Source organism: Jaculus jaculus, chromosome 11 (assembly GCF_020740685.1).
Source record: "Jaculus jaculus isolate mJacJac1 chromosome 11, mJacJac1.mat.Y.cur, whole genome shotgun sequence".
NCBI classification, from domain to species: Eukaryota; Metazoa; Chordata; class Mammalia; order Rodentia; family Dipodidae; genus Jaculus; species Jaculus jaculus.
The window spans coordinates 111615365-111874828 of record NC_059112.1 but is presented as its reverse complement, the minus strand read 5'-3'; the positions used below and the strand labels follow the sequence as shown (position 1 = coordinate 111874828).

The 259464-nt window shown below is 50.8% G+C and overlaps 15 protein-coding genes and 2 pseudogenes across 27 annotated transcripts in view; 5 read left to right on the top strand and 12 right to left on the bottom strand.

Annotated features, from left to right (window-relative positions):
* Positions 1 to 8263: 8263 nt before the first annotated feature.
* Positions 8264 to 9746, bottom strand: LOC101600301 (tryptase beta-2). The gene is made up of 5 exons (XM_004651973.2): positions 9692 to 9746; positions 9387 to 9552; positions 8994 to 9259; positions 8683 to 8846; positions 8264 to 8615 (listed from the first exon to the last, which is right to left on the bottom strand). The coding sequence occupies exons 1-5, from the start codon at positions 9744 to 9746 to the stop codon at positions 8451 to 8453; spliced, it is 816 nt and encodes a 271-aa protein (XP_004652030.2). The 3' UTR covers positions 8264 to 8450.
* A 12472-nt stretch (positions 9747 to 22218) lies between these two features.
* Positions 22219 to 26782, bottom strand: LOC101600599 (annotated as a pseudogene).
* A 9256-nt stretch (positions 26783 to 36038) lies between these two features.
* On the bottom strand, positions 36039 to 38659 carry LOC101600893 (serine protease 29-like). Its single transcript, XM_045161310.1, has 6 exons — positions 38577 to 38659; positions 37792 to 37943; positions 37493 to 37673; positions 37075 to 37340; positions 36283 to 36449; positions 36039 to 36203 (listed from the first exon to the last, which is right to left on the bottom strand). The coding sequence occupies exons 1-6, from the start codon at positions 38657 to 38659 to the stop codon at positions 36039 to 36041; spliced, it is 1014 nt and encodes a 337-aa protein (XP_045017245.1).
* Positions 38660 to 45204: 6545 nt separating this feature from the next.
* LOC105943633 (serine protease 28-like) lies at positions 45205 to 48395 on the bottom strand. The gene is made up of 6 exons (XM_045161309.1): positions 48318 to 48395; positions 47313 to 47373; positions 47008 to 47188; positions 46632 to 46897; positions 45466 to 45629; positions 45205 to 45354 (listed from the first exon to the last, which is right to left on the bottom strand). The coding sequence occupies exons 1-6, from the start codon at positions 48393 to 48395 to the stop codon at positions 45205 to 45207; spliced, it is 900 nt and encodes a 299-aa protein (XP_045017244.1).
* Positions 48396 to 62926: 14531 nt separating this feature from the next.
* Positions 62927 to 65980, bottom strand: LOC123464431 (serine protease 28-like). The gene is made up of 6 exons (XM_045161308.1): positions 65948 to 65980; positions 65034 to 65094; positions 64729 to 64909; positions 64353 to 64618; positions 63188 to 63351; positions 62927 to 63076 (listed from the first exon to the last, which is right to left on the bottom strand). Exons 1-6 carry the CDS (start codon positions 65978 to 65980, stop codon positions 62927 to 62929), a joined length of 855 nt encoding a protein of 284 aa, XP_045017243.1.
* Positions 65981 to 88522: 22542 nt separating this feature from the next.
* On the top strand, positions 88523 to 102495 carry Ube2i (ubiquitin conjugating enzyme E2 I). 2 transcript variants are annotated; one of them, XM_045161737.1, is made up of 7 exons: positions 88523 to 88544; positions 93590 to 93666; positions 93806 to 93889; positions 94937 to 95009; positions 98041 to 98150; positions 98270 to 98349; positions 101883 to 102495. In XM_045161737.1, the coding sequence occupies exons 2-7, from the start codon at positions 93601 to 93603 to the stop codon at positions 101944 to 101946; spliced, it is 477 nt and encodes a 158-aa protein (XP_045017672.1). In that variant the 5' UTR covers positions 88523 to 88544; positions 93590 to 93600; the 3' UTR covers positions 101947 to 102495. The 2 variants fall into 2 exon arrangements, with proteins under 2 accessions (XP_045017672.1, XP_004652200.1); XM_004652143.2 differs by lacking the exon at positions 88523 to 88544 and adding an exon at positions 88689 to 88785.
* A 7312-nt stretch (positions 102496 to 109807) lies between these two features.
* Positions 109808 to 124400, top strand: Baiap3 (BAI1 associated protein 3). Of its 2 annotated transcripts, XM_004652144.2 has the most exons (34): positions 109808 to 109840; positions 114301 to 114440; positions 114692 to 114779; positions 114901 to 114981; positions 115252 to 115359; positions 116027 to 116086; positions 116238 to 116304; positions 116382 to 116577; positions 116968 to 117012; positions 117126 to 117203; positions 117316 to 117418; positions 117771 to 117878; positions 117954 to 118049; positions 118152 to 118255; positions 118399 to 118519; positions 119448 to 119572; positions 119680 to 119770; positions 119898 to 119954; positions 120036 to 120133; positions 120234 to 120285; positions 120392 to 120522; positions 120620 to 120743; positions 120822 to 120965; positions 121061 to 121153; positions 121251 to 121442; positions 121535 to 121603; positions 121705 to 121784; positions 121860 to 121968; positions 122274 to 122345; positions 122426 to 122506; positions 122579 to 122699; positions 122771 to 122894; positions 122974 to 123179; positions 123256 to 124400. In XM_004652144.2, the coding sequence occupies exons 2-34, from the start codon at positions 114310 to 114312 to the stop codon at positions 123357 to 123359; spliced, it is 3459 nt and encodes a 1152-aa protein (XP_004652201.2). In that variant the 5' UTR covers positions 109808 to 109840; positions 114301 to 114309; the 3' UTR covers positions 123360 to 124400. The 2 variants fall into 2 exon arrangements, with proteins under 2 accessions (XP_004652201.2, XP_044986182.1); XM_045130247.1 differs by lacking the exon at positions 122974 to 123179.
* On the bottom strand, positions 124239 to 126873 carry Tsr3 (TSR3 ribosome maturation factor). Of its 2 annotated transcripts, none has more exons than XM_004652149.2 (6): positions 126699 to 126873; positions 126397 to 126595; positions 125644 to 125837; positions 125025 to 125201; positions 124821 to 124884; positions 124239 to 124605 (listed from the first exon to the last, which is right to left on the bottom strand). In XM_004652149.2, exons 1-6 carry the CDS (start codon positions 126808 to 126810, stop codon positions 124398 to 124400), a joined length of 954 nt encoding a protein of 317 aa, XP_004652206.1. In that variant the 5' UTR covers positions 126811 to 126873; the 3' UTR covers positions 124239 to 124397. The 2 variants fall into 2 exon arrangements, with proteins under 2 accessions (XP_004652206.1, XP_004652205.1); XM_004652148.2 differs by having other exon boundaries at positions 126376 to 126595; positions 126699 to 126871.
* A 60-nt stretch (positions 126874 to 126933) lies between these two features.
* On the top strand, positions 126934 to 130678 carry Gnptg (N-acetylglucosamine-1-phosphate transferase subunit gamma). The gene is made up of 11 exons (XM_004651975.2): positions 126934 to 126994; positions 127079 to 127136; positions 127213 to 127280; positions 129069 to 129123; positions 129194 to 129277; positions 129344 to 129437; positions 129516 to 129630; positions 129714 to 129796; positions 129868 to 129999; positions 130091 to 130172; positions 130259 to 130678. The coding sequence occupies exons 1-11, from the start codon at positions 126934 to 126936 to the stop codon at positions 130354 to 130356; spliced, it is 930 nt and encodes a 309-aa protein (XP_004652032.2). The 3' UTR covers positions 130357 to 130678.
* On the bottom strand, positions 130528 to 171885 carry Unkl (unk like zinc finger). Of its 4 annotated transcripts, none has more exons than XM_045161497.1 (15): positions 171788 to 171885; positions 170807 to 171016; positions 158782 to 158958; positions 157008 to 157141; positions 153359 to 153494; positions 151783 to 151900; positions 150244 to 150328; positions 148624 to 148706; positions 146054 to 146116; positions 141746 to 141923; positions 136528 to 136620; positions 135590 to 135814; positions 134243 to 134445; positions 133891 to 134145; positions 130528 to 133168 (listed from the first exon to the last, which is right to left on the bottom strand). In XM_045161497.1, the coding sequence occupies exons 1-15, from the start codon at positions 171862 to 171864 to the stop codon at positions 133013 to 133015; spliced, it is 2193 nt and encodes a 730-aa protein (XP_045017432.1). In that variant the 5' UTR covers positions 171865 to 171885; the 3' UTR covers positions 130528 to 133012. The 4 variants fall into 4 exon arrangements, with proteins under 4 accessions (XP_045017432.1, XP_045017435.1, XP_045017433.1 ...); XM_045161500.1 differs by lacking the exon at positions 171788 to 171885 and adding an exon at positions 171753 to 171781; XM_045161498.1 differs by lacking the exon at positions 171788 to 171885 and adding an exon at positions 171166 to 171447.
* Positions 171886 to 175994: 4109 nt separating this feature from the next.
* Positions 175995 to 177007, bottom strand: C11H16orf91 (chromosome 11 C16orf91 homolog). 2 transcript variants are annotated; one of them, XM_045129987.1, is made up of 2 exons: positions 176913 to 177007; positions 175995 to 176823 (listed from the first exon to the last, which is right to left on the bottom strand). In XM_045129987.1, exons 1-2 carry the CDS (start codon positions 176939 to 176941, stop codon positions 176442 to 176444), a joined length of 411 nt encoding a protein of 136 aa, XP_044985922.1. In that variant the 5' UTR covers positions 176942 to 177007; the 3' UTR covers positions 175995 to 176441. The 2 variants fall into 2 exon arrangements, with proteins under 2 accessions (XP_044985922.1, XP_004652207.1); XM_004652150.2 differs by having other exon boundaries at positions 176910 to 176976.
* Positions 177008 to 189318: 12311 nt separating this feature from the next.
* On the top strand, positions 189319 to 190131 carry Percc1 (proline and glutamate rich with coiled coil 1). The gene has a single exon (XM_045161356.1). The coding sequence runs from the start codon at positions 189319 to 189321 to the stop codon at positions 190129 to 190131; it is 813 nt and encodes a 270-aa protein (XP_045017291.1).
* Positions 190132 to 190914: 783 nt separating this feature from the next.
* Ccdc154 (coiled-coil domain containing 154) lies at positions 190915 to 204247 on the bottom strand. Its single transcript, XM_004651977.2, has 16 exons — positions 204036 to 204247; positions 203753 to 203945; positions 203499 to 203545; positions 203103 to 203198; positions 202647 to 202770; positions 196933 to 197034; positions 196717 to 196845; positions 196519 to 196643; positions 196096 to 196222; positions 195858 to 195995; positions 192443 to 192562; positions 192240 to 192316; positions 191789 to 191906; positions 191558 to 191644; positions 191125 to 191312; positions 190915 to 191038 (listed from the first exon to the last, which is right to left on the bottom strand). The coding sequence occupies exons 1-16, from the start codon at positions 204245 to 204247 to the stop codon at positions 190915 to 190917; spliced, it is 2007 nt and encodes a 668-aa protein (XP_004652034.2).
* LOC123453287 lies at positions 197615 to 199898 on the bottom strand (annotated as a pseudogene).
* An 873-nt stretch (positions 204248 to 205120) lies between the features above and the next one.
* Positions 205121 to 236767, bottom strand: Clcn7 (chloride voltage-gated channel 7). The gene is made up of 25 exons (XM_004652151.2): positions 236576 to 236767; positions 225021 to 225092; positions 222034 to 222105; positions 221859 to 221924; positions 221331 to 221463; positions 220913 to 221022; positions 220025 to 220105; positions 218078 to 218140; positions 217910 to 217993; positions 216041 to 216134; positions 215724 to 215788; positions 215137 to 215253; positions 214668 to 214722; positions 213763 to 213823; positions 212993 to 213131; positions 212249 to 212342; positions 210723 to 210892; positions 209408 to 209459; positions 209008 to 209135; positions 208692 to 208777; positions 208320 to 208449; positions 207739 to 207798; positions 207480 to 207656; positions 207028 to 207108; positions 205121 to 206744 (listed from the first exon to the last, which is right to left on the bottom strand). The coding sequence occupies exons 1-25, from the start codon at positions 236711 to 236713 to the stop codon at positions 206658 to 206660; spliced, it is 2415 nt and encodes an 804-aa protein (XP_004652208.2). The 5' UTR covers positions 236714 to 236767; the 3' UTR covers positions 205121 to 206657.
* A 10140-nt stretch (positions 236768 to 246907) lies between these two features.
* Positions 246908 to 253279, bottom strand: Ptx4 (pentraxin 4). The gene is made up of 3 exons (XM_004652153.2): positions 253076 to 253279; positions 250042 to 250702; positions 246908 to 248010 (listed from the first exon to the last, which is right to left on the bottom strand). The coding sequence occupies exons 1-3, from the start codon at positions 253214 to 253216 to the stop codon at positions 247370 to 247372; spliced, it is 1443 nt and encodes a 480-aa protein (XP_004652210.2). The 5' UTR covers positions 253217 to 253279; the 3' UTR covers positions 246908 to 247369.
* Positions 253280 to 256775: 3496 nt separating this feature from the next.
* The window catches only part of Telo2 (telomere maintenance 2), a 21369-nt gene continuing 18680 nt past the window's right edge, over positions 256776 to 259464 (top strand). For 3 of the 6 annotated variants that reach the window (XM_045161598.1, XM_045161596.1, XR_006639591.1), the window contains exons 1-4: positions 256776 to 257010; positions 257228 to 257597; positions 258886 to 259163; positions 259384 to 259452. In XM_045161598.1, coding sequence (XP_045017533.1) covers positions 257263 to 257597; positions 258886 to 259163; positions 259384 to 259452 — 682 coding nt within the window. In that variant the 5' untranslated portion in view covers positions 256776 to 257010; positions 257228 to 257262. The remainder of the gene's footprint in view (positions 257011 to 257227; positions 257598 to 258885; positions 259164 to 259383; positions 259453 to 259464) is intronic. The other 3 variants (XM_045161597.1, XR_006639592.1, XM_045161599.1) reach the window with 3 other exon arrangements.

Below are 259464 nucleotides of genomic sequence, written 5' to 3'. Positions count from 1 at the left end.
CGCGCTCTCCACAGCTCGGGAAACGTGAGGGGAAAGTGGCAGTGAGCAGCGGAGGAGCAGACCGTGAGGTAGAAGAACACGTGGAGCAGTGAGAGAACCAGAGCAGCTGCCGCTCCCTCCCCTCCCCCACCACCTGTGCCCAGCTCCAGTAAACAGAGCAGCGGTCCCAGGACTGGCCACGCCAACTTGAGCCAACAGGGGACCCAAGCAGGAGAAGAGTCCAGTGGCAACATCAGTGGCTACGGCTCTGGTAACAGCGGCCCCAGCAGCAGCAGACCCAGGAGCGGCAGCAGCGGCAGACCCAGCAGCAGCAGACCCAGGAGCGGCAGCAGTGGCAGATCCCGCAGCAGCAGCTTCAGGGGCAGCAACAGCGGTGGACCCAGCAGCAGCAGCTTCAGCAGCAGCGGTGGCTCCATCAGTGGCAGCTACAGCAGCAGCAGCAGAGGCAGCAGCAGCGGTGGATCCAGCAGCAGCAGCTTCAGCAGCAGCAGCTACAGACCCAGCAGCAGCAGCTTTAGCAGCAGCAGTTCCAGCAGCAGGGGTGCTGATCTGCAGGGCCACACCTGCCAGGCTCGGTTTGCCCCACAGGAAAAGTCAGTGCCCAGCTCCAGAAATCAGAACAGCAGCCCGACGACCCAGGCAGCAACTTGACTGAGACCAAAATCATCCAAGGTAACTGGGATTGCACCAGGGAAGGGTCTCACTTGGTCACAAGCTGACTTAGATCCCTCAACAGACCAGAAATCTTAACCTCTTTGTTGATAGAGGATCTGGTCACTATAATAACTACTCTTGCATACATACTTGGGGCTGTTTTTGATTGAATGTGTACAGTGTTTAGTTAAATTTTAGAATCTACCTGTATTTTATTCCACTCAGCCTACTTGAATACTCCCATAGCAGGGAAACTCAACCCCTAGGAGCACCTTTGTAGATACTCTGAGAGTCTTAAGAGCCACACCTAACACCTTAAGCTCCTACCCTGAAAATATATAACATCAAATCAATTGATACAGCTAAGAATACCCAGCTAGCTAGAAAATCCAGGCATTAACTTAATCCAGGATGCAAAAATATATACATTATAACACAAGAAACACTAAAAAGCAAGACGATATAAATCCACCTAAAAGTATTAATGCATCAGAAATGTCCTCCAATGAGAACGAATTAGAGGAAATGCCTGAGAAAGATTTCAAAAGAATGATTGTAAATATGTTCAAAGAGGTCAAAGAACAAATCAAAAGAATCAAAGAAGAAATCAAAGAGGAAATCAAAGGAATCAAAGAAGACACAGGACACCAATTTAATGAAATAAAGAAGGCAATACAAGACATAAATAAGGAAATAGAAATAATAAAGAAAAACCAGTCAGAATTACTAGCAATGAAGAACACAGTTAATGAAATAAAAAACTCTGTAGAAAATCTCACCAGTAGGATGGATGAGGGAGAGGACAGACTGTCTAAGCTGGAAGACCAGGTGGCAGATCTAATACAGTCCAACAAAGAGAAAGACAAACTTACAGAAAAGTATGAGTGGGAATTTCAAGATATTCGGGATGCTATGAAAAGATCAAATACAAGAATTCAGGGCATAGTAGAAGGAGAAGAATTCCACTCCAAAGGCATAGTAGGCATCTTCAACAAAATCATAGATGAAAATTTCCCCCAAATTGGGAAAGAGGTGCCAATGCAGATACAGGAAGCCTTTAGAACCCCAGCCAGACAAAACCTGGAAAGAACCTGTCCTCGCCATATTATAATCAAACTTCCAGGGCTGGAGAGATGGCTTAGCGGTTAAGCGCTTGCCTGTGAAGCCTAAGGACCCCGGTTCGAGGCTCGGTTCCCCAGGTCCCACGTTAGCCAGATGCACAAGGGGGTGCACGCGTCTGGAGTTCGTTTGCAGAGGCTGGAAGCCCTGGCGTGCCCATTCTCTCTCTCCCTCTATCTGTCTTTCTCTCTGTGTCTGTCGCTCTCAAATAAATAAATTAAAAATTAAAAAAAAAAAAAACTTCCAAACACACAAACCAAAGAAAAATATTGAAAGCAGTTAGAGAGAAAAATCAAGTTACCTACAAAGGCAAGCCCATCAGGATAACAGCAGATTATTCAACACAAACTTTAAAAGCCAGAAGGGCTTGGAGTGATATATTCCAAGTTCTGAAAGATAAAAACTGTCAACCAAGGTTACTTTATCCTGCAAAGCTATCCATTCAAATAGACGGAGAAATAAGGACATTTCATGACAAAAGCAAATTAAAGGAGTATCTGAAGACAAAACCAGCTCTACAGAAAATATTTGATAGAATCTTCCATGCTGAAGAAAAGGAAAAGCACACATATAAGGAACCTAGAAAAAACAAGCAATACTCAAATACTAGCTAACACAAGAGAGCACAGGTAGAACCAGAACCACAAAAAAAAAAAAAAAAATGGCAAACATAAATACACACCTTTCAATAATATCTCTTAATATCAACGGCCTCAATGCCCCAACGAAAAGACATAGGTTTGCAGACTGAGTTAAAAAGCAGGATCCTACAATTTATTGTCTCCAAGAAACTCACCTTTCTACAAAGGATAGACATTATCTTAGGGTGAAAGGTTGGAAAGCAGTGTTTCAAGCAAATGGGCCTAGAAAACAAGCAGGGGTTGCTATCCTAATATCTGACAAGGTAAACTTCAGTCCAACGTTAGTCAAGAAAGATAAGGAAGGTCACTTTATATTGATTAAGGGCACACTCCAACAGGAGGACATTACAATCCTAAACATATATGCACCTAACATGGGGGCTTCCTAAATTCATCAAACAAACACTATTAGAACTAAGATCACAGATAACACCAAATACAGTGGTGGTGGGTGATTTTAACACCCCACTCTCATCAATTGACAGGTCATCCCAGGAAAAAATAAACAGAGAGGCATCTGGACTAAATGAGGTCATAGAAGGAATGGACCTAACAGATATATACAGGACATTTCATCCAAAGGCTGCAGAATATACATTCTTTTCAGCAGCACATGGAACATTCTCTAAAATAGACCATATTTTAGGACACAAAGCAAATCTTAACAAATTCAGGAAAATTGAAATAATTCCTTGCATTCTATCTGACCACAATGGAATTAAACTACAAATCACTAGCAAGAAAGGCTATAGAGCATACACAAAATCATGGAAACTAAACAATAAATGATGAATGGGTCAATGAAGAAATCAAGAAGGAAATCAAAAAATTTATAGAGTCAAATGATAATGAGAACACAACATATCAAAATCTCTGGGACACAATGAAGGCAGTTCTAAGAGGTAAATTTATAGCCTTAAGTTCCTATATTAAGAAATTAGAAAGGTCGCAAGTAAACAACCTAATGCTTCACCTTAAAGCCTTGGAAAAAGAAGAACAAGGCAAACAAAAATCAGTAGATGGGAAGAAATAATAAAGATTAGGGCAGAAATTAATGAAATAGAAACAAAAAAAAAATCCAAAGAATTAATGAAACAAAGAGTTGGTTCTTTGAAAGGATAAACAAGATTGATAAACCCTTGCAAATCTGACCAAAAGAAAGAGAGAAGAGACACAAATTAATAAAATCAGAGATGAACAAGGTAACATCACAACAGATTCCAGAGAAATTCAAAAAATCATAGGGACATACTATAAAAGCATATACTCCACAAAGTATGAAAATCTGAAAGAAATGGATGATTTCCTTGATTTATATGACCTACTTAAATTAAATCAAAATGAGATTAATCACTTAAATAGACCTATAACAAACATAGAGATCCGAACAGTTATCAATAATCTCCCAACTAAAAAAAGCCCAGGCCCGGATGGATTCACTGCTGAATTTTACCAGACTTTTAAGGAAGAGCTAACACCATTGCTTCTTAAGCTTTTCCAGGAAATAGAAAAAGAAGGAATTCTACCAAACTCCTTCTATGAGGCCAGCATCACCCTGATACCAAAACCAGGCAAAGATAGAACAAAAAAAGAAAATTACAGACCAATCTCCCTCATGAACATAGATGCAAAAATTCTCAACAAAATATTGGCAAACAGAATACAAGAGTATATCAAAAAGATCATTCACCCTGACCAAGTAGGCTTTATCCCAGAGATGCAGGGATGTTTCAACATACGCAAATCTATAAATGTAATACATTACATAAACGGGTTGAAGGACAAAAATCACATGATCATCTGATTAGACGCAGAGAAAGCATTTGACAAAATCCAACATCCTTTCATGATAAAAGTCCTACAGAGCCTGGGAATAGAAGGAACATATCTCAATATAATAAAGGCTATTTATGACAAGCCTACAGCCAACATATTACTAAATGGGGAAAAACTGGAAGCTTTTCCACTAAAATCAGGAACAAGACAAGGGTGTCCACTGTCCCCACTTTTATTTAATATAGTTTTGGAAGTCTTAGCCATAGCAATAAGGCAAGAGACACACATAAAAGGGATGCAAATTGGAAAGGAAGAAATCAAGTTATCATTATTTGCAGATGACATGATTCTATACATAAAGGACCCTAAAGACTCTACTAGCAAGCTGTTAGAGCTGATCAAAACCTACAGCAATGTAGCAGGATACAAAATAAATACACAGAAATCAGTAGCCTTCATATATGCTAACAACAAACACACAGAGGATGAAATCAGAAAATCACTCCCATTCACAATTGCATTAAAAAAAATAAAGTACCTTGGAATAAACCTAACCAAGGAAGTAAAGAATCTCTACAATGAGAACTTTAAAACACTCAAGCGAGAAATTGCAGAAGACACTAGAAAGTGGAGAAACATCCCTTGTTCCTGGATTGGAAGAATCAATATTGTGAAAATGGCAATCTTACCTAAAGCAATCTACACATTTAATGCAATCCCTATCAAAATTCCAAAGGCTTTCTTCATGGAAATAGAAAAAACAATCCAAAAATTCATTTGGAATCACAAAAAACCTCGAATATCTAAAATAATACTGAGCAACAAAAAAGGGGCTGGTGGTATCACCATACCTGATTTTAACCTATACTACAGAGCCATAGTAACAAAAACAGCATGGTACTGGCACAAAAACAGACATGTAGATCAGTGGAACAGAATAGAGGACCCAGATGTAAGCCCAAGTAGCTATAGCCACCTGATATTCGATAAAAATGCCAAAAATACTCATTGGAGAAGAGACAGCCTCTTCAGCAAATGGTGTTTTGAAAACTGGATATATATCTGCAGAAGGATGAAAATAGATTCTTGTCTCTCACCATGCACAAGAATTAAGTCCAAATGGATTAAAGACCTTAACATCAGACCGGAAACTCTGAAACTGCTAGAGGAAAAAGTAGGGGAAACCCTTCAACATATTGGTCTTGGCAAGGACTTTCTGAATACAACCCCAATTACTCAGGCAATAAAACCACAGATTAACCACTGGGACCTCATGAAATTGCAAAGATTTTGCACTGCAAAGGACACAGTGAAAAAAGCAAAGAGGCAACCTACAGAATGGGAAAAAATCTTCGCCAGCTATATATCTGATAAAGGATTAATATCTAGGATATACAAAGAACTCAAAAAGTTAAATAATAAGGAATCAAACAAGCCAATCAAAAAATGGGCTATGGAGCTAAATAGAGCATTCTCAAAAGAAGAAATACGAATGGCATATAAGCATCTAAGAAAATGTTCTACGTCACTAGTCATCAGGGAAATGCAGATTAAAACTACATTGAGATTCCATCTCACTCCTGTCAGATTGGCCACCATCATGAAAATAAATGATCATAAATGTTGGCGGGGATGTGGAAAAAGAGGAACCCTTCTACACTGCTGGTGGGAATGCAATCTGGTCCAGCCATTGTGGAAATCAGTGTGGAGGTTCCTAAAACAGCTAAAGATTGATCTACCATATGACCCAGCTATAGCACTCCTAGGCATATATCCGAAGGACTCATCTCATTTCCTTAGAAGTACGTGCTCAACCATGTTTATTGCTGCTCAATTTATAATAGCTGGGAAATGGAACCAGCCTAGATGTCCCTCAACAGATGAGTGGATAATGAAGATGTGGCACATTTATACAATGGAGTTCTACTCAGCAATAAAGAAAAATGAAGTTATGAAATTTGCAGAAAAATGGATGGACCTGGAAAGGATTATACTAAGTGAGGTAACCCAGGCCCAGAAAGCCAAGTGCCACATGTTCTCCCTCATATGTGGATCCTAGCTACAGATGATTGGGCTTCTGCGTGAGAAGGAAAATACTCAGTAGCAGAAGTAGTAAGTTAAAAAGGAGATATAAATGGAAGAGAAAGGAAGGGAGGAGGGTACTTAATAGGTTGATACTGTATATATGTAAGTACAATGATTGAGATGGGGAGGTAATATGATGGAGAATGGAATTTCAAAGGGGAAAGTGTCGGGGGGAGGGAGGGAATTACCATGGGATTTTTTTTATAATCATGGAAAATGTTAATAAAAATTTAAAAATAAATAAATAAATAAAAATTTTAAAAGAAATAAAATAAAATATTTTTTAAAGTATAAAGAGGGTTGGGATATATAGGAAAATCTGTAACTACAACTGCTAGACAAGCAAGAAATAGGAAGTTTGCCACAGGGGACATGAGGACAGCACACCCAGGCCCCATTCAAGCTCATCCAGTAAAGAGAAGGGGCCAGCTTACCAGGTTGTGCTGTGGGCTGAGAGAATCAAGAACCTCTGAGACTGTGACAGGGAGAGCCGCCTGCTCTGGTGAGAGGTGGTCCTGAGCTCTGACAGGAGAGCAACGGGTGCCGCCATGCCTGCCGGAGCGAGAAGAGGTATGCAGGACCACGGGAGAGCCAAGCAGCATGGGGCGAGGTGTGACCCTCAGATATGCCACCCAGCACTGGGTCAGGACAGCTAACTCTATATCCCTTCCAAGGGTGAGGGCTACATCCAAGGCAAGTCTTTCCTGAGTAGTTCCAAAATGCAAATGTCAGAGGTATGCTCAGCACTGAAATATCTCTATCACACTTTCCAAAGCTCAGGGTCCATTGCGGAAGAGGTGGTGGAAAGAAAGTAAGAGCCAAAGAAAGGGTAGGACTCCTTACAACGTGCTCCTCCAGACACAAAATGGCCTGGATATCCATGACCTCACAGTGCCTGACACTACCTACACAGGACCATCACAATAGGAGAAATGATCATGACATCAAAATAAAAGAGAGACTGATTGAGAGGCGGAGGGGATATGATGGAGAGTGGAGTTTCAAAGGGGAAAGTGGGAGGAGGGAGGGTATTACCATGGGATATTGTTTACAATCATGGAAGTTGTCTATTAAAAAAAATACAAACTAAGCTGTATCCCCAGCCCTTGTTAGGACTGTGAGGTCATCACACACACAGTGTATAGGAAGGTGAGCCTGTAGGAACAATCCTGGGCACAGGGGGCGTTAGGGACAGGGAACATCTCTTGCTAAGTGACGGTAAAGGGAGGAAGTGCAGGCCGACAAACTGTTCCTTGGCTCAATTGTGGCAAGCCTGGCTGTCCTCCACATAGAGATTTTAAGGTGTCCGTGTTGCTCTCTGTGTCCCAAGGGCATGACACTGCTCAACCAAAAGAAATGAGCTGGGCTGGAGAGATGGCTCAGCAGTTAAGGTGCTTTCCCAAAAAGTCTGAGGACTCATTTTCCACTCTCTGGGTTTCACATAAGCCAGACACACAAGGTGACTCAAGCGCATAAGGTCACACCTGCGCACAGAGGACGCATGCGTCTGGAGTTCAATTCTCTCTCTCTCTCTCTCTCTCTCTCTCTCTCTCTCTCTCACACACACACACACACACACACACACAATCTCTCACATAAAAAAAGGCCAGAGCTGGGTATGGTGACTCATGCCTTTAATCCCAGCACTCTGGAGGCAGAGGTAGGAGGATTGCTGTGAGTTTGAGGCCACCCTGAGACTACAGAGTGAATTCCAGATCAGCCTGAGCTAGAGTGAGACTCTACCTTGAAAAATAAAAAAATAAAAATTTTTTAAAAGCCAGTCTGTTGCACTTGCCTTGAAAAACCAAATGAGCTTGCATGGCGAGAAGTCAGCCCTGGGGACAGGGGCTGGTGAGGAGCCCCTCCACTGCAGCGCACTGGGCCTCAGAAGCTGAGATACCACAGTTCCTGCAGCTACCCCCAGCCCTGCCCATGACTCCATTGTCCCCCAGTGACACGTACAAACAGAAACACAGCGACACTATGGCTACTTCTCATGAACTTTAATGAACAACAGCGGAGGGTGAATGCTACCTGGGCTGGGAAGTTGGACGAGTGGTCAGGCACTGAGGTGGGGTTCGGAAGCAGGGAGATAAGGAAGGCTGGAGCCACCTTGGCAGGATGCAGTATGTGTGGGACAGTAGGAGGCTGGATCTCCCCTGACACTAGAGATGTTCAGGAGTCCTTAGGGACATAGCGATAGATCCAATCCAAGTAGTGGGTGACGCGGGTGTAGATGCCAGGCCGGTTGGGCTGCGCACAACCTTCGCCCCAGCTGACCACACCTGCCTGCAGCCAGGTGCCATTCACTTTGCAGACCAGCGGTCCTCCAGAGTCGCCCTGGGGAGGACAGGGGTCAGTGCTCAGTGTTGTGGCTAGGTCGGGGACACAGGGGACCCAGACTTACCTGGCAGGAGTCCCCCCTGGTATTTCCAGCACACAGCATGTCATCACGGACAATGGGAACATTGTCACCTGTGTAGACGCCACTATGGTACTTCAAGTCACAAAGCCTATTGTCCACAATGGGCACCTTCACTTGCTTTAAGGGGTATGGCGGCGGGAGTGGCTCTGGAAGGAGACAGAAGGGTGGCCTCAGACAGCATGAAACATCCATCCCTGAGAAAGGCCTTGGGACTCCCTGTGCCCCAGCACCCCAGGTGCCATCATGCAATCCAGTCCCCGCCTTCCGAGCCCTCAGCTGTCCTTTCCACACACCGTCATTGTTCACGTCACCCCAGCCTGTCACCCAGCATGGTGTCCCTGGGGAGAAGGTCTCCGAGGCGGGGGGCAGGGAGGCGGGGTGGATGAGGCCTGAGATGTTCACAGCCTCCTCAAGTTCCAACAGGGCGATGTCTGCCCCGTTCTGGGCAGTGTAGTAGTTGGGGTGCGCGATGATCCTGCTCAAAGTCAGCAAGCGGTCTCCATAGTAAAGATGCTGCTCGCGAAGCTGCACCCGGAAGTTCTCAGGATTTGGGATGTCCCTGGGGAAGGCGGCCCCTGTTCAGACGCCTCTGGCCTTGGCCCAAACCCGGCAGCCTGAGCGACGCCGGGCCTCATGGAGGGATAGCGGTCTCCCCACGCCACCCGACAAGGCTCAGGGAGACTCACGGTCCCACGCAGTGCGCCGCCGTCAGTACCCACTGTGGGTGGATGAGGGAGCCCCCGCAAAAATGCATCCAGAACTTGAAGTGGATTCTCAGGCTCACCTGCCAGGGCCACTTGTTCTTAGGAGCCTCTTGACCCCCTACGATGCCCACTCGTGGCAGGGCTGGGCCTGGGGCAGGACAGGGGGTAACTTCAGCACCCTGACTTATCCTCTCTGGCACTGGGGCAGCCCTGGGCTTCTCTAAACCCCATCCCTGGCCTATAGGCTGTTGGGAGCAAGGACAGGGAGGGCCTGGGACAGGACTTACCCGGGGCAGTGTGCACCAGGCCACACAGGAGAGGCAACACCAGCAGCTTCAGCATCTGGAAAGAGTGAGAAGGGACAACACGAATCAGGCTGCAAGCCAGGGTTGGACAGGGGTCAGCAGAGTGTGGAAAGATGGTCCATCCAGGGAGCCTAGGGTCTTAGTGTTTCTTGTAGGGAGGCTCCAGGGTGACATACAGATGTCAGGAGCTCCAAGTGGGGAGCTCACCTTGTTCCTCTCTACCCAGCCCACTGACCCCTCGGCATTTATCCTTCTAGAGCAGCACTGGGTGGGAGGAGGGCCCTCTAAACCAAGCCTGCAGGAAGTGGCTGATTCACATGACATATGTCCCCACCACACGGGTGCCCACAGGTCACAAGCTTGTGTGAACAGCCAAAGAATACTAGCACGTGTCCTGCACCCTCGATGTGGGATCCTGGCATCCAAGCTCTGGAGAGCTAAGCTCCTGGATCCAGCCAGTCTCTTCTCAGGGCCCACTGGGTCCCCTGTGTGTACTGGGCCTTTGGATGGGCCCCACCAATTGAACACTGCATGCTGAGGGTCCCTGTCAGCTGGATAGGCCTCGTCACTGGGATGGCACCCCTCCCCAGCCCACCACCTGCCAAGATGGGTTTCCTGTCCTCTACGCAGGGTCAAAGAGATGGCCCTAGGGAGGTACATGCCTCAGCATCCCCCTGGGACAAAGCTAACCCATTCTAATAGGTTTCCCAAGATGAGCAAGAAGCAACGTCTATGGGGCACTAACATCAGGGAAATTTCTGGAAATGGAAGTAACTAAATGAAAGCTCTCAAAAAGTTTTGAAAAAAATCAAGGGGCTTTAAGCCCTCCTGCCTTTTCATGAGCAGGAGCTCTCCGCAGCCTGGGCCGAATCCTTTTCATGCCTCTTAAGCATGAGCTCTGTATTCCTTTCTTCTCTGAAATTCTATGTACAATCTAGTAAAATCTCTCTAAATCTTACCCTCTGGTCTGTGGATTTCAATTCTTTGAATTCATAAGACAAGAATCCAAGGACACCCCAAAATTATCAATGCATTGGTGTATATTGGAGCATTGGCAGAGGAACCCCCATTTCTGTAATCGTATTGGTGCATTGGTATAAATTGGTGTATTGTCAAGGAACCCCAACATTCCAGTTTCATATTGGTGCATTTGGCTGGGAATGTTGGAGGATAAGTATTCTCTTGCTTCCTGCCTTCCACACGGCAGAAGGCAGGATCTGTTCTCTCCCCAGTTCTCCATTTTCTCCTATGCAACTTTCTTCCATTTGGGAATTGGACACATCTAAAACTTGGTGGATGGTAAATGACATATGTTAAGATTTTGTTTTCTCTTTCTACCTGCTTATAAAGCCAATAGCAACACGTAAATGCTATGTGCAGAACATTGAATTTTGTCAGGATATATTTGGCCTTCTGTGGAACATTGACTTGGTTTTTCTTTTAACTTTTTGACACCTTCCCTAAGTATAGACAATAAACCATGATAATTCCTTCCCACCACCCCCAGTTTCCCCTCCCAAACCATTCTCATTTGAATCTCTTCTTTCCAGTTAGTCTCTCTTCTGTTTTGATGTCATCATTTTTTCCTCTTACTATAAAAGTCTTGTGTAGATAGTGTCAGACACTGTGAGGTCATGAATGCAAGGCCTTTTTGTGTCTGGAAAACAGCATTATAAGCAGTCCTCCCCTTCCTTTGGCTCTTACACTCTTTCCTCCACCTCTTCCACAATGGAGGTTATGACAGAGATGTCTCAGTGCTAAACATTCCACTGTCATTTCTTCTCAACACTTTGGTGAGTTTTGAGTCACCCCAGTGGTCACCGCCATCTGAAAAGAGAAGCTTCTCTAACCAAAAGTAAGAGTAGCATTAATACATGGGCATGAATATAGGTGTTTAGAGGACAGTTTGGTGGCTCCTTCCCTGGGGCTTATGACCTCAAACATGGGCTTTTGACTAGGTTTTCAGTACCAGATATGCATTTCCTCCCATGGAGCAAGCCTCCAGTCCAATCAGCGAGTGGTTGGTTTCCCCCATAGCAGGCATGTCACTATTGCACCAGTTGGCACATTTGGCCTGGCTCTGCCAGTCATAAGGCTTGCAAGGTCCACTGCTGTTTAACACCAATGATGACTTCTCTCTCCCAAAAGGCTGCATGCAGCATAGCTCTTTCCAACTTTCTGGCAGCTAGTCAACTGGGAGGAGGTTTCCAGCTCAGCTCCAGATTGATTTCTTAGTGACCTGCAGCCCAAGCCTGTGGAAGACTCCATCACTTCTAACAGAGACAACAAAATGGCAATAGGGAAGTGTTAGGTGGGGAGAATGGTTGTCTGTGCATGGGTGACCTTGCTCATGCATCACTTTGTGTGTCTGGCTTACCTGAGATCTTGGGAATTGAACAGGGGTCCTTGGGCTTTGCAGGCAAGCACCTTAACCACTAAGCCACCTCTCTAGTCTTTATTTGTTTGTTTATTTATTTATTTACAAGCTGAGAGAGATATACAGAGAGAATGGCCATGCCAGGGGCTCCAGCCACTGCAAGCAGACTCCAGATGCATGCACCACTTTGTGCATCTGGCTTTATGTGAGTACTGGGGAATCAAACTGAGGTCCTTAGGTGTTGCTGCTAAGTGCCTTAACCATCTCTCCAGCTCCCACCTGTTTTGAGACAGGATCTCTCCTTAACCTGAAACTCTCCAAGTAAGCTAGACTGGCTGGCCAGTGAACCCTAAGGACCCAGCTCTTTCTGCTTCCCAGCACTGGGATCACAAGCGCACTCTACCATGCCCAGCCTTTGTTTACAAGAGTTCTGGAGATCCCACAGCATAGAATCCAACACTATAAAGTAAAAGTCAGTGGAAGGCTGGAGAGATGGCTCAGCAGTTAAGGCACTTACCTAAGAAGCCTAAGGACCCAGGTTCGACTCCCCAAATCCCACAAGGTGACACAAATGCGCAAGGTCGCAAATGCATACAAGGTGGCACATGGGTCTGGAGTTTGATTGCAGCGGCTGGAGGCTCTGGCATGCCATTCTCTCTGGCTCTCTGTCTCATAAAAAAAAAAAGTCAATGGCATTTAGTGTATTCACTGTTGTCTATCACCTTGTCTACTTCCAAGATGCTGTCTTGACCCTGGACCATTGAAAAGTCAATCGCTACTCAACCTGTGTCTCTCAGCCCCTGTCACTACCAGCTGCTTTCTGTACTATGAATGTCTTTGTTCTAAATTTTTTGCAAATAGAACCACACAATAAACACCTCCATGGCTGGCTTTTGGGCTTAACACAATGTAGTCACAGTTCATGTACCAGGGCTTCCTTTTACCTGTGGCTCATCCCTCTGCTGTGAGGACATCCCTCAGTTTGTTCATTCATTCTTCCACTGATGGATAGGTGTCAAGCGTTTCCACCTTTGACAATCATGCTTAGTGCTGCAGTGAATGTCTGTGTTGCTGTATTTAAGTGCATGTTTTCAATTCCCTGCAACTGCAAATGAACTGCCAGATGGCAAAGGAGCATCAGCCTTGCTGACCCATAAGGCTCAGAGTCTCCAGGCTCTGCCCCCGCCCCCATTGTTGCAGGTGTGCTGGGATCACAGGTGTATGGGCCACTGTGCATCTGACTTTATGTGGCTGCTGGGGAGTTGAGCCCAGGCACCTTTAACTGCTGAGCCATTTCCCCAGCCCCACCTCAGTTTTTAAAATTTTTCTTTTGGTTTATAAATTTATTTATTTTTTATGAGAGAGAGGTAGGTAGAGAGAGAGAAAAAAATGGGCACACTGGGACCTCCAGTCACTGCAAACAAATGCAGATGCATGTGCCATGTTGTGCATCTGGCTTACCTGGGTACTAGGGAATCAAACTGGGTCCTTAGGCTTTGCAGGCAAGTGCCTTAACCACTAAGCCATCTCTCCAGCCCTGTGTTTTTCTTTTGTTTCTTGTGCTTTGGGGAATTATTCTACTAATCCATTGCCAAAGCTGAATAGATGATCCTATTTCTATATTGACTTGCAAAAATTTTGTAATTTCAGCTCACATTTTGGTTATCTATGTTTTTTTTTTTAAGAGAGAGAGAGAATGGGCATGCCAGGGCCTTCAGCAGCTGTGAACAAACTCCAGACACGCCTTGTGGTGCATGTGCGACATTGCATGCTTGCGTCACTGCATCTGGCTACTGGGGACCTGGAAATTCTAACATGAGTTCTTAGGCTTCACAGGCAAGTGCCTTAACCACTAAGCAATCTCTCCAGACCAACTTATGCATTTTTTTGTTGTTATTGTTGTTGTCTTTGAGACAAGTTCTTACTTGATAATCCAGGCTGGCCTCAAACTTACAATCCTCCTGTCTCAGTGTCTTGAGTACTGGGATAATAGCTGCGTGCTACCATGCCCAACTCACCTTAATTCCTACAGGAGGTGAAGTGGACAAGGGACCCGGTTGTCTGAGCTCTCTTGGTGAAGCCTTCCTTTTCCACTAAATGGCCTTGGCGCTCTTGTCAGTAAAACAATTGGCCATTCATGTATAGGTTTGCTTGTGTACACTCCATCCAGTCCCATCTGTTTATATGTCTGTTCTGCCTTCTTGCCAGTAGCACATGGTTGGCTCCTAAAGCTTTGTAGAAAATTGAAAAATTGGGTCAGGTATGTGCTGTGAGTTCAAGACCACCCTGAGACTACATAGTGAATTCCAGGTCAGCCTGAGTTAGAGTGAGACCCTACCTTGAGGGGGAAAAAAAAAAAAAAGAAAATTGAAAAATTAGGGGCTGGAGAGATAGCCTAAGGACCCAAGTTTGATTCCCCAGTACCTCCATAGGCTAGATGCACAAGGTAGCACATGTATCTGGAGTTTATTTTCAGTGGCTAGAGGTCCTGACATGATCATTCTCTCTCTCTCTCTCTCTCTCTCTCTCTCTCTCTCTCTCTCTCTCTCTTCATAAATAAAATATTAAGTAAAAGAACATTGAAAAATTATGAATTTGTGTCAACTTTATCTTGTTTTGTGTATGTGCTGTATGATGTATGCATTTATTTTGTGAGTGTAGACACACGTGTGCCATGGTATGTGTGTGGAGGTGAGAGGACACCTTCAGGTGTTGGTCCTAGCCTTCCCCCTTGTTGGAGGCGGAAGATCTCATTGTTCACCCCCATTTGCCTGTGAGCTCCTGGGCAGCTACCCTGCGTGCAACTCCCTTCTCTCTGTGGCTGAGCTGGGGCTGCAGATGCCTAACACAGCATAAGGCTTGGTTTGGGCTTTGAAGATCTCAACTCGGTTGTTCACTCTTGTGAGGCAAACATTTCATTCATGAGCTGCTTTTGTTGTTGGTTTGGTTTGGTTTTTTGAGATAGGGTCTCACTCTAGCTCAGGCTAACCTGGAATTCGCTATGTAGTCTCAGAGTGGTCTTGAACTCACAGTGATCCTCCTACCTCTGCCTCCCGAGCGCTGGAATTAAAGGCGTGTACCACCACGCCCAGCTCTGCCATCTTGCTTTCACTGGGGCTTTTCACAATGTGATGTTAATTTGAGGGTTTCCATTTCTGAAAAAGGGAAAAGGTCACTGCTTCCTGAGAGTGGTTTTGCTGCATCTCTACACGGGGATGGGATGGTCATCACTGGGTAGGATTGCCATCTTCACATGCCAGCCTTTCCATCCACGCACATGAGCTGCCTCTCCATTTATTTCCAGAAATATTCCCCAGTGTTCAGTTACTCTCCTAAAGTCTGTATCTGGGATTTGAGTCAGGTGTGGTTGCACACACAGACACAGATGTTATTGTTAGGAAATAAATCATCGGTACCTGTGTAAATAGAAGGGATTACCAGCACGTGAGGAAGACCCAGGTTAGCTAGATGCTGTGGAGGGCAAGCACAGCTGGAGCCTCTGCTGGGATCCCTGTCAGAAGTTGGGAGGCGGGGTAAGGAGGCTCCGTAGGGTTGCGGATTGGTCCTGACTGCAAGGAGTCTCCAGCTGTCTAGTACTCCACCCTGGGGTAGTTGAAGGTAGGGAGTATATCCGCTTGGAGTGTGAGTGTGTGATAAAGAGTTGATAAAGGGGGCTGGGGTGTGGCTCAGTTGTACACTGCTTACCTGGCATGCACAAAGGCCTGGGTTCAATCTCCAACACCACGTATTGCAGGCATTATGGTGCATGCCTTTAACCCCAACACACAGGAGGAAGAAACAGGAAGATCAGAAGTTCAAGATCAGAGCTGGAGAGATGGCTTAGTGGTTAAGGCACTTAACCTGTAAAGCCTAATGACCTGGGTTTGATTCCCCAGTACCCATGTAAAACTGGATGTATAAAGTGGCACATGCATCTGGAGTTTGTTTGTAATGTTAGAGGCCCTGGCACACACCCATTCTCTCTCTCTTTCTCCTCTTCTGTCTCTCCCTGCTTGCAAATAAATAAAATTTAAAAAAATAAATAAAGGTTGGGTGTGATGGCGCATGCCTTTAATCCCAGCATTTAAGAGGCAGAGGTAGGAGGATTGCCATGAGTTCAAGGCCACCCTGAGACTACATAGTGAATTCCAGGTCAGCCTGGGCTAGAGCAAGACCCTTCCTCCAAAAATAAATAAATAAATACCAGCTATGGTGGCACAAGCCTTTAATCCCAGCACTTGGGAGGCAGAGGCAGAAGTTCGAGGCCACCCTGATACTCCATAGTGAATTCCAGATTAGTCTGAGCTAGAGCAAGACATTACCTTGAAGCCATCCCCCCAAAAAAAGAGTTGAACAGGACTTTAATGTGACATGGGGAGAAGGCATCACCCTCTCTCCTCTTCCTCCCCAGAGCCCACAAAGAAACATCTAGCAAACTTCAAAGGAGAGACATGAGCTGACATCCCTGACCAACTATCTGGAAAGCCACCAAGGTCATCAAAAGCAAGAACACAGGCTGGAGAGATTGCTTAGCTGTTAAGTGCTTGCCTGTGAAATCTAAGGACCCCGGTTCAAGGCTCAATTCCCCAAGTCCCATGTAAACCAGATGCACAAGCAAGCACATGCACCTGGGGTTCATTTGCAGTGGCTGGAGGCCCTGGCACACCCATTCTCTCTCTCTTTCTCCTCTTCTGTCTCTCCCTGCTTGCAAATAAATAAAATTTAAAAAAATAAATAAAGGTTGGGTGTGATGGCGCATGCCTTTAATCCCAGCATTTAAGAGGCAGAGGTAGGAGGATTGCCATGAGTTCAAGGCCACCCTGAGACTACATAGTGAATTCCAGGTCAGCCTGGGCTAGAGCAAGACCCTTCCTCCAAAAATAAATAAATAAATACCAGCTATGGTGGCACAAGCCTTTAATCCCAGCACTTGGGAGGCAGAGGCAGAAGTTCGAGGCCACCCTGATACTCCATAGTGAATTCCAGATTAGTCTGAGCTAGAGCAAGACATTACCTTGAAGCCATCCCCCCAAAAAAAGAGTTGAACAGGACTTTAATGTGACATGGGGAGAAGGCATCACCCTCTCTCCTCTTCCTCCCCAGAGCCCACAAAGAAACATCTAGCAAACTTCAAAGGAGAGACATGAGCTGACATCCCTGACCAACTATCTGGAAAGCCACCAAGGTCATCAAAAGCAAGAACACAGGCTGGAGAGATTGCTTAGCTGTTAAGTGCTTGCCTGTGAAATCTAAGGACCCCGGTTCAAGGCTCAATTCCCCAAGTCCCATGTAAACCAGATGCACAAGCAAGCACATGCACCTGGGGTTCATTTGCAGTGGCTGGAGGCCCTGGCACACCCATTCTCTATCTCTTTCTCCTCTTCTGTCTCTCCCTGCTTGCAAATAAATAAAATTTAAAAAAATAAATAAAGGTTGGGTGTGATGGCGCATGCCTTTAATCCCAGCATTTAAGAGGCAGAGGTAGGAGGATTGCCATGAGTTCAAGGCCACCCTGAGACTACATAGTGAATTCCAGGTCAGCCTGGGCTAGAGCAAGACCCTTCCTCCAAAAATAAATAAATAAATACCAGCTATGGTGGCACAAGCCTTTAATCCCAGCACTTGGGAGGCAGAGGCAGAAGTTCGAGGCCACCCTGATACTCCATAGTGAATTCCAGATTAGTCTGAGCTAGAGCAAGACATTACCTTGAAGCCATCCCCCCAAAAAAAGAGTTGAACAGGACTTTAATGTGACATGGGGAGAAGGCATCACCCTCTCTCCTCTTCCTCCCCAGAGCCCACAAAGAAACATCTAGCAAACTTCAAAGGAGAGACATGAGCTGACATCCCTGACCAACTATCTGGAAAGCCACCAAGGTCATCAAAAGCAAGAACACAGGCTGGAGAGATTGCTTAGCTGTTAAGTGCTTGCCTGTGAAATCTAAGGACCCCGGTTCAAGGCTCAATTCCCCAAGTCCCATGTAAACCAGATGCACAAGCAAGCACATGCACCTGGGGTTCATTTGCAGTGGCTGGAGGCCCTGGCACACCCATTCTCTATCTGTCTCTTTCTCTCTCGGTTGCTCTCAAATAAATAATTAAAAATGAACCAAAAAATCTTTTTTAAAAAGTAAGAAGACAACTAAATGTCATGGGGTATCCTGACCCAGAAAAAACTGATATTCAGGAAACAGTAATGAAATCCAAATGAAGAATGGGCTTGAGTCAATGTTGACTTATCGACAGCACATGAACCAAGATAATGTAAGTGTTAACGAGAATGGAAATTGAGTGCAGCATGTTTAGGTATCTGCGGCGAACCCCCTGACCAGCAGGAGAAGAACGACCAGCAAAGGAAGATCCTTCTTGATCACACTTTATTGGAGAGTCTTTTGGTTAACAGGAAAGCTGATGGCGAGGGGCGAGGGGCGCAGGAGTGTAGCTGCTTTTATAGGGCAGAATACTATGGGGCACCTGCTGATTGGTTGCCATAGGCTCACCCGCCCACAGGAGCCACGGGATAGGCTCGGGACAAGGTGCATCAAGCGCATGCGCAACCTCAAGCGAGGTTGGCACCAAGGCGCTGCCTAAATAAGGAATTGTTTACCTCAAGACTGGCAGGAAGCCAGCGCCATCTTGTAATGGCGTCTGCATTAGCTCCCTACAGGTATCTCTGCCAGCTTTATAATTTTGTTGGAAATCTAACTCTGTTCTAAACAGGTGGTTTTTGTTGTTGTTGTTGTTTTAAAGAAACGATATGGGAATGCAGACCCAGACTGAGCCTGCCAGCAATGGCTCTGCTCTTGTGACCCACACACCCATGACCACCCTCTGTAATGTCACTACCATGTCTTCACAAGCCCCATGATCTTCACCGCAGATAGGACAGTCACAGGGCAGGCCCTTCCTAACCGGAGACTGATGACTGAACTGATTAGAGGCATTGGGCACAACCTAGGACTTCCCCACTGCCCAGCTGCAAAATCCCTGGCCTTGTATGGTTAGAGGAACCCCTGAGATCTTGGAGGAACTTCTTTCAGATATGGAGAAACTGAGGTACAGGGGCAGCAGCCTCAGCATCTATGAAATGGTGCCCTTTCATCCAGGCCTGGCGGCATATTCCTGTAAATCCAACACTCTTGAAGCTGAGACAGGAGGATCATGAGGGCCAGCCTGGGATACAGAGTTCCAAGCAGGAATAGCTTACATACAGAGAGACCCTGTCTCAAAACAGAAAAGATGCAGCACTAGACTCCCTCACCAGCACCTGGCCAGTGGTGCTCAAAAGTACTGGGCTGGAAAGATGGCTTAGTGGTTAAAGTGCTTTCCTGCAAAGCCTAAGGACCCAGGTTCAATTCCCCAGTACCCACATAAACCAGATGCACATAGTGGTGCATGCATCTGGAGTTAAAAGAAAAAATACAAAAGTATTTGTTAGGAGCTGGGGAGATAGCTCTATGGATAAAATGTTCATAGCTCAAATTTAAGTACCCAAATTCAATCCTTAAGCCCTACCCAAGTAAAAAGCCAGAAGCCAACTGATTGAGAGGGGGAGGGGATTTGATGGAAAGTAGAGTTTCAAAGGGGAAAGTGGGGGGAGGGAATTACCATGGGATATTGTTTGCTATTATGGAAGTTGTCAATTTAAAAGGGGGGACCTGGAGAGACGGCTTAGCCATTAAGGCACTTGCCTGAAAAGCCAAAGGATCTTGGTTCGATTCCCCAGAACCCATGTAAGCCAGATGCACAACATGGCGCATACATCTGTCTAACGTGGGTCCTGGAATTGAACCTAGATCCTCAGGCTGGGGTCCCTGAGGACCCCCAGAGACAAGGTTCAAGGATGATGGGGGGTGTCCCATAGGAACTAGAGGGGCTTCCTGGATGGGGACACTAATCCCATGATAACTGGGTCCTATCTTGTCCCTGCTGTGTTCTGACTGTGACACTGAGTTGGTCACTTGCTGCCTGGGCCACAGCCTCCATGTTTGGACAAATGTGACAGTCTCTCCCTGTGTAGGCATTGGGGCCAGGAGTGGCTGTCAGTGGAGCATTTCTCCTCCCTCCAGCCATACAGCAGGCATGAGGCCATTCCCACCCACCTCAGGTCCCAGCTAGAGGGGATGGCCCTGTCCCTGCCAGGGGCAGACAACATGGCTCTAGTGCCCCATCACCTCCTGAAGGAAAAACTTTTCTGATCTGAGAAATGGCTGAATGCTTCAGGACTTTTAGCTTCAGTTCACTTTTGTCACCTGCTCCATTCACCTGACATCTCATGTGCCATAAAGTCAGTTGTGTGCAAGACATTTAAATATTTAAAGTGTTTGACTCAAGACATATACTATATAAAATTATAAAATTTATTTCAGGATGCGACTAAAAGGGAAAAAAACAGGGTAAAAGCTTAGCACATTCACCAAAGAAGATATACAGATAGAAAATACAAGCATGTGCTAGCAATGATGAAAACGCAAATTAAAAACACGGCATGAGCTGGGATGGTGGCTTAAGCCTATAATTCCATCACTCAGGAGACTAAGACGGGAGGATTCCTGTAAGGTCCAGGCTCGGTTGGGCTCCAGTGTGGGATTCTGCCTTAAAACAAAAACAAACAAAAAGTGAGATACTCTGGGCACAGCCCCCCCCCCCAAGGATTTCTGAAGCCATAGAGAAGGCTGATAACAAGAGCTGGCAAGAACCCCAAATCCACCCACGGCTGACAGGATGCAATCCTGGACACCTTCGGTAATGTTCTGCAAGATTTGCATCCATTTAAACATTCCATATGTTTTCACAATCACACTCGGTGCTTCTCCAAGAGAAGTGAAAACATGCTCACACAAAATGTTTATAGCAGTGTTACTCCTAAAAGCCACAGCTGGGAGCAGCCCAGCCATCCATCAATGTGGGCTTGAATTGGCGAATCCTGCAAACCCATTAACCCCTTCCATGGACAGACAGCATCCTAACAGAAGACTCAGGACGCTTTCATTCTGTGCAAGAGCTCAGAAGCGGTAGGCGGGAGAGCCACGCGTGGAGGCACAGACTGGTAACCTCAGCTACTCACAAGGCTGGAGCAAAAGGATTACAAGTTCAAGGATCCCTGGGCTACATTGCCAGTTCAAAGCCAGCCTGAGTAATGTGGGGTCTTTTGTTTTGTTTGTGTGTGTGTGTGTGTGTGTGTGTGTGTGTGTGTGTGTGTGTGTGTTTTCCAAGGTAGGGTTTCACTCTAGCCCAGGCTGACCTGGAATTCACTATGTATGGCCTTGAACTCACCGCGATCCTCCCACCTCTGCCTCCCCAGTGCTGGAATTAAAGGCGTGCGCCACCATGCTGGGCCAGCCTGAGTAACTTAATAAGACCTTTTCAAAACAAAAAGCCAGACAGGGTTAGGAGGTTGGGGAGATATTCAGTGGATAAAAACGCTTGTTTTGCAAGCATGAGTACCTGAGTTCAAAACCCATGTAAAACCAGGTGCTATACAGCAGGCATCTGTAACCCCAACAACCACAGCAAATGGAAGAGACAAGAGAACCCCACCACCCCAAGACCACAGGCCTGGCAACCACAACCACAATGGCTGCCTGCCACAAAGTGGAGGGCGAGGGCTGACACTCGAATTTGTACTCTGACCTCCACACATGCACAGTGGCACACAGGCACCTGGCACTTACACACATATTACCACACACACACACACACACACACACACCAAAAAAGAAGAGGCTAGAGATGTGGCTGGGTGGTAATTTGCCTAACAGGTGTGGGATGGTAGGAGGAAGTAAAGAAGTCTCAAAACAAAAATATCAAAAAAAAAAAAAAAAGGTAAGATACTCTACACACACCCCTAGAACTCCCGAAGCCGCCGAGAGGGCCAATACAAAGAGCTGGCCAGAATCCCAATCGCACCCACTTAGGACAGGATGCAATCGCAGCCAGCGCCTTGGTAGCGATGTGCGAAGCTTTGCATCCATTTTAACATCGCCTAAGGGGGAGGAGGAGGAGGCGCTGGCCCGCGCCCCACGCCTCACCTGCCCAGGTCCCTTCACAGTTCTCCCGCACCCAACCACCGTGACTTTGCAGCTGGAACCGGTGAGGTCTGCAGCCAATCGGGGCTTCCTCTTACAGACTGCTAGCCAATCAGAAGCGGCCAAGTGCGCGCTGCGTCGTAGCAGCCGCAGGAGGGTGGGCGGGCCTTGCGCTGTGCTGCGGGGCCTCGGCCTGGGGACCCAGGCGTCCTTAGCGCCTCGCGGGAGCATCTGCCAATGGTCGCTCCTAGGCCGTGTCCAAACGGCCCCGGGTTCCCAAGCCCCGGCTGCCCCCCGCTGCCTTGTGCGTTCCCTGCCAGACCCCCCACGATCCGAGCGGAGGCTGAGAACGTCCATCCTCACTTCGCCTGCATCCCAGGTCTAGGGTAGGTGGGAATTAAAACACCAAATAAAAGCCAATGAAAAGAGTGACACCCCCCGCCCCGAGAGCCTGGCATGGTGGCACATGCCCATGATCCCACTCAGGAGATTGAGGCAGGACCTCCAGTTCCAAGACAGCCTTGGCCATATAGCCAGACTCCCTCCTGCAAAATAGAGTCAAAGCGACCCTCCGAAGATAGTTAAATAAAAGGGGGCTGGAGAAATGGTTTAGCGGTTAAGGTGTTTGCCTGCAAAGCCAAAGGATCTCGGTTCCACTCTCCAGGACCCACGTGAGCCAGATGCACAAGGGGACGCACGCATCTGGGGTTCGTTTACAGTGGTTGGAGGCCCTGGTGTGCCCATTCTTAATCTCTCTCTATCTTTCTCTCTCCCTCCCTCCCTCTGCCTCTCTCTCAAATAAATAAAATAAAATATTTTTAAAGAAACTATTTTTGCCTATTGAACACAGCAAATTGCGTAGCTGGTCCTTCACCGGGAGGAGCTGGGTGTCCACATTGAGAGCCGGCACCTTGCACAGTTGCGGGGTACACCCGGGCCTCACGCAGGGCCCTCTCCTGCAGCGTCACCTGGCGGCGGTTTCCATGAACGACAGGAAGATTTTCCAAGCGTTTCTGGTCCAGCTCTTTGCCTTTAGCCGGTGGCCCCACAAACTCTCCTTTTGATCCTCTGACCACACATGGAAAAGACAGAGTTGATCAGAGCGGACTCAGACTCTGCCCTTGGCCCCTCACGCTCGCTGTTACACAGAGGTCCCCGAAGTGCGGGGCAGAGGAAATCAGCAAGACCCTTAGGGTGGGGCTTTGACGGAGAACTGGAGCCTGTTGGGAGGGGGGCTGATTTGGGCATATTAGGAGGCCACAGCTGGCCTCAAGGATTAATTAATTCACAGTTTCCTATGACCACAGTCCATCTCTCAATGAAATATAGAAAGGCCAGCCAGGCTGTGTCTGGGGCCCTCTTCTTTCTCCTCATCTTCCTCCAGTAGTTCAACTGAGCCCTGACTTGAGCCTCTCCTACCCTTCTTGCAGCCTGCAGTAAATCTTTCCTGATGTAGGTGTAGCACCAATCAGGCCAAGGCCTTGTCCCTCCTGTCCCCTTTATGCCCCCAAAGCCCAAGCCTAGATCTCCTGGGAGAGTCTGCTTGTGGTCAGAGTCCTGGACCTGGAGTCTAGATGTCCATCATCCCTGTCCTCTCCTGTTGATCTCTGAGTTGGTCATACACTTTCTGGGGCCCAGTAGGAGAGGTATGAGATAGGTTTTTCTTACACAGCCCTTGTCCTCCACAGGTGACCTTACCCACGTTGTTGGGGTGTACAAGTCTGCAGAGCCCCAGCACAGGATAAACACGAGGTAAAGAACTGGAACTGAGGGCTGGAGAGATGGCTTAGCAGTTCAGGCACTTGCCTGCAAAGCCTAAGGACCCATGTTCAACTCTCCAGGTCCCACGTAAGCCAGATGTACAAGGTGACACAAACCCAAGGTTGCACATGCACACAAGGAGGCACACCCTCTGGAGTTCAATTGCAGTAGCTGGAAGTCCTGACATGCTAATTCTCTCTCTCTCTCTCTCTCTCTCAGAAAGAAAGAAGCCAGGTGTGGTGGCACACGCCTTTTATCCCAGCACTTGGGAGGCAGAGGTAGAGCATCACTGAGAGTTCAAAGCCACCCTGAGACTACATAGTGAATTCCAGGTCAGCCTGGACCAGAGTGAGACCCTTCCTTGAAAAACCAAAAAAAAAAAAAAAAAGAAAGAAAGAAAGAGAGAGAGAGAGAGAGAGAAAGAAAGGAAGAAAATTAGAACTGAGCCAGGTGAGGTGGTGCATACCCTTAATCCCAGCACTCAAGAGGCTAAAAGCAGGAAGATCACCATGAGTTTGAGGCCAGTTTGGGGCTACAGCATGAGTTCCAGGTCATGTGAGGCCCTGCCTTGAAACAAACAAACACGAATTGGGACCATCCAAAAGTCACCTGGCCCTCAAGACATTGCTGGCCCTGTGTGAGGCTGGCAAAGGCCAGAGTCTCTTGTGCTGAGTCTCTGCCTCTGGCTCTGTCACCCCTAACTCGCTGCAGCACAGTGTGGCCAATCTGGGCTCCAGGGATACTTGTGAGGATGCTAGGGTCTTGAGGGACAACACTTCAATCTAACAATGGTCTGCGTGGCCTTGGGATCCAGGACAAGGACACGGAGCAGTGTGTGGACCTACCCAGCCTGAATAACACCAGCGAGCACAGCCCAAAGTTCCTCCATTAGGGGGTAACAGTTGCCGTGGAAGTTGCTCCCACAGGAAGGAGATTTAAACTCACACAAAAACCCGAACGTCGGGCCTGGAGAGATGATTCAGCAGTTAAATGCACCTGCTTGCAAAATTGCCATCCTAAGTTCAATTCCCAAGCACCCAGGTAAAGCCAGACCAAAAAAAAAAAAAAAAAAAATGGTGCGTGTGTCTGTGATTCCCCACATGCGTTCCTACAGCAATAGGAGATAGCCAGGAGAATCCAGAAGCTTGTCTGGCTAGATAAATTAATCATTAAAAAAAAAAAAAAAAAAAAAAAGCCTGGGATACCCTATCTCAAATAAAGAGAAACTACAGGACAAACACCCAGAGGTTGTCCTCAGACCTCCACAAGAGCACCATGCCACATGCACAGCCATAAACACACACGCACACACACACACACACACACACACACACACACACGTACAATATTTTTAAAAAATGAAAGTGAATGTGAACAACATCTTTATTAAGTAGATCCAAGAAGCAGAAATGACCCGGATGCCTCAAGAGCTGTGTGCCCTGCATCATCACAACCTCCCTCAGTGGTCAGGGACACCTGGACTTCCAGAAGGCTAGAGGAAAGGACAGTTCAGGAAGTGGGGCAGAGGGCACCAGCACGGTCAGCCACCTGTCCCCTATGGCCCAGCTCAATGCTGTTGCCTGGGCTCAGGAGAACTTCTGTGTCTGCCGTGTGTGATCCAGGGCACACAGGTCTGCACACGTGCATAGACCCCAGGGATGTTCCACAGGGCACAGCCAAGGCCCCAGCTGACCACTCCCACCAGGCTCCAGGAGCCCCACACCCTGCAGACCTGGGGGCAGCTGAGTCCCCCTGGGGAGGAAACCATATCGATGACTGCTGGGTCTGAAGCAGCAGCGGGAAGAGGATAGTGGGGAGGTGAGCAGGACTTCGACAGCAGGAGCCACGGCCCTTGCAGCCAGCACACAGCCTGCCATCCTGGATAAACCCGCGGCCCTGGTAGTAGTGCCTAGTGGCATTGGGGTACAGCTGCTCGCAGAGGGCATCGTCCACCACCTGCACCTGCACCTGCTGCAGGTGGTAGGGTGGAGGCAACGATGCTGGGGAAGAAGAAGGGGGAGTTGGTGGTACACGGACCTCACCTGTACGTGATCCTACCGCTCATTCCAGGGGTGTGAGGGGGGCTCCATCACTGCCCAGGATCATCCCTGCCTCTGATCCTCAGCTTCCCTCTTCAACAGGGTGTGTATGGGGACTCTAGCCTGCAGGACCCATGTAACCTAGCTCCTAGAACACTTGAGGTGGGTTCTATGTGCCTGTAGTTGCAAGGACCACAGAGAGGGGAGCATGTGGTCTTTATTTCACCAAATGCTGCTTTATTTTCCCTTTGGAAAAAAGCAAGAAACCATATTTCCCCCCCCTCCCCGGAAAGTCTGGGCTCAGCCATGCCATGAACCTCAGTGACTCGGGTTTTGACGGAAATCTAGGGTGTCTGGGAAGATGCAGGGGGGTGGAGGGACATATTCCTCAGTGGCTCTGTCTCGTCTCTGAACCTGCTACCAGGATCTTATTACCTCAAGTCTTTCAACTGCTTATTTAAGTCCCACCACCCGTAATCTTTTCCCAGTATGTACCCCATATGCTAACGGAACCCCAGTCAGTCACCCAGCACTGGTCCCTCAAGGTAACCTCAAGAGACACGGGGGCAGCTTCACAGGTTTGGCGTTAGTGGTGGGTTACATGGGTTCCTCCAGCCCGAACAGTGCCACATCTGAACTCAGGACACCATGCACATAGTCCTGGTGGACCATGACCTGGCTGACGCTCCACAGCTTCTGGCCCCCACAGAGGTACAAAGAACTGCCAGCCCTTCCTTAACGCTTTCTCTTCAGCTGTCCAGGTGACATTCAGACTCAGATAGAATGGCTCCCCCACACTGGAAATCAACGTCACGGGCAAGATTCTGCCGAGGTCCCAGTGCTGGGCCTGCAGCATGCAGTACCTCATCCCTAGTACACCTCGGGGAAACTGTCCAGTGTGGCCCAGAACCTCACTGCCATGGAATGCCCGTCAGCAAAGCTAACGACATGGCCTCGCAGCATCCGGAGAAGGCTGAGCTGGCCAGCATACCTGGCTACAGTGACTAAGTCTAATGATTTCCCTCTCCAAATCTGAGCTTAAGATGCTCCCTGGAGCCACAACCAAGCCCTTTCCCAGTTTGTGGCCAACGTGGACAGTTCTCTCTTCTACAGCATCATAAGGGAAGGTACCAAGCCCCAATGGCAATTCCTTACTACCCCCTTAAGCCCCTAGGGCATGTATCAACATGCCCTCCAGCCTTTCTTTTTTTTTTTTTAGGTTTACTTTATTTTATTTATGTGATAGAGAGAAAGAGGCAGAGGGAGAGAGAAAGACAGAATGGGTGCCTCAAGACCTCTAGCTCCCGCAAATGAACTCCAGACACATGCACCCCCTGGTGTATCGGGCTTTACATGGGCACCGGGGGGTTGAACTTGGGTTCTTGGGCTTTGCACGCAAGTACCTTGAGCACTGAGCCATCTCTCCAGCCCCCCTCCAACCTTCAGAACAGAATAAGGCCAGGGAGCCAGGCCAGCCTACTCTGCAGTCACCAGGGCACCATCCTTCAGGGCCTGTCCCCTTCCACTGTCATAAATATCTTCCTGTTCTCTTCTCAAGGTGGCCTAAAGAAGGATTCCATGCCCCTGCTTGGAGCTTAATGTCCTCAAACTCCAAAGGCAAAGTGGCCTCCAGGGTAGCAGTAGTGCCAGTATGACAGTGGTCTGAATAACGCCAGGCTGGCCTTGCCCGGAGAAGGAGGAGACGGCCGGGGAGAGGTGCACCTGGTCTGGTCCCGTGCAGTGGAAGGGCACATCCTGAGGGCCTGAGCAGGGCACCTACACACAGCATACTACAGGACAGCACAAGCTAAGCCCGAGGCACGGATCTTTGCTCCAGGAAAGTCCCTCAGAGCACTTGGCAGCCCCTGCACCATGATGTAGCAACTGTGGGGTGAGAGCCTCAGCCTGCGGGGAGTCAGGCTATGAGATGGCCCCCAAACCTATACCCACAGCCCATCCAGATGGAAGAGCACAGGAGGAAGGAATGGGTCCTGTTGGATAAAAGGTGCCAAGCTGACAGTTGCCCAAGAGATGAGGTCAAGGCCATGACCTTCATGTCCTCCAGGAAAGCCTTGGAGAGTGACCCAAAGGCCCACTAGAGGGAAATTGCATCCTGCTGCCTGTGACCATCATGGGATCTTGTTTTTCTTATCTGGGCAGGATCACACTTGAGGCACCTCACTGGTGGTCCTTGCTAGAGGCAAGAAGACCTGGCTGCCCTGATAGGGGTGAGACCAGGCAACCGTGAGTGTGTCAGCGATAGGATCAGAGAGAAAACGAAAGGCTTCATAGGAATGGGTAGAAGAGTCGTTAGCCATGGGGCCACAGACTAACCAATGAGAGGATGTGTCCAGGTGTCTAGGCTCAAGGAAGCTGTTAAGTGAAGGATGTGGCTGCCCAGAGCTGGTGTTGTAAGAGGGGACATTGGGTAAGGGTTGGGTTAAGGGTCTAAACCCAGAGTACCAGCATCTCAGAAGAAAAGGGACAGAGGCCTAAGGATGCTGGAACCCAACACAGAGCTATAACCAAATTTCTCCAATGTCCCCAAATGTATCCCAACCTGTGTACAAGGGAAACGTTGAGTTAGTGATAAACCAGCCCTGAGGCTGGTCGTAATGCTTTTGCAAGACCTGAGAAAGTTCTCTGTGCATGTTTCTGGGAGATCCCGGGAGAAATCTCGAACAGCTACAGATTGATCTATTCTGAAACGTGTATCACTGGCTGACTCCTGGTGACTTCAGGTTGAAAGGACAGAGGACAGGATGCTGCTGGCTGTGGAGGGCAAGCGTCACATTAGGATACCCTGCCCAGCATGTGAGGACACCTTCATGGATGCTCAGGCTGAGGCTGGGCGGGGGGGCGTGGAACGTTAGCCTGAGGAACAGGGTAGAGCGTGCCCATGAGCACAAGGCAAGCTGAAAGAGCAGAGGAGGCTGGGCACTCCTGACCACTGCTGTCCTTATAGCCCTTCCTCAAAGAAGCCGGTCTCGTCACAATGACGCACTGGGTTCATCTTCAGTGCCTTGGGACCGCTCCTTTCTCAGTCTCTTCTTGTGGGATCAGGCAAAGGGGGTAAAAAGTCTATGCTGGTCACAGAAAACGTTTCCCCTGGGGAGACACGGACATATGTCTTCTCCCCAAATAGGGCTCAGCTCAGATGGCAGACCAAAGTACGATTATGCCAATACCAGTTTAGTGAAGCATTGGGGTTGCTTACAGAGCATAGAGAAGGGTTATTTACAGGAATGTGGGGCTCCCTGTGTCAACATTACTCCTTGGACACTCCTCCCTCAGCTGCAGGGTGAGGGCTTGCTTACAGAGCAGGGGGACCCCACAGCATCTGCACCATCACGAAATTTCATCCCACCCTGAATGAGGACTTTTCGGTGGCCGTTTCCAGAAGCTCCTTGTTCCTGTCCAGGAGTGTGAGACCCAAAGCAGCACTTCAATGTGGGGCATATTTATATTGAGATTACACCTGCGGATGCTCCTCCCTCAGCTTCAGTTGGGGGCTTACTTACAGAGCAGGAGGCTTCAAAGAAACTGCTTAGATGGGGCTGGAGAGACGGCTTAGCAGTTAAGGCATTTGCCTGCAAAGCCAAAGAACCCAGGTTTAACTCCCCAGGACCCACATAAGCCAGATGCACAAGGGGACACATGCATCTGTAGTTCATTTGCAGTGGCTGGAGACCCTGGCCTGTCCACATTCTTTTGCTCTGCTTCCCTGTATTACTCTGCTTGCAAATAAATAAATTAATTAAATTAAATTAAATTAAAATAGGCTGGAGAGATGGTCAGTGGTTAAAGGCACTTGCTTGCAAAGCCTGCCAGCCCATGTTCAGTTACCCAGTACTCATGGAAAGCCAGATGCACAAAGTGGCACATGCATCTGGAATTCATTTGCAGCAACAAGAGGCCCTGTCATGCCCATAGTATCAGTTTGCGAGGCAGTGAATGCCTTTAATCCCAGCATTCAGAAGGCAGAGGTAGGTGGATTGCTATGAGTTCAAGGCCACCCTGAGACTACATAGTGAATTCCAGGTCAGCCTGGGCTACAGCAAAACCTTACCTTGAAAAACCACACACACTCACAAAGCCAAAATAAATAAATAAATAAATAAATAATAAGGCTGGAGAGATTGCTTAGTGGTTAAAGATACTTACTTTCAAAGCCTACCAACCAGGGTTGGTTTTCCCAGTGCCTACATAAAGCCAAATGCACAAAGTGGTACATGCATCTGAAGATTATTTGCAGCAGCAAGAGGTCTTGGTGCACCCATGATCTCCCCCTCTCTCTCTCATAAATAAAATTTTTTTTATAGTGGCACAAGTGCCTGGTATTCACTTGCAGCAGCAAGACACCCTGCATGTCCATACACACACACGAATAATAAAAATTGTTTTAGGGCTGGAGAGATGGCTTAGCGGTTAAGCGCTTGCCTGTGAAGCCTAAAGACCCCGGTTCGAGGCTCGATTCCCCAGGTCCCACGTTAGCCAGATGCACAAGGGGGCGCACGCGTCTGGAGTTCGTTTGCAGAGGCTGGAAGCCCGGCGCGCCCATTCTCTCTCTCTCTCCCTCTATCTGTCTTTCTCTCTGTGTCTGTCGCTCTCAAATAAATAAATAAATAAATAAAAAGCTTAAAAAAAAAGCAAAAAAAAAATTGTTTTAATGCTCTAGATCACGGATCTAGACCAACTCCATCATTTTGAAGATTAGGAAATTGAGCACTCAGAAATTAAAATAGCTCCCTACGTGGCAGAGTTTTCTTCAAACGGCTGACTGTGGCTGTTGGGGAGGTGGCCATAAGCTTAAAGTACTTGCTTTGTCACACTTGTGTTTGGGTCTCAGGAACACTGCGAAGGTACATAAGGCTGTAACCCCAGGGCACATCTGGCGAGATGACAGGTGGAAACCCAACCCCCAGAAACCCATGGGCCAGCCAGCCAGGCATCCACAGCAGTGAACAAGAGACAAGGTATAAGGGAAGGATCTGCTCCAATGTTGTCCTCTGAGCTCCGCACGTCACTATGGCATGTGCACACCCTCATTCACATGTGCACAAAGTATTTTTATTTATTTTTTAAATTATTTATTTATTTGAGAGCAACAGAGAGAAAGAGGCAGAGAGACAGATAGAGAGAGAGAGAATGGGCACGCCAGGGCCTCTGGCCACGCAAATGAACTCCAGATGCATGCGCCCCCTTGTACATCTGGCTAACGTGGGTCCTGGGGAATCGAGTCGGGGTCCTTAGACTTCACAGGCAAACACTTAACCGCTAAGCCATCTCTTCAGCCCTATTTTTATTTATTTTATGTGTATATGTGTCAGTGTGTTTGCAAATGAGCACGCTCATGCCATGGCATGTATGTGAAGGCAAGAGGGCAACTTTCAGGTTGTTCCTCTCCTTACACCTAGTTTTGAGTCAGGGTCTCATGGTTCTGTTCTCAAGCTTCCAGGAAACTTTTCTGTCTCTGGTTATTCTTTTACTGTAGCATCCTGGGATTACAGAAACCTGCCATGGCTTCCACCTTTTATGTGGGGTCTGAGGATCCAAAGTTGGGTACTCAAAGTTACATGGCAGGTAGTTTAGCCACTGAGCCATCTCCCCAGACCACAGAAATATTTTTTAATATTTACTTATTTATGTATTTATTTATTTATGAAAGAGGCAGAGAGAGAGAGAATGGGAGCACCAGGGCCTCTACATACTACAAACAAACTCCAGCCAAGTGTGCCACCTTGTACATCTGGTTTACATGGGTTCTGGAGAATGGAACTTGGGTCCTTAGGCTTCACAGGCAAACACCTTAACTGCTAAGCCATCTCTTCAGCCCTCCTGTTTTAGTTTTGTTTAATTTTGGAAGCTGGACATGGAGGTTCACACCTACAATCCCAGCACATGCAATGCAGAGGCAGGAGTATTGCTGCCAATTGGACACCAGCCCCATTTACGTAGCAAGTTCCAGGCCAGCAAGGGCTGCAAAATGAGATCTTGCTGTCTCAAAACAAACAACAGAACCTTTAGAGCCTGGTGTGACTTTAATCCCAGCACATGGGAGGCAGAGATAGAAGGATGGCTGTGAATTCAAGGCTGGCACTATAGAGTGAGTTCCAGATCAGCCTGCGCTAGAGTGAGACTCTACCTTAAAAAAAAAAGAAAAAAATCTGAAAACAAGAGAAAGGAGGATAGCAGTGAGTTGGAGGCCACCCTGAGATAACATGTGAATTCTAGGTCAGCCTGGGCTACAGTGAGACCCTATCTCGAAAAACCAAAAAAGAAAAAAAAAAAGACAACCTTTGGGCCAGGCATGGTGGCCCACACCTTTAATCCCAGCAGTCGGGAGGCAGAAGTAGAAGGATCACTGTGAGTTCGAGGCCACCCTGAGACTACATAGTGAATTCTAGGTCAGCCTGGACTCAAGCTAGACCCTACCTCAAAAAAAAAAAAAAATCCTTTGGATGAATTCGTATATAAGCAACCACTCATGGCCACTGTCCCTCAGGCTGGAGTCTGGTATGGAAAGTTCCAGAGGGTTAGTCTTCACTAAGTTCAGGGCTGTTAGCTCCCACATGGGGCACCCAAGGCCGGAGCCATCTATGAGGGAGGCAAGCAGGCCATGTTGCTGGCGGCTTTGCTCATCACCCTAGTGTTAGATGGCTGGCGCTGGAAGGAAGTTTAAGACAAGACCTCAGGCCATGCCAGGAACCTTAGCCACTTATCTAGGGACCTAAGTTGGCAAGATTCTGGAACAGAATAAACCAGTGGAAGAAGGGTAGTGACACTCCAGGAGCCACCTGGTGATGACAATGCCAGTCAGAGTCTCCTTATCAGCTCATCTAGGCCTGTCCCCCCTTGGTGACTCTGCAGCATGGCCACATCTGTCCTACAGGAAGTAGTGGGATGTTAGGTGCTTGGCAAGACAATGGTGACAGGCAACAGGCCAGTAACCATCCAGGAAGCCTTGGAGATGGGGACAAAGACCAAAGCACAACGGGGTATAGAGCTGCTGCCCACTGGCGTCTCCCTGTAGTGAGTTAAGGCCTCCGTTTTCTCACCTCGCAAACCACTGACATAGTCCTAGTGAGTGTTTCTCCCAGAGAAAGGAGCTTTGTGGACTGGGGACAGCGGGGGGCTGGCTCAGTGCATAAAGTGCTTTCTGCACATGCATGAAGACCCAAGTTTGGATCCTAGAACCCACATAAAAATGCCAGGCATGGGGCTGGAGAGATGGCTTAGCAGTTAAGGCGCTTGCCTACAAAGCCAAAGGACCCAGGTCGGACTCTCCAGACCCGCGCAAGCCAGATGCACAAGAGAGTGCACACATCTGGAGTTCGTTTGCAGCAGCTGGAGAACCTGGAGTGCCCATTCTCTCTCTCTCCCCCTGCTTATTTCTCTCTCTCAAATAAATAAAGAAAAAAATTATTTTTTTAATTTATGGTTTCCTATTTAAAAAATAAAAATGTCGGGCTGGAGAGATGGCTTAGCGGTTAAGCGCTTGCCTGTGAAGCTTAAGAACCCCGGTTCGAGGCTCGGTTCCCCAGGTCCCACGTTAGCCAGATGCACAAGGGGGCGCACGCGTCTGGAGTTCGTTTGCAGAGGCTGGAAGCCCTGGCGCGCCTATTCTCTCTCTCTCCCTCCATCTGTCTTTCTCTCTGTGTCTGTCGCTCTCAAATAAATAAATAAAAAATTAAAAAAAAATAAAATAAAAAAATAAAAATAAAAAAAATAAAAATGTCAAGCATGGTGCTGGGCATGGTGGCGCACGCCTTTAATCCCAACACTCGGGAGGCAGAGGCAGGACAATCGCTGTGAGTTCGAGGCCACCCTGAGACTCCATAGTGAATTCCAGACCCTACCTCAAAAAAAAAAAAAAAAATGTCAAGCATGATGGTGTGTGCCCATAATCTCAGTGCTGGGAAGCAGAGACTGGAGGGTCCCTGCAGCTTGCTGACTACCTAGTCTAACCAAGTGAGGAGTTCCCAAGCTCAGTGGAAGACCTGGGGTCATAAAAATAAGGTAGATATGGTCTCAGACTGGTAAATTCCAGACCCAGAATTAGGTTGCCCCCCCCCCACAGTGAGCTGTTGGCCAGGGAGACCCTTGAGGTCCCCAAAACAATGCAGGCCATTGCCAAAACACTTCATTGCCAAACCTCTCAAATAACTGTGCATATTCCCTAACCCAAGCTGCTCTCACTCTTGGTTGGCAAATCTTCTTTATTTTACAGATGACAGAGAAAACAGAGGCGTACCAAGGTCCATCAATAAGACAGGAAAACAGGGGCTGGAGAAATGACTTGGTAGTTAAGGTACTCACCTGTAAAGCCCAAGGACCAGGGTTCAATTCCCCAGTACCCATGTAAAGCCAGGTGCACAGGGTAGCACATGCATCTGGAGTTCATTTGCAGTGGCAAGAGGCTCTGGTGCACCCAATCTTGCCCTCTCACTCTCTCAAATAACCAATACATAAAATATTTTCAAAATGAGAAGTTAGCCTACTGCCTACCATGAGACATACCACCTCTACCACATCTGCCAGGGCCCAGAAGAAATTGCAGAGGAAGTGGTAACATGACTACTGTTCTTGCTGCTAGCCTAACAGCCAGCTCCAGGGTGATGGTGACAGGCATGTGTGGTGCTTTCATTCAGGTATCCCCTATAAACTTATGTGTTCTGAATACTAGGGCCTCCCAGCTGGTGGCAATTTAGGAATTGGAGACTCCTGGAGGCAGTGTATTGTTAGGGGTGGGATTATGGGTATTATAGCCAGCTTCCCCTTGCCATTGTTTGGCATACTCTCCTTATGTTGACCAAGGGATGATATCCACCCTCCACTCACACCGTCATTTTCCCCTGCCATCATGGGAGTTTCCCCTCCAGTCTGTAAGTTAAAATAAACCCTTTCCTCCCACGAGCTATTCTTGGTAGGGTGATTTCTGCCAACAATGCAAAGTTGACTGCAACACATGGTGATCAATCAAAACCTATCAAAGGGAGCCAGACGTAGTAGCACATGCCTTTAATCCCAGCACTCAGGAGGCAGAGGTAGGAGGATCGCCATGAGTTCAAGGCCAGCCTGAGAATACATCATGAATTCCAGGTCAGTTTGGGCTAAAGTGAGACCCTACCTCAAAAAAAAAAAAAAAAACTATCGACGGAGAAATCCAGAGGCTACAGAGAACTCAACACTAGACTGCCAACAGGCCTGCTGTGGCTCGGGGAACTTTGCAGAAGAGGGGGTGAAAACATTGTGAGAGCCATAGAGTGGGTAGGAATACTCTGAGGCTCAGTCCCCCTCTACTCCATAGGGACTGACTGAGGCCTTCATGATCCCATAGTGATTACCACAACCCCGCTGAGGAGGCCCCAGGGTGATGGGAGCAGGGGAGAGGGCATAAAAGAGTATAACCTGCTATATATATAAAAAATTTTTGAAAAAATAGTAAGATGGAGAGTGATTGAGAGACCCAACTTCTGGCCTCTTCACAAATGCACACACACGCATGCACACACACGTGTCACACACATGTGAACACGTGTATGCCTGTGATACATGCATACACACAGAGAGAAAGAAAAAAGAATGTAAAAAAGAAGAGATTTGGGCTGGAGAGAGGGCTCAGAGGTGAAGGTGTTTGCCCGCAAAGCCTACTGACCCAGGTTCAAGTCCCCAGTACCTATGTAAAGCCAGATATATAAAGCGGCACATACATCTGATGTTCATTTGAAGGGGCTGGAGGCCCTAGCATGCCCATTCTCTCTCTCTCTCTTTCTCAGTATTTCTCTGCTTGCAAATAAATAAATAAAATATTTTTAAAAGAAGAGATTTGTGCTCAAAGAAAAAACTCTGAGTTCAAATGCTCTCAGCATCTTTATTCAGAAAGCCAGGAAGCAGACCAGCCCAGATGTCCTTCACCAGAACACTGGGCAATATTCTCTAATAGAGAGATCACAGAGCCCAACAAGGGCCCATCCTTGCCATTGTTTCTGCCTCCTCCCAAGACATCTGGGCTCCCAGAAGGCTAGAGGAGAAGATGGGCTCAGGAGGTAGGCTGTGACAAAGGGTGTTGGGTGAGGTCAGCCAGCCTTCCTCCACTAACCAAGGTGGCCCAGCGGCCAGGCTCAGGAGAACTTCTGTATCTGCCGTGTGATCCAGGGCACGTAGGTCTGCACACGTGCATAGACCCCAGGGATGTTTTTCTCGGCACAGCCAAAGCCCCAGCTGACCACTCCCACCAGGCTCCAGGAGCCCGACACCCTGCACACCAGGGGGCCACCTGAGTCGCCCTGCAGGAGGAAAAAGCATTCGTGACCATTGGTTCTGAAGTGGGAATGGAGACATAGACAGAGAGCGGATTGTACTCACCCTGCAAGAGTCTCTGCCCTCGCTGCCTGCACACAGCATGTCATTCAGGATGAGCCTCTGGCCCTGGTACTGATGGCTGGAGGCGTTGTGGTACAGCTCCTCACAGAGGTCGTTGTCCACTATGGGCACCTGCACCTGCTGCAGGAGGTAGGGTGGGGGCAGCGATGCTGGGGAGAAAGGAGTTTGGATCTGGTAAGACATAGACCCCACCTGTCCAACGACCCTGCTCCTCATACCGGGGGCTGAGAGGAGGCCTATGTCTGGCATGACCCATCCCTGCCCAAGTCCAGCCCCGTCCACGAGCTTCAGCAACCCCCTGGATCAGTATGCTCACAGATACCAAGACACGGGTCACATCCACCTCTGACGTCAACTCTACACATGGATTCTGTCTGCCGGCAGTTGTGAGGAACAGACCACAAATAAAGTTGCTTTCTGGTGTCTCCCCAAAGACATTTTTGTTCATTGAATAAAGCAAGAAGGAGCAGAGGCTGGCCAGATTTCTCAGTGGTTATGAGCACTTGTTGAGCAAGCATAAGACCCGAGTTTGATCGCAAGCATCCACATGAAAACAGTCTTGTTCGGGGCTCAGCCATTCCACCAGCCTCAAGTGCTGAGGCTCACAATGGGAATATTAAGGTTGCTGGGGAAATGTACCTAGAAGCACTCCATGTTCCTCATTTGTTCTCTGTTCTCTCTAGAACCTTCCCGAGGATCTCGGGATCCCTGCCCACCAGGAGTCCTCAGATAGTGAGTTGATTCCAACAGCCTACTTCCTTCCCCACTATGTACCAAACATGCTGATTGTGCCCCAGCCGGTCACCCAGCACTGGTTCCTGGAGGTAACCTTCAGAGATACAGAGGGCAGCTTGACAGGCTTGACGTTAGCAGAGAGATGCACAGGCTCTTCCAGCCGGAGCAGCGCCACATCAGAACCAAGATTAGCACGGATGTAGTCCTGGTGGACGATGACCTGGCTGACGTCCCACAGCTTCTGGCTCTCGTACAGGTACACGTCCCCAGCGTGGATCCGATAGGCTGACGGGTCGGAATCTTTCCTGGGGGTCAGAGAGAACCCGAAAGGGCATATTCTAGGGTTCCCCTTCGGCACCACGAGGAAGCTCTCCGTAATTCTGATAGAATCAACTGGGCCCCAGGCTTCAGCCCCTCCTCCCAGATGCACCCACACCCCTGTCAGAGCAGAACTCACTTGCGGACGCAATGGGCAGCTGTCAACACCCACTGGGGGTGAATGATTGAGCCCCCGCAGATGTGCACCCAGGAGGCCGAGTTGTAGCTATAGATTCTCAGGCTGACCTGCCACGGCCACCTCCCCTGAGGGGCACTCTGTCCCCCCACGATGCCCACCAGCGCATCCTTGGTGACAGGTGCTGAAAGAAACATGCGGAGGGTCAGGGAGCCAGCGCGCAGCCTGCAGCCCACACTCAGACAGGGAGTTGGGGACAGAGCTTCTCAGGGCCTCGGTGGAAGACAGGGGTGAGGGCTCACCTGGGGATCCAGCTGTGGAGCCCCCCACCAAGAAGACAGTCAGACACAGACCCAGCAGGCTCAGCATCTGCAAAGAGAGGGTCCGGAGGGACATGGAGGAAGTCGCGCTAGCCACGGTCAGGATGGGGTGGGACGAAGAGGGCCAGAGCACCCTGCCAGGGAAGTAAGGGAGAGGAAGTTGCTTTCACCTTGCCAGGTCCCTGCAGCTGTCCCCTGCGTGGGTCTATCAGCCCTTTTATCCTCCAGCCCCAGGAAGACCTGGGGGAGGGGGCGGGGGGGCCGGGGGCTTGGCCAGGCCTCAGCTCGGAGGAGGGGCTGGGAGGAAGTGACACTTGACCTCAAGCAAGGCACTGAGAGGGTTGGCCACCCATGTTCCGGGACTGAAATCTTTCCTCAGGTCTATGCCCCAGACTCAGTCAGAGAAGTGTCGCCATCTCTTCTCAACAGCATCACTAGGACGATTAAAAGGAGTGCCAGCTCACCCGATGGAACAGCCTGTGCTCATGGGTGGCCCAGCTTCCCCATGCCTAGAGCACAGGGCCACCTGACCATGTGTCACCGAAGGGCTTCTGCCCCCAGGAGTTGGCTGCTGTGCCTACAGCTCACAGGAACCGCCCCGGGGTGTCTGGTTGGTAGCTGGAACTGAACCAAAGCTGAAGGCCAGCAAACCGAGACCTGTTCCTCGCTACACGTGCAGGCAGCTGAGGCCAGGGAGCCCAGATCTGATAGAGAGGCCCACCACTCAGGCTCCGCTGCCCCGTGACTGCCCCTGCTGCTTCTCATACCGCAGCTGAGGCCAGAGGTGGAGCCCACCGTATCCCAGGGCCAAGCTCCTCATGGCCCACGCATACAGCCTTAGGATGGCCATGGGGGCATTTTGGCAGGTGCAGGATCCCACGGGGACAGGCTCTGTAATTCCCCGTGCCCTGGCCCCAGCCCCAGCCTTTGCTATGTGACACAATGAGCTTCTCTGAGTTTAGAGCAACAACCACCAGATCCGTGAGGCAGGCAGCTGCCTTGGGATGGATCTAGAAGGAGTATCAGGGCTTTTTACCATCCATACCTCCTGGGAAGCTCCCTGGCCTAGGAGTGACTCAAGGGCCAATGAAAGAGAAACTGTATCTTTTTCTTAGGAATACTTTTTTAATTTAATTTTTGGGAGGGGGGTTTTGGGGTAGGGCTTCACTCTAGCCCAGGCTGACTTGGAATTCACTATGTAGTCTTAGGGAAGCCTTGAACTCATGGCGATCCACCTATCTCTGCCTCCCAAGTGCTGGGATTAAAGGCATGAGCCACCACACCTAATTTAATTTTTTATTTACTTATTTGAGAGAGATAAGAGAGAGGGAGGGAGGGGGAGAGAGAGAGAGAAAATGGGTGCTCTGCAAATGAACTCCAGATGCATGTGCCACCTTGTGTATCTGGCTTACGTGTGTCCTGGGGAATCAAACCCGGCTCCTTAGGCTTCATGTGAAAGCACCTTAAGCGCTAAACCATCTCTCCAGCCCAGAAACTGTATCTTGCTCCCTACAGCCATTGCAGACTCTGGGGTTCCTTATCTGGGTGAGATCACCTGAGACCCCTCACTGGTGATACTTGCTACTGTCGTTGGGCAACAGGGCCTGGGGACAGGATACCTGCCTTCACTGATAGGGGCTGGGTCGGGCCACCATGAGTGCATCCCGTGACATGATCAGAGAAAGAACCCAGGACCATATGTTGGGGAAGGGCAGCTGTTAGCAATGGGGCCACAGATTGGCCAATAAGAGGGCTGTGTCCCGATCCTAGGGCTCAGGGAGGCTGTTAGGTGAAGGATGTGGCTACCCAGGGCTGGTGTTGCAAGAGAAGGGCGTTGGGTAAAGTCTTGGCCGAGGGACCAATACCAAGGTCATCATCTCTGAGCAAAGGCTACAGAGGCTGGCGGACATGGGAACACAGGGATGGTGGAAGGACAAGAATAGATGATTTTCCCATGTCCCTCATGCATCACAATGCTGAGTATAAGAAGAATATGGATTAGGGATAAATCCAGCTCTGGACACAGCTTTTTTTAAAGAAAATTTTTCTTTATTTGAGAGAAAGAGAGATAAAAATAGGCAGAGGAGAGAGAGAGAGAAGAGAGAGAGAGAAAGAGAACAGGCATGCCAGAGCTTTCAGCCACTGCAAACGAACTCCAGATGTGTGTGCCCCTTTGTGCACCTGGCTTATGTGGGTCATAGGGAATAGAACCTGGTCCTTTGGCTTTTCAGGTAAAGCCATAACCACTAAGTCATTTCTCCAACCCATAACTCTTTTTTGAAAATTTTTTTTTATTTATTTATTTCACAGCAAAGAGAATGGGTGCACCAAGGTTTCCAGCCACTGCAAATGAATTCCAGACACATGTGCCACCTTGTGCATCTGGCTGATGTGAGTTCTGGGGAATCAAACCTGGGTCCTTAGGCTTTGCAGGCAAGCGCCTTAGCTGCTAAGCCATCGCTCCAGCCAAACACCTGTTTTATAAGGTCTGAAAGGTCAAGACAGGCATGATGGTGCATGCCTATATCTCAGCACTCTAGTGGCTGAAGGAGAATTGCCACAAATTCAAGACCAGCCTGGGGTGTATATGCATTCAAGCAGGAGATGGAAACTTTGAGTTGTTGCCTGATATAAGCATCTTTTGGTGGTTTGGTTCAGGTGTTCCCAATGAACTTAGCTGTTCTGAGTGCTAGGTTCCCCAGCTGATGGCAATTGGAAATTAAAGCCTCCTGGAGGTGGTGTATTGTGGGAAACAGGTTTAAAGGTGTTACAACCAGTTTCCCCTTGCCAGTGTTTGGCACACTTTCCTGTTCCTGTTCAATAACTTACATTGGCCGGGGGGGGATGTCCACCCTCTGCGCATGCCATCATTTTCTTCTGCCATCATGGAGCTTCCCCTAGAGTCTATAAGTCAAAATAAACCCATTACCCAAAAGCTGCTCTTGGATGGGTGATTTCTTTTTATTATTTTTTAAATATTTAATTTATTTATTTGAGAGAGCTAGAGAGAGAGAGAGAGAAAGGAAGAGGCAGAGAAAAAGAGAGAATTGGCATGCCAGGACCTCCAGCCACGGCAAATGAACTCCAGACACCTGCACCCCCTTGTACATCTGGTTTACGTGGGTCCTGGTGAACCGAACCAGTGTCCTGAGGCTTTGCAGGCAAATGTCTTAACCGCTAAGCCATTTCCCCAGGCAGGACAAGTGATTTCTGCCAGCACTGTGAACCTGACTGCAACACATCTGTTTAAAGCCTGCCATAACGTGGCTTGGAACCCATAAGCCATATCTTATTCCAGCATGAGAACAGCATCTTATTGCAAAAATGATGCACAAGACTCAGGCCACTGGCTAAGCATGGGGCAGGACCTCCCTGCTCTGTCTCAGGTGGCAGAATTGTGCATTCAGCCTTCTCACACTCATACACACATCCTGGCATGCACATCCTTTGGATGGGAATGGGGAAATCCAACTGTGAGCCCTGTCCCCCTCCCCCCGCTGGTCTCCTGGGTGGTGTGAAGGGCGAGGAGCAGGGTCAGAACCAGGGGGAAGATAAATAGCTCTCCTGGGCCTGTCCAACATGCTGTGGTGAAGCACAGCTGCGGAGACCAGGACCAGCCCCTTCTGACTGACAGGAGCCCCGATATTACTACTGCTGCTTCCTCACCATGGAAGGAGCTTCATAGTGTACACAGCCTAAGGTCACCCTAAAATTCTAAGAACACAGCAAAGGAGAGTAAGGACATCTGGTCTTCTCACCCTCTGACCTGGAGTGCCACACCATACTCATATCCCTGGCTGTCACCTGAAGCCCTGCTTACACATACAATGTGGGAGATGTATTGGTCCAATTTCAAACAAGTGTCTAAGCACTGAGCCATCTCTTCAGCCCTATTCATCCATTTTCAATAAAATAAAATAAAATAAAATGCCTTAAACAAGACTTGACTTTCAAACCGCAAGAGTACAAACAAGCAGGGAGTGTTAAGTCCCCTTCCACCCAAATTCTTTTGTCGGGCCCCAGACCTGAAAAGCCATCCGCAGTGATGCATGGTGAGTGCCGGAAGGGCCTGTGGCCTTGAAGCCAGGAGACCTAGATAAGGCCTCCTGTCTTAGAATGCAGAACAGAGCTAAGTCAAGCTTCACAAAGACACTGGAGAGACTCAGGAAGGGAATTACACCAGAAAATGGGGAAGATTGTACCTCCCTGACTACACAGCCAATGGGGAAAAGGAGGAAGGGACTGTGCTTAGAAAATTATAAAAGTGGGGTGAGATGGCCAGAGGCCCAGGCATGCCCATTCTCCCTCTCACTTCTCGTTCCCTCTCTTTCTGTCTCCCTCTCTGTCTCAAATAAAAAGGTGGGTTTTTTTTTAATTAACTCAGGGGTTGGAGAGATGGCTTAACAGTTAAGACACTTGCCTGCAAAGCCTAAGGATCCAGATTTAATTCTCCAGGGCCCATGTGAGCCAGATGCACAAGGTGGTACATGCATCTGGAGTTTGCAGTAGCTGGAGGCCCTGACATGCCCATTCTCTCTCTCACCTGTCTCACTGTCTCTCTCAAACAAATACGAATAAAATATTTTTTAAAAATAAGACAGAAATATGTGGTCCTTCACAGTGCCTGACACTACCAACACAAGACCATCATAATAGGAGGAAAAGATGATGACATCAAAAAAAGAGAGCCTGATTGAGAGGGGGAGGGGAGATGATGGAGAGTGGAGCCTCAAAGGAGAAAGTGGGGGAAGGGGGGAATTACCATGCAATATTGTTTACAATTATATATATATATATATATAAAATGGAGCTAGAGAGATGGCTCAGTGGTTAAAGACACTTGCTTACAAAGCCTGACAGCCTGGGTCCGATTCCCCAGGACCCACATAATGCCAGATGCACAAAGTGGCACACGCCTCTGGAGTTTATTTGCAGTAGCATGAGGCCCTAGTGTGCCCATCCCCTCTCTGTTTACAAATAAATAATAAAGGGCTGGAGAGATGGCTTAGTGGTTAAGCGCTTGCCTGTGAAGCCTAAGGACCCCGGTTCAAGGCTCAGTTCCCCAGGTCCCACATTAGCCAGGTGCACAAGAGGCGCACGCATCTGGAGTTCGTTTGCAGAGGCTGGAAGCCCTGGTGCGCCCATTCCCTCTCTCTCCCTCTATCTGTCTTTCTCTCTGTGTCTGTCGCTCTCAAATAAATAAATAAATATAATTAAAAAAAATAAATAATAAAATTTTTAAAAAGAAAATTATAAAAATGGCCATTTTTGAGCTGGCGAGACGGTTAAAGCACTTGGCCTACAAAGCCTAAGGACCCAGGTTTGATTCTATAGTATCCATGTAAGCCAAATGCAAATACACAAAGTGGTGCATGCCTCTGGAGCTCGTTTACAGTGGCTGGAGGCCCTAGCATGCCATTCTCTCTCTTTCTCTCTCTCTCTCTCTCTCTCTCTCTCTTTCTCTCTCTACATAGATAGATAGATAGATAGATAGATAGATAGATAGATAGATAGATAGATAGATAGATAGGATACACACAAACACACACACACACATATATATATATATATATCTGTCCCAAATAAATATTAAAATATTTTTAAATGGCCATCTTTGTGCTGGGTGTGGTGGCACTTGCCTTTAATCCATGTACTCAGGAGGCAGAGGTGGGAGGATCACCATGAGTTCAAGGCCACCGCCAAGACTATGTACTGAATTTCAGGTCAGCCTGAGCTTAAGTGAAACCCTACCTTAAAAAACAAACATGGCTGGAGAGATGGCTTAGTGGTTAAGGCATTTGCCTACAAAGCCAAAGGACCTCGGCTTGATTCCCCAAGACCCACGTAAGCCAGATGCACAAGGGGGCACATGCATATGGAGTTCGTTTGCAGTGGCTGGAGGCCCTGGAGCGCCCATTCTCTCCCTCTCTCTGTCTCTTCCTCTCCCTCTCTCTCTCTCTCTCTCTCTCTCTCTCTCTCTCTCTCTCTCAAATAAATAAATTAAAATTAAATAAAGTACAAAACAAGCAAAAAAAAAAATGGTCATCTATGTTCACCAAGTGAACCTGCCTTTTTTTTTCTGGTTGGCATTCCACCTGCAGAATTTAGAAGAAACTGCCTCACTTTCGTGGCACAGCCTCTCAGTCTCTTTATGAAGAGAGGTGGGTATTTTCTACTAGCACACACCACGTCCTGATGCTCAGGGAGCTTGCAATTGCCTGGGCTCTCCTTGCCAGACAAATGGACCCTCGGGAGTACAAGTCTGTGTTCTGAGGATATCCTCCCTCTGTAACATAGCCTGTAGGCTTGCACTACTTCAAACCCCTTTTACAAATCCCCTGCTGACCCTGAGATTAAAAAAAACCCTGAGAAAAAAAAAAAAAAAAAAAGCTGGTGTGGTGGCACATGCCTTTACTCCCATCACTTGGGAGGCAGAAGTAGGGGAATTGCTATGAGTTCTGGAACTATACAGTGAATTCCAAATCAGCCTGGACTAAAGTATTATCCCTCATCAATAAAGAGTAGGCCAGGCGTGGTGGCACATGCCTTCAATCCCAGCACTAGGGAGACAGAGGTAGGAGGATTGCCTTGAGTTCGAGGCCACCCTGAGACTACATAGTGAATTTCAGGTGAGCCTGGACTACAGTGAAACCCTACCATGAAAAATAAAACAGAAAAAGAAAAAAAAAAGATTGAGAAAATAGGGGAGACTTAAAAGATGGCTTAGCAGTTAAGGCATTTGCCTATAATGCCTAAGGACCTAAGTTCCACTTCCAAGGACCCATGTAAGCCAGATACACAAGGTTGCTCACATATCTGAAGTTCATTTGGATGGGCTGGAAGCCCTGGTGAGACTATTCTCTCTTTCTCTCTGTCTTTCTCTCTCTGCCTTTCTCCCTCCCCCCCTTCTCTCTCTCTCATAAATAAACAGATAATATATATATTTTTTAAAGCCAACAGAGTTCCTGTCACCCAGCAGATGGTTAGTAGAACAAGTAACTCAGAGAGCTGAAGAATGATCCTGAATGCCCGGGTGCCATCAACACCGTCTCTGGGTGACAAGATGCCCACACAGGGATGTATTAGGGGATGATGGCCGCCAACCAGCCCTTCTCCGTACCCTCGCCCCAGAACCACTCCTCTGCACAGCCACACCCACCTCAATAACCACTCTGACCACTTCTGTTTCTTTGCTATTCACCCACTTTAATGAGACAAAGGCAAGGCCCCACTTTGAGGGCCTCTACCAACCTGTCAAGCAGGGAAGGACGTTGGGGTGGCACGGCTGCAGGACAGGGGTGGGGTTTGAAAGCCCTTCTGGAGAAGAAAACAGCAGAGGAGGCAGGAAGTGGGGGACATACACCCCTCTGCTCAGCAGCTGGCGGGCACAGCAGTCTAAACGTACTCATAGATCCAGTCCAAGTGGCTCTGGACTCTGACGAAGACTGCAGGCAGCTTCAAGGAGCATTCAGTTCCCCAGCTGACCACTCCCACCTGAACCCATCTTTCAGACTTCCAGCATACCAGGGGATCCCCAGAGTCACCCTGCAGGGAGAGAACACCCCATCAGAGGCAGAACACACAGAAACTCCCTCATCCAGGCTCCCTCCTTCAGCTCACGGAGCCCGAGGGGCGTGGCTGGGCTGAATGGCTCACCAAGCAGGGGCCTCGACCCTCACTGCCAGCACACAGCATGTCTTTGAGGATGGCCTTGCTTTTGTCTCTGAAATTAGGGTCCTTCCTATAAGCCTCGTCACAGCTCCGCTCGTCCTGCAGCGGGATCCTCACCTTCTGCAGCTGGTAGGGCGCCTGCAAGGGCACTGGGGTGGAGTGAGGGGTGAGGAGTCAGAAAGGTGCTGGGGCTTTGTCCTCCATCACCAAGAGAAGCCCTAATGCCAGCCATGCTAGCCCTGATCCGTGGTGCTAGCCGGGAGCCAGCTGGAGCCTCAGTTTCCCCATATGTCTGGGGAGTGACCATGACCTCAAGCTATCTCTACAGACCCTGCTGAGCCAAATGAACTCAGATTCTATAGATGGGATTTGAGAGAACCCTTTCCTTCCCCAAACTTTAAACAGATGTCTTTGGGCTAAAATGAGGTCACTCTGAGATGTGTGTGGTGACACAGGCCTGTCGTCCCAGCTGTCAGGAGGCTGAAGCAGGAGAATAGTGAGTTCGAGGCCAGCCTGGGATGCATAGTGAGACCTTTACAATGAAAACACAAAACAGTCCACCTGGATTCGGCAAGGATTCTTATAAGAGAGAAACAGAGAAGAGAGCTGCATGCAAACATGGCAGAGATGCGTGACGCAGCCGCAAGCCGCAGAGCACGCGTCCCCTCCCCTCGTCCCACCCTGCCACCCTGCCAAAGCTGGGAGGAGCGAGGAGGACCCTACCCTGCCCGCATCTGGCCCTCAGAGGCCCTCGCAACTGAGTGAAGCCCCCAGCTCTAGCTGCCCAGAGCTGTGGGGCTCTGGCTGTGACATGCATATGGAAGACCTCCCGCCCAGAGGTTTGGGGAACACGTGATTGCTCCGAGCAGGAATCATAGTCGGATGTCCCCAGAAACAACACCCGGGAACCATCTGGGGAGGCGGCTGCAGCCGATGGACACCTGGCACAGGTTAGTTTTGCCCTGGCCTCTTGCTATGACTTTGTGGATAAGTTGACCAGGGGCCAAGAGACCCAACCAGAAAAGGCCAGGTGACAACTGGGATGTGGGAGGGACTTCCCACTTATGTCGTCATGAATGACCCCCCGGGAGGAAGGTGCTCAAAATGTGGCCAGTGCCTCTCTCCACGTCTCCAGCCCCAGCTACGCTCACCTGCTGTATAATAGTTGCCCCAGCCTGTCAGCCAGCACTCATCACTTGAGGTGAAGTTGTCACTGTGTTGTGGTAAACTGACAGGCCTGACGTAGTCGTTGAGGGCCATGGGGGTGGTCAGCATTAGCAAGGCCACATCAGAGCCGAAATGGGGAATGGTGGCGTTAGGGTGTCTGAAGATGTGATGGATACCGAGCAGCTTCCCCCCCGTGTAGAGATACACTTCTCCGACCTGGATGCGGTATGCTGAGGGGTCGGCATCCTTCCTGAGTGAGGACAAGGATAGAACCACGGCCTTTCAGAGGCAGCTGTTCAGGCGCAGCCCTCCCCCGCCCCCACATCCTCCCTCCAGTAAGCACCCCTGGCTGCGTCTCACCGGAAGATGCAATTGGCAGCGGTCAGCACCCACTGAGGGTGGATGATGGAGCCTCCACAGATGTGCTCCCAGAAGGCCCAGCGGTAATTGTAAATCCTCAAACTGACCTGCCATGGCCATTTCCCTTGATGGGTACCTTCGCCTCCCATGATGCCCACCATTTTGCCTTTGAGGACAGGTGCTAAAAGCAACATGAACAGGTCAAGGAGTGGGGCATAGACCAAGTGTGTCCCCCACGGGAGAATAGGTGGCGGGCTGGGATGGGGGCACTGGGACAGAGCAGGCATTGAGTGAGTTTGACTCACAGGGGACCTCGGGTGCAGAGTCTCCCAGGCAGGGCAGAGCCAGGAGCAGCAGCCACAGCATCTGCAGGGGAAGGGGAGATGTGGGGGACAGGACCTTTGTCACTCAGAGGTGCCCAGCCTCCTCAGCAATGGCCACCCCAGCTCACCTCCTCAGACCCTCTCTCGCCTCTCTGTCCAAGGAAGAGCTCAGGTTTGGTGGGACCTTCCTGAAGGTAGGGTGGTGCTCAGGATGTGGGCCTCTGGAGTCTCCTGCCCTGAGCCCACAAGTGCTCCTGGTAGGAACTTGCACACCCCCTGGGTCCCATGCCTAGTCCATTATTTCATGACGGGGGCTTTACCCACCTGAAATATCTGTAAGCATCTCTGGACATTTCTGACTGCCAGGCCTATGAAGGAACCCCTGGCACACAGTAAGTAGGGGCCAGAAATGCTGCTAAAACTTGGAGCTCTCTGACTTCACATGGGCCCAGAACGCCATTAAAACGACCCCACTTTAGGCACAAACACATCTCATTCCACCCCTCATGTGGCCAGGAGAGCAAGGGAGCTTTCAGACCTCAGCAGAGAAAGGTCAGTAACTGGCTCCCTGCAGTGTCACCGCTGTCCCTGAATGGGCTAGGCACTCCCCCTCCCCTCTGCGGGGACTGTCCAACACAGCTCAGAGACACGCTGGGAACTCACCTTGGCCACAGGAGCTGTGAGACCTCAGAAAGAGGAGGGCAAGCCCAAGACTGAACACAACTCAGGTCCTAGGGTACCCAGGTGGTAGCAAGACAGGGAATGAATGTCCACACGCATAAGCAGGAAGGAGGGCTTATATGCTAAGCTGGACAAAGGTGGCCACATCACCCAAAATGAAGCCCAGCTTTCTCAAATATCATTAGTGCATCCAACGTCAATGCAAAGACAGTGCAGGCGTCAGTGCCTGGCAGGAAACGCTTGGCTGGCTACCTTAACAACTTTGTTTATCCTATAAGGTTGGCACATGTGCCTGGGTCACCGGGCAGGCAAGATGAAGGTGACAACCAAGATGGCCATGGTCAGGTCAAGCTGGACCTTTCTTTGGCATCCTCCGTTGAGCATTCCGACAGCTGCTGACCTCTCTTGGACTTCTTGGCACAGCTTGGTTTTTTCCTGTTTGTTTGGGGTTTTTTTTGTTTGTTTTGTTTCGGGCATTGTGCATGCTAGGCAAACACTCTTCAACTAAGCCATCTCCCCGGCTCTGCGTGCTCTCATCGTATCTCAAGCTTAGCTGGCATGGAGGGATGTGCACTTGGAGGGGCATCTAACCGGGACTCTCCTTCCTAGCCCCAGCCACCCACTGCTGCCCGGCAGCTTCTGTGTGCGTGGACATTCTGGGGCCATATGCTACAGGGCCACCGTGCTCCTGAGCAGAAGGCTGACTCTCCCGGGGGTCATGATGGGCTGTGACCCTATATGAGCATGTGGAAGTGTGTGGGTGGGCGTGAGGGGAGAGTGCACATGTGTATGTAAGTGCATGGTGGGAGTGTGGAGTGGGTTGCATGCATGTACAGGTTTGTGCATGTGTAAGCATGTAGGTGCATGAGATGGACTTGAATATGTGTATGTGTGCATGTTTGTAAGCATGTGGGTGTGTGGAGTGGGCTACATATGTGTGGATATGTGTATGTGAGTGTGCAGAGTGGGCATACACACATGTGTATGTATGTGCATGTGTGAGTGGTATGTGGAGTAAGTGTGTATATGTGTATATGTATGTACATGGATAGATAGATGATAGATAGATCTGTTAGTGTGCAGAGTGGGCACGTACACACGTCTATATATGTGCACTCCAACACCTCCTAGTGTGACTTACTTAATATTTTAAGTGAAATCTGAAGCTCAGGAGCCAGGTGTGGGCATCAGGGGGCAGGGTTCTGGGTGGTTCCTCCGTGACCTGTGACCCAGGAGAAGATAACCCGAGAGCATGGCAGCTCCGTTCAAAATGGACACAGAACCCCTGAAACTGCCCTCGGCTTCCTCAGAGCCAGTGTTCAGGGGCACAGGACAGGTAGAAATGTAACTAATCAAAGCCAGGCGTGGTGGCCCACGCCTTTATCCGAGCACTCAGGAGGCAGAGGTAGAAGGATCGCCATGAGTTCAAAGGTCACCCTGAGACTCCTTAGTGAATTCCAGGTTAGCCTAGGCTAGAGTGAGACCCTGCCTCAAAAAACAAAACCAAAAAAAAAAAGAAAGAAAGAAAGAAAAAAGAAAAGGGAAAAAGAAAAAGAATGAAATGTGACTAACAGATGGGCTCCACTGCAGAGTTTAGAGGTGGCAGCAAAGTCCCCCGTTTCCAAAGCTGCCGGGGCCACCTGCCGACCTGCTTGCAGCGATGGGGCTGTGGGAAGGCACAGGGAGTCATCAGAGTCCTGCAATCTCCAGGCTGGCATGGCTGAAGCCTGGCCCTTGCAGAGCCTGGGACAGGTTTGATTTGGCAAAGGCGTTATAGTTCTTGCTTAGAAGCAGGTGTGCCATTGACCAACACGGTGCATTGCTAGAGGAGAAAGCTCTGAAAGACCTCCTGTGTGGCTGATAAGAAGAAAAACCCATCTGGGGGCTGGAGAGATGCACACACACATACCTATATATCTCCCCTCTCTCAAATAAAGAAAGAAAGAAAGAAATAACATAGTTTTAAAGAAAAACACACCTGGGGAAGGAGCAGGGGCTGAACAGCATGTCCAGAGAGACCTATTGAGATCTTAGTCCCCTCCCAACCGCACACCTATGAATGGGACCTTATTTGGAAACAGACTTGAGCTAGGCTGGCATTTCCAGAGATCTTCCTGGGTTAGGGTTGACCTAAACATAGACAAGCATCCCTTTTAAGGGAAAGGTGAGGAGCTGGAGAGATGGCTTAGCGGCTAAGGCGCTTGCCTGCAAAGACTAAGGACCTAGGTTTGATTCCCCAGGTCCCACGTAAGGCAGATGCGCCAGGCACCACAGTGGTACGTCTGTCTGGAGTTTTTGCAGTGGCTGGAGGCCCTGGAGCTCCCATCTGATCTCTCTTGCTCGCTTGCCCGCTCTCAAATAAAGAAATCTTTTTTTGCCTGGCTCATATTCGTATTGGGTACTTGAGCTTTTATAAATTGCAAACGTCTTGTCCCCTCCCATCTGTGGCTTGTCTCAACATGGGTGTCTGTCACTCCGTTTAGATTTAAACACACTCAAAGGCAAGTCTTCCTTTGGTCGCTTCAGGTTCATATTCTCTTCAAGAACCATCTGGGCTGGGGCTCTAGCCCAGTGGCAGACCACTCAGTACTACCCCAGAAAGACACCTTGTTATCGAAGACACGGGCGTTTCATAATGCCCCCTTGTAAATATTGCTAAGGTTCCCTTTCTCGTTAAGAGCTCTGGTATAGCTGGAACTTATGCATGTGGACTGGGTGACATTTCTTCCATTCACATGACTACATATTAAGCTCTCCATGCCTTGTAACCTTGCTTGGAGAGCTGCCATTCTTACGCATGCCTGGGTTTGATTCAATGCTCCTTCTTGCTCCAATGAAACTTTTGTTTCCATTCAGTTTTTCAGACAGGACCTCACGCGGCAGCCCGGGCTGGCCTCAAACTCAGTGACCCTCTACTTGAGCCCCCGAATGCTGGGGTTACAGGTGTGAGCTCCTACGCCCAGTTTCTCTGAGGTAGATTTGAATCCTTGAGGCTTCTGGTGGGCAGGGCTCTTGTCCTGGCCATCCCTGACCTTACTTTTTGAGATGACACTGTGTCCTGTCGCTCACTTCAGTCTGGCAAAATTGCTGTATTCATTTCACACCCACTCAGGCACGAAGGAGAAGCTACACTAAGGACCAAGGTTTCCCTCGTTCATCTAGAGACACGCTGTGTTTCTGCTGGACAAGATACAGTGGGTAACGGTGCATATGGGTACAAGGGTAGTTAGTGCTCCAAAGTCTGGACAAATCTGGAGAGTGATTTCTTTGGCAAATGTTGTGAACGACATGACTGTTGATAACCTGTTCCTGAAAGTCACATAATCCTGAGGTTAGGAAGTTCAACCTCCACCACAAGAATGCCATGCAGGTGATCTGATAGATGTTTTGGGAAAACAACCATGCAATCTAAGCTTTTCAATTTTTTATGATTTATTTACTTTGTGTGTGCACGCGCACGCGTGTGTGTTAGTTACGTGCACATGTGAGAACAGGCGAAAGAGTGCCATGCTGTACATGTGGAGGTCAGAAAGCAACTTTTGGGTGGGCCCTCACCTTCTACCTGGTCTGCAGGCAGTGTTGCTCATTGTTCACTCTGTTACTCCATTTGGAAGTTTCCAGAAAATCCTCCTGTCACACATCCCTTCTCATCCTAGGCCCATGGGGATTACAGGAACCCTCCACAGCTTCAAGATGAGATCTGGGACTGGAGCTCAGATGCTCACAGTTGCACAGTAATCACTTTGCCCACTGAGCCGTCTTCTCAGTCCCACACACCTTAACTTTGACAATAATTTTAATCTTTAACTCATCATCAAGACTTCTTTTTGTCCCCAAAGCAACCCAGTTTTATCCATCTTAAAATAAGTTACTTAAAAAGAAAACAATGCTAGAGATGTAACTCCTTGGTGAAGTGCCTGTTGAGCATGCACAAAGCCCTGGGTTCGATCCCTAACATTGGTTAAACCGGATACGGTGGCAAATGCTTGTATACCCAGCACTCGGGAGGCAGAGACAAGAGGATCAGAAGTTCAAGTTCATCCTTAGATACACAGTTAAGGCACTTACCTGCAAAGCCAAAGGACTCAGGTTCAAATCCCCAGGACCCATGTAATCAAGATGCACAAGGTGGTATATGCATCGGAAGTTTGTTTGCAGCAGCCACCCTAGACTACATAGTGAATTCCAGGTCAGCCTGGGCTAGAGAGTGAGACCCTATCTCAAAAAAATAAATAAATAAATAAGGAAGGAAGGAAGGATGAAAGGTGTGGTGGCATACACCTTTAATCCCAGCACTTGGGAGACTGAGGTGGGAGGATTTCTGTGAGTTAGAGGCCACTCTAAGACTAATTCCAGGTCAGCCTGGGCTAGAGTAAGACTCTACCTCCAGGGGAAAAAAAAAGGAAGGAGGGAGGGAGGGAGGAAAAGAAGGAAGGGAAGAAGGAAAGAAATGTCACAAAGAGAAGAAAAATTAAATGCTGAGCACTTTGAATTCCCAAAGTTTTGTGACAACAAAATGTGATTCTACCTAAGGATTTTCTTGTCTGTGTTTTTTTCTGTTTTTGCAATGCTAGGGACCAAACCAGGGCCAGGTACGTGCAAGGCACTCCTTGACTACGAAGTTCCATCCCCAGTCTTAAGGATTGTCTTGGGGATTTCTACTGTGTCTTAGAACCAAAGGTGAACTTTCTTTGTAATTAATAGCTTAACAATAACTTTCAGCTTCCACAAATCTATACAAGGGCTTAAAAGTCAGGTTGCTGCGCTCAGCAAACCTTGCTGCTGTCTCTCTGGCATTATCCTTTGCCTGTGGGATGGAGTGCCCGTATCCAGAGCCACATTCTTCAGGTACGTTTAGGTCTATGTTCTACAATCCGTTGCTGATTTCTCTGTAAAACCTTGTGTGTGAACATTACATGTAATCTTGTACAGCTCTTGCCTGTGATCTAGCACTCCAGAGGCTGAGGCAGCAGGGTTTGGAGTTCAAGGCCACTCTGGGCTACATAGAGCATTCGTTCTTATCGTCCTCTGCTCTTTTTCAGAGTTGAGGTGGGCAGGGAGGGACGTACAACTGTGCTTCCATGGGGACCAACGTTGAATTGTCACCATTGGTAGTCTAAGCATCTTATTTCCATCTTTTTTTGTTTGTTTGTTTGTTTTGTTTTTCGAGGTAGGGTCTCACTGTAGCCCAGGCTGACCTGGAATTCATTATATAATCTCTCAAATCATGGTGATCCTCCTACTTCTGCCTCCCAAGTGCTGGGATTAAAGGCATGTGCCACCACACCCAGCCTTTGACCCACGTATTCTGTCATGGAGCCAGGCGTGATGGCACACCTGTAATCTCAGCACCCAGGAGACTGAAGGCTGGCCATGAGATTGAGGCCAACCCAGGCTATATAGTGAGTGCTAGGCCAGACTAGGTTACAGAGTAAGAACTTGTCAATAAAAAAAAAAGTAGGGCTGGAGAGATGGCTCAGCTGTTAAGCACTTGTTTGTGAAGCCTAAGGACCCCGGTTCGAGGCTCGGTTCCCCAGGTCCCACGTTAGCCAGATGCACAAGGGGGCGCACGCGTCTGGAGTTCGTTTGCAGTGGCTGGAGGCCCTGGCGCGCCATTCTCTCTCTCTCCCTCTATCTGTCTTTCTCTCTATGTCTGTCGCTCTCAAATAAATAAATTTAAAAAAAAAAAAAGTAAAGCCGGGCATGATGGTGCATGCCTTTAATCCCAGCACTCAGGAGGCACAGGAAGGAGGATTGCCATGAGTTCGAGGCCACCATGAGACTACATAATGAATTCCAGAGCTAGAGCGAGACCTTACCTCAAAAAAAAAAAAAAAAAAAAATAGAGCTGGAGAAATTGCTTAGTGGCTAAGGCTAAGCCTGTGAATTCTAAGGACCCAGATTCAATTCCTCAGGACCCATGTAAGCCACATGTACAAGGTGGTGTATGTGTTGGGAATTCATTTGCAGTGACTAGAGGCCCCGGAGCACCCATTCTTCCTCTCTCTCTCTTTCTGCCTCTTTCCCTCTCTCTCTTTCTCTCTCAATGTCTCTCAAAATAAATAAATAAAATATTTTTAATGCATCCAGGTATGGTGGTGCACACTTTAATCCCAGCACTTGAGAGGCAGAGGTAAGAGGATCACTGTTAATTTGAGGCCAGCCTGGAACTACAGAGTGAGTTCCAGGTCAGTCTGGGCTAAAGTGAGACTCTACCCCAAAAAAGAAAAAAAAAAAGAGCTGTAGACATCAAACTGCCCAGTAAACACTTCTCTAAATGTCCATACCCGTATATTAATGCTACTCTCGTTTTTGTTAGAGAACCTTCTCTTTTCAGATGGCAGTGACCTTGGGATGACAGAGGAGTGCTCAGCACTGCAATATTTCTATCACACCTTCCAAAGCTCAGGGTCCATTTTGGAGGAAGTGGCAGAAAGAATGTAAGAGCCAAAGAAAGGGTAGGACTCTTTACAACGTGCTCCCCCAGACAGAAAATGGCCTGGATATCCATGACCTCACAGTGCCTGACACTACCTACACAGGACCATCATAATAGGAGGAAAAGATCATGACATCAAAATAAAATACAGACTGATTGAGAGGGGGAGGGGATATGATGGAGAGTGGAGTTTCAAAGGGAAAAATGGGGGAGGGAGGGCATTACCATGGGATATTGTTTACAATCATGGAAGTTGTTAATAAAAAATAATAAAATAAAATAAAAAGAGCTATAGTGATTGCTCAGTGGTTAAGGTGCTTGCCTGCAAATCCTAAGGACCCAGTTTTGATTCCCCAGTACCCACGTAAACCAGATACACAATGTGGCGCATGTGTCTGGAGTTCATTTGCAGTTGTACTCATTCTCTCTATCTGCCTCTCTCTCTCCCTCTCTCTCTCTTTCTCTCTCTCTCTCAAATAAATAATTTAAAAAAAAAAGAGGTCTGGAAAAAGCTGGGCGTGGTGGTGCACGCCTTTAATCTCAGCACTCAGGAAGCAGAGGTAGGAGTATCACTGTGAGTTTGAGGCCACCTTGAAACTACATATTGAATTCTAGGTCAGCCTGAGCTACAGTAAGAGCCTACCTTGAAAAAAATGAGGAGAAAAAAAAAAAAAAAAAGAGGGCTGAAGAGATGGTTCACAGGTTAAGGCACTAGCCTGCATAGCCTAACAACCAGGGTTCAATTCCCCAATGCCCAGGTAATGCCAAATGCATAGTGGTGCATGTGTCTGGAGTTTGTTTGCAGCAGCTGGAGGGCCTGGCATGCCCATTCTCTCTGTATCTCTTTCTCTCTCTCACTCTCCCTCTCTCTCTCTCTCTGCTAGCAAGTAAATAAATAAAATATTTTTTAAAAGAAAGAAAGAAAAAAGCTAGGCATGGAGACATGCGGCTTTAATCCCAGCACTTGGGAGGCATAGATAGAAGGATCCCCATTGCGTTCAAGACCATCCTGAGATGAAATAATGAACTTCAGGTCAGCCTAGACTAGAGTATTGGAGCAAAACCCTGCCTCAAAAAAAAAAAAAAAAAAAAAAAAAAAAAGTTCGGGCTTTTTTTTTTTTTTAATGTTTTGTGATGCTGGGGATTATGCTAAACAAGCACTCACGACTGAGAAAAACAGCCAGCCCTAGCAACCTGTCCGCTGTTGTTTGGGGTTTTTTAAGGGTTGTTATTTATTTACTACGGGGGAGAGAGAGAAAGAATGGTGCCAGGACTTCTTGCTCATACAAATGAGCTTCAGACTCATGTGCCACTTTGTGCATCTGGCTTTAGGTGGGTACTAGGCACTCAAACCCAGGTTCACAGGCTTTGCAAGCAAGTAGCTTTAACCACTGAGCAATCTCTCCAGCCAGATTTTAGGGGGGTTTTGCTGGTTTTATTTTTGTTTTTTTTTAATATATATACATGTATTTATAATTATCATTTCTTTTATGTTTACTTTTGACAGTTATTAATTCCTAGATAGTTCTTTTTTTCTTAGTTTTTTATTTTTTTACATTTTTATTTTTTGTTTTTTTCGAGGTAGGGTATCACTCTGGCCCAGGCTGACCTGGAATTCACTATGGAGTCTCAGGGTGGCCTCAAACTCATGGCGATCCTCCTACCTCTGCCTCCTGAGTGCTGGGATTAAAAGCGTGCGCCACCACGCCTAGAAGTTTTGGTTTTTGTTTTTGTTTTTTTTTTACTTTTTTTATATTAGTTTTGTATTCAGTGAATACATTCAAGTTGATACCACTGTTAGCCTTTTCCCTGTCCTCCCCCCTCCACAGAGACCCTCCTCATTGGGGTATATGGGTCATGCATTGTGGGGCTAGCCATCAGTTATAAGTAGGAGGCAATGTCCCTGTGTATCATGACCCATCATGTGGCTCTGACATTCTTTCTGCCCCCTCTTCCGCAAATTTCCCTGCGCCATGTTGAGTTCATTTTCGGTCTGCTTCAGTGATGAGGTCTTGGGGGCCTCTGTGTCTCTGGATATCTGGTTTGGTAGGAATTGAGTGTTCTCTGTGTCTATCTCCTTCACCCTTGTGCTGGTACCAGGTTCACCAAGAAAACAGCACTCTTGCTTGTTTCCTCAATTATTCTTAGTTTCAGTTGGGGCTCTTTTGAGGTATGATGGGGTGGTTCTCTCCCTAGGACCTGTGTCTATCCTTCTTTCCCCAGGGAGGTGCAGCATGGTTAGGCAGACGCCATCTTAACCAGCAGTCTTGTTTGTGTTTTTGAAACAGGGTCTCACACTAGCCCAGACGGACCTGTACTCTGTAGTCCCAGGCTGGCTTCAAACTCAAGACAGTCCTCCTATCTTCACCTCCCAAATTCTGAAATTAAAAGTGTGCACCAGACTGGCAAGAAGGCTTAGCATTTAAAGCACTTGCCTGCAACACCTAAGGACCCATGTTCAGCTCTCCAGATCCAACCTTAGCCAGACGCACAAAGATGAGGTAAGCGCAAGGTTGCACATGCCCACTACATGGCACAAGCATCTGGAGTTTGATTTCAGTGTCTAAGGCCCTGATGTGCCAATTCCTTCTCTCTCTCTCTCTCTCTCTCTCTCTCTCTCTCTCTCTCTCTCTAAAACAAGTGTGCACCATTGTGTGTGCTCCCTATTAATTTTTTATTTTTATTTATTTATTTATTTGCAAACACGGAGAGAATATGGACACACCAGAGTCTCTAGCTGCCGCAAAAGAATGCTTTTGCCCCATTGTGCATCTGGCTTAACGTTAGGCACCAGGAAATGGAACCTTGAGTCATTAGACTTTTGCAGGCAAGTGCCTTAACTGCTGAGCCATCTCTCCGGCCCTCCCTGGGTTTTTTGTTTTGTTTTGTTATATATACACATACACACCCACACATATACATATATATCTGTATGTATGTATGTATATATATACATATACATATATATGTATGTATGTGTATATATATATATATAATAATAATTTTTTAATTTAAGAGAAATGATGATGATATCTCAGATAGGCAGAGGGACATCAGCATGGAGACACAGGGTGTGGGCAGTGTCTGAAGGAGCTGCCCAAGAGGCACTACCTGCCCACATCCAGCCTTAGCAACTTAGCCCCACAACTCTTTTTTGAAAAATATTTTATTTTATTTTATTTATTTATTTCACAGCAAAGAGAATGGGTACACCAGGGTTTCCAGCCACTGCAAATGAATTCCAGACATATGTGCCACCTTGTGCATCTGGCTGATGTGAGTTCTGGGGAATCAAACCTGGGTGCTTAGGCTTTGCAGGCAAGCGCCTTAGCTGCTAAGCCATCTCTCCAGCCAAACACCTGTTTTATAAGGTCTGAAAGGTCAAGACAGGCATGATGGTGCATGCCTATATCTCAGCACTCTAGTGGCTGAAGGAGAATTGCCACAAATTCAAGACCAGCATGGGGTGTATATGCATTCAAGCAGGAGATGGAAACTTTGAGTTGTTGCCTGATATAAGCATCTTTTGGTGGTTTGGTTCAGGTGTTCCCAATGAACTGGGCTGTTCTGAGTGCTAAGTTCCCAGCTGATGGCAATTGGAAATTAAAGCTTCCTGGAGGCGGTGTATTGTGGGAAACGGGCTTAAAGGTGGTACAGCCAGTTTCCCCTTGCCAGTGTTTGGCACACTTTCCTGTTCCTGTTCACTATCTTACATTGGCCAGGGGGTGATGTCCACCCTCTGCGCATGCCATCATTTTCCTCTGCCATCAGGGAGCTTCCCCTAGAGTCTATAAGTCAAAATAAACCCATTACCCAAAAGCTGCTCTTGGATGGGTGATTTCTTTTTATTATTTTTTAAATATTTAATTTATTTATTTGAGAGAGCTAGAGAGAGAGAGAGAGAAAGGAAGAGGCAGAGAAAAAGAGAGAATTGGCATGCCAGGACCTCCAGCCACAGCAAATGAACTCCAGACACCTGCACCCCCTTGTACATCTGGTTTACGTGGGTCCTGGTGAACCGAACCAGTGTCCTCAGGCTTTGCAGGCAAACGTCTTAACCGCTAAGCCATTTCCCCAGGCAGGACAAGTGATTTCTGCCAGCACTGTGAACCTGACTGCAACACATCTGTTTAAAGCCTGCCATAACGTGGCTTGGAACCCATAAGCCATATCTTATTCCAGCATGAGAACAGCATCTTATTGTAAAAATGATGCACAAGACTCAGGCCACTGGCTAAGCATGGGGCAGGACCTCCCTGCTCTGTCTCAGGTGGCAGGATGGTGCATTCAGCCTTCTCACACTCATACACACATCCTGGCATGCACATCCTTTGGATGGGAATGGGGAAATCCAACTGTGAGCCCTGTCCCCCTCCCCCCGCTGGTCTCCTGGGTGGTGTGAAGGGCGAGGAGCAGGGTCAGAACCAGGGGGAAGATAAATAGCTCTCCTGGGCCTGTCCAACATGCTGTGGTGAAGCACAGCTGCGGAGACCAGGACCAGCCCCTTCTGACTGACAGGAGCCCCGATATTACTGCTGCTGCTTCCTCACCATGGAAGGAGCTTCATAGTGTACACAACCTAAGGTCACCCTAAAATTCTAAGAACACAGCAAAGGAGAGTAAGGACATCTGGTCTTCTCACCCTCTGACCTGGAGTGCCACACCATACTCATTTCCCTGGCTGTCACCTGAAGCCCTGCTTACACATACAATGTGGGAGATGTATTGGTCCAATTTCAAACAAGTGTCTAAGCACTGAGCCATCTCTTCAGCCCTATTCGTCCATTTTCAATAAAATGCCTTAAACAAGACTTGACTTTCAAACCGCAAGAGTACAAACAAGCAGGGAATGTTAAGTCCCCTTCCACCCAAATTCTTTTGTCGGGCCCCAGACCTGAAAAGCCATCCGCAGTGATGCATGGTGAGTTCCGGAAGGGCCTGTGGCCTTGAAGCCAGGAGACCTAGATAAGTCCTCCTGTCTTAGAATGCAGAACAGAGCTAAGTCAAGCTTCACAAAGAAACTGGACAGACTCAGGAAGGGAATTACACCAGAAAATGGGGAAGATTGTACCTCCCTGAGTACACAGCTAATGGGGAAAAGGAGGAAGGGACTGTGCTTAGAAAATTATAAAAGTGGGGTGACATGGCCAGAGGCCCGGGCATGCCCATTCTCCCTCTAACTTCTCGTTCCCTCTCTTTCTGTCTCCCTCTCTGTCTCAAATAAAAAGGTGTTTTGTTTTTTTTTAATTAACTCAGGGGTTGGAGAGATGGCTTAACAGTTAAGACACTTGCCTGTAAAACCTAAGGTTCCAGATTTGATTCCCCAGGGCCCATGTGAGCCAGATGCACAAGGTGGTACATGCATCTGGAGTTTGCAGTAGCTGGAGGCCCTGACATGCCCATTCTCTCTCTCACCTGTCTCACTGTCTCTCTCAAATAAATACGAATAAAATATTTTTTAAAAATAAGACAGAAATATGTGGTCCTTCACAGTGCCTGACACTACCAACACAAGACCATCATAATAGGAGGAAAAGATGATGACATCAAAAAAAGAGAGCCTGGGGCTGGAGAGATGGCGTAGCGGTTAAGCGCTTGCCTGTGAAGCCTAAGGACCCCGGTTCGAGGCTCGGTTCCCCAGGTCCCACGTTAGCCAAATGCACAAGGGGGCGCACGCGTCTGGAGTTCGTTTGCAGAGGCTGGAAGCCCTGGCGTGCCCATTCTCTCTCTCCCTCTATCTGTCTTTCTCTCTGTGTCTGTCGCTCTCAAATAAATAAATAAAATTTAAAAAAAAAAAAAAAGAGAGAGCCTGATTGAGAGGGGGCGGGGAAATGATGGAGAGTGGAGTTTCAAAGGAGAAAGTGGGGGAAGGGGGGAATTACCATGCAATATTGTTTACAATTATATATATATATATATAATGGAGCTAGAGAGATGGCTCAGTGGTTAAAGACACTTGCTTACAAAGCCTGACAGCCTGGGTCCGATTCCCCAGGACCCACATAATGCCAGATGCACAAAGTGGCACACGCCTCTGGAGTTTATTTGCAGTAGCATGAGGCCCTAGTGTGCTCATCCCATCTCTGTTTACAAATAATTAATAAAATATTTAAAAAGAAAATTATAAAAATGGCCATTTTTGAGCTGGCGAGATGGTTAAGGCACTTGGCCTACAAAGCCTAAGGACCCAGGTTTGATTCTATATTATCCATGTAAGCCAAATGCAAATACACAAAGTGGTGCATGCCTCTGGAGCTCGTTTACAGTGGCTGGAGGCCCTAGCATGCCATTTTCTCTCTCTCTCTCTCTCTCTCTCTCTCTCTCTCTTTCTCTAGATAGATAGATAGATAGATAGATAGATAGATAGATAGATAGATAGATAGATAGATAAGATACACACACATATATATATCTTTCCCAAATAAATAAATGATTACAATATTTTTAAATGGCCATCTTTGTGCTTGGCGTGGTGGCACATGCCTTTAATCCATGCACTCAGGAGGCAGAGGTGGGAGGATCACCATGAGTTCAAGGCCACCCCCAAGAATATGTACTGAATTTCAGGTCAGCCTGAGCTTAAGTGAAACCCTACCTTAAAAAACAAACATGGGGGCTGGAGAGATGGCGTAGCAGTTAAGCGCTTGCCTGTGAAGCCTAAGGACCCCGGTTCCAGGCTCGGTTCCCCAGGTCCCACGTTAGCCAGATGCACAAGGGGGCGCACACGTCTGAAGTTCGTTTGCAGAGGCTGGAGGCCCTGGCGCGCCCATTCTCTCTCTCTCCCTCTACCTGTCTTTCTCTCTGTGTCTGTTGCTCTCAAATAAATAAATTGAAAAACAAAAAAAAAAAAAAAATGGTTGGAGAGATGGCTTAGCGGTTAAGGCATTTGCCTGCAAAGCCAAAGGACTTCGGCTTGATTCCCCAAGACCCACGTAAGCCAGATGCACAAGGGGGCACATGCGTATGGAGTTCGTTTGCAGTGGCTGGAGGCCCTGGTGTGCCCATTCTCTCCCTCTCTCTGTCTCTTCCTCTTTCTCTTTCTCTCTCTCTCTCTCTATCAAATAAATAAATTAAAATTAAATAAAGTACAAAACAAGCAAAAAAAAATGGTCATCTTTGTTTACCAGGTGAACCTGCCTTTTTTTTTCTGGTTGGCATTCGACCTGCAGAATTGAAAAGAAACTGCCTCACTTTCACGGCACAGCCTCTCAGTCTCTTTATGAAGAGAGGTGGATATTTCCAACTAGCACACACCACGTCCTGATGCTCAGGGAGCTTGCACTTGCCTGGGCTCTCCTTGCCAGACGAACGGACCCTCGGGAGTACAAATCTGTGTTCTGAGGATGTCCTCCTTCTGTGACATAGCCTGTAGGCTTGCACTACTTCAAACCCCTTTTACAAATCCCCTGCTGACCCTGAGATTAAAAAAAAAAAAAAAAAGCTGGTGTGGTGGCACATGCCTTTACTCCCATCACTTGGGAGGCAGAAGTAGGGGAATTGCTATGAGTTCAAGGCCACCCTGGACCTATAGAGTGAGTTCCAAATCAGCCTGGACTAAAGTATTATCCCTCATCAATAAAGGGGGAGCCAGGCGTGGTGGCGCACGCCTTCAATCCCAGCACTTGGGAGGCAGAGATAGGAGGATTGCCATGAGTTCGAGGCCACCCTGAGACTACATAGTGAATTTCAGGTGAGCCTGGACTACAGTGAAACCCTATCATGAAAAACAAAACAGAAAAAGAAAAAAAATAAGATTGAGAAAACAGGGGAGACTTAAGAGATGGCTTGGCAGTTAAGGCATTTGCCTATAATGCCTAAGGACCTAAGTTCCACTTCCAAGGACCCATGTAAGCCAGATACACAAGGTTGCACACACATCTGAAGTTCATTTGGATGGGCTGGAAGCCCTGGTGAGACTATTCTCTCTTTCTCTCTGTCTTTCTCTCTCTGCCTTTCTCCTTCCCCCCCCCTTCTCTCTCTCTCTCTCTCATAAATAAACAGATAATATATATATTTTTTTAAGCCAACAAAGTTCCTGTCACCCAGCAGATGGTTAGTAGAACAAGTAACTCAGAGAGCTGAAGAATGATCCTGAATGCCCGGGTGCCATCAACACCGTCTCTGGGTGACAAGATGCCCACACGGGGATGTATTAGGGGATGATGGCCGCCAACCAGCCCTTCTCTGTACCCTCGCCCCAGAACCACATCCCAACCCCTCCTCTGCACAGCCACACCCACCTCAATAACCACTCTGACCACTTCTGTTTCTTTGCTATTCACCCACTTTAATGAGACAAAGGCAAGGCCCCACTTTGAGGGCCTCCACCAACCTGTCAAGCAGGGAAGGACGTGGGGGTGGCACGGCTGCAGGACAGGGGTGGGGTTTGAAAGCCCTTCTGGAGAAGAAAACAGCAGAGGAGGCAGGAAGTGGGGGACATACACCCCTCTGCTCAGCAGCTGGCGGGCACAGCAGTCTAAACGTACTCATAGATCCAGTCCAAGTAGCTCTGGACTCTGACGAAGACTGCAGGCAGCTTCAAGGAGCATTCGATTCCCCAGCTGACCACTCCCACCTGAACCCATCTGTCAGTCTTCCAGCATACCAGGGGACCCCCAGAGTCACCCTGCAGGGAGAGAACACCCCATCAGAGGCAGAACGCACAGAAACTCCCTCATCCAGGCTCCCTCCGTCAGCTCACGGAGCCCGAGGGGCGTGGCTGGGCTGAATGGCTCACCAAGCAGGGGCCTCGACCCTCACTGCCAGCACACAGCATGTCTTCGAGGATGGCCTTGCTTTTGTCTCTGAAATGAGGGTCCTTCCTATAAGCCTCGTCACAGCTCCGCTCGTCCTGCAGCGGGATCCTCACCTTCTGCAGCTGGTAGGGTGCCTGCAAGGGCACTGGGGTGGAGTGAGGGGTGAGGAGTCAGAAAGGTGCTGGGGCTTTGTCCTCCATCACCAAGAGAAGCCCTAATGCCAGCCATGCTAGCCCTGATCCGTGGTGCTAGCCGGGAGCCAGCTGGAGCCTCAGTTTCCCCATATGTCTGGGGAGTGGCCATGACCTCAAGCTATCTCTACAAACCCTGCTGAGCCAAATGAACTCAGATTCTATAGATGGGATTTGAGAGAACCCTTTCCTTCCCCAAACTTTAAACAGATGTCTTTGGGCTAAAATGAGGTCACTCTGAGATGTGTGTGGTGACACAGGCCTGTCGTCCCAGCTGTCAGGAGGCTGAAGCAGGAGAATAGTGAGTTCGAGGCCAGCCTGGGCTGCATAGTGAGACCTTTACAATGAAAACACAAAACAGTCCACCTGGATACGGCAAGGATTCTTATAAGAGATAAACAGAGAAGAGAGCTGCATGCAAACATGGCAGAGATGCGTGACGCAGCCGCAAGCCGCAGAGCACGCGTCCCCTCCCCTCGTCCCACCCTGCCACCCTGCCAAAGCTGGGAGGAGCGAGGAGGACCCTACCCTGCCCGCATCTGGCCCTCAGAGGCCCTCGCAACTGAGTGAAGCCCCCAGCTCTAGCTGCCCAGAGCTGTGGGGCTCTGGCTGTGACATGCATATGGAAGACCTCCCGCCCAGAGGTTTGGGGAACACGTGATTGCTCCGAGCAGGAATCATAGTCGGATGCCCCCAGAAACAACGCCTGGGAACCATCTGGGGAGGCGGCTGCAGCCGCTGGACAGCTGGCACAGGTTAGTTCTGCCCTGGCCTCTTGCTATGACTTTGTGGATAAGTTGACCAGGGGCCAAGAGACCCAACCAGAAAAGGCCAGGTGACAACTGGGATGTGGGAGGGACTTCCCACTTATGTCGTCATGAATGACCCCCTGGGAGAAAGGGGCTCAAATGTGGCCTGTGCCTCTCCCTCCGTCTTCTGTCCCAGCTACACTTACCTGCTCTATAATAGTTGCCCCAGCCTGTCAGCCAGCACTCATCACTTGAGGTGAAGTTGTCTCCGTGTTGCGGTAAAGTGACAGGCCTGACGTAGTCGTTCATGGCCACCGGGGCGACCAGTCTTAGCAAGGCCACATCAGAGCCCAGGTTGGAAATGGTGGCATTAGGGTGTCTGATGATCTGATGGATACCGAGCAGCTTCCCCCCCGTGTAGAGATACACTTCTCCGACCTGGATGCGGTATGCTGAGGGGTCGGCATCCTTCCTGAGTGAGGACAAGGATAGAACCACGGCCTTTCAGAGGCAGCTGTTCAGGCGCAGCCCTCCCCCGCCCCCACATCCTCCCTCCAGTAAGCACCCTGGGCTGCGTCTCACCGGAAGATGCAGTGGGCGGCGGTCAGCACCCACTGAGGGTGAATGATGGAGCCTCCACAGATGTGCCCCCAGTAGGCCCAGCGGTAATTGTAAATCCTCAAACTGACCTGCCATGGCCATTTCCCTTGATGGGTACCTTCGCCTCCCATGATGCCCACCAGTTTGCCTTTGAGGACAGGTGCTAAAAGCAACATAAACAGGTCAAAGAGTGGGGCGTGGACCAGATGCATCCCCCGAGGGAGAATAGGTGGCAGGCTGTGATGGGGGCCCTGGGGCAGAGCAGGCATTGAGTGAGTTTGACTCACAGGGGACCTCGGGTGCAGAGTCTCCCAGGCAGGGCAGAGCCAGGAGCAGCAGCCACAGCATCTGCAGGGGAAGGGGAGATGGGGGGACAGGACCTTTGTCACTCAGAGGTGCCCAGCCTCCTCAGCAATGGCCACCCCAGCTCACCTCCTCAGACCCTCTCTCGCCTCTCTGTCCAAGGAACAGCTCAGGTTTGGTGGGACCTTCCTGAAGGTAGGGTGGTGCTCAGGATGTGGGCCTCTGGAGTCTCCTGCCCTGAGCCCACAACTGCTCCTAGTAGGACCTGGCACACCCCCTGAGTCCCATGGACATTTCTGACTGCCAGGCCTATGAAGGCACCCCTGTGCTGCTAAAACTTGGAGCTCTCCGACTTCACATGGGCCCAGAACGCCATTAAAACGACCCCACTTTAGGCACAAACACATCTCATTCCACCCCTCATGTGGCCAGGAGAGCAAGGGGGCTTTCAGACCTCAGCAGAGAAAGGTCAGTAACTGGCTCCCTGCAGTGTCACCGCTGTCCCTGTATGGGCTAGGCACTCCCCCTCCCCTCTGCGGGGACTGTCCAACACAGCTCAGAGACACGCTGGGAACTCACCTTGGCCACTGGAGCTGTGAGACCTCAGAAAGAGGAGGGCAAGCCCAAGACTGAACACAACTCAGGTCCTAGGGTACCCGGGTGGTAGCAAGACAGGGAATGAATGTCCACACGCATAAGCAGGAAGGAGGGCTTATATGCTAAGCTGGACAAAGGTGGCCACATCACCCAAAATGAAGCCCAGCTTTCTCAAATATCATTAGTGCATCCAACATCAATGCAAAGACAGTGCAGGCGTCAGCGGCTGGCATGAAACGCTCGGCTGGCTACCTTAACAAGTTTGTTTATCCTATAAGGTTGGCACATGTGCCTGGGTCACCAGGCAGTCAAGATGGACAACCAAGATGGCCATGGTCGGGTCAAGCTGGACCTTTCTTTGGCATCCTCCACCTGAGCATGTCAGCTGCTGCCGAGGTCTCTTGGACTTCTTGGAACAGCTTTGGTTTTTCCTGTTTGGTTTTTTTTTGTTGTTGTTTGTTTTGTTTCAGGCATTGTACATGCTAGGCAAACACTCTGCAACTGAGCCATCTCCCCGGCTCTGAGAGCTCTCATCGTATCTCAAACTTGAATGGCATGAAATGATATGCACTTGGAGGAAGAAAAACACATCTGGGGGCTGAAGAGATCCACATATATACACATACGTACCTATATATCTCCCTCTCTCTCAAATAAATAACATAGTTTTAAAGAAAAACACCTGGGGATAGAGCAGGGGCTGAACAGCATGTCCAGAGAGACCTATTGAGATCTTAGTCCCCTCCCAACCACACACCTATGAATGGGACCTTATTTGGAAACAGACTTGAGCTAAGCTAGCATTTCCAGAGATCTTCCTGGGTTAGGGTTGACCTAAACATAGACAAGCATCCATTTTAAGGAAAAGGTGAGGAGCTGCAGAGATGGCTTAGCAGCTAAGGCGCTTGCCTGCAAAGACTAAGGACCTAGGTTTGATTCCCCAGGTCCCACGTAAGGCAGATGCACCAGGCACCACAGCGGTACATGTGTGTGGCACTTGCCTGATGACCAGGCGAGCCACCAGTTTATCGTATGTTGAAAAGCACATGGTTTGGGGTATAGTTTTTTTTTTGTTTTGGGGGTGTGTGGGGTTTTTTTTTTTTGGCCTATTTGTTTATCCACAGTACATGCCTCTAGTACCAGCACCTAGGAAGTAAGAGCCTGCAGGATTGAGGGCTCAAGGTCACCCTTGGCTACATAATGAGTTTGAGGCCATCCTGAGACTCAAGTGACTTTGTCTAAAAAAAAGAAATTAGGAGCCGGGCATGGTGGCGCAAACCTGGTGGCACTCGGGAGGCAGAGGCTGAGGATTACCGTGAGTTCTAGGCCACCCTGAGACTGCAGAATGAATTCCAGGTCAGCCCGGACCAGAGTGAGACCCTACCTTGAAAAACCAAAAACAAAATAGGGGGCTGGAGAGATGGCTTAGTGGTTAAGGCACTTACCTGTGAAGGCTAATAACTCAAATTTGATTCCCCAATACCCACGTAAATCAGATCACAATGTGATACATGCTTCTGGAGTTTGTTTGCAGTGGCTGGAGGCCCTGGTGTGCCCATATCTCTCTCTCTAACTCTCTCCTAAGTAAGTAAAGAAATAAAATATTTTTAAAAAACCAGCCGGGCATGTGGCACACACCTTTAATCCCAGCAATCGGAAGGCAGAGGTAGGAGGATTGCCATAAACTCGAGGCTACCCTGAGACTATATAGTGAATTCCAGGTTAGCTGAGCTAAAGCAAGACCCTACCTGGAAAAAACAAACAAACAAACAAAATCAGCCAGGTATAGTTCTGCATGCCTTTAACCCCAGCATTTGGAAGGCAGAAGTAGGGGGATCATGCTGAGTTCAAGGCCAGCCTGACACCACACAGTGAATTCTAGGTCAACGTGGGCTAGAGTGAGACCCTGTAAGGAAAGTGTAAGAGAAAAGCGAAAGAGAACACTGGACTTGATTGCTACAGACAGGCTGTTTATTGAGAGAAACAGCGAGGGGCAGCAGTCTTCCCTTGGGATGAAGGCTGAAGCCCTGAGCCAGGCTGGGGTTCAAACTTATAAGGAGGATCCTAAGAAACAGACAGGTGCAGTTGATAAGAAAATTGTAGCTGTTTGTGTCCTTGTTCAGAATAGGCTTCTTCAGCCAGGAATGTCTAAGGGAGGACACTCAGATGGCACCTGGTCCTTCAAGGCCGTCTAGGCTAAGGGAAGTACATCAATGAGGGAAGGTGTCAAACTTAATGAGGCCAAATGCCTCTGTTGCTTCTTTATTGTCTGAGAGCTTTAGGGATAGTTATTAACTCTTTAGTTCCCTTTAGTTTTCAGGGGAGGCTATTAACCCTTCAATGAGTTCAAGACCTGCCTGGCACTACATAGTGAATTCTAGGTCAACTTGAGCTAGAGTGAGACCCTACCCCAAAAATAAAACAGGGAGCTGGGGAAATGGCTTAGCGGTTAAGGCATTTGCCTGTGAAGCCTAAGGACTCTTGTTTGATTCCCCAGGACCCATGTAAGCCAGATGTACAAGGGAACACATGTGTCTGGAGTTCATTTGCAGTGGCTAGAGGCCCTGGCATGCTCATTCTCTCTTTCTCTCTATCTGCCTCTTCCTTCCTTTCTCTCTCTCTCTCTCTCTCTCTCAAATAAATAAAATATTTTTTAAAAAAGCTGGGCGTGGTGGCACACACCTTTAAACCTAGCACTCGGGAAGCAGAGGTAGGAGGAACACCGTGAGTTCAAGGCCAGCCTGAGGCTACATAGTGAATTCCAGGTCAGCCTGGGCTAAATAGTTCGTCATGATGTCGCATGCCTTTAATCCCAACACTCCAGGGGCAGAGGTAGGAGGATCTACCCTGAGTTCCAGGTCACGCTGAGACTACATAGTGCACCTCAGCCTCTACTGCCCAAGTGAAACCAAGCTCTGCACCCAGCTCTAGCCCCTGCATCCTGTTGCCAGCTCTGCATGGGAACAGTCCACGCTCAGCAGCCCGTCCCTCAGGTGCTACCTGTCCCCACAGCTCCCTAGCTAACCAGGCCCACACCTGCTGTCCCTTCCCTGCCTCCTTGTGGTCCTTTGAATAGGTGGCCCCCAGAATATTCAGTGTTTTATCAGTTTGTAATTTGAATCTACAGTCACCTGGCTGGAGGAGGTGTCACGGGGCAGATCTGAAGGTGGAGTGGTGGGTTTGAAATTCCAGTCTAAAGATATGCAAAGTGCTTGGTTCTGCCTGGAGTTCCTGACATGTGCTGTGTGGTGTGGCCTATGGCTTGTGCCTTGTGCCTTTTTCTCCTCTCTCTGCTTGGACCTATGCAAGCAGGGCCAGCTTCTTCTGCCATCATGGAACTCCCCCTGGATCTGTAAGCGTCAATAAACATCCCTTCCTCCATAACTGTGCCTGGTCTAGAGGTTCATCTCAGTGAACCTGAGGCTGGCTGCTACACTCCTCTTCCAAACCTCACTGCCAGCCGAGTCCTGTCTCAGAGTTGGCGCTCCTGGCAGATGCAAGTCTAAGAGCATGCTGATGTCCTAACAAGGGATAGGGCTGTGGGCAGAGGGATCAGGGTGAGGACTGGGTCACATCTCTATACAACTTGTTTTTGTTTTTATTTTTGTTTTTGAGGTAGGGTCTCACTCTAGCCCAGGCTGACCTGGAACTCACAGTGATCCTCCTACCTGTTCCTCCTGAGTCCCCTCTGCCTCCTGAGTCCTGAGATAAAGGTTTGCACCACAACACCTTGGTTTTTTTTTTTGTTTTGTTTTCGGGGGGGTGGTTCGAGGTAGGGTCTCACTATAGGCCTGGCTGACCTGGAATTCACTATGTAGTCTCAGGGTGCCCTCAAATTCATGGTGATCCTCCTACGTCTACCCCCCCAAAGTGCTGGGATTAAAGACACCAGGCTCCAACTTGCTTTTTGTTTGTTTTGCTGTTTTTCTTTAATGAGAGAGAAAGAATTGGTGCCCCAAAGCCTCCAGCTACTGCAATTGAACTCCTGCACATGCAGTATCTTGTACATCTGATTGACATGGGATCTGAGGAGTCAGACATGGGTCCTTGGGCTTTGCAGGCAAGTGCCTTAACCACTAAGCCACCTCTCCTGCCCTGTTTCGTTCTGTTGTGTGTTGACAGGGCCCAAGCAGCCTTCAAACTCTCAAGCCACTGCCCCAGGCTCGCAGGGGCTGGTGTGCGTCAGTTCACCTGGCCTAATTGCATATTTTGAAGAAACCATTTGAAAAAAGTTGAAATTGGATTTTCAACCGCAACAGTAGATCCAAAGTGACAACATTTTATACTGGTCACTGGAAGAACATAGAACCTAACGTGCCTACAGAGCACACTGCCTGCAAGGATGAGGTGTAGTGAATGGGTCCCGAGGCACAGCGCTTCTCATCTGTGACAAGCTTTGAAACAGTTACAATAAACTCTTCAATAAAAGGGAAGACATGGCAGAAAAAGTTTTGAGAGATACAGTCAACATAGAACATCAAATAGCATGGCAAAGATTACTATATCTTTACAAAATAGAAGATAACACCAAAGAAAAAGAGAGAATGTACCCACAGCAACCCAAAATTAACTGTCTAGATGCTATCAGTTTGATGGGTCCAGGGGAGGAAGAACATTAGGACCTGTGAGTGACTGATAATCTTTTTCTATCTTTTTGAGCTTTGTGTAGATCTATCTAGAAGAAAGATTTAAAAGGGGAGAGGGCAATAGACACAGAAAATAATTGAATTGCATAAAATAATTAAATAAGAGGGCAGGAGCCGATCAGAGTATATCAATGAGTACAATGAATACAGAGGGAATAAATAACAGTTAAAATATAAATACTGGGGCTGAAGAGATTGCTTAGTGGTTAAGGTATTTGCCTGCAAAGCCAAAGGATCCCGGTTTGATTCTAGCCTGGGCTAGAGCAAGACTCGGCCTCACAAAACAAACAGACCAACAAAAAAAAGAAGCAGAAAAAAAAATTAAAATAAATAAAAAGCAGCAGCGATGAAGCCGGCAAGTGACCCTTTGCACCTGCTAGGCATCTCCAGGCATTAGGGAGATGCACGTTAAAGGCAATGCAAACCTTTCACGATGGCATTTTGGGAAATAACCCACGAGGATGAAGTCAGGCTAAACTTTTACACACAGAGGCAGGACAGCTCATACAAGAGCACCTTTGAGCAAACATTAATATTGACTTCTTGCAGATGCCAAAAGCCTGAAACAATGCAGGGTAGATGCAGGCTTTTTAAAAGTCAGTCTTTAGAAAACCAAACAGCAACAACAACAAAATCCCAGGTGAACACCTGAGAAGGATTAAACAAAGGAGCCCCGTTCTCAGCTGGGCATGATGACACACACTGTGACCCAGTACAGGGGAGGATAGGGCCAGAGGATTGCCAGAAGTTGGAGGCCAGCCTGGGCTGTCTTACAAACAAACAAACGCTGGAGAGATGGCTTAGTGGTTAAGGTGCTTGCTTGTGAAGCCTAAGGACCCATGTTTGACTCTTTTTCTTTTAATTTTATTTATTTATTTGAGAAAGAAAGGGGTAGTCAGAGAGAGAGATAATGGGAATGCCAGGGACTCTAGCCTCTGCAAACAAACTCCAGACACATGTGCCACTTTGTGCATCTGGCTTACCTGGGTCCTGGGGAATTGAATTGAGGTCCTTTGGCTTTGCAGGCAAACGCCTTAACTGCTAAGCCATCTCTCCAGCCCCCCTTTTTTTTCTTGTTTTTTTTTTTTTTTTGTGAGGTAGGGTCTCACTGTAGCCCAGGCTGCCCTACAATTCACTAGTCTCAGGATGGTCTCAAACTCATGGTAATCCTCCTACCTCTGCCTCCCAAATGCTGGGATTAAAGGTGTGTGCCATGATATCTGGCTTATTTCTTCAAAGTTTTATCAGGAGTGGCTGAAATAAAATATATATGTATAATTAAAGGGCTGGAGAGATGGCTTAGTGGTCTTTTGCCTATGAAGCCTAAGTACTCGGGTGACCTGGTCTCAGGTCTCCCAGGCTGTCCCCACCCCATGCAGAGTCTCCATCACAAGCCATGGTGTACCCAATTTGTGGACATAACCTGACACCCATGTGGAAGTTGATAAGCCACCGTAAGGCCTAGACCACAGTAGACCATTGATAATGGAATGGAGCAGAAGAGAAGGGAACAGAGAGTTACCAAATAGACTAATCCCAGCAGCACCTTTCTACTGGGAAGACTGGGACACCCTCACCCACACTTTCTCCATTCTGCCCTGTCTGGAGGGCCAGAGCTTAAACACCCCAGGGACAACATGTCATGGACAAACACACTTGGCCCCATGGAGATGGCATGGCTCAGTTTAATAAGGCCCATGGTCAGCAGGCAGCAGGAGACCCAGGAGGCAACCTCCTCAGAACACCCCCTTCTGGGGAGACAGTGAACTCCTGGAACCTTTCCTGCCTCTCCCTCCACTGTAGAAAGAGGGCAGCAAAGACACAGAGCAGAGCTGAGGGAGCTGGGGACCCTGGGTGTCGGACAATGGAGCTGGAATAAGGAAAGCCCTGAAGAGAGGTGTCAACACAGAAGCCTGGGGTCTCCTCTATCACACAGGCCCTATCTAGGGCCCTGGACCTTGGGGACATAGCGATGTATCCAGGACACGTAGTTCATCATGCGAGTGTCTACCCCAGGGAGTGAACAGTGACTGCAGACCTTGCCCCGGCTCACCACACCCACCTGGACCCAGGAACGACCTTTCCTTCAGGTCAGGGGCCCCCAGAGTCTCCCATGGGGAAAGGCTAGACTCGCTATCGAGAGTTCGTGGGTACTAGTTTCCTGGGACAGGAGGGTGCAGAGGAGAAAAAGCAGGTTGTCCGCAGCCTCACTCAACAGGGACCATGGCACAGTTTCTCGCACAGAGCATGTCATCCTTGATGAACTGGTGGGTTCTTCTGAAAGGGAAGGTGAGTTGACAGGGATAATGAAGGTAGGAGATCGACAGAGGGAAGTAAGAACGCAGCCACCCAGGGCCACATGAGGCAGAGGCAGAGATGAGAGGGACACAGCCTCCACTCCAGGATCGGCAGCAGCACCAGAATTTGACAGAGGTGACAAGATCCTCTGGGTCTCTCAATGCAGCTAGCCAGCCAATGTCTACACGTGTCTTGCCACCTCCAGAGCTGCAGAGAGGCCATCCTTAAATGGAGTCCAGGCCCCACACGCCACTGTCACAGAGGGTCCCAGATGCTACTGACAGAGAGACGCCAGCAATACTAAAACCCTAGCCACCTTCCCCAACTTCAGCCCCCCCCCATGCCTCTGACACTCACTTCCAACCCTGCTGTCACCCCAACTGGTCACTCAGCACATGGTCCCCTGGAAAGCATTCGGGGAGGCAGCCTAGAGGGAGACAGGGTGCATGTGCCCAGATGGTGTCATGGGGACCTCCAGTCTGAGCAGGACCATGCCTGCACCACCCTTAGCAGACAGACCCCTATTGTACTTGGTGTGGCGCATGATCTGTTCACCTTCGTCCAGCTGGTCATCTTCATAGAGCCTCAGCTACCCAAGCTGAGCCCTAAAGCACAGGCCTCCAGCTCGTCCCTGGGGAGAGGACCACGAGCCCTTCAAGGAACTTGGGTGGCATGGAGGCCACGTTCTGCACAACACAGGGAGCAGCTGCCCATGGGGCCGAGATTTATCCTGCAGCCTGCCTTCTACCTGGGGACCTTGTTAATGGCATATCACTCCCTCTTTATCTCCTATCTGCTCCCAGCCAAGGGGAAGGGCATTCCTCAGCCATGGCTCCACACCGTGGGCAGCGGGCAGCACCCACTGAAGGTGAGCAAGGGAGCCCCCTCAGATGCGCTCCTACCGGCTGTGCCTCCTACTGTAGAACCTCAGGCTAGCTTCCACGAGAATCGCCTTGCTGAGACACAGCAGCCCCCCAGCAATGCCCACCAGCTCCCATCCAGAGCCTGGGTCTGAGGAAAACCTGTGATGGAGCCATGAGGGCACCAGGTGGCAGTTCCCAGGGCTTGAGAGCCAGTGAGACTTGTAGCAAGTGGATGGTTGTCACATGGCCTCAGGGCTGTGAGCTCTGGGGGACAGAAATGGGGTGATGCCAATGCTCACCAGCAGTCCCAGGAGCCCCACGGGCAGGGGAGGGTCGGGAACAGCAGCCACAGCATGGAGGGCGGGGGCAGGGCCAGGGTGAGGGGACCTGGGCAAGACCCTGGGATCACGGGATCTGAGTGGGATGGAGTCCCCACCATCTTGGTCTCGGCCCTCTCTTCCAGGAAGCTCTCAGTAGCCTATTTATCTCTCATACAAAGGAAGGGGGCCGGAAGGAGGGGACCTAAGAGAACAAAGAGAACCCCTAGAGTGAGGAGACCAGTATCAGGTGTTGGCTGATGGCGCCAAGGAGTATATGCATGCCCTGTACACACACGCACACGCACTGTGGTGGTTTGAATGGGAAATGCCCCCCAAACCCTGTGTTTTGTTTTATTGGGTTTTTAAAATTATTTTTAAGCCTGGTGTGGTGGCTCATGTCTTTCATCCCAGCACTGAGGTAGGAGGATTGCTGGTGAATTTGAGGCCAGCCTGACACTACATAGTGAATTCCAGGTCAGCCTGTGCCAGAGACCCTATCTCAACAAACAAATAAATAAAAATAATAGTAAACTGGGCATGATGGCTCATGCCTTTAATCTCAGCACTTGGGAGGCGGAGGTAGGAAGATTGCTATGAATTCAAGGCCACCCTGAGACTACATAGTGAGTTCCAGGTCAGCCTGAGCTAGACCCTACCTTAGAAAACCAAAATAAATAAATAAATAATGTGTGTGTGTAATTTGTTTGTTTGTTTGAAAGAGTATGGGTATACCAGAGCCTTTAGATGCTGCAAACAAACTCTAGATGCATGCCCCACTTTTTGCATCTGGCTTATGTGGGTGGCTAGGGAATCCAACGCTCGACCAGCAAACTTTGCAAGCAAGTCCCTTTAACCACGGAGCCGTACCCCCAGCCCCTCCTCACCATGTGTTTGCAAAGCTCCGCTCCCAGTTTGTGGCAATTCGGTAGGTGGAGCCTTGCTGGAGGTGTGCCACTAGGGGGCAGACATTGAGATTTATTCCCTACTGAGTGTTCATAGCCGTCTCACAGCTGATGTGACATGATGCAAAGCCCAGTTGATACAGAAACTGCATCAATATATGCCAACGCACCAAAGTAATACAGGAGTTAGGGTTAGGGTTCCTCTACAATGCAGCAATGTTCGCCATATAAGATACAGATCAACGGCCAACTTTTCCCTGGAGACATCTCAACATTAGCCTATGCTAAGTGGGCTCTTCCCTTGCGCTAAGAGAACTAGGACACGGGTGTAGTGGCTCGTACTGTAATCAATCGGTGATTGAGGCAAGAGGGGCTACTAATTCAGGATTTGGGGGTTCAGGAGAGGTCTCCCAGACTCCCTAATTTGGGGTCCTTACCCAATTTTAACAAAGAATTTCAAAAATGAAATCAAGCCGGGTGTGGTGGTGCACGCCTTTAATCCCAGTACTTGGCAGGCAGAAGTAGGAGGATCTCCTTGAGTTCAAGGCCACCCTGAAACTACGTAGTAAATTCCAGGTCAGCCTGGGCTAGAGTGAAATCCTACCTTGAAAAAAAAAAAAAGAAAACGAGAAGGATAAATTGCGAATTATTGGGTTTATTTAGGGCAAAATCATAATTTGTGAGGTCTGTGCAGGGGAAATTGATATCTAGGAAAAGGCTGGGGCAGTTATAAACACACACACACACACAAGATCAGACATACAAGCCCCTTTAAATAACAGACCAGAGACTATTAAGAAATAGTAAAGTGTGGGCTGGAGAGATGGCTTAGCGGTTAAGCGCTTGCCTGTGAAGCCTAAGGACCCCGGTTCGAGGCTCGGTTGCCCAGGTCCCACGTTAGCCAGATGCACAAGGGGGCGCACGTGTCTGGAGTTCGTTTGCAGAGGCTGGAGGCCCTGGCATACCCAGTCTCTCTCTGTGTGTGTCTCAAATAAATTAATTAATTAATTAAATATTTAAAAAATAATAATAGTAAAGTGGATGGACACTAAATACATTCCAACCTCTGGAATATCCATGGTCTCTCTGAGCAAAAGGAAAAGGGATTTATTAGAATTACAAGGCCTTTTAAGTGGGGTCCCATCATCCTCTGAAGGCTAGCTAACTTGAGTGAGAGCAGGGACCAAAATGTCAGCTATCTTCTTTTACTCTCTTTGCCTCTGACCTCCAAGATGAAACCCCCAAAGGACAGTTTCAACAGTCTTTTTTTTTCCGCATGTGCATACTTTGAGCGCTGTAGGGTGTGTTGGGTGGCGGTGGCCTATGCATGTGTATGTGTGTATGTCTTGATGTAACCTTGCTTTCAGCCCACAGAAAAAATATCAGGTGCCCCCCATCACTCACCTGCCTGAGTTTAGCTTGAGACAGTCTCTTACTGACTATGGAGCTTGCTATCCTGAAGTTCCAGTGATTCCCTGTTCTCAGGTATTCACTCCCCACAGGACTGGGGTTAAAGACATGCATGGCCTACACTGCATGCGGTTCAATAGGAGAGAGAGAAATCACTAGTGAAGATACTCAACAGTGGACACTGCAAGCCTTAAATTTGGCCAGCCAGGCCAAATGAGCCAATCGGTGTAAAGCTGCAAGTCTGTTATGGAGGGAAAACAACCGCTCTTTAATTGGACTAGAGGCCCACTCCATGGGAGAGAATACATGCCTGATACGGAAAACTTAACAGGGGTAGTCATGAGCCCTAGAGGTGTAACATCTGCTGCTGTCTGGCTACATGTATATACTATTCTTATCAAACTGTCTGATAAGCACCTCTCTTAATGTTCATACCCATATATTAAATTTTATTTATTTATTTATTTGAGAGAAAGGAGGAGGGAGAGAGAATGGGCACACCAGGGCCTCCAGCCACTGCAAATGAACTCTAGATACATGTGCCCCCTTGTGCATCTGGCTAACATGGGTCCTGAGGGATCAAGCATGGGTCCTTTGGTTTTGCAGGCAAATGCCTTAACCGCTAAGCCATTCCTCCAGCCCCATACCATATATTAATGCTTCTCTTTTCAGATGGTGTTGACCTTGGGAATGACTCAAAAGGCACTATGATGCTGAGAAGTAGTGACAGAGGAGTGCTCAGCACTGAAACATCACACCTTCCATGGCTCAGGGTCCATTGCAGAAGAGGAGGTGGAAGGAATGTAAGAGCCAAAGGAAGTGTAGGACTACTTACAACGTGCTCCTCCAGACACAAAATGGCTTGGATATCCATGATCTTGCAGTGCCTGACACTACCTACACATGACCATCATAATAGCAGGAAAAGATGATGTCATCAAAAAAAAAAGAGAGCCTGATTGAGAGGGGGAGGGGATATGATGGAGAATGGAGTTGCAAAGGGGAAAGTGGAGGGAGGGAGGGAATTATCAGTATTTAGTGTCTGTAATTATGGAAGTTGTCAAAAAAGAAAGAAAGAAAGAAGGAGACATGCATGGCCTTGCCCAACTGTTTATGTGGGTTCTGGAGATTCAAACTGAGCCAGTCTCAAACCCTGTGGTACTCAGTTCCACATTGCTGGGATGAACATCCCAACAGAAACAGTTTATGGGAGGAAGTGGTTTATTTCAGTCCAGGGGAAACTCCACCGGTGGCAGGAGAAGCTGCTCACTTCCACTGATTCTAGCAGAGAGACACTACTGCAAGCCGAACACCGACACCAACCAAGCCCACCAGAGCTCAAACTGTCATCAGTGGTCTTTGTTTATATGGGTTTTTTGTTTTTCAAGGTAAGGTCTCGCTCTAGCCCAAGCTGACCTGGAATTCACTATGTAGTCTCAGGTAGCCTGGAGCTCACAGCGATCCTACCTCTGCCTCCAAGTGCTGTGATTAAAGGCATGTGCCACCACGGCCAGCTTTCATTTATGGTCTTAACTAGCAGTGGTCCCCACAAGTTTTACAGATAGTGGTGACCACTGGATGACTCCAAACTCACCAAAATGCTGAGAAGATATGACAGTGGAGAGTTCACACTCAGACATCTCTATCACACTCTCCAAGGTTCAGGGACCATTGCAGAAGAGGTGGCAGAAAGAATGTAAGAGCCACAGGAAGGAGAGGAGTGCATACAAGACTAGACTGTCTTGCGGACACAAAGTGGCCATGGTATTCACGCCCTCACAGCGACTGACATTAAACCCTACACGAGGTCTGAATAATAGGAGGGAAAAGATGATGATATCAAAACTTCGTGTTAATACCTTTAATCCCAACACTCAGGAGACAGAGGTAGGAGGATCGCCATGAGTTCAATGCCACGCTGAGACTACACAGTGACTTCCAGGTCAGCCTGGGCTAGAGTGAGGTCCTACCTCAAAAAACAAATAAATAAATAAATGAATAAAAGAAAGACTAGTTGGGAAAAAAAAGAGAGAGATTTCCTGGAGGGAAGAGAGGAGGGTGGTGGAAGGGGATTATGGTCATGTTATATTGTCCATATGTACAGATGTTGTCAATAAAAAATTTTAAAAATCTGTCACTGAGCTGGGTGTGGTGGTGCATACCTTTAATCCCAGCACTTGGATGGCTGAAGTTGGAGGATTGCTATTTTTTGAGGGCATCCTCATAGCAAATTCCAGGTCAGCCTGAGCTACAGCAAGACCCTACCTTGAAAAATCAAAACAAACAAAACAATTAAATAATTTGACAGTATGTGTGTGTGTGATAGGCGTTCAGAACCTCTTGCCGGGGAGATGATGTGTTAGCTACAAACCAAGGGCAGGCTGGGGAAAGTAACTATTTCAAGGATGGGGAAAGCAGAGGTCTGCTTATAAGATTCCAGCCAGGGAGGGGGGCCAGCCATTGGCCGGCAGGGGAGTCTTGAAACTGTTGGTCCTGATCATGCTCAGGAATGTGGGTGATAAGGTTATTGGAAGGCATAGCCATCTTGTTAGGTTCTTTTGTTCTGAGCACGGTCCTGCCTGGGAACTCGAAATCCACTTGTTAAATTTTGTAGGCAAGAGCTTAACTGCTGAGCCATATCTCCAGCCCTGTTTTTTTTTTCTTCAATTAAGTTATTTTTTTTAAATTATTTATTTATTTATTTGAGAGCGACAGACACAGAGAGAAAGACAGATAGAGGGAGAGAGAGAGAATGGGCGCGCCAGGGCTTCCAGCCTCTGCAAACGAACTCCAGACGCGTGTGCCCCCTTGTGCAACTGGCTAACGTGGGACCTGGGGAACTGAGCCTCGAACCAGGGTCCTTAGGCTTCACAGGCAAGTGCTTTACTGCTAAGCCATCTCTCCAGCCCTAAGTTATTTTTTTATTTGAGACAGAGAGGGAGAGAGAGAGAGAGGGAGGGAGAGAGAGAGGGAGGGAATGGACACACCAGGGCCTCTAGCCACTGCAAAAGAATTCCAGATGCATGTGCCACCTTGTGTATCTGGCTTACATGGGACCTTAAGAATCCAACCTGGGTCCTTAGACTTCGCAGGCAAGCGCCTTAACTGTTAAACCATCTCTTCAGCCCCCTGTAGTTTTGTTGTTGTTTCAAGGTATGGTCTCACTCTAGCCCAGGCAGACCTGGAATTCTCTAAGTAGTCTCAGGCTGACTTCAAACTCACAGTGAGCCTATCTCTGCCTCCCAAGTGCTGGGATTAAAGGCTTCTGCCACCGCACCTAACTCATCTTGTCCTTTAGCACGTCAATCTTTTTGTTTTGTTTTGTTTTTCGAGGTAGGTTTTCACTCTAGTCCAGGCTGACCTGGAATTCACTGTGCAATCTCAGGGTGGTCCTGAACTCAGAGCAGTCCTCCTACCTCTGCTTCCCAAAGTGCTGGGATTAAAGGCATGAGCCACCATGCCCATTTAATCTTTCATTTTAAAATATATTTGCACTGTGTGTGTGCACACGCATGTGGTAGTTCACGCCTTTAATTCCAGCTCTCCTCTCCAGAGACCAAGGTAGTAAGGTCTCTTGGAGGTCCAGGCCAGCCTGAGACTACCAGAATTCCAGGTGGGCCTGGGCCAGAGGAAGTATTTGCACACCTGTAATTTCTTTGTTTTGTCTTACTTGATGGCTTCTTTTGTCTTGGTTTTTATTTGCTGTTGTTTTGTTTTCTTCACAACATTTCCTGAATTAAGAAAAAAGTCTTTTTTTTTTTGGAGATGTTGTCTCATTCAGCAGACTGGCCTTGAACTCTGTATCCTACTGCTTCTACCTCCCACGTAGTGGAATTAAGGCTTGTGCCACCACACCCAGCTCAAACTAACTCTATTTTATTTTATTTTTATAATATATATTTTCATTTATTTGGGAGAGAGAATGGGAATGCCAGGGCCTCCAGCCACTGCTAACGAACTCCAGATGCATGTGCCCTCTTGTGCATCTGGTTTACGTGGGACCTGGAGAGTTGAACCAGGATCCTCTGGCTTTGCAAGCAAACGCCTTGCCCGCTAAGCCATCTCTCCAGTCCTCAAACTAACTATATGTTAATGAAAAGTTAGCTTGCTGTATTTGAAAAACAGAAGACATGGTCATTGTATCTATTTCTCCCCCTGCCCCAGGTAGGGTTTCACTCTGGCTCAGGCTGACCTGGAATTCACTATGTAATCCTAGGGTGGCCTTGAACTCACAACGATCCTCCTACCTCTGCCTCCCAAGTGCTGGGATTAAAGGCGTGCGCCACCACACCCAGCTGGACATTGTATCTAAAATCACATGTAGGGCTGGAGAGCTGGAGAGATGGCTTAAAGGTTAAGGCACTTGCCAGCAAAGCCAAAAAACCCAGCTTCTCCCACATAAGCCAGATGCACAAGGTGACACATGCAGTTTGCAGTGGCTAGAAGCCCTGGTGCACCCATTCTCTCTCTCTCTCTCTCTCTCTCTTAAGTGAATAAATAAAATATTAAAAACTAAAAATAGCCGGGCATGGTGGGGTGTATGCCTTTAATCCCAGCACTTGGGAGGCAGAGATAGGAAGATCGCCGTGAGTTTGAGACCACCCTGAGACTACATAGTGAATTTCAGGTCAGCCTGGGCTAGAGTAAGACCCTACCTTGAAAAACCAAAAAATAAAATAAAATAAAATAAAAATAAAGCCAGGCATTGGGGCACATACCTTTAAATCCCAGCACTCGGGAAGCAGAGGTAGGAGGATTTCCATGAGTTCAAGGCCACCCTGAGACTACATAGTGAATTTCAGGTCAACCCTGGCTAGAGTGAGACCCTGTCTCAAAAAAAAAAAAAAAAAAAAAAAAGACCAGATGCTGGAGAAATGGCTTAGCTGTTAAGGTGTTTGCCTGTGAAGCCAAAGGACCCAGGTTCAATTCCCCAGGACCCACATAAACCAGATGCACAAGGGGAACACGCATCTGGAGTTCGTTTGCAGCGGTTGGAGGCCCTGACGTGCCCATTCTCTCTTTGTCTGTCTCTTTTCCCTCTCTGTTTGCAAATAAATAAAAAGGAAAAAAATCAATAAAATAAACTAGAACACATGTAACAAACATGTCCATCCTGGTGGAAGAGAATTTAGCTTTACTTGGTGAAATCAAGTGTAATTGTGCCCATCCTCAACATTTTCATACAAAGCAAATCCACAGGGAGAAGGAGACCCAAGCTCATCAAGGCAGGAGGACAGGAGGAGGCGACATTCGGGGTGTCCAAGGAACCTGATGGGGTGCAGAGCCAAGTCCTGAGGAAGGGAACTGGCCCCTGAAGGAACACATGTACCACCATGCTGACTGGAGTCCCCAGGAGGCACAGCTGAAGCAGGCAAGCGGACCAGAAGCCCCCCTTGGTGCACAATCCCAGCACAGAGAGCCCACCCTTCTTTGCCTCTCAAGTTCTAAGTTTGTCTGGTTTGGCCAACTCAGTCCACACCTGCTCAGCTGATGCCCAGCCAGGCACCTGCTCCTTTACTCCTTTCACAGATAATAATCACCCACCAGAGCCAGCCATTGTTTGTGGTACCCAGGCACAGGGACAAAGTCCCCGCCTTCCCGGAGCTGATTCTCCTGTAGGAGACAAAGACCTGAGCAATATGAGCAACCCAGGGAATGAATAGGTTCTTGAACACTCCCCAAAAACCCACCTGCACCAGTGAGCAGCGTGCCTCAGTGTGTGCATGTAAGAACTCACTGCATGCGAACATAAGCCACTTCTGTACTCTCTAATGGCCCGTTAAGAAGCTTAGCTTTAGTAGGCCACCCTTGGGTGGCATCCACAGCTCCTGTCAATCAACAGGTCCAAATGTGGGGAAACTGGTTAGACCTGCCGCCCGCCCTGAGTCCCTTTTCTCCCCACAGGACTGTGACACATCGTCTCCCTGTGGTCACAAGGAGTAACTTCAAGCTCATGGCTGTTCACTGAGCATCTGCATCGCTGGTTAGTGCTCTGAACCTGAGCAGATGAATGACTGAATGAATGAATGGTCAGGCAGAAACAGACAGAAGCCGTGCCCAACATCCTGGTCCCTGCGACAGTCCATCCATTTGAAAGATTGGTGATTTTAAAAAACCACACACAAACACCTGGCTACGCCAGGCGCACACCTTTAATCCCAGCATTTGGGAGGCTGAGGTAGGAGAATCGCCGTAAGTTTGAAGCCAGCCTGAAAGTACAGAGTGAATTCCATCCGGGTCAGCCTGGGCTAGAGTGAGATCCTACCTTGGGGAAAAAAAAAAAAAAAAGGCATCTCCAGCTGCTGGGTGTGGTGGTGTCCATCTTTAATCTAGGCAGAGGTAAAAGAACCGCTGTGAGTTTGAGGCCATCCTGGCACTAAAAAAAAAAATTAAAATTAAAAAAAAAAAGTACATCTCTGCGAGCAATCGCAATCACTGTTTCTCCCTCTCAACTCTGATGACCAAATGTGAGCAGAACTCGGATTCCTCATGATGGGGACCTGGGACAGACCATTGCCAAGTCTGAGCACACAATCTGACCCTGAGTTACAGAGAAGCAACCAAAATCCAGGAGCCATCCAAATATAACCTAGTCTGGTTTTATTTATTTATTTTTAATATTTTGTTTGTGTATGAGAGAGAGGGAAGAAGAAAGAAAGAATGGGTGCACTAGGGCCTCTAACCCTGCAAACAAACTTCAGATGCATGTGCCACTTTGTACATCTGGTTTACATGAGTTCTGGGGAACCCAACCTGGGTCCTTTGGCATTGCAGGCAAGCACCTTGACCACTAAACCATCTCTCCAGCCCTGATTCTGGTTTTAAATCTGCCCTGTTCACCTACTGGTCAAGGCTCAGCAATCCTGGTGACCACTGATCAAGTCATCTTCCCCCATGTGGACTGAAGGCCACATTACATCCTAATGCTGCCCAGCTTGGGATACTGGAAGGCAGGATACTTGGATCCAGGACAGAGGATCCAGATTGGGTGTTTGAAAGGTGTGCTAGCCCCTTAGAGACAGAGGGTCCCCTCTAGAAGTTTTGAGGGTGAAGAGGGAATAGACAGTGTATTTTCACAAACTCACAATATGGTTGGACTGTGCTACAATACAGTGGAGAACCCTCAAGGTCAAGGGTATGGCTTCAATGGAAGGAAAAAACAGTAGTCATACGGACTTGGAGTGGAGGAGAGGGGAGATGTTTTTGTTGTTGAGTTATAGGAGCTCTTTATATATTCTGGATATTAGCCCTCAACAGATAAAAGCAAATTTACACATACTTTTCCCATTCAGTGGATGACCTTTGACTATCTCTGATACACAAGTTTTTCATTTTGGTGAAGTCAAATTTGTCTAAGATTGCTTTTGTTGTATTTTTTGTATTATAGCTAAGTAATCATTGCCAAATACCTTGTCAAAATGTCTCCCTGTTTCCTTCCAAGAGCTTTATTGAGTCAGCTATTTAGGTCTGGGATCCACACTGGACTAGATTTCATACAGTATAAGGGCCCATTTCAATCTTTCAATCTTTTTTATTTTATTTTATTTTTTATTTTTGGTGTTTCAAGATAGGGTTTTGCTCTAGCCCAGGCTGACTTGGAATCTACTGTGTAGTATAAGGGTGGCCTGGAACTCATTGTGATCCTCCTACCTCTGCTTCCTAAATGCTGGGATGGAACACATGTACCACCATGCCCAGCTTCGTTCTTTTTTATTATTATTTATTTATTTTTGGTTTCTTGAGGTAGGGTTTCTCTCTAGCTCAGGCTGACCTGGAATTCTTTGTAGCCTCGGGGTGGCCTCGAACTCACGGAGATCCTCCTACCTCTGCCTCCCGAGTGCTGGGATTAAAGGTGTGCACCACCACACTGGCTCTTTCATTAAAAAAATAATAAATTTAATATTTTTATTTTTACTTATTCCCAAAGAGAAATAGGCAGATACAGAGAGAGAGAGATGCATCTGCCACCTTGTGCATCTGGCTTACATGGGTACTGGGGAATTGAATCTAAGTCCTTTGACTTTGTAGACAAGCTCCTTAATCGCTGAGCCATCTCTCCTGCCCTAAATACACACACACACACACACACACACACACACACACACACATATATACACACACACACTTTTAATTTTATTGGGAGAGATGGCTCATAGATTAAGGCATTTGCCTGCAGAGCCTGACGATCTGGGTTCAATTCTCCAGTACCCATGTAAGCTACATACACAGGGGGCGCATGCATCTGGAGTTTGTTTGCAGTGGCTGGATGTACTGACCCACCCATCCCCTCTCTCTGATTGCAAATAAATAAAATATTTAAAACATTTTTAGGGCTGAAGGGATGGCTTAGCATTTAAGGCATTTGCCTTCAAAGCCAAAGGATCCAGGTTCGATTCCCCAGGACCCACGTCAGACAGATGCACAAGGTGACACATGCATCTGAAGTTCGTTTGCAGTGGCTGGAGGCCCTGACACCCATTCTCTCTCTCTCCCTCTTTCTCTGTCAAACAAAAATATTTTTAAAAACACATTTTTAATCAGAGAGCCAGAGCCTCAGAGGCCCTCAACACCTCAGCACTGAAGCAGACCAAAAATGAACCCAACATGGCTCAGGGAAATCTTGCGGAAGAGGGGGCGGAAAGAATGTCAGAGTTACATGTTGGGTCATGATTTTCAGAGACATTTATCATACTAATAACTGGGGGCTAAATCCACAATGCACGACCCATTTTCAATAACAAGGAGGGTCTAATGGGAGGGGGTAGATCACAGATGAGCCTAAATAATGGTACCAAACTGCCTGTATTTACTGAAAAGAAAACTAATAAATTAAATTAAAAAAAAATTTAAAAATAAAAAAGAATGGCAAATCTGAAAAAAAAAAAAAAAAAAACACATTTTTAGCTGGGTGTGATGGCACACACCTTTAATCCCAGCACTCAGGAGGCAGAGGTAGGAGGATCACCATGAATTCAAGGCCACCCTGAGACTACATAGTGAATTCCAGGTCAGCCTAGGCTAGAGCAAAACCTTACCTCAAAATATTATAAAAATATATACATACATGTGTGTATCGGTTCTACGCAAACACCTCACAGGCCCCTGTCCTGTCCTTGGTTTCTTCTTTGTTCCCAGGGAACTGACCCCAGTCCCTCGTCCCCTGAGAATGTGTGTGCTGGACTGCAGGCAGCTCATACAAGACTTCTGGAATGAGGAATTGTTGTAGTTGCCGTCTTGTGCTGATAAAAGCATATGACCAAAAGTAGTGATGGGAAGAAAGTTCCCTATTTTTTACTTTTATTTTATTTTTATTTTTTAAATTTTTTTGTTTATTTTTTATTTACTTGAGAGTGAAAGACAGAGAGAAGGAGAGAAAGAGAGAGAGTATGGGCGCACCAGGGCCTCCAGCCACTGCAGACAAACTCCAGACGCATGCGCCCCCTTGTGCATCTGGCTAATGTGGGTCCTGGGGAATCGAGCCTCAAACCAAGGTCCTTAGGCTTCACAGGCAAGTGCTTAACCACTAAGCCATCTCTCCAGCCCTATTTTTTACTTTAAAATTTTTATTTATTTGCAAGCAGAGAGATAGACAGAGAGAATCAGCATGCCAGGGCCTCCAGCCACTGCAAACAAACTCAAGACACATGTGCCCCTTGTGCATCTGGCTTACATAGGTCCTGGGGAATTGAACCTGGGTCCTTTGGCTTCACAGGCAAGTGCCTTAACCATTAAGCCATATTTCCAGCCCCATTTCTTTCTTTCTTTTTATTTTTTATTTTTTGAGGTAGGGTCTCAGTCTAGCCCAAGCTGACCTGGAATTAACTATGTAGTCTTAGGGTGGCCCTGAACTCATGGCTATCCTTCCTCCTACCTCTGCTTCCTGAGTGCAGGGATTAAAGGTTTGTGCCACCATACCTGGATTGTTTATAAAATTTTGGCTTACAATTTTGAGGGGAAGCTTCATGACGGCAGGGAAAGCATGGCATGAACAGAGGCTGGGCATCACCTCTGCCACAGCAGGTGGCAGCAGCAGGAGACTGAGCACAACTCTGGCAACTCTGGCTAGAATGCCCCAGATCTCACCCCTAGTAACACACCTCCCACAGCAAGGCTACATCTCAGTTACCATCAGCTGGGGGCCAAGTATTCACAACCCATGAGTTTATGAAGGATATCTTATTCAAACAACATCAGGCCTCCAGACCTGAGGCAGCCTCATGTCATCCCTACCCACCCTCCATCCAAATACTTCTTCCCTCCCACCAATTCTGACACTCCTTCCAGCACAGAGGCCTGCAGGTCTCATACCACATTTGCCAGGACGGGAGTTCGCTGTGTTGACTGGAACTCAGTGTTCAGGAGTAAGGGCATCTCCTACATTGACCTAGCAGACTAAAGCAGGAACCAGGGCCTTATCTTCTACAACTTTCTGCAGCTCCCCATGCCACACACAACCACACATCACATCCAGTTGGCTTCCCCAAACCTCACCCCTCATGACCCTCCAAACCACCTGAACAAGGCCAGTCCTGCCCATGGTGATTCTGGGTCCTCTCATTACTTCAGAAAGCCCCACAGCCGTGAGTCTAAGCCAGGCTCAACTGTGGTGTTTCAGAATTGTAGATTCCAACCAGACGTGGTGACGCATGTCTGTAATCCCAATATTTGGGAGGTGGACGCAGAAGTATCAGGAGTTCCAGGTCACCCTCATCTACATAGTGATCTGGAGGCCAACCTGAGCTATGAGATTATGTCTCAAAAAGAAAAAAAGAGGGGGCTGGAGAGATGGCTTAGCGGTTAAGGTGCTTGCCTGTGAAGCCTAAGGATCCAGGTTCTATTCTCTAGGTCCCACGTAAGCCAGATGCACAAGGGGCACATGCATCTGAAGTTCATTTGCACTGGCTAGAGGTCCTGGTGTGTCCATTCTCTCCCTCTCTTTCTAATAAATAAATAATAAATTTTGGGAGGCAGAGTCCATGAGTCCGAGGCCACCCTGAGACTACATAGTGAATTCCAGGTCAGTCTGGGCTAGAGTAAGACCCTACCTCGAGCCCCCCCCCAAAACAAATCCTATTCCCCCAGTCTAGCTCCATGGACAGGATGCCCCTTTATAGACAGGATGGGGCTTCCCAGGACAAAAACCTCGGTCCCATGTCTCTCCTTTCCACTTCCAGCTAGCATGCTCTAGAACCCAGAGGTCTCACTAGGGAGTGGGTTGTGGATATGGTACTAGCCCCCCACTTGGCTGTAGTGATAGGGCTCCAGTGGGTAGGATCTGTCTTTCAAGCAGAAGACAGGAGTTCCAAGTCTTTCTCAGCCCAAGCTCTCTAGGGTGTTACTTATCTCCTAGGCCTCTACATTGGCCCAACACAGCCCTGGCATGCCAACTGTACTCCCGGTAGCAGCTTGCAGCCCCAGATCTCTGGCTTTGTGGATCTGACTGGTCCTGTAATCTACATTTTGATTGTTTTTCGAGGTAAGGTCTCGTTCTAGCCTAGGCTGACCTGGAATTCACTGTGTAATCTTATAGTGGCTTCCAACTCACAGCGACCCTCCTACCTCTACCTCCCAAGGCTGGGATTAAAGGCGTGGGCCACCACGCCCGGCTATAATGGATGTTTGAATGAAAGCCAGTCAATTCCTGCTGTCGCCGGCACATTCTCTTTGACAAACCCCATGCCCCTAGCCGTCCCTGATGCTCCTGTCCCCTGGAAGTGACCCCGCGAGGCTAACACACGTGCGCAGGACGCCAGGAAACCAGCTGACCATCCTAGGAGCCCTTCCCGTCTATAAACGGACATCCAAGGCACGGATGCTGGGCCCGGAAATAAGATGGGGAGGATCAGCCCACCTGGCGGGGGACCGAAGTAGACCTAAGGGCTCAGAAAGGGGGTTAGCCGTGGCCCGTCCCTCCCCCACGGCTTTGGTGCTGTTCCCCTCCTCCACCCAGCTCGTAGGTTAGGGAGCATCCGCATTTCTCCTTCCGTCGGTCGTGCACTTGTTCGGCCCTTTGTATAGGGTCAACTCATTGGGCAGATCCCGGAGACGCCCCGCCCAAGACCCAGAGCTCGCCAATTGCAGGGGATTTCACGGCGCGCTGAACTCCAGGGGATCGTCACCGTCCTGGGACGCTTCGGAGAATGCGTAGGCCTCTGTGATCTTTGCCCTCCTCAATCGGGGTTGTGATCCCAAGAAGACCTCCGGGCTTGTTTCCAGGAAGGTGCCCGTTGGGCATCCGGGAGACCCTTGAGGATCTCGGCTTCCCTTTCCCTGCACAGCTAGCCGGCGTGTCCTCGAGCGGACGCGCGCAGCCCGAAGGGTAGTTTGTAGACGCTCCCTTGCTACAGGGACGCGGCCCCTTTAAGAAGTGTAGCTGTCCAGAGCGCCGCCTGACTGGACAGGCGCCCCGGGCCCAGGCTTTCTGGGAGGACGCGGATAGCGAGAGTGCGGCGGCGGCAAGTAAGTAGAGGCGGCGGGGTACGTAACGGCACGAACGGCGCTAGGCGCGGGGCGGCGGTGACGCGCGGAACCGGCACGCGGCGGGCAGCCCCGCTCAGGCCCCGCCCCGCCCCGCCCGCCCGCCCGCCCGCCCGCCGGGTCCTGCGCTCGGGGCTGCGCGCGGCGGGCGCGGAGGGAAGTCCGGAGACAAAGGAGCGCCGTCGCCTCTGCCGCCGCGACCGTCCGGGCCGCGGTCGCCCAGGTGAGCCGCCGCCGGCCCGCGCGCGTGTTCCCGTCTCCACTTGGCGTCGTCACCGCTGTCGCCAGGGCCGCGGGGTAGAGCTGAACCGAGGCACTAGGGCCTCTTCCTAGCCGCGGCCTCCTCCTCCTCGCGCCGCCGGGCCTCGGAGGGCCGTCCCGCCTCAGGGCGCCCGAGCCCGGATGCCTTGTCCCCGGCGGGTGCTGGGTCGGGGATCACGGGCTTGGTTCGCACGGGTCCCACCGTGGACGAGTCCCGCTTCCCAGCGGCCCGGGCGCTGGGCGGGCCCGAGACACGGCAGGCCGTGGGCACTGGGCCGTGTCGCGGCCTGCAGGCGTCCCGAGTCTCAGCAGTTCGTGTCGTCGGTTAGCGAGACTCTGCCCCTGTCGTTTGGGTGTTGTGGGTCTCCCGTGCGAACTCTAAGCCACCCCACTGTCTGGGAGCTGTTAACTTAGTGGGTGAGTGCCCTGCCCTAACCAGCAGAAATGGGCATCGAGCTGTCTGTCCTCATTCTAAACAGGTCTCTCTCTCTCTCTCTTTCCCCCGTCCCTCGGAGTGGTTGCAGTCCGGCCCGCGCCTGGCTCAGACTTGGGGAACCTTACCTCAGAAAGAGCCTGGTGTCTTGATTGGCAGGGTGCTTGGGGCTTGCAAAAATACATGTAGGTGGTGAGGCCGCTTAACCTTATCCGAGCCTGCAAGCGGTACTGACTGGTACCCGTGTTACAGATGAGTAAGTTGAGGTAGGTAGAGGTAAAGCAACCTTGCTCAGGCTTACTGACTGGCAAGTTAGTTCTGAAGTCCGTGGTGTCACTTGAAAAGGGGAGAGAAGAACTCTTCGTCTCCTATTCCTGCACACCAGACCAGTCTCTGGTAGAGTTACTTTGCATTATAAACTTCAGTTCTCGGAAGCAGCTAGCAGTACTCATTGCTCACAGAGTGGCTCTCTGTTAACTTGGAAAAGCGGCCTGAGTTTCAGTGACATTTGGAGTGCCATTAGGAGCAGGAGCACCGTCGTGTGGACCAGGTTTCTGAGTCCCTTGAATCTCCTCCCCTGACTGGGTACTATCCATCACTGAGTATCAGGGATCAGCGTCCTGTTTGGAGAGGTACCTTAAGAGGCAACCAGCCCTTACGAAGGAGTGCAGGAGCTTTTGTAAGATCACCTCTTTGCCCCCTTTTTTTGTTTTTGAGACAGGATGGCCTTGATGGGATCACTTGTAGTGAGCCTTCAGCCTCAGCCTCCACATGATAGACATGAACTGACAGTGTCTTTCACACCCAGGACAACCACAGTGGGGTTCTGTGAGGGGGCCTCCTGAGCAGGCAGTCTGTGACATCCTGAGCACCGGATGTCCTGGCTTGTCTGTGTCGGTTTCAGAGACCTATTGGAAACCCCAGCCAAACTGGCCGGGGATCTTCTGCCAGCTAGTCTGCTGCAGACTGTTCTGCCTTCCTGCAATGCCTACCCTCTGTTGGGAAGCTGGGGTCTGGGAACGGAGTTAGGCTGGTCCGTTGAGAAGAACCAGTTAGAATGAAGGGGTGTAAAACACAGTGCAAGCAAAGTCCTTGGGTCCCAAGCTCTGCCTCTGGCCCCAATGCTCTTCTGACCAGGCAGCCTTGGGTTAGCCCATCCCTGCCTGTAGTTCTTCTGGGTGTGGTGACACATGATGCATCCTCACAAGTCTTTCCTTAGAGAAGTGCTGCCCCCAGTCCCGAGCTTCCTTAAGAGGTGAATGTTCTGGCAGGTGTGGTAGGGGCTCTGTGGTCTGGCTAGCTCAGGACAGTCACTGTTGAGGGCAGAGAGGGCGCAGAGCTCTGCGCTCTGGTGGTGGTGAGGGGTGATTCTGGTTTTGGGTCTGTTTTGGACTTGATCTTGAAGCCAGGTAAGGTAAAAGCCTTTATTTTATTGACAACTTCCATAATTGTAAACAATATCCCATGGTAATTCCCTCCTTCCCCTTTGAAACTCCACTGTCCATGATATCCCCTCCCCCTTTCAGTCAATCTCTTTTAAGGCAAAAGCCTTTAAATCATATGCTTTGGGTACAGGCTGGAGCTGGTGGGCTCACCTCTCAGTCTTGCCCTGTAGCCTGTGCTGCTGCTGCCCCTGCCCCAGGTAGAGTCTCACTCTAGCTCAGGCTGACCTGGAATTCACTATGTAGTCTCATGCTGGCCTCCAACTCACAGTGATCCTCCTACCTCTGCCTCCCAAGTGCTGGGATTAAAGGTGTGCGCCACCATACCCTACAATTTTTAAATAATTTTTTTACTTATTTTATTTGAGAGAGAAAGAGGAAGAGTGTGCCAGGGCCTTCAGCCACTGCAGACAAACTCCAGACACATGCGTTACCTTGTGCATCTGGCTTATGTGGATCTTGGGGAATCGAAGATGGGTCCTCTGGCTTTGTAGGCTAGGCTTTAGCTGCTGAGCCATTCCTCCAGCCCTGGTCTGTGTTTCTTAATGACTTATTTTCTCTTCCTCATGTTGGCCTTGAGTGTATGGGACACAGAAAACACCAGTACCTGGTGTGTGGTCAGTAGTGGTCCGGGTAATGCTTCCCGTGGCCTCTGATGTAGTCCCAGCCCTTCTGCACTTGCTTTCTTGGTAAAAGCCATTGAGGAGCCTTGCATGGTGGCTAGTATCTGTGTCCCAGCTCTCAGGAGGCCTAGGCAAGAGGGTTTCTATGGTTTTGAAGTCAGCTTTGGCTACAGAGTGAAACTTTGTCTCAAAAATAAATAATCCAGAGCTGAGCAGATGAAGGCTCAGTTAAAGGTACTTGCTTGCAAAACCTGCTATCGCAGGTTCCATTCCCTAGTACCCATGTGAAGCCAGATATGCACAGTGCCACGTGCATCTGGAGTTTGTTTGCTGCAGCAAGCAAGTGGCCTTGGTGCACCCATTCAGTTTTTCTTCTGTTTTCTCTTCTTTCTTTTTTGAGGTAGGGTCTTACTCTAGCCCAAGCTGACCTGGAATCCACTCCGTAGACTCAGGCTGGCCTCAAACTCACAGTGATCCTCCTACCTCCCCCTCCTGGGATTAAAGGTGTGTGTGCGCCACCATGCCCAGACTCCATTCATTCTCATCCCTCTTTCTTCTTTCCTCTCTCTCTGTCCCTCATCTCTGTGCTTGCATAAATACCCACCTAGGACTTCCATGCAGAGCCCACCCAGGTTGCCTGGTGCAGTGGGTCTGTTCTAGTGGTCCTAGGTGATGGCCGAGTGCAGCTGTACTGAGCACAGAGGGTATAGCAAGCAAGGTGTGTGGGCAGAGTGTGAGAGCCGAGCGGCTTCTTGGGGTTTCTGTGCTGGTGGGTTTTGAAGTAGGGTCTCTATCCACGCTGATGTGGAACTCACTCTGTAGTTCCAGGCTGTCCTCAAACTCGGCAGTCCTCCTGTCTCTGCCCCTGGAGTGCTGGGATTTAAGTGTGTGTCACCACGCCCAGCCATCCACAAGGCTTTTGCAGGCAAAGTGGACAGCCTGAGGCAAGTAGCAAGGGCAATCTGGCTAGGGCCCGCCAGAAGCTGAAGTGGGAACTTGTCCCAGCAAGTGAGAGAGCTGAGGTGAGTGGAGGCTCTGCCTCACGGCAGATACTTAGGAGATCACATTGAGCTGGAGAAGTGGACTGGGTGGTTAATGGGCCTGCTAGGAGACAGTGCCCACAAGCCCAGTGGAGCCCACATGAGGGTGGACAAAGTCTGATATTTGGCTCAAGTGTGGAACCTTTTCTCTGAGAAGCCAGAGAGATGCCTCTCACCCTACTGGGTCATTGGGGCAGGGCGTGGGTCTCCCTGGAATCCCCACACACCTACATCCCAGTGCTCCCCATACTTGGTCTCTGAACACCATTTCATGTGATAAAGGACATAAGCTAGCAACATCCAGGTGGGACCATGGTCAAGGTGGTGGCAAGCTGTAGGCCCTGCCCACTGGTGTCCCATGGTGCTGGGACAATGTCCCTGATTGGAGGGGCTCCTTGGCCATTCTTTTTGTTTGTTTGCTTGTTTGTTTTGAGGTAGGGTCTCACTGTAGCTCAGGCTGACCTGGAATTCACTATGGAGTCTCAGGGTAGCCTCGAACTCATGGTGATCCTCCTACCTCTGCCTCCCAAGTGCTGGGATTAAAGGCGTGCGCCACCACGCCCAGCTTGCTCCTTGACCATTCTCAGCCAGGTTAGCCAAGATGGACCCTGGTGCACACTGCTAGCCCTGGCTTGGGTCTGGCCTCCCTGCACAGTCACAGGGCAGACCTCTGGACTATGAGCTGGCAGGCCCGTGGTGTTGGCTTTGCCTGCTGGGGCTGTTTGTCCTCAGGAACTTCACTGCTCCCGCCTTCTGGGAACTTTCTCACTATCGCCTTCAGGAATAATGGTTTTCCCTCTGCCAGGCCGGTTCTAAGCTGATGTCCCAGCAGTTCCTGGGGCCAGTGCACCTGAGGGAAGTGCCCTGTCTTTATTTAGCCCCTCGCTCCCAGCCCCAGGCTAGCACTTTACAAGTCCCCGCAAGCCAGGCTGCCTTCCGGGAGCCCGCCCACTGCAGCTTCCTAGGTGCCCGATATCTGCCAGGAAGGTGTGAGCCTTCCTGCTGCACTGCCCAGTGACTGGACTCAGTAATGGTGCCCCTCCACCAACTTGGGGGTGGTTTGGGAGAGGGTCGTCCAGGACTTCCAGGGAGCACCAAGGGGTGTGGTGCTAGTGCAGGCTGAGAGGACAGCTGGCCTAGCTGCTTCTCAGAAACGGGCACCTGTGAGGAAGACGGCAGAGAGCCTGGTGTACCTCACCTAACCCACACTCTGTCCTGTCTGTTCCAGGGACTTTGAATATGTCGGGGATTGCCCTCAGCAGACTCGCCCAGGAGAGGAAAGCGTGGAGGAAAGACCACCCCTTTGTAAGGAGCCTTTATTTCTGTGCTGCTGGGGCGGGGGAACTTCCTCTGGGCCATAAGCTCTGCTTCTTTGCTTGTGGCTGCCAGGCGAGTTCCGGGCTTGTTTTCTGAGCTGCTGTCTTTTGTGGCCATTCTCTCATAGGGATTTGTGGCTGTCCCAACAAAGAATCCTGACGGCACCATGAACCTGATGAACTGGGAGTGTGCCATCCCAGGAAAGAAGGGGGTAAGAACCACCTCCCACTGTTAACAGCAGACTTGAGGGGCAGAATGGAAGGGGCTTGGGTTCAGATGTCCAGTTCATCTGACCACGTCTATAGGTTTACAATCCCACCTGGGTATATAGCCCTGCCCTGCCCAGGCCTGGAGTAGGCTGTGATGGGGGGGAGGGTTAAACCCTGGCAAGTTGACAGAAGCATTAAAGGCCTTCAGGGTGACAGGCTATAGGGGAGGGAGTGCTGGCACGTCCATGGAGAACAACTCCTGTGTGTGGACGCCACCCCAAGGCTGCAGCAGCCTGTCTCCCATGGTGCACTAAGGCCAGTGGAGCTGTGATGGCAAGGGGAGCTTGCCTGAATGCAGAAGTGTTCCTGAGAGCACAGCCACGTGTCTGCTGCACCCAGGGCCTTGCTGTGGTCAGCTATCATCTGGGAGAGAGGGTCTCTTGTGTCTCTAGGTGGTGGTTTATACATAGGTGCTTCCTGTGGCACCTAAAGTATATGATCTGGAACTGGGGACTTATTGGCCCTGTGACTCCTCCCCAGCCCCACCGTGTGGTGCCGTGACCAGGTTCAGCCTGGAGCTTCCTGGCAAGCCTTGGTAGAATTTGTCCCAAGTAGGGATGTGGTTTAGGCTCATGTATGCCAAGCTCTTTTAGGCATTGGGTTGGATGCCCAGCATCTGCTGAGTGTGTCTTTGCCCCTCAAGTTGAGCGGGGCAGATTCACTCTAGTGTTTCTGTCACAGGAGATGGAGGGTAAGAAGGGTCGTCAGGTTGGGGAGCAGTGCATTCCCACCCATGCAGCATTTGCCGTACTGGCTTGAATAATGGAGAGTATAAGCTGCATTACAGCTTTGTGTGCTGTGCCTTCTGCCCTGTCCAAGGAAGGGTCTGTACAACTCCCCATGAGCACGGTGGGAGTCGGCTTAGTCCTGCAGGAGGGGCCAGTTTTAGAGCAGGCCATTGGCCCCTAATGAACCTGGCTTTTGAGGAGTCTCCTAGGCCTGCCTTAACAAGTAAGCTGCACACCTAACCTCACTCCCTTGCCCTACAGACTCCATGGGAAGGAGGTTTGTTCAAGCTGCGAATGCTTTTCAAAGATGACTATCCGTCCTCACCACCGAAATGTAAGTTTCCACAGAGTGCCCTTGATCTCTTTCCCAGAGCCACATCTCTGCACTCTTGCCCGCAGGCAGCCACAAGTGGTGCTGATGCGACATAAAGATGGCTCTAGGAGCCGGTATGGTGGTGCACACCTTTAATCCCAGCACTTGGGAGGCAGAGGTAGTGGGACCACCATGAGTTCAAGGCCACCCTGTGACCACATAGTGAATTCCGGGTCAGCCTGGGCCAGAGTGAGACCCTACCTTGAAAGAAAAAAAAATGGCTTGGGTCACCATGTACAAGATGGTAATTAGTCCAATCTCTGATCCCAGTTACTTGGGAAGCTCCTGGTAGGGCGGGTCTTCAGACCCCTGCTGGCTTTCAGGACTGCACTTGGTGCACATGGCATCACTGGGGAGGAAAGACAGGAATCTAGAAACTTCTCCTCCTATGATGTGTGCAGGGCAAGTGGTTAGCACATGCCAGGCCCTGGGTTCAATCCAAAACACCAAAGGAGAGACCTGCTCACCCAGTGCAGTCCTCGGCTGCCTTGTTTGTTCCCAGTCCTGCCCAGTGTCCCAGTGTAAGGCTGTGTGTGCAGTCTGAGGGGTTGAGCCTCGCTGCAGTTCAGAAAAGGCTGGGCTGTGAGCTCCGTGCAGTCAGCAGAACTTGCTGGGGCCATGTAGTCCCTCCACTGTGGCTGGACACCAGCACTGTGGTCAGTCACTAGGCCGTATCTGTGTGCTTGCCCACTGAGAAGAGCACCAGCATGTTGGGTACAAGTCTGAACTTTGCTGGTTCGTAGAAATGGAGATAGACGTCCTGCCCGTTGTAATGGCTCTGCCAGGACAGCTTCAATGGGAGCTGTTATCAGGATGGACTCTTGCTACATTTGGGGTCATCCTTGTGTATTTGGACTTTCCTGGGTTTTTTTTTTTTTTTCCCCTCTTTTGAGAATCTTATGTAGCTTGGGCTGTGTAGCTGGAAACCTTGAATTTCTCCTCCTGACCCTCAGGGATTACAAGTGGATTACAAGGGATTACAATTACTGGGATTACAAGTGTGCCACTATATCCAGCTACTCAGTTTTCTCCTACCATGCAGTTATTGGTGCTTTCTTTTATAATTAAGAGGAAAAAATCTAAGGAGACAGACAGCAGCTTGCTGCATTGTGTTCCTGTATTGGACTCCCAACCCATACAAAACAGAGAACTCACTGAATGCCGCTGATGAAGACCTGATGTGACTGACTGACTGTGAGGAGAGGTGAACTGCAAAAGTCGGCCATGGCATGTGGACGTTCGAAAGCTTAGCCAAAACACCAAATACCTTGGAATGAATCCCATGAAAAATGAGCCCGTGTACTGGAAACCAAGTCAGATTAGCCTCACCTGGAAGGTAGCCATCCCTCCAGCCAGATCGCACATGCCATGGGGTCCCAGTCTCTTAAGGTGCATGTGGAGCTGCAAGAGCAGTGACATCCATTAGCAAAGTGGGTCATTGTCACCAGTCAGATATCAGACCTGCCATAGGACACAGGGTACAAAGAGATATAGGCAGGCGAGCACAGCACAGAACAGAGTGGACAGGACGGAAGGGCCATTCTTCCATCCTGGCACGTGTGCTAGGACTGGCCCTGGGGATGGCCTGGGTCCAGAACCCAGTGAAGGGGAGCAGGGCTGCTCTGCTTGAACGTGGGGCAGGCAGTGCTCTTCCCCAGGGAGCACAGGAAATGTTGACCATGGGATCGATTGGCCAACAGGACAGTCTCCTCAGAAGACACCCATGGGTGAAGGAGGGGGGAGGGGATTGAGTATACTCCCACCATTTCTCAAGCTCCTCCAAGTCTTCAAGGAGGCAGTTACGTGAGAGATGGGGTTAGGCCAGGTCAGCCTAGGGTAGAGCACTGTCCTCCCTCAAAAAATAAAACAAGCCCAGAGTGCTTGGGAAACGACACCTAGAGGAGGATTTGATTGTGTCCAGAACAAAGAGCACTCCCTTCCAAGGCAGCAAACGATGTGGCAGGAGAAGGACAGGCCTCCAAAGCAGCAGTGCATCATTGTGTCATGGCTCCCCGGGGACTTTGGAGATAAGAACAAGAACCCTAGAGTCAGTGGAGCTGAACAACCTGCTGGGAGAGTTGGGGACACAGCAGTATCTGCCCAGGCTTGACATCACACATCCTGTGACTCCACTTGTTCATCAGGGACTCCTGTGACAACAGTAACATCAGGGAGCTTCACCCAGCTTTGTTCAGTGGCACGCATTGCAGCCCCTCTCTGGACTTCAAAGCCTCATGCAAAACAAGCCATTAGGAGGGAGTTTTCTGGGGAACTATTCACATTGATGAGGGGCTGGTGTTTAGTTTTGTGTGGTATTTGGGATAGAGGTTTTGTGGGTGCTTGGTCAGTTCTCCACCACTGAGCTGTAGCCTTTCTTCTCTCTATTACTGTTTAAGAATGTCTCAGTGGCTCAGGCCGGCCTTGAACTCAAGATCTCCCTGCCTCCACCTCTTAAGTAGCGAGCATTACAGATGTGCACCACCACATCTGTCCAATTTGTTTTCAGTACTAGAAAAGTAATCCAGGAGCGTGCAAGACAAAATCTTACCACAGAGCTGCATCCCCAGTACTCTTTACTTGTGAATAAATTACCAGACTTGTACTTTTCTGGTTGTAATTAAATGTTTGAAAATAAAGAAGAGGGAGAGGTTGCCTAGGCTAAAGTGAGGCACATCCTGCAATACCAGCCACGGTCAGTGGTCAGCCTCACCCAGAGACCATCCCACAGCTGGTATTGCCTTGTAGAGTGTAAAGACAGAATCACAGAAGGTTGTTTTGTGAAGCAGCCAGCTTCCAGGACCATGTGCTGGGAAGGTCTTCAGCCCGTAGACTAAGCTGCTTCAGCCCCTGGCCACCTGGAGCAGTCATGTTCCCTGTCTGCTATTCCTTCAAGCTATGTTCCTCAAAAGGAAATAGAATGCCTTTCCTTCTCCCTGTTTCCTTCCAGCCTTTGAGTTTTCCAAAGGTGTTTCTTTACTTCCCCATCCTCTAGGTAAATTTGAGCCACCACTATTTCACCCAAACGTGTACCCTTCGGGCACAGTGTGCCTGTCCATCCTGGAGGAAGACAAGGATTGGAGGCCAGCCATCACAATCAAGCAGGTACAGGGCAGCTGGCCACCCTATCCACTTGCTTGCCTCAGTTGCCTGCTTGGTGGTTGAGGTTTCATTCCAGACCACTGAGCCCCACCAGTGTTCCTGTTTGTTTTTGTCTCTTACAGATCTTATTAGGAATACAGGAACTTCTAAATGAACCAAATATCCAAGACCCAGCTCAAGCAGAGGCCTACACAATTTACTGGTTAGTAGTGTCCAGTTGGCCGTGCCTCCTCCTTGGGACCTGTGGTCTGGTCTGCCTGTTGGGTGGATACAGAAACATAGCTGGGAGGGAGACTCTGAGGTAGAGACAAATTCCTGCTGGTTGGCAGCCAGGTTTAGCATTATGCAGGAGAAGTTCTGGGTGTCAGAGCAAGGCAAGGTGGGCAGCACATGGGAGCTGTCATGGATCACTGTGTGTGGTGGGCTATGTCCAACTTAGAAGGGCTGATCCTGCCAAGGTGTGTAGCCTGTACTTTTAGAAAAATGTTAATAGGCCAGACACTCACCAGGTAGAGGTAGGAGTATCACCATCAGTTTGAAGACACCCTGAGACTACATAGTGAACTCCAGGTCTGCCTGGGCTAGAGAGACACCGTACCTCAAAAAACCCAAAGAAAGGCATAATAGTACAGATTTCCTGCTGCCTGTCAGTACCAACCTCACTTAGGCCTGGCCTTCCACCCCATGCCCATTTAATGTTGCTGTGGTAGGGCCTCATGTGATTTGGCCAGTCAAGGTAGTACTTTGGGTAGAAAGGAGAATCAGAAGCCTTATTCTTTTTTTTTTTTTTTAATTAATTAATTTATTTATTTGAGAGCGACAGACACAGAGAGAAAGACAGATAGAGGGAGAGAGAGAGAGAGAATGGGCACGCCAGGGCTTCCAGCCTCTGCAAACGAACTCCAGACGCGTGCGCCCCCTTGTGCATCTGGCTAACGTGGGACCTAGGGAACCGAGCCTCGAACCGGGGTCCTTAGGCTTCACAGGCAAGCGCTTAATCGCTAAGCCATCTCTCCAGCCCCCAGAAGCCTTATTCTTTTGGTATCCTGGGCTCCCTCCCCTGTGGGCTGGTCTGTGATGCCATAAGCTGGTTTGGGGGTCAGTTGGTCACTTCCTAGGAAGACAGAATCATCTGCTCCTGAATTGGGATTGTACCAACCACCCAAGGAATGACTCATTCAAATCCAGCTCGATGGATAAAACAAGCTTATTAAGGGGTCATTTATGGAGCAGGGTAGTCACTATAGGGATGTGTGTTCACCCAAAACGATACTGCCTACTAAGCTCCTATTTTCTATGGCTGAGTCCAGGACAGAGTTGAGGTGCATCTGGGCTCAGTGTGGCCCAGTGTTGAAGCAGCACAGTGCAGCAGCAGAACCAGACTTAAGCGTTGTATTGCTCTGTCCTTGCTGTCTTTGGGGACTCTGGTGGTATGGGTGAACACCACTATCTAGTGTGGAGAGGGTCACTTGTGCTGCAGTCCAGCACATGTAACAGCTTTGGTGGATTACTGCAAGGTCAAGTTCCTCTGGCTGGGATTCCTACAACCAGGAACTCTGACCCCACTGCTCTGCAGCATCTCAGACACCAACCTTCTCTGCTGAGTCCTCACCGTTATGAATGGAATGGAAGTCTCTGGAGAGCAGAGTACCCAGTCATCCCACTGGGGCCTGTTCCTCCCACAGTGTTTTCCTGGGTGGGAGCTGGTTGGGAGAGAGGAAGGAGGGGCGTGCATCATGTCATCAGAGAAGGCGCCAGGAGCTTCTTTCTGGGCACATGTCCAACCTTGGTGTTCATGTGCTGCCCTCTCTGGTGACCAAGGCAGGTCCCCAAACATCCCTGTGCCAACAGCTGGCCTGTCAAGTGTTGAGAATGTGGCTTTTCATTCATACATTAGCTGCTGTGCACTGACCACCCTTGTTGTGAGTTTGGCTGGGCCTGGCCCTCGTGCAGGATGTTGTGGTAGGCTCTACTCATGTTGTCTCTCTCACTCTGGCTGCTGCCATTGACATGCATCCTAGCTGGCAGAGCTGACATTACACAGGGACTGTGACTCTTGAGGCAAAACATGCTCCTTCCAGGCTTTGGGGCCTCTGTTACCGAGCCAATGCTGAGTTTTGCTGTGCCTGTAGCTTGTAACTGGTGCTGCTTTCACAGCCTGCCTGGTGGCTTTGGTTGCTACCTTGGTAACCTGGACTGTGCTGCCTATTGTCCCTGAGGCCTGTGGTTCTGGGGCCTCTCACTACAACACCTGGTTCAGTGCCATGGACTTGCCTTCACTCACATAAGACTTTCTCTCTGACATGTCCCTTTTAAACAGTCAGTGTGTGGAAGCTTCAGGACCCTGCTTTCTGAGTGGGTCCCTACTCCCGAGTGGTGGGTGGCTTGCCCTATGGCCCTTCCTTTGGTGAACAGCTGGGTAGGAGAGCTAACTTAGCGGAGTGCTGTGTGGGCCCCTCCCGGGCCTGGCTGGCACTGGGCCTTTCTGCCGTAGTCTTGGCTCTAGACATCCCCGTTGTGTGCACCTTGGTCACTTTCATTTCTCGGCCTTAGTTGTTACAGCTGATGTCGCCAGGACTATGCAACAAGACCTCCTAGGACTGCTGGCCCAAGAAGCCCGGCTAAATGTCATCATGTTCCCACAGTCCTCAAGGTCACACTCCTCTCTGGTGGCAGTTTTCTTTTTAGGTTTTTTTTTGAGGTAGGGTTTCATTCTAGCACAGACTGACCTGGAATTCACTATGTAATCTAAGGGTGGCCTTGAACCTATGGCGATGCTCCCACCTCTGCCTCCTGACTGCTGGGATTAAAGGTGTGCGCCACCATGCCTGGCCTTTTCTTTTTTGGTTTGTTTGTTTTAGGGAGTAGTGAGTGAATGGGCATGCCAGGGTCTCTTGTCACTGCAAAAAGACTCCCATGTACACACCACTTTCTGCAACTGGCTTTACATGAGTACTGAGAATCAAACTCTGGTCCATAGGTTTTACAAGCAAGCACTTTAATTGCTGAACCAACTCACTCAGCTCCGTGGTAGCAGTTTGTTTCTTCTCAGACGTAGTGTTGGCTGACTGGCCAGCTGATTTCTAGCTTGGGTGGTGTGGACCAGCCAGGTTCTAGGTGACTGTTCTCAGGCCGAGCCCTCACTCCAAGGTCCCAGCAGTGGATCTGCTCCTACACTTTGTGCTGGGCCAAGAGCTGTGTGGAAAAACCAGAAGCTGTTGTGTGGTTTTAGCAGTGACCAAAAGCTTGAGCCAGGTACTCTGATCTCCACTGTCTCAGACTTATAGCTCAGGGCTGATTGAGACTGGACTGGTTAAGTAGGGTTGAATACCGTGGTTCCAGCTCATCTGGAAACCAAACTGGGAAGGTTACCTTAGCCTACAGGTTCTAGGCAGGAATGAAGTGAGCTTTGTCAGTGCCCATGTTTACCCTGAGTTCAGTGTCAATGAGGTGGCCTCCTGGGAGTAGAGCCACCACTATGCACGTTTGCGCTGGTGTCCTCTGTGTGGTCTGCACTCTGCCGGAGAGGTTGAGGTGGTCACAAAACCTCCCAGTAAGTCTGCCTCCCTCCCATTTATGGCTCCCTTTCGACCACAACAGGTCTCACTGACCTGCCAGTCTGGATATTCTACACGTGCCTTCCCTGCCTTTGGGCAGCTGCTTTGTGTCTCCAGCCCAGCAGGCGGGCATGTTGCCACCCTGTCTAACGTGTCTTTTCTCTCTTGACCTCCCCAGCCAAAACAGAGTGGAATATGAAAAAAGGGTTCGAGCACAAGCGAAGAAGTTTGCCCCCTCATAAGCAGCAGCCCTGAGGCTCCATGACAAGGAAGGGATTGGCTTGGCAAGAACTTGTTTACAACCTTTCGCAGATATAAGTTGCTCTGTACAGTTACTAGTTGCCGGGAGGGTTGGGCAGGCGCCATTTTCCATTTCCGCCACTGGCATACAGTTCTCGATTCGCTGAATTCCCCAGTTTTTCATACAGGGTCTCTTCCTTCGGTCTTTTGTATTTTTGATTGTTACGTAAAACTTGCTTTTATTTTAATATTGATGTCAGTATTTCGACTGCTGTAAAATGATAAACTTTTGTACTTGGGTAAGCCCCTAGGAGCTAGTTCCTTCGCTCAGATGCAGGCATGCTTCACACTGTTGAGAGCTCTCTGGCCTCCAGCTGGCTGTGACAGAACCACAGTCCTTCCTCCCCGCCCTCGTCCTCCTCCACCTCGGCTGTTGCTTATGAGCCTCAGATCCAGAGTCAGCCAGCGGCTCCATTCTGCACCACTTCCTTTGTGTTTCTATGGCGTTTTGTCTGTGTTGCTGTTTAGAGTAAATAAACTGTTTATATAAAGGTTCTTGTCGCATTATCATCATTATGTGTGAGGAGGCACCTTGGGGCACCTGGCCCTCCTTGCGTGGCTGCAGCCTTTGCCAGGCACCAGGACCAGAACCAGCACCAGAGCTCTCCCAGGCTGTACTGGGGAGGCACCCAGGCCCTATGTGGCTCCATCTTGACTTGGTTCTTTGTAAATAGGACTGTGTACCGAAGTGTGTCCGCGATTCTGTTCTCCCCACCCTGGGTCTTTGGGGCATAGCGTGCCAGGCAGAAAGCAAGCCTGGTGAAGTCGGAATCCACGTCCAGTTCTCCTAAAGCCCGCGGGGCAATCAGACTGAGACAGGGCTGCTTGAGGCCTGCACCGGGGCAGGCTTCTCATCCTGCCTGCCCTTCGACGACAAGGCAACCCTGCTGGCGGTCCTGCGGGCACTGCCAACAGCTCTTAAACACCTGGGCCCTGCACCTCCTGGTCTGCGACCAGCCCTGCCCAGCAGCCCTGGGGGCTCTGCTTAGCTGGCCTCAACACAGGACCCTCGGGCACCACTGTCCACTTACTTTCTGCTCTGCTGGACCTGGTCTGGGGTAAAGCTGCTCTAGGATTGGGCCTGCAGTCTTGGGGCTTACAGAGCACAGACTCCTTCCTGAGAACCCCTGGAGGATACTTGCGTGGGAACCAGTTGCCTGTGGTTCAGGTTCAGGGACCAAGGTGGTAGGACTGATCTCCAGAATGAGGGGGGCTGGGCCAGTGTCCAGGTCTGCACCTCCACCCTGAAGTCAGAGGGACTTGTGTCCCCTACAGCTGGCAGCACCTGGGTGGTCCAAGGTATCAGTGCCTTGTGGGTGTGCTCAGCTGTGCATCCTGCCCAGGGCTGAGCTTGGCTGAATGGCTGTGGTTGGCAGCGGGGCCTCTCCTGGGAGTCCAGGCGGGTGCGTATGAGTAGCCTGTTCTCAGAATGTCTTATTTTGTAACAACTGACTACATTTAGTAATAGGGACACATGTATATGGTTAATATATGGAAATTCAATATATTTTATAGTTAAAGTATTCTAAAGTAAGTGATGTTTCTAGCAAACTAGTGACTCCAGCAGTGAGATGCTCCTTTTGTACCATGGTCCTTGGCTTACCAGAGATGTGAATCTTGTAACCTGAGAACGTGAACTGTGGCCAGCCTGTGTTCAAGGTGGGAGGAGGGTTTTCCAGCATGAGGCCTCATTGGTCAGGAATTGTGGGCAATGGATTAACCACTGTATCTGCAAATCCTCGAATTAAAACATTTCCACAAGCTGTGGCTGTGTCCTTTGCGCTGTTCCCTACCCTCTCATGTTCTAGTGCTGCTGTGGGTCCTCATGGCCTCCGCGCCGCACCAGCATCCCACCCAGTCTCCACATCCTGTCAGCCCCTCAGCCTACCAAAGTAGGTTCTCCTTGGGGAGTATGGACACTGTCCTCCCAGGCACCAATGTGCACAGCAACCAACTGCACCATGCAGAGCTTGACAGCCCCTGGGTGGGTTCACAGTCCAGGACTGCATGCCCAAAGGCCATTATGTAGGTGCCAAGAGCCGGTCTCTGCAGCTCCCGGGATGAGAATGGGAGCTTTGTGCTCCGTCTTGGCCAACCTGGCCCGCTACCCCCTGGGATTTGGCTAGCCAGGGTGACCTTGACCCCCAAGCAATAAGGGGGGACATTTTTGGTCCATCAACCCAGAGCCCCCAGGAAGTTGGGAGACATGGGTACCATCACCACCAAGATGACTAACTGGGTCTGCCATAGGACTTCTGCCTTGGGTTTTTTATTGTTTTTATTTATTTAAGAGAGAGCAAGAGGCAGATAGAATGGCTGCTCCAGGGCCTTCAGCAGCTGCAAATGAACTCCAGATGCATGTGCCACCTTGTGCATCTGGCTTACGTGGGTCCTGGGGAATGAACCCTGAACTTCGTAGGCAAGTGCCTTAACTATTAAGCCATCCCTCCAGCCCTACCTTGAGGTTTTTTATGCTGAAGAGTTAACCAGGCTGGAGGGCTGTGCACTGACTTGGACCTGCCCAAACTGGTATGAACCAATTCTGGCAGGGGCCCCAAGGAATGCTGGGTTTGGAAGACAGCCCCCAGAGACTGAGCTGGGGCTGAAGCGCTCCCTGGAGCCAGCCCTATTGATTCCTAGAGGATATCACTAGTATATCTGAGGAGCCACAGGGCCTGGCATAGAGCCAGGTTGTGGGTAAGCATGTGGGATGGAGCTGTTTACCTGTCCCCTAACTTGGCCCAAAGATGATCACTTGTCTAGAGGCCACCATACCTAATCCCTTAGGAAAAGGAACAGCATGAGAAAACTGCAGGGCACACGGGACTGCCCCTCCCTGGCTGGCCCCTGTTCAAGACCCCATGTGTCCCTTCTCCAAGACTGGAACACAGGTTACCATCCTTGAGGGAGGGAGGGGGCCTTGTCTCAGGAAGGGGCTGAGCCCCAGAACTGGGACAGGGGCCACACTTGTGGCCTGATTGCACAGAATGATGGGCATGAGGACCTAGTGCAAGCGTCATGCCCAGCTGTCCAGCCCTGTTCTCTGGCCCCACACGATCTCCGACAAAGTGTGAGCACAGCAGTGGACCCTTGCAGAAGGTGGGCCCTAGCCCTCCTCCCCCAACACGCACACTGGTATGGCTGTTGGGAAGAGGGCACACCCAGAGCCTGCGCTCCTAAGCACGTCCTCAATGTTCGGGCCTCACAGGTGGACTCATTCACTGCTGGCTTTTGTGTGGCTCTTTTTTGTTGTTCTCCAAGGTAAGGTCTCCCTCTAGCCCAGGCTGGCCTTGAACTCACAGTGATCTTCCTACCTATGCCTCCCAAGTGCTGGGATTAAAGGCAGGTGCCACCACGCCCAGCAAAAAAAAATTTTTTTAATTTATTTGAAGGGAGCAAATGGAGTGGGTGTTGCAAGGCCTCTAGCCTCTGCAGAGGAACTCCATACGCATGCTCCACCTTGCAGGCAAATGCCTTAACCATTAAGCCATCTCTCCAGCCTTTGTGTGGCTCTTCACAGGACCTGTTCTGCCTCTATGCCACCCATGGCCGTTTTTTGTTTGTTTGTTTGTTTGTTTTGAGGTAGGGTCTTGCTCTAGTCCAGCCTAACCTGAAAAATACACTATGTAATCCCAGGCTGGCCTCAAATTCATGGCAACCCTCCTACCTTTGCCTCTCAGGTGCTGGGATTAAAGGCGTGTGCCACCATACCTGGCTCTGAATCTTTTAGAAAATTTTTTCTTTATTTATTTGCAAACAGAGAGAAGACAGAATGAGTATGGGCATGCCGAGGCCACCAGCCGCTGCAAATGAACTCCAGACGCATGTGCCACTGTGCATCTGGTTTTATGTGTGTATCAGGTAATCCAACCTGGGTCCTTAGGCTTTGCAGGCTCTTTAGGGGGCTGGAGAGATGGCTCAGTGGTTAAGGCACTTGCCTGCAAAGCCTAAGGACCTAGGTTTGATTCTCCAGTACCCACATAAGCCAGATGTACAGGTGGCACATACGTCTGGAGTTCGTTTGCAGTGGCGGGAGACCCTGGCATGCCCATTTTCTTTCTATCCAATAAATAAATATTTTTAAGAAAAATTTAATAAAAATAAAAACCACATGAGGCTGGGGCTATTTCTCAGTGGTAAGGCACTTGCTTAACATACACAAGGCTGTCCTAGTAGTGAAAAAAGAGAAAGAAAGAAAAAAAAAAAAACACCAGTTATTCTTTGGACTGGGACTTGCTCATTTGGAGGGCTTGTCAAACCCTGTAAAACTTGTCAAGCTTGTAAAACCCTGGGTTCAATCCCCAGTGTGTTGTATAAAACCAGGTATGTAGCCAGGTGTGGTGGCACACACCTTTAATCCCAGCACTCAGGAAGCAGAGGTAGGAGGATCTCCATGAGTTCAAGGCCACCCTGAGACTGCATAGTGAATTCCAGGTCAGCCTGAGCTAGAGTGAGAACCTACCTCAAAAAACAAAATACACAGAGGTTAAGGCAGTTGCCTGTAGAGCCTATCGGCCCAGGTTTGATTCTCCAGTTCCTTTGTAAGCTGGATGCATTAAGTGGCACATCCTGGTGTACCAGTACTCATTCTCCCAGCTTTTCTCCTTCCCTCTCTCTCTCTCTCTTTTCTCATGAATAATGGATAAAGTACAAAAAAAAATAGAAAAAAAATGTTAAAGAGTACGGGGAAAATGGCTCAGCAGTTAAAGGACTTGCTTGTAAAGCCTAATGGCTTGGGTTCATCTCCAGATGTACAAAGTGACACATGTATCTAGAATTTGTTGACACATGTACCTGAAATTCGTTTGCAATAGCAAGAGGCCCTAGTATATCCATTACCCCCCAAGGAATAAAAATATTTTTAAAATGGAAAAAAAAACAAAATACAAAACAAACAAATAAACACAAAACTAGGTGTGTAGATATGGTGGAGGTAGGGGCAGAAGGATCAGAAGCTCAGGGTCATATCCTTATCTACATATCCAGTTGGAGTTTCAAGGGCAGCCTGGGCTACACAAGACCTTGTCTCAAAAGAACCTGCACATATGCAATGGTACCCAGGACCAAACCCGTTCCATGTGTGTGATGCTTGCTGCAGGATGCGCACGGATCACCTGGTGTAGGTTTGGTTGATTGCAGTCCCAGAGGCCAGCCTCAACCATACATCCCCCCTGCCCTGAAGCCACCTCTCCCTGTGGACAGATGGATGGATTCCTGAAAATCTCAGAGTTGGTAGTCCCAAAGCTGGTAGGGTCTGACCTCACTAGCCATCCTCCTCTTCCCCTATAATGTAAGAGTTTGCATTGGGCCCAGGCTGAGATTAGATACTGAGGTCCTCTGTAAGCCATCATTACCCCTTTACAGAAGACGGGAATCAAGACACCGAGTAGTGGAGGGATGTGCCAAAATTAGCAGGACGGCCTTGGAACAAGTCAAATAAGAATTATAGTTTGAATCGCCAAACAGGACACCACTCATTCGTCTTAAGTTTGTTAATTTTATTTTTTTATAGTTCAGTTGCACAGAGAGAGAGAGAATGGGCACACCAGGGGCCTCTAGCAAACAAATTCCAGATGTATGCACCACTTTGTGCACCTGGCTTTACATGGAGTAGGGAATCAAACCCAGGTCATTAGGCTTTGCAGGCAAGTGCCCTAACCGCTGAGCCATCTCTCCAGCCCACCACTCATTCTTTCAACTCTGCCCCTTCCACCAAACATCTGTGGAAGAACCCTGGGGATTGTTATCTCAGGGGAACCAGGCCCAGGGCTGGGTTTGGCACCCAGCTTATTGCTGTGTGTCTCAAAGCTCCTTTTCATGTTTGGACTTCAGTTTCCCTAGGCACGAATGAGGGCAATCTCTCACAGCCGCATCTCAGGGGCTGAAGCTTTGCAGTGAGCTGAGCACCCTGCCTGGGCAGCCTGGCAGCTTCCCTCCCTAACTTCCTGTTTACAACAGCTGCTGGCTCGTCCCTTCACCCTAAAGACATTATGATCACCATGGCAACCGGCTGTGTTTGTTCCAACAGGTTGGCAGTACCTGATGAAAGCCTGCATGGTGGGTGCATAGCTCCAAACCTTGGGAGGGGGGTCTGCTGTTCCCCACCAATTTCTGTACCTTGCAGAGGGACAGTGAGGGAAAACAGGGTCCAGGCCCTCTCCCCTGTTCCTGAAGTCCCTGTCCCGGCAGTGGGTTCTCAAGATCCATTTGCCTATCCAGACTGGGTCAGGATGGAACTGGGTTTAGGGACTGAATGTCTTGCAGGAGGACCTACCGTGTCACCCTTGGCTGACTCGTGTTCCCACAGATGGATGCAGGGCTGGGCATGGACCGGAGTCAGGATCCACAGATCTAGACAGGTGGCAGTGTCCACCTCATGTTCTTGCTCCATAGGCTGGTCGGTTATGGCCAGGCCACTGACTCCCCGTGTTCCCTCTCCAATGCCCAAAAAAGGGGACCACTGAACAGTCCCAACAGAGAAGATGCAGCTCGCCACAGATGGATCCCCTGCCCAGCACTGTCTTGGAATCTGTCTCAGCCTGGACTGGAGGGGTTCCTCCCCCTCATCCTGGGTAGAGTCCTGCCAATAGGGATGGGACATTTGGGGTAAAGGCTCCAAATCAAGGCTAGAGAGATGGCGTAGTGGTTAGGGTGCTTTCCTGAAAAGCCTAAGGACCGGGGTTCAATTCCCCAGTACTCACATAAAGCCAGATGCACAAGGTGGCACATGTGTCTGGCGTTCGTTTGCAGCGGCTAGAGGTCCTGGCATGCCCATTCTCATTCTCTCTCTCTCTCCTTGCAAATAAAAGAAAATAAAAGCTTCAAATCAAGCAGAGTATGGGTACAGGCCCGCCAGGTGTGGTGGCTCACATCTATAATATAAGGACAGTGGCAGCTACAAGAGTGAGTTCCAGGTAAGCCTGCGCTAAAGTGAGGACCTGTCTGTAAGACCCAAAATTCCAAATAAAGTGGGACCTCCTAGAAGGAAGGAGCATAGCAGTATTCCACCTCAGTCAAAGCTGGTCCCCAGGGGCCTGCTGAGCCCCGTGACAGCTCTCCCAAGCTCTCTAAAGGTCCACAGCACGACTATAAGAGAAGCAGACCCTCTTTCTGGGCTTCCAACCACCAGATCTGGGGTAGGGCGGACAACTGGTTTAACAAGCCTTCAGGAAACCCCGCGAGGCTCCCGGTTAAGAGCTGTGAGAGAGGCTGAATGAGGAGGGGGCCCAGAAAATGCTCTGTCCTAACCCTGGCCTCCCACCCCCTCACAGATGACAAGGACGTCCATCCTAAGATGTCCCAGGTTGGTACCAAAGCGAACTGTGCCCTCAAGATAGCAGCTGGCTACCCCCTTGTGACATCCCCAGGCTCGACCCTCTCCACGCTGGTGCGGGAGGGGCCGCGCTGCGCTCTTTGGAGATGGTTGCGCAGCCCTTCGAGAAAAGTCTGCGTCAGGTTTCTGGCGACTCCGGCTTCCCTGGCCCCCCCCCACCCCCTGCAGGAGACCCCGTGATTTGACCCTTCCGGGTGAAGACAGCGAACAGGGCCGGGCGGGGGTCCAGTGCGGAGCGGGGCCCGCCCTCCTGCGCACCCACCTGTGGGCTTCTGAGCCGTAGGGCGGCGGGCTGGGGCCCGGGGACCCCCCTCCCGACCCAGGCTCAGGGGGCGGGGCGGGCGATCGAGGCCAGGCCCCGCCCCCGCCCCCGCCCGCTCCGCAGTGCTCAGTCTGGAGCGCGCACAGCTGCGAGCGGTCGCCGTGCCTCGGTGTCCCCAGCCGGTGCGACAGCAGCGCCCACGGGAGACCCCGACCCCGCGCGCCCCGCGCCCTGGCCCACGGTGAGTGCCGCGGGCTCCCGCCCGGTGCCGTCGGGCCGCCGTCGGGGCTCAACCTGGTGCCCACCCAAGACGGAGCAGATGCCGCCGCCTTCTTGGGCTTCGGGTCTCCCCCACCCCACCCCACGGCTCCTGTGCTCCAGTCTCCGTGGGGCACGGGTTTTGCGGGCATCATGAGCGACGGGAAGCGGAGAGCCAGGGGAAACTGAGGCCACGCGTGCTCGGAGGGGCGGGGTCGCCGGGCGGCGGGCTCCGCACTGCGGAGCGCGGGGGAGGGGCGCCAGGCCGGACCTCCCGCCTGCGGGCATGCAAGCACCGGTGACCACTGTCCCCATAGTCACGACCGCAGACAGCCACCTGGCTGCGACCCCGACTGGCCTCTCTTCGCAATGGGGGGGGGGAGCGTGGGCGGTAGGGGATCTGGGAACTCTGGGAATGCCCCCCCGGGTTTTTCAGCAGCCCCACGAAGCCCAGGGGAGGAAGGTGCACCCCCCAGGGCCCGTGAGCCTCCCACCCTCCGGAGGCGAGGCCCTCTTGGGATCCTTGTCCCCCACTGAAGTCCTTGTCAAGCAAAGCCCCTTCTCCCGGGCCGCCAGGGACCTCGGGCCCCAGCACTTGGGCTGGGGTCTGCACCCTCGTGTGCGTATGTGTGTGAAACATCACACCAGACCAGCACCCAAATTCCTCCTGGACCACGCCTTCCAGTGAAAGAAACCCTAATAGAACTGGGGCGGGCTTCCCGCGGGTACCCAAAACCCCAGAACCCCAGAACCCCAGAACCCCAGACGAGGGGGCCCGGTGGGAGGAGCGACTGGAGGAGACAGGTGAGTGTCAGGTAAGGCGCCCTGTGGAAGACTACAGAGGAGTCCCAATCTGTGCATTCCTGGAAAAGCATCCCCACCTGTATCCCACTGGCCTCAGGCTTGAAAAACTCTGGGTCACCTTACCCAGATCAAAGTGCACATTCTGGCTCCTCCCTGGAAGTAGGTGGGAATTAGACTCCTAACCGCGATTGCAGCAGGCAGGCCCAATGAGCTGCATCCGGCCGCTGTCGCTCCTGTGCAGATCTGAGGCCAGGCGAGATCTGGGAATCCACCAGAACTTGGGGAGCATTTAAGATGTGTTGGGGGGGCTGGCCAGAAGATTCGTCTGTGTCTTTATCTCTGGACCTCCAAATGGCCTGGCAGGTGACAGCTTGATGCGCGAATCCTGAGTTCAAATCCTAATTCAGCACAGGTCAATCCAGTCCGGGGCTGTGGAATGGGTTCACACCACTCACTGCCTTGCAGCCAGAGAACAGAGAATGGGTGGAACCTAGCTTTGGCTCAGCAACACCAGCTTGAATGACAAAAGCTTCCTGGCACCCTCCTTTATTCAGTGGACACACGGAAGCTGTGACTCTGGCTATAGTGGTTGACCATGAGCAAGGTTGTGGGCATGTCCTGCTGTTCAGGAGGGTCAACAAAATGCTAACAGTCACATCTGTGCCTATTAGACAGAAAGGGGAACTGTCCCTGCACCTGGCTCACTGCTGCCACCTACAGGCTGAGGCGGCCATTGCTTCCTGCACGGCTGTGTGGGGCGGCAGTCACACGCATCGATCTCCTGTGATAGCCGCTCCGGACCAAGTCTCTGACCAGGCAGAGTTACAAAGATCGCCTTAGCAGGTGGCTCCCAGGGCCTGGGCTGTTGTGTCAAGAGTGCTTATCAGCTACCTAGGCAGCTCCGGGTTGCCTGGGAGACAAGAGTGTTGTCTGGGCACTGGGGCAAGCCACCTCTTCTGGAGACTGGTGCTGCTGCTGACGTACTGCTGTCAGCCTCCTCCTAGCAACAGGGGGTGGGAGGTGGGCACCTGAAACCCAGCCTCGGGACATCTCAGGAACACAGTGTTTGCACAGCAGTGTCCCAAATCCCAGGATACAACCTGCCGGCCATGACCTTGGGCAGGTTCCCAAGCCCACACCTGTTTCCTCATGAGGGCGGGTGTACCCCTCAACTCCTGTCAGGCGGCTTAGCCCCTGTGTCTCATCCATCTCCGGGACCACAAGCTCCTGTTGCCCCAGCACATACAGATGCAGCTGGCGGTTACCCTGGCAACAGCTCAAGCCTCGGCTGCTTTCCTGGCTTGGGGTGCCAGGGGTAGCAGCTTCTCTCAGCTAGGAAGGGGGGCTGTGACTCAGTCCCCTAGGGCTTCAGGATTGTTCATGTAGGGGTGACAGCATCTCTCATGTTTTGGAGAGGGCTAACGGGGCTGCCTCTTGGTGGGGGGGGCAGCTGGGTTTGTGTTTGCAACTCTGGGGTCTGACTAGGTTGGAGCCGGTTGCACTGTTAAGAGGTACTGGGCTGGGTGTGGTGGTGACGCCTTTAATCCCAGCACTCAGGAGGCAGAGGTGGGAGGGTCATTAGTGCAAGACAAGCTTAAGAACTGAGACTACATAGTGAATTCCAGGTCAGCTTGGGCTAGAGTAAGGCCCTACCTCCAAAAAGAAAAAAAAAAAAAAAAAAGGTACTGGCCTGAACTAGTGGGGGTACAGATGGGATGGTGCCCTTTCCACCATAGACAGGATCCAGGAGCAGCAGGAAGTTCACGCAGTACCAGATCAGAGGCACAGCTGCCAGCTGTGCCCTGCACGATGCTCTCCAGCCTCTTCTATAATGGCGGCAACAGCACGTAGCAGGTACAGCCAGCCTGGCTCGGCAGCTTGGCCTGGGCACACGGGGCAGAGATGTCCATTCTCACGCTCTGTCCGCTGATACCCTTGAGATCCTGGACCAGAGGGGAACCTGCTCTTCAGTCCATTTCTCAACTTGGGAAATGAAAATGACAGTCCCTTCAAGTTAGGGCTGCTGAACGTTGGTAGATGATAGGTGTACCAGCGAGGGAGATTCAGAGAGGGACTGCCAAGGCCCTGTGTCCTGATAACCAGAAGCTGGCATGGCTGGGTCAGACAGCCCAGGTGGGGTATGTTGTGGGAGACCTCCCTGGGACAGTGTAGGAAAGGCACAAGAACAGAGGCGGCTATATGACCCAGGGCAGAGTAGCATCTGTGTGGGGTGGGGTGGTAGCAGTAAGAAATCACACTGCCTAGGTGTCATTCTGCCCTTTGACCTATGGTCTGCAGGGTAAACTGACCCCACGCTGAAAGGGTGTGTGCAGGTATGGACATCATTGGATCTTCCTTCCTGACGTGGGCAGGCTGGGGACTCAGCAAGCATGAAAACAGCAGGAATTCTCAGAGGATTGCTGGGCCTGCCACCCAAAAAGGGCAGATGGCGTCCATGAAGCCTCTGGGGCACTCAGCACTGCAGGCTTGTTCACTTCGCTCCTTGCCTACCCCAAGTCCCACGCCCATAGTAGAATGGCCAGAAGAGGACCCCAGGGTCAGCCTGGGTGCCAATCCTGTCTGGAAGGCCATTCTCTGTTCCAGATATGATATCTGGGCTACTTCAGCTGCTCCAAGCAGGATGCAGCAGGGTGGCTTGGTTGCCATGGCAACAGAAGGGCAACTGATGGGATGGACAAACAAGGAAGGAAAGTGAGCTATAGCCACAGACCTCAGGCCTTCCGTAGTTAAGGAATACTCCTTCCATGTTCTGTCTTTAAATTTTTTTAAAAATTTTATTTATTTGAGAGAGAGAGAGGCAGATAGAGAGAATGGGCACGCTAGGGCCTCTAGCCACTGCAAATGAACTCCAGATGCATGCGCCACCCTGTGCATCCATGCTTACGTGGGTCCTGGGGAATTGAACCTGGGTCCTTTGGCTTTGGATGCAAGCACCTTAACCACTAAGCCATCTCTCCAGTCCCCATGTTCTTTCTCTTTTTTTTACTAATTGTGAGGAGCAAGCTTTGCTTTAGGAAGGATACTGGCCCCCTGAATTGGCTGGGGGGGCTCTCTGGGATCAGATTGGGACATTGCCCCTGCTGTGTCTAAGGACCCTCAACAGCTTCCTCCCAGGCACTCTGGTCATGTAGACGACTGCCTACCCCATCCTGGACTCACCAGGTGTAAGTTCCAAGCCCCAGGCCAATGCCATGTCCTGCCTCACTACGTCCTGGTGTGGCACCAGGTGATGTCTTGGCCTCCTGCACAGAGGGCCTGAGTAGAGGGCATTTGTCCTTAGCCTATGTGGGTAGGGGTGGGGGCCTGGGATGCGGGGATGGAAAGAACATGCCTTTCACCACTGAGATCCTGGAAGCTCCCAGGTGGAGCACCAGCTCTGAGCCTGGCATTTCTACCACCTCTGATGGCATCTTTCACCACATCCCCCAAGCCACAAAGGCTTAAAAGGTTACCCGGCAGGTGTGGCAGCAGAGCCCATGAGGTTCTCCTCCAGCCCCACTGGGATTCAGCACAGGGCGGGGTGGAGGCAGTAGAGTGCTCCTGGGCCTCTGTCATGCTCGGTGGGTCTTGGTGGTGCAGAGGTGAGAAGTGGACGAACCAACACCACACTTTCTCCAGGTGGCCGCCATGTCGACCTTGCTGGACATCAAGAGCAGTGTGCTCAGGCAGGTGCAGGTGTGCCCATCGTTCTGCCGCAAGGCAGAGCAGGAGCCCGGGAGCACAAGCGCTGACCAGCAGGAGCCCCCCACGGGGGCCTGGTAAGTACTCCAGGAGCACCCTGTAGAGGCTCGTGGGTACCCTGGGCTGACCTCATGGGGCATGTGCATCTGGCTGCACCCACTTCTGTGGTGCCCTCACTGTACATGGAACACTTGCTTCTCAGTGCTGGCCCACCCTGCTAGGAAGGGGCATAAGAGGTCTGAACTTAAGGTGTAGGGCACCGTGGGTATCACACTGCTCCGTGAGTCATGTGTGCTAGAGTCACGAGCTGACCCAGGCTTTCTCCCAGGAAACCCGGGGATGGCATGGAGTTCTTCGCCCACATGCGCCTCATCCTAAAGAAGGGGGATGGCAGACAGGGCCTGCCATGCCCTGAGGTGAGGACTCCCCTCCCCCTCCCTCTCCTTCCCTGTGTCCGGAGCAGCCCTGATCAGCCAGCTGCAGGGTCTTGAGACAGCTTCAGGCTGAGCCCCGCCCTCACTCCGCCCTCCACCATAGGTCCTCTTGCGCAGTGGCTCCCCCGCCCCTGCCGAACCCGTGGACCCCAGCCGTGGTTTGAAAGCCCTAGCCCAGGAGGAGGTAACGGAGTGGGGTGCTGGTCTGGACTCAGGGAGGGGCTGTAACTCTTTTTCCTGAGTCTGTGGAGCTTAGGGTCTGGGTGACAGGTGGGTGGGACGGGGAAAGAGAGACTGGCACAGATGCACTGGGGCAGGGGCCGGGCTCTGCCAGTGGGAGGGGCTTCTGAGGACTGGTACAGGGTACACAGGTGGGGCACGGCAGGGACTGAGACAGTGTGCTCTGACTGGGGCCTGGGGTCTGCCCTCTCCTCGCCCCGCCCTGGCCCTGCAGGTGGAGATGCTCTACGAGGAAGCCTTGTACACGGTGCTCCACCGGGCAGGCACCATGGGTCCCGACCAGGTGGACGACGAGGAAGCGCTGCTGGGTTACCTTCAGCAGGTGAGCAGCACCCTGCTCCACTTTGGGAAGGACCCAGACCACCTCCCGCTTGCTGATGTCGCCACCACCGAAACAACACAGACGAGCAAACACACAGGATATGAGTGTGCAGAGGTGGACCCAGGCTGACAGAAATGCCTTGGAGGATGGAGAGCTGGTAGACACATGGACACACATACAGAGGATACAAGACAGATGGACACAGACACAGTTAGGAAGAACAGATAAGATGCTCAGAGGAGAGACAGGGCCAGGAGTGGTGGCACACGCCTTTAATCCCAGCACTCGGGAGGCAGAGGTAGGAGGATCACTGTGAGTTTGAGACCAGCCTGAGACTACATAGTGAATTCCAGGTCAGCCTGGGCTAGAGTGAGACCCTACCTCGAAAACAACAACAACAAAAAGAGGTAATTTCAGAGGAGAGACAGATAGATAGACCCCCCCCCACACACACACACACCATACTCACCTGTGTGTGTTCTGAACTCCTTTGATCCTGTCCCACATACAATAACCCCACTTCTGTGGTGCCCTTGCCTGCCCACTCTGCTGGTGTGAACTCACATCCACAGCACCAGGCAGCCAGGTGGCAGGACAGAGGTTCCCATCCATTCCTTGAGGCCCCCAGGTCAATGGCCAGCCTCTTACCTGGACCCTGTCCACATAGGTGTTTGGCACCAGCATCAAGGAGCACACTAAGGCCATTGAACGGGTAAAGAAGGCCAAGGTAAGGCCCTGCCTCGCCCGGTAGGTGCTGGCTGGCCCACAGCAGTGCCTGTGCGGCAGAGACATGGAGGTGGAAGGATCGGGGAGGCCTGTCACGTGCTAGCCGAGGCTGCCTGGCCCCGTGAAGTCCTCCAGTACCCTTCTGCCTGCAGGCCCCTACATATGCCCTGAAAGTCTCTGTCATTCGTGCCAAGAACCTTCTGGCCAAAGACCCCAATGGTGAGTGGACATCTGGTGGATACTGTGGAGGGCAGAGAGCACAGGAGCCAGGGACTGAGGCGTATGTCCCACCTCAGGCTTCAGCGACCCATACTGCATGCTGGGTATCCTGCCAGCAGCGGGCGCCTCGAGGGAGCCAAGTGGGCAGAAGGAGCAGCGTTTCAGCTTCCGCAAGGGCAGCAAGCGCAGCGGCCCGCTGCCAGCCAAGTGCATCCAGGTCACTGAGGTCAAGAGCAGCACGCTGAATCCTGTCTGGAAGGAGGACTTCCTGTTGTAAGGCTCCTACCCTGCTGGTGGTTATACAAGCCCCAAGGGTGACTGTTCACTGCTGCCCCAGGGAGCTCTAAGGATACAGGGGACCGGTCACATGCCCACTTTCCAGAGGAGTCTTGGAGAGATTGCGTCCCTGTGGCCACATGGCTGGTAACATGTAGCTGAGTCTTTATGTGAGTCCAGCAGCCTTTCTGGAGATCCCCAGCTTGTGACCATTCTCTGTCACTCCTGGATATCCCCTGGCTGACCTGGAATTCACTCTGGAGTCTCAGGGTGGCCTCAAACTCATGGCGATCCTCCTGCCTCTGCCTCCCACATTCTGGGATTAAAGGGTGCGCCCCCATGCCTGGCTTGGAGATTTTTACAAGTACCTCTCTGTCCTCTCTGTAGTGAAATCGAGGATGTCAATGTGGACCAGCTGCACCTGGACATATGGTAGAGGGTTCTGAGCCTTGAAGGGCACAGAGAGTGGCACCTCTGGTCTGGGAGGGAATAGGGGGACTCTGAGCTGGGCTAGGAGCTCCCGACAAGCCAGCCTCTGCCTCCAGGGACCATGACGATGATGTGTCCCTGGCAGAAGCATGCAAGAAACTGAATGAAGTCATTGGCCTGAAGGGAATGAGCAGGTAAAGTTGTGATGTGGGGGTGGGTGCAGACCTGTACCTGCAGCTTGTCCATGGGCCACTGGACAGTGGCTCCTGCGGGATCATCAAGATGACACCACCCTGCTATGCCTAGGTACTTCAAACAAATCGTGAAGTCAGCCCGTGCAGATGGGACAGCAGGTCCCACAGAGGACCACACTGATGACTTCCTGGGGTGCCTTAACATCCCCATTCGGGTGTGTGGCAATGGGATAAAGCCTCCTAGAGGGCATCAGCTGTGTGCATGGACCCCAGTGCTCCTGGGCATCTCCAGTGGCCGTGTCCTGTGATCCCCAAAGCTCCTTTCTTCATTTGACTTGGGTAGAGGGGTTGCCCAGAGGCATATCTCTACTGGGCACCTGCCAAGAACTCCCTACTCCTCCCCAGCAGCCTTTTTTTTTTTAGTGCCCCCTCCCTCTCTCACCTAGAGAGTGAACCTAGGGCCTCTGGCATCCTGACACTGTGCTACACCCCAGCCCCATGAGTGTGTGTAGGAGGGAGAAGGGACGCTGTCTAGGTTTGACATCTCCCCTGACCCTCCTTTCTCAGGAGGTGCCGGTCGCCGGCGCTGACCGGTGGTTCAAGCTGGAGCCCCGCTCTAGCGCCTCGCGCGTGCAGGGAGACTGCCACTTGGTCCTCAAGCTGATCACTACCCAGGTGGGGAGCAGCCCATGCACGCCTGCTTATAGGGCTTGAGAGAGCTGCCAGCCAACCACAGGCTCTGCATTGCAGAGGGACACTGCCATGAGCCAGCGAGGGCAATCCGGCTTCCTGTCCTACCTGTTGCTGCTCAGCCAGGTTCTGAGTTTTGAACACAGAGCTGAAGAGGTAGTGGGTGCCCTTGAGAACCTGGCATGCTGGGCAGGGGCCCCAAGAGCAGGGGACAGAGGGGCTCTCTGGCCTCTGCCCACCCTTGGCCACTTCCCCTAGCCCAGTTCCAGCAGTTGGCGTGGAGAGCTCAGTGGGCCTGGGACCACAGTCCTCTGCCTGCACGGAGCCCAGAGCAACCTGTCACCCTTGCAGCTGGCCTTGCTGTGAGTGGGAGGGGCAGTGCTATGTGGGTGGGGTCTGGCAGGCAAGGTTGCCAGTGGGCATGGGGAAGGGCAGTGTTGTGGGGGTGGGCCCTACAGGCAGAGTGGAGGGCAGACTCTGCCTGACCACGGGCTGGGTCCCACAGGCACTGGCAGGTCAGCAGCCGCCACCATCAGACATGCTCTCTGGACTACGGCTACCTGTTGGGGCTGCTGGAGGATGTGCAGGCGCACTGGGAGGAGGCAGTCAGGCTGCCCCAGGAGCAGGTGGGCATCGCCTGGCCATCGCTCTGCCTGCTGTTGGTGGTGGGAGCGCTGGGGTATGGAGGGTAAGGGGGCAAGAGCTCTGTCCTCATGGGGATTGTAAACAGACAGGGGCTGAGGAAATGGTTTGGTAAGTAAGAACACAAGCATGTGGACCTGGGCTCCCATCACCAGAACCTACATTTCATTGTTTTATTTCTTTATTTTTTTCAAGGTAGGGTCTTGTCTAGCCCAGGTTGACTTGGAATTCAGTATGTGGTCTCAAGGTGACCTCAAACTCACAGTGATCTTCCTACCTCTGCCTCCCGAATGCTGGGACTAAAGGCGTGCACCACCATGCCTGGCTCATATTTTTAAAAAATGCTATCATGGTTGAATGTCCCTGTAACCCCAGCATGGGAGGATTTGGGAGCTCCCTGGTCAGCCAACGTAATTGAAAAATGGAAGCACCAAGATATAGAGAGAGCCTTTGTCTTGGGGAAATAAAGCAGAAAATTGATAGAGGATGCTTGACATCCTCCTTGTCTCTGTGCACACATCTGCACACATACAAATACATACAACACATACTACGAACACCAAAAAAGAAAGAAAACAGATAAACCATGTGGTTTCGAGTGTGCAGGCTGTGCCATAAGGAAGTGGTTGCACTGGGGTAACCTTAGGAAGGGTGCTGCGGAGGTCAAAGTGGGCTGAGACCCAAACTACTGATAGGCTGAGTGTCTGGGCAAAAGGGAAGAGTGGGCAATAGTAGGATGGGACAGGAGAATTTGTGATGCAAAGGCTCTGAGGCTTGTAGGCTGCGAAAGGGGGCGTCTTGGAAGCTGAGTCTGGGCTGGCTATGCAAAGCAGCAACAGTTTCTTAGCCCCCCGCAAAGTAGGGCTGGCCACCCGCCTGGGAGCACTCTGTCTCAAGAGCCCGTTTCCCCAGGAGGAGAGCCTGGCCGACAGCTTCTCTGCCTTCTCGGAGTTCGGGTTGCGCCTGCTGCGCCAGCTCCGCGATTACTTCCCTGCCACCAATAGTACCGCGGTGTACCGCCTGGAGCTGCTGCTGAAGTGGGTGCCAGGCCGTCAGGGCTGGGGGGGGGGCTGGGAGTTTGGCATGTTGGGGAGCTGTTGGGCCAGGCGGCCATAGCAGGCCTCCTCTTGGCTGCCCTCACCAGGTGCCTGGACAAACTGCAGCTCTTCCAGCCCTCCTTCGAGATCTGTCCCTTCGAGACAGAGCTCAACATGGATATTGCTGCAGCCCTGAAGGTGTGTCTGGACCTGTCTTCCTCCCCAGTCATTGCCTGTCCCTATTGTCCACAGCCCCTTAATCTCTGTGTCTGTCTGCCTGTCTTCTCTCCAACCCCCTGTGTTGCGCGGTTGGCTCTTGCTGCAGAGAGGCAACCGTGAGTGGTATGACCGGCTCCTGAACACCAAAAGTCCCCGAGAGCAGGTGTGGATCCATGGACATGGGTAGGGGGACACAGGGACTACAAGAGGTGCAGAGGTGAGTACAAGCTGGGCTTTCTTGCAGCCGGGGCCGCAGCGTCTGGCCGGGCTTGTTGAGCTTGCAGACATCATCTATGAGGACTTGCAGTCTTGCTACGGAGTCTACGCCAGCCTCTTTCATGGGTAGGCCCACCCATGGGCGCTAACACTGGTCTGGTATAGACAGGGTGGAGGCTAGCAGGACCCACTGGTGGCAGAGATACAGAACGTGTGTTCTTTGCAGCATCCTCAAGGTGGACTTCTTCACCCTTACCTTCCGGCAGCTGGAGCGCCTGGTGAGGGGAAGGGTCCCTGACCCTGGGTGCCTGTGGGTGTTGAACAGTGGGAAGAAGCCCCCGGCTAGGAGAGGTCCCAGTAGCCTAATCCTGCCATCTGGGGTAGATGGCAGAGGAGGCGTGGGTACTGACAGAGGAGCTGAACCCCAGAATGAACCTAGAGGCGGCCTCGGGACTCTTTGAGCTCTACTTGACCCTGGCTGACACCCAGCGCTTTTGGAGCTACATTCCCGGCCGGTGGGTGCCCTGACCCGTGACTGGTGCTCCTTAGACTCTGAGCCTGGAGCCTGCTGGGCCCAAGTCTTAACAGGCTCTGAATGAGTATCTACCACAGGGACAGTCGCTCCCTGGCCCTGGCTGGCATCCACACCCAATTCCTGCCGGCTGTGAAGCTCTGGCTGCAGGTGCTACGCGACCAGGCCAAGTGGCGCCTTCAGGGAGCCGTGGATGTGGACACTGTGAGTGCATGCTTGGGGTGCAGCATACTGGGGCTCGTCCAGTCCTGCGACCTCACGCAGCCCCTCCTGCCTTTGTAGCTGGAGCCAGGGGATACCACCTCCAAGCACAGCAGTTCTGCAAGCACGGCCAACCTCTGCCTCAGCCACATCCAGGAGCTCTGGGTCCGCCTGGCTTGGCCTGACCCTACTCAAGCACAGGAGCTTGGCGTCCAGCTCAGTCAGGTGTGCAGATGGGGGGGGGGGCGGTGAGGGGACCGGATGAGGAGGACATGAGGCGGGGCCAGAACCCCAGGGTCCCAGCCTGTCTCCTGCTGCAGGATATGTGTGAGGCCATCCTCTTCTACACGGAGCTGCTAAGGAAGAAGGTGGACACACAGCCCGGGACCACTGGTGAGGCAGTGAGTGAACAGGTAAGTGGCTGGGGTTGGGGGACAGGTGAGGCCAGCAGGTGGCTATACTCCTCCACAAATGACAGTGGCCCAGCTGCCTCTGGCCACACCTCCCCAGCTCTGTGTGGTGCTCAACAACGTGGAGCTGGTGCGCAGGGCATCGGGACAGGCACTGAAAGGCCTGCTGTGGCCCGAGGGGGCTGTCGGGCCCGAAGGAGTGCTCCCTCGCCCCTTGTTCAGCTGCATGCAGGCCCTGGATGAGGACCTGCAGAGAGAGGCCCACACTGTGACGGCCCACCTGACCTCCAAGGCGAGCAGAGGGTCAAACCGGGACCCACGAGGGGACTGGGACTGCCCCAGTCTCCCCACTCCTGTGCTGAGCACTGCCCCTCCCTCCCTCAGATGGTGGCAGATGTCAGAAAGTATGTGCAGCACATCAGTCTGTCCCCTGACTCCATTCAGAATGATGAGGTGAGTGCCCAGGTGGGGTAAGCTGAGGATGTCTGTGTCTGCGCATGTGCCAGAGCAGGCTGGGGTCTAATGCCCATGGGCCCTGATGACCCTGCCTACAGGCCGTGGCTCCACTCCTCAAGTACCTGGACGAGAGGCTGGCCCTGCTGAATGCATCACTGGTGAAGGAGAACCTGAGCAGGTACCAGCTGGGGAGATGAGGCAGGCGGGGTGGGACTGGTCCGGGGGGGTCACCGAGGTGGTGCTATCCCTGCAGGGTGCTGGAGGCCCTCTGGGAGCTGCTCCTGCAGGCCATTTTGCAAGCGCTGAGTGCAAACAGAGATGTGTCTTCTGACTTCTATGAACGCTTCCATTTCACCTTGGAGGTAGGGCCATGAGAGCTCCCAGGGCCCATCTCCCCAGGGTCCTCTCTGCTGCTGCCTGCTTCACTGTTCATTGGCAGCTCTCCCTCCATACGCCCCAGCCGCCCCATTAGCACCTGGATCACCTATTCCCACAGCTGTGTAGCCTTGGGTGTTTGTATTTTCCTGAAGAGGTCCAAGACACCCCGGTGTGAAAAGCAACTTTTCCCTGGCTCTTGAGACCTGCTGTTGCCCTGAACCATGTGTCCACACGGCACAGGCTGGCCCTCTGACATTCCTCCCCCACCCCCCATCTTCCTCTGCTGCAGGCTCTGGTCAGTTTCTTCCATGCTGAGGGCCAGGGCCTGCCCCTCGAGAGCCTGAAGGACGGCAGCTACAAGGTGAGACCTGCAGTCTCAGCCTACTGCCCTGCAGAAGCAGCGGTCTTTGAAGGCACCTGCTGAGTCCCCTTCCTTTGCAGAGGTTGGAGGAGGAGCTGCGGCTGCACAAGTGCTCCACCAGAGAGTGCATCGAGCAGTTTTACCTGGACAAGCTCAAGCAGGTGGGTTGTCAGGGCCCACACACAACCCCGCCCCTAGCCCCGGCTGGCTGCACTCACTGGCCTTTCCTGCAGAGGTCCCTGGAACAGAACCGGTTCGGGCGCTTGAGTGTCCGCTGCCACTATGAGGCGGCTGAGCAGCGGCTGGCTGTGGAGGTGCTGCATGCCGCGGATCTGCTGCCCCTGGATGCCAATGGTGAGGCGCAGCAGCAGCCAGGGGTGGGATGGGGGACAGGGAAGACAGCCGGCTCACACTGCGCTCTCTAGGTCTGAGCGACCCCTTCGTGATCGTGGAGCTGGGTCCACCACACCTCTTCCCACTCGTCCGCAGCCAGAGGACCCAGGTCAAGGCCCGGACGCTGCACCCAGTCTATGATGAGCTCTTCCATTTGTGAGTGTCCACGCCTGCTGTGCTGTGCCCTGTTTTGTGCCACATGGCCACGGTGGGATCATGATTGTCCTGTCCACAGTTCTGTGCCCGCAGAGGCGTGCCGCCGCCGTGGGGCCTGTGTGCTATTCACAGTCATGGACCACGACTGGCTGTCCACCAACGACTTTGCTGGAGAGGCAGCCCTTGGCCTCAGTGGTATCAGTGGCATCGCGAAACCCCACGTGGGTGGGGGAGCAAGGGTGGGGCAGCCCATTACACTGCACCTGCGCAGGCCCAGAGCCCAGGGTGAGTGAGGGTCCACGGGGGTGGCAGGTGGTGGGCCAGGCCGAGCGAACAGGCTCCCACACACCTGCACTTGCAGTGAGGTCTGCGCTGCGCATGCTGGAAGGCCGCGCCAACAAGGAGGCACAAGAGTTTGTCAAGAAACTCAAGGAGCTGGAGAAGTGCATGGAGGCCGACCCCTGAGCATTTGGCTGGCCACAACCTGGCCCTCCCCACTTCCCACAGGTCACTCTGAGCACACAGAGGGCCTGGAGGCCTCTCTCCTGCTGTGTGACCCACGTGCTGTGACTTCCATTTACTCAGGCTCTCTCTGATGTGTGCTGTGACCCCTTCTGCCCCAGTGTGCCCTACCCTCAGTATGGGCAGCCAACTCGGTAAGACCTGGCCAGCAGCTGCTCATGGACACAGTGGGACTAGGCCTGACCCCAGAGGGATTTCCCCCCTGGGGTGGCGGGCAGCTGCTCTCAGTGGACTCATTCCCTAGGAGCCATTAGGCAATGTCTGGAGACACTTGTGATCACAGATGGGGACTGAAAGGTGCTGGTCCCAGGGGCTGGAGACCAGGGATGCAGCCCACACCTTGTAATGACCATGTGGCCTTGTGGGAATGACCTGTACCCCAGGCTGTCAGTGCCACTGGGGAGCCCCTCCTCTACAATGCTTTCTGAAACAAGGTCTCCCTAGGCAGAGGAAGGAAGGCTGGGGGTCAAGCTGGGAAAACCCAGGCTCTGGAGGGTAGCAGCAGTCAGGGCCCCAGGCAGAGGACAGGACTGAGTCTGGGATGCCTGCATACTCTCCTGGCTCTGGAGGTCCACCCAGAGGGTGAGCTGAGTGCTAGTCAAGGAACACATGGGTTCCAGTCCCCAGCTGGCTCTTGGGCCCAGGTTAGTGAGGCACAGGACACCAACCCCAGCTGGAGAACAGGGGTAAGGGCTCTGTGCCAGATGTCAGTTTCCTCTGACACATCTGAGTGTGATCATACCAGACTTACCCCCGACCAAGACCCACCCAGGCAAAGGCTCTTCCATCCCTCAGGCCAAGTACAAAGTAACAAACTCGTGCTGGGGGCTCTTAGTCTGCAGCTTTACTAATAGTGCCAAGGCAGGATGCCAGGCTGTCACAATGACAGAAGCCCAGTCCTTCCAGACCTGTCTGTCCCCTGGTTCCATTGCCACCTGAGTTTCTGCACCCCAGCTTCAACAATGTGTATGCCTGCAACGTTTAGTCTCTCTGTCGTTTCTTGATTCCTTTCCAAATCTCGGTGGGAGCCCTAGCCTCAGCTTGTTCCAGAGTTTCCACCTGTTGGGTACAGCTGCTGCCACCTCCATCCTTAGCACCAGGCCTTTGTTCCCCGGATGCATCACTGTCTTCTTCAGACTCGTCACTGTCCTCTTCAGAGTTGTCACTGTCTTCTGTGTCCATGGGCAGCCTGTAAGGAAGGGATGTGTTCCTCATGGTGTCACCCCTGGCCAGTCTAAGGTCACCCTTCTTATGGCAATTACTATAGAAGTCCTCAAGCTGAGGACACTGACCCAACTCTGAGCTGCTTTGTACTTTGTAGTTACCACCCAGGTGTTGCTTCTGACGTCAGGGCTTCAGGAGCACACCAAGTCTAAGCCATCATTGGAAGTTCCCTAGACCTACCGGGTATGGGCCACAGGCCTGTTGGGGTTTGCAAACTCCCGCCCCGAGTCCACATCAAATGGATCTGAACAAAGAGAGAGGAAGGTGACATCTGAGTGGGCTAAGAGCAACACCAAATCCCCAACCCCTGGCTCCAATGAAGGACCTGCAGGCCCGGCGGGGCTCAGCTGCCTCCTTTGGGTTCCCATCCACAACAGGCCTCACCAATCTCCTCTTCCTCAGGGTTGTCCTTGGTGCTGGCCAAGAATTCCTGTTCTGCCTGTAGCACCTCGTCTGGGCTGTGGCAGGCTGCATACTTATCCAGGAGTTGTTGGTTCAGGTCCAGAAAGCCCTTGCCCCACTTAAACTTACGAAGCAAAATGACAGCAAGATCCGAAAAGCCTGGCAATGCAAAGCCCGCACACATCAGCAATCCCCCTAGAGAGCGATCCTATGCTACCTGGGTGCTGGATGGTGCCACTGTCCCAGGAGGCTGAGGGTCCCTGTCTATGCAGCCCTCCAGGACCCTCTCAATTGCAGAAAACACAATTTCTTCCACACCTGTCCCTCTGTCTCATGGGTCTCCATCTGGGCCTCTCCTTGAGCCCAAAGTTCCCTGAACATGTTGAGGACAGGGAGTCTCCAGGCAGTGCCGCTGTGACGGTAGTAATCCACCTATCAGCCTAGGTGGACATCTGTCCCATTCTGCATGTACCTCTGCCCCAGAAGGCAGGAATATAGTGTTGGGACTGAAATTCTAAGCTGCAACCTCACAACTGTCCAGGGGTTGTCAGAGAAGTCACATGGGCCACCACAGTAGGCCGCGTCCAGACTTGGAGCTCACCTACAATGCAGAAGGCAGCAGCAACAGCTTCAACACAGGAAAGTCTGCAGGGCCGGCCATAGTTTACAGGGTTGGCAGCCACAAGGTAGGGCAGCAGCCGCAAGTGGCTGCCTCGCATCTTCTCAAAGGGTGTCTCGTCCAGTCTGGCCCAGGAGCAGTCTATGACAGCGACCCCAGACTGTGCCACCAGCTGTCTGCCAGGGACAGTGTAGGGTAGGTTCTAGGGTGGGGGGCTTACCACTTTAGTGATGGCCTCAAGAGAGGCATGTCCTTGGAGACAGGAGACATCACTCTGGTATGCCCAAACAATGGTATACTGTAATGGTTCAAAGGGCCCTCATTGGCAAGCATTAGAGGGAGCTGCTGATAGTAACTGGGGAATGCTTGTTTACTCACTAGGCACAGGACAGAGATAGACACACCTCCTGCCCATGTGGAAGATAAAGGCACGCATACAAGAAATGAAGCCCCGAATAAAATGCTACGCGGCCTGGGCTGGAGAGATGGCTTAGTAGTTAAGGCACTTGCCTGCAAAGCCAAAGGACCCACGTAAGCCAGATGCACAAAGGGGCGCACGCATCTGGAGTTTGCAGTGGCTGGAGGCCCTGGGGCGCCTTTTCTCTCTCTTCCTATTTCTCTCACACGTAAATAAATAAATAGATTTTAAGAAGAATACTACGGGGGGAAACGGGACACCCGCCTCTTCCCCATCCCCAGGGCTCCCATGCCTACCTGTCTGCGGGAGACACGTACTGGGTTCCTACGGGGCTGAGCACCAGGCCGCCGAACCTCTGTCCCAGGCGCAGGCAGCGCATCAGGCCCAGGCGGGCCAGCTTGCGGCCCGTGCAGCGCCGGGGATCGCAGTGGCCGAGCTCCCACATGGCCAGGGCGCAGGGCAGCTTCGTGGGGCCCGGGTCGCCCTGGTCCTCGGCCGCCTCTGGCTGCACGGACGCTGCACGGGGTGGGGGAGGGGGGCAGAAAGAAGGTCGGGCGCTCGGCCGGGCTCCCGAGAACCCCCGACACCGACCCGTTGCCCCATATCGCTCGGCACTCACCACGCAGCGCCGCGCCCACCTCCTCCGTAAATGCCTCCAGCGATCGGCCGGGAGGACGCCGAGAACGGCTGCCCTCCGGCCCGGGTCCCCGCGCCACCTTCCTGCGGCCCATGGTGGATTAGCACTGAAACTCAGGCTCCACTACCCCGACAGGTTTTGAAGGCGCCTCGCGACACTTCCTGTTTCCGTGACGTCACTTCCGCCCCCGCTCTCGCGAGAGCTCATCGCGAGAGCGATGGCGGCGCGGCTGGGCTGCGTGGTGCAGGTGCTGCTGCTGCTGGGGCCGGCGGCGCGCGGTCGGTGACTCTTGAGCCCCGCGGGGAGGGGGTCCCCCCCACCCGGTGTGCCCCGCCCGCCGCTCACCGCCTCGCTCTCCGCAGGGCCGGCCTCGGCACGCGCCGCCAAGATGAAGGTGGTGGAGGAACCCAACACGTTCGGGTGAGCGCCCGGCACGCCGGGGAGGCGCGGGCCCGCAGCCGGCCCCCGACCCTGACGCCCTCCTCGGTCCTCCTAGGCTGAACAATCCGTTCCTGCCGCAGACCAGCCGCCTCCAGCCCAAGAGGGAGCCTTCCCCGGTGTCCGGTAAGCGCGGGAGCTGGCCGGGGTGCTGACGGCGCGTCCGTTTGCCGTCTTGGGAATGTTCAAGGGCGCTTTGTAGGCGATTCAAACCAGAAGCCTGCTAGATACGTACTCTTAACAGTGAGCTACCTCCCTAGCTTTTGTGGGGTTTTTGTGTTTGTTTTTTCGAGGTAGGGTCTCATTGCAGCCCAAGCTGACCTGGAATTCACTATGTAGCCTCAGGGTGACCCCGAACTCATAGCGATCCTTCTACCTCTACCTCCCGAGCGCTGGGATTAAAGGCGTGCGCCACCACGCCCAGCTCCTTAAAAAAATTTTTTCAAATGTTTTAAAAGTGACAAGGTGGCGCATGCATCTGGAGTTCGTTCGTTTGCAGCGGCTGAAAGTCCTGGCGTGCCCATTCCCTCCTCCTCTCTCTACACCTTACTGTCAAGTAAATAAAATAAAAAAATTTAAAGTAATTACTTCAAATGTAAATGGATGAAATCCTCCATTCTCAAGGCAGAGACAGACAGATTTTAGAAAGGGCATTTCATGTTGACAGATGGTGGTCTTGCCATGATGATGTAACAAGCGTGCACACAACATCAGAACTTTTAAAACGTAAGCACGCACAGTACTCGTTCCTCCAGGTCCCCCTCCACTTTTGATTGATTTTTTTTTCGAGATGCGGTCTCAACTCCTAGCTAGGCTGACTGGGAACTCATTCTTGTAGTCACAGGCTGGCCTTGAACTCACAGTGATCCCTCTGCCTCCCGAGTGCTGGGATTAAAAACATGTACCACCATGTCTGAATAATACCTCAATTTTAAAAAAAAATTATTTGCAAGGTGGGGGCAGGTAAGAGGATGGGCGTTCCAGGGCCTCCATCCACTGCACACACATTCCAGACATATGCGCCACCTTGTGCATCTGCCTTACGTGGGTACTGGGGAATCAAACCTGAGTGCTTAGGCTACACAGGCAATCACCTTAACCAATAAGCCATCTCTCCAGCCCTCATCTCATTTTGGAAGGACAGTTTTCCTGGATGTAGAATTCCTCACTAAAGCCGGGCATGGTGACGGCATGCCTTTAATCCCAGCACTGGGGAGACAGAGGTAGGACTGCCATGAGTTCAAGGCCACCCTGAGACTACATAGTGAATTCCAGGTCAACCTGGGCTAGAGTAAGACCCTACCTGGAAAGATCAAAAATTTAAAAAATAAAAATAAAAAAAGAATTCCTCACTGACTTGTTGCTTTGCCCCAGGGAATCGAACATGTCTTCCTATTGCTTTGTATGCCGTGTAGTTTTTTGGCCGCTGTCGGCCATCTTTGCAGACTTGGTCTGAGCTTTGGAGCCAGTCCTCCTGAGCTGTGCACTTACTCATTCTTGCACACATGGCTTTTTCTTAACTTACCCAAATCTCACCCAGTTTTCTCCTCCTTCCCTGGTCTGTAGATGTCTGGGGGAGCATCCCCAAAACTCTGTGTTCCCTTTGGTCTGCAGCTCTTGCTGAAAGCTGGATGGGCTGAGCAGCAAGTAGTTCTGAGTACCACAGACAGAGGAGCTCCCCGCCACGGGGACAGGTGTGGAGATTCCACAGAACCTGTCCTGCACCCTGTAGGGAGCTGTGAGGCCCCAAAGGTTAGGTCAGTCAGCATCCAGTGGTTCCCAGTTTAATGGGGACAGGAGCTTGGGGCTTCCTGGCCTTTCAGGTCAGTGCTGTTTTACCTACCCTGGCTTCTGCTTTGGGGGCAGCATGGGTTTCCACCTGCACTAAACTCCATGTGACACTGTCTTCCCCAGGACCTGCACACCTCTTCAGACTGTCTGGCAAGTGCTTCAGCCTGGTGGAGTCCACGTGAGTGTGAAGCATGCAGGCAGGTGGGCACACCTGGCTTGGGGAGCCCTTGACACCCCTTTGCCTCCAGGTACAAGTACGAGTTCTGCCCTTTCCACAACGTGACCCAGCACGAGCAGACCTTCCGCTGGAATGCCTACAGTGGGATCCTTGGGTGAGTGGGGCAGGGGCGGTGGCTCTATCCCCTCGGCCCCTGTGTCACCCCCCTGCCCCTCCCCAGCATTTGGCACGAATGGGAAATCATCAACAACACCTTCGCGGGCATGTGGATGAGTGACGGCGACTCTTGCCGCTCTCGGAGCCGGCAGAGCAAGGTGAGCCTTGGGGCATGTGGGTGGCAGAGGACCTCGGCCTCCTGTTCCTAGCCACCCACTCCTGAGGTTCTGTTCCAGGTGGAGCTCACCTGTGGAAAAAGCAACCAACTGGCCCATGTGTCCGAGCCAAGCACCTGTGTCTATGCACTGACATTTGAGACTCCTTTGGTCTGTCACCCGCACTCTTTGTTAGGTAGGACCCAGTGAGGCTGGGGTAAGAGGGAGGGAGGGGTAGGTGTGTAGGAGTCTCCACTTCCGGCTCATGTTGATCTCCAGTGTACCCAACCCTGCCGGAAGTGCTGCAGCAGCGCTGGGACCAGGTGGAACAGGACCTGGCAGATGAACTGATCACCCCCCAGGTGAGTGCATGCTTGAGGGGGGCACACCTGCCAACACCACCAGGTGCTCCTTTTGCCTCTTCCCCCATCAGGGCTATGAGAAGTTGCTAAGAGCACTTTTTGAGGATGCTGGCTACTTAAGGGCTCCAGGAGAAAGCCACCTCACCCAGCATGATGGAGGGTCCAAGAGCCTGGGGTTTGAGACCCTGGAAAGCTGCAGAAAGGTACAGTGTTGGTGGGAGGTCCAGAAAACCACAGCGATCCCTGGTCCTGCAACCTCCTACCAGGGCTGACTCGGCTGACCCACTTGTCCAGGCCCACGTGGAACTGTCAGATGAGGTACAAAGACTGACCAGTCTGCTCGACCAGCATGGCATCCCCCATGCACAGCCCACAGGTTGGTGTGTATGCCCTGCCAAGCCCCAAGCTGCTCTGGGGCCCTCAGCTACAGGGCCTGATCCTCACCTACCACTGTTTTGGCAGAAAACCCCCATGCTAAGCACCTGGGCCAGCAGCCTCCCATAGGTGTAACTTCAGAGCAGCTGCGAGGTGACCCAGGACTGCGTGGGAATAGCTTGTGATCCGAGTAGCCATAAGGGACAAAGAAATGGCCAGTCACATGTCTCCTTCAGCACAGTAGCCAAGTGTGGCCCTCAGTGCACAGAAAGGAGCTGTGGTGAAGATGTGGCTCCTTCTGGCACCTTCCAGGCCAGGCAGGACCATGCAAAATAAAGATGTGCTCAGAGACAAAATAGACTCAAAGTTTTAATTCCCAGACTGATAAAAAATAATTTCATGAATTCTGTAAACCATTGCATAAATGCTATAGTGTAAAAAAAATTTAAACAAGTGTTAACAACTTTAAACAATTCACTACAAGTAAATGAGTATGCATTATAAATATTTCCTTCTGGTTTAAGAAAATTCCATTCACATAACATTCTCAACTAAAGGCTGAAAACAAACACACATGGGGGCTTCCATAAATTAATCCATACAAGCATCCACGCCTGTGAAGGGCTGCCAACCAGGAACATAGACTGACACTATCATTTACTGTGAATATTCAGTAATAGAGAATCAAAAGACAACAGGTAACAGAACAGTGGCAAACTGGACACCACAGAGCCTCAGCGCCTAACCCAGGCCCGACCTCTGTCCCTCATCGCTCACTTTATTGACCCCATGCAGCAAAGATCAGCCACAGCCCCTAGGGTCTTGCCCTTCTGCACTGCCCTGGGCAGTTCTTTGGTCTTTCTCCTGCATACCTGTCCTTAGCCTGGTCCTAGAAGAGCAGGGGCTTGGGGTAAGCTTGTATGGGATCTTAACTGTCACTTGGCAACCCCTTAACTGCCACCACCCCAGCCTGGAGGGTTAGCCCTGGGAATGAGCTCTGGCCAAGCTCCCCAGGAGGCACCAACCAGATTAGCTTATACATATCTAATGCTTGTAACCGTTACAATTTGAACATGTCCAGGTGAGATATACCAGTAACTGTCCTGTCACCTGAGAGGAGACCAAAGGCCTGACACGGAAACAAGTGCATAAATATTAATAAAAATAACCTTAAACCATGATAACAGTAGCACAAAATATACCCAATTCCTAGGTACTGAGCTAATAAATCATTATCACAACAATTAAAAACAAGATCATCACTAAACTGGGTCAATAGTTACCTTTAGTAGTGGACTAGCTGCGGAATGTCAATCCTTTTCTTTCAAAGTCATGAGTTTTTCTATCAGTTTCTTATATTAAAAAATGCTCTTAAACTCCTACTATATTAAATACATTCTAATTTGGTCACTGATAAAAATGTTTTACCTAGTCACTTTGCACTTTAAAAAAATCCTATTAAAAGTCTTTGGCAAAGCCACAGGAGAGGAGAGCCTGCCAGCCACTTCTAGGCCTGGCCAGAGCCTGCAGTCAGGACACATTGCTCTGCCCAGATGCTGCCAAGGGCAGGGTCTGTTCTCCCTAGACTCCCAGGGACAGTCCAAATCCTGACCAGAGAGGGCTCAAGTCATCACCCTGGACACATTCTCAGAATTTGTGCCATGAACCTGAGGCCAGGCTGTGGGAGACCTTGTGTCATCTCAGGAATGGGGCTGCCGAGCTGGAGGCACCTCACTGGTCACATTGATAATAACTGAATATGTAGGTCAGGTGTCAAGTGTCAGCTAACACTGTCGCCTGAACTCTATACTGCTGCTGGCCATCACCCCCATCGCTGAGGCGTGGACGGTCATCGAGTGTGACAGACTCCAGAAGTCTCCAGCTCACCTCTCTGAGGGCAAGCTGAGATGCCACAGGCAGCTCTGAAGCTACAAAGCACCGTTGCCATTACAGATAGCGGAACACAGCGCCTTTCCGAGTGAATCTCAGTCCTCTTATGTCTGGTCCATCTGCTGTGTTTGTCATTACTGTGAAAGCGTCATTCAAGGGAGAAAACAAAACCAAATGAACCATTTCCTTCACTTCTTTTGCAAGGCACAGGCACTTAGAAGAAGTGGCCATGGATCACATAAGTGCACGGTGGCACTCAATTTCACCCCACAATACTGGAATATAAAACTCCAACCACATGTGCACCTATACATGTTTAGGAAAATTAGTTCCTCTCATAAAATTAAAAACATCTAAATGCATATATGTATTGCAATAACCACTCTGCTTATAAATACTATTTGCACTTAATTTGAAAATGTAAAAATCCTAGGTCTTCCTCACGACTAGATAATGTTCATTTCTTAAGTAGTTTCAGAATATGAAATCTTAACATAGTTATGAGTTAACAACAAACTAATATGAAACTTCAAGTTCACAGTACACTTATAAAGCTTCATGTTATCGCATATTAAAAAACACGAACCTAGAAAGCAGCTTATACAATTTATAACATCTAACTAAATTTCTCGGTTTACAAAGTGCTTTGACAAGACCCGGCCCCCCACTCGCCTGGCCACAGCAGCATCAGGACTGGGGCACCAAGCACATTTCACCTGCCCAGGGGCTAGGTGTGTGGGTTCAATGGTGCTTCTAAAGTTTTTGAGAATACCTTGACACCGTTGGTAGGACACGGTGGATAAGAAAAAGTAATACAAAAGGCCGTTGGGTGTACAGTGTGGCATGAACTCACATCCTGACATTGGTGGCACTGTAGGCGAGTCATTACACTTGGTGGCACATGGCAAAGGGCAGCCTCTGCACTGCTCACCAGAAGGGGCCTGCTTCTGGTCACCATGGGAGTGGCTGTCCTTTGCAGTAGGGACACTCTGGTGCACTTGCTGCACACGGCTCACACAGAACATGGTGTTGGCAGGGCCGTAGGGTGGTGTCGTGGGGCCCCTCCTGGCAAGCCACACATTGCTTGGCACGGAGCTGGAAAATCACCTGTGGGACAGAGGTGGTCAGTGAAGCCAAAAGTCCAATGCCACCTACCCAACATGATGGTATCCCAGAACAATGGCTACCACCTACAGTGACTGGGTCAAAGATGCCTAGTGTGTCAGGCCTGAGGTGAACACAGCCAGAAGCCCACAGGGAAGAACTGTTAGGAGGAAGACACTTTCCTTCCAACTGGATCCATGGCAAAGGGCCAGCGGATGGGTTCTTCCCACTGAGAGTGACCAAAGCCAAAGAAGCTGTGCCATGGAGGCTGGGTTTTGGCTGTGGTCGATGGAAGGCAGCAGTACCAGAGGCAGAGTTCTGGATCATTCCAGAGGGCCCAATGGGGATGAGCTGGCATGAAAGCAGTCTCTGACTGAGCTGAGTGCAAGACAAGAGGGGCAGGAAGGACCTGGACCTCTGCAAGAACAGACAACAGTGTGCAGACCCACCAGAGGGGAACAGGCTATCAGGTGGGCCCAGGACTAGCTGGGAACCACTGGCCACCTTCACAGGTGTGGACTCCTGCTTGCTGGCAAAGGGGAGCAAGAGAGCAAAGGTGGAAAATTCCAGAAAGGAAAGCAGGAACTAGCCTGCCAGGAGAGAGGGTGCCTGGGAAGCAGGTGAGGGTTAGGGTACCAAAGGCACAGTGGAGTCTCAGGACCCTCACCAGCCAGACTCCCCTCTGCTCTCTCCCGAGGTCACAGCCGCTGCTGGTCAGCACTTACCCCGTCCACAGCTTCCAAGTCCAGGCGCAACTGGCTCTGCAGGGAATGCAGCTTGGGAAGAGGGATGTCGCTGATGTCACTGAAGCTCCGTAGCCCAGGTAGCGAGGACAGGCCCAGGCCCTCGAGTTCCTCCTGCAGCTGCTTAACCTGGGCCTCCACCTCCTCTTTCCTCTGCAGAGCCAGCTGCCGGTCACTGTCAGCCACACGGGCGCGCTCTTTGGCTTCCTGAGCCTCTCGCTGCCATGCGTCACATGCCTGAAACCCAAGCTGTCATGCAGGGGCAGCCGGGTCTGGCCTTTCACACACTTCACCCATGCCCCTGCACAACCAGCCCCTCTCTCCCTAAACTCACCTGCTTTACCTGCTGCCATGACTCTTCCCACTGTCGAATCTTTCTCTTGGCTTCATCCAGCTGCCTTCTGACCCGAGCCAACTCTGCACTGTTTGGACTTGCACTTGAGGAGGCTGAGGGACCAGTGTTCAGGATGGGGGATGGGCTAGGAGAGAAGCTGCCAGAGACAAAGTCCCAGATGCTCCCAGGAACACCATTTAGACCTGAGTTTAGGGGAGACAGTAATAAACAGCTAAGGCCTGAGGTGTCTGCAGGTACTTCCCTACCCCCCCCCCCAACTCTATACCCTATGAGTCACATATCCATGACTGCTGCAGCCCTAATTCCTGGACCAGTTCCCTAGTGAGGCCCAGCTGCCTCAAGAGGTCCCTGAGGGGCAGGCACAAGCTGACAGTGACACACCCATCTTACATCTTTCTACCTCCCAATCATCCCTTGGGGAGTTTTGTATTTTTATTTGCAAGCACAGACAGGGTGTGCCAAGGTCCATTCTCTGTGTTTGAAAATGTCTCTATTCACTGCAAACAAACTCCAGATGCATGCACCACTTTATGCATCTAGCTTTATGTGGATACTGGAGAATCGAACTTGAGTTGTTAGGTTTTGCAGGCAAGCGCCGTAACCGCTAAGCCAACTCTCCAGCCCTCCTGGAGAGTTTAACAGAAAAGGAAAATGTACTCAGAACTCCTGGCCCACATGGAGGCATCAGGACTCACTTTTGGGTAGAGCCAGACTCTTCAGGGCCAGAAGAGCTTTAATTCTGAAGGTGCCATCCATTGTCCTTAGAGATTAAGATGGACACATGTGGGGCTGGAGGGATAGCTTAGCAGTTAGGGTGCATTGCTGTGAAGCCTAAAGACCCATGTTTTACTCTCTAGATCCCATATAAGCCAGACATAAGGTGATACAAGCATGCAAAGTCACACATGCACACAAGGTGGCACGTATGTCTGGAGTTTGATTACAGTGCCTAGAGGCCCTAGTGCACCAATTTGCGCTGTCTCCCTCTCTCTCATAAAAAAAAAAAAAAAAAAAAAAAAGGCCAGTCTGTTGGGCTGCCTCAAAAAAAAGATGGACACATTTGGAAATAGGCACCTTCTACATATAACAGATTACAGGGCCCGTGGCACTGAGCAAGCAAGGAGCTTTGACTAGAGAGCAGTAGGAATGCCCGGCTGTGGGCAGCTGGCCCTGGCAGAAGGAGCACACAAAATCTGTCCACCTCACTGTCACTCTGGGGGGAGGCAGTCCCTCTTTCTCAGACACACAGGTTAGATGGCCTGCAGCCAGGAACGTCCAGGACAGGACTGGACAGAACTATTCCAGGACCCACACCCAGGCACGCACCTAAAGAGCTGAAAGATGAAGTTGTAGAGCCAAGTGTCGGCTCCGAGCGGAGGGGCGGCGGCTGCTGGGGGGGGGTCATGGCCGAGGAGACCAGCGGCCCCGACAGGGACTGGGACAGTGAGCTGAGGGGGGAGGTGGACAAGGACGAGGATGAGTGCAGGGACGGCGAGCGGGGCAGGGAACCTGGGATGGTGACGGGTGCCGAGCCTGCCAGCGACCTAGGACCTGGATGGAGAGGGCAGAGTGAGCAAGGGCGGGGCGGCAGGGGAGCACGCAGGGCTTCGGCTGTGGGGACAGCGGCCCGCAAGCCCCACAGGTCAGCGGTTGGACACCAAGGGTACCTGGGGGCGGGGTCTCCTCAGAAGGTCATGACTAGGCCTGCAAGCACTACCAGAGGGGTACAGCCAGCAGAGTTCCCAACCCTCAGGTCCGGAGGGTTCCCCCCAGGGTCCCAGCAGATATCCACTGGCATGGTGCTGGAAGAACCTTTAGGGGCCTCTGAGGTGGTCTGCTTTCTTTTGAAATCACAGAAAAGGGGAACTTCCAGGATGAAGGAAATTACATGCATGAGCACATTCTTTTTTTTTTTTTTTTTTTTTTTTTGGTTTTTCGAGGTAGGGTCTCACTCAGGCCCAGGCTGACCTGGAATTCACTATGGAGTCTCAGGATGGCCTTGAACTCACAGAGATCCTCCTACCTCTGCCTCCCAAGTGCTGGGATTAAAGGCATGCACCACCACGCCTGGCAGCACACTCACTTTTATGCAACATGGCAAATGCTAAACTGGAGGCAAACTGAAGCAGCAGCAGAAAGCTGAGCCACAGAAGCAGGCAGCAGAGATGGGGGAGACTCCAAGGGGGGACCGGCAGATGGCTCCCACCCCACAAAAACCAAGACAGCATGCACGGAGTTGAAGCAGCTTCCGAGTCAGCACTCACCTGTCAGTCCAAGGTCACGGCCATCTTGTTCTTCTAGATCTTTATCTAGGGATGCGATATTTATGTCACTAAGACGAAGGTCTAAGGCGGAACCTGTGAGACAAGCCTGTTGTTAATCATAGGCCACTCAACCAGCACATGCATAAACCCAAGGAGGTGCACAACGCCTGGCCTGCTGGGAACCAAGCAGCTGCCCCGTGCCCCTGCAATCACCAAGGCCATTTCTCCCCCTGCAGCCAAAGACACAAGGCTCATGTCCACAGATGATCATCTTTTCTCTTTCTTTTTTTTTGAAACAAGGTGTCACTTTATCTAGGCTCGTCTCTAACTTACTACGTAACTAAAGGTGAAACTCCAGATGGCTCTGCCACCACTGGGCTTAGCCCTGTGCACCACCATAGCCCAGCTCTGCTTCTCTAACTTCTAACCATTGGTTAAAATTAGACCAAGTGTAGCTGGGCATGTTGGTACATGTGTTTAAGCCCAGTACTTGGGAGCCTGAAGAAGGAGGAGGCCAGCCTAGGTCTACAAAGTGAGTTCCCAGGTCAACATGGCCAGCATGAGCCCCTAGCTCAGGGGGGAGAAACTAAACAAAACAAAAACCATAATGATGACATCAAAATAAAAGAGAGACTAATTGAGAGGGGTAGGGATATGACAGAGAGTAGATTTGTGAAGATAAAAGTGGGGAGGAGGGAATTATGGTTTGTTGTCTATAATTATATAAGTTGTCAATAAAAAAAACATAAAAAAATTGTTGGCTGGGCATGGTGGTTCACACCTTTAATCCCAGCACTTGGGAGGCAGAGGTAGGTGGATCACTGTGAGTTCAAGGTCATCCTGAGACTACATAGTGAATTCCAGGTCAGCCTAGGCTAAAGAGTAAGACCCTACCTCAAAAAAAATTTTTTTTTTCGCCAAGTAAACAAATCCAACTATTAAAAATTTTACAGACCGGGCTGGAGGTATGGCTTAGCGGTTAAGGCGTGTTTGCTTGCAAAGCCAAAGGACCCCGGTTCAATTCCCCAGGACCTACGTTAGGCAGATGCACAAGTGGGCGCACCCATTCTCATTCTCTCTTCCTCCCTTCCTCTCTCTTTCTCTGTTAAATAAATAAAAATAAATATTTTAAAAAGTTTACAGGAGGGCAATCCCAATAAGCAAGTGGCGCAGTGGCTTCTCTCTCTTCTTGCTTGCATGTGTAATGCTGGACGTGTGCTGTATGCATGTTTCTGTGGTCCTGCTGTGTTCCATGTGCTTGCCTGCTGCTGTGCAGTTAAGTGTTCCTGGTAGAAAGTCAGTGTCCAGCTCCAGCAGTCTTCCACCTGCTTATCTGAGCTGGAGTCTCTTACTGATCCTTGTTTGGTTTTGTTTTCCCATTAGCTCCAGCGATTGCTTTCCCAGGTCTCTGCTCCCCTACAAGACTGGGGTTACAGGCAAGTGTGACTGTTTGTGTGAGCTCTGGAGATTTGAACTTAAGCTTCCCCCCTCAGAATTTCATGCTTGTGCAGAAAGCATACATTTCTCTCCAGCTCTAATTTTCTTTGAGTGCCTGGATCAAACCCAAGATTTGTGTATGTTAGGCAAACCCTCTTCCACTAAGCCACGGACCATTTTAAGCTGAGCTCAAAACAACAAATTCTGACACCTTAAAGCTTAAAGTAAGCTGGCCCTCCATCAAGACCGCAAAGCACTGACACAGAGTCTCCATCAAAGAGAAGGGACAGCTAGGCATGGTGGCATGCATGTAGTCCCCACACGGCGGAGGCTGAAGCAGGAAGACTGAGGGCAGCGGGGCTACACGGGCAGCTGGATTGGAGCAACGCGCCCCCCACACAGTCCTCTCCGAAACCTGTGGCAGAAGCTGCTCTTTGCAGAGACTGAGTCAGGCCCCAGCCTGAGCAACCAGCAGGGAGCTGCTGAGTAATATCCCTGGCACGACCAGTTCCCGGCATGACACAGCACATTCACAAGGGGCAGCAGTCCCCGGGGTCAGGGACACAAGGGGACAAGACACACACCAACAGTTACAGGCAGGGCAGGAAGAGAACCTCCTGGGTGGCAGACCCTCCCCCGACTCAGGCCAGAGGCGCACTAAGCCGCCCGCGCACCTTGCTCTGCACTCGGGCAGTGCGGAGCACCAGCCCGGGACAAGCCGCCAGGGAGGAGAGGGGAAGACCCGCGGGGAAGACGCCCCAACAGAGACAGGCTCCCAGGGAGGACACTTGCGCTCACGTCATTCCACAGCCCCAAAATCCCGGGTACCGACCTGGCGGCTCCCATCTGGCTCAAGGACGAGCGCCGGGAAGAGGCGCCCGGGGGAGGCGGGCGCGCCCCTGGGGAAGGGCAGGAGGCCCGATGCGGGAGCGGAGCGCCGAGCAAGGAAGACCCTCGGCCTGGAGCAGGCTGGCACGCGCGGGGCCCGCCGCCGCCAATGCTGACTCACGTCCCCAGCAGCCGCCCCGGCCGTCCGCTCTGAGGATTCGAACCTGGCCGCGCCCCGCCCCGCCCCGCCCCGCCCCCGCGGCCCGCACAGTGAGCGGAGCCCCGCGCAGCGCCCCGCGAGCGCGCCCGCACCTGGCTTCAGCCCACCTGCCCGCGCAGCTTTATCAGCCCCACGTGACCCGACTGCGCTGGGCCAGCCCTGGCCACCGCTACTTAATTTGAAGGACACTGCCCCCCAGTGCACGCCTCCTCAGCCCCAGCCCGCTAAAAGCAGACAAGCAGCGCGCTGGAGAGCGGGGGTGACAGAATGGGTCGGGCTGACCACGGGGACTGGGCAGGAACGTCCCTGTGCCTGAGGGACCACGGGTGCCTGGCAGTGGGAAGTCAGCCCAAGGGCCCTTGTGCTCCGCGCAGTCCTACGCTTCTGAAGATGGCACCCTTTCAGGTATGACTTTTATTATTTATTTATTTGTTTGTTTTGCTTTGCTTTGCTTTGAGACTCCGTCTCACTATATAGCCTAGGCAGGCCCTGAACTCACTCCAGCCTCTGGAGCACCGGGATTACACGTATGTACCACCACTGTGGGCTCAGGGCAGAGTTCCCAAGGACTCAGCTGGAAAGATGGCTCAAGTGGTTTAAAAGCCAGATGCTCAAAGGACTCCCAGAAAAGAAGGCTCTCCGAGGCTATTCAGCAACAACCAAAATACAACCTCTAAATTAAGGCAATGTGGATCCTGTGAGAACATCTGCCTAGGACCAGGGTGTTTAGCTCACTGATGAAGTATTTTCCAGAGGCCTTGGGTTCCATTCCCAGGAACTCAAAACACAAACATCCGCTAGCTCCTGGCCTCTGGATACTTTTGCCAGTGACAAACTAGGCCAGGCTGGAGGCTATACCTTCCATATTCAGTAATGGGTTTGAGCAATTTCTGTAAATGTGCTAGTCTCCCTGTGACATTTTCAATGTATGTGGCGCCCTGGTTCTTTTTACTCAAATGAGCAGACACTTGTATGGCCTGCTCATCCGAGGCAGGCAGGGATCAAACTTCCCTGGACACTCTTCTGCGGCACATTACCTTATCACAGTAGGAAACACTTTTTTTTTTTTTTCTCCTGTACTGGGGATTGAAACCAGGGCCTCATGTACTAATACCACCCATTAAGTACCTACAATTCTAAAAAGTGTCCTTGAGAGGGAAAATTCACTTCAAAGAAACAGTGCATCTGCCTGTGTGGTAGTCCCAACAGGAGACCATCTTCAAAACCACAGTACAGGAGGGAATGGAAGACTGGGCAGGCCCTGAAGCCAGTGGGGAACTTCAGGCCAGCACAGTGAAGCCCAAGGGAGCAGTACCTCAGACAAACAGCACACTTGGAAGGATCTAGAAAGCTTCAGTTTCCACTTGTTGACACAGTGCCTTTCAGACCCAGAAGTGGAGACAGGGAGGCTGTGGGTTCTTCAAGGATGCTCACTGCCTGCATGGCTTCCTGAGGCGGATGAGCCCTAGGTGCTAGAGGGTTCCCCAACAGCTGACAGAGCCCTGTTGGGAACCCAAGTCTGCCGGTGGGCGGGGGGATGATGGCCACAGGATGCTCAGTGATTTGGGAAGTGACCAAAGTCCACTGCAAGTGCGAGCAGTCACAGCACGCACCACAGCTGGAAGGCACGCTCTCAGAGCGGCTGTGGTGCCCAGCAGAGCCATATGGGCCTGAGGACCACTGCACTGTTTCCAGAAGCCTGAACAGAACACCCACCAGCTCCAGGCCTCCCTTGTGGTCCCCATGTAGGACAGGACTGTACTGTCTGTGAGGACTGTGGAGAGAAGTCTTTCTTCCCTCAGTGTTGGGGTATCGCTCCCATCCTGCCTCCCACGTGGGGCTGTAGGAGAGCCTGTAAGGCTGGAGCTTACCCTGTTCTGTGAACTGTGAGTGACAAGCCTCCATCCGCACTGGGCAGGGCTGGCCGCCTGCCTGCTGGTGTGTCAACACGAGAGACATGAAACCTCTCTCTCTCCGAGCTCCCAGCCAGCAGAAGCCGTCCCAGTGCTCAAGGGCACGTGTCCTACCAGCCCCATGCCTCTGAAAGCACCACAAAGGCTGGCTGCCCGAGTCGTCCGTGGACAGGCAGAGAGGCACGCTCAGGTCAGTTGGGCACTCTGGTGACCACAGGATGTAGAGCCTCAGGGTGTGCCACCTGTCACTATGGGCACTTGTGAGCAGAGCTGTGCACAGATACAAAAGGGCCTCTCACCCTTCATGTTCTGCCTTTTCCAAGTCCTCCTGCTCAAGCTCTGGGTTTCTGGCCAAGCCCATGAATCCCCATCCCAGGTCCCATCTCATCAGTCCTCTGTCACTCAATAGATGGCACCAAAGAACTGCCCCCACAAAACCCGCAACTGAAATGAAGCTCACACAGCTGGGACCAGCACCTCCAGATCTCATTCCAGCTCCCCTCCCGACCCCCATCTTGGAGTCCCCATGACTCCTATTTTCACTTTACATTAGCCTCTCATTTTCTAGGGGACTCTGGGCTGAGGATGCCACCTGCTCTGGCTCTTTGATAGCCTGTTTAGCTAAGCCCTGGTGGGTTCCTTGTCCTCTGAGCGCCCAGGCACCAAGGTCTAGAGCTTCTCTCTGAGCCACGGCTCCCTCCACCACCCAAGCAGAGTGAGAGACGGCAGAACCATGCCTGGCTTTTCTGTAGAGACCAGCGCCCTGAATGGCTGTAACACGAGTGAAGAGGAGAGAAAGGAAGAGAAAATGTGGACTTACCTAGGACTGCCTCCACGGTGTTGCCAGCAGCATCCAGCGGGACAGCGCGGGCAGGGAGGGTGGGCAGAGCAGTGGGAGAGGAGCTACCTGAGCCAGCACTGGACGCCAGGCTGGACGCCACACTGGAGCTTACACTGGGGGCCAGTGGGTGAACCACTGCAAACACGGAGAGGTGGTTCTGTTCAAAAACACAAACAAGCCTATTTTTAGCAGCCCACCCCACGACCACATGACAGGATGCCTGGCATCTCACAGTGTGCACAGCCCAAGGAGCCAGCGCCTGGAGACCTGCTGCCCAGGCCAAGAAAATGTGGAGCTCAGAACATGTGTTCAGGTCTGATCACGTTGCTCAGGACAGGGTCCTGGGGTATCAGCCTGGGCAGAGGCCTGTGGAAATAATGGAAACAAACGTTCATGGTGTCCACGCTTCAGCCTTGAGCTGGGGAGAGAGTAAATGTCAAGCAGTGGGAGGCGCTTGGTCCAGTAGATGTGTACCCATAGCCACCTCCAAGTCAGCATGGGAAACCGCGATCTGCCTAGAAGTGCCTGCATGGTGCCTCCTTCCAATGGGTCATCAATCTGAACCCATTTCAAAGTAAGAAGACTTTATAATTTCTTAGCCCATTTCAAAAAGTTTTTCATTGTGTTGTGGGGAGAGGAGGGCTACATGAAACAGAACTGTCATTGTTTGGTCTTTAACATGTAAAATGATAATTTATCAACTGGTTTCAAAAACAAAATACACCACAAACAACATGAGCAGGTGCCAGCTCATGATGGCATGGCAGCAGCAGAGTCCCTGCAGGATGGGACAGACACCACAGATGGACGGGCTGCCAGCCTTCCCAGAGCAGCCCTATAGACCTCACTGTGCACTGACATGCACTGGCTATAACAGGCCGCCTGCCCCTCTGGCCGCGATCACACAGGTGGGCAGCACATGCAGCTGGAAAGTATCTGCTCAAAAGCAGACATCTAGCCAGGTGTGGTGGCATTCACCTTTAATCCCAGGACTTGGGAGGCAGGAGGAGCAGGATTGCTGTCAGTTTGAGGCCAGTCTGGGGTTTAAAAAAAAAAAAATGCTGACATCTACCCACAAAATCACAAAATTAACCTAACAAGGTAGAAGCCTGTCAGAAACCAGGGGCCAGGGCCTGCTAACTCTTCTTCTCAGCTTTCCAGGAGCCCCTCAACTGTGTCCCCTCCCAAATCTCATCCTCCCGGTGCCTGAGCAGGGACACATCTTTCTACAGACATGAGTGGAAGACCCAAAACACCACCTATGACCACCAAAGCAAAAATGGGAATAACAGGCATCATCAATATTTGATGATTAAAAATGAGTCACCTACCGGGTGTGGTGGCATATGCCTTTAATCCCAGCACTGGGGAGGCAGAGGTAGGATTGCCATGAGTTCGAAGCTACCCTGAGACTACAGAGTGAATTCCAGGTCAGCCTGGACCAGAGTGAAACCCTACCTCAAAAAACCAAAAAAAAAAAGGAAAGACTCACCCAATATTGACACGTATCTATAGTGTGGAGAACAGTGCATGAGCAAAATGGGCATCAAAAGTGAGCCACAGCAGAGCTGCAAAGCCAGAGCTCACACAGCTGCTGCATCTGAAAAGGCAAACTAGTGGTGGGAAGTCAAAGCCCCCCAGGGAGAGCCTTGCATATGGTGGCTTGATGTCTTGCCCATCATACAGGAAGTTGCCCTCAGGCAGGGGGCTTCTCTAGTTAAGGAAAAGTATCTACTACAACTCCATCTCATTAGGGACAAAAATCACAGACACCATTCCCCAGGATGCCCCCAACCCAGGCCTGGGGAAGGGGGGCTCCTCCCTCCAGCTGCTGTGCTCTGGGAGGCAGATTTGCTCTTCAGGCCATTCCTTCACACAGCAGATTCATGCATCAATATTGGGGTGCATCCCAGTTCAGGGGTGGGGGACCCTGGCTCTATCTCAGTCCTTAGTAGATCTAGCTTAGGGGCAGCTTTTCTCCCCATAAACCATGGGTGAAGCCAACCCAGGGCACCTCGCTCCCTTGACTTAAAGCTGTCACTCTGAGATGTTTACTCCACACATTCTCGTCCAGGAAGACTATCCAGGGACCACTCGGATCCAGGTACAGTGATCATCAGGGATACATGCCCAGGGCTCTAGGGTCACTTGGAGCTCTACTCTAGGGGATCTCTTCTCAGGTTTTGCTTAGGGTCCAAGAACTGCTTGGAGTCCACACTCAGGGATCCAGGGACCCACCAGCCCAGTCATGGATGCTCAGCCAAGCTTGGCACTATGAGCACCCACATTCAAATGAAACCCATGTGCTGAGCCTGGCAGAGGGCTGCTGAGAACCCGACAAAGCAGCCCTTGGATTCTGAGCCTCACCACACCTCAGTGCCAGCCATCACCTGGGTGCCCACATCCTCAGTCCAAGGCCCAGCTGAAAGCACAACCCTCCCGTGTATGAATGGCCCCATGAAGGCATCATGCGACCCTACACCCACAAGGGACATAGACATCTGGATCACAGAGGGGCCAGGCCTTCTCTACTAACAAAATGCAGCCAAACTATAGGGGGCAGCAGCACTAGGTAATGCCCAAGTCAACATCATGGGGGACTCAACAGCCTAGAGGCAGGGGACTGGCATCCTCAGCACACAGGTCCCAGCATGGAAGTTGCAGGGACATCGGAAGTCTCTTAGGCACCTCCCTCACCCATGGACCCAGGCCAGGCCCCTAGCTTGGAAAGGTACTGGCCCAACTCAGTCAGGCTAAGGTCCACCACAACACAACTGCCAGTCTGCTGTTCTGAATCAATCATTTCTGTGGCTCGTGCCCACCTTAAACCTCAGCCTTCACTGAACCCAAGTCCACCAGGACCAAAGTGCCTCTTCCCAAGTAAGGGAATGCATGTCATTCTCCAAGGGTCCTAGCCCCCGGACCTCTGGATTTAACCTTATCTGGACACAGTATCTTTACAGATGTAGCTAGGCTAAGGCAAGGTCACTGGTTGAGGTGCCTGCCCTTCATCCAACTGTACTGGCGTCCTTATAAGCCATGAGCACATGAACCAAGGGATGACTCCCTGAGGGAAAGTGCATAGATGCCGTCTGTGGGTTCAGAAGAAGCCCCAAGAGGAGACAGTTCTGCCCTTCTGCCTCAAGAATGCTGAAAAATCAAATTATATTGCTTAAGTGGCTGCCTGAGACACTGATACAGAGGTTACAGTTTTCTACCCAGGGTTTGAAGCACACTGGTTCCCAGCACAAGGCTTTGCTTCTACACCATTCTTTTTAAACAATATAATAAAGGAAATAGGGGTATAATTAAAAAACAAACAGTAGCCAGGCATGGTGGGGCATGCCTTTGATCCCAGCACTTGAGAGGTAGAGGGAGGAGGATCACCATGAGTTCAAGGTCAACCTAAGACTACATAGTGAATTCCAGGCCAGCCTGGGCTAGAGTGAGACCCTACCTTGAAAAAAAAAAAAAAAGATAAATATAGAACAAACAGATACTGGGGTTGGGAATTTAAGTTCATGGTAGAATGGTGCAGAGCAAGTTCAAAACTCTGGGTTTTTGGTCAACACAGGAGAAATTAAAAAAAAATATACAGGTTTGGAGAGATGGCTTGGTGATTAAGACGTTTGCCTGCAAAGCCTACGGACACAGGTTCGATTCTTCAATACCCACATAAGCCAGATACACAAGGTAGCACATGCATCTGGAGTTTGTTTGAACTGGCTTGAGGTCCTGGTGTACTTGTTCTTTCTCTCTCTTAAATAAAATAGTTTAAAAAATAAAAAAATAGGGCTGGAGACATGGCTTAGCAGTTAAGGTGTTTGCCTGCAAAGCCTAAGATCCCAGGTTCGAGTCCCCATTACCCATGTAAGCCAGGTGTTCAAGGTGGCGCATGCGTCTGGAGTTTGTTTGCAGTGGCTGGAGGCCCTGGTGTGTCCATCTCTCTCCAATAAATAAATAAATAAAATATTAAAAAATAACATATAACAAATATTAAAGGGCAGTTTCTATGGTGCAGTGGTTTTATCATGCTCACCTCACAGATTATGATATATATATATATATGTATATATTTTTTTGTTTTTTTTTTGGTTTTAGATCTGGAATTCACTGTGTAGTCTCAGGGTGGCCTTGAACTCATGGTGATCCTTCTACCTCTGCCTCCGAGTGCTGGGATTAAAGGTGTGTGCCACCACACCCAGCTTCACCACACAAATATTAACCAGTTGAGTCAGAAGCACAGAGAAAAAACACAACAGAAGGTGGCACTGCCCAGGACCGTACCTGCTTGCCGTCCGGATCAGTGGCTTTCTGGCTACCTTCAGCAGGCGAGTCTCTTCGCTTGGCCTGAAACAAGAAGATCATTCATGTTGGAAAAAACATGGAGGACCTAGATATCTCCATGAAAAGACAAGCTTTTCAGAGCCCAAGCACACACATGCATGCTGAGAAGGCACAGTGGCCAATCTATCGTAAAGAAAAGATCCTGGGCTGGAGAGATGGCTTAGTGGTGAAGCGCTTGCCTGTGATGCCTAAGGACCCCGGTTTGAGGCTCGTTTCCCCAGGCCTACGTTAGCCAGATGCACAAGGGGCGCACGCATCTGGAAGTTGTTTGCAGTGGCTGGAGGCCCTGGCATGCCCATTCTCTCTCTCCCTCTCTCTCTCTGCCTCTTTCTCTCTATCGCTCTCAAATAAGTAAATAAAAATAAACAAAAAAAAATTTTTTTAAAAAAAAAGAAAAGATGCCTGGGACTAAGCTAATCAGTAAACTCTGGGTTCAGGTGAGAGCCCCTGCCTTGGTAAACAAGTGAGGAATGGTAAAGGAAGACACCTGACACTAACTAACCTCAGGCCTCCACATAAATGCACACACATGTATGTGCATACACAGACACACGTGTGCCAACAGATGTGCAAACCTACATATACAAATGCAGAAAATGCTGGGCTAAGGAGATGGCTCAGTGGGTAAAATGCTGCGAGGCAAGACTGACAACCTGAGTTCAGAAGCCACGTAAAGCCACGCGTGTAAGGCTGGTGTCTGTAGTCCCAGAGCACCTCCAGCAAGACAAGAGGGAGAGGCAGAAGAGCCCAGGAGCTCTCAGGCCAGCTGGTGGATCCAGCAGGAAACAATGAGAAACCTTCCCTCAAAAGAAGGTAGAAGAGGAGCTGAGACGGCTTAGTGGTCAAAGGTACTTGCTTGCAAAGCCTGATGGCCAGGGCTCAATTCCCCAGTACCCATACAAAGCCAGATTCACAAAGTGGTGTGTGCATCTGGAAGTGTGTTTGCAGTGGCTAGAGGCCTTGGTGCACCCATACTCATCTCTGAGTATGGTTTAGTGGTTAAGGCACTTGCCTGCAAAGTCAAAGGACCCAGGTTTGACTCCCCAGGACCCACATAAGCCAGATGCAAAAGGGGGTGCACACATCTGGAGTTCATATGCAGCAGCTAGAGGCCCTGGTGCATCCATATTCTCCCTCCCTCCCTCCCTCCCCCTCTCTCCCTCTCTCTCTCTCTCTCTACCTGCCTATTTCTCTTTCTTGCTCTCTCAACCAAATAAATAAAAATAAAATAAAATGCTTAAGAAAATAAGGTCGGAGGGGACCAACACACAAGATTATCCACATGCTTGCCTACATTCACACACACAAATGCACCCACAACAAAACAAAAAATCCAGGCATGGTGGCACACATCTTTAATCCCAGCACTTGGGATGCAGAGGTAGGAGGATCGCCATGGGTTCAAGGCCACCCTGAGGCTACATAGTGAATTCCAGGTCAGCCTGGGCTAGAGTGAGACCCTACCTTGAAAAACCAGAAAGAAAAGAAAACAGGGTCAAGGAGATGGCTCAGTAGTTGAAGGCACTTTTTGCAAAGCCTGGCCAGGTTTAATTCCCCAGTACCCATGCAAAGTCGGATGCAAAGTGGTGCATGCATCTGGGATCCTGGGGCACCTACAACAATGGGAAGAATCCAAAACTTGCAGGCCAGCCATGGCACGCATACCCGTACATCTGTGTGCACATATGTGCATGTGTGTGCACACACACAATAAATATTTGGGTTATTTTATTTTTAATTTAATTTATTATTATTTTTGTTTGTTTGTTTTTTGTTTTTCAAGGTAGGGTCTCGCTCTAGCCCAGGCTGACCTGGAATTCACTATGTAGTCTCAGGGTGGCATCGAACTGACGGCGATCCTCCTACCTCTGCCTCCTGAGTGCTGGGATTAAAGGTGTGTGCCGCCATGCCCAGCTAGCTTTTTTTTTTTTTTTTTTTAACTTAAAAAAAAATGCTAGTCCTGGGGCTGGGGAAATAGCTCAGTTGGTTACATTCTTGCCTTGCTTTACAAGTATGAAGACCTAAATTTGATCCCCAGAATCCATGCAAAAAGGACCCCAGTGGCCAGGTATGGTGGCGCACGCCTTTACTCCCAGCACTGAGGAGACAGAGGTAGGAGGATCACCATAGGTTTGAGGTCACCCTGAGACTACAGAGTGAATTTCAGGTCAGCCTGAACTAGAGTGAGATCCTACCTCAGAAAACCAAAAATATAATAAATAAGAAAGGACCACAGTGTATCAGGAACTCCAGCCCAGGCAAGAACATGGCCAGGACTTTTTGTTTTCATTTTTTTGAGGTAGGGTCTCACTGTAGCCAAGGCTGACCTAGAATTCACTCTGTAGTCTCAGGCTAGCCTCAAACTCACAAAGAGCCTCCTAAGCCAAGATTTTTCTAGACTCTTCTAGAAGGAGCCATAGTGCCTCAAGCAGACTACCTCTGGCCACATCACCCAGATGTCACATCGTCTCTATCCCTAACTGAGACTAAGCCAAGTGACGTCTACTTACACCTCCAGGCTGGCTGCTGTGAGCAGAGGTGCTGCTGGAGCTGAGATCACGACAGCTCCAGTCGCTCGCCATTCCCAGGCTCTCTGCCGAGAAAGAGGAGTCATTGGAAACAAGACCACTGGATGAGGTCCCCAGCCCCGACAAGTGAGCCCAGGTGCATGTGCTGCCACTGTAACTCCCACTGTCCTGTGGGATGGCCAGATCAGAATGAACAACTGTTACATAGAAAGGCAGTAGTAAAGTGTGAGCAAGAAAAGCTAGCTGGGCGTGGTGATGCCTTTAATCCTGGCACTTGGGAGGCAAAGGTAGTCACTGTGAGTCTGATGCTAGTCTGGGACTATGAAGTGAGTTCCAGTTCCAGGTCAGACTAGGCTACAGTAAGACCCTGCTCAAAAAAAATGGGGGGGGGGGAGGTGGAGAGATGGCTTAGCAGTTAAGATGCTTGCCTGAAAAGCCAAAGGATCCTGGTTCGACTAGTCCTTCAGGACCCATGTAAGCCAGATGCACAAGGTGGTGCATGCATATGGAATTCATCTGCAGTGGCCAGAGGCCCTAGTGTGCCCATTTCTCTCTCTCTCTCAAATAAATAAATTAAATATATATATTTTTTAAAAAGCGGGTGAAAAGCCGGGCGTGGTGGCACACACCTTTAATCCCAGCACTTGGGAGGCAGAGGTAGGAGGATTGCCGTGAAAGGACCACAGTGTATCAGGAACTCCAGCCCAGGCAAGAACATGGCCAGGACTTTTTGTTTTCAAGGCCACCCTGAGACTACAGTTAATTCCAGGTCAGCCCGGACCAGAGTGAGACCCTACCTCGAAAAACCAAAAAAAAAAAAAAAAAAAAAAAGGTGGGGTGAGAAGGAGGCTGGAGAGATGGCTTAGCCATTAAGGGCACTTGTCTGCAAAGCCTAAGGACCCAGGTTTGATTCTCCAAGTCCCATATGAGCCAGATCTAGAAGGTAGTGCATGCATCTGGAGTTCATTTGCAGACGCTAGCATGCCCGTTCTCTCCCCCTCTCTCCCTCTCCCTCTCTCTCTCTCCCCCCCCCCCCACACCCTGCTTCTGTCTCAAATAAAAATAAATACAAAATTTAAAAAAAAAAGGGAGAAGAAAGGCTGGCATCCCCATCAAGACAAGACAGCCCTTGGGGCCCATGTACTCACAAGGAACCAGTTATGGGCTCATAAGAAAATGTCACCACTAAGGCTCTGGGACCAGAGTGCCTCCCTCAACTGAGTGGACCGACACCATCTCCTCAAATGCCCAGCATGTAGCAGCTCAGGACAAGGTGAACAGGCATGTGGCAGTACCTCCATCCACATGGGGGGGGTACAGCTATGCCCAGCAGCCCTTGGGGGGAGTCCTCTGGGCTCCACAGATGCAGCCCGTGGCAGGTACAGAGTGGGGCAGGTCAAGCCCATGGGACACAACCCCCCCCTCACCCCATCTGGCCATCTCCTCAACATATCTGGATGCCATGGGTTCCCAGGCCACGGTGCTGAGCGCCCACCCTTTTCTGGTCTACAAAGCCCACTCTGAGTGGTCCTGAAACACTAGCAAGCAGTGTCTGCAGAGCTGCTGAGGTGCCCGGCAGGAGGCTGGATGTTCTACACTCACTCTCCACATGTGCGAAAGCGCAGAAAGGACCCCGAGGACAGTAGCCGGTCTGACGCATGTCATTGCATTTTGTAGATTTGTAGATCTAGGAAATCAAAACAAAACAAGGGTTGAAGAGATGGCTTGGCATTTAAGGCGCTTGCCTGTGAAGCCTAAGGACCGATGTTCAACTCCCCAGATCCTAGATGAGCCAGACGCACAAGGCGGCACACGCACAGGGGGCTCGTGTGTCTGGAGCTCAACTGCAGTGGCTGGAGGGGGCCCTGGGGTGCCTCCCTCTCTCTCACACGTGCATGTGCCACATCACACTCAGCAAAAAAAGAAAAGTAAATAAATGAATAAAAATAAAACAGTAAATTTAGCGTGGTGGTGCATGCCTTTAATCCCAGCAGAGATAGGATTGCTGTGAGTTCGAGGCCACCCTGAGACTACAAAGTGAATTCCAGGCCAGCCTGGGCCAGAGTAAGACCTACCTCGAAACCCCCCTCCCCCAAATAAGTAAATATTTAAATAAGTAAATAAAACAAAATAGTAAGGCTGGGATGGGTCTGAGTTTCTCAGAGAAGGGCTGCGATCCTCCTACCTCTGCCTCCCCAGTGCTACGGCTAAAGGCGTGAGCCACCACGCCCAGCCTGCTGGTCCATTTTTTTTTTCTTTTCTTTTTTTTTTTGGTTTTTTGAGGTAGGGTCTCACTCTAGCTCAGGCTGACCTGGAATTCACTATGGGGTCTCAGGGTGGCCTTGAACTCAAGGCAATCCTCCTACCTCTGCCTTCTGAGGGCTGGGATTAAAGACTTGCGCCACCACGCCCGCCCTCTGCAGGTGCATTTTAATCTAAATCTGAGTGTGTTCTGATTGGATGCTGGAGCCAAACCTATTAAAACATTCCACGGAGGGGACAGGTTGTGCCCATCCAAGGGCTAACCTCCAATTCCTGGAACATCCTGACCCAGAGACTCTTCATTACCGACAGCTGGCCACCTCATCACACGGGGCTCACCAAGGGGCTGTGGGCCATGTGGAGTCAGCCAGACCTCAGCAGGTGTTAAGAGACAGGTCAGCCAAGGTTCAGAAGAGAGCCTCAGCTGGATGCACGCCCTGTTGTGGGGTCTCATGGCATTCAGGGAGGTTTGTCCTGACTCCAAGGGGGCCCCAACCCCAACCCGTGCCTCCTCCTTGGTTGCTGGGTTTTTTTGGTTTGTTTTTTTTTAAGTTTTTCAAGGTAGGGTCTTGCTCTGGCTCAAACTGGCCTGGAATTCAACATGTAGTCTCAGCCTGGCCTCGAACTCATGGTGATCCTCCTACCTCTGCCTCCCGAGTGCTGGGATCAAAGGTATGCTCCACCAAGCCCGGCTTTCTTGGCTGCTTTTACTGAGTCTTTCGGTGTAATGGCTCTGCTATACCAGAACATAGGAGCCCTTCCAGTGAGCACCGAACCTGACAGGACCCCTAGATACAACAAGGGCGAAGTCCCTGGCCTCCCCCACCAAGCTGCCAATGGCCCCGGCCAGTTGTCCGGCCCTGCCCAGATGGTGCCTACCTCAGGGTGGAACTGCTGCTCCGTGCGGGAATGGCAATACTGACAGCTGTCCCCACCATCACATCGCGAGGGCTCACCCCACTCATCTCCATGCTTCACACTAGGACAGGGTGTGGACCTGGGGACAAGGGCAGTCACCAGATGATGCTCTCAGGACACGCTCCTCCCACATGTCCTGTGCTCCCAGCAAAGGGAGGGGACAGAGGACAAAGTGCTCCAGCAGTGACTACATCCTGCCTTAAGGGGTGGAGAACAGGATAAACACTGCCTACCAGCCACTCTCCACAGCTGTCCAAAGCTGCTCACAGCCCAGGGGAAGCAACCAGGGGCACAGGTTGGCCGGGGCTGCCTCCTGTGGCATGGCACACTTAATGCTATGACCTGAGAATCCTAACCAGTCTCTAAGTGACCATGTCTTCCACTCCTTATGTGTCTCACAGCATCACTGTTACCTACTTGGGTCTACAGCAAACATTCCCAAGGCTGGGAACTCTCTTTCTTTTTTCCTTTCCTTAATCTCCCATGGCTCCCGTGAGAGCACCCCTTGGCCCTCTCAAGCCAGATAATGGTGACGACACACACTGCTTGTGATTCTCTGTTCTGGGTCCTTAACTCAGAAGCTACCCTGAGGACAGTGAGGTCACAAACCAACCTTGTCCATCGGAAGGACAGCTGTCTCTGGGCCCTTGACAGGAAGTGAAATTATTACCAAAAGGGTCAAATGGCCTTCTTTGAAGAAAAGGCTGACCACAGGACACAGGGCTGTGGGGGTGAAGGACGCAGGACACCCTAAGTGTAGACTGCAAGCCCAAAGAAGAGCTGGTACGGCAAGCAGGGCGAGGCAGCTACAGGGAAAAAGCAGCGGCTCTGAGGAAGGAACACCACTGGCCAAACCACGGCAGGTGACCACTAGCCCAGAAGGTGAAGTCCATCTCACATCACACACAGCCAGTCCTTACAGCCGAGCATGGTCAGGACTAGCGATTGCCGTGATTACTCAGGGCGCCGTAGACACAGTCCTCACAGCCGGAGATGGTTGTAATGAGAGGGGCCAGCAGAAGCACACTAGGGTCAAAACCATTCTGTGGACAGGTCCCTAGCCGCAATCCCAACTGCCTGACAGAGACCTTCCAGTAGGATGACTGGGTGTGTGAGCCACGATGCCTGAGGACAGAGGCCTGTGTCCTTGCTCTGCCTCACTTGTCCTCAGGACAGATGTTCACACTTTCCTTTTACATGCAACAAGCCCCTCCCATTAAGACATCTTCCTCTCTTGATGGGTAACAGTGCTAAGCAGGAAGCCCTCACTGGGAACTCCGTAGGAGTGGGCAGCTCTGAGAAAACAGGCTTTGAAAATGCACGCTCCTCCCCAGCACGAGGGACACAGGGCCCAGGAGATACACGGAGTAGCCACACAGTCCTGCATCTGGTCGCCACAAGGGAGGCACACATGCTGCAGAGGAGGCGGGCCAGTGACTGCAATAATCAATTACAGATTCCACAGAGGTCCCTCGCCTAGGAGGGACACCTGTGTGCACGACAGGACAGGGTCTGTTGGCCACGGGCCTGGGCTCACCTGTACTGGAACCTCCTGGGGTTCCGCCGGCGGTCCCTGCTGTTGTGGTAGTGTGGACAGGCGTAGCCCTGACGGCATAAGCGGGGAGGCTTCGGGCACTGCTCCGTCTTGTAGCTGCCCAGCACGAAGTTGGTGTCTGTAACACAGACACAGGGATTCTAGCCCCGAGTGCTCACGGCAATGGTGGGCACAGCAGCCGAAAAGCCAGACAGCTGGCTTGCACATCCACCCACAGCCCGAGTGGATAAGCAAACTCAGTCCTGCCATAGAACACATCTCCAGCCACAAGAAGAGAGAGAACTGCATCTGCTGCAACGTGGGCAGCCCCAACGATGCTAATGAGTGACAGTTTGAGTGTGACCTGTGTGCATGAGATGACAAGGAAATCCAGAAATGGAAGATGAAAAAGATGACCAGGACTGGGGGAGGGGCGTGGGAGGCCCAGCTAAAGGGGGATGGAACTCTTTTGGGACTGATCAAAACATTCAAGCAAGCTGGAGAGATGAAGGCTCAGCAGTTAAGAGGCCTTCCCATGCCAACAAGTGGGCCTAATGGGGCCCAAGACCACCTGAGTTTGATTCTCCAGAACTCACATAAACAGCTGGGCAGGGCCACACATATGCCTGTAACCCCAGTACTGCGGGGGAACAGAGACCTGAGAATCACTAGAGCCAATGAAAAAACAACAAGGTCCAGAATCAATGACAGAGACAGTCTCAAGAAAACACGCTCTTTGGTGGTTCCAAGTTAGGCACTTTAACAGAACTACAATCAGGAAGTGAGCTGAAGTCTTCAAGGAATACTTAGATGTAAAAAGTGTTACTGGCAGGGCTTGGGAGATGGCTCAGTGGTTAAAGGCACTTGCTTGCAAAGCCTGTTGGCCTGTTCACTTCACCAGTGACCCATGTAAAGCTGGATGGCCATTTGTTTGCAGCAGCAAGAGACTCTGGTGTGCCCATACCCACCCACACACAGACACACACAAGTAAATAAATGGGAAAAAATTAAAAACAGACAAAAGCATTCAAACTAGAGCAAGGCAATAAGTATTAAGTGTGTGAACATTAAACACCACTGGAAGCCGGGCGTGGCGGCGCACACCTTTAATCCAGCACTCGGGAGCCAGAGGTGGGATCGCTGTGTGCTACAGTGAGACCTTACCAAGGTTGTCAGGCTTTGGAGGTAAGTGCTTTAACTGCTGAGCCATCTCTTCAGCCCTTTTTCGTTTGGTTTTATGAGGTAGGGTCTCACTCTAGCTCAGGCTGACCTGGAATTCACTATGGAGTCTCAGGGTGGCCTCAAAGTCATGGCGATCCTCCTACCTCTGCCTCCCGAGTGCTGGGATTAAAGGTGTGCTTGGCCTTTCATCCAGGGAGCAAAGTAGACATGGTGAAGGATTCAAATTGGGATACCAGAGGGTTTGTTTTCATGTGTGCGTGCGTGTGTGTGTGTAAAATGGGGGCTTTGGGGAAGGGTTGGTGTATACACATGTATGTGTCCATGCAGCGCCCATGAGTTCATCTATGGTGGCTGGAGTGGAATGTCGGGTATCCTGCTCCATCACTCCTCTGCCTATTCTTTATGTTTTATTTATTTGAGAGACAGAAATGAGAATGGGGCCAGACTTAGGTGGCACATGCCTTTAATCCCAGCACTTAGGAGGCAGATGTAGGAGGATCGCCATGAGTTCGAGGCCACCCTGAGACTACATAGTGAATTCCAAGTCAGCCTAGGCTAGAGTGAGACCCTACCTCAGAACCGCCCCCCCCCAAAAAAGAGAATGATTACACCAGGGCTTTTTGCCACTACAAATCAACTCTAGACACATGGGTCCACTTTGTGCATCTGGCTTTATGTGGTACTGGGGGAACTGAACCAAGCCTATCAAGACTTTGCAAGCAAGTGCCTTAACCACTAAGCAATCTCCAGAGCCCTCCTCTGTCTATACTTATTTGAACTGGAATCTCTTACTGATTCTGGCATTCGCCATTTTTTCATGAACTACAGCAATTTTTGGGTCTCTGCTCCCCTAAGGAACTGGGATCACAGGCGTGCATGGCCACCCTTGTAACCAAATTCATGTGGTCTCTCAGGCATCCTCAGGCCCTCATGCTTGTGCAAGAAGTGCCCTGAGCCCCTGAGCCACCTCTCCAGCCTGATACCTGCAACTTTTTTGTTGTTGTTGTTCATTTGTTTCAGTTTTTTCAAGGTAGGGTTTCACTCTAGCACAGGCTGACCTGAACTTCACTACGTAGTCTCAGGGTGGACTTGAACTCACAGTGATCCTACCTCTGCCTCCTGAGTGCTGGGATTAAAGGTGTGCACCACCACGCCAATTTTTTTTTTTTTTTTTTTTTTTTTGAGGCAGAGTCTCACTCTTGCCCAGACTGACCTGGAACTATGGAGCCCCAGGCTGGCCTCAAACTCACAGCAATCCTTATTTTAGTCTCCCAAGTGCTAGGATTAAAGGCACATGCCACTCTACTGGCTGTACCTGTGATTTTAAAGCACTGTTTATGTATTGAAAAGCCCTGAGCAGAGCAATTGGTGAAGATACATCATCACTTCTGAATTCAAGCACAGTTAACTCAAAAGCCAGGTGTGGTGACACATGCTTTAATCCAAGTACTCAGGAGGCTGAGATAGGAGGATTATTGTGAGTTGGATGCCAGCCTGGACTAGAGTGAAACGCTACCTCAAATTCAAACACACACACATACAAATACATGTAAGTGTGTGTATACATACAATTTTTTTTAATAGTTCACTCAAAAGAAAGAAAAAAAAAAAAGAAAATGGCTGGGCATGGTGGCACACACCTTTAATCCCAGCACTTGGGAGGCAGAAGTAGGAGGGTTGCCGTGAGTTCAAGGCCACCCTGAGACTACACAGTGAATTCCAGGTCAGCATGAGCTAGAGTGAGACCCTACCTCGAAAACCAAAAAAAAAATCCCTTTAAGAAGGGAAGAGGATACTTAATAGGTTGATATTGTATATATGTAATTACAATGATTGTAATGGGGAGGTAATATGATTGAGAATGGAATTTCAAACGGGAAAGTGTGGGGGTGGGGAGGGAGGGAATTACCATGGGATATACTTTATAATCATGGAAAATGTTAATAAAAATTTAAAAAAAAAAAAAATCCCTTTAAAATAGTCAATTTTATGTGTATTTTACCACAAAACAAACCCTTTTCATTGCTCACTACTGTCACATGCGTAACCTGCCAGGAACATGGGTGTGTCTCACAGCTCCAAGTGATGGGGCGCAGGGATGGACAAGCATCTGATTAGAGCTCCACTGACAGACTCAGGAGAGGCCAGCTGGAACCACTCATCATCAGTGGGGCAGGTGGAGGCAGATGACAGCCGGCACCGTTGGAACAGGCAGTCTGAAAGGCGCTGGGGGACAGCCCCACAGTCTGCAACCATCACCCACCAAGATGGCAGCTCAGACAAGATGGCTGAGTTCCCGTCCTGCTCAGCCGCTTGCTTCCTGAGTGGCCAAAGATTAGGACTCAACTGAGGAGCCTCCATTTCCTTATCTGATCCCCCGCAAATCATGTCAGGACAGACTGAACCAAGCAGGTCCTGAGTAAAAAGAGAGGTTCTCTCCCACTGGCCCCCTCGGCAGTCCTGGGCTCACCTTGCCACCGTGGGTCCTCACCCAAGATCTTCTCAATCATGGCCTGGCTGGCTAAGACCCCGGGCTGCAGATCGGGCACACTGTCCCCACCGCTGAGCTGGCCATTTTGCAAGGCTTCCTGGGCCTGTAGCTCCCTGCAAACAATAACACAGTAGTGGGTGGGAGAAATGGCTCACCAGTAAAATGCATTGCTTACTGATGGCCTGGGTTCCAGTTCCCAGTATCCATGTCAAGTCAGATGTAAGTCAGATCCATCCATGTCAAGTGACGCATGTGTCTGGAGTTCGTTTGCAGTGGCTATAGGCCCTGGCACGCCCATTCTCTATCTCTCTCCCTTTCTCTGTCTCAAATAAAATAACTAAATAAATACAAAGAAACAAAAACAAAAACCTTACCAGTTGTGGTGGAGCACACCAGTAGGAAGTTGCTGAAGAGGTAGAGGCAGGAGGAAGAGGAATTAAGAGGCCAGCCTGGGCTACACTACTGCACGTCATGACACACACATGGGATGCAGAGGCAGGAGGATCGCCATGAGTTCGAGGCCAGCCTGAGACTACATAGTGAATTCCAGGTCAGACTGGACTAGAGTGAGACCATACCTGGGGGAAGGGGATACCAGGACAAAAAAACAAAAACACTGGCAGCCAAGCATGGTGGCGCACGGCTTTAATCCTAGCACTTGGGAGGCAGAGGTAGGAGGATCGCGCATGAGTTTGACACCAGCCTGAGACTATATAATGAATTCCAGGTCAGACTGGACTAGAGCAAGAACCTACCATGAAATACAAACAAACAGGGCTGGAGAGATGGCTTAGCGGTTAAGTGCTTGCCTGTGAAGCCTAAGGACCCCAGTTCAAGGCTCAATTCCCCAGGACCCATGTTAGCCAGATGCACAAGGGGGCGCATGTGTCTGGAGTTTGTTTGCAGTGGCTGGAGGCCCTGGCGCACCCATTCTCCCTCTCTCTCTTTCTCTCTCTCTCTGTCCGTCACTTTCAAATAAATAAAGAAAAAAATTTAAAAATACAAATGAACAAAAAAAAAATTGAGACTCAGAAAAACAGATACTTCAGGACTAGAGAGATGGCTCAGCAGTTAAAGGTCCTTGCTTGCAAAGCCTGTTGGCCTAGGGTTCAATTCCTCAGTACCCATATAAAGCCATATAAACAAAGTTGCACACACATCTGGAATTCCTTTGCATTAGCAAGAGGACCTGACATTTGTTCATTCTCTCTTTCTCTCTTTTTGCTTACTCTCACTGTGCTCCATACACACACACACACACACACACACACACACACACAGTTGTTTTTCTTTTTCAAGGTAGGATTCTACTCTAGCCCAGGTTGACTTGGAATTCACTATGATAGTCTCAGGGTGGCCTCAAACTCACAGTAGTCCTTCTACCTCTGCCTCCCAAATGCTGGGATTAAAAGCGTATGCTACCACACCCAGCTATAAATAATTTTTTGAAAAGGAGATACTTTGGGGTTAGAGAGATGGCTTAGTGCTCAAGGCACTTGCCTGCAATGCCAAAGGATTCAGGTTCGATTCCCTAGGACCCACATAAAGCCAGATGCATAAGATACGCATGCATCTGGAGTTCATTTGCAGGGCCTAAAGGGCCTGGAGTGTCCATTCTCTCTCTCTGCCTCTTTCTCTCTATCTCTCTAACAAACAAATAAAAAAAAAATTTTTAAGGATATTACTTTGTACCTACAATGCCACAAATAGCAGAGGTGGGTTGGTCCCTGTGCAGATGAGCTGCCCCACTCACCTGATGTCGCACACAGGCGGCCGCAGGTCCAGGGGACCATGTGCAAAGGCACAGTGCATCCCGTTCTTCACACAGTGGCCCCGGGCATCTGTCTCATGGATGCACGTGCCCGTCTTGTAGTAGCGCAGGTGGTACTTGCGCTCTGTGTCCCCAGTGGTTCGATGCAGGTAGGGGCACCTGTGAAGCAGAGGTGAATACTTGGAGCATAAGCACCCTGAGACCCACTCTCCCTGCTTCCATGTTGCTGTCCTGGGGGGCCTGCTCGAGCTGGAGGAGTGACATACTGAGTGAGCTTCTGTCCCCTACTTTGTGACCCTCTCTAAGGAACTCCATCCAAATATCCCACACACAGCAGAAAACTACCGATTTCCATGAAAGCCGTCCTCCCTAGGTTTGGGTTTAATTGCTGTCATCTCAGAAACATCTGCATGCCAAGGTGGCATACTTTGGGGTGGCCCATCCTTCCACTCTGCCACCCCCTGCTACACTTGTCAACTGCTACATAAAAACTCATGAAATCAGACAAGAGGGAGGCTTTGACTGGTGGACATTTCATGGATTTTTATTTGCTTTATTTTTAGGCATGGTCTTACTCTAGCCCTGGCTGACCTGGAACTCATCTTGAACTCACTCAAGGTGATCCTCCTCTTACCTCCCAAGTACTGGAATTATAGGTATGAGCTACCACACTTGGGCTTTTTTTTTTTTCCCTGAGATAAGATCTCAGGGAAATTGGTGGCCCCCAATTTATGACAATCCTCCTAACCCTGCCTCCCAAGAATTCCGGGATTAACAGCGTGCACCACTACACCTGACTTATTTTTTGTTTTAAGGTAGGGTCTCACTCTAGCCAAGGCTGACCTGGAACTCACTCTGCAGTCCCAGACCAGCCTCAAACTCCCAGCAATCGTCCTCCAACCTCTGCCTCAGGACTGCTGGGATTAAAGGTGTCTACCACCACACCAGGCAATTTGCAGATATTTATTTTTATTTTTATTTTTCGAGGTAGGGCCTCACTCTAGTCCAGGCTGACCTAGAACTCACTATGTAGTCTCAGGGTGGCCTCGAACTCATGGTGATCCTCCTACCTCTGCCTCCTGAGTGCTGGGATTAAAGGCATGAGCCACCACGCCTAGCTTCTGCTGATATTTTAAAATATATTTTATTCATTGTACTGGGCATGGTGGTGCATGCCTTTACTTGGGAGGCACAGGTAGGAGAATCACTGTGAGTCCGAGGCCACCCTGAGACTACACAGTGAATTCCAGGTCAACCTAGGCTAGACTAAGGCCCTACCTCAAAAAAACAAAACAAAACAAACACACACACACACAATTTGAAAGAGAGAGGAAGAGACAAATGGAAAGAGAATGGGCGTGCCAGGGCCTCCAGCCACTGCAAAGGAACTCCAGACACATGTGCCACCTTGTGTACCTTGTGTATCTGGCTTATGTGGGTTCTGGGGAATTAAATTTGGGTCCTTAGGCTTCACAGGTTTGTGCCTTAACTGCTATGTCATATCTCCAGCTCCATTCACTGATTTGTTTGTTTGTTTGTTTGTTTTTCAAGGTAAGGTTTCGCTCTAGCCCAGGCTGATCTGAAATTCACTATGTAGTCTCAGGTGGCCTCAAACTCATGGTGATCCTCCTACCTCTGCCTCCCAAGTGCTAGGATTAAAGGCATGTGTCACCACACCCAACTTAATTCACTGTTTTTTGTTGTTGTTGTTTTTGGTTTTGTTTTGTTTTTTTGAGGTAGGGTCTCACTCTAGCGCAGGCTGACCTGGAATTCACTATGTAATCTCAGGGGGGCCTTGAACTCACAGCAAGTCTCCTACCTCTGCCTTCCAAGTGCTGGGATTACAGATGTGCGCCACCACGCCCAGCCTGTTTGTTCTTTTAATATTTTACTTTTATTTATTATTTATTTGACAGAGAAAGTGGGACAGAGAGAGAGAGAATGGGCGTCGAGGGCTCCAGCCATTACAAACAAACTCCATTCGCGTGTGCCCCCTTGTGCATCTGGCTAATGTGGGACCTGGGGAATCGAACCTGGGTGCTTTGGCTTTGCAGGCAAACACCTTAATAGTTAAGCCATCTCTCCAGCCCAACTCACTGTTGTTGTTTTTTTTTTTTTAAAGTATTTGTATTTATTTAAGAGAGAGAAAAAGACAAAGAGTGGGAGTGAGTATGGACACACCAGGACCTCTTGCTGCTGCAAATGAACTTCAGTGCATGCATCACCTTGTTCATGCCTTACGTGGGTACTGGGAAATCAAACATGGGCGTGGACTGGTAAGCTTTGCAAGCAAGTGCCTTTAACTAATGAGCAATCTCCCCAGCCCAAACTCAATGATTTTTTTTTTCCCAAGCTACTTTTAATACTTTGGGGTGTGCCCCACAGGAATAAAAAACACTGGGAAGGGATAACCCCCTGGTCCCCAGGAATGGCCCAGGGGGAGAGAGGCTACCTGAGGGGAAGGAAGCACAAAGGGGCCACTGCAGACGCAGGGCAGAGAGAAGGCCATCGGTGCTGGGACCTGTGCACACTCCAGGAGGAAGCAAGCACGGCAGGACAGGCTCCAGGCACACAAGCGAAGGACAAGAGGACTGGACCAGAAGCCACAAAGCTACTTGGGCTCCTCTTCTCTTTGCCTCTTTGTGCTTCTGCTGCCTGATCTCCGAGTCCCTCTGCCTGCGGGCCTCCTCAGAAGCAGCCGTCCAGGTCGGCGCTCTCTCTTAACCCTCTGCATTTTCATACTCTTCTGGAAGGCCAGCTTGCACTGGTTACCATTGGTCATGGCGATGGCAAAGGTGCTGACCTGCCCCCATTGGATCCCCTAGTTCTGTCTGACATTGCAGGCCTAGCTCCCTTCCAAAATTCAATGAGTTTGAAGCATGTTTCCTCCTCTCCCCCTCCCCCCGCCCCACTGCCACACACACAGTTGGGTCTCACTCTAGCCCAGGCTGACCTGGAATTCACTATGTAGTCTCAGGGCTGGAGAGATGGCTTAGCAGTTAAGGCACTTGCCTGCAAGGTCTAAGGACACAGGTTTGATTCTCCAGGTCCCACGTAAGCCAGATGCACAAGGGGGCACATGGATCTAGAATTTGTGCTTACAATGGCTAGTGGCCCTGGTGCTCCCATTCTCTATGGGGCCCCCGTCCCATCTCATATATATATATTTTTTAATTTTAAAAACTTTAAGGGGCTGGAGAGATGGCTTAGCGGTTAAGGCACTTGCCTGCAAAGCCAAAGGACCCAGGTTCAACTCCCCAGGAACCATATAAGCCAGATGCACAAGAGGGTGCACACATCCAGAATTCATTTGCAGTGGCTGGAAGCCTTGGTGCGCCCATTCTCTCTATCTCTCTACCTGCCTATTTCTCTATCTCTCAAAATAAATTTTAAAAAATATATTAAAATTTTAAAAATATTTTTATGTATTTGAGAGAGAAAGACAGAGAGAATGGGCACACCAGGGCATTCAGCCACAGCAAATGAACTCCAGACACATGAGCTACCTTGCATCTGGCTTACATGGGTACTGGGGACCTGAATCTGGGTCCTTAGGCTTCACAGGCAAGTGCCTTAACGGCTAAGCCATCTCTCCAACCTTCCCCAAATTTTTTTTAAAAGCCAAATGCCCTTTTCTGGGTACAGTCCTCAAGTATCTTCAGCATAAAAAAAAAAAAAGCAATTTAAAGCCGACCTGGTGGTGCACGCCTTTAATCCCAGCACTTGGCAGGCAGAGAAAGGAGGACTGTCATGAGTTTGAGGCCACCCTGAGACTACTTAGCTATAGAGTGACACTACCTTGAAAAAAAAAAAGCAATGAGCATTTTTTTTTTCATGTTTTTAGGTTTTTCCAGATAGGGTCCCACTCCAGCCCAGGCTGACCTGGAATTCACTATATAGTCTCAGGCTGGCCTTGAACTCATAACGATCCTCCTACCTCTGCCTCCCAAGTGCTGGGATTAAAGGTGTATGCCACCACGCCCAGTTCAAATGAGCACACTTTAAACTGATATGTCCTTAACTATGCCACTGCCTCCTCCCACTCCCTCCACTGGTCCTAAGCTGAGGCTACAGCTCCATCCCCAGGAGCTTCTCCAAGCTTACCTTGTCTGTCCTCCATTCCACCCCAAGGGTAGAGGAGATGAAGTGCTGCCCTCAGTGGCTAGGCACTATAGTCCTGGAAGCACTTTTTTCTAAAAATTTTTGCATCTGTGTGGTATGAATTCGTATATATGTGTGTTCCTGTGTTCCCGCCTGATAGGCGATCAATGCTTGAATGTCTTCCTCAGTTACTCTCCATCTTATTGTTTAATTTTTTAAAATATATTTTATTATTTATTCATTTTTAAAAATATTTTATTTTTGTTTATTTATTTGAGAAAGAGGGAGGGAGAGAGAGAGAGAGAGAATGGGCGCATCAGGGCCTCCAGCTGCTGCAAATGAACTCCAGATGCATGCGTCACCTTGTGCATCTGGCTTATGTGGGTCCTGGGGAGTTGAACCTGGGTCTTTTGGCTTTGCAGGCAAGTGTTGTAACCACCAAGCCATCTCTCCAGCCCTATTCATTTATTTGAGAGAGAGAGAGAATGGGCGAGTCAGGGTCGCCAGCCACTGCAAAGGAACTCCAGAAGCACACGACCCCTGGTGCATCTGGCTTACATGGGTCCTGGGGAATCAATCGAATTGGGATCCTTTGGCTTTGCAGGCAAACTCCTTAACTGCTAAGCCCTCTCTCCAGCCCTTATTGTTTAATTCTTTTGTTTTGTTTTTGTTTTTTCGAGGTAGGGTTTCACTGTAGTCCAGGCTGACCTGGAATTCACTTTGTAGTCTCAGATGGCCTTGAACTCAAGACGATCCTCCTACCTCCTTATTTATTTTTTCAAGGTAGGGTCTCGCTCTAGCCCAGGCTGACCTGGAATTCACCATGTAGTCTCAGGCTGGCCTCGAATTCCCTAGATGCTGGGATTAAAGGCGTGCGCCCCAAGAAAAACGAAGTCTTCAGGCAGCTGCTCTCCCAGGAAGACAGTGCATCAGGCACAGACCAGTTAGGTTTGCACTCCATACAGTGGGACAGTGCGGGATGCTGGCACCTTCTCCGAACGACCTGGGGAAGGAGGGGTCCTCTTCACTCCCCAGCAGGGTCTCCGCCTGTCACCCATCAGAAAGACGCGCAGGAACCGAGGCGCCCGACCGCTCACCGAGGCGGCGGACCTGGTCCCAGGGAGGTGGAGGTGCCAACCCGGTGCGGTGCGCTGCGGGCGAGAAGCGGGACGCCCGGCCCGCCCAGCCACCCCCTGGAAGCCTGCGCGCGCCCGCTGCGCTCGGTGCACACGAGGGATCGCGACCCCGCGCGCCACCCGCCCCGCCACGGACGCGGCGCCCCGGCAGCCACCCGCCCAAGCGGCCTGCGCGCCGTGGGGAGGCCGGTTCCCACGGGGGCGGGGCGCCGGCACACGTGACTCGGCACAGCCAATCGCGGCCGGCTGTGGGGAAGGGGCGTGTCCGCCAGAACAAAGGGCATTTGGTGAGCGCCGGTGGGATGCAGCAAGAACCGGCCAAAAGCCCGCGTAGGGCTTGGGTAGGAGGGGGGTAGGCGGCGCCTCGTGACGGCGTGGGGGAGGAGTCATGAGAGAGTGACAGCGATGGGGTGGCCAGCACTTCACAGGTGACAGGCTACTAGAGGTGTCAAAAAGGGAGTGGTGACAGACAGCAAGACTGCAAGGAGATGGAAGGACCCCACAGGGCACGGAGGGAGGGAAGACAGGAGCAGGTGGAGGAAGGTGCCCACCAAGGCTGGTGATGGGGGGGGTGACAGCAGGGGAGGGTGAGGGACTGCCCAAGCCAGGGGGCAACTAAGAAGTACTGGCAGAGATGCACATTTAGTGGTGACAGGCACGTGCTAATAACCCTCTTGGTGTCCCCATTTCCGCTTGCCCCGTGGTCCAACCCTCCAGCATCAAAGACAACTGGAGATCGAGACCCTACTTCGAGGGAAAAGGACAAAAAAAAACAAAACTGGATACTCATTTTGCCAGACAGCAGCTGATGGGTCTAGCTTTGCTCTCAGCTGCATATTTACGGTTTAAGATGATGAATGGCTAAGTGCTGGACAGATGGCTTAGCAGCTAAAGCGCTTGCCTGCAAAGCCAAATGACTCACGTTCGATTCCCCACATAAATCAGATGCACAAGGTGCCACATGCATCTGAAGTTCGTCTGCAGTGGTTAGAGGCCCTGGCGCACTCATTCTCTATCTGCCTCTCTCTCTCTCAAATAAATTAATGAATTTTTGGGTTTTTTTTTTTGTTGTTGTTGTTTGTTTTGTTTTTCAAGGTAGGGTCTCACTCTAGCTCAGGCTGACCTAGAATTCACTATGTAGTCTCCAGGAGGCCTCACACAGTGATCCTCCCACCTCTGCGTCCAGAATACTAGGACTAAAAGGGTGCACCACCTCTCCCAGCAAAAAAAAAAAAAAATAAAAACTGATCAAAAGCCTTTACATTAAAAAAAAATGATTAAGTAGAAGGCTTGGCTAGTTTTTGTTTGTTTGTTTGTTTGGTTGGTTGGTTGGTTTTTCGAGGTAGCGTCTTGCTTTAGCCTAGGCTGACTTGGAATTCACTTTGTAGTCTCAGGGTGACTTCTAACTCACGGCAATCCTCCTCAGCCTCCTGAGTGCTAAGATTATAGGTGTGTACCACCATGCCTGGCTTGGCTAGCACTACTGAGGCTCTGACTTTCATCTCCAGTACTCACATAATTTTTTGTTTTGTTTTTTGAGGCAGTCTCACTCTAGCCTACATTAACCTGTAATTCACTATTTAGTCTCAGGGTGGCCTCTGCTTCTCAAGTGCTGGGATTAAAGGCATGTGCCACCACACCCTGCTATAAATTATGGATTAATTGCTTTGTAGTACTATACCCCAAAATTACAATTTTTAAGTATTACTTATTTATTTGAAACGGGGGGTCAGAAGCAGATAGAATGGGCACACTAGGGCTTCCAGCCACTGAAAATGAATTCCACACGCATGTGCCACCATGTGCATCTGGCTTGCGTGGGTCCTGGGGAATCAAACCTGGGTCCTCAGGCTTCACAGGCAAGTATCTTAACTGCTAAGCCATCTCTCCAACCTCCCAAAATTACAATTTTTTATTTCTTGTTTATTTTACCTATTTATTTATTTATTTATTTATTTATTTATTTATTTATTTATTTATTTATTTATTTATGTGAGAGCGACAGAGAGAGAATGGGTGTGCCAGGGCCTCCAGCCACTGCAAACCAACTCCAGATGCATGCGCCCCTTGTGCATCTGGCTAACATGGGTCCTGGGGAATCGAGCCTCAATCCGGGTCCTTAGGCTTCACAGGCAAGCGCTTAACCACTAAGCCATCTCTCCAGCCCTCAAAATTACAATTTTTTAAAATAATATTTGGTTTATTTGACAGAGAGAGGGGAGGGGAGAGAGAGAGGAAGGTAGAGAGAATGGGCACACCAGGGCCTCTAGCCACTGCAAACAAACTCCAGATGCATGTGCTATCTTGTGCATCTGGCTTTATGTGGGTCCTAGGGAACCAAACCTGAGTCCTTTGGCTCTGCAGACAAGTGCCTTAACCGCTGAGCCATCTCTCCAGCCCCCCAAATTACAAATTTTAGGAACCAGTGAACTGAAATAAAAGAAAGGTCGCCCTGCCCCTGCTTTGAAAGGTAGTATCTATTTGCGATTTCCATGGCAACCCTGGGTGAGCTAGAATATGCAATTCAATTAGAGAAACTCTGGCTATTTCGTATGTGCAGCAGTGGGGAAGCCCCTGTCTTGGTAGAAGGAGCAGTAATTACTAAGAACAGACTCCCAGGGGAGGCAGCCTGTCATATGCTTCCTGAAGAGCTTAAACCAGTCATTCCATGTGCTCAAGATAAGTGACACAACCTTTCATAAGACATGTGACTTTCTTACTAGATACACACATACAGAGGACAGACACATCTCAAACTGAGTGATAAACCACGAGTCACTGAGTCTACATTTAGTTAACATGTCTGTAACAACTACGTATAATTAATCACACAGCTGAAGATGACCACAGAGTTCACCAACCAAAGCACTCTTCACCTCCGTAAGAAAAGGACCATGCCCTGGAGCCTCGGGAGGCAGAGGTAGGAGGATCGCCATGAGTTCGAGGCCACCCTGAGACTACGTAGTGAATTCCAAGTCAGTCTGGGCTAGAGTAAGACCCTACCTCAAAAAACAAGAAACAACAAACAAAAAACAAACCCAGCATGAGAATGGGGCATGGTGGCACAAGCCTTTAATCCCAGCACACTAGAGGCAAGGGTAGGAGGGTTGCCATTGAGTTCGAGGCTAACCTGGTAATACAAAGTGAATTCTACGGCAGCCTTGGCTGGAGCAAGACTGTACCTTGAAAAGCAAAAACCTGGGCTGGCTTAGCAGTTAAGGCATTTGCCTGTAAAGTCAAAGGACCCAGAGGTTCAACTTCCCAGGACCCACATTAGCCAGATGCACAAGGGGGTGCATGCGTCTGCAGTGGCTAGAGGCCCTGGTGCACCCATTCTTACTCTCTCTCTTTCTCTGTCAAATAAATAAATAAAAATGAAATATTTTTTTAAAAGAAAAAACAAAAACGAGCACCAGTGAGTAATAAATACAAGGTGTCTGTCCCCAGGTCAGCCTCTGGGACAAGGTCAGTTAAGCATAGGACTGTTCTTCCCATAGATTCCTGCTCTAGGGCTCTGTGGGCAACAGCTGTAAGATAACCAAGAGATTATGGGCAATTAGGAGCTGAGCCTAGGCCTCAGCCAAACAGGCAGTCACCTCTCTTCTAAGGACATGCTTGCTCAAAAGCAATCACACAGTACAGCTCAGGCAAAACACCGTCTTAAGAGAAGTGCAGGTTGCTCCACTGTTCCTAGCTTAGGTATCAAGCTATATTAGTCCACTGGAAGGCTGTCAGGGGGTATTTAAGATATGATGATCATGCAAGATCCAAAGTGACTCCTGGGGGCTGGAGAGATGGCTCAGCGGTTAAAGACACTTGCTTGCAAAGCCTCATGGCCCCGGTTCAATTCCCCAGTACCCACGTAAAGCCAGCTGCACAAAGTGGCACATTCACCTAGAGTTCACTCACAGTGGCAGGAGGCCCTGGTTCACCCTCTCTTTCCTTTTCTCTCTAATAGAACTTATTTTTAAGGGATGGAGAGATGCTTTAGCAGTTAAGCACTTGCCTGTGAAGCCTAAGGACCCCAGTTTGAGGCTGGATTCCCCAGGACCCATGTAAGCCAGATGCAAAGGGGGCGCATGTGTCTGGAGTTCATTTACAGTGGCTGGAGGCCCTGGTGCACCCATTCTCTCCCCCCCCCCCCGCCTCCTTCTGTCTTTGTCTGTCACTCTCAAATAAATAAATAAATAAAAATAAACAAGAAGAACTTATTTTGTAGCTGGGCCTGGTGGCGCACACCTTTAATCCCAGCACTAGGAAGGGAGTTGTAGGAGGACTGCTGTGAGTTCGAAGTCAGGTTGGGATTACAAAGAGAGTTATAGGTCAGCCTGGGCTGGAGCAAGATTCTACCACTGAGGAAGTAAAAAAAAAAAAAAAAAAAAAGAGAGAGGGCTGGAGGGATGGCTTAGCCATTAAGGCGTTTGCCTGCAAAGCCAAAGGTCCCAGGTTCGATTCCCCAGGAGCCATGTAAGCCAAATGCACAAGGGGACACATGCAACTGGAGTTTTGCAGTGGCTGGAGGCCCTGGTGCGCCATTCTCTCTCTCTCCCCTCCCTCTTTCTCTGTCAGATAAATAAACGTAAAATTAAAAAAAAACAAAGGAGGTGAACTAGAGATGTAGCTCAATGGAGGACTGGCTTGGCCATGTGCCAAGTCCTGGATTCAATCTCCAGCACCTCCTACATATGCACAACCTAGACACCTCCCCTCCCCCAAAGAAAAACAGTGTATAACTATTAAGTATCAAGAGTTCAATGCCAGGCCAGGCCAGGAGTGATGGTGCGCGCTGTTAATCCCAGCACTGGGGAGGCAGAGGTAGGAGGATCGCCGTGAGTTCGAGGCCAGCCTGAGATGACATAATGAATTCCACGTCAGTCTGGGATAGAGGGACACTCTACCTCAAAAAAAAAAAAAAAAAAATGCCCAAGAAAAATAAAAGGAGCGTACATGGAGAGACAGATTCCTTCAAAGTATAAGGAGACCAGGCCTTTGAGACAATGACAGCCACCTCTCATCTAGGCAGGAAAGGGCCACCCCAATTGCCCACAGGAAGATGATAACACCTCCTGATACCACATTCTACTTTCTGTGAACACACTTGGACTTTCTCCATCGTCATATTTCAAAATAAAGACATCTGTTTGTAACACCATTAGGAAAGTGGTAAAAAATCAACTCAAACAAAACCTTGACTTACATTTTGAAAGTGTTACATAAATGACAATGTGTAAATAAAACAACATTCCTACAGTCCCCCCTTTTTTTTTAATTAAAAATACATGCCAGGCATGGTGGCGCACGCCTTTAATCACAGCACTAGAGAGGCAAAGGTAGGAGAATCACCATGAGTTTGAGGCCACCCTGACTATATAGTGAATTCCAGGTCAGCCTGGGCTAGAGTGAAACCCTACCTAGAAGAAAAACCTGTATATACACATGGGCTGGGTGTGGTGGTTCACACCTTTAATCCCAGCACTTAGAAGGCTGAGGCAGGAGGATTGCTGTTGAGTTTGAGGCCAGCCTGAGACTACGTAGTGAACTGCAGGCCAGCTGGCTGGAGAGAGGGCTCAGAGATTAAAGTGCCTGCCTGCAAAGTTTAACTATCGGAGTTCACTTCCTGGGTATCCACATGATGCCAGATGCACAAGGTGGCGCATATGCAGGCAACGGGAGTTCTTTTGCCGTGGATGGAGGCCCTGGTGCACCCATCCACTCTTTCTCTGCTGGGCGTGGTGGCACACCCCTTTACTCCCTGCACTTGGAGGCTGAGGTAGGAGGATCGCTGGGAGTTTGAAACCAGTTTGAGACTACAGAGTGAGTTTTGGATCAGCCTGGGCTAGTGAGACCCTACGTCAAATGAGAGGGGGCTGAAAAGATGGCCTAGCAGTTAAGGCATTTGCCTGCAAAGCCAAAGGACCTTGGCTCGATTCCCCAGGACCCATTTAACCAGATGCACAACTCCAGGACCCATGTAAGCCAGATGCACAAAGTGGCGCATGCATGTGGAGTTCATCTGCAGTGGCTGGAAGCACTGATGTGCCCATTCTCTCTCTCTCTCTGCCTCTTTCATGCTCTCAAATAAATTAATTAAATTAAATTTAAAAAATTTTAAAAGGGGCGGGACTGGAGAGACTGTTCAGTAGTTAAGGTGCTTGCCTACAAAGCCTAAGGCATGCATCTGGAGTTCATTTGCGGTGACTGCAAGTCATGGTGCACCCATTCCATCTCTCTCTCTCTTCTTGCAAATAAATAGGATATTTAAACACACACACACATGGGAGCTGAGCATATCAATGGTAGAGTCCTTGCCTAGCCTAGCATGTCATGGACAAGGCCTTGGGTTCTATTCTATCCTCAGTACCAAAGAAAACAACATCTCATACGTCCTCCTCCTTAAAATACGTAAACGACGAGGTAACATTCCACATCTACATAAAGCAAGTACTCTACCAGGGTTCTAAGGAGCAACTGAGCACCACAGCAAAGTCGTCATAAACCAGAAAGCTGCACTCCCAGACTGGTTCTAATAACACAGGGACTGCGGAGGGCTGGAAGGGAAATCGGTTTGAATCACGCAAGGGCTTCTTTTAAAACACACACAAATAACTCTTTCGGGAACTGCCCTAAAAAATGGAGGACCCCCTCATCCCGGCTGGCCCCTGGAAATCCTCAGTCAAGACAAGCACCCTTCTGCAGGGACCTTGAGAACCTGCTGCCCCGAGGGCCAGGGCCAGGGGAGGCCGGCAGCAGCCCGCCTGGGCCCCACTTACTCGTCGCCATCGGGGCACAGGCCGGTGGCCTCGTCGTACTTGGAGCAGTACACGTCGGGGCTGTAGTTGAAGGTGCCATCGCGCCTGCGGAGGGGTCGGCGGCGACGCTGGTTTAGGAAATGCCAATGGAAACAGGTGAACGGCCTGTGCTGGCCGCACTTGTGCTGCAAGAACAGAGAGCACTGCTCCGTCCTAAACTCCTTTAGATACCTGAAAGGACAAACAGCATTGCGGGTCGCTGGGACCAGGCGCGAGGCCCCCCACCGCCCGCACCCCACCGAGCCAGCGGACCCCGAGGCTGGCCCTCCCCGGCCTGCCCCGCAGCCTCCCGCCCAGTGGCCAGTCCCCTTCGCCCTTACACGGGTTCCACACGGACCCAGGCGCGATCGTGCTCCCCAGGACCCCCAGGCGCGGCTCCATCCCACATGGACCCCAGGAGCAACCCCGCCGACACAGGGCGCAGCTCTCCTTTCCCATCCCGGACGCGACCTCCAAACCTCCTATAGCTTAGCCTCCGCCCCTAACCCCAGATGCAGCCATCCATCCATCCATCCTCTCCCCCAAACCCAAGGGACACCCTAAGACCCTGGGCGCCGCCTCTAGAACTCAGGCGGCGGCTGATGGCGGCGCGTCTATCTGGAGCCCAGGCGCGGCCCAGATCCTCAAACGCAGGCGCGGTTCTCGGATCGCCAGCCTCGGGGCGTGCAGATGCCCCCCCCCCGCAAGCCCCGGCGCACACCCCTGTCCTCCACGACACACACACCCACGCCCACGCTCCGAGCCCAGGGCCACCCAGACCCTGGGCGCCGCCTCTCGACCTCAGGCGGCGGCTGCGGGCGCGCGGACGGCGGGACCCCGCGGGAGCCGAGCGTGGCGCGGGGCCGGGCGGCGGGGGGCGCCCCCTCGGCGGCGCAGACACCCCGATCCCCGGGCCGCCCTCCCGCACCTCGGCATCCGGGCAGCGGCGGCCAGGCCACTGACCTGTAGTGGGTCGGCTTCTCCGTCTGCGGGGGGGACCCGCTCAGCGCCGCTGCCGCCGCTTTCGAAACCGACGGCATTTTCAGTCAAAACAATGCAGCGCGCATGCGCCGCCGGAGCCCCCGCCCCCGGATCTCCCCCCGCGCCGAGCCCCCCGAGCCCCCCGCCGCGCCAGCCCCGCCCCCGGGCGCGCCACGGCGGCCCCGCCCCCACCGCCCACCCTCCCCCCCCGTCGCCCACGCGCGCTCGGGGCCGCAGGGGCGGGGCTCGGAGCCCGCGCGTCTCCCCCGCCGCGCACACCCCCAGCATCAGCCGCCGGGAGGTGTCTGTGCACGGTCGGCCCCAGCCTGGCTGGTGCGGGGAAGCGGGAGCGGATGGTGCACGCGGCTTCTTTTAGCAGCGACAGATCTAAAATTAGATCGTGGCGATGGTCGCTCTTGGACTGGAAATGTTCAAACTGTGTTTTAAATGGACAGACCTAATGAATTGTCTCTCTATTGAGCTCCAGTTTAAAAACACAAATGCAAAATTTTTTTTAAAGGCTGGCAATCGAAGGGCAATGGGCACACACGGGTAAAGGATGCAGAGTGGGCCAGGGGATGCGCGGGGTGAGGGATGCCCATGGGGCAGCCGAGGGAGGGATGCATGGGAATCAGGGCTCGCCCTGGTTTGGAGGGATTCCGAAGGGGAAAGCCTAGGGCCACAGTGCGCTCATTTGTAACTGTGTGGCGAGTGACACGGTAATGCAAAGTAAAGTAACTACAGCGCCTCCGAGCTGGCAACAGGGTGTTCTGAGCATCTCTCTCTCTCTCCTCACTCTCCCTCGAGCCAGAGGCTTGTTCTGAAAGGAAGGGCTGAAGGGCAAGTGGTCCTGACAGAAAATAATTTGGCCAGGCGTGGTAGCACACGCCTTTAATCCCAGCACCCGGGAGGCAAAGGTAGGTGGGTTTCCGTAAGTTCGAGGCCACGAAAAGACTAGTTGTGAATTCCAGGTCAGCCTGGGCCAGAGTGAAGCCCTACCTCGAACCCCTCCCCCCAGAAAAAAAAAAAAGCATGTATGGTGGCTTATGCCTTTAATCCTAACACTTGGAAGCTGGGGTGGGACTCCTGAAGGCCCTGGTGCACCCACTCTCTATGTCACTCTCAAATAAATAAATAAAAGAGAAAACATAAATGGGTGCACCAGAGCCTCTAGCCACTGAACTCCAGATGCATAAAACCATTTGTGCATCTGGCCTTACATGGGTACTGGGGAATTGAACCAGTGTTACCAGCATTACAGGCAAGTGCCTTAACTGCTGAGCCATCTCTTCAGCCCTCCTTTGAAATATTTTGTGGATTTTTCCCCTTTTATGGTTGTGCTGGGGGTCCCTCAGTCTTGTGTATCCTAGGTAAGCATTCTACCGCGAAGTCATGTATCTCCAGCCCACACTTTGAAATCAATCAAGAGCAGGACATTGTCAAGGGAAATCAAACAGGAGAGTGATGCAGAGAAAGATGGAGCCTGGGAGTCTTCAGGGCTATCAGCAGTTCCCAACGGCTAAGGATTTGGGAATGATGAAAATGCCTAGGACAGTACTTGGGAGGATGAGGTAGGATCATCAATTTGAGGCCAACCAAGACTACAGAGTGAGTTCCAAGTTAGCCTGGGATAAAGTGGAACCCTACCTCAAAAAATAATATAAACTGGCTGGAGAGATGGCTTAGTCCTTAAGTGCTTGCCTGTTAAGCCTAAGGACCCCGGTTCAAGGCTCAATTCCCCAGGACCCACGTGAGCCAGATGCACAAAGTGGCGCATGCATCTGGAGTTCATTTGCAGTGGTTGTCTGTCTGTCCCTTTCAAATAAATAAAAACAAAATTATATATATATAATAATATTTATATATATATAAATATTTATATATATATATATATATATATATATATATATATATATATATATATATATATAAATAATCACTTACAACTCTTGGAGCGACCCTCAAAGAACCCAGGAGGTGAAACAGCAGAGCTGGCTTGGGAGCTGTGGGGAACTCAAACATGGGACTGGTCCTCTGCTGTAGAGGAGGAAGGTGCCTCCTGCTACTCTTCACCAAAAGACATCTTCCTTGAACACGGGAGAAAACTATGACTGGTGAGGACTAAAAGTGTCCTTCCTGATGTAGGCGGCCTTACAGAAAACGCAGTTTTCACTTCAGTATGATAGCTCACTTTTTTGGTTAGGGAGGGGGAGGACAGGATTATCCAGCACTCTTGAGACCTTCTGAGATAGACAGAACCAGGTGTTATGGCACATGCCTTTAATCCCAGTACTTCAGATGCAGAGGTGGGAAGATTACCATGAGTTCGAGGCCAGCCTGGGACTACAAAGTGAGTTACAAAGAAGACAGGGCTAGAGTGAATTTTTTGTTTTTTCGAGGTGAGGTCTCACTCTAGCCCAGGCTGACCTGGAATTTACTATGCAGTCTCAGGGTGGCCTTAAACTCACAGTGATCCTCCTACCTCTTCCTCCCAAGTGCTGGGATTGAAAGTGTGCACCACCACACATGGCATTAGAGTGATTTTTTTTTTAATTGGGTTGTTGAGATAGCTTAGTAGTTAAGGTGCTTGCCTGTGAAGCCTAAGGACCCATGTTCAACTCTCCAGATCCCACATAAGCCAGATGCACAAAGGTGAGGCAAGCACAAGGTCACACATGCTCACTAGGTGGCACAAGCGTCTGACATTTGATTGCAGTGGCTGAGGCCCTGGCCACCAATTCTCTCTCTCTCTCTCTCTAAATTAAAACATATGTATATATTTATTGGAGAGAAAGAGGCAGAGAGAATGGGCATGCCGGGGCCTCCAGCTTCTGCAAATAAACTCCAGACACATGTGCCACCTTGTGCATCTGGCTTATGTGGATACTGCAGAATCAAAACTGGGTCCTTAGGTGCTGAAGGCAACTGTCTTAACTGCTAAGCCATCTCTCCAGCCCTATAGTGACTTTCATTTATTTGTAAGCAGAAAGAACAAGAGAGGGAAGGAGGGAGACACACAGCAGGTCCTCTTGCCTGCAAACCAACTCCAGATGCATGCACCACTTTGTGCATCTGGCTTGACATAGGTACTGGGAAATGGAACCCAGGCTAACAGGCTTTGCAAGCAAGCACATTTAACAGCTGAGCCACCTCTCCTGCCTAATTTTCCCTCTCTGGAAAGAACTGATTTTCTCTTTTTGACAATATCCTTCTACCCAACAACTTATCATCCTGCAAAAGCTGCAGCTGCCCTGTGTTGACTCATGGCTGAGGTCATCTCCCTCTCAGATGCTTACTGGGCAGTTACCTGAAGAAGTCAACTGGACAAGCACCTTAACAAAAACAAAAACTACAACCCCATTAGAGAAGACAAGCACACTACAAAGACAGTTAATGAAAACATTTGATTGGTGCAAGGAAGACGAGTCAAGCAGAGAAAGACATTTGTTCGTAAGGCCTGCCAGTTCAGGTTCCACGCTCTAGTACCCATGTGAAGCCGGCAGCAAGCAGCACATGTATCTAGCATTAGTTTGCAGTGATACATGATCCTGGCACACTGCAACCCCCCAACATGGGCAGGGCACCTGACCCTTTGTGCATACACACAATTTTAATAGAAAACATTTAGGGCTGGGAGGATGGCTTAGTGATTAAGGTACTTGCCTGCAAGGCCAAAGGACCCAGGTTTGATTCCCCAGGACCCATGTAAGTCAGATGTACAAGGTGGTGCATGCATTTGAAGTTCTTTTACAACAGCTGAAGACCCTGGCATACCCATTCTCTCTATCTGCCTCTTTCTCTATTTGAGAGAGCCGAGCGTGGTGGCACACACTTTTAATCCCAGCACTCAGAAGGCAGAGGTAGTAGCATCACCGTGAGTTCGAGCCCACCCTGAGACTACATAGTGAATTCCAGGTCAGCCTGGGCCAGAGTGAGACCCTACCTCGAAAAAAAAATTTTTTTGAGACAGGGTCTATGTAGCCCAGGCTAGCCTCAAACTTATTATCCTCCTTGCCTCTAGTCCTCCCAAATGAGGGGACTGTACAGGCATGAACTATTATACTTGGCAAACACAGGTTTCTTAATTTCTCAATTTGAGGAGGGATGAAATTGGAAAGGTGGCTGTTTAGCTTAGTAAAATAGCTCTTTTAAAATTCAGGTGCAAGGGGGGAAAAAAGAATTACGTTGATTGGATGTTAACAAAAGCATTTTCGGTTAGCACATAAAATTAACATCAAAAGTATCATTTACACAGACCGTGGAAGGTTATAGTTTGACATTTCTGCAATTATTATGTCTCAGAAAGCAAATGACCTGCAAAGTAACAGTGTCACCAGAACTGCTTTGGAAACACGATTAGGCTGTGTACAAAGACATCACGCATCCAATAGCGAACGCTGTAGCCGAAACCTTTTCTATGGGCCCAAAAAGCACTCTGCATAGTTACAGGCACAGAAGGCAGGCGAAGAGCAGGTCTCCAGCTGCTGACGTTGTGCTGCATCGCCGAATGTCAGCACCGTAAGAATCTTTCAGGGCCGAAGTCACACTCGGAACCAGACACAGAGAGAAACCGCCAAGAGACACCGAATCGAAAGAACGACTGCCGTTTCCTTTCGCTGTTCCGGGGGGCACCCCGTTACGTTCTTGCCCCATAGACGACTGGAGTTCCGGGCTCCTCCTCGGGATGGCCGTCCGGCTCATGCACCGCCTCTCCCGACACGCGATTCATCCAGCGGTCCGAGTCACTCTCCCGCCTCAGGTAGCACCAGATGATCAGGAAAACCAAGGACAGGCTAATGGGTAGCACCCTCCACCAGGGCTGCTGGTCTTCTTTCCCCAGGGAGTGCTCTACACTCCAGCGGGACGGGTTGGCTTTGCTGGACACAAATTGCAAGGGACGGTTGAGCTCTTCCTCCTCCTCCTCCTCTTCGGCCGCTGGCTGGGCAGGAGACCGGCCACCGAGGGGCGGATGCAGGCTCCGCGAAGCCCAGCCCACGAAGCGCAGAGCACGGACGGCCCTGGAAGAGAGAGGGAGGGGGCAGTGAACCCCGCGCCGCCCGCCTGCCGCTCCAGCTCCGGCCCACCCGCAACTCGCGGCACTCACCCGGCAGCGGGCGAACACAGGACTCGGTTCATCACGACGACCTCCGCTCGGCGCTCCCGCGCCGTGCTTCGTCACTTCCGTCGCACAAAACCGGAAACTGGGCTTGAAACCAGGCCTCTACTCACGACTACAGAACGTGAGCCGCGTCGCGCAACGGAAATGACGCATTTCCCCCAGTGGGCTCTTCCATTTCGGGCCACGCCCCTTCCACTGCCGCACAGCATCCTGGGAAATGTAGTTCTCCACGGGGCCCGAGAGCGCAGAGCCCCCTGGGCCAGGAGAAAGTCGTCTGCTGGGGCCGCCCCGGGCCTGTGGAAACATCCGTCAATCGGGAGGACAGACGCGGCTTTGTATGCAGCCTCTGGGGAGGCGTTTCTGGAATTACACCCCGACCTGGCGTTGTGACCTAGAAGTTGAGTTGGGTACCGAAGGTTCAAATCGCTGGTAATCCCAGCACCGCATCAGGAGGAGGGTCAGCGGCCTGGGCTGCGTAGCCAGACTCTATCTCAGTTTAAAAACCAAAGCTGCCGGGCGTCCCAGCATTCGGGAGGCAGAAGTAGGAGTATTGCCGTGAGTTCGAGGCCACCCTGAGACTCCATAGTGAATTCCAGGTCAGCCTGGTCTAGAGTGAGACCCTACCTCAAAAAGAAAAAAAAAAAAAGCTGTGAGGTTCGGATGCGGAGTTTGGGCGAGATTCAGGAGGGGCTCCTGAACTGCCCCAGGAAGAGGAGAGGAGGGTTTTTAAGTCTTCTGAATGAATAGGGAGGGAAGGTTAGTTCTCTGCGTTGCAGGGTGCCCAGCCCACGCTTCTATTATATGGGTTGTCCGGGCGCTGTATGGGGTTATTTATTTCACATGAAGTTTTTTTGAGTGAATATACAATTTATTTAACATTCGAACTTCATTAAGACATGTGCAATATGGCCATTTTTTGTTATTTATTTATTTTGAGAGAGAGAGATAAAGAGGTGGAGAGAGAGAGAATGGGTGCGTCAGGGCCTCCAGTCACAACAAACGAACTCCAGATGCATGCACCAACTTGTGCATCTGGCTTACATGGGTCCTTTGGCTTTGCAAGCAAACGCCTTAACCGCTAAGCCATCTCTCCAACCCCAATTTGGCAGTTTTACTGGCTGAGAACTTAACTCTACCTAAGATGATTGCTTGCTGCGGCTTAAATTCACACTTAAGCACTAATTAAATACCCTTTTTTTTTTTTTTTTTTTTTTTGCTTTTCGAGGTAGGGTCTGACTCTAGCCCAGGCTGACCTGGAATTCACTATGTAGTCCCGGGGTGGTCTCAAACTCATGGCGATCCCCCTACCTCTGCCTCCTGGGTGCTGGGTTTAAAGGGTGGGCCACCACCCAGCCTAGAAACAAATCTTTGAAACCTCAGTTTCTAATCCCGGTTTGAAGGAGGGTGGGGACTCCCGAGACTGACCAAAACCAAATCCACTATAGTCTACAGCCTCTTGTGTACACATGCTGAATAGATACTGCAGTGTATTGAGTCAGATGTAAACCAGACGCCTGGGATTTCCACAGGACCCACCAATGGCTGCCACTCTGGATCTGACTATGAACCAATCACAGGAAATAAAAGCACCCTCTTCTCTGTGAGGACCGGGACAGTGGCAGATCCCAGAAACCTGAGACCACTTCTCCCAGGCAAAGGCCCCATACTTCAAGTTTGTTCAAAAAGCACATGGATAAAATCCTGGCATGGTGGCGCACGCCTTTATTCCCAGCACTCAGGAAGCAGAGGTAGGAGGATTACCGAGAGTTCAAGGCCATTTGAGACAGGTCGGGCTAGAGTGAAACCCTACCTCAAAAAAAAAAAAGGCCGCAGAGATGGCTTAGCGGTTAAGCGCTTGCCTCTGAAGCCTAAGGACCCCACATTAGCCAGATGCACAAGGGGGCGCACACATCTGGAGTTCGTTTGCAGTGGCTGGAAGCCCTGGCGCGCCCATTCTCTCTATCTATCTGCCTCTTTCTCTGTCTGTTGCTCTCAAATAAATAAATAAAAACAAACAAGCAAACAAAATGTGTGGTTAAGGCGTTTGCCTGCAAAGCCCAAGGATCCAGGTCCTATTCCCAGAGCCTGCAAAACCCAGATGCACATGGTGGCACAGGTGGCTGGAGTTCATTTGCAGTGGCTGGAGGCCCTGGCACGCCCATTTCCTGCCTCTTTCCCTCGCTAATAAGCAAATAAATTATATATATTTAAAGCACATGGTGTGGTATCTGAAGGCTCAAGAGAATGGATGGGAAGGGCACAATCTAGACTGAGAGGCGACACTTCAGGCGCTGACTGGTTGTGACACGCGCACTTCTGCTGACAGGCAACCTGCCATCATCTTGTGCAGTGCCACAAGGAGGGAGGGGAAGCCATCACCGCGCGCACCCACCTGTTGCAGCACAGCAACCAGGTGCCTGCACACATGCAACCCATCTCCAGTCATTTAAGCCCCAGAGTTCTGTGGGCCTCATGGGAGGCCAGGAGGTCCTCTCCTCTGCCGGAAGGCTGAGCGTGAATTTCTCCTCACCCCAGGAAGTATCTGCAGAAAATTTTTTTTTATTTTGTTTATTTTTATTTATTTGAGAGAGACAGAGAGAGAGAGAGGGAATGGGTGCACCAGGGCATCCAGCCACTGCAAACGAACTCCAGGCACATGTGCCCTCTTGTGCATCTGTCTTATGTGGGTCCTGGGGAATCGAGCCTCGAACTGTGTTCCTTAGGCTTCACAGGCAAGCACTTAACCACTAAGCCATCTCTCCAGCCCTTGTTTGTTTTTTTGCACATGTTCCAATTCAGAATTAGCAGGAGTCCTGCAAAGTATCTCTCCATCCCCATCCAGCCTGGTGGAAGCTTCTTTCCCTCAGGAGGGTCTGAGACCTAGTGACCTTGTTCTGTAAGCATCCTGAAAGGAATGGCGATAATCTAAAGAGATATTTAGATGTCCCTCCCTCTGGCTATCACACTAGTGAAACAATGGTCCCCCAGGAATTGGAATTTCCCCAGGAATCTCATGCAGAGGGGAGGGACAGGTTGAAGCCAGAGAAGGAATTTGTCTCCCAGAAAGATATTTCACAGTTCTTTTTTCCATTATTATTATTATTATTATTATTATTATTATTATTATTATTATTATTTTGAGGTAGGGTCTCACTCTAGCCCAGGCTGACCTGGAATTCACTATGTAGCTCTCAGGGTGGCCTCGAACTCAGTGATCCTCCTATCTCTGCCCCTGTGTCGTGAATTCCACATCAGCCTGGACTAGAGCAAACCCTACCTCGAAAAACCAAAAAACAAATAAAGAAATATATCTCAGAACTCCAAAGATGGACTTGGGCTGGGGGAGCGTCACTGGTCCTCCTTGTTCCTCTTCCCAACGTGGTTGCATTGGCTCGGTCCACTTTTCACTATCGCTCACCTGTTTAACTGGTCTGTTGAGGATAGGTGGGCAAGCCTAGCTTGTCAAGGCTGCCAGGGCCCAGCCACCCTGTGGCCTGAGTGTTCTGTTCCTGGGCCTTGTTCCTGGTGGGGAAAGCTTGAGGCTCAGGGTTCCTACCAGGAGTTCACTGTCACCGTGTCAGGGAGGGAGCAGTGCTGGAGATGCTGGACCCAGTGACACCTGAGTCCTTCCCATCCCTGGGGGACTAGCCCAGGACCCTGGTCCAAGCTGCTATGTCAGTGCAGGCACCTGTCTGCCCTGGCACTCCTCCCCTGGGCCCCACCTTATCTGTTTCACACAAAGTCACTGCCCAGGCAGAGGTCTAGCAGCACTCAGAACCTCCCCTGTGGGTGATGTGTGGTCCAGGAGACTTCCCAAAGGACTCCCCGAAGCATGAATGGAGCTGGAGGCAGACTTCCTGGGTGGGATACCTTAGAATAGCTGGGCACAAGCTGCCTATGGGCACAAGCTTGTGGGACCAGAGAAAGGAGGTGGCTTTTCCCTGGGGTATGGCAGCCTCTCACAGTGGCCAGTGCATCCATCTTAATGACAGTCTTAAATCAGAGACAAATGGGGTGCCTGGGTAGAAAATTTGGTTCCTGGAGCTTCACCTTGCCCAGCTGTAAAATGGGCCTCACACAGTTCCTTCGGAACTGCTATGAGGGGCTGGAAGACTCTACTGGGGAGAGCAATGTTCCCACTCTAGAAAACAAAACCAGCACCTTATTTGAAAACAGGGTCATTACAGATGTCATGGGTTAAATTGAGGCCATACTGGGTTAAACTGTGCAGTAAATCCAGTGACAGGCAGAAGTATGCACAGGTGAGTATGCACAGCAGTGGAAGTCACATGACAACAAGCAGTGGCTGCCACCCAGGACCCCAGCTGCAACAGTGAGGTGAGAGGCCAGCAGTTGTCTCCTGCACACCATGGAAGGGAGCCCCACCCTGCTGACACCTTGATTTGGGGACCCATGGCCTTTAGACTATGAAGAATAAATCTGTTATTTGGGGCTGGGAATGAGGCTAAGTTTGAAGAGTGCTTGCCTAGCATGTGCAAGGCCCTGGGTCTGAATCCCAGAACTGTGTAACTGGGTGTGACAGGGCACGCCTGTAATCCCAGAGGATCAGGAGTTTCAGGCCATCCTTGGCTACATATCGAATTTGGCATCACCTTGGTTGGCATCACCCCACTACTGACAGCATCCAGCTCAGAGTAAAGTCCTGGTCCTGGGATCCTCCTGTTCCTCCTCCTCAGTCATCTGTTTCTAGCTTAGCCTTCCTCCCTGAAGCCCTCCATCAAAGTACCCTCCCTTCCTGGCAGGTACTCTACTTCCAGTGGCCTGACCAGAAAGTTAGGAGAAGAAAAAATTCTCACAAGGCGATGGGCCACTGGCTTCCCCACTCCCACACCTAGACATAAACCAACACCTCATTATTGTAAAGCACACAGAGACATTTCACAGGACGCCTAATGTTCCACTAATGGGAGGCAGAGGCGGCAGCCTTCGTGTGCTTAATGGCAGCATAATTTATTGTAGCTCCACTTAAGAGCTGACATATTGGAGCTATTGATCTTCCAGAGAAGGTTGATATGGGGTGCCTTGGAACAGGGAGGGCTGTGCCTTGGGAAGGGCAGAGTCATTCTCCCAGGCTCTAAGGCCTGACGAAGGTGGCAGCTGGCAGTGGGCAGAGTTCTGCTGGGCCCAGCCTGCAGTGGCAGCCAGGCTGGGAGTAGCTGCTGGGACATATGCTTTGGACCCTAAGCCTCCCAGATCCTGGACGGTTGGCAAGGGGCTTTGTCTGGCCCTGGCCACTTAGCTATGGCCAGTTGTATATGTGCAAGCAATGACTGTGGGGAAGTATGTCTCTCCACTGATTAAGTCTTCAACCAGGCCTCACTTAAAACAAATTTGAGAGCCAGACATGGTGGCGCACACCTTTAATCCCAGCACTTGGGAGGCAGAGGTAGGAGGATTGTCATGAGTTCAAGGCCACTCTGAGACTCCATAGTGAATTCCAGGTCAGCCTGGGCTAGAGTGAGACCCTACCTCGAAAAACCAAAAAAAAAAAAAAATTGAGAATTCAACCTCTACCTGCAGAACTGGTCCACCTTGAACATGGTTCAAAGGTCAGCACAGATGCTGGAGAGATTGCTCAGCGGTTAAAGAGCTTGCCTGCAAACAAAAGGACCCAAGTTTGATTCCCCAGCAGCCATGTAATGTCAGATGCACAAAGTGGTACTAGTGTTTTTGGAGTTCCTTTGCAGTGGCTCAAGGCCCTGGCATGCCCATTCTCTATCACCCTCTTTATCTCTCAAATAACTAATTAATTTAAAAATATTTTTTAAAACCCTGCAGAGGCCAGGAAGGGAATGATTCACTGAAGTCCCCAACTAGATCCCCCAGTATGTTCATCCGCATTTTCGACCTCCTCTTCCCAGACATCCATCCACTCTGATTCCTTCCCCACTCTAGAAGAGTCGATCCCAACCTGGAGTTTTCTCCTTCAACTCTTCCCAGGGTTATTCCAGAATAAGCATCAGGGCCATCAGAGGACAGTCTTCTCTCAGCCAAAACTAATGCACCTCTCTGTGCTTGGTAACTGCAGGATTCAAAGCTGACAGAGCCCCAGTTCCATTGTCCAGATGTCCAAGTGGAGGAGGAGTGAATACTGAGCACTGGGGGGGAGGCAGACTAGGATCCTGACCTCCTCCTACAGGAGAGGCTCCCACACAGAGACTAGGATCCTGACCTCCTCCTACAGGAGAGGCTCCCCACACAGAGACTAGGATCCTGACCTCCTCCTACAGGAGAGGCTCCCACACAGAGACTAGGATCCTGACCTCCTCCTACAGGAGAGGCTCCCACACAGAGACTAGGATCCTGACCTCCTCCTACAGGAGAGGCTCCCACACAGAGACTAGGATCCTGACCTCCTCCTACAGGAGAGGCTCCCACACAGAGACTAGGATCCTGACCTCCTCCTACAGGGGAGGCTCCCACACACAGAGACTAGGATCCTGACCTCCTCCTACAGAAGAGGCTCCCCCCACACAGAGACTAGGATCCTGACCTCCTCCTACAGGAGAGGCTCCCACACAGAGACTAGGATCCTGACCTCCTCCTACAGGAGAGGCCCCACACACAGAGACTAGGATCCTGACCTCCTCCTACAGGAGAGGCTCCCACACACAGAGACTAGGATCCTGACCTCCTCCTACAGGAGAGGCTCCCACACACAGAGACTAGGATCCTGACCTCCTCCTACAGAAGAGGCTCCCCCCACACAGAGACTAGGATCCTGACCTCCTCCTACAGGAGAGGCTCCCACACAGAGACTAGGATCCTGACCTCCTCCTACAGGAGAGGCTCCCACACACAGACACTAGGATCCTGACCTCCTCCTACAGAAGAGGCTCCCCCCACACAGAGACTAGGATCCTGACCTCCTCCTACAGGAGAGGCCCCACACACAGAGACTAGGATCCTGACCTCCTCCTACAGGAGAGGCTCCCACACAGAGACTAGGATCCTGACCTCCTCCTACAGGAGAGGCCCCACACACAGAGACTAGGATCCTGACCTCCTCCTACAGGAGAGGCTCCCCACACAGAGACTAGGATCCTGACCTCCTCCTACAGAAGAGGCTCCCCCCACACAGAGACTAGGATCCTGACCTCCTCCTACAGGAGAGGCTCCCACACAGAGACTAGGATCCTGACCTCCTCCTACAGGAGAGGCTCCCACACAGAGACTAGGATCCTGACCTCCTCCTATGGGAGAGGCTCCCCACACGGAGACTAGCTGAAGCTCTGGTGTTCGTGGCCTTTCTTGAGACATGGTGCCCTGTTCCCCATGGCTGAGGGGACCGTCCACAGTTCACAGATTGCCCGACCCCTGGCTGTGGCTTTCCTATTGTTCCCTTTTCCCAGCTGAAGACTACAGCTGTATTTTGTAAATGACATACCAAGAAGGAGACAGGCTCCCAAGGGGGTTTTACTTCCCTGAAACAGAGCTGCTATCAAGTTACACCGCAGAGATTGAAAGGAAAATTGGATTTCTTGTGTTTTCCTGCTTCCATTAGCCCAGCATCCTTTGGCTTGGGGGTTCTTTCCACCATCTTCAAAGCTAGCAACTGAGCGACTTCCAGTCCCCCCACCCCTTCTCTTTGACCCCTGCCTCTGTCTGACAGGGACTCTGAATACATCTGGCCACCTGACTAACTAGGGGCTCCCAGCTCTGCAGCAGGGCCTGGGGGAGTTTTGGACTTTGCTCTCTGCTGGGACGCTGCCTCATCTTGTCTTGTCAACACTGCATGCGCCCATATCCACACCCATAACTCCCGAAGCCCTTTCTCTGGTCACCCAGCTGGCACCTGTTCTAGAGAAGGGCTGCATCATTTTCTCACCCTGCGATGACAAGCCTGAGGTACACACAGCCCAGGGATGGACCGAGCAAGCAGGTGGCTGATTCCACACTCAGCATGTCCTCTCCCATCTCCTGTGCCGGCCAAGGCTGGACACAGAGCGTAGCTCCCAGTTCCTCCACCCAGCTTCCCAAGGGCCAAGCTACCCTGTCTGCCTGTCCAGCAGGGTACATTGTGAGCTCACTGATCGTATGCCCATAGGCTAGCATTACCATTCACCTGTTTCCACCTCTTTCCTGGGATGGTCCATTCTTCCACATCCAGCAACAGAAGGTACTGTGGCTTCATTAGGGAGCATCAGCAGCCCCCACCCCATTTGAGTTCAGCTGATTGGAACCCCAACTTGGGGCCTCTTGTGGGTTTGGGCTGTGCTGGGTCAAAGGGCACCTTATTAGCGCTAGGGTAAGGCCACTCACAGCCAAATGGTTTTGGACCCCAGTCTCTGAGTTGGTCAAGCCCAAGGTCAGATTCTGGGGATAGCCCACAGAACTCAGGACAGACAAGAGATTCAGGAACTGGCCTCATTCTACCATACAGGTCTCACCTGGGATGTGGGTCAGTAGGGTAGGCTGGATTCCTCTCTGAAAGGGGTCACAGGTCACAACCTGTAGCAACAGTGTTTGTCACCTTCCCCATGTCCTGCAGTGTTTTTTTTTCAGGTCTGTTGGTGGCTTGCCCTTTGCTACCCCTCTCCAGGTACACAGCCTCGGTCCTGACACACAGGCAGCTCCCCAGACCCTCACTCGGGACGTCGACATGAGCCTCAGAGATACTCATCCTTGAGGCTGAATTTTTCATTTCCCTGCAGCTCTTGGCCAGGAGTGATGGCTGAAGTTCTCAGTCCCCAAAGCTTCTGCCCTCCAGGAGCCATAACATGACTATAGTTGTCATCATGGGCCCAGGGGGCCAGGAGAAGGCTGAAGGTCAATGTCCTGGGATGTGGAGGTCACACACCCACAGCTCTGGAGACCAGGGTCCCAGAAGAGTTTCACTGACTTGAAATCTACATGCCATCCTTACCTGAAGGGCAAAGTGCCTGGAGCAAGGGACAATGACCCAGGGAGACAGTGAGTGGTGTCCATGTCCCTCTGTGCCTCTTGAACAGGTAAAGACCTGGATACTTTGTATAGCAAGTGCTGTGGGGCCTGAGATGGCAAAGTCTAAGCGGAGAGACCACTGTTCAGCAACAGCAGGAGCCATAGCTGATGACACCCACACGTGTCTGGCCAGTGCCACTGGGAGCTGCTCCAGGGGCCACAGAGTGCTCTGTGAGGCTGCATCCCTCATGGAGGGCGTCTGGACCAGTGGGACAGTGTCCAGAAATGCATGTGAACCCAGAGGCTCAGAAAGTGTCCTTTCTCACTCAGAAGATATAGCCAATGGTGGATATCCTTATAAGAAGAGATTGTTCAGCACTTAAGATGCTTGCCTGCAAAGTCTAACGACCCTGGTTTGATTCCCCAGCACCCACGTAAAGCCAGATTCACAGTGTGGTGCATGCATCTGGAGTTCTAGTGCACCCATTCTCTCTCTCTCTTTTTAGCTCTCTCTGGTTATAAAGTACTTAGAGAGAGAGAGAGAAGAAGGAGGAGGAGGGGGAGGAGGAGGAGAAGCCAAGCATGGTGGTGCATGTCTTTAATCCCAGCACACGGAGTCAGATGTAGGAGGATCGCCATGAGTTTGAGACTACCCTGAGACTACATAGTGAATTCCAGGTCAGCCTGGGCTATAGTGAGACCCTACCTCAAAAAAAAAAAAGGAAAGAGGAGAGGGGCTGGAGAAATGGCTTAGTGGTTAAGGTGCTTGCCTGTGAGGCCTAGGGACCCAGGTTTGATTCCCCAGTACCCATATATGCCAGATGCACAAAGTGGTGCATGTATTTGGAGTTTGTTTGCAGTGGCTGGAGGCCCTGGTTCACCCATTCTCTCTATCTGCCTCTTTCATTCTCTTAAATAAAGAGGACTAGCGAGATGGCTCAGTGGTTAAAGCACTTGCCTGCAAAGCCTAAGGACCCAGGTTCATTTCCTAGTACCCACATAAGCCAGATGCACAAGGTGGCTTATGCATCATTCTCCATCTGTTTCTCTGTCTCAAATAAAAATAAATAATTTAAAAATATATATTAAGAAAAAGAGATGCAGACACAGAAATGGACCCATGACAATGAGAGCGACAGAGCTACTAAAGAAGGCCAAGGGTTCCTAGGTGCTTGGAGAAGCCAAGGGACAGGCTCCCAACTCTCCAAAAGGAACCAGCCTGTGAGACCTTGGTTGGGCCTCTTGGTTAGGTGACACTCTCAGGAACAGAGAATAAATTCCTGCTGTTCTAAAGCCACGGGGGGGTGGGGGGGTAGTCAGTGGTTATGGCAGCCACATGAAGCTAGGGCAGCCCCGGGAAACACGGAGGCTTCAAGGGGGCTGGCAGGATGTGCATCCTCCAGTTCCACTCAGGGGTGGCTTCAGCCAGAGGAAGGCTTGGAACCAGAGGAGAGGGGTACCCCTCAGCACCCCCCCCCAAGGACACACAGGACAGCAGTGGCTTCAATCAGATTGCAAATACAACTTGGGCTCTGGGCAGGTGGCAGTGTCCACCTCAAAGGGGTCTTGGGTACAGTCCTGCCTGAGCTGGTTGGCATGGCCACAGATGATCCCAGCTGCAGAGGGGCTCCGGTGCTTGGAGGAGCCTGGCAGGAGCTCCAGAGGCTGTGGGCACCAACCCCACCCTGGGACCTGAAGGTGGTCAGCCGGCCGCAGTCCCCCCGTGCCCTGCCCCAGGGTCGTGCTGCAGGGGTGGGAAGTGTGAGGTGCGGGGTGCGCTGCAGGCAGGATGTCCTCTGGAGAGGCGTACTCCAGAACTCAAAATAGCATGAAATTTAATTTTCCGCCTATTTGACAAGGCTTGGACTGGGCCCCAATCGGCAGCATAGATAAGGGTCCTCGGGTCCAGGGTGTGGACCAGCTGGGCCAGAGGCAAACACTCCACCGTCCCCCAGCAGGCTGTGCGCAGGTGAGGCGGTCTGTGGGTGCTCCCCCCGCGGGGCCTGGTTGCCGGGTGCTAAAGCAAACGGGCTCTGTTTGCCCAGTCTGCGGTGACAATGCGGTCGCCAAATATTTGCCAGCTCAGGCGGCTGTTGAGCCCAGCTATAAATGCTTGCACCCAGGTGGAGGTGGGCCTGTTGAGCGAGGACTGCGGACACAGTCAGGTAGGAGCCTGGGTGAGTGGGGGTGGGGCTTCTGGGGTGGCCACACCACGGGGGGGGGTCTACATGGACCCCACCCACTGGGAAGGTCACACTCTCCAGGAGCAATCTCCCAGAGGCCAGCACCAGAGCCACTGGACATCTTATGCAATGTGTTGGGGGGACCCAGCAGGCATCATGAGCAAGATGGGGATTTCAAAGTGGCCAGCCAGATGGGGACAGAGCAGGTCTTCCCCTCTTGCCTACCTCAGGATTTAAGGACAGCAGGGAGGGGTTGTGCCTGAGTTATCCTGATCCTGAAGGGGACCTGTCCAAGGGCCTCTGCCAATCACACCTAGGCCCCTCAAATACTGTCTTCTGACCAGCCAAATCAGGCACCTACTCCCCTTTCTTCGTCAGTCCTGCTAGGTCATCCTCCTGCCTCTGGGGTAGTGAATGGTCCTGGCAGCTGGAGGTTCAGATCTAGCCCTTTTGGGTACCTGGCCAGAAGCAGAGCCACAATGGCTCCCTTTCCACCTCCATGTACCCTATCGCCTCTGCCAAGCCACAGGCCCAGTGGTTTTCCTTAATCATGTCCTGTACAGGCATAGGAGTCCCTGGGTCCCACTCCTTTTGAGATCTTCCATAATGCCTTTCACCCTTAGCAGGAGGTGCTTGAATGGGGGCCACTCAGGTGCCAGATTGTAACCTGGGACTATCTCAGTGTGATGGCACATGACCATCATCCCAGAACTTGGGAGGCTGAGGCAAGGGGACTGCCGCACGTTGGTGGCCAGCCTGGGCTACAGGTGAGACCTCTGGGACAGGAACTGTGGCTGGACAAAACCCAGGCCACACGCGACAGATGCCGGGGCTCTGGGCCTGTCAAGACAAGTGCTGGTCTTGTCGCCACAGCAACCCAGGGTAAGACAGGGCAGAGCTCTCACCCAGAACACCACCCCACCTCCACTGTTGTCTAGGCTGAGCTGAGTTGACCTCTGCCTCCCATGCTGCTCTCTCGGGCCCAGGTTATTTATCCTTTGCTCTCCTGCACCCACGACAAGCCCACCCTACAGGACAGGGCCCTACCAGTGACCAGCCACACGCCTGGACCCCACCCCTGTGCACCAGCAGGCTATCCTCCAGACAAGCTGGCCACATCTCTAGCTGAGTCAGGGTCCTGCCAGAGCACAGAAGTCCTGGGAAGGAGTCAAGACCAACTTCCCAGACATACATGTGGGCTCTGTGATCAGTGGACATGGCCAGCCCCGAATGCTAACCTTACCCTCTTCCTCCCTCTCAGCTGGTGCCTACTGCCCCAGAGACCCCAGAAGTTGGTTGACCTTGAGATGGCAGCTGGTGTGATACGACCTATTTGTGACTTCCGACTGCCTTTGCCATCCCATCAGCCCCTCCTGCCCTCAGACCTGGAGCCTCCAGAAACTTCTGAGGAGGAGGAAGAAGAGGAAGAGGAGGAGGAAGAAGAGGAAGAGGAGGAAGAAGAGGAGGAAGACCAGGAGCTGCAGGGCGAGGGCCCATGGGACTATAGCCCATCTCCCCAGAGCTCAGGAGCAGACCTCCAGGGTCCCAGCAGCCCCGAGACCCCACTACAGCTGCTGCGCTTCTCGGAGCTCATCAGTGGTGACATCCAGCGCTACTTTGGTCGCAAGGACATGGGGCAGGACCCAGATGCCTGTGATGTCTATGCTGATAGCTGCTCAGCCAGCCGCTCTGCCCAAGAGCTTTATTATGCTGACCTGGTATGCCTGGCCCAGGGCAGGCCTCCAGAAGATGAGGAGGTCCACTCGCCTGGGTGGTCCAAGGGGCAAGCATGCAGGCCAGGTCCCAGAGGAGACGGGATGCCACCACTGGGCCCTCTGGCCGAGCTCTTTGATTACGGGCTGCGGCAGTTCTCAGGGCCCAGTGCATCAGCAGGCCACAGACTGAAGCTGGAGCAGAAGTACAGCCACATCACTCCCATGACACAGAGGAAGCTTCCAGCATCCTTCTGGAAGGAGCCAGCGCCCAGCCCTCTAGGCCTGCTCCACCCTGGCATGCCAGACTTCAGTGACCTGCTGGCCAGCTGGTCTGTGGAGGTTGGACCAGAACTGCAGGGAGGGGGTACCCAGGCCCTGGAGGAGACACAGCTGGCTGAGGCCTAGCGAGCCGGCAGGGAGGTGGGAGGGAGTGACAGCAGGGCAGTCCTTCCTGGGGCACCCAGACCCTCTTTGTTCCAGCCCAGGCCCCTCCCCGGGGAGGAGTCCATCCAGGTAGCCATGTGGCCAGTTCCTCACACAGGGGAGCAGAGGCCTTTCCAGGCCTAAGGGGAGAGTCTGATCTTGTCCTAGCCTAGAACTGCTGCCTGCTACCAGGACTGGGAAGGGCATTCTCTGCCAGGCCAGTCCCAAGATTCAGGTCAGTGGCAAGAGGCAGCTGGATGGACCCCATGCCAGGCTGGCTGATTGCTCCATGGAGCCAGAGCTGAAGAGCCTACCTGCTGACCCCCTGTCAGGTGGGCTGGTGACAGTACCAGGGGCTACAGAATGAACCCACATTTTCTTGAGATGCAGAAATACGGGTTCTGCCTGATCACATGAGGAAACTTGGCTATTTAACTCCTCAGATTCTGGCCCAGAAGTGGCTTCCTCTGCTGGTACTGCAATTTAAGAGGCTATTAGGCAGGGCAGGGGATGACCGGAGGTGGCTAAGCCTTGCTGTGTAACCTCCCTGTGTCCTCATGGGCGTCTCTGGTGGGTCCCAGCCCATGTGGAAAGTTGCACCTTAGTCTGGACTAGGCAGGTCAGAGTCCAGGCAGGGATGAGCAACTTGGACCTTTTGGTCCTGGTCCCTCTTACCATGTTGCTTGACCCTATGGGTGTCTGGTAGGCTATCCCAGCATGCACCACAGGACTTGAGAGCGCCAACAGGCACGAGAACTTGTATGTTTATTTCTGGGAAAGGGTCAGAGACATGAGCCGGTGTGTAGGCTTTTGGTGGGATGTCTCCGAGATGGTGCCCAGCCTTTGTTGAGCCACTGGCTTTATGAGGATGGTCTTCCACTGAAGCCACCTGTCCAGAGACATGATTCACACTTGATCCCCTCCACATACACCCAGCCTGATGTCCTCAGAAGACCCAAGCTCCCCAATGCCCACCTCACAGCCTGGTACACGCCCCAGCAGTTCACGGGGACCAGCTTGCTGGGGGCCACATCCTTGATGAAGAATGGCTGCCTCACCAGGGACATGAGCGGGTGCCTGCTGCCCGGCGTCAGTGGCCAGGGGCCCTCCTCACTGCACAGGCGCAGCACACGCTCGCGCAGGGAGGAGATCTCCTCTGTGCGCTGTGGGTGCAGGGTGTGGTGTTGCCGGGAGACACGGTGGGGCAGGGGAAGTGGGACTGGTTCACAGGGATGGGTGGCAAGTGGGGGTCTCATTTCCAGGAACTGTTGCTTGACACCAGGCAGGCAGATGGGCGGCCAGCTGGTGGGTCGCCTAAGATCCCTGGAAACCGTGGGGCTGGAGGGACTCAGGCCTGGCCAGGTGGAGGGTGAAAGGGTCAGTGGTTTGCCCTGGGGCCGTGTCTCACCAGCTTGGTCTCAGTATTAAACTTCAGATTCTGGATGGTTTTGTTGGCCTGGATGCTGTTCTCCAATTTTATCATTTGCTTCTGAAACTAAACACAGCTCCATTCATGGGCAGACATGATAGACTACAGTGATGTCTAGCTGTCCCCAAGGGGTCCCACCCCAGAGTCATTGAGTGACCGGAGCTCATGGTAACTATGAGCACGGTCAGCCTCCCTGGGTCCAAGGAGTACCGTAGCCAGTTGGCCCCGGATCTCAGCAATCTTGCGCCCGGGGTTGGCGTCCTTCAGCAGCTGCACAGACATCACCAGTGTGGCCAGCTCCTGGCGCACAGCCACGACCTCCAGCTCCCTGCGGACACCAAAGGCTGGCTATGGAGGATCCGGGAACATGAGGCAGGAGGCTCATCCAGGATGCCTGGGCTGTCACAGGGCTAAGTTCGAGAGGGCTCTGGCTTGCCACCCTTCCGGTGGGGACAGCAGAGAGGGAAGCTTGACTGTCCGTACAAGTTGAACCAGGGGGTAAGTGAGCCCAGAACGGGGCTGCCTGGGGACAAGGATGTCACAGGTTCTGCGGGGGGAAGGGGAGTTTAAGGAGCACTGTGGGGACAAGTATAGACCAAGGATGGTCAGTAGAGTAAGTTCCTGCCCTCTCCCAGGGGCCCAGGTGGCTAGGGTCCCTCACCTGGCTTTGCATTCAGCTGAGATCTTCAGATTCACATCGTTCCTGTGAAGGATGCACTTGTCTGCAACACTTTGTATCTGAAACATGGGGCAGGCAAGAGCCTGGGATGACTTGGCACAGGCAACTAGGGAGATGTAGGTCAACTAAGGCTCAGTCAGAAAAGGTCTACATCCTCAAAGTGGCTGTGCCCCAGCCCCACGCACCTGCTGGGGGAGGCTGTCCACTTTTTCCTTCACTTCACAAAGGTGGGCTTCGACCTCTTTCAGCCACCTGGCCAGGTCCTGTAAGGACTGTCTCTCCACTCCTTCCCACTCAGCCTTTGCCTAGGGTTCCAACAAACTGTAAGGGCCCAAGCCCAGAGGGAGGGTGGACAGACCAGTGACAGGGCCGACTACAGCCAGTGCACAGGGAGGCCCCAGGGGCCGAGGGTGGGATCATCCCTGCACGGGTGGGATGTGCACGCCTGCAGCGGCCAGAGTGGAAAGTCAGGCATCCTGCTCCACTGCTCTCCCTCCCATTCTTGTTTGAGTCAGAGCATCTCTTAAAAAAAAAAAAATTAGGGCTGGAGAGATGGCTTAGCCATTAAGGTGCTTTCCAGCAAGCCAAAGGATTCAGGTTTGATTCCCTAGTACCCACACAGGTGGCACATGCACCTGGTTTACGTGAGTCCTGGGGAATTGAACCTGGATCCTTTGGCTTTGTAGGCAAGCATCTTGACCACTAAGCCATCTCTCCAGCCCCCTGCATCTGGAGTTTGTTTGCACTGACTATAGGCCCTGGCATACCCATTCTCTCTCTCTCTTTCTCTAATAAATGAATAAAATAAAATATCTTAAAAAATTAGCCAATGCTGGAAAGAAGTGACTGGAGTACTGAGTAACATCTCAATCACACCTTCCAAGGCTCAGGGTCTAATGTGGAAGAGGTGGCAGAAAGAAAGATGTAAGAGCCAAAGGAAGGGTAGGACTCCTTACAACGTGCTCCTTCCAGACATAAAATGGCCTGGAATCCATGACCTCACAGTGCCTGCCACTACCTACACAAGACCATCATAAGAGGAGGAAAAGACCATGACATCAAAATAAAAGAGAGACTGATTGAGATGAGGAAGGGATGTGATGGAGAATGGAATTTCAAAGGGGAAAGTGAGGGGAGGGAGGGTATTGCCATGGGATATTTTTTATAATCATGTAAAATGTAATAAAAATTGGGGGAAAATTAGCCAGATGTAGTGGTACAAACCTTTAACCCCAGTACTTGGTAGGGAGAAGTAGGAGGATCACTGGGAGTTCGAGGCCAGCCTGAGATTATAGTGAATTCCAGGTCAGCCTGGGTTAGAGCAACGCTCTACCTCAAAAAAATACCAAACAACAATAACAACAAACTTGACTTATTTGCAAACACACACACACGTGTGTGTGTGTGTGTGTTTGTGTGTGTGCATGCATTCCCACAGTCTCTTGCCACTGCAAATGAACACAAGACACTTATGCCACTTTTTTAGCCCCCAGAGTCTCTCACTGATTCTGGAGCTTGCCATTTTTTCCCCCACGAGCTCCAGCTGTGTCCAAGGCCCTGCTCCCCTACAGGACATGGGCTATCGTGGCCACACCAACTGCTTTTGTGGGTTCTGTAGATTTGAACTTGGGCGGTGTCTAGCCCCCTCAAGCCTCATGCTTGTGCAGGGAGTACACTTAACCACAGAGCCATCTCTCCAGCCACCCCTCTCAGCACATGTTTGTACAGACCTGATGCAGTCCCAGGGGTTCCCCACAGGCAGGGCCATCTGGCTACACAGAACCATACCCCTGAGAAAGAGGCCAGCCCAGCTGCCCCCTGACAGCTCTGACTGCAACGGGATCAGAGAACAGACTTGTGCCCTGCAGGAGAGGACAGGAGCTGGGATGAGAGTGCCCTACTGAGAGGTGTTCTCACTAAACATGCCCAGAGGGGCCAAGGTGGGCAGATTCCGCCTCGAAACCTGAGGTTGATCACCCTTAGTCATAAGCACACTGTTCACAACAGCTATGAAAGAGAAAGCTCACCCATCCACCAGCAGGGCAGTGGTGAGAAAAACATGGTCCAAACAAGAGACATTATCCAGCCACAAGGGAACAGGGTACAGACCCATGACACGGATGACCCATGGGACATGTGGGGAAGAGAAGCTGGAGGCAAAGGGCCACAGAGTGGGTATAAAATGTCCACCACACATAGCCCAGAGCCCGGTGGAGGACAGCTAATGGCTCTGGGGTGTCCTTCAGGGGTGACAAAGAAGTTCTACATTTGCCCGGGGTGATGGCTTCTCTGAGAATATACTAACACTGAACTGACCCAGGCACGGGCAGGAGGAGCAGGCCTGTAATCTCAGCACTCAGGAGGCCAAGGCACGCGGATATTGGCTACCAGGCCAGCAGGGCTACAGAGCAAAATTCCATTTCAAAAACTAAACAAGGGTAGCTGGGCGTGATGGTGCCCGCCATTAATCCCAGCACTCGGGAGGCAGAGGTAGGAGGACCGCCGTGAGTTCGAGGCCACCCTGAGACAACATAATGAATTCCAAGTCAGCCTGAACTAGAGTGAGACTCTATCTCAAATAAACGAACAAACGAGCTGCTGGGCATGGTGGCGCACGCCTTTAATCCCAGCACTCAGGAGGCAGAGGTAGGAGGATCACCATGAGTTCAAGGCTACCCTGAGACTACATAGTGAATTCCAGGTCAGCCTGAGCCAGAGTGAGACCCTACCTTGAAACCCCCCCCAAAAAAAAACCACAAAAAAAAACCCAAAAAGAAAAAACAAGGGCTGGAGAGATGGTTCAGCAGTTAAGGCACGTGCCTGCGAAGCTTAAGAACCCAAGTTTGATTCCCTAGTACCTACATAAAGCCAGATGCACAAAGTGGCACTTGCGTCTGAAGTTCATTTGCAGCAGCTGAAGGCTCTGGTGCACCCATTCTTGCTCTGCCTCTTTCTCTCTCTCTCAAATAAATAAATATAAATAAAATATTTATTAAAAAGTCTGGTGTTTGCCAGGCATGGTGGTGCATGCCTTTAATCCCAGTGCACTCAAGAGACAGAAGTAGGAGGATCGCCATGAGATCGAGGCCACCCTGAGACTGCCCAGTGAATTCCAGGTCAGCCTGAGCTAGAGTGAGACCTTACCTCAAAAAACCAAAAAAAGGGCTGGAGAGATGGCTTAGCGGTTAAGCGCTTGCCTGTGAAGCCTAAGGACCCCGGTTCGAGGCTCGGTTCCCCAGGTCCCACGTTAGCCAGATGCACAAGGGGGCGCACGCGTCTGGAGTTCTTTTGCAGAGGCTAGAAGCCCTGGCGCGCCCATTCTCTCTCTCTCCCTCTACCTGTCTTTCTCTCTGTGTCTGTCGCTCTCAAATAAATAAATAAATAAATAATATATATTAAAAAAAAAAAGAAAAGAAAACAAAGAAAAGAATAAGAATGCCAGGGCCAAGGCTTCTCTAGGAACCACCCTTCCTGGCCCAGGGTTCATGGCTGGGCCACTTGGGCCTGGCAATAGTTGCTTGGTGGGGTCAGGCCTCTACCTTCAACCTTCTGTGCCTTGTTTTTCTTCGCTACCCTTCCTCCCAGGACTGCTGGGCTCACCTGGGACAGTTTCAGGCCCAGCGTCTGCTCCTGCAGGTCCAGCCTCCAGCTCAGGGCCAGGCAGTGGTCACTGAGGTCCTTCAGCTGCTGAGCCAGCCCAGCCACTGACCCCTCTAGTACTTGACTCTTCTCTTGGAGCTGTGGGAGCAGAATGGGTGAGGGAGGCCTCAGCTAGATGCCCGTGCCTGTGCACAAGGGGTGAGGGTCCTTGTTGACTCCTGCCAGTCCAGTTCCTCACCAGCTCCAGTGCGTCCTGTGTCTCCTGTTGGGCCTGCTTGCCAGCCAGCTGAACAGCCTCCATGTTCTCATGTACGTAGGAGGCCAGCTCCCCAGCCTGGCTCTCCTCCAAGCTCACCTTGGCTTCCCTGCAGGTTGGTACCAAGACCCTATGAGGGGCCAGCACCTAGTTCTGGGACCTTCTAGTAGATCCCACCGACCAGAGGATGGGTGCTACCAAGAAGGGCCTGACTCTCAGTGAGGGGTGAGATGAGGGCAGGACAGGAGCCCCAGCAGAGGGCAGCTGTCGCATGTCCAGTGGGCTTAGTGATCTGCTTAGGCCTGCTGGAACTAGGGGAGGCAGGGCATTACACTGCTGAGCTCAGCCCCTCTGGTTCATTCTGGAGCCAGGGATTGGGTGGTCCACTGTCCCAATTACACCCACCGGGCCTTCTGCTCAGCCAGCAGGACACGGTTCAGGGACACCTGGTTCTGCCGCACAAACTTGGTCAGTTGGACCACAGCTGCATCCAAGCCCTGGCACTGCTCCAGCAAGTGGACTTCTTCCTCCTGCTGTGGCAGAGGTGGCCCTGAGCCCTGGTGTCCGTCCCAACTCTCCTCCTCTCTGGCCACCCAGGCCTACCTCACGCTGAGCGCACAGGGCCTGTAGACGCTCCTCTGTCAAATCCTGCAGCTTCTGCCAGCGGCACTCCAACTCCTCTTGCAAGCTGCTCTCTGCCTTCTTCTGTGCACCCTCCAAGGCCTTCATTCTCTGTGGGGACACCATTCACCACTATGGAGTCTACGCCCTGCTTGGTGCTGAAGTCACAAGGACACCAAGCCTCACAGAGGCCCCCACCTGCTCCAGGGCCAGGAAGCTCTTCTGCAGGAAGCCACACAGTTTGGCCTCCCTTTTCAGGAAGCGAAGAGTCATCTCCTCTCCAAGCTTGGTCATCTGAGCCTGGAAATAGTCACATTGTCACCTACACGCTCCCTGCTAGATGTCCTATCTAGCTCTATGCATTCATTTTCTCAGCCGAGGTCACATCTCCCATGTTGTCCCCAATCCTAGAAGAGCCAGGCTGCATACTCTAGGCAGGAAGAGAGAGAGGGCTCAGGCAGAGGCCACTGATCCTCAGAAGACCAGATCATACAGGTCAGAAAAGGCCCTGAAGGTCAAGGTCATGAGTCTAGACATCTCAGTGCCCATCCAGAGCCCCAGATACAGTTGGAGAGCTGGAATCTCAGGTAGGGAAGCAGGTATAAGGACACCCCCATGCATGTGGGAACACCTCCCACACAGGCCCCATTTTGGGAGGCTGGAAGAGTAAAATGGGTGCAACCTCAGGCTCTTCCTCCTCCCACAGCTGCTCTGAGCTTCGGAAGGGGCAGGATGAGGCCCGGCCTGGCCTCTGGCCCTTCTCACACCCCTGCTATAGTATAGCTACTTCCTTAGGACTTCACACGATTGTCACATTTATGGAACAGAAGAGCTGTGGTGACCTCCAGAGTCTCTGTGGCCCATAAAGCTGTGAAGCAGCTTATGGGAATGAGGCTGTTAACAGTTCTTCCTGGAGACGGGGTGGGAGAGTCACTGGACCTTCACAAGGCCCTCTCCTGACCCTCCCCTGAGATTATAGCTACAAGCTCCTTCTGCCCAATTGTACCCTGGTGCTAAATTATATAAGAGGTTAAAAAAAAAAAAAAGTCAACTAGGAAGCCTGGCATGGTGGTGCACACCTTTAATTCCAGCACCCAGGAGGCAGAGGTAAGAGGATCACTGTGAGTTTGAGGCCAGCCTGTGCTAGAGCAAGACCCTACCTCTAAAAAAATCAACTAGGGGTGGTAGTTTTTAATGGTACAGCCTGTGTGTTATGCAGGCTCCTGTAAGTAACCCTAACAAATTTATCTATTCACTAAGGTGGACTTGAAGCCTTCCTCTCTACTTGGGGTAAATAGGCCTTCCCTCCCCCCTGGTTTTTTGAGGTAGGGTCTCATTCTAGCCCAAGCTGACCTGGAATTTACTACGTAGTCTCAGAGGGGCCTCAAATTCATGGTGAGCCTACCTCTGCCCCCCGAGTGCTGGGATTAAAGACATGCACCACCATGCCTGGCTTTAGACTTTTCTTTTCTTTTCTTTTGTCATAGTGAGTAAAGCTGTCAGTGTTCAGTACAGAGGTTGCATAAGCCAAGGTTATGCTGATAAAAGTGCCTTCTCTCTCTTGTTATCATAAACATTACTCCAGCAAAAGGTACATTTTCTCTCCTTCTCACTTGCATGATCACCATAAAAAGTTAAAATGGAGCTGATCTTATATAATCAAAGAAAAAGCACCAACAAAGCCAGGCATGGTAGTACATGCCTTTAATCCCAGCATTTGGGAGGCAAAAGTAGGAGGATCACCATGAGTTCGAGGCCACCCTGAGACTACAGAGTTAATTCTAGATCAGCCAGGGCCAGAGTGAGACCCTACCTTGAAAAAAAAAACAAAACAAGCCACAGCCTAGACAGTTCCACCCAGTACTGTTGCCCGGCCCCACCCAGAGTTGTGCTTTTTCTTTTCATTAGAAATAATTTAGTCTCCCCATCCACCCCTGGCTTTTTTGGAGGGGAGGCCCATCAAGTGGTGGGCTCTAGGGTGAAAAGAAGCAGTGCATGGACAGAGAAACAGCTGGGCAGAGGGGATGGTCCTTCTCTTCTAGTCTCACAGTGGGGCTCAGTAACCCCAGCCGTGATGACCGCTCCTCAGCTGGGCTTTTTGGCTTTCTCAGCTGTTGCTGATTCCAACGTGATTCCATCCTGTCCTGTCATGTCCACTCTGCAGTGCTTGTTTCCAGAGGTCTTCTCTTTCCTTCATTGGGTTACTTTCTTTCTTTTTTTTCTTTTTCTTTTTTATTGTTTTTTTTTTTTTTTTTTTTTTTTGAGGTAGGGTCTCACTGTAGCCCAGGCTGACTTGGAATTCACTCTGTATTCTCAGAGTGGCCTCAAACTCACGGCGATCCTCCTACCTCTGCCTCCCAAATGTTGGGATTAAAGGCGTGCGCCACCATGCCCAGCTATTTATTTATTTGACAGAGAAAGAGGGAGAGAGAGAGAGAATGGATGTGCCTCCAACCACTGCAAACGAACTCCAAATGCATGCGTCCCCTTTTACATCTGGCTAACATGGGTCCTGGGGAATGGAACAAGGGTTCTTTGGCTTTGCAGGCAAACACCTTAATGGCTAAGGCATCCCCCAGCCCAACCGCCACTTCTTCAGCAGTTTTCTGATGTTGCTCAGTGATGACTTTGTAGAACTCTGAGCTCCCCCCCTCCAGTCTAGCCAGCTGCTTCTTGTAGAACTCATCCTGCTTTTTGATCACTCGGTTGTTCTCTTCCAGTTGCCCCCCAGATGCTTTGCCTGGGAGCGCTCTTCTTCACTGGTATCCATTCCCAAGGATGGCTCTGGTTAACTGCTCATTGGCTGCAGCCCTATCTCGTCCTGGGTCCTTGGCTTGTTTTAGGTGCCTTAGACTTTCTGTCCCCTTCCTGGCTTGCTCCTATACCAGCACCTCAGCAACTCTTCTTTTCAATTCATCACCAGAAACTGAAGCACCATAAATTCTGGAATACCACGGCGACTTTGAACCTGATGGAAAAAATTGCTTCATTTGATCAACCACATTTTCCGAAAGCCAGATAGATGCCCTTCACCACGGTGATATTCTCATTCTCTCCACCGTGAAGGTGACCTGGCGGGTGCCAGCAGTGCCATCCGTGGCTCCTGCTTCTCCTGTCCCCACAGAGTCCTTTAGCGCTGATCCGCAAGCTCTGCAGGGGCCCATGCGCGCCTGGACACCTGGGACACTTCCCTCGCCCAGCAGGAGCCTGGATATTTTTTTCCCTTTGGTTTTTCAAGGTAGGGTCTCACTCTAGCTCAGGCTGACATGGAATTACTATGTAGTTTCAAGGTAGCCTTGAACTCACAGCGATCCTCCTACCACTGCCTCCCAAGTGCTGGGATTAAAGGCGTGTACCACCAAGCCCAACTTAGATGTTTCTTTTGTATTTCCCCAGGAAAGTCACCAAAGTTAGATGTGGTGGTGCATGCCTCTAATTCTAATACTGAGGAGACTGAAGCAGGAGGGCTGCGATGAGTTTGAGGCCAGCTTGAATTATATAGTAAGACCCTGTCTCAACCTCCCTCCTCAAAAAATTATAAGACAGGGCTGGAGAGACGGCTTAGTGGTTAAGGCACTTGCCTGAGAAGACTAAGAACTCATGTTCAAATCTTCAGGTCCCATGTAGCCAGATACACAGTGACATAAGCACACAATGATGCACATGTGCACACAAGGGGGTGAACACATCTCTCTATCTCTCTCTCAAAATAAATAAAAAAATTATGAGATCCTCCACTTCACTATGCCCAGTTACAAATCCTCTTCTTCACAGTCACTGGAGTCATCAACTCTCAGGCCCAGACCAGGGAGCGCCAGGCCTAAACTAATCTCTTTTTTTTTTTTTTTAAGATTTATTTATTATTATTATTATTTTTTTTGGTTTTTCCAAGGTAGGATCTCACTGTAGCCCAGGCTAATCTGGAATTTACTATGTAGTCTCAGGGTGGCCTTGAACCCTTTGCGATCCTCCTATCTCTACTTCCCAAGTGCTGGAATTAAAGACGTGTGCCACTGCACCTGGTTTGTTAAAGATTTATTTTTAAACATTTTTTAAAAATTTATTTATTTATTTATTTGAGAGCGACAGACACAGAGAGAAAGACAGATAGAGGGAGAGAGAGAGAGAATGGGTGCTTCCAGCCTCTGCAAACGAACTCCAGACGCGTGCGCCCCCTTGTGCATCTGGCAAACGTGGGACCTGGGGAACCGAGCCTCAAACCGGGGTCCTTAGGCTTCACAGGCAAGCGCTTAACCGCTAAGCCATCTCTCCAGCCCAAGATTTATTTTATTTATTTACTTATTAGAGATGTAGAGAGGGAAAGAGTGAGAATGGACACGCCAGGGTCTGTAGCCACTGCAAACTCCAGACACTTGCACCATCATGTGCATCTGGCTTACATGGGACCAGGAGAATCAAATGTAGGTTATTAGGCTTTGCTGGCAAGCACCTTAACCACTAAACCATCTCTCCAGCCCGTCTTTTTTTTTTTCTTTTTTAAGGCAGGATCTTTCTCTCTAACCCAGGTTGACCTAAAATTCACAGTGATCCTCTGACCTCAGCTTCCTGAGTACCGGGATTATAGGTGTAAGCCATTACTCCTGGCCAGCCTGTGAGCAAACAGCTCCTGAGGAAGCTTTGACCCCACTTCAATTCCTACCGCCTCCCTCCAGGAATGTGTCCTAGAACAAGGTCCAGGTCCACCACTTTTTCTTTTTTTCTGTCTTCTTCTTCTTTTTTTGTTTTTTCAAGGTAGGGTTTTGCTCTAGCCCAGGCTAACCTGGAATTCACTATGTAGTCTCAGGGTGGCCTTGAACTCATAGCAATCCTACCTCTGCCTCCTGAGTGCTGGGATTAAAGGCACTCACTACCATGCCCAGCTGGTCCTCCACTTTTTAAAAAAGAATATTTTAATTACTTATTTGAGAGAGAGAGAGAATGGGTGTGCCAGGATCCCAGGACCTCGAGCCACTGCAAATGAACTTATGTGCCACTTTGTGCTTACATGAGCCCTGGGAAATGGAACCTGGATCCTTAGGCTTTGCAGACAAGTGCCTTAAGCACTAAGCCAGCTCTCCAGCCCACTTTCATTTTTTTTTGTAGAACCAGACAGCAAATGTCTCAGGCTCACAGGGTTTCTCTCTCAGAGTAGTCACTGTCAATATTTTAAATAGGTCTGGAGTGACAGCAGCTGCAATGCCTTGCCTGCCATGCTCTGCAAAAAGGGGAGGGACTCTGCAGTCCCTAATCTCTGCACTGCTCAAAAGCTGGTGGCATGGGCTGGAGAGATGGCTTAGAAGTTAAGGTGTTTGCCTGCAAAGCCAAAGAATCTCGGTTTGATTCCCCAGGACCCACGTAAACCAGATGCACAAGGGGGCACACACATCTGGAGTTTGTTTGCAGTGGCTGGAGGCCCTGGTGCACCTTCTCCCCACCACCCCTTTCTCTGAAATAAATAAATAAAATAAAAATATTTTTTAAAAAGCTGATGGCAGAAATGTGTGGTGCCTATCCCCCAACACCATGCTATATAGGGGCTGTGAGCCAGATGGTCTGAAAGAGCAGAGAGGGAAAGGAAGAGACAGCAGTGACACGTTTCCACACCTAGCACTCACTCCTACGTCTTCTGTGCCCCAAACTTGTGGCTACGAGGTATTTTAAATGTGGCTCATTTGACAACAGAAGCAAACTTTCAATAGTCTAAGCCTGCAGCTAATGTCAGTGAATGGACAGCACCACCCAGGTGAGAGGCCACTGCATGGGACAGGGCAGGATTGATGGGACAGGGCAGGATTGCTACAGGGGAGGGAGACCCACCAGTGGTAAGGCCACAAGCTAAGAATGCCAGGGGTTTTCCATCTGAGCCCCCTTGGTGGTCCCTGCAGGGAATAGGCCTGGTCTTCAAGCAGTACCTGCATCTTGGTCACCTCATGGTCCACCTTCTCGATGGTGTCATTCTGGCTCTTCTGTAGGGTGCTGAAGGCCACTTGCCGGCCCTGTTCCTCTTGTCTCAACAAGCCGGTCAACTTGGCCAGCCTAGGGATTGGCAGGCATGGTCCCACCAGCTCAGCTGGGGAGCCATAATGAGGCTGGCATACCATGGGACATTGAGTCCTTCTTGGCTTAGAGAACACACTAATCTGGGGCAACACATGGGAACAGAAACAAACCCTGGAGTCCCCAGGAAGGCTGAGACATTGAGGAGGGAGGGTGGAAAGATGGGCCCATAAAAGCCAGCAGCTAGCACCGAGCAAAGGGGGTGGTACCAGAGACACAGGACAGGTGGGGTCCCAGCCTTAGCCAGAGCTGAGTCTCCAGTGTGTGTGTACACAGCATGGGTTTGGAGATAGCCCAGGGAGGTGGCCCACCTGAGGCTGGTGTCTTGCTCCACACCTTTCCGCTCTGAGTCCTGTAGGGCCTGAGTCCTCCTGATCTGCGTCAAGGCTTCCCGGACCTCTACCAGCCTGACACAAGGAGCCACCTTGCCAGACCCAGGGCAACTAGGCAGCCTTTGCATCTGCCACAAACATTTGGCCATGGGGCCCTGACACTGGCCTCCCGCTGCCTGCGAAGGCCACCCTGGTATGTGCAGACCTAGACATTTCTGAGAGAGACCTTTCCAAGAGGGTTAATTAGGGAAATGGCAACCCATAGCTGGTGCCCACATGGGCTCTCATACCAGCCACTGCACAGAGGCCCAGACCCCTGTCCCTCTTGCTGAAAGCATGGGTGTATGTATGGGAAGGGGGATGGTGGGGGACTACCTTTTGTCCAGGGCCTGCATCTGGTTCTGACTCTGGGACTTGGGGAACTGCAAGAAGGAGGGAAGGAGGGCTGGGAGGCCAAATCCCCTGTCTATCAAATCCCTTCAGCACAGACCCACGGAGCACACAGGGGCTAAGGCTTGGGGGCTCTGGGGCCAAGCCAGGCTTAGGGCCCAGGAAGAAGCCATCTCAAGCTCTGGGAAAGGGACAGCTGGCTTGTTTGGGGGACTCTGCTGCTCTGCCCAGCGGCTCACCTCCAGTGCTTGTTCCTTCTCGGGATCCCAATGCACCTGCCGCACCGCCTGCCTCAGCTGCCTCAGCTCTGAGTCCTGCAGCTGCACGCGGGCATGAATCTGTAACAGCTCCCGCAGGAGACCCAGGGTGACATGCTCACAACGTTCCTTGTGTGCTCGCAGGCAAACCACCTCGGACTGCAACTCTGCCACCCTGGTCAGTAGCAGGGTGATCAGGGTCAGGTTGTGCCTGCCCTGGAGATGACCCCAGGGCGGTCCTCCCACCCTGCACCATGATGCTAACCACTGCTCCAGCTGCTTCTGGTGCTTGCAGGTGTCCTGCTCAGGGACAGAGGTGCTGGATGCTCGACCATCGCGCTCGCACCTCTCTGAGGTTTCCTCTAGACTCAAGGGCTCAGCGCTGGCCAGACCTTCTGCCAGGAGCTCCAGGTCCTCCGGCGAGACAGTGCTCTGCTGTGAAGGGGGCGACAGCCCTGGCGAGGAGCTGTCAGCCATCCCTGCAACGAGGCGCCTCAGGAGCTCATTCTCGGAGCGCTAGCGCCCTTTGGGGCTTCTGACGGGGACACAAACCACATCCCACAGCCCGGCCAATGCTGGGAGTTACAAGACAGCGCTCCCATCTAGCAAACTTCATCAGGGAGTCCAGAAGCAGGGCTGTCCTGTGTCCCTCTCTGCTCCTGCCAGCTCACCTGACATGGCTTCACCAGCAGCAAACACCTGCAGCTCTGGCCCTGTGATCAGTGCCCGTGACTGCCCAGAGCTGGACCCTAGGCCCGGGGGGCAGGGGGCTGAGAAACTGGCTGGAGGGAGGCAGGCCCTAGGGAGCAGCTGGCGGACAGGAGGGAAGGCTTTGGACCACCGAAACGAAGATCAGGAGGGGAGGACGGGATAAAGGCTGTGGAGAGCAGGTGTGTCAGAGGGGAGGCTGTGAGCTCAGGGGAGTGGGTGAGGGTCAGAGGGGAGGCTGTGCACTTCAAGAAGCAGGCGAGGTAGGAGGCAGTGAGCTCCTGCTCTCACACCTTGCCTCCTCAGTGAATCCTGAGGGAGGCAGATATAGCGGACTTTCTGGAACCTTTCCTCACTGGAACCTTATGACTTCACAGACAACTGCCAGTGGAACCTGAGCTCTCACATGCCTGTCTTGCATCCTTCCCAACTGCCTGTCTCTCAAAGAACCTGGGAGGTGGGAGGGGGGCAGAGAAGCGCAGTCTCTTCTGGAGCCACAGGCCTGTCTGTGCCCAGGACAGGAAGGGAAGCAAGGACCCCGAGGGCAGGCAGCCAACCAGAGCCCTGCAGGGGTGCAAGCTACAAAAGGGTCTGCTTGGGACATTTCTCCAGTAGCTCCAGTGATAAAGTCAGAGAGACGAGTGAGTTCTGATTGTTTTATTTAACCTAATATATCCAAAATAGTATTTCAACATGTAACCAACACAGAACTGTGGACAGATTGCACATGCTTTTTGGTACTAAGTCTTTGAGGCCCTGTACAGTGTTCAGCCCCTGGGGCCCTAGTCAGACATGCCCCTGTCCCACCCAGATCTCTGCTCCCATTAAGGCCTAGTAGAGCAGGCAAGGCGAGTCTGGCCAATCAGAGCCTCATGTGGACCCAGAGATCCTTTGAGAAGAGCCACCTGCCAGTATCCTGGCATGCCCAGGCTCCCCAGTGAGTCCCCGAAAGTAAGGCTGTGAGGACAAGGACAAGTTGGTCAGGGTCCTAGGTGAGGAGATTACTTCTCCACACCTGTCTGTGGCTCCCCTCCCGTAGAGCCCCATGGGTGGCTATGGTCTCAGGATCATCAGTCAGCAGCTACTGTCCACAGAAGTGCAATCCACATGCCCACCAGCCCCACACCCAGCGGCCATCCCAGGCCTGGGGCCCAGGCAAACAGGTGAGGACAGCAGCCCTGGTTGTCTGGCACAGGTTCCTGGTTTCTCACAGCATACAGCATGCTTAGCCTGGGTCTCCATGAAAGGTAAAGAGGGAGGGGTCAATTCCTTGGAAGGACAACCAAGGGGCCGTATCTCCAGGCCTTCATCACAGAAGGACCTGCATAAACAGACATGTGCCAGGGACGCTGACACGGCTTCACCCAGTGTCCCAAGGGAGGGATCCTGTGATTGACTGAGGGCTGGCTTGGCCAGGCAGAGGCAGTTCGGACAAGCTGTCGAGTGGGCAGACAGGGTTCCTTGGTTCAGGGTCCACAGGCCCATCCTACAGCTACCTTGGGCTAGCTGGGTCCTCAAGGCCAGCCATGTACACACTGTCATCAGAAGTGAAGCCACTGCTGAGACCAGGGTCCCCAGTGCTGCAGTCAGACCCACCTTTCCTATAGCATCCAAAATGCAGAGACCCCAGCCCCAGTGCTGATGTGCTGGACTCAGGAATCTGACCCTTGGGTGAGTCTCAGCTCTTGAGACACAAGCATAGAGCCAGTCTCTCCATCCCATCTTCTGGGCACAGACCCAGGGACAGGAGTCACTTTCCCCAGGCTGTGCAATCCATAATACCCTTGCCACTGGGGCTCCTAGTAATATGGGCAGTGTGGCTGCTGACTGGGCACCATGGAAAAAGGAACAGAAACCGTGACCGTGCAGCTCACTTGTCTCTCACACATGCTGGCCCCTTGCAGCGAGCCACAGGAGGCACAGTAATACACATCCGATCCCTGAAGAAACCCAGGAGAGGGCAGTTTAAGGGGTGGAGGGACTGGGGCACAGGGGAAGTGCTGAGGATGTAAACCAACTGTGCACTGCAGGGCCAGGCCCACACGCTGGTCAGGCTCCAGAATGGAGGACACCTGCTCCTGCCACTGTGCTGCCCAGGAAGCGAGACTTTGGCTGAGACCAAGGACCCCAAGAGGAGGTGCAGAATGACTGGGGTCCTCTGTCCAGGGGTGGGCCAGCCTCACGTCTGGGCCAGCGACAGCTCTTCTAGGCCCCCCTTCCCGAGGCGGTACCTGGCCAGGTCCTTCCTGGTCACCAGCCCGACCACCTGCAGGAACAATAGCAGGTCACAGGGCTCTTGCAGGATCCAAGGAACCTCTATCCCGTGTATGACTGGGGATGGGGGGCCAAGGAGCTTTGGCACAGGTCCTGAGGTGGACATGTGGCTAGGGCGAGGGTTGTAGCCTTTGTATCAGAGCCAATGTAGGGTGCAGGGCCAGGTTGGGTAGGATCCAAGAGCCAGTGCCCACCTGAAACCTGGCAGGAAGGTGGGAAGCAGGACATTAGCATGGCAAGCAAAGCATGAACATGGGGCACAGCACCAGGCTCACCTGATTTTGGTTGTTCACTACCACCAAGTGCCTAAGGCCCAGAGCCCGGAACAGCTTGAACACGCGAGGGAGAGACGCCTCCTGCAAGGTGGCATGGCCTTCAGCCCACCCTGGGAAAAGACCCTACCACCCTAACTGGGTGGTGCCTCATGCTCCAGGACTACAGACTCCCCCAACCCCGCCGTGACTGACTGCACTCCAGCTCCAAGCCCCATGTGCTGCTGGTGGGCTCTTGCAGCCCACTGCCAGTGATGCTATGCTCCCAGGAGAGAGCCTTCTCTCAGACTTTCCCTGACCTTCTGGTCACATGGGCATCCCCAGGTGTCCTAGACCACTCTTAACATGCTCTGCCTGCCAGTGGTTACTGCACAAAATTCCAGAAGGTTCTTCCTCACTGGGAGGGCAATTACCCCCCAAACTTGTTCCCCAGACTCCTGTGTGCCCATGGGTACCTGAGGTACTGTGTAGGGAGAGGGGTTCATGAACTCAGACAGGTCCATGGTGCACTCGCGCTCATCCTGGGAGACGTGGATGGACTGAATTGGGGGGAAGCGTGGGTAGGCATCACGGAAGTCCTTCAGTCTCAGCCGCCGCTGCACCAGACCCATATTGGACCTCTCCACAAACACCTGCAGGAAGTGGTCAGTCAGGGGCCTGCCCCTGTGAGGGATGGCACCCAGGACACCCTTGGCCCCAGGCTGCAAACCTGACCTTGTGCTTCAGGAGAACGATGAGCTGGGAGCGCAGGATCAAGCCCTGGAGCCTAGCTGGCTGTGGAAGAGGCAGGTGTGAGAGGTTCTGGGACATGCACTCGGTCCGTCCTACTGGTTTATCGCTTCTATCTAAAGGCTAGCTCTTAGCATAGGCCTCGCAGTGAGCATTTCTCACATATGACCCCACTAATCCCCAAAGGACCCAAGACGGAGCAACTGACCCTAACAGAAGATGGAATGAGGTACAGGTGGTGAGATGTAGCACAAGTGTCCCAAGTTCCTCCCAAACCGCCAGCACTCACATCCACACGTCCCAGTATGACAGGATCCAAGCAAGGGGAACAGCACTGCCTGGGCTCATGTCCCACCAGCACCTCACAGGTCACAGCCACCAATGCCCCAAGTGACCAGCTCAGTCTGGTTTGGAGCACATGACCCTAAGTTTGTGGGGACAGCCAATGTGTCCCTGTAGCTGTGTGCAGGGTTTTCCTCACACACTACATGATGCACTTCCCCAAACCTATGCTCAAGGACATTTAGTGCGAAGGAGCCCAGCGTGTGGGGGAGGCTTTATGGTACCTGGGTATCACCTGTGTCCTCCACCACAGGGAATCCATTGTGACTGGACGCTGTGTTGCTGAGGACATCTACGATGATGCCAACCTTCTCTCTCTTCCTCAGGCATGTCACTGGTGTGCTCATCACCTCCCTGTCAGAAAGACATATCATGAGATGCTGTCACAGTGCCACCACACCACATACTGACAAGGCGCCTCAAGAACTTCTGTACCACGAGGAAACTCTCTGGATAGGAAGCTGGCAGAGTAGGTAATGAAGGACCCCAGGACTCTCCCTCCAGGTATGCACTGTCATGTCTGCCCACCTCCCTACCAGAGACAGCCAACATAGTCCACCACACTGCCTGGACAGACTGCAGAGCAGTGACCTTACCTGGCCGTGAGCGAGTGTGAGGTGACGGGGGCCTCCCAGTGCAGAAAGGGCACACTCTGCAGCTGGATGTGCATGTCGTACAGGCCCTAGGAGCAGAGCAGGGGGGCATGGCCATGTGCTGCTGGCGGTCTACTGCCACTACCCAGGGCCCAGCACTGCCCCCACGTAGTAACAGGCCCCAACGCTGCACTCCGTCTCCCAGAGGGAGGGCATTTGGGGACGGCTTCACTGGGACCCTGCCTCTACAGCTGCTTCAAGGGCTCCCACTCCATCCTGTGTGTTAGGGTCCAACACCTCCCTAACCCAAGCTGCGCACCTCAATGAAGACGTCGCCCACGATCTTGGCAGTCATCAACACCAGCATGATGGGGAAGCCGTAGGTCACATTGCTGGTGGCCTCCATCATGATGACAGTCAGGCTCAGGGTCATCCTCACGATCCCACCTGCAGGGTAGTTGTGAGCTCCTATGCATCCTAGCATAGGCTCCTCAGCCTTGCTGCGTGTCTGTGGTCTTCCTACCCACCAGGCCCTCCAGATCCCACCTGCCAGGATGGTAACTGCTGCTGCCTGGCCATGTCACAAGGGATGACCACACCTGTCTTGGACCTACTTTATGTCTGCCTCAGGCAGAGCTCACTGCAGGTGTGCCTGGCAAGGATGGTGCCCCTGAGCCTGTGAGCCCCACCACCAAACTGGGTGGGAGAAGGGGGCTTACCAAGCTGGGCAGCTGCTCCCATCAAGGCGTATTTGCCAGGATCTGCCCAGATCTGCAGAAAGCAACATGGGGAGCTGTTAGGGGTAGTGGCAGTCTTCAACCAAACTTGCCGGGCACCCCTGTTAAGGGCATAGTGATCTATACACAGAACTGAATGCCGTGGCTCTCACACAGATGGGCCAGATTTTAAAAGTACCCTCTGCTACCACCAGTGTGGAAATGCCCTAGCGAGGTGCGCCTCTCACAGAAACCAGAGGCACAGATACACGGGAGCACCTACTGGGCCCAGACAGTGGCCAAGCGTGTGAAGTGAATGCAGCAGGCAGCGTACAAGGCACCCGCTCAAGCAGACACACTGGATCAGCAGAGGAACTGCGCCAGTCGCGAAACAGATTCCAGAATACAGGAGGCAGCCTGCTGTGTATCCCGTGGACAAGGAAGGCCTAGAACGGATGACCAGGGAAACCAGCGGCTGCCAGAGCTAAGGGCAGGGAATGGGAGCAAGTGCTAACGAAGGCAGGGCTCCTTTCCAAGGGAGGTCTTGAAAGAGTGGATATGGGCATGCAATGCTATGCATTTCTACATAAACTGGACTGCTCAAACTTAAGGTGAATTTTTAATTTTTTTTCCCCTGAGGCTACCTCACTCTAGCCCAGGCTGACCTGGAATGCATTCTGTAGCCCAGGTTGGTCTTGAACTCATGGTGGTCCACCTCCCTTATCAAGTGCTGGGATTATAGGAGTGAGAGCCACATTCCCAGCTAAGGTGACCACATTGTACATCACATCTGAATGGGAAAGAGAAACCTGGGGAAGCTAGGCCTGGGGCCTGGAAGACACAGGTAGGGCAGGCAGCAGCCTTCCCGATGTGACTGCTCTGCAATTTGTCAGTCTTTTTTTCAAGGCAGGGTCTCACTCTAATCCAGGCTGACCTGGAACTCACCCTGCAGCACCAGTCTGGTCTTGAACTAATGGCGATCCTACCACCTCAGCCTCCTGAGTGCTGGGACTAAGGGTGTATACCACCCCGCTTGGCTTAATCCGTCCCTCTTATTTGAATGACTGAAGTGAGGAAAACACTACAAGCTGAGTTCCCAGCAGAAACTGACAAGAGTATGGGAAGGGCTGGGGAGAGCGCCCTGCTTGACAACGGCCAGTCCACGTCAGCCCTGGACAAGCTGGGCTCTCCCGCATTCGCTGTGATGTTCTCATGCACCTAATCCGGGGCCCTGCTCATCTGCACTGGCCCTGAACTCAAGTCACTGGAGTCCTCGAGCAGCGGCCCGGCCTGCACCTTCCTGCTGCTCCCCACTCACCGCTGCCCCTGTGAGGTAGGACAGGGAGATGCCAAAAAGCCGGCCCCAGGCGGCACCAATGAGCAGGGATGGGATGAAGACGCCGGCAGACACTGTGAGCCCGTAGGTCCAGCAGGCCAGGAAGAAGTACACCAGTGTGAAGAGGCCCAGTGTCATGGGGTTGTAAGAGCCTAGAGGAGAGGAGAGCTGCTGGGCTGTGCCCTAAACGCACACCAATATAAGGCTGCCCCGCCTGTCCACATGGTCCCATCCTGGGAGCCAGGCCACCTGAGCCTAGATCCCAGTGATATCCTCAGAAGGGTCTGCAGGAAAAGGATAAGCCCTAAGACCTGGTGGGGAAGCTGTAGGGAGAAAGGGCAGTAGGGTGACCCCGAACTGACAGCATGAATGTCAAGGCCAGGGCTGTCTAGGACCCGTATCAATGCCAGACTCCCCAGTGAATGTACCCTTCCCACTCTCCTATGAGCAGGAACAGGCTCCAGCTCAGCTGGATTTGCCAAAAATGTGATCTCCTTTCAGCCACTGGCAGTGGACAGCCTCCCTGAGCCTGAGAGTTACCCATGGCCTGTGAGAGTCAGTGGTCCAGCACCAACACCCTCACGAGAGTGGGGGACTGATGGGTTCTGCTGGGCCTAAAGCCACAGGACAGAGATGGCACATTGAAGAGTCCTGGTAACTGTGACTCAGTGGCCAAACTCCCGGAGGTATGCTTTTCTCAGACAAGGTGCTGAGGCCGTGTTTGTGGACAAGAAACCAGGGAAATTGAGCAAGCATAGTGGCTCATTGGGAGTACTTGGGAATCTGGGGTAGGAAGATCACCCTGAGTTTCAGGCCAGCCTGATCTACAGAGTGAGTTCAGTTTAGCCAGGACTAGTATGAGACCCTGCCTCAAAAAAGGAAAAAAGAAAAACCAGGGAAGTTAAGTCTGAATGGGGAGGTCTGCTGTGACCAATGGGAGGCAAGGGTGGAATGGGCCACCTGAGTCTGAGTGCTGAGAGGTTAGGCAGGGGCATGCCAGTGAGAGCAGAGGTCCACACATGGAAAGCCACCCACACGTTCCATGCCAATCTTACTGGCTTTTACTAACCTGTCCAATAGCACACCTGAGGATTGCCAAGTCCTCAATGGCCTGTGACAGGAAACAGAAATAACTGTCCCAATAGCAGGTGGGAGAAAAGCTCAAGAGACAGGCCCCAAGGCTGTTCAGATGTGCTGTGGCCTGGTGTGAGGGAATCAGCCCTGGGGTACTGTTTCTACATCAGGGGTGTGGCTAAGGTTAGCAGGGCCTGGGCATGAAGCCATTAGACTGACGAGACAAAGGTGGCCCAAATGGCTATCCAAGGGAAGAAAAGAGGCAGAAGGGTGGGGAGCCTGTCCAGAGCTGTCCCAGGTCTTTGGCCACCAAGGACCCCTGTGATCCATCACACCACACCATGCTGGGGATGATCCCTCCTGCCTAGGGCAGCGATCTCTGTACCAAAACCTCACCATCCCCAGTATGTCTCAGCCCTGTGGCCCTCACACACCTGGTGGGTCATGGAAAAGGCTGACTACGCTCTTCTCGGGCGTGTTGAAGAAGGCTGCAGCCATAGAGTTGTACTCGCCGTCTGCACAGAAGAGCTGCGGGGGTTGGGAGACAGCACATAGCGGGGGGATGGCACTGGGACATGGACGCAGGTGGGGGAGGGGAATGCTTAGCCTGGGCCTAGAAGTACCAGGCAGAAGTGCACATGCCGGGCTTGGGAGGATACGGGGCCTACACTAGTCTGCTTCAGTGGCATGTCCAGGGGTGATGGGGACCCAAGAACTCCAGGAGCACACCCTTGGAACCAGTGGCGGGACAACAGTCCTGTGAGCAGGCAGGCTCGGCTCCCTCTGGCTGGGTACTAGCCACTACCCACTACATGAGGGGCACTTCACCCATCTGCTAAGGAAACACACAGGCAGCTCTTGCTTTAGGGCTCTTATGAACCATCTGACAAGAGTATCCCTGTCTGGTTTCTATGCCATACAAGTGTGTCTTCTGTTTACACCACCTTCTGAAGCTCTCTCCAAGAGCTGCCTGGGAAGAGAACCCCATACCACCAAATTCCCCAAGTGCTTGGCCGATAGCCTCATCCTACTCTAAGGGCCCTGGACGAGACCGAGCCCAGGGTCCACTGGCAGCCATCCCAGGAGCACGGCCACCCACAGCCTTTCTGCTGTGGGCCCTGAGCAGAGCTCCTGGGGGCTGGCCCTGTCCGCTGGGCTCACCTGTGCCTCAGGCCTACCTGAAGCGGGTAGGACATGGAGCTTCCCCGCAGGGGCTGGCAATCCCGGGAGGAATAAATCAGCACAAAGGCAACCGTGGCCGTGACAGCAGCCACCAGCATGGCCTCGATCACCTGCAGGCAGGGCCTGTGGATGTACCTAGAGCCCAACGTCAGGAGAGCTCACTTCAGGCATGTCAGGAGCAGACCAGATTGCCCTGCCCTCAGCGGTTGCCATGACAACCTGAGCCAGAGGCTGTGGCTATGAGGGTGGCACCACAGGTTTAATGTTCAATCTGCCCAGACTCCAGGATGTCCTGGGGGTTATCTTTCTCCCTGTGATTAGACTCCCTAGGAAGGCCATCCCCTGCTGCACCCCACCCCCCAGCAGTTTAGACAAGTCCAAGACCCTAGAAGAAAGGCTAGGCCAGCCCAGGACTTCCCCAAAAGCTCCACACTGGCTCAGTCTCTTGGTTCTTCTAACAAAAGGGCTGGCAGCCCCAGGTGAGGCTGGGTAGTGTCTAACCTGCCTAGAGCTTTCTCTGCATGCCAAGTTTATCTGCTATCTCTCCTGATCAACCTCATGTACACAAACCCTGGGCCTGAGGAGAAGTCCTTCTCTTAGCCGAAGGCCTGCTTGTCCCCCAGGCCACATGTCCTGAGCAACTCCAATGAGCACAGATCTCCAGGGAAAGACCCCCACGTGTAAGGCCTAAATGTCTTGTCTATGTCCTGAAGCCCGGTGTGGCCATACCTGTCATTGTGGTACACAAAATGGAGCTCTTTCTCACCTGATTCGAAACATGGTCAGCCAGTAATTCAAGGCATTAAACACGGCTCCAAGAATGCCACCTGTAAGCAGGAAGAGGAAGAGGCTCATGTTAATTTCACAGGGACCCTGGCTCCATAGGCTGCCAAGGAGCAGGAGGGTGGGGGGTGGGGGACACTGCTGACTTGCACATGCATCACTCTGGTGGTTGTCTTCCACTTTCTTTTTCTTTTTTTCTTTTTCTTTTGGCTTTCAAGGTAGGGTTTCACTCTAGTCCAGGCTGACTTGGAATTACTATGCAGTCTCAAGGTGACCTCAACCTCATGGCGATCCTCCTACCTTGGCCTCCTGAGTGCTGGGGTTAAAGGATTAAAAGCCCTGCCACCACACCCAGCAGTCTTCTGCTTCTTACAGAGCAATATGGGTTAATCAATTCTTTACCTGGAAACCCAAACCTCAAAACTTGGGAGAATGCATGTCACCCATGGTAAAAAATCACGTACCTGACCTCACACTATGGGTACAAGATGTACAGTACACGGATGTACTGTGCTTAGGACTGAGTCCCTTCCCCAAGATCTCTCACTATGTATGAAAATGCTTCAAAATCTGGGGAAAAAAATAGCAAATCTGAACTATTACTGGTTCTGAGCATTTTAGATAAGGGACCCTTATCAGATGTCTTAAGCAAATGCTATCTTGCCTCCCCAGGACTTTGTCAAAGGAGAAGTTAAGTTCTGGATCTTCCTGAGCTGTCCAGCTCCATATGTGACTGTGTAAGACCCCAGGCACCCTGGCAGGGCAGTGTCTGGCAACAAGAAGGAGGGGACCTCACTCTAGGTCACTGCAAAGCTGAGCAGCAGAGTTAGGGCCTGTAATTCCTGATAAAGGTTCACAGAGGTCTATGCTATGGGGAGGGACCCTTACCGACCACACCCATGGCGATGAAGACAGGAATCTCGTGGATGGTGTACGCCATTTTCTGTGCAGGGGAAGAAAGTGAAGGCTGTGAGGGACTGTGTGTATCATTCCTGCTGCTTTAACTCCAAGACTGGATACATGTTCTGCCTACATGTGCAGAACTGACCTTTTAGCACTTTCATACAGGTCCAAAGAGATCTCACAGGTGGAAGAAGTGGGTTCTCCTTATGGCCAGCATGGACCCAGCCTTGGCAATCAAGCCATCTCTCACTGCAAGTATGGGACACCCAATTCCCTACTTGGGCCCCTATGCACACTACTACAGAACTTCAGGGCCTAGAAGCTGACAAGCAAGAGTTCAACTTCATAGCCAAGAGCTAGGATTGTCCAAAGTCTAGTTCAAGTTGTGGCCTTAAGTCAAGAGGGTCCTGAGCTGGTACCAGAAAGAGTGAGGTGGGACAGGGAAGAAAGTTACCTCTGAGTCAAATCTTCCAAAATTGATGAGGCCAGGGCTTGACAGGTCCCACATGTTTCCATGGTAGATGCTCAGAACAAAGTTCAGCGTGAAGGTGGAAATCATGGATGCAAAGAACTGTGGCAGAGGCCAGAGTCTCAGAGCTGTTCCTGGTCCACCAAGAACCCTCAGAGCCCTGCCTGGCCTACCACCCAATGCCCTCAGAGTCACACCTGGCACATCTAGGCCCTCAGAGCTGTATCAGAGCCCACCCATCTGAATGCTGGGTCCAAACACAGAGACTAAAGCCTCCGGTTACTTAGGTGGTTAAGTCTGGAGATCCCACCCAAAAACACAGGAATGAGGGTCTGCGAGCCAGGTGGCTTGGCAAAGCTGGGGTCACAGCCTTGTAGACAAGCCAATGAAGACTATGAGAGAAGGGGGTGGGTCCCAGGAGCCACCCAGGGCTAGCAAGGACACCAGTGAGTGTGTGGAGCTGCTGGACCCAAGGGTAGGACAGGTTGAGCGTGACATATTCACTCTCACCAGATGGCTGCTAGTGCTGCCTGATCTCATGGAAAGGGGACTCTCCTGTCACAGGCACTTACGATCCTCCACGTCAGGAACTGGTTCCAGAAGGAGGCACCCTCCTCAAGGCTAAACAGGACTCCACCTGGAAGGCAGACAGCAGGGCTGAAGTGCCACCCAACGCCACAGGACAGCCACCCACTGCCAATGTCCTCCTGAGCGCTCAGTGAACTAAAGTGTATCAAAGAAAAGCTGTTGCATGGGGCCAGGCCCGTACTCATCTGGAAATACCAGAACTGCTTCTGCAAGAAAGCAAGGAAAGCCCTGCTTCTTGAGCCTGGCCACATATGAAGCCTCGCAGGGTGAAGCTACAGACCGGGTTCTGGCCCCTCCTCACCCACAGGTGCTCCAAATGCAGCCGATACTCCAGCTGCAGCTCCTGCTGAGACAAAGTCCCGCTTCTCCGTGTCTCTGCGGAAGTACTCGAAGATCTGGAAGAGGAAGACAGGGTGTTGTAGGCAGCACTGCAGGGTCATGCTTCAGGAAGGAGGCTGGAGACAGGTTCCAAAATGGGACAGATTGAGAGATGCAAGAGGGTCGTGGTGGCACACGCCTTTAATCCCGGCACTCGGGAGGCAGAGGTAGGAGGATTGCCATGAGTTCAAGGCCACCCTGAGATGACAGAGTTAATTAATTCCAGGTCAGCCTGGACCAGAGTGAGACCCTACCTCGAAAAACCAAAAAAAAAAAAAAAAAAAAAAAAAAAAAGCGAGAGGGGCTATAGAGATGGCTCAGAAGTAAAGAATAGCTCCTATGCAAGCATGAGGGCCTAAGACCACCTGAGTTCCAATCCCCAGAACCCTGAAAAAGCTGGGCATGGCCTCTGTAACCCCAGCCCCATGGAGAGCAGAGCCAGGAATTGCTGGAGCTCACAAAGAACACGCTCCAGGGTCCGCAGAGCACTGGTGGTGCTCTAGCTCAAGCAAGACCAAGAGGAAGAGCACCAGAGGTCCCAAGACTCTGCTTGAGCACAGTGGGTGCACCCCCCCAAAAGCAACCACTTGGGGCCCTGCAAGGGCATGTAAATAGGCATGTGAACACCCCCCTCCCCGCACATACACACACATGAAAAAAGAGAGAGAGAGAGAGAGAGAGAGAGAGAGAGAGAGAGAGAGAGAGAGAAAGAAAAAGACATGCACAGGGGGGGTCTTCTTAAGAATCAAAGCACTGCCTACTGGAGTCTTAGAGAGCAGTACCACAGGCAAAGGCAGAACACAGGCTAGGAGCACCTGTCTGCACAGCCACGACCCCTCTGTGACGGAAACCTGACTTCTGCACCTTCGAGAAGGTTGTTAGTGCAGGGCATGGTGGTGCACACCTCTAATCCCAGCATTTGGGAGGCTGAGGTAGGAGTATCACTGTGAGTTCAAGGCTATCCTAAGACTACAGAGTAAATTCCAGATCAACCTGGACTAGAGCAAGACCTTATCTTGGAAAAAACAAATAAATAAATAAAATTGCTAGCACTTCTGTCTAGCTTTACCCAGTGAGCTGAGAAAATCCACTGACTGGAAAATCTAAATTCATTCTTGACTCAAAAGCCAAGTGTGGTAGTAAACACCTGTAACCCCAGCTCTCAGAAGGCTTGAGGCTGGATCATGAATTTGAGGACAGCCTGGGCCACACAGTGAGACTGTCTCAAAAGAGGGGGAAAAGAGGAGTTAGGTTGCTACAAACATGTTAACTGGCTCCAAATTCACAAAGAAATTTGGTGCAATGTCTTTCAAAATGATGCCGCCGGGCATGCTAGCACACGCTTTTAAGCCTAGCACTCCGGAGGATTGCAGGAGGCTGAGGCCACCCTCAACAGATAGTGGATTCCAGGTCATCCTAGACTAGAGTGAGATCCTACCTCAAACATCAAAACAAACAAAAATGAAAGTTGGTAACTGTGGAGAAATAGGACAAAATTATCCCACCTGCCCCTTTGAGAAGCAGGTGGGATCTACAGATCTTCTGCACAGAAATCACATCCACACCCAACCTGCAGCCTGGCCACAGAAAAAAAAACACAGGGCCTGAGTGAAGGAACTACGCTCACCTTGTCTGGGAGCAGGCCACACTGTCCCTTGTGGACAGGCCAGTCCTGCCTAGAGGCACTGAGGAAGACCCGCAGGTGAAGTGAGGACTTGGCATGAGCATCAGCCCACTAAGAGACATTTATGTCCAACCATCCTAGTCCGCATGTGCGTGGAGGAGGGCTCACCTTGAAATCCCGCTTGAGTGACGTCGACCGTCCCTGGGAAATGCCAGCAGCAATCACTGAACCTGAGTGGATCATCGGCCCTTCCTGGAAGCACAAACCCGTTATCAACCAGAAGCCTCCCTGGCCCTTAACGACCTCTAGATAACAGTATCACACACTCTTGTTTACCTTTCCCACAGCCAGTCCCCCTACCACGGACAGAATCACGCCAGACACCTTGATCACCAGCGTCTAGAAACAGGGAAGATGTACAAACTGGTAAACACACGGTCCAGGTATGAAGAACAAAGATGCACATAGTGACCTAAGCCATCTGAGCCACAAAGGCTGGTGCCCTGGTAGTGTCTTCAGGCAAGGCTTCCCACTGCGCCTCCTCACTGCACACGGCTGGACAGCAAGCACAGCTCCTGCTCTTCACCCCACTGGGGATATGGAGCTCTGCTGGCCATAGAGCCTCGTTTTACAGCCTGCACCTCTGCCCTGGCCCAAGCACATCTGTACTTCGGAGGATGTTTCTGCTGGCTGGAAGTGATGGCACGGTCCTCACTCCGTTAGCACGGAAGAGTTGCCACCTGGGACTTTCACCACTTACTCCATGGACGCCCCTGTCCCAGTGAGTCCTATCTGCATCTCATCTGAGGATGTGTGTACATTGTAAGTTTCCCCAAACCAAGCCATAAAAATGGAGGCTGTGGGATGTAGAGAGATGGCTTAGCAGACCCATGTTTGACTCTCCAGATCCCACATAACCCAGGCGCACAATGTGATACAAGCGTGCAAGGTCACACATGCACACAAGATGGCACACCTGTCTGGAGTTCAACTGCAGTGGCTGGAGGCCCTGGCATGACAGTTCTCTCTCTCATAAAAAAATTACTAAGAAAAACAAATGGAAGCTAAGGGCCAGGGAGATGACTCAGAGGTTAAAGTGCTTGCCAGCAAAGCCTAAAAGCCTGAGTTCAATTCCTCAGTACCTACGTAGAACCAGATACAGAGTGGCACATGCATCTGGAGTTCCTTTGCAGTGGCAGGAGGCCCTGACATAGCCCTTCTCTCTCTCTTTGTTCTTGCTTGCAAATAAAATTTTCTTAAAAATGAAGGCTGAAGCCAGGCATGGTAGTTCACACCTTTAATCCCAGCACTCAGGAGGCAGAGGTAGGAGGATCACTATGAGTTTGAGGCCAGCCTGAGACTACATAGTGAATTCCATATCAGCCTGGACTAGAGTGACACAGTACCTTGAAACACCATTAAAAAAAAAAAAAAAGGAGCAGCCAGGCGTGGTGGCACATGCCTTTAATCCCAGCACTCAGAAGGGAGAGGTAGGAGGATCACCATGGGTTTGAGGGCACCCTGAGACTACACAGGTCAACCTGAGCTAGAGTGAAAACCAAAAGAGAAAAAAAAAAATGAGGCCGAAGCTGGAAAAACCAAAATAAATAAATAAAGGTAGGCTGACAGATGGTGACTCTTCTAAACTGCTTCAGCAAAACTTTCTAGAAGGTTCTAGCCAGCCCAGTAGGAATAACCAAGTACCTTCTATATCCAGCAGCTCCAGGTCCACAAAGTACAAGTCTCTGCAGCTACTCACCAAGCTTCATCAGAGTGTGACCACATTGGCCCTCCTCAACCACAAAGCACAACCCAGGAGCACCCCAGGGAAAGCCAATGCCTTCTGCCCTCCTGAGTCGGGGACAGGAAACATCCCTGGGCTAGGAAGGCTGGTTGGACACAAAGAAATGGTAGAAGGTGGACTGCAGCGTGGACATAGCCACTAGCCCCTTTAGAGCTAGGCCACTACCAATATTAAGCATAATAAGTATTTGGGGGAAAACTTTTTCTAAAAATAGAAAAAGAAAGGATAATTCCTACCCTAACTAAAGACTGCAGTCCTCAGCCACAGACACATAAAACACAGCTACAGTCAGAACATATACACTGGCTAAGGCTTCCTGTACTGTGTAATACTCTCACAGATCAGTTTCTGCCACTTTCCAATAACAGCCTATTAGCAGATGCACACATCCCACTGCTCGTGGCCTGGGGCAGACATGCAGGGCAAGCAAAGACAGATACATCAACGAAGACCCTGTACACTGGCCACTGTACACTCACCTTGAGCCGCACTACGTGGGGGATCTTCACCCCGTTGAGGAAGCACTTGATCTGGGGGATGCCACTACCAGCAGCAACTGGCTAGAAAGAGAGGTGTCACTGAGCAGATGCAGCTCCCACGGTCACAGAAGATGTGGCGCAAGGCCTAAGTAACAGAGGCCTTCACACATCCGCACCCCAGAATGGAGCAAAGTCAGACAATAAATCTTGTGGGGACATGTGAGGGACTACAAGATGAATCAGAAGGGGGACAAGGTGGGGGACAGTCCAGGGTGGACAGGACACTCATTATGCACCAGGCATAATCAAGAGCCTCCTAGATATGAAATAGCTGCTCTGCATCTATATAGAAGGTTCTGGATGTTGCCTGTTCCTTCTTCCATCAACCTAAAACAAGGACAGGGGGAAAAGCGGAACCCATGAGAAGACACCTGAAGGGGTCATCCCTGTGGTGAGAGTACGGTCTCTCTGAGGAGGGACTGGTCCTATTCCTTCCCTCCTCTGCTTAATCACCTGCATGGGTTGGCTCTACTCCTGAAACTCTGTAGGCCCTGGGCAGATCTTGCTACATGTGAGCATGGGGCAGGTATGGCAAGTCTGTGTGGAAGAGGGGTGTGCAGTGTGTGTGGCAGGGGGAGAGGCAGGGTGAGTGAGCATGTCCTGCTGGGTTGGGAGTTCCACCAAGAATCAGGCTGAGGATGTCCCAGTATGTTTTCTGCTCTAACTGAACATTTCCCATCTGTACCGCACTATGGTTCTCCCTGGCAGAAAGCTGGGCCACAGGCAGACAGGGCCCACGGTGAGTAAGCTCAATGGCCCATCCATCCACTGAAACCCCGAGCCCAGCCTTGTTCTGGAACACCAGGCTTCCCACCACAGCTGCTGTACCTCCATGAAGGCCACAATCACGGAGCCCACGAGCACAAACGCAGAGTTCAGCGTGGCCCACAGCAGGAGGGAGAAGGAAAGGCCACCCTTCTCTGTAAACTTGTCGATATCTAGGTGTTTGTCAAGGATAGACATGCTGTCCTCAGGGTACACATCTGCCCTGTCTACCACATTTCTGCAGCCAGCCTACCCAGCCCAGTGAGTCATGTCCTGGGCTAGCTGCAGCAGGCCATGGCACTAACTAGCCAGCTCAGACACCCTGTAGCCTGACTATACCACACACGTGCAGGGCCTGGGGAGCAGTTAAGTTCCTCCAGGACTGGCCCACTCCACACTGCCTAGCTGTGAGGGCATATGCATAGGCTCCAGTGCTGAGCCACAACCCACAAGCTCCGTGCTGGGCAGCTGTGAAGGATACTGTCCTTGATGACCCTGTACTTGAGGCCAGCCAGGTTTTCCACCACGATGTCAATGAAGCAGGCCACAAGGCCTGTGAGGATGCCGATGAGGGCACATATGACCCAGCGCTTGATCTCCACTGTCCGGAACGCCTGGGAGTGGGGGTGGGTTGCAGGGTGCAGTCAGAGGTGGGCCATCATGGTACACAGATGGTGGCACTTAGCCTAAGTCCTGCAAAGGGAGCCTCAGCCAATGCTTCAATGACAATGGAGGGCCATGGGGCCTGAGGAAACAGGGAGGTGAGTGACATTCCCAACAAATTTACAACTTGCTATTGGCATTCTGGACACGGACTGCCATCGCCTATCTACAGGAACTGCTTTCTTGGCCCTCCCTCTGTTTCCAGTGTCTGGGGCCAGGTGTCACATGCTCCCCAAGACACAAACCAGGGGAGCAAACAGTGGCACCAGAACTCAGAGACTGGGGAAGATGGATGAACACCGCCTGGCCAGGAGGGCAGCACCCTGGCCGGCAGCCTCAGGCTCACCGTGTGGTTTATCCGTCTCTCCTCCTCCAGGAAGAGCTGGTTCTCACTGTTGTCATAGTCCAAGCTCTGCAGACCAAGGCACAGGGGTCACGGCCACTCAAAGTGTAGCAGGGACATGGAGGAGGGCTAAAGGGGGCAGGGCCTGGGCCCAGGGCAGGAGGATAAGGGGACCCACCTCATACTTAAGAGACAGAAGTTTCTCATTGTGTGGGATCTCCTTGGGGAAGGTGTGCGGAGGGTCCACTTCCTGTGGAAGGAGAAGGTATAGTATTACGTTCTCTAGAAATAGAAGCAAGGAGGAGGAAAAGAACGAATTCCCAACTCAAACTGTCTGCCTCTCTCTCTCAAATAAATAAATTTAAAAATTCCCCAGTGTCAATTAAAAAAAAATTCCCCAGTGCATAAATAAGTCCAGATGCACAATGTGCTACAAGTGTTTAGAGTGAGTTTGTAGCAGTAGGAGGCACTAGGCACACTCATATTCTCTCTCTCTTCCCTCCCCTCTCAAATGAATTAAGGAAGTATTTTAAAAAATTATTTGTGGGCTGGAGAGATGGCTCAACACTTAAGGCACTTGCCTACAATGCCCAATGACCTGAGTTTATTTCCCTAGTACCCATGTCAAGCCAGATGCACAAAGTGGCATCTGGAATGCATTACCAGTGGCTGGAGGCCCTGGCACACCCATTTTCTCTTTTTTCTCTCTCTCTGCTTGTCAATAAATAAATAAAAATATTGAAAAAATTATTTGTGGGTGGTGCAAATGTGCAAGCACATGCACACAAAGGTCTCATGCTGCCGCAAACAAATGCCAAATGTTTGCTCTACTTTGTTTTTTCTTTTTGGTTTTTCCAGGTAAGGTTTCACTCTAGCTCAGGCTGACCTGGAATTCACTAGGTAGTCTCAAGGTGGCCGAGCTCATGGCGATCCTCCTACTTCTGCCTGGGATAAAAGGTGTGTGCCAAAATAAATAAATAAAAGGTTCCCAGCTAGCTCCACTTTTTTTAAAAATCTACATGGGTGCTGGGGAATTGAAACCAAGCTCATAGGCTTTGTAAGCAAGAGCCTTTAACCTCTGAGTCATCTTTCCAACACTACTTAAAAATACATATAATATATATATAGCATATTAAAATATATATATATATATAGGGTGGAGGGATGGCTTCGCGGTTAAGGCGCTTGCTAGCAAAGCCAAAGGACCCAGGTTCAATTCTCCAGGACCCACGTTAGCCAAATGCACAAGGGAGTGCACACGTCTGGAGTTCGTTTGCAGTGGCTGGAGGTTCTGGTGCGCCCATTCTCTCACTCTCTCCCCCACTTTCTCTGTCAAATAAAAAAAAATTAACAATATATAGATAGATAGATAGACAGACAGACAGATAAGATGCAAGCAGGGAGAGATAGAATGGGCACACTAGGGCCTCCAGCCATGCCCATTTTCTCCCCCCCCATAAATAAAATATATATTTTTTAATCTAGGCTGAGCATGGTGGTGCATGCTTTTAATCCCAGCACTTGGAAGAAGGATCACTATGAGTTTGAGGACAGCCTTAGACAGAGTAAATTCCAGGTCAGTCTGGGTTAGAGTGAGACCCTACCACAAAAAGTCACTCAAGGCCAGGAAGGGTCGTTTGCCAGTGGAGGCTGAAGGGAAACACTGGGTGAACCACTCTCACTCTTTGGCATAGTCATGTTTTGTGCCAGAGTCCCTTTTTTTTTCTTTGTTTTTCTTTGTTTGGTTTTTCAAGGTAGGGTTTCACTCTAGCCCAGGCTGACCTGAAATTCACTCTGTAGCCTCAGGGTGGCCTTGAACTCACAGGGATGCTCTCATCTCGCCTCCTGAGTGCTGGGATCAAATGTGTGCCACCATACCCAGCCCAAAGGCTCCTTTTCACTAATTCCAGACCTTGTGGGGCTCCAAAATTTTGGGGTCTCTGCTTCCCAGTAGGACTGGGATTACAGGGGTGCAGAGCCAGCTCAGCTATTTTATGTGGGGTCTAGAGATTTGAACTCACGTAGTCTCATGCTCCCTCAGGCTCTCATGCTTGTAAGAAGCAGACGTAACTGCTCTCTACCCTTCATCTGACTTTTCAGTTCAGCAGAGCTAAGAAACAGTTTACTTGGTCATCTACAAGCAAGAGCATGAAGCTGGACCCTTGCCTCACACTGTATCTAAGAATCCATGCAAAATGGGGTCAAGACTTAAAACTAACTCACTCAGAAAAAGATGGGTAAATCTTCATGACCTTGGAGCAAGGCATTTTTAACTTTGATATCAAAATCACAGCAACAACAAAATAAAACAGGCAACTATGACTAGTTTTTTGAAATGTTATGTAAGAACACCATCAAGAAGGTGGGAAAACCAAAAAGCTAGAAGGATTGATTTTCAAATCATGAGATATTTGTGTCCTGAATAAAGGACTCCTGTAGATCAATTATTAGAAACCAATGACTCAATTTCAAAATGGGTATAGGACCTACACAGGCACCTCTCAGAAGACAACATAAAGCCGGGTGTGGTGGTGCATGCTTTTTTTTAATCCCAGCACTCTGAAGGCAGAGGTAGGAGGACCACTGAGAGTTCAAGGCCACCCTGAGACTAATAGTGAATTCCAGGTCAGCCTGGACCAGAGTGAGACCTGACCTTGAAAAACAAAGGCAACATAAACTGCTGACAGCACATGAAGGCTCTACATCACGATCCATGGGGGCAAATTAGAACCACAGAACCATGGTAGATACCACCAACGATGAAACAAATTTCATTGGGAGGGGATCATAAATTATTTCTATGCTGAATGGAGCCCACCCAGCCCAGAGGACCGAATTCATGCTGAAATCAGAGGACATGACCAGGTCTTCACACTCTGCAGACTCTTGGCACCACTGAAACTTGTGCGCTCAAGAACCCCTCCCAAGCTGGCTTTCTTCACACAAGCTAAGCCTGCTTAAGACCTTTGTACTTCACACCTGTGTCTGCCACCTCTGTACATATAACTGTGTCTACCCTTTGTGCATGTCTCTGGGTCCCCACTGTCTGTTGGTCATGTTGCCCAAGCCACTCCTGCAGCCCACTGCCCACCATCTTTTGGTGAAGCTTGCACCATTTGCCCTCCACCAGGATCAGTGGGGAGAGCGGTGTCCTGTGCCACTCACTGGGTCCAGGAGCTCGTCGTCCAGCTCCACATTGTTCATCTGTCCAATTCGGAAAAATGCAGCATGCGATGACTGAAAGCAGAAGAAAGGGAGATGAGGGGATACAGAGTGCAGCACATTCCCACTCCCAGCCCTTGTCCTGGCCTCTCTGGGTGCTGGAACCCAGGCATGCTTCTGGTACACACAGCCTATGCAAAGAGCATGGGACAGAAGGCCCAGCTTTCCTTGCCTAAGAAGGCCTCACAGCAGGGCCAAGGGCTGCAGGGTGCACTCAAGTAAGCCAGTGTGCCCATCCCAGGACCTTCTCATTACCACTGCCCTAAGACCATGCCTGGCTGGTGGCTGGTGCAGCTTTCCTGGGTCTATCCTTGCTTCAAGCAAGGACAGCTGGTCAGATGCACAGCTGAGTGGCTCTCTGTAGGAGGTCACTGTAGTGGTGCAGCTTTGGGCAGGTGCAGGGCAGCCAGCACCTTCTGTTGGGATGCTATCCTGTGAGCTGCCAGACCTCCTGGCTGAGCCCAAACTTGCCCAGGAAGGCGGAGGGAGCCAGATAGGAGGAGACAGTACTGAGGTTCAATTTCAACTATTTCCTGAGGTTTTTTTCTGAGTCTACAAAAATGCTGTGGGGCGGGTGAGAATCAGCTTTTCAGCTGGGAGAGAGCCTCAAGCAGGATCCTGTTGTCTATTTAGAAAGCAAAAAAGCTGTAACAGAAACAGCACAGTCTGAGCTCCATGGTCAGCCCCAGCATCTGATGGATCCAATCCCTACAGCTGTCTCTCACCTGGAGACAGAAGCCAGCTGGACCCCAGTATATGCCAGTATCCTTCTCACTTCCAGGACAAGCCCTCCCTCACCAAGGCTCATCCAAAAACTCCACACTTCTTGTGGACACAACATTCAGCTGATGCACCAGAGGCAGCCGGGTAAAGATGGTGTAGGAACAAGGAGAGGCACAAAATCTCATTCTCCTCTCAGCCCTCACCCCACCCCACCCCATATAAGGACCACAACTACAAACAGGAGAGGAGGGGCAAAAATAACAGAATACACTCTCGCAGTACTGGAAGCCAGAACCCCAATATCTACCAGTGGTGAGGCCTTGCTACCTCCACAGGCTCTGGTCTCTGCCCATCCCAGCAGGCTTCCCTGTTGCTCTGTGGTTCTGTGTCCATTTCTCTCTTCAGACACACCAGTTGGGCTTGGGGTCCTCCCTGCTCCAGGATGACCTTGTCTTAACCAGAGATACTATAAAGGCCCTGTTTCTACAGGAGGTCCCACTCACAAGTTTGGGGGTTCAGATGTGGGAGGGAGGACATGAACATCCCACAACACAAATGATTTCCAAGGTACAGTTCACATAACTACCACCAGGCCCCACTGCAGAACTGCGTATGCAAATGTCACTATAACAAGTGACCAACCAGAATGCAGCCTTCTCACGAAAAAGACCCGCAGCGCCCTAAACTGATGAACCCAGGAGAAAGGCAGGCACACTCTGCAGCCTGCTGAATATTGTGTGGGCCCACAACAGCCCAGGTCCACAAAAGAACTCTACCCTGGAAGGGCACTGCTACAAGCCGCCCATCAGTTTGTGAACAGAAATGCATGTGATAGGCAGTGCACCTGACCAAAGCTGATTCCACAGGACCTTGGGGCACCAGCTACCATGAACCCAGTGTGCCTCCCCAAGGAAATTCCCCCAGGTGTTAAGTGGCCAGGCACACAGAGCAGGGACAATGATGCAGGGATAAAGGGCATGGAATAGAGGGGCTGGAGAGATGGCTTAGCAGTGAAGGCACTTGCCTATGAAGCCAAAGGACCCAGGTTCGATTGTCTAGGACCCACGTAAGGCAGATGCACAAGAGGGCACACTCATCTGAAGTTGATTTGCAGTAGCCAGAGGCCATGGTGCACGCATACCTTCTCTCTACCTATTTCTCTCTCTCAAATAAATAAACAATTTAAAAACATAAAAAAAAAAAAAAGCACAAAGCTGGCATAGTGGCACACGCCTTTAATCCCAGCACCTGGGAGGCAGAAGTAGGAGGACCGCCATGAGTTCAAGGCCACCCTGAGACTACATAGTGAATTCCAGGTCAGCCTGAGCTAGTGAGACCCTACCTCAAAAAGCAGAGAAGGGCAGGCTGGCCATTTGTCTCACCCATTACACATGGGAGTTGGATGAACTAAGGACCATCAACATGGCTCCACTGCACCACAGGTGACCAGAGTCAGGCCCACAGACCTGGATATTTTGGCAGGTTCTAAGAACCACTGCAGAGGTGCTGGCTATGGGGTCATGAGCCACATGACAGCACTTGGTCACATGATTGGAGTCCTCAGCCCCAGGCCTGGGAGGATGCAAAGTGAGCTGCCCACAGACTGTGGCAGCAGGGGCACGGGGAGGTGAAGGCTGAAGGCAGTGTATGACAGCAGGGAGCTCGGGAAGCCCCGGCCCCTCTTTCGCCATCTCAGCACACATGCTTCGCCCTCTTTAGCACATGGGCTGAGGAGGGCTCAGGGTTGGGTGTGACTGAAGAGAAGGAACAAGGACATTCCCCAGGTGCATCTACACATACTGTAATGCTGGCCAACTCCGGGCTCCAGCACAGAGCTACAATTACCTCAGATGCCTCCCTAGAGGACCTAGAGGAGAGGCACATGGCTCTGCTCAATACTGGCTGCACAACTCTCCTGGGAACCCATAATGATCTCGAAGTTCAGCAAGCAAAAACTTCTGCACCTCAGCAGAGGGAAAAGACAATAGATGGTAAGACCCTATTGCTGAAGACTCCACATACTTGGGCTGCAAGGTCACTGAGAAACCCTGCTGGAGCTGAGCTAAAAACCTCCTCCTTGTAGACCACCTGACAGAAAGCTAGAAAAAGCCATTTTGCATGCAGTTCAATGGGAGAAAGAGAAATCACCATGAAGATACTCAACAGTGGACACTGCAAGCCTTGTATTTGGTCAGTCAGGCCAAATGAGCCAACAGGTACAATAGTGGCATGTCTGTAATAGTGAAAACCAACTGCCCTCTGATTGGACTGGAGGCCTGTTCCATGGGAGGGAATACATCTGAGACCCTACCTAAAAAAAACCATAAAGTAAAACAAAACAAATCAAGCTGATTAAAACAAGAATGAAGGACTGAAGAGGTTACTCAGTGGTTAAAGACCCCCCCACTTTTTTTTTTTTAACAAAGCCTTATGGCCAGGATTCAACTCCCGAGTACAGGACCCACGTAAAGCCAGATGCACAAAGTGGTGCATGCATCTGAGGTTCATTTGCAGTGGCAGGAGGCCCTGGCACACCCATATTCACACTCTCTCTGTCTCGCTAGTAAATAAACAAATAGAATTAAATATAAATTTTTTTAAAAAGAGTGAAGACTTGAACTAACGTTTTCCCCAAGAAGATCCAAAAATGACTGAGAACCACCCATGGAGATGTTCAATAACCCAGTGAGGCCCTGCTCCTGCCCATGGGAAAAGCAGAACATAGTGCTGGCGATGTGGAGAGACTGAACCCTACACAAGGCTGCTCAGGGTGTGAGGAAGTGCACCACCCTGTGAGATATCCACCCACCACTGAAAACAGAGCACAAGGTAGACATCTGAATACCCACTATCTAGAGAGCCAGTGGTTAAAAGTGCTTGCTTGAGGCCAGGTGTGGTGGCGCATGCCTTTAATCCCAGCACTCAGAAAGCAGAGGTAGGAGGATCACCGTGAGTTCAAGGCCACCCTGAGACTACATAGTGAATTCCAGGTCAGCCTGGGGCTAGAGACCCTACCTCAAAAAAAAAAAAAAAAAAAAGTGCTTGCTTGAACAGCCATTATACCCACATTATTTGCAACAACTGAAATGTGAAGCAACCAGTGTCAACCGTGGACGGACAAACATGTGACCTACCCACACAATAGACCTTACTAGGATACAACAGGACAAAGCAGCAGCGCTGTCCTGCTACGACATGGACGATGCTGCAGACCATGCACAAAATGAAGGCAGTCACAGAAAACAAATCCTAGTTGGCAGTGCTTGCCTAGAATGCACGAGGCCCCGGGTTTGATTTTCAGCACTGCATAAACCAGGTATGGTGACAACACGCTTGTAATCCCAGTACTCAAGAGATGGAGGCGGGAGGATCAAAAGTTCAGGTTCTTCCTCATGTTCACAGAGAATACATGACACAGCAAGCTCAGAGCTAGCCTGGGTTATACAGACAAGGAAGAAGGGAAAAGGTACACTTTCAGTTTTGCAAGATGGGAAAATCCTGAGATTGTTTGCCCAATACTAACAGCACACTACCCAGGCAAGCTGGTGCATACCTTGAAAACCAGATATGCAGAGGCTGAGGTTCTTTTTTGTTTTGTTTTGTTTTTTGTTTGTTTGTTTTGTTTTGTTTTGCTTTCCGAGATAGGGTCTCACTCTAGCCCAGGCTGACCTGGGATTCATTATGTAGTCTCAGGGTGACTTCAAACTCAGGTGATCCTCCTACCTATGGCTCCCAAGTGCTGGGATTAATGGCATGCACCACCACTCCCAGCTTATCACAATTTTTAAAATTTAATTTAATTTTTTTAATCTTTTCACAATTTTTATTAACATTTCCCATGATTATAAAAAATATCCCATGGTAATGCCCTCCCCCCACACACACTGTCCTCTTTGAAATTCCATTCTCCATCATATTATCTCCCCATCTTAATCATTCTACTTACATATATACAATACCAACCTATTAAGTACTCTCCTCCCTTCCTTTCTCTTCCCTTTATATCTCCTTTTTAATTTACTGGCCTCTGCTACTGAGTATTTTCATTCTCACGCAGAAGCCCAATCATCTGTAGCTGGGATCCACATATGAGGAAGAACATGTGGTGCTTGGCTTTCTGGGCCTGGGTTACCTCACTTAGAATATAATCCTTTCCAGGTCCATCCATTTTTCTGCAAATTTCGTAACTTCATTTTTCTTTACCGCTGAGTAGAACTCCATTGTATAAATGTGCCACATCTTCATTATCCACTCATCAGTTGAGGGACATCTAGGCTGGTTCCATTTCCCAGCTATTATAAATTGAGCAGCAATAAACATGGTTGAGCACGTACTTCTAAGGAAATGAGTCCTTCGGATATATGCCTAGGAGTGCTATAGCTGGGTCATATGGTAGATCAATCTTTAGCTGTTTTAGGAACCTCCACACTGATTTCCACAATAGCTGGACCAGATTGCATTCCCACCAGCAGTGTAGAAGGGTTCCTCTTTTTCCACATCCCCACCAACATTTATGATCATTTGTTTTCATGATGGTGGCCAATCTGACAGGAGTGACATGGAATCTTAATGTAGTTTTAATCTGCATTTCCCTGATGACTAGTGACGTAGAACATTTTTTTAGATGCTTATGCCATTCGTATTTCTTCCTTTGAGAATGCTCTATTTAGCTCCATAGCCCATTTTTTGATTGGCTTGTTTGATTCCTTATTATTTAACTTTTTGAGTTCTTTGTATATTCTAGATATTAATCCTCTATCAGATATATAGCTGGCGAAGATTTTTTCCCATTCTGTAGGTTGCCTCTTTGCTTTTTTCACTGTGTCCTTTGCAGTGCAAAATCTTTGCAATTTCATGAGGTCCCAGTGATTAATCTGTGGTTTTATTGCCTGAGCAATTGGGTTGTATTCAGAAAGTCCTTGCCAAGACCAATATGTTGAAGGGTTTCCCCTACTTTTTCCTCTAGCAGTTTCAGAGTTTCAGGTCTGATGCTAAGGTCTTTAATCCATTTGGACTTAATTCTTGTGCATGGCGAGAGAGAAGAATCTATTTTCATCCTTCTACAGATACATATCCAGTTTTCCCAACTCCATTTGCTGAAGAGGCTGTCTTTTCTCCAATGAGTATTTTTGGCATTTTTATCGAATATCAGGTGGCTATAGCTACTTGGGCTTACATCTGGGTCCTCTATTCTGTTCCACTGATCTACATGTCTGTTTTTGTTACTATGGCTCTGTAGTATAGGTTAAAATCAGGTATGGTGATACCACCAGCCTTATTTTTGTTGCTCAGTATTATTTTAGATATTCGAGGTTTTTTGTGATTCCAAATGAATTTTTGGATTGTTTTTTCTATTTCCATGAAGAATGCTTTTGGAATTTTGATAGGGATTGCATTAAATGTGCAGATTGCTTTAGGTAAGATTGCCATTTTCCCAATATTGATTCCTCCAATCCAGGAACAAGGAATGTTTCTCCACTTTCTAGTGTCTTCTGCAATTTCTCACTTGATTGTTTTAAAGTTCTCATTGTAGAGATTCTTTACTTCCTTGGTTAGGTTTATTCCAAGGTACTTTTTTTTTTTTTTGATGCAATTGTGAACGGGAGTGATTCTCTGATTTCATCCTCTGTGTGTTTGTTGTTAGCATATATGAAGGCTACTGACTTCTATGTATTTATTTTGTATCCTGCTATATGGCTGTAGGTTTTTATCAGCTCTAACAGTTTGCTAGTACAGTCTTTAGGGTCCTTTATGTATAGAATCATGTCATCTTCAAATAATGATAACTTGATCTCTTCCTTTCCAATTTGTATCCCTTTTATGTGTGTCTCTTGCCTTATTGCTATGGCTAAGACTTCCAAAACTATATTAAATAAAAGTGGGGACATTGGACACCCTTGTCTTGTTCCTGATTTTAGTGGAAAAGCTTCCAGTTTTTCCCCATTTAGTAATATGTTGGCTGTAGGCTTGTCATAAATAGCTTTTATTATGTTGAGATATGTTCCTTCTATTCCCAGTCTCTGTAGGACTTTTATCATGAAAGGATGTTGGATTTTGTTAAATGCTTTCTCTGCGTCTAATGAGATGATCATGTGATTTTTGTCCTTCAACCCATTTATATTCACAATTTTTTTTTTTTTTAAGATTCTTGTTTTCATTTTTATTTACTTGTTAGAGAGAGAGGGAGAGAAAGAGAGAGACGGAGAATGGGCACACCAGGGCTCTAGCCATTGCAAACAAACTCCAGATGCATGTGCTACCATGTACATCTGGCTTACATGGGACCTGGAGAATTGAACCTGGGTCCTTTGGCTTCACAGGCAAGCACCTTAACCACTAAGTCAGCTCTTTAGCCCTACAATTTTTGTTTGATTGTTTGTTTTGTTTTTCGAGGTAGGTTCTCACTCTAGCCTAGGCTGACCTGTAATTCACTATGTAGTCTCAGGGTGGCCTCAAACTCACAGCAATCCTCCTACCTCTGCCTCCCAAGTGCTGGGATTAAAGGTGTGCATCACCACACCCGGCTAGCCCTATAATTTTTAATGTATCTACATAGCTGTTGTTTCTTCGAGGCAAGGTCTCACTGTAACTCAGACTGACCGGGGACTCACTCCTACCTCAGTCTAAATATTCTTTTGGAAAATTTAATAAATGGGTAGGGGAGATGGCTTAGTAGATAAAGTGCTTGCCACACAAGCTTGAGTACAGAATTCAGAACCCTAGATCCCATGTAAAAGCCAGAAGCTATGTAAATGTCAAGATTGGAGGTGAATGGGGCTGGAGAGATGGCTCAGTAGTTAAGTGCTTGCCTGTGAAGCCTAAGGACCCCGGTTCAAGGCTCAATTCCCCATGATCCACGTTAGCCAGAGGCACAAGTGGGCTCCCTCCCTCCCTCCCTCCCTCTCTCCCTCTCTTTCTTTCTCTCTCTCTCTCTCTCTCTATATATATATATATATATCTGCCTCTTCCTCTGTCTGTCACTCTCAAATAAATAAATAAAAATAAACAAAAATTTAAAAAAGAATGGAGGTGAAGACAGAATTTCTCAAAAACTCACAAAGGCTAGCCTGGTTAATCCAGCAGTGAACAACAAACAAGAGATTCTTGCCTAAACATAAGGTGGAAGGCTAGGACTGACATCTAAAAATTGTCCTCTGGCCTCCACATGCATGATATGGTACACACACTCCTGCATTCACACATGAATACAAACGAGGCTACAGAGGACCTCAGGGAGCAGGTTCAGGCTGAGATCTAATCCAGAAGGGAGAGGCCTGTGATGAGGAGAACATCAAGAGCAGAGAGGGTGGGCAACAGGGGAACAGGCCTGGGATGAAGAGGGTCCCTGGAGCTGGTGCACTGTGGCCTCTGCCCAGGTGCCTCCAGGACCCTAGTCCTTCAGTTCTCTGAACCCTGCTGTGCCAAACTGTGCTGTGAGGGGTGCACTGAGATCCACAGTGCTCGCCAGAAAACAGCAGGGATCAAGGGCCTCTGGAAGCACCCAGGAGACTTTTCCTACAGCCCCAAGTTCTCTAGGATGCCTCTAACAGCTTCCTCAGGCTGTGGCCTGTGGCGCCAAGTTACCAGGGCAGGACACAGTCCATACTCACCTGAGGTCCTTCCTCTGCTGGTGATGGGACAGCAGTGGTCTCTGGTGTCCCTTCGCAAAACGGGTCTGCAAGAATGTCCTGTATTTATGGACACTGCCACCTCACTCACCACCATCTGTGCCTGGCTCAAACAAGTCTCCCTCAGTAAGTTCTCAAAATGCTCCACTTCTCATACACATGACCATGACTTGCTGGCTGACTTCATCTTCTCCTTTACCCACTGTCACTCACACTTACCATAATGGACCCAAGAGCAAGACCAGAGACTAACTGGGTGGCAAGGAGAGAGAGGGAGGGAGGGAGGGAGGGAGGGAGGGAGGGAGGGAGGGAGGGAGGGAGGGAGGAGACAGACAGACAGAGAGAGAGAGAATGAGCACACCAGGGCCTGTAGCCACTGCAAACAAACTCCAGGTGCATATGCCCCTTGTGCACCTGGCTTGTGTGGGTCCTGGGGAATTGAACTTGGGTCCTTTAGCTTCGCAGGCAAATGCCTTAACTTCTAAGCCATCTCTAGCCCCCTAAATATTTTTTTATTTATGTATTTAAGAGAGAGAGGGGAGACAGAAAGAGTGAGTATAGATATGCTGGGGCCTCCTGCCACTGCAAACAAATCCAGACACATGGGCCACTTTGTGCATCTGGCTTTGTGTGGGTACTGGAGAATCCAACCTGGGCCACCAGGCTTTGCAAGCAAGTCCCTTTAACTGCTGAACTATCTCTCCAGCCCCATGCTGGAGAGCAAACACTGGGCTTAGTACATGCTAAGCAAGCATTCTACCAACTGAGCTATATCCCCAGCCCCTTCCTTTTTTCACACTACTGGGAATGACCAGTATCCAGTAGCTATAGAATTTTTGCTTTCTAAATGGTACGCTTGGCACTGTACATGCATTTAACTGCTCTTTTATTTTTGTTTTTCAAGGTAGAATCTCACTCTAGCCCAGGCTGCCCTAGAATTGTCTATGTAGTTTTAGGGTGGCCTCAAACTCACAGTGATCCTCCTAACTCTGCCTTCAAGTGCTGGGATTGAAGGTGTGCGCCACCACTCTCGAACATGATTCTTAAGGGAAAAAAAATCAACTTTCATTTCAAAAAAGGCCAACTTCTGTGTCTATTTGTGAAGAAAAGAAAGAAACCCCACATCTATTCATTCCCCAAACAAGCCAAACTCTAGCCTAGAGAGATGACTTAGTAGTTAAGGCACTTGCCTGCAAAGCCAAAGGACTCATGCCTGGCAAATAAATAAAAATTTTTAAAAAGCCAAGCTCAACTTCCGTTGAGGTTCCCCAACTCTTCCCCCCAGCCCTTAAAGCCTATTTTCTTCTGTCACATCAACTTTAGATAACCTTTCAAAATAAGAGGAAAAAACAAAACAAAACAAAACAGAAGAAAAGAATGACTTAAAAAAAAAAAAAAAGAATGACTGATTCATGCCTTTAATCCCAGCACTTGGGAAGCTGGGTTAGGAGGATCCTTGAGTTCAAGGCCAGCCTGGGGCTAGAGTGAGTTTCAAGTCAGCCTAGGCTAGAGTAAGATTCTGCCTTGCAAACACTAATAAATAAATAAATAACAAATATAAAAAGATTCATTATAGTCTCACAATTCTAGTCACTTCAGATCACTGCCGAGACCAATCTGCTAGCAGATGTCACTTCAAAAGGGAGTTGAACGGCTTCTCAGCAGCAAGGACCAGGTTCTGACCCCCCTCACTTGTTTGATGCATCTTCAAGGGGTCTGGAAAAATCTTAAAGAAAGTTCTATAGAAACAGCCTCACCTCTGTGTCCTTCCTATTCTTGTAACGCAGTACAAATGCTTACCAGACAACTCTAAACCAGGAGAAAGGGTAAAGAATTATCACAAAACGACTAAAGCCCCCCAAAAAAACAAAACAAAAAAAGAACTAAAGTCCAAGAATTAACACAACTGACTTACTACTCAACATGTACACAATACACACAGGCAGAGACCCAGGATTCTCAAACCCTAAAAGACACATATATCCTGACACTTCCGAGCTGAGCACACTGCAGCCTCTCTGACTTGATGCTTACTGTGTTTGGCTGCACATTCCAAATCCAAGTGGTGAGATGGTTTCAAGTGTCTGGACTGTGCCCATTGAGAAAGCGGACACAGGACAGACACAGGTCACCAGCCACTCTCATAGAGAGTACAAACTGCCACATGAACTGTTAGAAGTCTCTTGGCATAGTGGTGGTATAGGCAGGCAGGCAATTAGCAGGCTTGGAGATCAATGAAGGAGGAACCCCAGATATACCAATTACTAACCTGGTCAAGAGGCCACCCCTAATCTAAAGACATGCTAAGGAGGTGGGAGAAATAATTATCCCCTTCATGAGATAATGTACTATTCTCCCAGAAGCCCCTCCCTTGGTGCACTTTCTCACAGATACTCAATGCTGAGCTTGTCCACTTCCCGAGCTGTAACTCAGAAAGTGTAACCTTTCCTTTTCCCCCTTTCTCTTCTTTGGATGCCTGCAGAAATCCTAATCATGCTTGCCCTGACACAATGGGGCTTTTCCTTCCTCTTCTCAGTAAATCTTTGTGTGTGTGTGGTCGCAAGAAAAAAGACTCAATGAAAACCTGCAACAATGGCCAGGATCTTCCAGAACTGGGGAGGCTGAGGCAGGTCCACGCATTCAAGGCCGGTCTGGGTTAATTAGTGCCTCTATCTTGAAGCACCAAGGGCCGGGAGTGTAAGTAGCTCAGTGATGCAACGTTTGCTTAGCATGGGCAAGCTATGGGTTCTATCCTCACCACCAAAAGTTAAAAAAAAAAAAAAAATTTACGAAATGTCCTGGGACTTAAAAAAAAAATCTGAAAAAGGGAAAGCAGAAGCCGGGCGTGGCGGCGCAGGCCTTTAATCCCAGCCCTCGGGAGGCAGAGGTAGGAGGATCACCGTGAGTTCGAGGGCATCCTGAGACTACAGTGAATTCCAGGTCAGCTTGGGCTAGAGGTAGACCCTACCTTGAAAATCTCTATATATGTAATCAACAACAAGAAGAGAAAGGAGAAAGCCACGGCCTCGGTCTGGCGCTCAAGTAAGACGGCGTGGCTGTCAGCGCGCAGCGGCCGTCGAAGGAGCCCCGACCCCGGCCCCGGGCCGTGCGCCTCCCGGGAGCCCGCTCCAGCGCCCGCGACCTCACCTGGCGCGCGGCCGGCCCGGCCCCGTTCAGCAGCGGCGTGCCCTCGTCTAGACCTTCCGTCCTCCGCAGTAGCGGCGCCGCCTCCTCGTCGTCACGGTCGCGGCCAGACCACGACACCTTCTTGGAGACGTTAGCCATGGCCCACAGCCGACCGACTGGCCGGGAAGCATCGGCAGCCACCCGCGGTGTCTCGTGACCCGCGCTGGAGATCACGTGATCTCCCTCCACCCACACACACACACACACACACACACACACACACCCGGCAGCGCTCACGTGGTCCGCGACGGTGGCCGCCGAAGGTCGTGCGCGCGCTAGGCTCCCTGGGAATTGTGGTCCTCCTGCTTGACGACCCCTCCACACCCTCCCGCGTTAGGGACTTGATTTCACAGCGCGATCGCTGTGTCGCGGCAGACTGCAGGCTCCGGGCTGTGACGGCCTAGCTGTGGACAAGGGGTCCACCCTACACCCACCCCGAGTCCCAGAAGGACAAGCCCGAGGGTAACCCGAGCGAGCGACACATCCACCTGGCGAAGACTTAATCAGTGATGGTGACGGGAAGAAGCTTTGCTGCCAGAAATATGGAACACGCCCCCTCAAGCAAGCTGGCATCACGTGCGTCATGTCATGCGCCCGAAGGGGCAGCATCATTTCTGCAGTCCTGAGAAAACGCCTATCCTGAGACCCATGAAAAAGGGGCAAACTCAGGATTCCTTTCCATACTGTCTGAGTCATCAGACAAGCAAAGGCTGAGGATGGGTTCTCAAAGGGTCCGGTGTTGGCTGGATTTAGGTTGCATTACACAACAGTGTTGTAGCAAGGTCAAGTCTCCCGTGTGTGACCCTATATAGTATTGGAGTTGTGTCAACAAGGCTGCTTGCTCCTAGGAGATACATTCTGAAACATTTAAGAGGCATTTGATTTGATGTCAGCAACTTTATGGCTCAAAAACTAACCCTGGGCTGGGGAAATGATTTAGCGGTTAAGGCGTTTGCCTGTGAAGCCTAATGACCCGGGTTGGATTCCCCAGGTCCCAGGTATGCCAGATGCACAAGGGGGCGCATGCTTCTGGAGTTCGTTTGCAGTAACTAGAGGCCTGGCAAGCCCATTCTCTTTCTATCTGCCTGTTCCTCTCCCTCCCTACCCCCTTTCTCTCAAATAAATAAATAAAATAAAATATTAAAGAAATAACCCATGGGCTGGAGAGATGGCTTAGCAGTTAAGGTGTTTGCCTGCAAAGCCAAAGGATCCCGGTTTGGCTCTCCAAGACCCAAGTAAGCCAGATGCACAAGGGGGCACACGCGTCTGGAGTTCGTTTGCAGTAGCTGGAGGCCCTAGCGCACCCATTCTCTCTCTTCCCCTCTCCGCCTTTCTCTCTCTCTTTCTGTCAAATAAGTAAATAAAAATAAAGTTAAAAAAATAATGGTACAATGTTAACTGGCCTAGATTCTGAGCAGCACCATGGGCAGTTGATGTCAGAAAGGGAACCAGGAAGAAAGGTCAATCCACTTTCTGAAGGCTATATGAAAACCATGTTCAACAGAGAACTATTGGAAAGGGCAGGCTTGTAGCCTGGGTATCAAGAAGGGCTTATCTCAAAATAATTATAAGGAGCCCGCCTTTGATCCCAGCACTCAGGAAGCAGAGGTAGGAGGATCGCTGTAAGTTCAAGGCCACCCTAAGACTATGTAGTGAATTCCAGGTCAGCCTGGGCTAGGGTGAGACTGTACCTCAAAAAAAAAAAAATAATGATGATGATGATGATGATATTCAAACATTTTTTTTGTTTTATTTTTTAAGGTAGAGTGTCTAGCCATTGCAAACAAACTACAGATGAATGCACTACCTTGTGCATCTAGCTTATGTGGGTCTTGGAGAATCGAACCTGGGCCCTTAGATTTGCAGGCAAGCACCTTAACCGCTAAGCCCTCTCTCCAGCTCTATGAATTTATCCTGCAATTTTTTTTAGGCTTGAAATTTTCTAAATCAAGAAAGTTTTCTCTCCAGGCGTGGTGGTACACACCTTTAATCCCAGTACTCAGGAGGCTGAGGTTGGAGGATTTCTGTGAGTACAAGGCAGCCTGAGACTACATAGTGAATTTCAGGCCAGCCTGGGCTAGAGTGAAAGAGAATCTACCTCAAAAAAATAAAAAAATAAAAGAAAGTTTTCTCCAAACTTCTAAGGCTGAGAGGATAACATAAAACTTCCTTCCTCAGTACAATTCAAAACAAAACCAAAACTAAATAAAGAATAAGAGGAAGGAAGTCCAATGAGGGTTTGAATTTTCCCCATGACTACCCTGCAATATTTTATGTGTGGAATACTAAAAATAACACTCCTTCTAAAAAGGAATTTGGAGATGTTTTGTTTTGTTTCACATTGATGCACCCTGGCTTTGATGTTTTGCAGGATGGTGACCAGGATGTTGGAATCCTCTTTTGACTTAGTACTGAAGTTGGAAAGTGAAGCTGGCTTGTCAAAGGTTTCTATGAGCAGGTAGCCAGTGGAGCTGGGCCTGTTTAGTTTTTGTTTTTGTTTTTGTTTTTGTTTTTGTTTTTGTTTTTGTTTTTGTTTTTGTTTTTGTTTTTGTTTTTCCAAGTAGGGTCTCACTCTACCCGAGGCTGACCTGGAATTCACTATGTAGTCTCAGGGTGGCCTCCAAGTCACAGTGATCCTCCTACCTCTGCCTCCCAAATGCTGGGATTAAAGGCGTGCGCCACCACGCAGGGCCTGTTTGGTTTTCAAACACTTTGGTCTCAGTTGTTTTGTGACCAGGGCAGACAGCTAGGCCCTCCTCCAGAGGTTCAGAGACAGCACAGCCTCTCTTTCCTGTCTCTTCTAGGATAGAAACCACCCTGCCTGACACACAGGTGAGTGCACACAGGCCAGAGTCTCACTGGATGAGTCGGGTTTGAGGGAAGTCGTGGGGTTGGCAAAAGATTGCAGAGTACAGGTGTGAGGTAGAGCAGGGGCCATGGGAGGCACCATAGGAAGAACAGCCCCAGGGTTAAGGGTCTTGCCTGGGAGAGTGTATGATCTCTGCAGCCAAGCAGAGTAGAGCCATTTCCTAGAGAGTCCATAACAGGTCAGGGCTCTCAACTTACTTGACCTTTGTTTTTTGTTTGTTTTTTTGAGGTAGGGTCTCCACAGTAGTCCAGGCTGACCTGGAATGCACTCTGTCATCTCAGGGTGGCCTTGAACTCACACCAATCCTCCTACCTCTGCCCCCTCGAGTGCTGGGATTAAAGGCATGCACCACCACACCTGGCCTTTTCTTTCTTTCTTTCTTTCTTTTTGTTTTTCTTTTCTGGTAGGGTCTCTCTCTAGTGCATGTTGATCTGGAATTCACCATGTAGTTTCAGGGTAGCTTTGAACTCATGGCCATCCTCCTTCCTCTGCCTCCCGAGTGCTGGGAGTAAAGGTATGTGCCACCACGCCCAGCTAACCTCTTTTTATTGACTTTTTTTTGGGGGGGGTAGAATTGGGATTGAACCCAGGGCCTTAAACGTGCCTGGCAAGCACTTCACTGCCTGAGCTACACCCCAGTTCTTGTTAAAAGAGGAAAGTGCAGCAGTGGGCCGGTGTAGGAGGGGAGAAACTGCCAACTGCCGTTCTTCAAGGCTCCTCTGAGCCTTTCATTTCCTATCTCAAAACCAGCAAAAAAAAAAAAAAAAAAAAAAAAAAAAAAAAAAAAAAAAGTACTTATGACCATTTGCTAACTCCACCAGGATGATTAGTCATGTAGACACATAGTCATACTGTCCTTGGGCTCCTAACTTGCTGGATGCTGTTAACTGACCCCATCAAAGCCATTCTGCTCACCTGGAATGACCTGATCTCACAAAGCATCCCCAGTACAGCAGACCACCCCCATTCACTGACATACCTGCTGAGCACTGAGGTGACCTCTTGGTCCCTGTAGTGAGATGGGAGAGGAGGCTCACCATTCCCCTAGCTGTGGTTGGAGCAGGAAGCTCCACAGAGAAACCTAAGATGCAGACCTCAAACCTCACAGCTGTCTACCTGCACTCACTCCAATACCTGAGTGCGCTGCTCACAGTCCGGGAGCAAGTGCCTTTCCCAGGTGATGATTGCCACTTCAGGCTCCCCATCTTTTTCTTTTTCATCTTTTTTAGGGGGTGGTTAAGGTAAGGTCTAATCCAGACTGACCTGGCATTAACTCTAGTCCCAGGATGGCCTTGAACTCATGGCGATCCTATCTCTCTACCTCCCAAGTGCTGGGATTAAAGGTGTGCATAACCACGTCTGGCTCAGGTTGTTATATTTCCATGTAAATAGGTCCTCGTGTATTCAGTCTTTGCTGAGTGACCCACAAGGGCCTGGACCACTTTCCTAGGACACAGCGAGCACCTGAAAACTGAGAATGGGTGGAGCTAAACAATGTCCTCAACAGTCTTCCTGTCTTGGCTCTGAACCTATGTATGTGTGTGTGTGGCGGGGGGGGGGGGGGGGGACGGGGGGGGAGACGGTGCTTCATGGTGTCTGTATCGTAACTGAGATGGCGAGCAAGAATTTTGCAATCAGGCCATAGGAGGTTCACCTTCTGCCTGCTCATAAGGGTCTTGCACAGGAAAACGACACCAGGAACCAGGGAGTCCCTGTCCCTTCACAAATACTAACTGGATTTAGTATGGTCTTTCCAAGAAAGATGTTGCTTTCAGTCTCCTCTGGTGCAGAATGGCCATTCAAAGCACTCCCTATCAACGTGCCTGCAGTTTGTTATCTCAGAGGGAGCGGACAAGATGGCCACTGTGAGACCCTTAGAACACAAAGGCCAGGGCCTGAGGCAAGCTGATTTATGGCCTTAAACTCCTTTAAGCACCTTTCTGACTCCTAATACATAACCAACCCAGACACATATCACTTCAGAGCCCCTTCCCCTTTAGAAATTTATATAAGGCAGGAATTTTTAAAAATATATTTTATTTATTTGAGAAAGAGAAAGAGGGAGAGAGAGAGACAGAGAGACAGAGAATAGGAGCACCAGGGCCTCCAGGCACTGCAAACAAACTCCAGATGTGTGTGCCCCCCCCAGCCCCTGTGCATCTGGCTTATGTTGGTCCCGGAGAATCGAACCAGGATCTTTTGGCTTTGCAGGCCCTCCCCTCCCCTCCCCCAGGTGTTTACTTCTAACCATTCTATCTCTGCTGGTATGCTCCTGATAGACATTATTAAAAGATACTTTAGGGGGGCTGGAGAGGTGGCTTAGCAGTTAAGGCACTTGCTGGCAAAGCCAAAGGACCAAGGTTCGATTCCTTAGTACCCATATAAAACCAATGCACAAAGTGGTGCACGCTTCTGGAGTTCCTTTGCAGCAGCTAGAGGCCCTGGTGCACCCATTGTCGTCCCCCCCCCCTCCATCTCTCTTTCTCAAATAAATAAATAAATATTTTTAAAAAGATACTTTAGGGCTGAAGAGATGGCTTAGCAGTTAAGCCACTTTCCTGCATTGCAGAGGCTGAAGGCCCTGGTGTGCCCATTTTCTCTCTCTCCCTCTCTTCTCCCCCCCTTGCTTCTTTCTCTCTCTCCATCTCATAAATAAAATAAATGTTTTAAAAGATATTTTAAAGCTGGGCATGGTGGCACACTTCTTTAATCTCAGCACTTGGGAGGCAGAGGTAGGGGGATCGCCATGAGTTCAAGGCCACCTTGAGACTACAAAGTAAATTCTAGGTCAGCCTTGGCTAGAGTGAGACCCTACCTTGAAAAGAAAAAATTGGAGAAAGATTCTGGTCTGGTTTGATAGAGAGGCACTGAAACAGATTTCAGGTGATACCACAAACAAACAAACAAACAAACAAACAAACAAACAAACAGGGCCAAAAAGAGAGAGAGAAGAGCAAGGACAGCTGTACACCAGTTGGAGGGTCTTGGGGAAGCAGAAGCCATTGAGTGACTCAGGCATGCATCACGCGGCACGCATGGGGGTTTCCATTTCTAAATACCTCCCTGGCCTGCTGTGACTCAGGAGCAGGTGGTGGTGTGGAGGCCAGTGACCTGAGCTAAAGGCCTGCAGCACTGGGCCCACTAGGGTTCCAGAGGTGCTGTTAGGAGACTCCAGGGGCTGAGCTAGGGTGCCAACAGAGCGGCTCTGGCTGCTTTCTCTTGGCTGAGGGATGGCCAAACGCCAGCCAGCCTCTGCAGCGCTGCAACCATCCACGCACGGGAGGCAGAAGCCCTCAGGGCCTGCGTTCTGCTTCCCCAGGCTTAGTCCACCTCCAGTCTGCTTTCTCACTATTGAAATGGAGAGGAGTATGGTAGTGCAGGCTGAAATCTCAGTACTCAGGAAGCTGAGGAAGGAGGATGGAAAGTTTGATGCCCCAGTCTGGGCTACACAGTAAGACTATCTAAAAAAAATAATGAAATAATAAAATTAGCTGGGTGTGGTGGCACACACCTTTAATCCCAGCACTCGGGAGGCAGAGGTAGGAGAGTTTAAGGCCACCCGGAGACTACATAGTGAATTCCAGGTCAACCTGAGCTAGAGTGAGACCCTACCTCAAAAAACAAACAACAACAACAACAAAAAAATCAACTGGGTGTGGTGGCGCATGCCTTTAATATAGGAGGTAAGGCAAGACCACAACAACACACCAACAATACATACAACACACCAATAATACGTACAATACTTGTTCTGGTTGTACAATACTTGTTCTGGTTGTCAATGTCTTCATTTTTTTATTTTTAGAGTTTTAAAAATATTTTTATTGGGCTGAAGAGATGGCTCAGCAGTTAAGCGCTTGCCTTTGAAGCCTAAGGACCCCAGTTTGAGGCTCGATTCCCCAGGACCCTCGTAAGCCAGATGCACAAGGCGGCACATGCATGTGGAGTTCACTTGCAGTGGCTAGAGGCCCTAGTGTGCCCATTCTCCTTTCTCTCTCTCTGCCTGTTGCTGTCAAATAAATAAGTAAAATAATAATAATAATAATAATAAAAACAAAAAAGTTTTAAAAATATTTTCAATTATTTATTTGCAAACAGAGACAGAAGAGACAGCCACCTTGTGCATCTAGCTTTATGTGGGATCTGAACAATTGAACCCAGGTCATTAGGCTTTGCAGGGAAGTGCCTTAACTGCTGAGCCATCTCTCCAGCCCCTATTTTTTAGTTTTTTGAGGTAGGGTCTCGCTCTGGCCCAGCCTGATCTAGAATACATTAAGTAGTCACAGGCTGGCCTGGAACTTCCGCCTCCCAAGTGCTGGGATAAAGGTGTGCACCGGGCTGGAGAGATGGCTTAGCAGTTAAACGCTTGCCTGTGAAGCCTAAGGACCCTGGTTCAAGGCTCTATTAAAAATATTTTAAAGGGGCTGGAGAGATGGCTTAGCGGTTAAGCGCTTGCCTGTGAAGCCTAAGGACCCCGGTTCGAGGCTCAGTTCCCCAGGTCCCACGTTAGCCAGATGCACAAGGGGGTGCACGCGTCTGGAGTTCGTTTGCAGAGGCTGGAAGCCCTGGCGCGCCCATTCTCTCTCTCTCCCTCTATCTGTCTTTCTCTCTGTGTCTGTCGCTCTCAAATAAATAAATAAAAATTTTAAAAAAATATTAAAAAAAATATATTTTAAAGGTGTGCACCACCATGCCCAGCTAATGCATGAATATATATATATGTATATGTATATATATACATATATGTGTATATGTATATATATATGTATATGTATATATATATATATGTACATATATATTAACAAAATAGACATGAAGGTTTTTTTGTTTTGTTTCTAGTTTTTTAAGTCTTTTTTTTTTGTTTGTTTATTTTTTATTTATTTATTTGAGAGCAACGGACAGAGAAAGAGAGAGAGAGAGACTGGGCACACCAGGGCCTCCAGCCACTGCAAACAAACTCTAGACACATGCGCCCTCTTGTGCCTCTGGCTAAATTGGGTCCTGGGGAATCAAGCCTCGAGCCAAGGTCCTTAGGCTTCACAGGCAAGCGCTTAACCACTAAGCATCTGTGCAATTCTTGTTTCTGGTTTTTCAAGGTAGGGTTTCACCCTAGCCCAGGCTGACCTGGAATTCACTATGTAGTTTCAGGGTGGCCTCAAACTCATGGTGATCCTCCTTCCTCTGCCTCTCGAGTGATGGGAATAAAGGCATGTGCCACCATGCCCAGCAACATCAAGTTTTTGAGGATGTCAAAGATGTTGGAAAATAAAAACTTGGGGCTAGGGAGAGAGTTCTGTAGATAAAGCATGAGGACCTGAGTTCAGATCCCCCAGACCTACATAAATCTGGATGCAGTTATACACATCTGTAATCCCAGTGCTCCTAGAGCAATTGGAGGTAGAGATAAGAGACCCCTCTAAAGCTAGAGGGCCAGCTGGAGTGGCTCAAGCAACAGTGAGCAATAAGAGACTGCCTTGGGGCTGGAGGGATGGCTGAGCGGTTAAGGCGTTTGCTTACAAAGCCAAAGGACACAGGTTTGATTTCCCAGGAACCACATAAGCCAGGTGCACAAGGGGCACATGTGTCTGGAGTTCATTTGCAATAGCTGGAGGCCCTGGTGTGCCCATTCTCTCTCTGTCTCTCTTCTATCTCTTCTGCTTGCAAATAAATAAATAATATATATTTTTTAAAAAGCCAGGTGTAGTGGTGCATGTCTTTAATCCTAGCACTCAGGAGGCAGAGGTAGGAGGATCACCATGAGTTTGAGGCCACCCTAAGACTAAAAAGTGAATTCCAGGCCAGCCTAAGCTAGAATGAGGCCCTACCTCAAAAAGACGGCCTCAAACAAGGTGGAACGTAAGGATAGCTGAGCTTGTCCTCTGACCTCCCTCCACATGTGCACCATGACACACACATGCCCCGACCCTCCACACACACCATATACACAGATAAAAACATGGAAAATTTCACATATGCCTGGTGGAGCAGCAGCTTTGAAAGCCTACATATGAACTTACCACATAACCCAGCCAGTCATGGGGTTTTTTTTTGGCCAGGAAAATAAAAGCCTGTTCTTTAAAGATTTGTATGAAAATGCTAAAAGCAGCTTTATCCACAACCAAAACTGGAATAATCCGAGCATCCCACACTGATGAATGGATATACTGAATGTGATACCTCCATGCGGTAGAATACTATTCAGCAACAGAAAAGAAACAAAGTGGGCTGGAGGGATGACTTAGCACTTAAGGTACTTGCATGATAAGCCAAAGGACCCAGTTTTGATTCCCCAGGTCCCACGTAAACCAGATGCACAAGGGGGCACATGTGTCTGGAGTTCATTTGCAGTGGTTGGAGTCCCTGGCATGCCCATTCTCTCTGCCCCCTCTCTCTGTCAAATAAACAAGTAAATAAATAAAAATAAAATGCTTATATAAAAGAAGCCAGGTATGATGGTGCACACCTTTAATCCCAGCACTCACTTGGGAGGCAGGGGTAGGAGGATGCCATGAGTTCAAGGCCACTCTGAAACTACAAAGTGAATTCCAGGTCACCCTGAGCTAGAGTGAGACAACATGGATGAAAACTGAAAACATTATGCTAGAAGACAGACGCCACGCGCAGACAAGCACGTAGTGTATGATTCTGTTTATTTGGAATGTCTAGGACAGAAAGCACATCAGAACTGTCAAGGGTGGGGGCAGGCGTGGTCACTAACAGGCACGATGTGTGTGTGCGTGGGAACGGGGGTTGTCAGCTGAAATACTCTAGAATGAGACTGGGGCGACTGTACAACAAAGCACGTGGGCCAGAAACCTTTTAACTGGGCACTTAAAAAGCATACATGTTATGATCTGAAAATTATGGCCTGGAAAGCTGATTTAAGGGTGTGGCCAGTGTGTCATTATGATGGCTCTGACAGCTTTGATGGCCACCATAGAACCACAAAACAGGACTGACTGGTTGACCTGAACAGAAGTCCAAAGGCTCCTGCAAAAGAAGCTGTCATTGTGAAGGCCAGGAAGAAGAATTTTAAGCCCTTTTCACCAAAGCTATTAGAGCAGCTGTCAACCAGAGGAAACTTCAGTAAGTCTCCTTGGGAGGAGGCAATGACAGTACAAACTGCCACTTCTGTAGGTTAAGGGAAGTGGAGGTGGCGTGAGGGACAGTCTTGCCGGAACTAGCCTCTGATTCACCTGCTTTTTTTTTTTTTTAATTTTTTATTTATTTATTTGAGAGCGACAGAGACAGAGAGAAAGACAGATAGAGGGAGAGAGAGAGAATGGGCGCGCCAGGGCTTCCAGCCTCTGCAAACGAACTCCAGACGCGTGCGCCCCCTTGTGCATCTGGCTAACGTGGGACCTGGGGAACCAAGCCTCGAACCGGGGTCCTTAGGCTTCACAGGCAAGCGCTTAAGCGCTAAGCCATCTCTCCAGCCCTCACCTGCTTTTTATGGTGGCAAAGGCACTTCAGAAGAGAGGCTTTGACCAAGCCCAGCTCTTCTGCCCACTTGCTCAGCCAGGGTGAAATAACACTGCACTGCAGAGAAGGGTGACCGCGCTGTGGTGCAGCCAGCAAGAGCCTCGCGGCGACAGCCAGGTGTCCGTGATCCTGTACTTGGGAGGTTGGAGGACAGTGAATTCAAGACCAGCTTGGGTTACACAGTGAAACCTTAAAAAGAATGTCACAGGGATGGGAAGATAACAATCTGTGGCCTCCTTGCCCCCATTGCATGTCCCCCACATCGGCTCCACATCTGTGCTACAGGAGGGCTCCCCACACGAGAGCCCGGTGTGCACAGCCCAGCTCAGACAGCAGGGGCCTATCATAGAGCGTGCGGGGCGCAGGCGTGGCCCAGAGTGGAGAATTCTCTATGTGTTGTGGCCTCAGGGACATTGCTCTAGGCAGGTGCAGGCAGGCCTCTGAATGAACCTGCCTACAGTCACAGCATTGGCCAGCGTCAGGATGGCACCTGTTGGGAGCTCTCTTCCGGTGGCAAGGTTGGCGACTTCTCCAGAAACCAGTGTCCGGTTCCAGATGGCCAAGCCAGATATGCTCCCCACAAAGGCCTCAGAGCTGTCAAACCCACCCCCCACAGTGTCTTGCTCCTGGCCCAGCACCAGAGACCCCCCAGGAGGAATCTCATAGCCTTCCCTGAAGCGGGAGCCAGTGGCCACTAGCCTACGGTCCACATGGAGCCAGTACCTGCCTTCGATGGCTGTCCAGATGATACAAATGTGGTGCCACTGACCATCCAGGAGCTGTTGCAGGGACAGCTCCCTGAAGGCTGGGTCCCCAATCACGAAATGGATGGAGCCTGGGAGCATGGAGTCTCGGCCATGCAGCACCAGCTTGTTGTCATTGTCTTGAGTCGCATAGGAGAGGAGTGTGCCCAGGTAGCCCGAGGTGGTGCGTACCCAGCTGCAGATGGACAGGGCTCTTAGGGCTGTAAGGAAGCCGGGGCTGAGCAAGATGGCGTTCTCGGTGGAGGCATTGGGAAAAACCAGCACAGGGCCCAGGCTGCAAACTGGAAACAAGAGAGGGAGAGTCAGTGCCCCTCCCAACCCCCACACACACAGCAGCCCAGGAGCAAGCTGGAATGGGCCAGTTCCTACTGCAGGAGGCATGGAGCTGCCACTCCAGTAGCTGACTTCCCCGTGCCCATGCTGCCCCAGCTCAGCCCAGGGCTTGCCTTGCAGTTTTGTTCTGACAATTCTGTCGCCCTGTGTCCTGGGCAGGAACTGAAGACAGCTTTCTAGAAAGGAGATGAGCCTCTGTGTGAGCCCGAGCTGTCATCTACAAAGCAGAGCCAAAGCTCCTCACGGCCATAGAGCCTCTGTCTGAGCTCTTCTGCAGCATATCACCACAAGTTTAGTGGTTTAAACTACTCCAGGATTCCTTTTTTTTTTTTTTTTTGTCCTGAGATAGGGTCTCGCTCTAGCCCAGGCTGACATGGAATTTATTATGTAGTCTCAGGGTGGCCTCAAACTCATGGCCATCCTTCTATCTCTGCCTCCCAAGTGCTGGGATTAAAGGCATGCACCACCATGCCTGGCCTTTTTTTTTTTAAGAGTTTATTTATGTATTAATTATTTGAGAGAGCAAAAGAATGAGGCAGACAGAGAGAGAGGAAGAAAGGGAGAGAATGGATGTGCCAGGGCCTCCAGCCACTGCAAACGAGCTCCAGATGTATTGTGCCCCTTTGTGTATCTGGCTTATGTGGATCCTGGGGAATCAAACTGGGGTCCTTTGGCTTTGCAGGCAAATGCTTTAACTATTAAACCATCTCTCCATCCCAAAATTTTATTTTTATTTATTTGTTTATGAGAGAGAGAGAGAGAGAATGTACACACTAGGGCCTTTAGCCACTGCAAAAAAAAACAAAAAAACTCCAGATGCATGTGCCACCATGTGCATCTGGCTTACGTGGGACCTGGAGAATCAAACCTGGGTCGTTAGGCTTCACATGCATGCACTCTAACTACTAAGCCAGCTCTCCAGCCCAAACTCCAGGATTCTTATCTTGTGTTTCTGGAGGTCTGAAGCCTGAACTGGGTCTCACAGGGCTCATGACATAATGTCACAGGACCATTTTCTTCTGGAGGTTCCAGAAGAAAAGCCACTTTTTGGCCTTCTTTTTTTAAAGTTATTTATTTATTTATTTTTAAGAGAGAAGGAGAGAGAGAGAGAGACAGAGAGAGAAAGCAAGTGAGCAAGAGAGAGAGAGAGAGAATTGGCACACCAGGGACTCCAGCCACTGCAATCAAACTCTAGACACAAGTACTGCCTTGCGTGCATGTGTGACCTTGCATGCTTGTGTCACCTTGTGCATTGGGCTTACATGGGACCTGGAGATTTGAACTGGAGTCCTTAGGCTTTGCAAGCAAGTGCTTTAACTGCTAAGTCATCTCTCCAACCCCTCCTGCTCTTCTTGACCAGAGGAGCCTGCAGGCCTTTGCTCTTGGCCATCCTTAGTCTCCAGAGTCCATTCCTCCAGCTTCTCTCTCTACCCTCACGTGTCTTCTGGCTCTTTGTCTCCCTTTCTCCCCCTTGTGACCATATGGGATACAGCCAGATAATCTGGGATTGTTCCTTATCTTGAGACCCCTCAACAGTGGCTCTTCCATCACCTGAGAAATGTAGAGGACCTGACCTCCTAGGAACTGCAGATAGGCTGTAACCTGCAAATGGCAGAGTCAAGCTATCCCATCTTTGTTTCCCTCCCCGTGTGTGTGTGTGTGTGTGTGTGTGTGTGTGTGTGTGTGTGTGTGGTCTTTTTGAGGTAGGGTCTCACCTCAGGCCAGGCTGATCTGGAACTCGCTCTGTAATCCCAGGCTGGCCGCGAACTCACAGCTCCTCCTACCTCTACATCCTGAGTGCTGGGATTAAAGGCGTGTGCCACCACACCTGGCAATATTCCCTCTTCCGGGGGCTGAGTATAAGGAATGGAAAGCCATTCATGGCTTCTGGGTGTGATAGTAGGATGAGACTATAACCTTAGGAATACTTAGAGGGAAACCTGAAATTCTATGGGGAGGGGACACACCATGTCACTTACTCTTTCCTGATCCCTGGTGGGTCCAAGCTGGGTGCGGAGCATCCTCCGAGGCTGCCTGATGGCTGCCTGGGGCTTGGACCTTCCATGTTCCATGGAGATGGGCAGTGAAGTCCTGGGAGGAGCTCCCCAGCTGGGGTGAAGGCCTGAGAGCCTGGCTGTCTCTCTGCAGCTGCAGGGAGGTGGATCCTGGCTGTACAAGCTGGGCTGGGGGCAGCTCTGGAGTGGCACTATCAGGGTTGGCCGTCTGTAGCTGCCCCTCAAGAGCAGCCAGCCTGGCACCTTGGCTTTGGACTTGCTGAGCCAGCCTGGCCAGTGAATCCTGCAGGGCCTGCACATCTGGGGCCAGGCTTGCAGCAGCCTCCTTCTGCGCCCTCTGCTCCTTCCTCTCCTGTCCCCACTGCCTGCTCTTCTCACTCAGGGCGTCACCCAAGGCCTGAACCCGCGCGTCCACCTTCCGACTCCTGCGCTGGGTCTTCCTCATCCAGCTTTTCAGGTGGGCCATGTCCCCCTGCACAAGGGCCTGTGACTGGTTCACAGCCATTGCCATAGCTTGCATTTCTTCTGCCAGGCTCTGGAAGCGGGCATCCACATGGTAGGACACATTGTAGTTTTTGGCAATGTCCTGCAGGTGTGTTAATGTCACCTCTTGTAACCTCCGAAACTGCAATGAGAACATAGCCATCATGGGCATGGGGCAAGGCCTTCCGGCTCATACTTCAGAAGCACCTGGTGTGTGCCAAGCCCATGGCTAGCACTGCACTGCATATAGAGTGGTCATTTTTTTTTTTTTTTTTTTTTTTGCGAGGTAGGGTTTCACTCTGGCCCAGGCTGACCTGGAATTCACTATGTAGTCTCAGGGTGGCCTTGAACTCACAGCAATCCTCCCACCTCTACCTCCTGAGTGCTGGGATTAAAGCTATGCGCCACCATGCCTGGCTAATTTTTATTATTTTATTTTAGAGAGATAGAGAGAATTGGTGTACCAGGGTCTAGTGGGCATGTGTGGCTTCTTGATTCCCTCACCTTAGTGTGTCTAGCTAACATGGAATCTGGAGAGTCAATTATGGGTCCTTAGGCTTCGCAGGCAAGTGCCTAAACTGCTAAGCCATCTCTCCATCCCTAGATTGGTCAATTTTATCCTTGCCACCATGCTAAGAGACATGGGAAGATTGCCATGACTACGTCATGACAAAGGGGGTTACTGTTCTTGGGCTCCATAGCTGCATGGCATGGAACATGGCATCCAGCCCAGGGTCCTGCCTTTGATCCCCCCTCCCCATGTCCCATACCCTGGAGGACTTCATTGCTTTAGCCCTCAGGGTCAGAAGGATGGCTTGTGTGTATGAGAGCAGTTTTTTTTTTTGTTTTTTTTTTTTTTTTTTTGAGGTAGGGTCTCACACTAGTCCAGGCTGACCTGGAACTCACTATGTAGTCTCAGGCTGGCCTCAAACTCATGGCAATCCTCCTACCTCTGCCTCCTGGGATTAAAGGTGTGCGCCAGGACGCCTGGCTCATTTATTTGTATTTTTATTTTTATTTTATTTTTTACAGTGCTAGAGATTGACTACAGGGCCCTGGGTATGCTAGGCAAGCATGCTACCACTGGACTAAGACCCCAGCTCTTTCTTCCCCTCTCTCCCTCCCTCCCTCCCTCCTTTCCTTCCTTCCAAGTCTTGCTTTTGTGTTGTTTTGTTTTGGTTCTTTCAAGGTAGTGTCTCACTGTATCTAGCCCAGGCTAACCTGGAACTCACTCACTCTGTAGCCCTGGCCTCCTGAGTGCTGGGATTAAAGGTATATACCACCAAGTCTGGAGTCTATCTATTTTTCTTTCATTCATTTGTTCTTTCCTTTTTTTTTTTTTTTTTTTTTGGTTCTTGAGGTAGAGTCTCACTGTAGCCTAGGCTGACCTGGAATGCACTATGTAGTCTTAGGGTGGCCTTGAACTCATGGTGATCCTCCTACCTCTGCCTCCTCAGTGCTGGGATTAACCCTGCCTTTGCTTTCTTTTTGAGACAGGATCTTGCTCTGTAGCCCAAATTGGCTTGGAACTCACTGTGTTATCCAGGCTGGCCTCACACTCACAGAAATCCTCCTGCCACAGTCTCCTGACTGCTGGGATTACAGGTATATGCTACCATGCCTGGTTTTAGGACCAAATCAGGAAGCAGCTGGGTTCAGGACCGATTGCACACTTCATGCAGGATTCTCTGGACTGGGCGCAGCCTTCCTGCTTTGAAGAGAACTAATGCCCTCACTGCTTCTGCCTGTGGGGACACTACTCTGTACCACTGACCCCAGGCCCCTCTGACTGTGCTCCTTGGGGCTCTCAGAGGCCCCCTGCAGTCTTCTGTATCCCCATCTGCATGTCATCTGGTGTGACTTCAGAGCAGAGCCCAGCACGCCTTTCCTGTTTCCAGGGATAGGTGAGAAAACCATGAGCTGCCGGCTAGGACCACAGAGAGAGTGTCTGTGTCCACTGAGATCCAAGGCCTGCAGCTGCTGCTGTAACAACGATCCTTCCTCTAGGGCCAACTTTAAAATATATTTTATTTTTATTTATTTATCTTGGAAAGAGAGGGAGGTTAGAGAGACAGAAAGAGGCAGAGAGAGAATGGGCGCATCAGGGCTTCTGCAAACAATTCCAGACGCATGTGCCCCTTGTGCATCTGGCTTACGTGGGGCCTGGGGAGTTGAACCTGGGTCCTTTGGCTTTGCAGGCAAGCGCCTTAACTGCTAAGCCATCTCTCCAGGCCTAGGGCCAACTTTAAACAGAAAGGTTTTTAAGTTTAGAGACACAGAGAGGGAGAGAGAGAGAGAGAGAGAGAGAGAGAGAGAGAGAGAGGGAGAGAGAGAGGGAGAGAGAATGGTCGCACCAGGGCATCTAGCCATTGCAAACAAACTCCAGACCCATGTGCATCTGGCTTACATGGGATCTGGAGAATTGAACTTGGGTCCTTAGCTTCACAGGCATGTGCCTTAACTGCTAAGCCATCTCTCCAACCCCAGGGCCAACTTTGTAAAACCAAGCACTTACCTGCTCTTCTAGTCGACGGAGCCTCTCAAAAAATGGTTTTCTTTGCCCTGCTGAGCCCATTTCCTGCAGTGGAGTGCCATGCACATATATGGACACAAAACCCAGGAGGAAACACAGGACCTTCTTTCTCAAGCAACCCATGCTGGAAGACCTGGGGCCCCGGTGATCTCGCAGACAAAGGAGCTTGGTCCCACACGTCAGCCTCGTCTGTCTCCTGCTTCCTGAAGCTCGCCACTTGATTAGTTTTCCTTCTTCAGCCATGGCAGAGAGTCAGGCTCTTCTTGCCACCTTAATGAAAGGCATCTGTCTTCAAGCCAATGGCCTCTGAGAACCTAAGGTTCCCAGGGAAACAAGCTTCAAACAGGCACAAACAGTTTCTTTGGAAAATCGTTCTAGTGAACGGCTTTGTCTGGTTGGCTCAGAGGTAGATGGGAGTTGATGGCTCTAACAGAAGCACATGGACCTGAGTTCCCACCAAGAAGTCACAGCAGGACAGTGAATTGCCTGGGGCCAGGAAGTCATCGAGCCACATCTTCTCTAGTGCCCAGTATCCTGGTCATGCCCAGCCATGTCCTGCAATCCTCATCTGTCTCCTTGGGAAAGGGAATCAAAACATCATTGGAAGTTATTTTAATTAATTTTTTCCAAGATTTGAAAACTTAAGTTATTTGTATTTTTTTTTTAAGTTTTCTGAGTCAGGGTTGTATGTTGCTCAGGCTGAACTTGAAGGCTTTTTTTTTTTTTTCAAGTTAGCGTCTCACTCTAGCCCAGGCTGACCTGGAATTCACTCTCAGCGTGGCCTTGAACTCATGGTGATCCTCCTACCTCTGCCTTCTGAGTGCTGGGATTAAAGGTGTGCGCTACCAAGCCCGGCCCCAAGGCTCTTTTTGTTAGGCATGAGAACACCTCAGAGCCTGAGAAGATCACAGAAGAACCATCCCGGGAGAAGAATCTTGTTTGTGTAAGGGACCGAGACAATCTCCAGAGAACAGATGAACTTCTCAGTGGCATGACAGTGCCAGAGGCAGGAGCAATCTGCACATACACATTCCATGTTGTGCCTCCATGGCTGGCCTGAAGCTCTGAGGAAGAGCTCTGGGTTTAGCACGTGCCTGGGTTTGATTCCTCATGCTGCAAAATAACTAAAAGACACTCCTCCCAAAAAACCTACAAAAATAAAATAGTGCATTCAGCTTGTGAGAATAGATGGAACAGAGATATGCAAAGATATGCAAAAGCATGAGAAATTCATCACCTGCCCCTCACCTCCACGTTTTGCTGGGAAATTACTGTAGGAAGGTGAGCTTCAGGAAAATAAGGGGATATAGGAAGAATGAATCCCCGTTGGGGATGGAATCCCAGGAAGGTGTCATCCTGGGTCCTGCCACATCCCACCTCTGGCTTAGTCTGCAGACACCAGCCGCCAGCCTCCCAAGGCCCATTCTGTCCCAAGCCTGTCCTGACAACCATGCCAGCAACACCCCCTACTGGCTGTTCTTCCAACTGCACACACAGCTGACCTTTTAAGTGAAGGTTGGACTTTTTGACAGACAAGGGGCACCCGCCTCTCCCTGGGGGCACTGGCAGGTGTTAAGCACCATTAAAATATGCTAAAATACAAAAAAAATATGCTAGCACACACCTTTAGTACCAGCCCTGGGGAGGCAGAGGTAGGAGGATCACCATGAGTTCAAGGCCACAGCTCTCCTTCTCCTCCTCCTCCTTCTTGGTTTTTCAAGGTAGGGCCTCACTCTAGCTCAGGCTGACCAGGAATTCACTTGGTCGTCTAAGGGTGGCTTTGAACTCATAGAGATCTCTCTACCTTTGCCTCTCGAGCTCTGGGATTAAAGGCATATGCCACCATGCCCGGCTTTATTAACTCTTTCTGATGCTCATTTTCCTGTAAATAAGCAAAAACATTGAGGCTAAGGCAACATGACTCCCTCATGAGCAGCTGTTGGAATGTTCCCTTGCTGACAGGGCTGCCTTGGTCAAACAGCCAGGTGAGCTAACTCTATGCAAGCAATAACCATACTGACCACTCCATGGACACTTTGAGAAAAGCTATGTGATTACAGCTGATTGCCCTGGCTCCTAGGCTGTCCAGCAACAGTTTGTACCAGACTCTGCTATCACAGCCTGCATGAACCCTGCAACCATGTCCACCTAGGCCAGAGGGGGAGCACTTGCCCCGGTGGTCTAGCTGTGACTGACGCTAGGAAAGCTGTGGTTGGACCAAACACTCATTTTTGGCAAGATAAGCCTGCTGTTCAGGCTTACTTAGGAATGGGCAGGGAGACGCTCGCTGTCCTGTGCTGCCTCCTTGGTGTGGCATCATTAGGCCCAACAAAAGACTCCTGGGGGACTGGAGAGATGGTTCAACAGTTAAAGGCACTTCCCTGCAAAGCCTGCAAACCTGGGTTCAATTCCCCATAGCCATGTAGAAGCCAGATGCACAAAATGGCACATGCATCATTTGCAGTGGTAAGCCCGTTCTCTCTCTCTCATTCTCTCCTTGCAAATAAATAGGTTAAATAAATAAATATTTATGTATCTGTTTGTTTTTGCGAGGTAGGGCCTCACTCTAGTCCAGGCTGACCTGGAATTCACTATGTAGTCTCAGGGTGGCCTCAAACTCATGGCAATTCTCCTACCTCTGCCTCCCAAGTGCTGGGATTAAAGGCATGAGCCAGCATGCCCGGCGGTAAAAATATTTAAAAAAAATATTTATTTTTTTATTTTTATTTTTTGGTTTTTCGAGGTAGGGTTTCACTCTAGCTCAGGCTGACCTGGAATTCACTATGTAGTCTTAGGGTGGCCTTGAACTCATAGTGATCCTCCTACCTCTGCCTCCCGCCCAGCAAAAATATTAATTAATTTATTTATTTGAGAGAGAGAGAGAGAGAGAATGGCCACTGTAAGCAAACTCCAGGTGAATGTGCCCCCTTGTGCACTTGGCTTACGTGGGTCCTGGAGAATTGAACTGGGACCCTTTGGCTTTGTAGGCAAACGCCTTAGCCGCTAAGGCATCTCTCCAGCCCGGTAAAAATATTTTTAAAGGACCCTAAAAGCCTTTTGTCAAATGGTCTTTTGCCTGCCCACTCTGTTATGTGGGCTGAGCTGGGAATACGGAGAAATGCAGCAGAGCAGCAGAGTGGCAGCGGCCACAAGAGCTGAGCAGTTGGCAGGCCCAGCTGCAAAAGGGGGAAGGCAGCCAGAGGTGTGATATGATGAAGCAGTAGCTGAGTGCGAGGGCAGAGCTGAGACTGAGGAAGAACACGTGATTGTAAATGTCAAACAGATGGCCCTAGCGCGCCCATCGTCTCTCAAATAAATAAATAAAAATAGAACCAGGTAAGGGAAGTGGGGCTGGACCTTGGGGTAGGGCGCTTATGAAGCAGATGGCATAGTCTGTTGCCAGGAGAGCTTCCTCCCGGAGGGCCCGGTCTGGACCAAACTTTTCTATTGCAGATGGAGCCCCGCCCACACAATCTCCATCTGGCCACGCCCCCGCCGTCATCAGATCACGCCCACCCGCCACCCGCCGGCCACGCCCACTCGACTCGCAGCCCGCGCTCTCCGCAACCTCCGTTAGGCGCAGGCGCAGGCGCAGGCGCAGATGCAGCGGCTGCCGGGACTCCGCGGATTCGTCCGGCTCGGCGCGTGAGTTGCGGCCCCAGAGACGCTGAACTCTTCCGAGCTCCACGCGCGCCCGGGCGTTCGCGCTCACGGCCGCACCTGGCCGAGACGGAGACTGGTTGCCGGCGCCGTGGCGAATCGGCGGAGCTCCCGGCAGCCACTCCGGAGCCGGTGTGCGGTAGATCCGGCTGGAGGTCCCCTGCGGCGTCAGGTCGGCCGTGGTGGCGCCTAGCAAGGCAGCCTGCTCCAGTGCCCACCGAGGGGGTCAGCCTGCTGCAGTGCCCACCGAGCGGCAGGTCTCGCCAGGGGCTGCAGCCTCTGGGGTTAGGGTTGTGAGAAGCGCCCTGGCATCTTAGGGTTACTCCAGCCATGCTGGTCCACCCTTGCGCCCAGGAGGCCATCCACAGGGGCACGGGGTCGCGGTGGATATGCTCTTGCCAGTGTAACCGGATGGCTCCCTGTGGGACCGACCCCAGAGGGAGGCAGGGGACTGAATTCTTTGCCTTCCCACAGGTGCTTTTCAGGGACCCTGAGTCCTGCCCTGCAGGATGGACCCAGCGCCATCTGCCGTCCGACTCTCTGTCCAAGAAGCTATTCACACCCTTTCGTCCTCAGAGGATGCTGGTCACATCCTGACCACGCTGGGGTCGGTGAGGCGGTATCTGGGTGAAGCTGAGGACCCAGCCCTGGCTGGGGAGAAGAAGGAGTTTGCCACTGTCCACTTCTCAGCCTTTCTCAGATGTCTGATCAGCAAGCTTAGCCAGGAGTGGCTGGAGCTGTCCCCCGACGGCCAGCTGGAGCAGCTGTGGGAGAGCTTCTTCCTGGAGGGCCCTGCAGACCAGGCTTTCCTGGTGCTGATGGAGGGAGTGGAGGGCAGCGCTGGGTGAGCAGCACTTCCTCTGCAGCTCTGAGACCTGAATGTCCTTCTTCCTGGCTCTGCAAGTGGAGAGACCTTTCTTTTTCTTTTTTCTTTTTGTTTATTTTTATTTATTTATTTGAAAGCGACCAACAGAGAGAGAGAGAAAGAGGCAGATAGAGAGAGAGAGAGAATGAGTGCTCCTGGGCCTCCAGCCACTGCAAATGAGCAGCTCCAGATGCATGCGCCCCCTTGTGCATCTGGCTAACGTGGGTCCTGGGGAATCGAGCCTTGAACCTGGGTCCTTAGGCTTCACAGGCAAGTGCTTAACTGCTAAGCCATCTCTCCAGTCTGAAGAGACCTTTCTTGCTCCCTCTTCTTGAAGGGTGTGAGAAGGTTCACATCAGACTCCCTGATCCCCCATAGGCACTTTCAGTGCAGTTGCCATTTGCTCTCTCCTTCCTCTGGCCCTGTCCTTCAGGCTTTCAAGGGAAGCACAGCCTAGCTGTCATGTGTCACTGTGGACACTCACCTAGTTCTAGGCAGGTTCTTCATGGAATCACATGGCAGTCCTTGGAAGGTTGTCATACCTTTGAGAGGTTGGTTTAATTTTTTTTTTTTTTTTGGTTTTTTTGAGGTAGTGTCTCACTACTCACTATGTAGTCTCAGGGTGGCCTCGAACTCACCGTGATCCACCTACCTCTGCCTCCCAAGTGCTGGCATTAAAGGTGTGCACCACCACACCCAGCTTGGTTTAATTTTTTTATTTTTTTTATTTTTCGAGGTAGGGTCTCACTGTAGCTCAGGCTGACCAGGAATTCACTGTGTAGTCTCAGGGTGGCCTTGAACTCACGGCGATCCTCCTACCTCTGCCTCCTGAGTGCTTGGATTAAAGGCCTGTGCCACCATGTCCAGCTGGTTTAATTTTTTTTAAAATTTATTTGTGTGTGTGTGTGAGAGAGAGAGGGAGAGAGAGAGGAAGAGAAAGGAGGAGAAAATAGGCGTACCAGGGCCTCCAGCCATTGCAAAAGAAATCCAGATGCATGAACCACTCTGTGCATCTGGCTTATTGAGAAGTTTCTGTAATAAAATGTGGGTGCAAGGTGGAACAGGGAGGAGGCAGCAGTGCCCAGCAGTTCAGGGCCCAGTGGCACTTGCATCCCACTGTAACTGGTTATTTAGGAAAGCATTTTCTTTTAGCTGATCAGTTAGGATACAAGCAATTAACAACGTTGAGACTGATTTTTTTCTAGAAGAGGATATTGGAATGAAAGAAATTTGGGGCTTCTGCCCGGTACACCCTACTGTTCTTCAGCCCTAGCTTTCGTTTGATGAGGATGGCTCAGCTGCTGGCGACATTTCTGAGCAAGGGCAGGATGGCAGCGCTGATGGAGGAACAGTGTCGTCCACAGATGAAAGCTGGCTTCCCTCTGCTTCAGGAGACGCTGCTTAGCAAGGTGGTGGGCTTACCTGACCACCTTGGCAACCGTCTGCAGCGAGACAACCTGGCCCAGTTTTTCCCCCAGAATTATTTCCCTGTGCTTGGCAAGGAGATTCTGCAGGCACTACAGGTGGTGGTCAACTCGCTCCGAGGTGAGCACCTCACTTAAATATCACTCCTTTTTTTAATTTTTGGTTTTTTGAGCTAGGGTCTCTCTTTAGCTCAGGCTGATCTGGAATTCACTATGGAGTCCCAGGGTGGCCTTGAACTCATGGCAGTCCTCCTACCCCGAGTGCTGGGATTGAAGATGTGCGCCACCATGCCTGGCTCTCAGAGACCTCTTTTACAGTTAGGATTTATTTTCTGTCCTAGGTGGCCTAGACTGCTCTGTCTCCTTTGTGTCTCGCGTCCTGGGGAAGGTCTGCATCCAAGGGCGGCAGAGTGAGTAGTAGA

Bases quoted from the DNA above. Each gene is read 5' to 3' on its own strand.
- LOC101600301 (XM_004651973.2), bottom strand. From the start codon at position 9,746: ATGCTGAAGCTGCTGGTGTTGCCTCTCCTGTGTGGCCTGGTGCACACT. The intron at 9,553-9,691 runs GTAAGTCCTGTC...GTCCTGCCCCAG, and splicing joins CCTGGTGCACACTGCCCCGG to GCCCAGCCCTGCCACGAGTG. The intron at 8,847-8,993 runs GTGTGTGGAAAG...GTCTCCTTCCAG, and splicing joins GGGTGACGTGAACAATGACG to AGCCACTCCCGCCGCCATAC.
- LOC101600893 (XM_045161310.1), bottom strand. From the start codon at position 38,659: ATGGCCATCCTAAGGCTGTATGCGTGGGCCATGAGGAGCTTGGCCCTG. The intron at 37,674-37,791 runs GTGAGCCCTCAC...TGTTTCTTTCAG, and splicing joins CTCCACAGCTGGATCCCCAG to CACCTGTCACCAAGGATGCG. The intron at 37,341-37,492 runs GTGAGTTCTGCT...TCTGACCCCCAG, and splicing joins GCTGCCCATTGCGTCCGCAA to GAAAGATTCCGACCCGTCAG.
- LOC105943633 (XM_045161309.1), bottom strand. From the start codon at position 48,395: ATGCTCAACGGAGGATGCCAAAGAAAGGTCCAGCTTGACCTGACCATG. The intron at 46,898-47,007 runs GTGAGACGCAGC...GTCCTCACTCAG, and splicing joins GCTGCCAATTGCATCTTCCG to GAAGGATGCCGACCCCTCAG. The intron at 45,355-45,465 runs GTGAGCCATTCA...CTCTCCCTGCAG, and splicing joins AGGGTCGAGGCCCCTGCTTG to GGTGACTCTGGGGATCCCCT.
- LOC123464431 (XM_045161308.1), bottom strand. From the start codon at position 65,980: ATGGCCATCTTGGTTGTCCATCTTGACTGCCTG. The intron at 63,352-64,352 runs GTAAGTGTAGCT...ACTCCACCCCAG, and splicing joins GGGCAACTATTATAGAGCAG to TGCCCTTGCAGGCACCCTAC. The intron at 63,077-63,187 runs GTGAGCCATTCA...CTCTCCCTGCAG, and splicing joins AGGGTCGAGGCCCCTGCTTG to GGTGACTCTGGGGGTCCCCT.
- Ube2i (XM_045161737.1), top strand. From the start codon at position 93,601: ATGTCGGGGATTGCCCTCAGCAGACTCGCCCAGGAGAGGAAAGCGTGG. The intron at 93,890-94,936 runs GTAAGAACCACC...CTTGCCCTACAG, and splicing joins CCATCCCAGGAAAGAAGGGG to ACTCCATGGGAAGGAGGTTT. The intron at 98,151-98,269 runs GTACAGGGCAGC...TGTCTCTTACAG, and splicing joins CAGCCATCACAATCAAGCAG to ATCTTATTAGGAATACAGGA.
- Baiap3 (XM_004652144.2), top strand. From the start codon at position 114,310: ATGTCGACCTTGCTGGACATCAAGAGCAGTGTGCTCAGGCAGGTGCAG. The intron at 117,879-117,953 runs GTGGGGAGCAGC...TCTGCATTGCAG, and splicing joins TCAAGCTGATCACTACCCAG to AGGGACACTGCCATGAGCCA. The intron at 120,966-121,060 runs GTGTGCAGATGG...CTCCTGCTGCAG, and splicing joins TTGGCGTCCAGCTCAGTCAG to GATATGTGTGAGGCCATCCT.
- Tsr3 (XM_004652148.2), bottom strand. From the start codon at position 126,810: ATGGGCCGCAGGAAGGTGGCGCGGGGACCCGGGCCGGAGGGCAGCCGT. The intron at 126,596-126,698 runs GTGAGTGCCGAG...CACCCCGTGCAG, and splicing joins GGTGGGCGCGGCGCTGCGTG to CGTCCGTGCAGCCAGAGGCG. The intron at 125,838-126,375 runs GTAGGCATGGGA...TGTCCCTGGCAG, and splicing joins TACGTGTCTCCCGCAGACAG to ACAGCTGGTGGCACAGTCTG.
- Gnptg (XM_004651975.2), top strand. From the start codon at position 126,934: ATGGCGGCGCGGCTGGGCTGCGTGGTGCAGGTGCTGCTGCTGCTGGGG. The intron at 129,631-129,713 runs GTAGGACCCAGT...GTTGATCTCCAG, and splicing joins TCACCCGCACTCTTTGTTAG to TGTACCCAACCCTGCCGGAA. The intron at 129,797-129,867 runs GTGAGTGCATGC...TTCCCCCATCAG, and splicing joins ATGAACTGATCACCCCCCAG to GGCTATGAGAAGTTGCTAAG.
- Unkl (XM_045161497.1), bottom strand. From the start codon at position 171,864: ATGCCGTCGGTTTCGAAAGCGGCGGCAGCGGCGCTGAGCGGGTCCCCC. The intron at 157,142-158,781 runs GTGAGTGGGGCA...TATTGTTTGCAG, and splicing joins CCGCCTGTGTGCGACATCAG to GGAGCTACAGGCCCAGGAAG. The intron at 135,815-136,527 runs GTGAGTGCTGAC...CTCTCCATCCAG, and splicing joins CCGTGACCTTGGACTGACAG to GTCCTAGGTCGCTGGCAGGC.
- C11H16orf91 (XM_004652150.2), bottom strand. From the start codon at position 176,941: ATGAACCGAGTCCTGTGTTCGCCCGCTGCCGG. The intron at 176,824-176,909 runs GTGAGTGCCGCG...TCTCTCTTCCAG, and splicing joins CTGTGTTCGCCCGCTGCCGG to GGCCGTCCGTGCTCTGCGCT.
- Percc1 (XM_045161356.1), top strand. From the start codon at position 189,319: ATGGCAGCTGGTGTGATACGACCTATTTGTGACTTCCGACTGCCTTTG.
- Ccdc154 (XM_004651977.2), bottom strand. From the start codon at position 204,247: ATGGCTGACAGCTCCTCGCCAGGGCTGTCGCCCCCTTCACAGCAGAGC. The intron at 202,771-203,102 runs GTGGGCCACCTC...GCCAATCCCTAG, and splicing joins GAGCAAGACACCAGCCTCAG to GCTGGCCAAGTTGACCGGCT. The intron at 196,223-196,518 runs GTGGGTGTAATT...ACCAACCTGCAG, and splicing joins CTGGCTGAGCAGAAGGCCCG to GGAAGCCAAGGTGAGCTTGG.
- Clcn7 (XM_004652151.2), bottom strand. From the start codon at position 236,713: ATGGCTAACGTCTCCAAGAAGGTGTCGTGGTCTGGCCGCGACCGTGAC. The intron at 209,460-210,722 runs GTGAGTGGGGAG...TGCTTTCTGCAG, and splicing joins CCTACCTCACAGGGGCAGCG to ATCTGGGCAGATCCTGGCAA. The intron at 209,136-209,407 runs GTAAGCCCCCTT...ACTACCCTGCAG, and splicing joins GGGAGCAGCTGCCCAGCTTG to GTGGGATCGTGAGGATGACC.
- Ptx4 (XM_004652153.2), bottom strand. From the start codon at position 253,216: ATGGGTTGCTTGAGAAAGAAGGTCCTGTGTTTCCTCCTGGGTTTTGTG. The intron at 250,703-253,075 runs GTAAGTGCTTGG...TTCTCATTGCAG, and splicing joins TCCGTCGACTAGAAGAGCAG to TTTCGGAGGTTACAAGAGGT. The intron at 248,011-250,041 runs GTAAGTGACATG...TCTTGTTTCCAG, and splicing joins CCACCAGGGATCAGGAAAGA to TTTGCAGCCTGGGCCCTGTG.